At 44.2% G+C, this 277,798-nt stretch overlaps 1 protein-coding gene across 3 annotated transcripts; it reads right to left on the bottom strand.

Annotated features, from left to right (window-relative positions):
• Positions 1-50,701: 50,701 nt before the first annotated feature.
• On the bottom strand, positions 50,702-242,037 carry GFRA1 (GDNF family receptor alpha 1). Of its 3 annotated transcripts, none has more exons than XM_079136641.1 (11): positions 241,911-242,037; positions 240,932-241,221; positions 239,761-240,054; positions 238,434-238,517; positions 186,187-186,201; positions 110,618-110,954; positions 85,892-86,001; positions 83,179-83,313; positions 79,118-79,299; positions 57,279-57,332; positions 50,702-56,212 (listed from the first exon to the last, which is right to left on the bottom strand). In XM_079136641.1, the coding sequence occupies exons 2-11, from the start codon at positions 240,969-240,971 to the stop codon at positions 56,057-56,059; spliced, it is 1,407 nt and encodes a 468-aa protein (XP_078992767.1). In that variant the 5' UTR covers positions 240,972-241,221; positions 241,911-242,037; the 3' UTR covers positions 50,702-56,056. The 3 variants fall into 3 exon arrangements, with proteins under 3 accessions (XP_078992767.1, XP_078992768.1, XP_078992769.1); XM_079136642.1 differs by lacking the exon at positions 241,911-242,037 and adding an exon at positions 241,515-241,641; XM_079136643.1 differs by lacking the exon at positions 186,187-186,201 and having other exon boundaries at positions 241,911-242,034.
• Between the last annotated feature and the right edge of the window lie 35,761 nt (positions 242,038-277,798).

Here is a 277,798-nt window from a genome sequence, read left to right as displayed (position 1 = left end):
ATGACTCAAGGTCACATGGGCAGTAACTGGAGAAGCTGGCATTTGACCCCAAGTCTGTCTGGCTCTGGTCACTATACACATAACCACTGCATTTTACTGTCTCTAAAATTTATGACTTGCTAAGTGTACTTTGATTCTAAACAAGGGATTAGAGCCCACCCATGGGCTAGCAGAGGAGAGGGTGTTTCACACACCACCATCATGGATCATAAAAATCTCATTGCTTCTTGGACCAGCCTAGGCTGGGAGCCCGTGGTGTTCAAGTTCAACCCTGGGCCCCATCCACACACTCTCCATAGCTCACCCTGCTGCAGGGACTTGGCAGGCTTATTCAGTGTCTCCTAGGAGGGTGGCATGTAGTTGTTACTTCATTCAAGTTTGTCAATTGATGAAGAAATGAACGGAGTGAATTTTGCTCTCATATATTCTTGGGGTCACACAGCAGTTAGAATGACAACTACCCTGGGCAGACAGAATGACCAGAACCAGGGACACACTCAGATTTGTGAATTCCATCAAGACCTTCCAACCTGTCACTCCTATTTATCAGCCTTTAATAAAAGGCATTCCCTCTCCCTGGTGACTGGAGGAGCAATATTACATATCTGTGGTTTGAGATCTGACGGGAAATTAGTAATTTACCCAGGGAGACTGGGCAGGGGGAAAGAAGAGAGAGCGAAATTGCCACCTGGAATTTGCAAGTGCTTTGTGGAGGTATGCTTGAGAGCTTCTTTATTTCTAGAAATGGCAAGAACAAACCCATCTTTGAAGACAGAGCTTTTATAGCTTGTCTCAAAAATATCCAAACATAGTGGGGTTGTACAAGTGTCACAAAAGAAATTAGGTTTCTCTTTTTCCTTGCAAGAACAAATGTTTATAGGTGTACCGGTGGCTGGGTCTCAGGGTAAGGAACATAAATAAACGATTTCGCTTTGCTTTCCCACCCACAGCAAATATGAGTGAAAACTGAGTGTGTGTGTGTTCTGGGGGATGGAACCTGGGCCTGCAAGTGGCTCATGGGAAAAGATAAAAGAATAAAAATAAAGTGCCCACTTCCCCTCTGGTCTGCCTGACTAAAAACCCAATTAAAACTTTCCTGCCCATTTGTGGGGCTGCTGACAACAAGTTCCATGTCACTGAACTTTGGCTGCTGTCCTGCTCCTAGAATAACAATGTGAGACTTCTCAACTGGCCTTGGTGTTAATCAGGGCCCTGTGGGACGGAGCTGTACAGATTGCTGGGGGCTCTGATCCGGTATGTTCATTCATTTATCTTGCTTTTCCCCGACACGCTTGCTGTCAGCTGCAGAGTTAAATACTCAGGCATTCTGAGGTGGTTAACTTCTGCTGAAGCCGAGAAAATAGCTTTCGGAGCCCCTTATCACCAAATCAATCTATCCCGTAAGCCCCAGAAACTAGAATAATATGTTCTCGCAAATTCTCTTCTAGTGTTTGACGGCCCCAAGAAGTTATTTTTTTCAATTTAGTTTAATTTGTCTCTCTCTCTCTTTTTTTATTTTTGCAAATTGAGTTTTTATTTCCCTTGTTCATTATTCAAAACTCCTTTGGAGGCAAAGTTTGTAAGAGGCTCCTAAGGATTTTTCTGGTTTTTAACCCCATGCTGCCCTGTCCCTGGCTCCTCTCTGGCTCCACATACTGAGGAAACATGTTCCAGTTAGACTAAGTCCAGTGTGCCTAGAAGCTCTCCCTTGAGGTCATTTGGTGTTAGGACCTGTCGCCTTCACCCTTGGGGAAGTGGGTTGGCGAGGGATGCTGAGGCCAAAGTTAGAGCTGTCCCATCATAAATGAATGTGAACCACACATGGAAATTTTATTTTATTTTCATAGATACAGAAAAAGTGCTAAAAGAAATAATGCAATTATCTAATAATATATTTAACATTTTATAATATTATATTCAAAACATCATTTCAACATGAAATGAAGAGCATCCCAGTGAGATATCCCACTCACAGCACATCTCAGTCTAGTCACTGCCAGGGCTCAGGAGCCCGTGTGGCTGGGGGCTGCCGTTTGGGGCAGTGTAGCTCTTAAGGGAAGAGCTCCCACCCTCTCGGGGCTATAGGCCTATCAGAACCCCTGGCCATGGCTGAGGGAGGATTGTGCTGAGTAAGCTTGGAATGCAGACAACGTGTCCTTGCATTGAATTATTAAGTAGAAAGGAACAGGGTGATGAGGCCTGGAGACTAGGTTTGCCAAGTAATGTCCCCAAAGGAGACAGGACACAAAAAATGTCATAATTTAACCAAGGACGGAGGACAGAGGAAATCATAAACTGAACGGCAGCATTAGCATCTCCAGTAGTTGAGAAACTGAGGCAAGACTTCTACCTGACACACACCCTCAACCTAAATCAACTTCCCAGCAGCCCTGCAGGCCTCTGGTCCAGGGTGCGAGGTAGTGGGGTGGGGGGTAGCCTGTCCACAGTAGGTGACACTGAGTAACATCAGCCTTGGAGACACTCCCTCAACACAGCACAGCCAGGGTGACAAGCAGGCCTTCAGCTCAGCTGTCTTGCATCTAAATCCTGGCTTTGCCATTTAGTAGTTGGAGACTTGCAAAATGGTCTCACCTCCCTGGGCAGACTGGCCTCATTTGAAAGACAAGGCCCAGTAGTGCCTGCCACACAGGGTACCTGGCAGCAGGAGGGGGAGTTCTGGGTGCCGGCCTGGCACCCCATGTGGTGGGTCTTCCGTCTTGTTCAGAACTGTAAAAAGGAGGCACGTGCTCCTGCCGTAGGCAGCGCTGGGCGATGCCAAGTACGCTTTTGTTCCAAGTCAGATCTTTTCCTGTCCCAGAGAAGCCAGGCGAGAAGCCAGGCCACGGGTTAGGGTGGCTTCCGGCTTGTTGGGATGGAAAGGTGCACTTGGCCATTCAGCAGATGCCTGGCTCTCCGCCTCTCAGGCTGGTCCATTCGAGTCTAGGCCTCATTCTGATCCCCTCGGTTCTGCTTAGGTCCTCCCTTTGTCATTGGCCCTCTTCCACACTGGGCAGCTGGGACAGAGAAAAACGTTCCTTGTGTTTCTAATTAGCGGAAGGGGAAGGGGTGTTGGGAAAGCTCATTCCGGGGTGTGTGTGTGTGTGTCTGTCTGTCTGTCTCTCTGTCAAACAGGAGCCAAACCTGAGGGCTTGTGACATCTTCCACAGCTTACACTTCCGTATTTCTTTGCATTGAGCTTCTGCTCACCTGTGTGGGCTATAATTGCCCCACAAGCTTGACCCAGACTTCTTATCTCCACGTGCAGTCCCTGGAAAGAAGGCAGATTGGGGCAGACTCCCCCTCTCTGGGGGCTTCTTTCTATAGAGTGTCTTTTGTCCCATGAGTCAGGCCTGACACAACCCCTCAAAGCCAAGGAAACTGGCCCATCTCCAGGGTCACAGGGCACAAAGGCCATTACCACTCCTCGGCCAAGTCCCAGCAATCTTCATTGGAATTATCATCTCCAATCATTTATTAAGCCCTTACCACATGCCAAAGAGTTGCAAGGATTTTCTCTAATCTTCCTAACATTGCACAAGGTAGGGATTGCTAGGCCTGCTCATAGGTCTTTAACCAAAGGAATAATCCAATACCTTCTGGGGCTACTCACATATAAGCCTTTGAGTTACACTTATCTGGAGAGAAATAAGCTTTGTTAAGACACCACTCTGCAGGGGAATTGACTGCTTCCCTGCGTTTATCTGCTCTGGGCACTATAATTTTGACTGCAAAGTCAGGCGGGGTCTGCCTAGTTCAGATACTTATCTGTAACGAGCAGAATGGTTCTTTCTCTGGAGTCTTTACTAAAAACAGCCCAACAAATTAATTGACAACAACTGAAACTGCAGTGTGGAGAGAAAACGACATGCATTTGGCCACTCTCCATTATGATATTTAGTAGTCACTATTCTTCCATGTTTCCCCCCTCTGGTCTCTCTTTCCTCTCCTCCTTCCTCTTCTTTCTTCACTTCTTTCTCCAACTCCTTAATAATATTTCAATTATTCCTAGTGTTTGGTGAGAGTCTGATTAGTTCCTAGTCTTTTTCTCTAAATAACTAGTACATTTTTTCAAACAAAAAGAGCTAGAAAGAGAGGCAATTCCATGATCAAAGATGTAGACAAGGTTTTGGGCATTGTCCGAGCTCTCAAGTTCTCTCTGCTTGTGAGACCTGTGCTTCTCTTTCCCACCTGCCACTTGGATCTGACTTCATGATACTAGGTATATACTCTCAGCCTTTGTCTTTGAACTTGCTCAAATTTAAGTACACTAAAGAAACTTCATTTTCCTCCAAACACCCCATCAAAATGCCATTGGCCACCTTTCCGGTCATGTAGCTCCAAGCACAGATCTGCCTGTCCTCTTGAGCTGCATGTGTTTCCTTTACTCTGCCCAATGTCATGGTTAGTGGCACATACTAAACAATCCGTGGGGTTTAAACTGAAAAGGAAATCTCCATTAGACAAAAATAGGAAGATCACACGCAACACTATCAGATGTTTTTCCTCCTGGATGCAGAACTCAGGGAGTCTTCTCACGTTGACATTGGTCCCTCATTTGCACATCCTGGAGGTCATTGTGAGTGCAGAGGTGAGCATAGGGTCTCACTGTTGTCGTCGGTCACTTTGCTGCTGTGCTGTACCATGCTGTGATAGGGGTGAGGCCTCAGGTGGGCTGGAGGTGTGGGAGGCTTCTCCATGAAGACCTCAGCCTGGGGAACCAGACTGACCCAGAACACAAACTTTCTTCAAGAACAGCAGAGTGAGCAGCGCAGATGAAGTCTGGTAACAAGGGTGAGAGCCCCAGTAGCCAGGGAAGCTCCTGGGGAGGGGTGGGTAAGGAGTGGACATGAAATGCTGGGTTGACCGTGGCAGAGGAGCAGGGGGAGCAGTCAGAGGAAAGGGACAAACCAAGGATGGACTCTATCAATGACATAATCACTTTCAAAGAGAGAAAAGAGGTTAGCCTACCTGGGAAAGAGGGTTCATGCTGGAGACAAGTGTGAGAAACCGTTAGAAGGAAAATCCAATGCCGCTCAGATTTGCAGCTCAATATGGGAGTCATAACCACGCGCCTGTTTAAATTTAACTCTAATTCATTAAAATAAAAATGATAATAAGTAAAACGCTCAGTTCCTTGGTTGTGCTAGTTGCACTGCAAGTGCACTAGGATCACAGGTGTCTAGTGGCCCCACTGGACAGAGCGCGAGAGGAACATTTCCATCATTACAGAACGTTCTGATGTGCACCTGAGGATGCTGGATGCCAGGCTGAGGAATACTGACTGTCTCGCGGCTGTCTTGGAAATGATTGTATTTAAGCAGGTTACATGAGGGTAAAGTACCTTAATTTTTTTTAATGAATACATGATCAAGATTTCATTTAATTCATTAATCAGTGAAGGAACCAGTAAGGTATTACAACCTGTTCAATAATTGACTTTTTAAAATCAAAGTGAAATTCGAAGAGCGTAAAGTGAGCCATTTTTAAGTGAGCAGTTTAATTTTGAGTTGTGGCTGAGGAGGAGGTTTTAAATCTTTCATCCTTTGGCGTGTGAAGGGTGTATGCATGGGCGGGGCTAGAGAGGACTGGGAAGGCCCGATGGCCGTCTGCTGTAGGACACTACTACAGCGACGGAAGTTTTGTGGGACTGAGGTTGTACCAGGAGACAGCAGTGGGGCTAGTGGTGGGTGAGGAAGGGTCAGCAACATCACAGGAAGAACCCATCAGACATACGGAAAGGGGCCAATCAGCAATCTCCCATTCCTGGAGAGGTGACAGCTGGAGAGGAACAGATACGCAGATGAGCTCTCCACTCTGAACTGGTCATGAGCTACCCAAGAGGCGGTTTCTACCCAACACTGGAACGGGGAGTTGGAGAAGGAACCATGGGTAGAGTTGGAACATCAATGGCAGCAACAGATGGGGGCAAGGCACACAGCTGTGTTGATGCAGAGAAGGACAGAAGGGCAAAGCATGAGTGTCAAAGGACACCCACAGTTTGGAGGAAAGAAGAATCTGCAGAAGAGAAGGAGTAGGTGGGCAAGGAGTAGGGAGGAGGAAGGCTTGGTTAGCTCAGCGGATGGTTGCTGAGTTCCTGCTGTATGTCAGGCGTTGTGTGGTACCGAGGATATGGTGGTGTTGATCAAAGCCCAACAACTCTCAGACTCCTGGTGCTTATCGTCCAAGAGGGAAGGTGATAGTATTCAGGGGTGGGAATACAGACTTCCAGAGACTGCCAGGAATCTGTGAGGAGAAGCAGCACCGAGGACACTTGTTAAGAAGACAGCAGTTGCCAGGGCTTGGAGTGCAGCAATGAGGGAGAGGGAGAGGACAGAAGCTGGATGAACCCAGGAGTGTGGGCAAGGAGGAAACAGGGACAGTAGATTCATCACCTTTTCAGGAGGCATATCAGCAAGAGGAAGAAGCGAGAAGGGCTCTGGGAGCCTGGAGCAGACCTGAGTAGAGATTCTGAGGAGTAGGCTGGGGAAACTACCATGGAGAGAGCAGCTAAGTGAAGGAGTGAAGTTCCCCTGAAGCTGTAATAGGATGAAATCTTCCAGTGTGCGGGTGACCAGTGGATTAATTAATTTTTTAAATTAAAAAGTGATGCATGCTTATGTTAAAAATTCAGAGACTATAAAGAGGTCTCCTCACCCTTTCTAGAGGCAACTCTTGGTGCAAGTTCCTTATGTATCCTCCTAGAAATAACCTGTGCATATGCAACTCTGTATGCATCCTGGTGAGTCTGAATCGCAGCCCCTCTCCCCTTTTTACCTACACAGTTGGGAGAGCACACTGTTCTGCCTCTTGCTTATTTTCATTTTGTAAATAAGCTTTGAAGATCATTTCCTATCAGTATGTAGACAGCCATCTAATTATTTTTAATGGCTATGATGTTTAAATGTGCTGTAATTTTTGAAACAGCCTCCATTCACAAGTACTTATGCTGTTTCTTTTTTCCCTAATACACAAGACACAGCCGAGAATATCTTATACCAATACTTTTTTTCTTTGTAATTGTGGTAAAATATACATGATATCGAATTGGCTATTTTTACCATTTTAGACATGCCGTTCAGTAGCATTAAGTACATTCACACTATTGTGCAATCATTGTGACCTTCCATTTCCAGAATGCTGCATTTTGCAAAAACACCCCTTCAATGCTAATTCTTCATCTTCTCCCTTTTCCCCAGCTCCTGGAAGCCACCATTCTACTTTCTATGAATCTGACTACTCTAGGTACCTCATGGAAGTGAAATCATATTGTATTTATCTGTTCATGACTGGCTCTTTCCACTTAGCACCATGTCCTCAAGATTCCTCCGTGGTGTAGCATGGGCCAGAATTTTGTTCCTTTGTAAGACTGAATAATATCCCATTGTTTGTGTATATCTCATCTCGTTTATTCATTCACCTTCAAGGGACCCCTGGGGTTGCATCTGCCCTTTGGCTATCATAAATAATGCTGCTATGAACATGGATATACAAATATCTATTGGACTTCCTGCTTTCCGTTCTTTTGATTTATCCCCAGAAGTGGAATTACTGAATCATACAGTGATTCTATATTTTGGTTTTTGAGGAGCCGTCAAGCTGTTTTGCACAGCAAGTGCACCATTTCACATACCCACCAACAGCACCCACCTCTCGGCTGTCCTACACCAATACTGGTTTTTGATGCTTCCTTGCTGTGGTTTTTACAATAGCCATTGCCATCCTAATGGGAGTGAAGTGGTATCTTACTGTGATTTTGAGTTGCATTTCTGTAGTGATTTGTGATGCTAGTAGCATCTCAGCACACACTTATTTGGCCATCTGTAGATCTTCCTTTTTGGTTAAGAACACAGTTTTTTACATTTTTAAACTAGATTTATTGTGTACCAACATTTTTACACATATTTATGAGATAAATTCCTGTATGTAGAGTTGCCAAGTTAAAGGCTGGTGCACTTTAATCTTTTTATACATATTGCCAATTTGCCCTCCAAACAGCTGATACAAGCTGTATCAATTTATATTTTGTGCATTCTCTACAATTTGACATGAATAGAATCATATAGTATATATCTTGTTTGTCTTTTTTGCTGCTGGGAATAACTATTTTGAGATTCATCCATGTTATCTGTATCAATAGTTCATTCCTTTTTATTACTGACAGTATCAGTATCCCATTATACAGATGTATCATGATTTGATGGACACTTGATTATTATTATTATTATTATTTTTTTTAAGAATCTTGTTAGGTTGCCCAATCTGGTCTCAAACTTCTGGGGTTAAGGGATCCTCCTGTCTCAACCTTCCAAGTAACTGAGACTATAGGTATGCACCACCATGCCCAGTTCTGATCTATGATTTATTTTCACTTTTTGTCCATTACAAATAAAGTTGCCACAAACATTTATTTAAAGATTTTTCTTAAATAAATATATACTTCCATTTTTCTTGGGTCAAGAGTTGAATGGTTGGTTGTGTGTTAATAATATGTTTATATTTTAAGGAAACTGCTGAATTGTTCTTCCAAGTAGTTGTACTATTTTGCATGTCCAAGAGTAGCACGTGAGAGTTTCAGTTGCTCCACATCCTGAGCAACATGTATTATGGTCTGACTTGAAACTGGAATCATTGTAGTTGGTGTATAATGGTACTTCTGTATGACTTTGATTTGTATTTCCCTCATAACTAATGATGTTGAACTTCTTTTCATGGATGTATTTGTCATCCAGGTATCTTTTCTAAGAAATAGCTTGTTTGCCACCTTTTTGAATTATAAGAGTTCTTTATATGACCAATACGCAAGTCCTTTTTAGGGTATGTTTTACTATATTTCTTCCATTTTGTGGCTTCATTTTTGTTTTTATAATAGTGTCTTAAAGATACTTCAGATATGATCAAGCCCACTTTATTGATTTTATATCTTTTTTTTTTAGTTTGCTTTTTGTATAGTGTTGAGAAATTCTGTAAAGCCCAAGGGTACTGAAATTTTTTTCCAATTTTTTTCTTCTAATACTTTTATATAGTCTTAGTATTTACACGTATATCTATTATCTGTTCTGAATGAATTTTTGTGTATGGTATGAGGTAAGAAATAAAACTGTTTTTTTTTTTTCCACATGACTATCCAGTTATTGAAATACCATTTTAAATAAAGATTATTCTTTTGCCTTTGAATTGCCTTTATACACCTCTTTGAATCAGAACCAAGTAAATCTATTACTGGACTCCAGCCTATAACATTGCTCTACATGTTTATCTTACACCAAAGCTACTCTGTTGTAATTATTTTAAATTGATAATAAATGTTAAAATAATTTAGCATGAATTCTTCAACTTAACCTTTTGTTCAAAGTTGTTCTGGCTGCTCTAGGTCATTTGCATTTCTGTGTAAATTTTATGATCAACTTTTCAATTCTGGACAACAACAAAAAATTATGAAGCCAGAAAGTGGGAGATTAAAAGCTGACTGAGCTTCTCATATTCATTTCTGAATGGTATTTTTGTTGCCTATAGAATTTTTGATTGAGACCTCACCACTGTCCCCCTGGACGTTATAGATGTCAATCCATTGTCTTCCAACTTGTTTTACTTCTGAACATCTGATAAAACAATTACTGTCGTTCTTATCTTTGCTTGCCTATTTTTTCCTTTTGACTGGTTTTAAGATATTTTTTATACCACATATGGATTTCCAGTTTTCCTAGCACCATTTATTGAACAGGTTATCTTTTCTCCTTTATATGTTTTGGGCTCCTTTGTCTAGTATGAGGTGACAGAGAATAATATTATGGCATTTGCAAATAAATGGATATAACTGGAGAATATCATGCTAAGTGAAATAAGCCAATCCCAAAAATCCAAAGACCAAATGTTTTCCCTGATAAGTGGATGATGATATATGATGGGGGTGGGGGTGGGGGGCTAAGAGAAGAATGGAGAAACGTTAGATTATGTAGAAGGAAATGAGAGGGAGGGGTGTATGAAAAATCATGGAATGAGACAAATATCATTACCCTGTGTACATGTATGATTACACAAATGGTATGAAGGTACATTGTATACAACCATAGAAATGAAATGATGTACCCCATTTGTGTACAATGAATCAAAATGCAGTCTGTAAAAAATAAAAGAATTTTTAAAAATTAAAAAAAGATCTTTTTAATAACTTGCTTTAAACTACCTGCTTCTGATTTATGCGTGTGTATTTTCCCCCAGAGGATTTGTCCCGCAGATCACTGGGTTTTGTGTTGTTTTGATTTTAGTCTTTTTTTTTTTTTTTCTATAAATGCTTCATTTGGGACATATTATGAGCAATATTGCATATGAGTGATATTTTCTATTGTTCTCTCTTCAGTTTCACTAATCTTTTCTTCTGCATCATCGAATCTGCTAACAATCATAACCAGTGTATTTTCCATCTCATTGTAGTTTTTGTCTCTAGAAGCTTATTTTGGGTCTTTCATTATACATTTAATAACTCATTTTGATGTGGAATATAATTTTAATCTTATTAATTTCCTTGTCTTTAATTCTATCATTTGTGTCACTTCTGAGTCTATTTCTATTATTGAGCATGACCATTATGGGTTGTTTCTTCCTGGTTCTTTACATGCATGGTGATTTTTTTATTAGATACCAGACACTGTAACTTTATATATTGTGTGCTCCTTTCATAGCATTTTGACTCTAACCATATGGCATCCATATGGCACCCATATGCCTACAACTGCTTGTTTAAAAACCATGGCTGGAAATTCTAAGGGAGATGAAGTCAGGTATGTTGTGTTCCTGCTGATTCCCCAGCAACTAGCTGAGTGCCTGCCACACTGCAAATGGATAAATCCATGAATGAATCAGTGAATGAATGAAAAAATAACAAAAATTCAGGTGGCTTTGTGTTTTACTTATCCAACATTGTGTAACAAATTATCCCCCAAATTAGTGGCTTAAAGCAACAACTGTTTTATTATATCTCACAGTTGTATGGTTTTACTGAGTTCAGCCTGGAAGTTCTTTTGCTTGTCCTAATTGGTTCTCCCAAGTGGGTGCAGTAAATGGACCTGGAGTTGACTGAAAGCTGAGTGGGCTGCTGGGTGGTGGGGCCTCTTTCCCTTTCCTCGTGGTCCCAGGCCTTGCTTTTCAGTCTCTCCTCATGCTCTGTCCAGCATGGTCTCTAGACTCTGCACTTGGCGGCTTAGCCTCCTGCAAACACACATGTTACAGGAGGAAGGAATTTGTGGCTGCCAGTTTTAAGGCCCTGAAATGGTTCATTTTCACTTCAATGGCCTTCTGTTGGCTGAGTAGTCACAGGACCAGCCCTGATTCAAGGGGTGATACTGAACCCTAGTTCTCAGTCCTATGAAAGGTCCTGCTGCCAAGTTCTTCACCCTTGAGATACTTGTCTAGCTTAGATTTAAGTACAACTTCAGTGGGAAGGCTCAGAGCACCTCTGGTCTTGGATCTTACCCTTACCTATTGAAGGATCCTCTGTAGAAAAGCCTTCATCTCTAGACAGCGTTCCAGATCCATGCTCCAATCCAGTGCTGTTGTCCCCAGTATTCTAAATGGCATGCTGGTTTGCCATCAACCCTGCATAGGGATCAGTTTGCTTCCCACTTTTTCTCCCCATGTCTTTGGGTTTAAAATCCTTGGTGCTTGGAACCAAGTACCTTCCTCCTTCCCTGCCTCTCTCCTTTCTTTCTTCACTCTTTTTCACCTTTTTAAAACTTTATTTTTATGTGGTGCTGAGGCTCAAACCCAGTGCCTCACATGTGCTAGGCAAGTGCTCTGAGCTACAGTCCAGCCTCCTTTTCAATTTTAATTGGGTTCATGGAGTCGCCTTCCATCTAAGAAGTTCTCATTTGTGCCCCCAGTTTTTTTCTTTCTCTTGATTAGTGCTTGCTTCTTAAATCCTAACATGTTATGGATAGTTGTCCAGCCAATTAAAAACAAATAAACAAAAATAAAGTGGTAAATATAGATCTTCTAGGATCAGAGGGTCTTGGAAAAAGTCCTTGCCTTGTTTTTTTTTGTTTGTTTGTTTGTTTTTCCAAATCTGAATTCAGGAACAAACAAAACCCCAGTGAAAACCTCAGTAATTTTATCTCTCTAACTGTCACCAGGAGGGGCAGGATAAAAGCCACCAAGTCTTGTTTTCACAGTGCCTCCCTCCACAGGCATTTAAGAACTTGAGATCTGCTTGTCAGAGCCCATGTTAAATAGAGTCTTGACAGCCTCCAGGCCTTCTGATTCTTTGGTTTCATTTCCTCATTGCTGCCCCTAAGATCACGGTTTCCTTAGACCTGGATCTTAGGATGGTTCCCACCCACTGCCTTTCTCTTCAAGGTCACCAGAAGTTCAACTCCACCGACTAGAAAATCACACACTTCCAAGTTTTAGATTCCACAGAAGACACTCTTGTGAAGACCTGGGCTTTTCAAGTTGCATTTTTCTACTTGGAACTTCTGACTCCACAGGTCACTATGGAAATGCACATTTTTTTTTTTTTCCATCTGAAGGAAAAAAGAAAGTTATTTATTCTCATGTACGGATTTACACACCATCAATCAAGCCCTCTCCCCTGGAGAGCATATGACAGATAAATTAGCCTTCTATAAATACATGTCGTAAGCACTCTCATGCCATTCAGAGACGTTATTATAATTCATCAAAGCCAGTATGCAAATGGAACAATTGCATCTAGGAGAAAGAATTAGGAAATGAAGATTCACCCATGTTGGGTAAATCCTTGCCTTCAGTTTGGTGCCATCAAAACTTTGGGCTTCACTCACATTCTTGGGTAACACGACAGCCTGGCTCCTGGCCACCATCTCACCCTTTCTGCTCCTGGGATACGATACACTGCATACAATGTCTGATACTTTCTGCTAGATAATACTTTGGGCCATTTTTTAAACGGAGCACTTAAACTGATAAGAGTCATATTTTTCCCATCCATATTTCCAACATATTGCCAGAGGTTCTGGGCAATAGATATGTTTTTGAGTAAATAGAATACTAAATGGAGGCAATGGATCATAAGTTTAAGGCAACGAGCCTCTCTCTTCACCATCCAATAAAAAAGGTCACTAGACTCAGGGACAAATGAAATGGTGGGAGGCAGAAAGCTTTAATAATGCAGTCATCAGGAAGATCAGTCAGGCTTTTCTTCCTCCTCCTGGACCTGAGAAGATAAAGTCCTCATCAGCACAGGAAATATGCCCATTTCCATCCCCAACGACGCGTGGTTCTGGAGATGGATCACAGAAGCACTGGCTCTAATCTCCTGAAAATCCATCAAACTTGACTCTCCTGGGCCAGGACTTGAGTCATTGCCCTGAGGAGGAACCAGGAGGCACCCATTTATTAGCCTTTTATGTGCTTTTTTAAAAATAGAAGCTGCTTCATCTTTCTCAGGCAAGCCAAGATTTCCATCCACCGTGGACCCTTCCCCTCCAGATGTCCTCTTGCCGGGGTGGAGGCGATGGAGTGGGACAGAGTGGCAGAAGCGTCCATGCCTTGATTGGCTGCTTGTGATGGAGTGTGTTCCAGAAATGAAGAGATGAGGCAACATGACCCCTCACTTCCATCTGACCTCACACTGGATCTTCACGGGGTGTGCATTTTGCTCACCATTGAGTTGAGGAAAGGAGAGGCCAGTGTGTTTGGTGGGAAACAAAAGTTTATACTCTGCCATTTTCTTTTGGGATTGCTGCTACAGTTTGGATCTGGAAGTTCCCCAAAGACCTGTATATTAAAGATTTGGTCCTCAGCTTGGAGCGATTAGAGAGCAGTGAAAACCTTTAGGTGCTAGGGCCTGGTGGGAGGTTTCAGTCACTGGGGTGGGGTCTCATAGAGGATTGTAGAACACCGGACTCTTCCTCTTCTCTCTCTTTGGCATTCCAACCAAGAGGAGGATAATTGCTCGATCACATGCTCCTACCATCCTGTGCTTCCTCATCTCAGGCCCCAAACAATGAGGTCAACTGACATGACTGAAACTGTCAAAACCATGAGCTAAAATAAACCTTTCCTCTTTAAAAGTTATCTCAGGTATTTTGTTGCAGTAATGGAAAGCTAACTTATGCAGTTACCAGTGTCACCTCACCTCATAAGCTTGAACCTCTGAACCCTGACCTTTTTATCTCAGAAAAAAATTGACAAGAGGAGTAACTGATTTTTAAGAAATTTTTAATAAATTCAGCAACAGTGCCAAGTGATGTTGATTGTGAATTACCTCTTGCAGTGCAGATGCTGCTGTTAGAGGGTTCTGTTGATCAAATAAACAAATCACTTTTTCCTATAATAGTTCCTAGCCCTACGGTGGCTTAATTTCACTTGTTTATGCATTCATTTTTAGAAGCAGTAGGCCATAATACAGTGTCTTGGGAAGTTAGCTTCTGTCTTGGGTTTAACTGGCATCTGCGACTCTGTTAAATTTTCTCAGCCATTTACCCCCTCTATCTGACTGCTTCCAAGCTTTATGTGATGTTTTATTTAATATGGCATGCAAGATATTGGTCTTCAGTCCAAATTGCAATTTGACATCAAAACTGATTCTCCTGACAGTTGGATGAAGGTGGTCCATTTCTGAAGTTTACATGCTGCTGTGGTTCTTCAGGGGAAATGAGCAGCTCACCTATATGAGACTTTTTCCACAACAACAACAACAACATTTCCCCATCTGATGGATTATACTTTACTGTTGTCCTTCAAGTACTTTGGTATAATTGAATTGTGTTAAAATGCTAGACACTTTCCAAAAAAACAGGTCTACCAGCACTTTAGATCTACTCTGGCATGCAAGAATCTGGGGCTACTGAAGCAATTACCTATGAATTTTTGAGTTTCTCCTTTATAAGATCTGGGTCTTGGCTGGCCTCCCGATTCTTTGTGAAAAATGCAACTTGATCATAAGGTTTTTAGACCAGTCTTATTAATGACAGTTGGGCCAAAGCTACTGAAAGAAAAATCTAAACTCCTGCATGTCTTTTTAGCCTTAGCAGCCTACATATAATTAAAATGATTGATTTTGAAAAATAATGTCACAATTTACACGGTATGTTAATAATTGTTCTAAAGGTCAAAATGAACAGAAATATCTTAATTCTCCACAAAATGCTGTAGAGGGGTATTCAACTCTTCATAAGATACAACCTCAATTAACCTTCCAGTTTTTACTTCCTACTCATTGATTAATTTATTGTCTGTGCATCTGGTGTTCATTGAGTGTTTTCTGTGTGCTAAACAAACCTTCCCCCTTATCTCTATTTATTTGAGTTCCGCCATCCTTGAAGACCAAGGAGTATTTGCACTTCTTCTTACGTCATCTCGAATACTCTCAGGCCATGGGGGTCTCTCTTGAATCCTCTGTCTTTCCTTTATAGCTTATTTTCGACTTGTTCTTTCTTATTCTCCAAATAAATCCTCCAGGTTTTAGTGCCATGAGTCGCCAGTAAGACTATTACCTCCTAAGGCCAGAGTCGAGTGTGTGCTTTCCTCAGGCCCCCCGCAGCTCAGGGCAGATGCCCAGAGTGTGTTTGAATGAGTGGTCATCAGATCCCACTGCCCCCTCACCCCTGTCCACAGTCATCTTCCCCCGACGCTCCTCCCAGGTTCAGCGGCTTTGTCTCGCTTCCTTCGGGTCTCTACTCAGTTCCCTCGTGGGACGCGACTTCCCTGGCTACATCGTATGGAATAACACCACTTCCCCAACTCTGCTTCATTCTTTCTTGAACATGAACCACTGAACATACTCTTTTCCTCTTGGTGTGTCACCCTCACTAGAATGTAAGCTTTTTTTTTTTTTTTTTTCCCAGTCTTAGATGGACTTGAACTAGCTAAGAATGTTAGTCCATCTCAGTGACAAAAGCCTTAACTGAATAACTGAAAAGGGGGAAAGATTTATTTGGGCTCATAGTTTCAGAGTTTCAGTCCATGGCCGGCTAGATCTAAGGCAGAAACTTCATGGTTGAAGGGTGTGGTGGAGGGAAGCGTCTTAGCTCATGGCAGTTGTGAAGCAGAGGGACAGGAATGAGCCAGGAAGAAGATATAGTCCTCAAGGGCACGAATTAGAGAACTCCCTCCCTTCAAGGAGGCCCCACCTGCTACAGCTTCCATCTCCTCCTAATAATCAGAAGGATTCGTCCACTGATGAGGGCAGAGCCCTCATGATCTGATCCAACCACCCCCCAAGAGCACCAGGACTGACATCACCAGCTCTGGGACCTGTGCCCGTGGCTACGTGTCTTGTGGTGAGGTGACCTCTCCTGGTCTCAGTTTCCTCATCTGCAGGAGAATCTTCACTGTTGAGAAGAAAAAGACAACACAGTAAAGTTGTTAGCATGATGCCTGATGGGCACGTGCGTGCTCAGGACGTGCTCAGCCAATCAGTTGTTACTGAACGGACAGGATGGCTCTGGAAAGCTGTTAGTGCTAGAGAGGCAGTGTGGACCATGGGGTAAGGCTGGCTCTTGGTATGCTTTTAATTCATGAATTTGAGGATGTGGGTGTCAGGGCTTGTTATTGTCCTCACACTCCAACCCGAACAGGCTGGGGACTTTTAATGACAGTCTGCAGGGCTCATCCAGCTGCCTTAATAAGAAGCCTCAGAACCCTGAGCTTGGCTACACCCTTCCCTCAGGCCCATCCTTCTAAGTGACCCTCAAATCCCAGGGTTCAGGGTGGGGAATGGTCATGTGGTTTGGGTTTACCATTGGTTGGAGTTAGTCTGACCTGGAGATAACAGAAGAGGAGGAAGCTCAGAAGCTGCTTGGTGGGGGGACGACTCTGCTTGGCTGTTTTAACTGCACAGTTGGTTTTTTTGTAAGTGTTCTTCTCATGCCTTGGATCAGAGCGGGGGAAGGAGATTTGACTTCTAGGGTTTTCCTGTGAGAGTTTCCTGTCTTCTTCCCGTGTGTACTTCCTGCAACCTGACTTAACAGGGTTTTTTGAACCTGAAAACACACACAGGGCCTTTGGTCTAGCAGCCTCCCAATGTGCACATAAGAAACTCAGCATTAACCAGCCTCGGTGCAAAATCAGAGCTAACTTGAAGCCCAGATACCTCCCATCTCAGGCAGCCTGTGTCTTCCTTCACAAGGCGCATATTTTTCTCATTACCTAAGTTTAGCATTTGATTAATTCTCATAATAACTCTAAAAAGGGACCGGAGTTCTTTTACTGCTTCCTATCATTAGGTGCCTAAAAGTAATTTTCCATCAGTGATACCAAATATTATTCAAGGACTAATCTGACCTTGAGAAGAGGAGTTGTTCTTATAGGCAACTTGACAGTAGATTTGAAAAATCACCTCTGTGCATCCTAACAGACACTCTCTTTGGGAAAAGCCAAGGAAAGCTGAGGAATGATGTGTAGGCTGTCTTCAATCATGTTTTCTCATAAGGTATATTTGCTCTTGAAGGGCTGGCACCTGGGGGAGAAGATCAAGTTTGAAAAAAGGAAAAGGCTAGAGGTGTTTCATTTCCCTGCTCAGGTTGAGACATGATGGTAGACATTTTTTTTACCATGTTACCACCCAACATTAAATTTCCTACTGACCAGAAATTTAAATAAAGAAGGAAAGAAAACAATCACCCATCAATTTCCTATAAGCATGTCACCTTCACTCTTCTCAAAAGTGGCAGATCAGCCAGGACCACAACATTGAGGACAGGGACCAGCAACTGGGAGAACAGAGGATGTTTAAATTTTCTCCATGGTCTTGGCTTAGGCCACTGAATCTCCAGTCTGGAGCATTTGATGACAGGTGAATACAGAGGGGGAGCAAAGGTCAAGGCAACATCATATCTGCAAATGGTTGAGATCAGCCTCTGGATTCTGTCTGTGCCAGTTCTTGGTGTCCCGTTTCTTCGTCTTTCAAGTGGATAGACTCCAGGAGTGTCAGGGGCTGGAATGAGATTTTGGGCCCAGGACTTAGAACAGGCCCGGCCCTTTGTGACTCAGGCATTGTTGCCATAGTAGATCCCACTAGTTTCTGTAATTTGAGTGTCTGGATCTGAGAGAGCAGGATTCTTAGATGGGAAACATCAAAGTAGAATTCAAAGACACACATATTGTCTACCTTCTGCTTTTCCCCGTTTCTCTGCCAGAATTGAAGTCTGCATTGTAATCTTAGGACCGCATGTTGACGATCCTGGAAATGCTGAGTCGTGTTGTTTTTAAGCCCACTAGAGACCACGGACGTGTCTGCATTCAATTTGAGTGTTGGACACAAGCAGTTAAAACCTTCCCTTCTCAGCCCAGACATCTGTCCCAGCACAAGGAGTCAGGGATTCTGTCCTGATGTCTGGAGGAGACAAAGTTTCATGGCATGGTTTCCAGACCTTGGTCATTTTCAAACCATCTTCTTGTCATTTTCTGCCAGGCTTGAGCAATTGCTGGACCACTGTTAACTTCCTGTTCATCTTTGCAGTTACTTGAGTAGGCTGACTTTTGTTTCCTTGCTTCATTTAAGTAATCCTACCTCTGAAATTACAATGTGGATGTGCTAATTGTATTTTAATGATACACAAGAAAGTAACTGTATAGCGATGAAAATAAAGTCCACATCTGTCTCACCTAAAATGATCTTGCTTGCTAACTTTGAGTTGCAAAGCACCCTTTGGGGGGACACAGCTCTGAAAACCTGTTGGCAGAGTGAGATTTTCCAGGAAGGAATAGTCTAGCTGGGGTGGAACCATGGCCCAGGACCCCTGCAGAAGCACAGCTCTGCAGGATGGTTTCGCTCTATTATCTGCTCAGAGCTGAGGGCTCTGCAAGAGAAGACTCAGGGGCTTTTTTTTTTCCTTCAGTGACAAGAATAGGTCTCTGACAGCTGTCACTGAACAATTAATCTTCAAAATGAGAGCTCAATTACCAAACATGTATTCTCATGAGCAAGGCCTCACTCTCCTCATCCAGAGCTACTGTTAGATACAAATAATATATATTTTTTCCATTCATAATGATCTCCTCTTAACGCAGTCTCGATGAGTATGATGTATGCTGTAACTGTTGACTCCTCACAGTTGGAATTGTTAACATATTGTGAAAATATGCACAGAATCATTCTTTCCAAGCTGACTTTTGCTGTTAAAATTAGAAAGACCAACATGGGTTTGCACAGCGTGAAGAGGAAGAGTAGATGATCAATTCTTATGCTTGGAAATGCAATTGCCTCTCTGGAGCCAGAATTTCTTGCTTTCACGTCTTATATCTCCTTGTGCTTATTATAATAAAGACAATAAAGTAGAATGAAAGGGGTTGAGGCTAAGAGGAAATAATGGAAGCTTTTAGTGTAAAATGATTTTGATTTTAATATTTTTCTCCTTGAATTAACTGATAGATTTAGTTATTAGAAACTTAACACAACTAAAACACATTTGGGTTTTCAAGGGACTTCAAAGTAAATTTTAGATTCTGATATGTGTTGATTTGCCACACATCCAAAAAAGAGAAAAAGGGTTGAAAATTAAAGGAACAGCCAGGCAGTAAACATAGTTTTTCAAAATTTGTCACTAAAATTAAGCAGCTATCCATTGAACTGACCCAGACCAAACCCATTTGTTCGGATCTGAGACTTGGCAACGGCATCCCTCAAGAGACCAATGATGGCTTTGATTTTTAATAACAATTAGGATTTCTGTTTTAATAGTCATAGCTAGATGAAAAATGCTCTCTTGCCCCATTAAGAAAATAACAATTTCCGTCTTTTCTTCCATCGCCATTGAGAATCTGTGTGGTTTCCGTCCGGGGTTGGTGTTCTTTCTCTCACGGCTCTGTGGGCACTTTGTTCCCATAGAGCCTTTAGGAGAATAGGTTGGGCACTCAAAGACGTTACCACTCAAAGAAGGTCCAGCTCTTCACTCTGGGAACATTCTGTGACCTACGTGTTCCAGAACTGAGGTTCGAAAGCCATTCTCCCCACACCTCCCCTGACACCATGAGGACTCCATGACCCCAAGAAAACTGTCCCTTCTCTGGATGAATAATAATGCCATCTTGCCTGCAGGAAGCCCCCTTGTCCAGAGAGTCTGTTGGGCCTGACATCTGCAGATCAGAAGGCTGCCTTCGTGAACCCCTGAAACTTGTTCTGAGATGTCAACACTTTCCTTGCTTTGAATAGTAAGCAGAAAATTGTTACAGATCAGCAAGGAGTTGTCTGTCCTTCGTGCCCCAAAGGGGCATTATAAACTTGAGTGTTTTACTCAGACCCAGCACTAATGAGAACTGGAAGATCATAGGAAGAGAGGATGTTCTTATAGGCACGCACAGAACATGAAAAATTAATATCCCAAATCAGACCACCCCTCAGAAAACATGCCCGCTGTACTAAGTGAGGGTGGAGGAGACACTTCTGATTAAAGAATCAGCCCTCCATTTAGCTCTGTTTTAAAGCACTGAGTCCTTTTTCTTAAAATGTTTGGTTTAATATGGGTATTTTGCAAAGATTACATGAGGTTTTGCTTAACACCCGCATCTCTGCTAATATTTGTTTCCAGAGAGTCTGGTTTCAAGGCCTAGAGCTCTTTGTGACAAAGGAGTCACCAAAATCCCAATGGCAATCATTCCCCGTGGATGACTTTTTATATTGTATGCAATAGTGTATTATTTTAAATTGCACATAGTGTCTTAAGGAGACATACTTTCTAAGGCAACATGATCTGGTTCTAATATTTGTTTCTGGGTTTCATTAGAAGTCTCTGAAGTTCAGGGTTTGGGGGATTTAGAGAAGTGAAGGTCTGGAACATTCTTGAGCAAGATCTGCTCAGGTTTGCTCTGAGGCTGGAGCACAAGTCAGTCTACTTAAGCACTTGGAGGGGTATCGATCAGAAGCTGCGTACGTAGTTTTGCTTGATGTCCTATTTCGATGGATTAAATGTATTCCAAATAGATAAGCTAGAAGATGGGTTTTTAAATATGCAGAACAACAGAGCAGGAAGTCCATATGGCGTGGAATAAAGACACACACACTTCTGAAAACTTAAAAGGCTGTCATCCGCTAAGCCTGCCTGTAATAGCCACTCTCAAAGATAATTGCCACCCATGTGTCCTTGATGAAAAGCGCATCATGATGCCCAGGAAATTGGCTTAAACTGCAACAAGAAAGATTGAGATTAGCTGAGGCAGAACTTCCTGGCTGGGCCACTCTGGGTGAGGAGAGTGGGGGTGAGGCTACACTCTGAGCCGGGCCTGTGTGTCTTCAGACTTCCATCTCTCCTGCTCTTTGAGCCCCAAACTTCTTTCTCCCATGAGCTTCGAGTAGGTGAGTTGGTCCTGTCTCCAGCATTATCACACATGTGGGACAATAACATTGAATGAACTCAGTTTGCTTCCTCAATTCCCATTTGCGTATTTCTGCAGCAGTGATGGATTCTGACCGAGACCTGCTCAGTGTTGGGGGGCACTGTCTTGGGTGCTGGGTGACCTAAGGAGGCAAGCCATGAGTGGCATGGCAAGCTCATGCCATGGACAGAGCTGTGGGCAAGCTTAGAAGAGGGAGGAAAAATGGCAGACAGTGGCCACCACCCAGGAAAATATCTCACCCAGAGAGTAGGAACCTTAAAAGGCAGGTAGGTGGGGACTAGGGACAGGTCAGGGCAGTGGGAGGCGCAGGGGAAGAGTCAGAGCTGACTCAGGAGTTCCCAGCCGTGTTTGCGGGATGAGGATCAGGAGACAGGCAGTCAGAGGGCGGCGGCTCAGGTGGGAAGTCTTGACTCCAAGCATGGTGGGCTTGCGGCCAGCAGGCAGGCCCCCTGCCGGGGAGCTTCAGGGCAACCTGCATCGTGCATCGACTGCTAGGTAAACATCTGGGATTCTTACGAGTTTTCTAGAATCTCTTGAAATGATGTAGGTCAAAAACATCCTGGTCACACATGGCCAGTTCTGCACAGAGTTAAGTGCCACAAAACCTGTTGTGGTACCCTTTAAACATTTGAGCAGACGGACCCAATTCTGTGATGACCGCAGATGCCTCAGAGGCCACGTCAGGGTGGCTTTGGCCCTGGGGCACTTTCACCGGGTCCCAGGAGTGCCACCATCTGCCCCTGCAGTTAGGCTGGAAGGTCTGGGGCCGTCACATCCTCTTCCGCAAGGCACACAGCCTCCTCGGGCTGCGTGTTCCTGGAGTCCTCTCGGTTCTTGCAGAGTGAGGGGTGCCTGGGCAGCGGCAGGGTGCACCCGTTCCCCAGCTCAGGCAAGGAACGTCGACCGGGCCAAGCAGCCTCCCACCTGGCAGCCAAGTCACACACCACATCTCCAGGGTCTGGGCCCCGAGCCCAGGGGCCATTCGGGCAACCCGGCCAGTGCCCTTGAGCTGCCTGATAGGCGCTTCTGCTTCAGAGATCCCAGCACTGGGGAGCATTCCCAGCACTCCTCTCTGCGGATTCTGGGTTATTTTGCCTATTTGGGGTAATAATTCTCATTATGCTTTGTGGTCCTTTTTAATAAAAATGACATTCCCCTTATCTTTAAAGGTTGAAATCTCAGTCTAATGTATGACCCACACTCTCCTTGGAGAGTTATAAAAATTAGATTATATAACCTCACATTTCCCACTAATGAACATGGGGACGCTCCGGCCCAATGAGAGGGAGACAAGCGATGGGGATTTATGCTTTAATAACCCTGCTTCGATTGGTGCGTGTGGCTGCGGGCAGTGGGCCTCCGACGGGCACGGCAGGCGCCCAGGCTCTCCTGGCCAGCAGGGCAATATTTTTTATGGCACTAAATCTCTCTCGGGTGAGGGCTTCTTCCAGGGTACCAGGGGACGGCTGTGGCAGTGGCTGAGTGTATAAAATTGCTAGAAAATAAGACTATTCTCATCATCTAGAAAAATGCCACCTGGTACTGATTTGCTCTTTGGGTTTTAATGTGTGGAAGCTGCCCTGGGCACCAACGGACGCTGTGTGAGGTGCTAGCTGCCAAAACATGCATTTTCCACCATTTATTCCTTATAATCTCTCTATGAGGAAAGCACTGTGCGTGTCCCTCTTTCCTTTCTGTGACCTTCTAGAGGGTGGTCACATTTATTTCAGTATCCCAGCACCTGGTGCTGTTCAGAATAGGTGGTTAGAAATCCAAAAGACGAATGATCTCACTGATAAGCGGATGATGACACATAAAGGGGGGGTGGGAGGGGGGCAAGAATGGAGGAAGGAGGGACTGTATAGAGGGAAAAGAGGTGGGAGGGGTGGGGGGAAGGAAAAAAATAACGGAATGAATCAAACATCATTACTCTATGTAAACGTATGAATATGCAAATGGTATGCTGTTACTCCATGTACAAGCAGAAACAACATGTATCCCATTTGTTTACAATACAAATAAATTGAAAAGAAAAAAGAATAGGTGGTTAGTTATCGTTGCTATATAATAAATGATAGAACTGTGAACATTGAATTTTATGTGTCAATCTCTCTGGGCCACTGTACCCAAGTATTTGCTCCCATATTATTTCAGATGTTTCTGTGAATGCTTTTGGGAGAGGAGATGAACATTTATTGGTGAACTTTGAGTAAAGCAGGTTACCTTCCAGAATGTCGGTGGGCCATGTCTAAGCAGTTAAAAGTTTTGATAGAAAAAGACCAACTTACCCAAGTGAGAAGGAATTCTGCCCTCAGACAGCCTTCAGATTCAAACTGAAACTCCTTCTGCCTCCATGAGGAGGAACCACATCAGATGCACTCTAACCCCTGGATATCTGACCCTCCATCGATGGTCCGGGGGTATTTGAATAATGAAAGTGACAGCAATACTTCCAGAGGGTGGGTTTGCTCAGTTTGCTGGTGTTGGGCATGTCACTCATGCGTTCACTCCACACCGCAGCCCCAAGAGGAGAAGGAATTGCCATCTTCAAATTCATTGGTGGAGAGGGAAAACAGAAGCTGAGAAGTGACTTGTCCTGGGTCACTCAGCTAACCTTGGGCTGGGCCAAGATTCTGAACCAGACCATCTGACTGCAGTGGCTTGCTTTGGGTTCCATGGCATCTGGGGGTGGCAGGGCTTTGAAGAAGTGAAGCCCTACGAGGCTGCGGTCTACGGAGGGATTCAGGAGAGCAGAGGGGTTGAGGCTGGTGTCTGGCTGGTCCTTTCCCCTGCTCCTAAGAGCTGGACCTGGGCACCACCAACCCGCAACCCCCCACAGACCTACCGTCTGCACATCGTGAATGTGTTACAAGTTGAATTTCATTCTGATTCTTCTCTGTCGTTCTTTTCATTAGAAAGCTGCTTGCCTGAGAAGAGAGGCCAGTGGCAGCAGATGGCACTTCAGAGGAGCACCTGCAAAGAGCAAAGCTCACTCTTTGATCCTGCTGATTATGAGCAGCACATTTCCATTCCACTAATTGCAGGGAAAATGTCCTGAGTGTGTGACGGGTGGTGTCCCTGGACCTCGGCAGCCTTCACTTATCACATTGGGCAGGTCCCTGCCTGAGGTTTGATCTGATGGCGGTCTGCGGTCAGGAACGTGGGTCTGGGTCAGCTGTCTCCAGTGCATCTGGGAGGCAGAGGTCGCTGAGGTCTTTGGCTCGCCACCTTCCTCTGGATGTCTGCCCAAAACTCACCACTAAGGAAGGCCCTGATAAGTATTCTTTTCAGAAGATTCCAGACTAGCACAAGGGCTGGTTTCACCCAGAGGCTCACAGGTACCTGAAGTCTATCCAGATTGGAAGAAAGGTGATCAGCAGGCTCCAGGATTTCTCCTCGGCTGATCCCTGAACCTTGGTAGCGCTGACACCAGCAAGGCATGGTGTGCCCTGGGCCTCAGCCTGGCCCTTGCTCCCACCTGGCACCTGCGGTTCACTTACACCCAACCTCACCCCCACTGCTACTGTGTCACAGGCTGCTTTGCACCAGGGAGCGGGCCCCCTGCCTCCCCTTCTACGGGTCACAATTCTTGGGCTGGCCTGAACAGGACGGTCCTTCCAGGCTCAGCTGGGTTCACCCATGCCGTCAACTGGGGGGCCGTGAGGCCTCCCTGCTCTGGCATGGCCTCAGCTGAGTGGCGGTGCCCTTCCATACCACCCCTCGCCCATTCGGAGAGCTGGTGCACATGGCAGTGGCTGGTTCTGGGAAGTGCAGAAGTGCTCATGGCCTTGGAGCCTGCCCCATAGGTAGAACACACCCTCTGTGCTCTAGTGACCAAAGCACATGGCAAGGCCAGCCCTGATTTGGGGGCGGGGAAGTGGATGTCGTTTCTGGGTGGAGAAGCTGCAAAGTCACTTTACGAAGGGCACCTGCAGGGAGGTTTGGAAAATTTGTGACATTTTCGTAATCAACCTACCCCACCACACCCCCTGCCTATGCTGGGCCTGCCCTCAGCCTTCAGAATTCAGAACTGACACAGCCCCAGGCCTTTGCTTGCCCTCTAATGACAGAATCACACATACCTTCTGGCTCAGTTTCCACCAACTGGACAAGGGCTCCCTGGCTACTCCACCTGGCCCTCCTGGAGGGACAAGGTCCTTGGGACAAATAGCAGCTAGCCTGAATGGTGCCATTTTAATATGGTAGGCTTCAGGAATATCTGGAAAGGAATCTGCAATCTTGAAAGTAAAATTTCAGGCAAATGTAGAAGTTAGAAGCAGGGACATAGGGGCCGGTCTGGGTCTAGATTCTGCATCGCTGCCTCTCAACTGTGGTCAAGTTACTCACCTCCCTGTACCCCAATTTCCTCACATGTAAATAGGATAAAGTGGGACCTCACTCATAGAATTGTTCTTTATTTAGCCCCCCATTGAACTTGGTCACTTTTGCCCAGCTGCAAGATTTCTTGAGCACACTAAAGGCCAACACAAGTATTCTCCCTGCCTGGGACACTCCCTCTCCAGATCTTGTCAATCGGGTCTCAGCTTAAATGTCACTTCAGGGAAACCTAAAGTAGTTCCCTGGTCTATTACTGCACCCTATTTCAATATACTACATAGTCATCCTTACGGGATCTGAAATGTCCCTTTAAAGCTCAGGTGTTGAAGGCTTGGTCCCCAGTACAGCTATGTCCAAAGGTGGGGCTTTGGGGAAAGTGTTGGATCATGAGGGCGCTTACCTCATCGGTAGATTAACCCATCTGATGGATTAATAATTTGAATGTACAACTGGGAGGAAGTGGTTGAAGGAAATAGGTCACTGATAACCTCTCTCTCTCTCTCTCTCTCTCTCTCTCTCTCTCTCTCTCGCCCTCTCTTTTCCTCTCTCTCCCTACTACTTCCCCCTCTTGCTCTCCCAGCTGCCAGGAGCTTTCCACCTGGATATTCTTCCGCCATATATTCTGCTTCACCTCAGACCCACAGAAATAGTCACCTGACTTGGGCTGATACCTCTGAAAGAGTTCAGATAAACCTTTTCTCCTTTAAGGTGTTTATATCAGGTATTTTGATAACAACAACATAAAACTGACTAACAGAATATTGCAATATTATTTCTCCTTTTTTGGTTTATTAATGTTTCTGGATTGTGTCCTTATCCACTCTCTCCCTTTGGAATGCCAATTCCAATATGGCAGGACCTTGTCTTGCTCATCACTGCATTCCCAGTTCCCAGAACATCATGAGAACAGAAATACTCAGTAAATACTTTTAGGTTGGTTGGATGGATGGATGGGTGGGTGGGTGGATGCATGGATGAATGCATGGATATGGTAGAGTGATTTTTAGAAGGGCAAGTGAAAGTCCCTTGCATTTGAAATCCAGGCACAGGATGAGGGGATGCAGTTGTTCTTATTTAAAAAAATCACTGAATATAATACTGTCATCAGTTTTACTCTCAAATGATAAATCTGTCCTTAGGAATTTATCTGGCTTCAGAATTTGTATGACCTATTCCACAAGATCAATGTATAAAAACTGACCATCACTTCCTTTACCAGAACCAATGTTGATACCCTCCTGGTTGGGCTTTCATTATAATGGGCCTCCCATGGATAGACAAGGCCTTTCCCAGAGTTATCATCTAAATTCCTTCTGGACGACAGGAAAAGGGTCAAAGGTTCAGTCCATTTTGTCCTGGAATATCAGAAACACAAGTGGGAAGTGAATCATTGCATTTCTAATGTCCCAGGGCCAGTCAAAAAAGAACTCTCCCTGGGATAAAGGACATTTGTTGAGGGGAAGTCAGTCTCCTTTTACTATCTACCATCTTTGAATTTAAAGGATAGGTTGGACATCCTTGTTTTCCTCTCCTTTTAGTCCATACTATCACTGGACCAGAGCCCAGCAGGAGGTTAAGAGACTAAGAAGGAATGGACCAAGCACCTTCACATACGGTCATTGCCCTGTGCCTAGTAAAGAACCGTACACATCTATCCCCAGGCTAGAAGTTCCTTTATCATTGCTTGCCAATAGCTTGTGGATGACCTAAACTCCTCTCTGCAATGTCTCCCAGAAAAGTCTCATCCTCTTCTCTTGTCCCTGGTTTCACAGGGACTTCAAGTAGCCAAGTAACAGCAGCAATATTATCAAAATAAACAAAACAACCACAAATGTGGCAGGTTTCTGTTAAAACAAGTGAAATGAAAGGCAGAGGTGGCCATGGGGATGTTACCAAAACTAAAAGTTTATTGAATATTTCTCACTCCCCCAAAGAACTCAGAGGACATTTTCTCCCACAGAAAGGCTGAGTAGGGTGGTCATGTCAGCTCTCATAGGAACTTGCTGGGTTGTACTGACCCAGCTCCTGAATGACACCTGGGAATCTTGCTCACCACTCTACAAACCAAGTCTAGTTATTGATTTTGAACTGGTAGAGGCCTCATACTGTTGGCTTTTAGTGTGTAATCAATCAAAAAGCAAAAGCTCTAGAAATGCCCAGGTAAGATTTTTAATCCCTGGAGTTCATCAAGGCCTGTGGCCTCCTGTCCTTTCTAATAGGTGGTTACCAACTTCACAGGTATGGTCCTACCTAATTACTTATTTCTTTTAGACAAAGGCAATTTCTTTTTCTTTTTTCTTGTTGTGAAATATGTCACATTCCAGAAGAAATATGTGTAGCTTAAAAAATACTCGTGAAAACCATTGGAGTGCTGCCATCCAGACTTTGAAGCTTACCAGTGCCCAAGTGTGCTTGTGTCTGTTGGTATCCCTCTGCTTCCCACCCCCAGGGACAGCCTCGATCTTGATGTGTGTATTCACCACTCTTAAGAGAGTGGTTACCTGTTGATTACCTGTTGTTATGGTTAGGATGTGAGGTGTCCCCCAAAAGCTCATGTGTGAGACAACGCAAGAAGGTTTGGAGAAGAAATGATTGGATTCTGACAGTCTTCACCCAATCAGTGAATGAGTCCCTTCACAGGGATTAACTGAGTGGAAACAGAAGGCAGGTGTAAGGTGTGGCTGGAGGAGGTGGGCACTGGGGGGGAGGCGTGGCTTTGGGGTATATATGTGTATTTGTCAAGTGGAGATTTCTCTTTCTCTGCTTCCTGATCATCATGTGAGCTCCCCCACACTCTTCCACCCCAAAGCACGGTGCCAGACTTCTATGGACTGAGACCTCTACAATTGTTCTGATTGGGTGTTTGAGTCACAGGAGCAGAAAAGCTGACAAAACAACCTATGTTTATCTTAGACTCTCATATCAATGGTATCATTGGAGTCATGGTATATATAATATTGTGGGACTTGCCTCTTTCAGTCGGAATGGTTTTTAAGACTCATCTATGTGGATTCAGCAGGTCTGGCTCTTTCATTTCACCACATATACCATTCCATTGTTTAAATATACTGCAATTCACTTATTCATTTTATTGCTAAAAGGTATTTAGGTCATTCCCGGGTTTTTGTGGTTTGGTTTGATTTGGTTAGCTACTGCAAACAATGCTGTTATAAATATTTTTATATGGTCTTGGAGCACCTGTGCAAGAGTTTCTCTAAGGCAGCATTAATAGAAATCGAAGGTTAGTCACAAATGAAAACTGTATGTAACTTGAAATTTCCTTGTAGCCATGGAAAAACTTATAAAGATGCAATTAGTTCTAATCATCTATTTCATGTAATTCAATATATCTCAAACATCCTGATTTCAAAGTGTAGCCAATACAAAAATTATAAAGGAGATATTTTACATTGTCTTTTTCTCATACTGTATCTTTGAAATTCAGTAACTTATACTTATGGTTCATCACAATTTTGACAAGGCATATTTCAGCAATTCAGTTGGCACACTAGTTGCTAGTGGCTACAGAATTGGTCTGCTTTAGAGAATGTGAATAAAATAAAATATCCGGGTTGTGGGATAGGTGCATGTTCATCTTCACTAGACAATGCCAAACTATGTTCCAAAGTAGTTACATCTACTCCACCAGTGGTGTGGTCCCAGTGGACTGAATCCGTGTTGGGGCTTGGTATTGTCTGGCTTTCACATGTTCTCCTGTCTTGTGATTTGTATGGCATTTCACTGCAGTTTTAAGGCACATTTCCCAATTATTAATGAACTTAATCATCTCATGTGTTTATGGGCTATAGCTGTGGTAGTTCCCCCACCCATTATTTTTCCATTGGATTCCATTTTTTTATTAACTATTTGCACGATTTGTTTTTATATTCTGAGTCCTCTCAATCTGCCAGTTACCTATGATGTTAAATATCTCCTTCTACCTGGTGACTTGTCTTTTTACTCTGTAATTGTTTTTTAAATATACTTTTGTTTTTAATGGTTTCATGGAGATGTAACTCATCTGCCACCCAATCAGCCACTTAAGGTGTACGATTCAATGATTTTAACATGTTCTTGAAATTGCACAATCATCATCCCAATCACCTGTAATTTATCACCACCTAAAGAAATGGGTTATCCATCTGCAATCATTCCTCATCTCTTCAGAGAGATCATTCTTAATCACCACACTTAAAACATACAGAATCTGAAAAAATACCCATCACTCACTCAGGATGGCTGTTCCTGTGAATTTGAGGAGTGTCATTTTCTGATACCAATGTAGCTTTTTGCCCACCCGCCTGCTTTGAGCTGCTCTTGTTAAATATTTTATATTTGTGCATGTTGTTGTCCTTAACATACAACTATATGCATGTCGTTTTATGCAATTGCATTTTTAATTGCTTGAGAGAATAATGGAGAAAATTGATGTTACAGTTTTTACAGTTGTTCTTTGATACCCATGGAGGAATGGTATATCCAGGACCCTCTGTTGATACCAAAATCTGCAGATGCTTAAGTCGTCCTTTCTATAAAATGACATAGTATTTGCATAGACTCTACTCAACTCTCCCACATACTTTACATCATCTCTCGATTACCTGTAATATCTAATGCAATGTGAATTCTATGCAAATAATGATTATACTGTATTTTAAAGGAAGTAACAGCAAGAAAAATGTCTTATGTATGTATGGATGCAATTTTTTTCAAGTAGTGTCAATTTATAGTTGGTTGAATTTGTGTGTATGGAACATTCTGCAGATATTTTGTATCTGGAATATTTATTGTTCATCACTCATTAGGATGGCTGTTCCTGTGAATCTGAATAATTGGTGTCATATTCTTACTCCAATGTGGCTTTTGTTCTACTCACCTTCTTTAAACTGTTATTGTCAAAGATTTTATCTTTCCGTAGGTTATAGCTCCCACAATACAATTATATACAAGTTGTTTTATACAATGCATTTTAGATCAATCAAAAGAAGAAAGGAGAAAATAAATGTAATTATGCTGTCTTTTATAATTACTTACGAAATTACTGGCATGCTACTTTTTTCACATAGGTTCAAATTACTACTGGCAGTCACATGCTTTTAGCCTGAAAAACTAACCTTAGCATTTCTTGTAAGGCAGTACAACTAGCAACAAATTATCTCAGTTTTTGTTTATCTGGGAATGCTTTTTTTTTTTTTTTCCTTCTGAAAGGTATTTACTAGACATACAACTTTTAGTTGACAGTTTTTAAATTTGTTCAGTCTCTTGAATATGTCATACCACAGACTTCTGACCTCCATTGCTTCTAATGAGAAATCAGCTGTTAGTCTTAGTAGAGTTCTTTTTTTTTATGTAATGAGTCATCTTTCTCTTCTTTAAATTTTCTTCTTTGTATTTGTATTGTTACATTTAGTCAATGATGTGTCTGTGGATCTCTTTGTATGTATCAAAATCTTCTTAGATGGGTAGATGAAGGTTTTTCATCAAATTTGGACATGTTTCTACCACTACCAAAAAATATTTTTTTCTGCTTCTTTCTCTTTATAGTCTCCTTTGGTTCCCTTTTTACCTGTGTGTTGGTGAAGTTAATGAAACTTCATTTCTCTGAGGCTGTTTATTTTTCTTCATTTTTTTCTTCTCTCTGTTCTGCAGATTGTATAACTATATTGGTCTTCTTATCAGATTGACTGTTATGGTCCCCCAATGCTTGTGCTCAAGTAAGCTTCTTTTCTCTTAGTGTAAGGGTGCTATGTGTCAAAGAGAAGTCATAAAGTGCTTTCTTTAAATGGAAAGGTAGTATTTTTTCTCAACTTAAAGAAAGGAAAAAAATAATATTCTGAAATCCCCATACTTGTAATATTGTATATTTTGAGAGACCATATCCACATAACTTTTGTTACAGTATATTGTTATAATTGTTCTGTCTATATTACTAGTTTTCGTTGTCAATCTCTTACTGTGCCTAATCTATAATTTACATTTTAGAAAAAAACATAGATATACATAGTTCAGTATTATCTGCAGTTTCAGGCATCCACTGGGAGGGAGTCTTGGAACATATGCCCCATAAATAAGGTGAGATTGCTGTATTTGCTTGATTATTTAATGACTGGAGAGAATATTTTAGTAACTCTACATCCTTTCCTCCCTTCCCTTCCCCTCACAGAGTAAACCTCTGATGTTAATCAGGGGCCATCATCTTGGGTGCACCCATAGTCACTCTGGGCTGACTATGGTGTTGTCAGGCTGTTTTTGATTGACTCTTCCTGACCATATGCAGCTATTCAACTCCACTAATTGCCAGCTGATGGTCCTATTGTTTACAACATTGCCTGTGAGCATAAATTTATGTGTGTGCTATTTTAATCCAATTCACAGCGCTCTGAAGACGTTCCTGAGGTGAGTGCTGTAGCTTTGTTATGACACTAGGCTGGCTCTCCCAGCTGCCTCTTTTCTTGGTTCTCTAAGCAGTTTAGCCTATATTCTCCAATGAATCTACTAATCTCCTTCCAAATGCCTTTCACCATTCCCAGTTTTTTCAAGTGCTACTTTAGCCTTAAACTTCTCCACACTCCATTGCAAATGAGGTCAATCAGTCCCATTGGAAAGAGATGAGGAGCATTGTTTCATGGCCTGTTTCAACTTCCAGACAAAGCTCTCTCAACTATAGCCTTGGAACTGGGAATGAGGGATGGGCACCAGTGCAATTTTCTCTGAGTGACTACAACCCCACTTTTAGGAGCTGAGCACCAGGTGAAGGGTTGGGTCAGTAGACATAGGTCCTTTGGTTTGCTTCTCATGGCACAGAATCACCATCTTATAAGCAAGGCCCCAGTGTTCTTCATGGGATCTTGACCGACATAGAGCCACCTCCCTTGAGTTGGGACTGGGTTGAAGGAGGGAGCCCCAACCTCTCAGCTGCACTAGTTATTGACATCTGAGTTATGTTATGGGAAGAACATACTTTTTATAACAGTAGTTATTTAAAATTTGTTGAGATTTTTCTTATGGCTAGAATGATCATATAATTCAATGGGAAATTATGAAAAATTTTGTCTGGAATGAATGCTAAACTAGATAGATATTAAGACAAGAGTTATAAGCTGGTACCACCCTATAAACCAGAATGTTTCTTACCATATTTATGGTTGAGAATGTGATGAATTTTTTAAATGCTTCATGCATACTTGAAAAAAGAAAATGTTAAACAATTGTCTGGTGTAGTGTTTTATACACAAGCTTTCTTAAAATAAAAATTTGATTGGAATTTAACCCTCAGGGCACTACTCTTATCATTTTGGAAATCAATGCTTAGATTTAAATACATTCCTTCTTCTAATCCTTCTTGCATCTCAGATGTTCCACGTGAAATCCCTTTCCTTATGCCTTAAGTACATACTTCGGAATTTCTTTTAGTAAGAGTCTATGGTTGAAAAGCTCAGTTTTTATTTATCTGAGAGTGCTTCCTCCTGTTCTTGAAATATATTTTCACTTGGCATAAAACTCCACTGACAGTATTTTTTTCTTCCTCAACACACTGAAAATAGCATTTCCTTGACTTTTAGTTTCCATTCTTAATGCTGAGAAGTTAGTTATCAGGTTTTTGTTGTTGTTGTTGTTGGTGGTGGTTTTACATTTGTTTGCATTTTGTTTTTATTTCTTTTTTCTTTTTCTCTGGGCAGTCTTTAGAAAAAAATCTTTTTAATTTTATAATCCATAAAATTCCAAAGAATTCAGAATATTAATAGTAATGAAACCTAATATATACTCTGAATTTTTAAATATTTACTCTTTTCCTTTAGTGTATTAAAGTTTCAAGCCTTTGCCTTTCTTTTTAAGTATCTTTTTAGAGAGAATTCATTGAACTTGATTTCTTTTTCCTCTTGAGAGATGACTTTTGCCCCACTTCCTTTATTATTCAGTTCTGGAGCTCCACACAGACCACAAGTTCTCCACCTCAGCACTGTTGGCATATTCCTGGTTGCTCAGGACTGTTCTTTCCATTGGAGAGTGGCGGCATTTCTGAGTTCTATCCCCTAGATACCAGTGGCACCTATCCTTCACCCCCATCTGTTTTGACATACAAAAATGTCTTTAGACTTTGCCCAATGTGCCCTGAAGGGCAAAACTGCCCTTGGCTGAGGACCACTGATACAGAACTATGTTCAACCTTTTTATCCACTTTCCCTGTTTCTTAACATTTCATCACACAGCGTTCCAAATCTGTTATTCTTGATTGCAATTTGAATAATTTCTTCACGGCCTTGCTCTTCTGTTGTATCTTCTTGGTCATTTTTAGTAGTCTCCTTGTCTCTGCTTATATTCAAGCTTGTCCCTTAGTTCTACAAACATAATCATTTCATGTTTGGTCTCTGATAATTTTAGCATCTGATGTTATTGTTACTGAATATTCTTTTTGCCCATTTTCACTTAAAGTCCCTTATTTCTTTGTGTGCTCAGCGAGAATTGCTCACTTTCCCTGGAACTTTGCATATGGCAATCCTTTATCTGTGGGATAAAGGTGAGCTTCTTAAGAGAGGATTTAATCTAGCATCTGATGGATACCTGGGATCACTGCTAATCTAGGACCACTTACATTGTTAACCGAAGGACTTTTGAACTCCCAGCTCATAAGAATTTTGGATACAGACCTGAGTGAGGGACAGCTTATCAGTGTTGATTTTCAGGGACTTCTTTTCCTCTTTCCCTCTGTCCTGGGGTTCAGGAGTGTTAGTATTTTCCATAGTTCCTTTGGTGACCAGGAAGTAGCGGAGTTGTTTCTAATTCACTTTATACTGAAAATCTATCTCCTGGGATTCTGGTTTTATTAGTTAAGATCTCTTATTTGACTCCCTCCTCCTGGGTGGACCTGGTATTTTGTCTCTGGTGCCTTGTGAGGCTGTGTAAAAATCTAAGCTTAATATAGTTGGTTCTACAAATGCCCCCAGGGAGGAAGCTGTTCAATTTTCTGCCTACTTCTTGGGTTCACATCTTCACTTCATTATTTTACCTTAGTGTTCTTTATTTTCTAGCCAGCTCATCAATGTACTTCAGAGGGTGCTTACAATGTTTTGCCAGCATTTTTAGCTATTTTCAGTGGGAAAAATGGTCAAGGTACCTCGTTATTTATTTCACAGGCAATGAATATTGAATTACATTTTTTTTCCTTTCCCTTGTTACAAACCAGTTAGTTTACTGGGCAGGCCATTTAAAACTCTACCTGTTTTATCCTCAATACACAGCTAGCCTGAGTTTCTTAGGTCAGTGTTTTATAGGAGTTCCAGATGGAGAAATAAACCAGAAACACTTTTAGATTGCTATTTTCACAGACCTTTCCTTTGCCTTTGACTCTGTGGCTGGAACCAATTATATTCCAACATGTGTGAACTTAATGTAGTCTCCTGGTTATTGAAGCTTGCACGGGGCTATCGCTGGGTAAATCACTATCTCAGCACAAATGGTTTCTGGGTTGATCAGTTAATAATTTTCAGCATTGGGGAAACAATTTCTGGCACACCCACACCCTCCTAACATGTTCCTCAGTGATGGCACGTCACTTCTGAGTGAGCTTGGAGTGTGCCCACCTGCAATGAGGAAGAGAAAAATATGCCAATAATAAACAATAATGATCGTAATGAGCACGATGATGGCAGCAGCAGCGTTTACCTTTGGACCACTGGCCATGCCCAGGACTCACCTGGATTAGTTGATTCAGATGATCTCATCTAATTAATCTTCTGAACAACTGGCCCTGCTATTTAATTATTGCCAGAATCAAAACTCATTAATAATTACTTTATTGCTAATGAAACCCTTTAGCAACTCACCTCAGTCAGGTTTCCTGCATGAGTTTTGGCAACTAGCTCATATAGAGGGCCATCAACTTTCCCCCCATGAGTTATTCAATGATGTGGGTTTTTTTTTTTTTTTTTTTGTACTGGGAATTGAACACAGGGGCCCTTGACCACTAAGCCACATCCCCAGTCCTATTTTGTATTTTATTTTGAGACAGGATCTCATTGAGTTGCTTAGTGCCTTGCTTTTGCTGAGGCTGACTTTGAACTTGAGATCCTCCTGCCTCAGCCTCCTGAGCCACTGACATTAGAAGCAAGCACCATCACACCCGGCTCAATGGTATGATTTTTTGAATGAGTTAGGTGTTTAGTTTTTTCCTATAAAAAGGTCCTAAGATGGTAGAGTGCATTGGCACACCCTGTAATTCCAGCTACTCGGGAGACTGGGGCAGCAGGATTGCAAGTTCAAGGCCAGCCTCAGCAACTTAGGGAGACCTTGTCTCAATTTTAAAAATCAAAACAAAGAGGGGACAGTCTGGGGATGTCATTTGGTGATACAGTGCTTGTCTAGAATGCATGTGGCCCTGGGTGTGATACCCAGTATCACTAATAAACAAAAAATGCCCCAAGATAAAATTATTATAGTTGTTACAGGACAGGAAACTTTTATCCATCCTTACTTGTGTCGCGGAGGATGTTATGGGACCTGCCATAAGGAAATCTTAACTTTTCAGTGAGACTTAGGGTCCCTTCTGAGTAGAGATGGACTGACCTCCTCTTCTTTGTCGAGGACCTCCATTGCAGCCCATCTATTCTGCTACATCAGTGATTTTCCAACACTTTGCAAAAACAATCTCAAAAGTTTGGGAAATATCCTTTCTTTTTGTCTTGAGGACTTGAGAATGAGTTGTGGACACCATACAACATCACCCCCGGGCAGTCTTTCTGGTCCTTTCTCACACCTGAAGACATTGTTCCACATCACTACAGTACAAACAGCACAATCAGAAGTCAGCCTTGCCCTTATCAATCTCATCTGTAGACTTGATGACAGGTTTCATGAATGGTCCCAGTAATATCTTTCCTGCTGAAACATTCAGCTCAGGGTCACGGTGTTACATTTTGTCATCCTGTCTTTTTAGTGTGTTTTGCCTTCATCTTTCCTCAACTTTTATGACTGTGATACTTCTGAAAATCACAGGTTAGATATTTGGTAGAGCGTGTAGAATTCAGAGTTTGCATGATTTCCCCCCCCCCCCATGACTTATTTTAGGTCACGTGTGTCCAACAGGGACATCTCAGAGGTGAAGGAGGTTGTTCCTAAGCCTCCTGTCAGTGCTTCTTTGTCCCCTTTCTGATGAGGTCAACATCACATACTGTCAAGTTTCTCTACTATAAAGTTACCCTCCCTGCCTCCTGCCTCGAAATTAGCAAATATTAATTTATGGGCATACTCTTTAAGTCTCCGTAAAGACTCCATTCTCATCAAACTCTCAATGTGTTCATTTAGTACTATCAATATTGGCCCATGGCTTCCTATTTTGTTCCTATTTATGTATTTTGACATCCAAATTTTCCCACATGCTCAGTGATTTCCCTTTAACATGTCCCCATCACTATTTGAGCATTTCCTTACTTTTGACACAGCAAAATAGTCTAATCTTGTCCCTACTCCTAGAATCAGCTTTTTCTTCAGTTGCTGTCAATCGAGAATGGGATCGCAAAGTCAAGATCAAAACCAGCAGGTGTGTTCGCTGCTTTGGGGGACGTTGCTGTTTTTCGGTCTTCTCATGAGCAAGCTTGCTTTGTTCGTCTTTAACGTAGCTGGTAAGTTAATAGGTCCGTTATTTAAAGCAGAGGTTGGTGTCCTTTTAGTTGCATAATCATTTCATATTGAGCAGTTAGAAGTTATAGAAAAGTAGAGAGAACTCATGCCAGTGCTGCCCATGGAAACCACTGTTAATGTCCTGCCGCTCCTGGAGGTTTCTGGGCTGGTAGCCCCCAGGCCTGAGAGCTAGGAGGAGCCTCCTGTGACAGCAGCCTGCCTGCACCTTGCTGGCCCCTGTCTCCCTGAGATGCCTCTGGGGCGCTCAGCAAAGTTCCTGGTACACATCCTTAGTGCCCCTCCAAACTTGGCCTTTAACACCTGCTTTTACCATTTAAAGTGAAGCTAATGGCCATTCCAGCCTAGGGGGTGACTTCAGCCAGTGGGGCAATCCCCCATCACAGAGAGTCCCGCCCCTCAGCATCTGGGCAATGGCTCAGCTCCTCTCCTCTCTGCCTGGAAACACCTTTCCCCAAGCTATTTGCAGATCTCCACCTGATTATTTTTGTTTCCATGTTGGCATGACCTTGTCTTCAAGTTATTTAACAGTTTTGCCTCTCGGATGGGGAAAGCTTGAGCAAAACATAATGAAGTGAAGGCCAGATGAGGCTAGTCTTGCCAAGACCAAGGGGGACAACTCGATTTGTGAGGAACACAGATGGTAGTGTTTGCCAGTGGTGGCTTGGCTCTCCGCTTGCCTTGGCAAACCCGCCAAGCATCCATTCAGATGGCATCTGAGGGGCCGGGAGACTGTGGTTCTGGTGGAGGGTCTGAGACCCGTTAGTGATGACCTTGACAACAAACTCTGGGAGGACTCCTGGCTTTACCTTGCCAATGACCAGCGAGGAAGAGGAATAAAACCTTTCCTGGGCAAGCAGTTCCGTGGAACGAGGCATTGGGTGGGGAGTAGGAAGCCTTTTGCCTATTCTCTGCTGGGTTTGGTATCCCTTCTTTCTTACTTTGGCCATCTTGGGTGGGACTTCTGCTTCTTGGACCCTATTCATCTCACCCTGTGTTTGGATGACCTATGTCTCTGCTGGAATGGTGACCTCAAGCAGGGGTGGGCTTTCATTCATGCTTGAGTGACTCAGCTGGATTGTAAGTTAGAGTAACTGGCAGGTCCCACTGGGACAGATTACGTTGTGTAACTGAAGTGGCTCTGCATTTTGTCACTTAACTCTTATGAAGGATCGGGTTCTCTTTTTTGTCATGGAGATAGAGAGGAAAGAACATAAGCGACTGAAATCTCATGTCCCAATGTGCTCACTTAGGAGCAAGAGGCCTTTGTTAGTCTCATCTATAAAATAGGGTCAGGACTGAGTCTTCCTCACGGGACTTCTGCAGAGTCAGTGAGACGGTGTGTGAAGTGCTTTGCCTGCACTGGCACAGGGCAGTGCCTGACCTCTGTGAGCCTCTTCTTCCCCGTGGGCACAGCAACAGTGGGGCCTGCTAAGGCTGCAGACAGGTTTTTGCCATCCCTAGCACAGTACCAGCCTGGAGCAGGCACTGGGCCCTTCTCGGCCTTGCTCAGAAATTTGTTGATACAGCTGCTTTCTAGAAGAATGAGTTACATGGCCTCAGATGATTCCCAAGAAAATACCGAACCTCCCGCCCTGAACTTGTACCTCGTCCTCGATCTCCAGTTGTAACTTCCCCCCAAACCCTCTGCCGGCATTTTGGACACCTTCAGCCCTCACTTTCAACTCCATCTCAACATCTCCACTTGATCCCATTCTGGAAGCATCTCTAAGCCTATAATTCACCTTCTGCCCCTTTCCTCACTTGCCCTGAGCTAAGGATTTTTTCAGATACTTTGTCACTTGATGGTGTTCTCCAACAGTCAACATATAAATGAGAATGGGGTTTGGGTGGGAGGGCAAGGGTGTAAGAACCTGTGCCTAACCCTTCACTTCAGCATTGACCCTGGGGCACACCGCAGAACTCCAGGGAGCCGTTGGGAAGTCACTGCCTCCAAAAGGAGTCATCTGGCTCTGCTCCGACCCTGCTGTACACCTGGTCACTGCAGATGTCTTCTGTAGTTCTCTGCTTGTGTTCTTCCCCTACCTACACATGTCCAGCGCTGCCTACTGCCTGCCTAATAAAGCCTACTTCTTGGCATTACCACTTGCTAGCTGGGTGACCTTGGACAAGTTATTCGATGTCTCTGTGACTCATATTTCACATCTGTAAAATGGAATCTTGGTGAAGTCAAGCATGAAATATTCTCAGCTCTGTTCTGACATCTTATAAGAAAAGGCTCAGGAAATCTTGGATTGATATATTTATTTATATTATTCATACCTTTTCCATTGGATTATTAACTTATTCAAAAGTTTATAGTTTTGTGCTTAATATGGGATCTGGTCCATAAGTGTTTACTCTGAGACTTATGACTCCTCTTTAGTTTTGTAGAATTGTGGTTTTGGGCTTCTAGATCATTATTTTTCAGTGTGGGCTAGAAATTACCCATATCAGAATACCTGTGAGTTATGCAGATGCCTGGGCCCCATTCAAGACCTGCCGAACCCAGGAATCGGCATTTGGCATTATCTTTTAGTGATTCTTACATATTCTGCAGAGAACTCCCAGTGCAGATGTCAACTCTTCCCCTGGCTCACAGGTCCTCTGAGCCTTGAGACAGCCATTCTTTGGTGCCATGGCCACCAACCCATCTGCAACATTGGCTTTTATTTCAAAAGCCTCCTCTTGGCCCATGCTGTCACACACTCAGCCGCATGCCAGAAATACTGACTTCGACCAAGAAAAAAATTATTTGCAAAATTATTTCTTCCTTGGTTTAAGCCCAGATGTCATATTTTTAGGCATCAGGTCATTCAAAGGGTCTACATTGTTGAACAGACTGCTGATAACAACAAGAGCTCTTTGTTTCTCACTCACTTTCTCTCATGGTAAAGGCTGATTATGGTTCCATGGCAGCAACTAATTAATTTTTTGCCGTTCTTTTGTATTTTTACCAAATTTACATTGTGGAACAAGCCATCCATATAGTATGTGTCATAATTACTGTTTTGCAATTTCACACCAGCAAAAATTTATTAAAACTTCACGACTCATTAATAGTAAGTGATCATAATCGCTTAATAGAAAAGGAAACGGCACTAATGACAGCAGCTTTGATTAACGTATTTGACCTTAAGTCATGAAGTCAAGTGAAATTAATATTGTGAGTGTTGAACATAAGGTTATTTACAGTGCACATCATTTCAATCATCATAAAAGGCAAATAAACTTGTTTTGAGTTTGAGTAGATTTGAAAGCCTTTTAACTCTTCACAACAGATTAAGGGAATGTTAATGAACTCCTACACAATGACAATTAAGTGACAGGATGTGAGTAGACACAGAAATGGCTCTTTTCTATCAAGAGCTGGAGCAATGTCATTCATTTGACTGGGAAAACATGCAGAGGCACTGCGAGGGGAAGCCTGTCTCAAAAGAGCTCAGGAGACGGTGGCAGGGATCTGGCAATCTTCTGAGCTTGGCTTCCCCTCTCAAAGTGAGTGGACAAGGGTTAAGAGGCATCGCCACCTAGAAGTATCTTAATCCCGTTTATAAGACCCGGCTGTCCCTTGGGATGTCAGGAACTCCATTGCAGGTCCCAAGATACACATCTGACGGGGTGGGCTCCCCAGTGAATGAGGCTCTCTCCTGTGCCTGAGAAGTCAGAATCCTTCCAGGACTGGACAGAGGGAAGAAAGAAAGATCTATTGACTTCCGTGAGGGCAGGGATCATATTTCTTTGTTTTCCAAAGAGGGGGTCCACCCTGCTCTTGGTACATGATTTTCACTCTGTACTCCTCCAGGTGCCAAAGAGTGTCCATCATGTGACGGAGATTGAGGTCAGAGCACACTTTAGCTGAGGAAGGAGTGATCTGGGGGTGCTCAGTTGATGCAGGGTTAGTCTCTGATGACACCCAGCTTGAGCCCCAGAGTCACCTTCAGTTTTTATAGAGCAGTAGCTGCCATCAGCAGAGGAACTTCACCCAAACCCCAAAGCAGGTTCTATTATTTACCCCATTTGACAGTTGGGGAAACTGAGGCTCAGAGAGGTCAAGCAACTTTATCTCCAAAGTCTGTGTCTTTGGGGTCTGTGGACAGGCACTCACCAAGGAGTCTCTCCTCTCCTGTGGGGCTGTTGACACGTCTTGTTGAGAGATGGTGCTCACAGGAGTAAGTGAGAACACCAGGTCACACGGGGACACAGCAGTGACTGGGGTGAACTGTGAGCACTGTGGGTGCCCCAGATGGAAAGCTGATTGCAAACTGGTATGACTTAGAAGGCTTCCCAGAGAGGCACTGAGGAGGGGTAAGCAGGGGCCAGTGGTGAACATGGACCTGGGGAGGGCATGTTTGGAGGCAGCAAGTAGATATGCTCACTGGACACAGGGAAGTCAGAGAGAAAGCAGGGAGGTAGCCTGGAGTCCGAACTGGGAGCCTGGGGGGTCTGGTGACAGTGTGGTTAGGAGGAAGAGTGTGCAGAGGGAACGGCCGAGGCCAGCGCAGGAGAGGCCCCCAGGCAGAGTCAGAGACAGAGGAGTAGAGGGACAGCAGGCTTCTGGCCAGTGGGAGACTGGCAGGGAAGGAGTGCTGGAGGCTGAGGCTGGCGACTGGGTGCTTAACAGGCCTGTGGGCTTCTTCCACTCCCTTTCCAGGACCTGCTGCTCCCTCATGTACCTCTGCTCTGCAAAGGGGCCACCCAGACCTGACAGCTCAAGCCCACCCAGGGAGCTTTCCTCACCCACCTGCACCTCTGGGCATCAGGTCCTGTCAATCTCCCCCCACAAGCTCTCCTCAGCTGCTCTGTGCATCCCGGGACATGTTCCATCCTCTCTTGCATGAGCCTGGGCTGCAGCCCAGTAGTTCCTGTGGCCTCTTGGCCTGCCTAAGGATGCTCTCCTGCCTGCAGCACTGTGGCATCTCCCATACCTTAGGTCCCTGCATCCCTAGCTGCTCCTGTCTCTCCCTCAGCTAGCTCAGTGCCAGCATCCTCTCTTCAAAGGGCCGCCTACATTCCTGCCTCAGCACCTTGCCCCTGCTGGTCTCCAGCCCAAGGTGCTCTTTCTCCACTTCTGGAAACTTCTTAACAGTTCGACGGACATGGGAGGACACCTCAGAGAGACTTGCTCTCTCACTCAGACAAGTACCTTCTGTCCCTCTACTCCCAGCATCCTGTTTATTTCAGATAACAATCGCCTAACGTTCACTTAGTGCTCCAGACTTGGTGTCCACCCTGCAAGCACCTCGCCTGCATCATCTCACATCATCCTCAGGAACCCCCAAGATGTAGGTGCCATTAGCATCTGATTTCCCAGGGGAGAACACCAACAACAAGCTGTCTTATTTGTCATTTGACAAATGACATTTGTCACTGTCACATTTTTTTACTTGCTTGCAAATATAAATGTTCCTCGTTACACTGTTAACTCAGTGAGAAGGAAGGCTCGCCCTCTTCTGTCTCCTGCTGTCCCCCTGCACCCAGAAGATGGCCTTGCAGAGGGCAGGTGTAACTATGTGTTAGGACCGCTGGGGGTGTTGTGGAGGTAGGGAAGGAGGAGGGACGGTGCCATCTGTTGGGGAAGACAGTTCAAGATAATTGGTTCCTCCAGGGAGGCTGGAAATACTGGAAGCCAGGTGAGATCACACGCAAAGCGCAGCGTACGTCATTGGCTCTGAGTGACAACTGAAGCTGGGGGCTGGGAACGAATGAGCTCTCCAGAGGGACAAGACAGTCAGAAAGCAGAGGAACACAGGCGGAGCCTTCCTGGGCTGTGGAGCTGTATGTAAAGATGCAGAGGCAAGGTTTGGAGTCAGAAGTCATTAAAATGTCCCCAGTGAAATGATGGCCTCCTGGACAGTTCAGCCTCATTCTCAGCAAAGTTGAATTAAGCAAAAAGTTCAAGCACATACACTGGCTCTTCATAGTATCAGAGGATTGCCAGTTTAATTTCTCAAGTTCCCCTAAGAACCTAATCCCTTTGTGGCTTTGACAAGTGACATGAACTGCAGGAAGCCTCTTCTGGAGCCAGGGTAACCCTGCGGTCACAATGGATTTGAATGCTGAGTCCCTTCTGACCTGAGGACTTTACCAAGTGGCTTAACCTCTGAGTCTATTTCCTCATCAGCAACACCGAGAAGCAGAGCGCCCACCTCAGAGGCAGCTGCGAAGCGCTGCGATGGCCGGTGTTACTTAGGAGCCCGTGCTTACCCGAGCCATCCATGAGCTGGGCGCCCTCCGGAAGCAGTCTCTGACTCTAGGTGTGGATGGAGAGATCAAGCAGGGACTCAGAAGAGGACTGGATGATGAGGGGCTGCAGGCAGATCTGGGGTCCCAGGCGGTGCCTGGGTAGTCTGGTATTGCCAGCTCTGTGCTAGTTTTACTGGGAAGCAAAGCTGGGTGTGGGTGGTCCCTCTGCTGGCACCAGAGGCAGTGTTCCCATGGGGGCAGTGCCAGCACCCTGGCTGCTCCAACCCCCACACCTTGGTTTGCAACCTGGGGACATTTTAGACTCCAGTGAGAAGTCCCCACTCCACCCTCTGCTCCCACCTGTCCATCCACCAGGCTTGCGAACCAGTGGCTATCACGTAGATTGCTGGCAGCCCCGTGCTGCCTGCTGAAGTTGGCTGTCCCTTGAATTACGGCAGCACTTATTCAAAAAACAACTGATATCCTGTGAAAATTGTCTTTAAAGACTCAGGAGTAGGGGCTGGGGGTGTGGCTCAGTGGTGGAGCACTTGCCTGGCATGTGTGAGGCCCTGGGTTCAATCCTCAGCACCACATAAAAATAAATATGATCCAATGACGACTAACAAAATCGAAAAAGAAAAAAAAGACTCGGGAGGTAGATTAGAATAGATAGCTGCACTCTGCAAAAGCGAAGCGTACATTGGAATAGTTTGTAACTGTGCGTTACAAGATGCTAGAAAGCTAAAGGTCAGGCTGCGGGGCCTGGGGTAGGACAGGCTGGCTGCAGGGTCTCCTCTTCTACTGACCACACAGAGCTGTGCCAGGCCTCTCTCTGCATCCACAGAATGGGGATGATCCATTGGCTGCCCGACGATCAATGGGAGGAGCAGGGAGAGCCGGCTCACAGGCGCCCTGCGAACTGTAAAGCGCTCCTAGTTAAAGAGTCATCGCCTGAGTCCTTGCTCCAGAGACAGAAGTGTCTGGGAAGGGTGAACGCAGACCAGTGTGTCAGAGTGTGGGATGTGGCTGCTCTCTGCTTCTGGTATCTGGTGCTCATGCACAGCCACGGGGGCCAGGGATCCACTTTTGACTAGAAGGTGAAGCAAACCGAGATGAGAGCCACGTGTCACCCAAAAGTGGCAACATCTTTCTTATCACCTGGTTTACATTTTCTTCCCCATTTGGCTAGTAGTTTGCAAAGCGCCTTTCCTCAAGATGGATGGAAATCCTTGCAGGTCAATGAACAAATCCCATATTCTGTTATGGTTGCTGTAGTTTGGGTCTTGTGTGTCGCCTAAAGGCTCATATATTAAAGACGAGTTCCCCAGGGTGGCACTACTGGGTTAGGGGTGTGGAATCTTTAAGAGGCGGGGCCTAGGGGAAGGTATAGGTCACTGGGGGTGTGCTCTTGTAGGGGATTATGGGACCTCAGCCATTTCTCCCTCTTCTCTTTTGCATCCCAGTGATAGGCAAATTGATTTGCCAAGTACTGCTGCCATGTGCTGCATTATAGGCTAAAAGCTATGGAGCCAACCAGTCATGCATTGACCCCTCCAGCCTGTGAGCCAAATGAAACTTTCTTCTTTTTAAGGTGATGGGCCATGTGTATTTGTAACAGTAATGGAGAGCTGACTAGCACACCGATATTGGTCTGCTCACTTTATGTGCCCCGGCCCTGAGGTAATAAGGCAAATGGAACTGTGTTAGCTCTTTAGTGGGAGTTGTCAAGGTGGGGCAGTGCTTTCTCTTCCCCCCAAGTTGTCTAGATGTGGGGCAGGAGTGGAAAAGGTCAAAGTCTAGGACAGGCAGGGATGAGGGACTGAAAGACTTTCCTGAGCCAATCACTCAGCCAGGCGTCAAAAATACAAGCCTTGGCCTGCGCCACCTCCCCTGGGATTTGCCAAGGCACCGGAGGTAGAAGAGGCTCAGGAGGTGATGGCTGCAGAGGATGAGGAGGGCAACCAGGCACCCCGTCAGCTGGGCGCACGCTCCTGAGGTTGCACAATACCAGCCGGCTCGTTTCTCAGGGTGCAGACCGTGGGTAAAATAGCTCTGTAAGACACTTAGGCAGGCTTTTGTCACTTGGTTGAACTGTGTATGTTGCAACTCCTTTAATTGGTTCCATGTCTGGAACGAGGGACCGAAATGGAAGTGTGACTCTCTGGGGAGCAGTCCTGGCACTTAGATGGCTTGTCATATTTCTTTTTTAATCTGCTGTTCTTTTCCTTAAGGCGAGGGAGGTAATCTAATTATCTCCCAAAGACGAGCTTACGCCACAATGTGCCAGCTCAGGCTGCTCTCAGAATGGAGCCCCAAGAGTGGGTGGAGGAAACGATAGTAGGATGTGGGGATGTGGGGTGTACCCGAGAGCTTTCCTGCTTGGAAGTCAGGAGACTGTCTCCCTGTAAGGTCTGAGAGTGGTGTAGATGAGTCTAAGTGGGTGCTAGCCTTAGGAAAAAGAACTCAAGTTCTGCTTAGGCTGTGTGACTTTGCAGTGGTCCTTGCCTTCTTTAAGCCTCAGTCTCCTCAGCTGCGTAAAGAAATGAATTCTCTCTCACGGTTGCTGGGAGGACTGGGTCAGATCATGTGCACAGAGCCTGTTCAGCCTGGGCTTGGCTTGTGGTGAGTACTCAATAGCCAATAGCAGTGGTTACCATCAGTCTTCTCGGGACACCATCTGCAAGGCAGGATTAATCCTTACAAGAACTGATGCACCCTCCACTTGGACTGGCCAGATTCTGCTTAGTGTTGACTGTCTCTGGTCAATCACAGGGTGAGGGATTATTTTTAAATCCCCCCTGTGCCACACAGGGCACAGCAGATGCTGGAAGGTGCCTCTTTCCCAAATGGAGGAGGACAATTAGTGTCTCCAGAGTTGCTGGTGGGCAGCCACGCCCTGCTTCTTGGGCCGTGCAGGGCTCTGCTGGCTGCTGCTTCCAGCCCTGGAAGTTGCTCTGAGCCCAGGCTGCATGCCCTTCCCCTCCAGAGCCTCTGATGCTCATCTGGGTCCCAGAAGTTCACAGCCCACCGTTCCTTACTTTGTATTCTCTACAACACAAGTAGTAAAGATATTATATGAACATAGTAAACATGGTCTATCTAGGGAATATTCATCTATCCTCTGTTGATATCTATTTATCTATCATCTATCTCTCATCTATTTATCACTTATAACATCTACCTGGCTAGCGTTCTTCTATCTATATCTATTTATCTATCGGTATTTATTCACCTACCATCTCTATCATCTATTCATCATCTATTAACATCTCACCTATCCATTTATCATCTATTGATATTTATCACCTAGCTACCACCTACTTATCTATCATGTATTGATATCTAGCTGCACCTATTTATCATCCATCCGTATCTATTCATCTATCATCTCTGCTATCTATCTATGTATCTATCTATAATCTATCTCTTTCCTTCTCTCTTTCCAAACGGGATATGAGTAGGTCCAGAATCTGTCCTTTGGGACCTTGCCTTTCCCTGTAACACACTGTAGACCCCTTCTGGCTCCAGTGGCTATGTCTAGCTTTTCTCATATTGCACATTTCCTCCCCTCCCCACACCACACTGCTCCATTCCTTCACAGTTGACAGACATTCAGTTTGTTTCCAATAGTTCGCTCCTACAAATCCTCCCACCATGCCAATACTTTTGTCTGGAACTCTGCACCCAGTGTAAGAATGCAAGGTAAACTTTTTGCAAGGGCATTATCAGCTCAAAGGATATGGGGGTTATAAGTTATGATACATATTGTCTTCTAAAAAGAATGTCCCATTTGTGTGCCCCAAAGCATCCCCAGGCCAAGGCTCACCTTGTACCTCTCTGAGCCAGCCTGCAGGGCAATCTCCAGGAGGATAAACTCTGCACAGCACAAGCCAGTTTATGTGACTTTTATGGCTACCCCTGCTCCTATCTTTCACATCACTGTGTTTTCGTTTATGCTTTATTTATATCGCCAAACACGAGCAGTCTTGTATCTTGTTTCTGTCACAGTTTTTATTCACTTTCTTGGCATTTCTCTCTGGGTTTTATTACACATTTCTTGTTCCGGCTCCTAACATTTCTATCGTTTGCATCCCAGGGACTTGGTCATGTTCAGATGATTAGAATATGAACCCACGGTGCCGAGGAAGACCACAAGGCCCCTGCCCAGGTTCTTGCTGTGGCTGCTCCCTCCTCATTTCTTCTGGGAGTATCTGGAACTGTCCCCAGGGTCACCCCCCCACCTGTGCTGACCAGCAGGGCTTCATTTCTCTGTGAATGAATGCAGGGACTTCTGAAGAGGCTGCCATGAGAAGCCCAGAGCTTGCGGACCTGGGGGCTTTCTGAAACGCCAGGCTCAGGCCCAAATGCTCACAGACTTTTCATCCAAACCAACCTGGAGATGCCATGGCACCTGACTGAACTCATTCTAAGCCTGGTCATTTGAAAGCTGGCCCAGGAAGCAAGACAGTAGGAAAGCCCAGCTGAATGAAGCAATCATACAAAGAAGGACAACAGAAATGTGTCCTGCAGAAGCCCAGGTAAGACTGCAGGCTTCTGTCTCCTATCCTGTAGACCGTAGGTCACATCCAGAGGCAAACATAAATTGCAATGCAGTTAATGACGGTGCTTGGTGTTTTAATATTCTGCCTTAGAAAGTCCTGGTGGTGATAAGGATTCTGGGGATGGTCACTTACTTACTCTGAGAAGCAGGGGAGTCACAATTTGGGCAACCACCACCATGATCCTAATTCAGAGCAATGAGATCTGATCTTGGGTGACCTTAAGTGATGTCCTCTTGACCAGCACTCAGCTAGATGCTGGAAGTAAGAAAAACGGCCCCATTCTGAGTAGCTATCTTTTATCAAAATACTCGCTATCTGTAAGTCTAGACAAGTCATTTAATTTGAATATGATGGTAACTAGAGAGCCCACCAACTTTATTTTCTAAGTATAAAACTGCATTTGGGAAACAGGAAATGAATGTCATATGTGGGCCCTACACTAAATCCGATTCCTTTTAGTATTCATAAATGAGGCATTTGATTTGGTCCAAAGCAGTGGCTTTTGACCAAGGCACTTGTGCCCCTGCCCTGAGGAGACCCTTAGCAATGTTTTTGAGGATGAAGCTACCCAGGGATGCTGCCAAACATGGACAGTGTCCAGCACTGGACAGACCCACTCTCCCGGGACTAATAATTAATCTGCCCCTGTCAATCACCCTCAGTCTTGTGATTTGCTGCCCCAAATCCCAATATCTCGACACTGGCAATTTCTACTGACGTATAGATTTCAAGATTCCCAATGAATTAAGATAAAATAAACACTACAATAATCATTTTTTTTTAAAAAAAGAAAACAATGTTTATTAGGATATTCTGGGGTAGAGGTGGCCAAAGGGTCTACGTACACTCTGTAGTGCTTGAGCAACAGGCTAACAGAAAATTCAAACATCACAAAACCACTTCCAAAGTCCAAATAGGAAAACTTGTACTTCAACGCGTAGTTGTTCCGCATGGGTGTCGGCAAGGAAGCCCGTCACGTACAGCTGTGTGAGGAAGCGTGGGAAACCTCCGGAGGGTGCACAGGTGTCCTCGGGAAGTGAGGTCCACAGATCCGAGATAAATGTATCACCCATCCTCTGCAAGTGGAAAAGCCCAGAAACACACACTACCACATGGCCTCCCTGTTGCCTCCCTAAACCAGAGACTCCTTGAAGAAGCTGGCTGCGCCCCTCACCCCAGCTCTGCGGAGCCTGGGTGTCTGGCCCCCTCGCTCTGAAAAGAATTCTGGAAGCATCTCCCAAATAATCAGAATCCTTCTCCTATCCCACCTGTATTGTTACCTGGCATGAAACAGAATGAACAGCAGCTGAAACATACCCTCGGGTTAAGGGTAAAAAATGCAACGGCATCCAAAAATACAAGGAAAAAAAATACCACATCCTAAATCTCACACAGCGCCTCAGCAGGAGTTGGATTAAACAGAGAAAATAATTTCAATATCAAGGGAAAATGCGCATAAGATAGGAAAACTCTTTCAAGCAAACTGGTGAAAAGAGTTTCCCCCTCTCCCTTGGGTGAGGGAAGGGAGAAGAAGAGAAAAGATGGATAATTAGGAGAAAAGGGAGGCCCTGGATTTCAGGTTTGTGAAATTACTTCTTCAACCCTCTGAGGACAATCAGCTATTTCTGAATCCAGAAAAGCAGAGAAGTACCTGATTACTGTAAGACGCAGCCAAACGAGGCAGGGCAGGGCAGTCTGTGATTGGGTTCTATGGTCTCCATGCTCCCCCACCCCCCACATTTCAGAAGTGCCTTCAGCTAAAGATGAACAATAAAAACACAAATTCCAGATCACGGTTTGCACGCCAGGAAGATAATGCTGGATCACACAGCTCTGCAGCGGTTGTGACAGAGAGAGAAAGAGAGAGCAAGCTCTGTGGATGGAGCCTTACACTCCAGGGCACTAGAAGGCCCAGAGGACTTCACCCATCCCTGCCAGTCACCCTGGCCTGGCTCCTGACTCCTGACAGCCCTGGGATTCATGACCCAGCATCCACTGGATTGTCCAATTCCTTGTCCTACCGCTATCTAGTCTCATATCTATGTGACATCTGGCAGGCATCTGGGGTCACTGTGTACACTCAAAGTTATGCTGTTTCAAAGGACCCCTACTGGCTGTTTGCCCCTCAGGTGAAGCAGCTCGGGTGTCTCCTTCCTACCTGTCCTGAGGTTGCAATCTGATTGTTGGTGCACCTATGTGGTCAAGTCATGCCTTCTGAGGCCCAGAGGAGTGACACCTGGGTTCTCCATGATGGCCTTTCAGGTTTAGGCTGAGGGTTTGCCTTCTTCCTTGTGGGTAAGCTGGCTTTGCTCTTGTGCCCATGGGGACTGGGATTTATCTGTTGGAGACCAAGTCTGATAAACCAGTTCATGGACTACTTATAAAGAGGATGTCAAACTGAAGGATTCTATCAATATGGAAGAGATGAGTGTTTCTCTTAAATTGCTGTCAGAGGGTTCAAAACTCTCTAGTTACTTGTGGGGAAGGTTCAGCTCCAAATGGCAGTTCATCTAGCCAGAGGATTTGCTCAACCAGCATTTGACTTTGCTTCTCAGGATGCAGATGGAGAGTCTTCATCCTTGGAAGTGGTCTGGGAGTGGTGGAGTGGTCTAGCCTTCTTTCCAACATCCTGTGCTTGAGGATTCAAATCTCCACAGACTTATGGGTCTGGCAGATGTGGAGCACTATGGGACTGGCTGGTCAGGTCCCTCCAGGGACAACTGCTAGCTTTTCATCTCTCAGCAAGGGACACAATGGACAGATTCAAAGTGGCTAAGGTTCCAGTATTTTCTAAGACCTTTTTTTCAAACTCAGTATCTCATAAGGATAACTTCAGTGTCAGTACAGCTCAATGCCAATACAGCTATGCCAATGGACTAGTTCTTGCCACTGTGTGACAGAATGAAACCCTTCAAGGTCCCAACCATTTTCATGCAACTGACATTTTTAAGTACCTACTATGGCTCACACTTTCTACCAGAGAAGACTGGTGAGCAGGAAGACATGCTGTGTCAGAGGAAGTGGCTGAAAATCTCTGCTCAGTCTCCTGGCATCCTGTACAGAACAAAAATGGGGATTGCTGAGAGAGTCTGGCTTGGGATGAAGACAAGAAAATCAGAGAAACCTTCTATTGATGCTGGTGCTGTGCTTGGCAGCTGCCCTTGAGCAAAAATAAACTCCCCATGGCAGTGGGACAAGATGCTGATATTGGCACCTGCCAGAGGCAGACAGCCCAAGTCGCAGCTGTGCTGGTCAAATGAGCCTGGAGACCTTAGGGGGCTGAAGCCTCCATGACTATTAGCAGGCTGCGGTGCTCTGCAGGCAGTTTATTGAAATAGGGTTTGTGTGCCTTCCCCACCCCTCTGGGCTGGGTCTCAGAACAATCAGAAGTGCAGGTGGCATGTGGCACGGAACGGCCACCCCTAAGCTGTCTCTGGGAGGGAGGAGAGGCTCTACAGAGAACTCGGGGAGCGACCAAAAATGCAAAGTGAACACAGGGCATGCTTGGGGCGGGGGTCAGAAGATGAACTTTTGACTTGAGGATTAGCGTCACCTTTGATTGTCTGGCTCCCAAGAAAAGCTTCTCCTCCTTCATAAAAGGGACATCTGATGGGACAAGAATGAGTTTGGGTGGCAGTGCATTTAGAGCAATAAGGGTGAGGAATTGATGGGAAGGGATCCTGTTAAACACTTAGGTGATGAAGAACAAGGGTGGAGGCGAAGAAGTCAATCAACAGTATGAAAGGGGAGTGAACCAGCCAAGGTCCTGAGAACAGCTGTCCTCAGAAGTGAGGCCGACCGACCATAAACCCGCACAGGCGCCGTGGCAGCTGTAAGGCCTCTGCAGTGAGGATATTCAGGGGTACAGTCTTCATGAAGAATCTTGGACAACAACCTAAAACAAATGGTCACTTGAGAAGAAAAGCTGTGTCAAAGTCCAGAGGTGCCAGATCTACAAGAAATTCTACCTTAGGATAAGAGTAAAACGTGGCTCCCTAAGGCATCCAACCACATCCCTGGAATTTCTAAAAAGAAAGTCCTTCCTCTGCCACCCGTATATTTGCTCTGGCTTCCTTTCTGTAAAGGAACAACTGCCTACTGCAAAGACTGGATGTTTTGTCAGAAAACTCCTGTATTGATAAGCAAGAGATATCAGCAGACTGTACGGCATGCTGGCCCCTGGCATGAGGCTTCCTGTGGCACCTTATGTTTCATCTGTCCAAATCCATGCAGATGGGCCTTCCACCATCACGGTGCCTGGGCCAGTGGTAATTCACTCCCATCTGTGGCCATTGCTTGCAGGTCTTTCTTGAAAAGATGGGTCTCCCATGGTCTCATTTGCTCCAGTCGAAGAGCAGAAGCCAAAGCAACAGAGCTCCTGGGAGTCTTGAGTCCGGGACATCAAGAACAGTGTTGGGAAAGAGTTAGAAAATGCAAGCTCATTTAAATAGCCCTTTTCTGGCCCACAGTTTATTGACTTAAATAAGTCGTGCAAGTCTAACTGCAAGAATGAAAACTTATTTTCCAAAAGACAGCTCCTCCGAGGACACCAGTTTGTAAATAATAATTGAAATACATTTATGCTGGATTCTAAGAAAAGAATCTGCTAATTATATAAACTCCCGCTGCTCCTACATCTCTTCTCTCCACTGCTTGACACTGACTCAGAAATGCTTCCGCTCTCCCACTTTCCTAGTTCAGCAGATGGAGCGTTTCAGGAGTGGCTGATTTAGAGACAGGGAGGCCTGAGGGAAATGGATGCAGCTGGGAAAGACCCAGCCTCAGAGCGACCTGGCCCCAGAGCGCAGGCAAGACAGGAGCAGTCCCAGTATAGACCAAATTCAAGGCCAGAGCAGCTCCAGAGAAGTCCTGCACTATCTCGATGAACCTGAAGCCACAACTTCAAAGACATGTTTTTGATATAAGATAGACAATCATTTAAGAAAAATAAAATTAAAGCAGAAACCATCCTCCTCCTCTCATCGCAGTCTGGATAGTTTATTATGCTTAATGAAAAATAACTAGGTAATTCTCAACATCTACTTTTTCTATTAGAGGCTTGAAAAAAATCAGATATGGAAAAATAAATATTCAATTGGCATTCTGAATTCCCTCTCTATATTGTGCACTTCTTCCTTCGTGTGCTCTATTAAAGATACTCAAACATATATTAGCCAAAGATATTCAACATCAAAGAGGAATGGATGTGCTTCTAATCAACATGGCAATATTGCCTTTTTTAATTCTCTTTCTCTGAAATAAGTAGGGCATGGCTCGACTTGATCTGAGAGTCACAGTTTGCATGGACTTAAGTTTCTGTTCATGCGTTGTCAATATCATTCACCTTGAGATGCTTTCTGTAAGAGACTGGACCTCAGCAGACAGCTCCTGTGTTTGTGACACCCTAAAAGCGGAGACTGAAGGACCAAAAGTAGTGAACCACTTTGGTTTAGAAACACCTCACAGGGAAGCCAAATAGGTAAAAGATTTAAACCATTTGCCTGCACTAGTCCTGGGGTGAATGATGGTGTTTCAGCTCGCTGTGGTAAATTGAGATCACACTGCAGGACAGGACTACTTGCCTGCCTTGATTGTGTAAGAATCTCCTTAATGTGCTGTTCCTCAGCAAGATCCTTCCCCCTGTTTATTTAATAAGTAACTTATTTTCAAATGGAGGATTGGTAACTCTAATACACTTTTATCTCTAGAAAATAAGTGGGGTCTTTGTTAGTGATAGAGCTTTTCAAAATTTAATTTATGTGTTAATATCTATGCAGTCTTCAATGAAGGCTGCCCTTGTTAGCACAGAGAATGTCCATTTCCTCTTTGGTCATCTGCAACTAATTACTTCTGCATGCAGCAGAAGGAGTCAATAGCTTTCTACAGCGGATCACATAGAATGAGACCCATATGCCACCAGTCCAGTGTAGATACACAGAGATTCCTTAATCAAAACAAAATATGCTTTGGAAGAGATATGCTCTCATAGATGACTGGCATTCCAAATGTTTTGACACATTTAAAGTGTTTATTCAAAGTAAGAGTCTTTATGGAACTTTTTACTGATCAAATACAATTGGGTGTTTGATGCATTTCCCTTGAAAACATTTTGAAGTGAAAACCCTTGGTAGTGAGCATTATACATTTGTGTTTATTAACATTTGGATATAAATGTACTTCAAACACTGAAAGAGCTAAAAGACTAGGCTTTTCTCTGGGATTTTGTAGATATCCTCCTCTCCCCCACCCTCAGTGATCTGATACATCTTCCTAGGCAAACCTCGGCGGGTAAAGAGGATCAGTGTGAGACGTGCCCCCTGGGCTTCCTCCTCCGGCCCTCTCCCAGCGTGGGAAGAAAGCTTGTGCTCCCTAGTACTCTGTGGAGGGAGACACAGCCATAGGTCCTTGATCACTGCACATCCTGAATGTCGCCATCTAAACCAGACTTCAAAAGCACACTTGAGGGTCTCTTCGGTTACCGAAGGGAATGAATGAGTCTAGCTACCAGGGCTGGGCGCCTTAACATGAGAGAGAGCCCTGTCCTGTTCGGCTCGTCTCTGCCAGTCAGTATGCCTCCCCAGGCCACGTGACACAGACCCTCTCCATCCATAGACCTTGGTTCTTTTTCACCCAGCCAGTCACAGTCTGTCATGGGGGACATGGAACAAGACAAGCAGATTCTTGATGAACTTCAGACTCAACTGCTCTCAACAGGGGCAGAGACATGGCAGTTGAGAGTAAAGACTTAGGAAAACAACTTCATACCCCGGCAAGGATCAGCATTGAGAGACAGGGCAGCACATCCCCTGCCCTAGTCCCCTGCCCCAGTCAAAGCCACTTTTGCCCAATACCATGGAAACCGAGGCATGCAGTTGTGTCGATGGCAATGGTGCCATGAGACACTGCAGAACACACACAAGCGGCCACCAGTTTCCTGGCCTGTGTGCGCACCTGCATTTCAACACAGGATGAAAGACAATGCCCGGCTGCTCTGTTTCCTCCGGTCTGCCCGCAGCCACGTGACACAGAGCTTTCTGCTAAAGCAGGAGCTCCTGGGGTCTGCTTTTGAAGAGTTGTATTTGTGGAGTTAGAGTCGGAGCTACACTACTTGCGAGAGGGAAGCAAGCTCCACGTATTTTGTATTAAACCATCAGTAAAAAAATGAAGACAATATCGTTACTTTCAAAATATAGAAAGCCCATAGTTGAAATCATTGAGTAGTAAAATTTTTTTCTACATATAACCTCATAAATGTGAAGAGTATTAGAGTGACCATCAGCTATACTGACTCTCGTTAGTTTAAGGGCTTCTCACTCAGGTAAGGCTTAGGAGAGTGTCCGTCGATGACCAAGGAACTGAGAAATTTCGCATTCACTCCCCCCATCTTGACTAAAAGACAGATACTACATTTGGATGTAACAGGTGTTTCTTGTTTCATAGGAGAGCAGAGAACTGATGATGCACATAAACATCAGCGTGGAAAATGCTAGTACATGTAGAAGGTGAACATCGGTACAAGCTTGTTTCCACAAGGCCCACTCTTGATGATGACTTTTACTTTGTGACCCGCCCCCCAAAAAAGCTTGTCAACCATGTTAGATTGCCATTTATCATTAGCAATCAAAGGCATTACATGACATGAGGGAAAATCCTTAGAAAGACTAACTTCCTCTCTAGTCAGTAAGTGCCAGAGTTAAAACTTTTAAAACCATCATCATCATCATCATCAACAACAAAACATGGCCCCAGTTTGCTTTACAGCCAAATTTACAAATTGTCCCCTTAAAGTACAGCATGCCCCAAAGCCTTTGAGTGTGGGATGCAGCACCGACTCAGGCTGTCCAGAGAAGCCCCTAAGGATCACAAGAAGCTTTCTTTAAAAAACGAAGAAAAAGAAAAGTTCCAGTTGGATAAAACTGTTTCTCAACCGAGCTCCTAAAACTGGATTTTCAGATATACAAGAGGACAGGAAACAGATAACTTGGTTTTTGTCTTTTTACATGTCCATATTGTTTTTTTAAATGCAGCTACGATGTTTCTGCCAAAGATAAAGATAACAGGGTGGACAGAGCAGTTACCACCGGAACCAGCAGTGGGCTCAGACCGCAGCGTGGAGGTGCCGCCATTGATTTTGTGGTTATGTGGCTGGAGGGACCAGCAAGACCATCCTTTTCGTAATCACGCTGTAAGAGAGAACATTTCCATCATCACCCACGGCTCAGATCCGTCCCCTCACGCTCTTTCCCTGGCTGACCCACTCACCAAGGCTGACTGAGACTGTACCACTGATTACATTTTGCTGATCTGTCAGTTTCACGAGAAGGAATCGTGAACTTGAGTGAGGCCCAGACACTCCTTCATACTGAATTATTAAGACCCATTCTGGGGGAAAACATTTGAGCTTGGGTGTCTCTGCCACTTCCCACCTCTTCCAAGGTCACCCCGCCGCTGTGCAACAGGGAACGCTTCCTCTAGGCAGGACTGGCTTAGAAGCTGGCTTTCCTCCCACCAGAGAACAGGGCAGGAAGGCACCATCTTGGAAAGCTTGCCCAGCCGAGGCAGAGTTCCCGCAGAGATGGGCCACAACTAGCACCACCAGGGCAGACAGAGCAGGCAGGGATTTCTCTCCCTCAGTCAGTTCCATGACAGGTTTTGCAGCGGGACAGTCAGAGAGGGCCAGGAGCTTGCCCAGCTCCTCGCCACCAGCCCAGACCCCTGGGTTTCAGAACTCCTCAGCATGGTTAGAATCCTCCATCCCACAGCCAACCTGCTCCATCCATCACACCATATCCCACAGTGGACCAGGATTGGGATCAGCACACAGCAACTATTCCTCTCCTCCCCATGAACTGGGGAGGGTAATGGGACCTGCCCTCTCTACCTGCACTGCTGTGGAGGTCAGAGGAACTGCAGGCAGAGGTCATCCGGGAGACACCGAGGGCCCCGTGCATCTTCTCCATGCTGGACGACTTTCTGTGACTGTGCTTTCAGAGGGTCTCATGGCATCAATCAGAACAGGGAATGCTTAGCACTGGGGCTGGATCTCAGATGAAGATCCACACTTAGTTCTAACTGCACTGACTCCAAAGTCTACACCTTGCTCAGAGGGCAAATGGACAGAGAGCGTGCCTTCAATTTTTTCTGGACCTGAAACCTTATTGCCTTGGTGCCTCATGTATCATCTCATGTCCTGGAGCCCAAAGGCTATGTCTATAAATGCAGGAAAACCCCAAAAGTAACGTGACTTACATCCGAAAGACAGAGATGTGTACTGCCCGAAACATTGGATTTCAGCTTCTGTGCCTGGAGAAAGACAAGGAAGGGGGAGGAAAAAAGCTCAAACATAATAGGGAGAGTAATTACTGATGATCCATTAATCAATGGTTCAGGGCAGCACTGTCCAATAAATACATGAGTCACACCTGTGAGAACCAGCCATAATTTACAATATGATAGTAGTCACCTAATAAAGAGATAACAGGTGAAGTTAATTTTAATAATATATCTTATTTAACCCACCATATTACCATTTCAATATGTAATCAATATAAAAAGTTAATGAGATGCTTTACATTCTTTATTTCACACTGAGTTTTCAAAATCTGGTGGTGTTTGACGAGGCATGTCTGTGCTCAGACCTGCCTCATTTCAAAAGGCTCAAGAGCTACTTGTCACTAGTCCATCTAGGGACAGTACAGGCAGGACTGGGCTTCTAAAAGGAAAATGAGGAAGTGACCAGTTATTTTTTATTTCTGAATGTTCTTTCTGGGGAGTGCCTTCCTCTACTTGAGAATTGCCAATAGAAATCCCCACTTATTAGTAAACACACAGATGTCTTCCAGAAGTGGTTTGTTTGTTCATTTGTTTGCTCATTACTTCAATCAACAAACACTACCAGGCTACTACTATTTTCCAAGCTTTTACTATTTTCTGTTCACAGGATGGTGAACAGAAAGCACTAGTAAGGACATGTCTCCCTGGTTGGGCAGTAAGGCACAGGGCAGGGACTCTTTCAGGTGGCCACCCTTGAGGAATCAGGCAGGGCAGTACAGATCCTGATCCAGCAGGTGCCAGGGGCTGAGCAGTGAGGACTTTAAGCTCCATTTTCCCTCAACTGAACCAACTCCACTGGGCTTCTGCCTGAGAATTCAGTGCCATCATTCAAACAATTAGAGCGAACACCCTTGTCGTGAGAACTACTGACCCAAGACAGCTCTCTTGTTTTACAAAGCAAAACAATTAGAGCCCAGAGAAGTTAAGTGACTTATCGAAGGTCATACAGCAATTTGCTTGTAGAGTCAGGACGCATCCAATCTCTTCAGCTCTTGTATGAAAATAAAAGCTATTTCCCGCATCAACAGTGTTTCTCCCAGCCTCTACCCTCCTGCAAATCCACATAAGGACTCCTCCCGTGATGTTCCATCCTCACCCACAGCAATAGCCGCCCTTTGGCACCAAAAGACAGCTCACTTGTTGGTGAGGTCCCATTAAGCATCACAGCTGAATCAAGGGGCACCTGAGTGACTGGCTCTGTGTGCATGCTGCAAGACTTCTGGGACTCACTGAGGACATGCTAGGCTGCGAATGCAGTATGTTGGCCCAATGAGTAATTTACTGACCATAATGCCACTCGGAAGGCATCATAATCTTTACCTACATTTGCATATGCCAGCTGTGAATATGAAATAGAAACCTTTAAACAGGCTTCGAGAGTAAGACACTGTGAAGCACCCCAGGCTGTTCAAAGGTCACTAAATGTTATGTATAAGGAGATCAGAGGAGAAACTGGAAGAGGAATTGAACCTCACTTGAAAGCCTACTTTTAATCTATATTAATAGCAAATCTGGTCCACTGCATTGTTACCTACAGAGAAGAATGTGTAGAACTTAACATGTTTTATTTCTGTCCAAGATTGGAATTGTGCCCAGACACTAAAATGGCCCTAAAACATCCCATTTTGCCTTTTCAAGACCATAATCTATGAAAGACAAAAACCCTTGCTCAGGGCCTCTGTATAACTAATGCAGTCATTAAATTGTGCAGAGAAAGGCAGCCTGTGCACTGGTCACAGCTAAGTTGCTCCTTAGTGTCCTGGACCACAGTGGCCTCAGAGCACCAAGGCTGGGCAGGCCTCCTCTCCACTCTGTTCCATAGGCTTAGCTCTCGTGGGCGGTGCTTTGCTCCTGGTGACATTCATCAGCTGTGTTTCTCTGTCATTTCAGGAATCTGAGGCAGCACTAGTGGAATCTCGCCATGATGAAGTAATTGTGAGGGGCTTCCAGCAGTGGGCCAGGAAATGCCTCCGTTTCACAGATGTTGCTGAGTGGCTCAGCCTGCGCAGGTAGAGCTCCAGCCCTCATTAGTCACTGGGGGCCTCTTACTGTGCACAGCACTTAGGAGCCTTTGCCAGGTCCACATGCCTATGTGTAGAACTGCCAGCTTTGTCCTCCCTCCAGGAATGGCTGTGATAAGTGTTCAATCACAGGAACACATGCTTAGACATGCTCCAAGTGTGTGAAGTCTCTGGGCTCCAAAGCAGCCCTCCTACTGACTTCTAATGGTCAGCATATGGCCTTGTCTCCCTGTGGTGCCACTGGACTCACTGGAGGCACGAGCCCCCCAGCTCCTCTGGCCTGGAGGGCCACCACCCTGACTGGCATGGATGCATGAACTGCTGAGTTCCAAAAAGACTGCATCAGGCCCCTACCTATTGCTGCTGAGAATAGGCCTGCTCCCTTGTCACCACCTGCCCAACCCATAGCACGTAGGACTCTAACCCCTCTGCCTCCATAGACTATTAACAGGCTTCTCGCAGAAAGGTTCCAGAGCCCAGGAAACCACCATGACAGCAGAGGCAGGGCAGGGCACAGCAGAGATGCACTGAGGTCCATCTAAACCCAGAGGGGCCACAGTTAACAGGTGAAGGGCAAAAGTGAACTGCTGTTGGGATGGCAGATGGCATGTGAGTGACAGGATCAGAGGTTGCACATGGCTGTGAGATCCTTTTAATGCCTCACTGAATGAGAAGCAGATGAGAGAGGATCTGCTGCCTAGACTGGGGGGCAGTCACTGCAGAGAGAAAGTTGTGCAGTGCCCCTAACATCATGTGAGCTGCAGCCAGAGGGGCAGAGCCCAGCCTCCAGAGCTCTGAGTGTCTGGCAGTCACTGCTTAGGCATCCCAGTGACAGCTGAGGGGTAGAAAACTTCATCTGCAGATCCGAAATCTACTTAAGAAAATCAGAGATTTAAAGCCCATCTTAGAAGCCCAAGAAACCTGTTATTTTCACATTTTAAAGGCCTTTATTGAGTATTTGTGAAATAATCACTGTCTTGCTAGTCAGGTCTGATAAATGCAAGCAGATAAAATTATAGGATGTCCCTCCTCTTCAACTCTTGCAAAGGGTATATACATAGTTTAAATGTTGTCCCATTTACTGACACTTGGGATAGTCCCAGGAAAATTAAAAGGAAAAAAGAAAAATCTCAAACTCTGTAAGAAGTAAGTTAGAAACTGAAAAAGCATCTTTTATCCCTGAGTTATAAACTGGTCAAACCAAGGGTTTGGCACAGGGCATGTGGTTTTTGCTGTGAGCCCCAAAATCTTGCTCATTCTGGGATATTCAGGAACTCAACTCACAGTTTCGCCAGTCTGTACCTACCTGGATACTGAACCTTTAAGTCTGTGGTATTAAAATAGGGTATGTCTTGTAAAGAGACAGAGGAGAAAGTATTTCTGACAGTCCAACTGAACAATCATTACAGTATGTTGGCAAATGATTTATCGAATGTCTTTTATGAAAAAGTGCTTCCTAGTTTCCCAGCAGCTAGTTCCTAGTGATGGTAGTTTGGGGAAGCTGCCTGACTCTGCATTGTGGAAACCATGATATATAGCACCTTGAGGTTTGTATCTTTAGAATGGAATAATGCAAATGTGCACAAAGCAGCCTTCACCACATTATGGAAAAAGAAGGAAACCTGTTCTTTAGGCTCTTTATAAGCTTTGTCCCCCCAGCAGCTGCTGCTTTTCTGTTATAAAATTGTCACTGGCGGTAATCCGCAAGTCCAGGCACGTCGCATAATAGAATTTCCAGGGCACTGTAATTGCGAGGCCAGACCTCGCCAGTCCCTGGCACCAGAGGGTTAATAAATGCATTAGATGCTGTTAACCTCTGTTACCTGGAGTCAGAGCGGGGCCTCTCCTGCTTTTACCCAGTGATTAGCATTTGGAAAGCCAGTCTTGTGCCAACGGCATTCCGTGCAGAATGCACAGGCGGACACATAATTTATAGCTCACAGTCAGGTCCCCACATGGTTCTGCCCACAGTAGGCTCTCCAGAGCCTTGGGGACAGGTCAGGCTCGTGAGCAGCATGTTTGCTCTGTTTATGGAACTGGAGACTTAAAAGTGCACCCGCTCAGAGCCCGGCCTTTGCTGCCCCAGGACTCCATTTCTGTAGAGAAGCCAGTGTTTAATCTGGGGGTTTTAGGCAGCTGTCAGCCAGCAGGGCATGGAACATTTCTCTGCTCTCCTCCATGCAGAAGAAAAGTCATTTTTTGCTCTACCTCCAGAAAATAAAACCAGAGGAAGCTGCCCAATCCAATAGCAACAGACTGTCCAGGCTGAAGCCAAATAGTCATAATTAATGATGCTCTGGTTCTTTTCTCCCTTGCTTTACTGATTAGAGAGATTTGCTATATTAGGAACCTGTTTGCTTAATGACAGAATACAAGCAATAAACAGAGAAATACACAGACTGTAAAATGCAATCAACTTTGCTCTCCAGCACTCACTAAGTACCTCGCTGCATCTATCACAGTTGTCAATACCAGTTTATTAGCATACGAGTCTCTTCTGCAGCTCAAATTAGACCCTTGCTAGGGAAAACCATTGCATGAGTTCTTTCGGAAACAGTCTGGAAGCAAAGTCCAGAACTCGGTTGTCTCTCAATTTAAATGTGCATATCTTATGTTCCCTTGTAAAACAAAATGTAGGAAGAAAGGTGTATTCCTAATCCCAAATGATAACTGAGCAGAGCAGCTTGCTTCAGAGTTTGCATTTTTCACATTGTATTTGAATAGACACACCTGATTATAGACTTGCGTGGGGAGTAGTTATCATATAACAAGTCTATTGTGTACTTGATACATACATGCTCAAATTAATTTCTGCATGTAAAAAGAAACTTAAAAAAACAAAACAAAACAAAATGAGCCTGCCTGTGGGTGGATTCAAGCTAAGTCATGGTGGCTGCTCTTTTGGAGTTTGGTATTGACTTCTGGGAGAGCTGAAGAGGTTTTATTGCTCGTCTGGTCACAAGCAGTTGGCCAGCCTTTCTAAAATCCCTGCCACTGTCTATTTTGAAACTCACCTTCCTGGTGATTTGCTTTTCCTACAAACTCGGTAACAACCCCTGCAGTCCCTGGTCTGAATAATGTGCAGTAAAGTCAGCTGCGTAAAACAAGTGGACACATAAATAAGGCCTGCTCAGGGCCCCTGGGCCTGGGTGTTTGTCTTTCAGAGCCTGTGCTCAGCAGGGAAGGGATCCATTTCCTCCAAGCAGAATTCTGCCAGGAGGAAGTAAGGGGCTGTGGAGAAAGCCAGGGTGAGCGGGAAGCGTCCTTCTAAGAAGTGACTGGTGATAATCCTCAAGTGGCAATTTTACCACTGAGCCTGGGACTGACAGGTCTCCTCTATCGACCCCTCCCAAAACACTTTGTCTCCATATGGCCTGAACCTTGGCCAAAGGCTTTCATTACATTAAGCTCTAAGAAGGTCTTGTAAAGATTCTACACTCAGCACAGGTTCAAGAAGGCTCAAGGCTGCCAAGTTTAGTCAATTTGGACAAGTCGTGCCAGGTCCTAAGATGTGGTAGGGGAGGTTGCAGAGGGGGCAACGGTGCTTCCGCACCTGGCGAAAGCCTGGCTCAGACTGGCTGGGCTGTTTGGACAAGGTTTCCAAGAACACGTGGACAGAAAACTGAAATGAAGCCAGTTGGAGTCGGGGGTGGGGCTGGTAACCTGGAAGGTGACATGGGAATCTGCTCTAGAGCCCGCCAGGTCATGGGTTCCTGGTACCCACAGGGCAATCAGAGTTTAATTGGGCCACTTAGTTGAATTTACTGCCAGCCGAGAGCAGAATCCTTTCTTGACTGTGCTGAGGACTGAATCTGTAGTTGGTCAATTGAGAAATTAAGTCAAAAGGCAAAATCATTTTAAAATGACACATTTGTATGAAACTACTTTAACATCTAAATGTCATTCATTTACTAAGTTTGGGATACATGACCAAGGCCACCATTTTTTTTTTTTTTTTTAATGAAAAGAGCCTACTAACTGGAGTTCCCTACCTTATGCTTTCCATAAACAAAACCTCTGAATCATGGTATATAATTCCCAGTTTGGGTTTCTTTAAACAGGAGCAGCATTTGTTTTTGTCGCCCACAGAAGAATCTCAGTGCAATCTTTCTACATTTTTATAGTCTTTCTCAGTCTTTTACAGTTTTTTTTTTTTTTTTTTAAGAAATTTGCCTTTTCCAATGTATTCAGCTCAGTTTTCATTGAAACAATTATGCTTTTTGGCACTCCAATTTCAATCATTCATATACTATTTAATTAATTGATGCTAGCAAAATACTAAATATAATCAGCACAAAAAGATGTGTGAACAAATATTCTTGGCTTGGCAAGCCCATGTGTCAACTGGAGACAGCAAAGGGACACAGGTGGGCAGAGCAGGGGGCAGCCGCTAGCTTGGAGCATTCACTGAGTCTTGCACATAGTATCTGTGTAGCGGGAAGGCTGGCTTCTGTGGTGAGCTGGTAAGTGAAGTTGTTAGGAGACCTGCTGTAATTGAGAATTTGCTCCTGCTACTGACTTGTTTGATAAGGTATGTTTAAAAACAAAAACAAACAACTGGGCTGGGGTTGTAGCTCAGTGGTACAGCGCTTGCCTAGCATGTTTGAGGCACTGGGTTCCATTCTCAGCACTGCATGTAAATTAATTGATTAATTAATTAATCAAAGGTCCATCAACAACTAAAAAAATTTAAAAAAAAAGATTAGGAAAGTTCTAGACTTGGTTTTTCAATCAATAGCTATGATAATAATAATTCCTGTCCTAGAGTATAAATCATAGCATAGGATTTAGACACAGTCCTTCTAAAGTTCAAGTTGCTGTTGACAATGTCTTAGCAGCTCTGTGTTCTCTGGTCAGTCCTGGACTGTGGCAAGAGGGGGAAACTGTAAAACCTCAGGCTAATTTGGTTTGTGAACATTACGTTGAAGAGAAGTGGCTCATGATCCTTTGCGATCCCTTTGCTTTAAAAATGGATGCACTGAAAGATACCATCCAGTAAGATAGATCAACAGTGCTCCATTAGCTAAGCTGTCCCTCAGGCTTTCCTGCTGGTCTCCAGTGCACCATGAAAGGATGCTGAAGGCCGGCACTTGTAACTTTGCACTAATGGCAGGAGGGAAAGGCGCGTGCGCAGCCTGTGCGCAGCACAGAGCTCCCCAGGACCTGGCCTCCTGCTTCTTTTCCTACCTTCACAGGATCGTCTTACATCTATTTTGCTTTTCCCCACATTGGGGCAAACATAGATTACAAAATACATCACACGACTGTGTTTTTGTTCATGGTTAACTTGCTTGATTAGGAAAATACTCAGACAAGAAGCAATTATGAGTTGTAGTTTAGAAAATTATGCCCAATTAACAATAAGATGATGCCAAATAAGGTGTGAAAGACATTTTAGTGCCGGAGGGTGGGGGGGGTGGATTCCGCAGCACAAACATTTAGTGACAATGGTGTACAGGCAAGGAGGAGGGACTGCCCTAAAAGGAAACGGTAGTTTTCTCAAAGGTGCAGTTGGAAATGCAAGTATGCAAGAGCAACAGAAGAGATTCACCATGGTCCCTGATGAGCAGCGCACGAAGCCTGTCTCATCAGGCCCGCATCCCATCACCGTCAGATAATATTTATTAAGCCTCTCATTCTCCCATGCATTTATGTGCAGCTGAGTGCAGCCCCGTAATGGCTCTGTGACTTATGGTCTTGACTAAGGTTTGATAAAAAACTCCATTGCCTGGAGACAAAATGGCCAGGAGCTTTGGTTCATGCTCTGGGTTAGGAGATGGTACACTCCTATCACTGCAAAAATCAAGGTAAAGGCAAAATTAAAAAAAAAAAAAAAATATATATATTACATGTATATATATTACATATATATAATTTTTTAAAATGTGCTTTCAGCATAAAAAAATACCTAAAAGACATAGAAAAACCAAATAGACTAATGTTGATGTCTGATCATTACAAGTAATAGTAGCCCCCACTGAGAATGATCCCAAATACATTTTAACAAATATTCCCTCCTGAAGAGGATACTCCGTTTTGTACAGATTGGAAACAGCAGTCCAGACTCGCCCACGTTTCCACAGCTTGGAGTGGTTGTGCTGAGATTTGAACCCAGTCTCTTTGACTCCAAAAGCCATGCCTCCTGCCTCCGTGTCAGACCTCCACCTGTTGTCACTCATGCTCCTTACGTCAACCCTTAGAAACAGGTCTCGCTACCCTGCTGACAGCTGAGGACAGTTCTGAGCGGTGCAGTAATAAGCCTGGGGTCACACAGTCAGCAGAACAGAGCTAGAAGCGATGGAGAGGCTACCGGGGTACAAGGCACAGGGGCTCCTCCCAAGCCTCACTGAAGATACCAGGTGCAACTCCTGCAAATGCACCCGCTATCGGGAGCCAGAGGTCAGGTCAGGTCGGGTGGATTCTACTCCCAAGAGAGCCTGGGAGGTGAGTGTCTCTCATCATACCTGAGGTCCCTGCAGTTGAGGAGCAGGCAGAGAATGGACACTTTGGTGGAAATGCCCATATGTCACCCCGATGCCCACAATCCCAATCTCTTCTCTAAATATCCTCATCCATGATGTGGTTCTACTAGGGCCTGAAACACGAGAGGCAGAGGGGGGAGTCTTTAGGTTGAATTTTATACCACAAGAGACCCAGGGCCATTTTCTTCCACATATGTGAATCCTAGGGCTTGCTCAGGAGCAAAGCCATTTATTCAGGGAGGCATGGTTGGTTAGAAGTCCTAAAGATAAAAGGTCAGTAGGGAATACAAGAAATTGGATTTATTTATAGTAGGTGATCTAAGTGTGCTCAGAGGTATTCTCCTAGGTTACCCAGAGCGAGAGAGCATATTTATAGCCAAGATATCCTCTTCCTTTTTATTAAGCATGTTTATTACCCAGCAATTGGGTTAAGCAATTGTCCAACTGCTGAATTACTGTCCTTCTGATGGGCTGCCCTCACTGCCCTCTGAACCACAGGTGCAAGTGGCCTAATGGCTCTTTCCAGAATGCACCGAGGGAGGTCAAGTCTTCTCATCCTCAGCCTTAAGTTGTTCCAATTTTTAAAGAAAAGTGGTGTAGATGCTAAGGGGAAGATATCATAAACGGGTGATCCTAAACACCTGGCTCAGCCCAAGGCCCACTTCTCCAGGGAAGCACACCTGGAGGAAGCCCAGGTTCATTTCCCAGATGAGTCTTAGGGTAAATGTCACTCAATGCCACCTTAGCACAGGTTCCTCCTATCCCACAGCCAGTGAAGACCACTTGTGAGGGCAAAACAGTGACAGAGACTATTGGGTGGGAGGATTCTTGTTTTAAACATTATACTTCTCCTAGGTAAGGTATTGCTCATCATTCCCACATGACAGATGACAACTCCAAGAACAAAGAAATTAAAGGACTTTCCTTCTTAGGCTGCAGGAAGATCTCAAAGTTGTTGAAGCAAGAAGCCTGGCCCTTTGGTATCATTGTTCCTAAGATGATCTATGTGCAACATTTTTTTCTAGAAGTCCACGGGATCAGATAAAGGGAATGAGGGGAAGGGAGGGGAATAGGAATGACAGTAGAATGAATTGGACATAACTTTCCCATCCTTGTGTATGGATACACAACCAGGGTAACGTCACTTCATGTACAACTGCAAGAATGGGATCCTAATGAGAATAAGTCATACTCCATGTATGTACCATATGTCAAAATACACTCTACTGTCATGTATATCTAAGAAGAACAATAACAGCAAAAAGACCCTCTTTCTCTTAAAAAAGCACCTCTGAGAATTCACCACCTCCCCGCTGGCCTAATGTCTGCATGATCCCTTGTCAAGCACCTGCATATTTAGTGCTGAATTTTCTTGAGCTATATTAGCTTAAGGTATGTCTGAAGGGGAGCCTCACCTTCTGCTCTCTGCAGGGCCATAGAGCCAGTAAGTGTAGCCCTCTGCCCCTGTTATAACACAGTGGTAATGGGATATGAACTGCACCCCAGAGAGGACAGAGCCCTGCCACATGGGATTTCCTTGACTGGTGTCATTTCTGTGAAACAGAAACAGGGCACTGAGTGAGAGCTGGTCTGTCCAAGAACCACACTGCACTCAAGGGCCCTGGGCCCCCAGTCCCCAGGGTGTGCCCCATGAGACCATGGTGGTGTGCTTGGCCCAGGGCCAGCATTTTTATTCAGTTTAGTGGATGGACAAGATATCCCTGGCAAATTCCAGAAATATAATAACACGAACTACATTTCTAATGACAACATGAGGCAGTGCCTTCTCTCCAATACTATATGCTAGCATTTTTATTACTTGAAATGATAGCATATAATTAAACTATAATGTAGGGTTCCCCTTTTTGCCTCTTGATTCACAGAATGGTGAAGTATGAGTTATTTGGAGGCGTTAATAAGAGACTCTGTTAGACTCAGAGCCGGGGTTGAGGTGGTTGATCAGGGGGTTGTCTGTAAAAAGAAAACCCTTGTCAAAAGAGAATCAATTTACTGCCTGCTCAGCTGAGCCTCTTCTGGCCTGGCTGGGCATCACCCTGTGCTTGGCAAATAGTTTTATTGTATCTATAGGATATTAGGGAGGAAAGTGTAAAAAAGGAAGATTGTAACTCAGAGACACAGCACCGGGTGTGTTTCAGAGGGCATCTGGCTACACTGTGGTTGAGAAAAATAGGTCCTGTGACCCACCTTTTGGAAAGGTGACATCTGGGTTCATTAAAGGTGTGCAATAGATTTTGATAAAAGCTATTTTTCTAAGTCATTAAATTGGTTTTTCAGGAACTTTACATTCTCCTTCATTTGAACAATTATTAAACTATAAAATAGAATTGCACAATTGCTAAAACCGTAATCTGAAATTTTACTGCCAGCTATAAAATGCTGTATTATTAACTATACCGAAGATGCTCAAGCCCATTACAACTTTTTAAATGAATTATAAAAACCCTTTACTGCTGATAAAATAATCTTAAATTACTGTATTATGTATTCTAACAATATGTTGAACCGAAGTTTGCGACAATGCAAACATGCCAATCACAACGAAATCATTACTTGAATTGAGCTTGCAGAAGCCCACCATCTGATAACAGCTGCTTCGTTGAGGCCGCCCAGCACCTGATGTCTGCAGGCTGGCTGGGACAGCTTGTCTCCCACAGCAGGTGCCTCTCCCGTGTTGTCTCCGACCACAGAACTAACCGAGAGTCACAGCCTCCAGGGTTTTATAAAGGCTGCACAGTGACACTTAGTAGGATCCTATGGATTAAGGAAAGGATAGTGACAACAGCAAATTTTTCCCTATGTCTCCCTGTGAGGTTTTAAAAATGTCAACTGTTCAATTTCTGAGCACCAACCACTTATACCTGACACTATGATAGAGGCGAGCCATGTAGGAACCCCAAGATCATATTCCCGTTTGTTGATGTCAGTTACAGCCTGCACACTTCCACTTCCAATTGGGTTTAAATTCACAATTGGAAATACATTTTGGCATGCTGGATCAATGGAGTAATACCCAATTTTGAGCTCTGAATTCAAGCACCCTCCTGGCTGAAGGACTTTGAAAACACCCTATAAGCAGTTATTTCAAAAAATGTTTCTACGACAGCCTCTTTCCTGCCAGGGCCGGTGTGGGTGGATTTTTGGGATGCACTTTCCCTCTGAGCTCATTTGCTGGCACCTGGAACCGGGAAGATTAAGTCCAAGGAGGTCACAGGCAGCTTCCATGCTGGGAAAAGCTGGGCCCACAACGCAGGCCCCAGAGCCACTTGGCAGCCTGGTTCAGGGCTCTGCTCTGAGGCTTCCAGGGGAGCCTAGAAGTAGTCTGAGTGGGGGGTCATGCAGCTTAGCAACACTTCTGCTGCCAGAAGAGCCCCCAAAGCTCATTGCTTTCAGGATAGGGAAATAAACTCCCTCTGATGGGAGGACATCATGTAAAGGAAACGCTGGGGATAGCCAAGGCTGGGGATTTTTTTTTTTTTTTTTAATGAGTCTAAAACAACAGTGGGTACTAGAAAATGTACCATAATATTATTTGGAAATGGTGCAAACCTTGTAAAGAGATGAAGCAAATAGCAGCAATAATGCACAGCCCAAGACTATTCTCTTAACCAAAAGACTCAGGGACAGCATCCACGTGGCCACGGCCATGTGACTTCGGTGAGCGCCAGGAGCCCAGCGTTGACATGTCTGGCACGGGACTCACACCCCCAAGCCCCTGACTCCCAATGCACCCCTATCCTTCAGCTCACGTGAGGAACCCCACTGCAGTTCAGTATCAACTCTTCTAGCTGCTGTGTCGGGGGCAAAAGTCTCCTTTGAGATGTCTCCAGCAGAGAATTTATCCAGGGTGCTAGGCAGGTGAATCCATGGCGCATGGTGTGATGCCCCCGGAGTCTGTGGGCACCTGCACAGCCCTGCCCTGAACTGAGTGGCGAGAAACAGCTCAAGCACTCAAGATAATGTCACCCATGGTACCGTCCATAGGTGCCACTCTCAGGGAAGAGAAAGTTCCCCAGTGGGGTTTCAGTAGCCTCTGGGAATGAATGTCTCCCAACCTCCCTCAGTTCAGAGGCTGAATCCCTGATGCCTAGTGTGCTCTCTAAGAGGAAGAGAAGCCCAAGCTCTCTCCCTCCTCCATGTGAAGACACCGCAAGAAGGTGGCCATTTAGGAAGAGGTGCCCCACCAGGGACCCAACTGCCTGCACCCAGATGGTGGACTTTCCAGCTTTGAGAATGATGAGAAGGAAATTGCTTCAGCCACCCCACGTGCTGTGTTTGCTGTGACAACTCACAGGGACTGGGACAAGAAGTAACCACAGCACTGCCCTTGAAGATTTAGTCCAAGGTACCAGTTTGCTCTGACACCTCCTCAGGCTTCATTTCCTATAAGGAAAGAACTGAGAGGAAGGAAAAGGGGGTCTTTGCAGAAGTCTTCCCTTCAGGATAACCACAGGCATTGTGCCCCCAAGGGACATCTGGCAATGCCTGGGGACATCTGATGTTGTCACACTGGGAGAAGGATGCTGCTGGTCTCTAGTGTGGAGGCGAGGATGTTGCTTAGCCTGCAACTCTCCAGTGCCAGCATGGAGCGAACCTGACCCCGGGGGAACTGGTCACTCACAGCCATGAGGTCACGAAACAGTCCTCGCAATTGCCATGGTTGGCGTAAGGGTGCACGGCCTACCTTCAGCAAAGAATGCCGGGGAAGCAAGTGACTTCCCGTGGAGAAGCTTCTGATTCGAAACTGCATTCTAGACCAGCACTGTGACAGGGCCTCATTCGTTTTCTTATCTATATCAGGTTTGCTCTACATGTGCAAAAATCCTACCAGGGGGCTGCCAAGAGCAGAAAACCCCCCGGGAAACAGGACTCACAGAGCAATTCATAACTCTGCCAGGAGTTCTTCTCTTGCTACTGAAGGTGGCATGAAGGGCGCCAGGGACATCTCAGTGCTGACAGCCCCTTGAAACCTATGTCACAGCCTTAACCAGGAGGCGGGACTTCCCTGAGCAGGCTTCACACGCAGGAATGCGACTCGTCCTTAATGACCCCATCTTACGCACGAGGAAACTGAGGCAGAGAGCATAAACAATGTGCCCAAAGTTTCACGGCTAATAAGTGATAAAGTAAACCTATGCTCAAAATTTCAATTTTGGTTTTGGGTGTATCTCTAGAATTAAAATTACATTTTAAAACAATCGACTCTGCTAGGCATTGTTGTATAATAAAGAATGTGACTGGCTTTGTTCCTGGTTCCCGAAAGATAACCTCTAAATCCTTGAAATTTCTGGAGTGACAGGCATGTCTTTGTTACTCAGAAGCCCTTGGCATCAGACCTCAGTGTATGTTAATGAGATGACTCAGGAAGGAAGCTGGTCACCAGGAAAACCAACCAAGGGACACAGAGTTGGGGCTTTGAGCCAGGGGAGGACAGCCTGACCTGATCTCCAGGGAGTGGAGAGTAGGCGTGAGGGTTCCTTCAGTCACGTGGTCAGCAATGCAGTCAATCGCGTCTACATAATGCAACCCAGTGACGACATGGAGCTTGGTGGTGCTTCTGGGCTGGTAACCACTTTCATGTGGCAAAAGAGTAACATGGCCTAATTCCATGGGGGGAGAGCACAGAAATCCCCTGACAGAGATCTCCCCGGCCTTGCCCTATGCATCTTTACCTGGCCCCGACTTGTATTCTTTACTTAAAACTGTTATCATAAGTATAGCACTTTCCTGAGTTTCTTGATCCAGTCTAGTGAATTCAATGTAAGGGGATCCTGCAGAGCCCCGAATCTATAACCAGCTGTTCCAAAGTGTAGGTAGCCTGGGAACCCTTGATGCATATAGCAGGTATCCAAAATGGATGGGGACTGTGCCCTCAGCCATGGTCCGACTCTAGCTCCAGGTGGCCAGCGTCGGAATTGAGTTGTACTGCCATACACCAGTTGGAGTAGGATAGGCCTCATTATTTTTCTTTATGCTAGTTTATGAACCAGTCAGCACTTCAATCTGCCAGATGTTCAACAAGAATTTAGGGACTGATTTAATCTATAGTGATGAATAATGTTATCCAGAAACAAAATGTTTAAAGTGCCCTGAGTTAGGTGATAGAGCGAAGGCATTGAAAACACAGAGGGTGAGGACAGTCACTTTGCTATTTCTCCTCCGCTGATCAAGCTTCTCTGTGCCTCAGGCCTCTTGTCTGAAAAATGGGGAGAATAATAGTATTGGCTTTCTGGGGTCACTGCAAACATTACTCACGGGAGGTCCTATGTGTTGCTTAGAGGCAGAGGTGATGTAAGTTATCAAAGCCAATTGTCCAGGAGTATGTTCTAGGTTAGATTGTTCACAATCAGTTTCACGTGGGGTCAGGACCACAGGTGGTGTGCGGCATTTCTCTATGCAGCATGCAAAAACTTGCTTATTAATATTTATGTACTGACTTTAATAGAGGAACACACTGAACCCACGATCTCACATATGATATTAATGGCTTCAGATGAGCTTTTACAAATGAGACTTTGAAGATAAACAGTAAGCACACAATCGGAGCCATGGAGCGCAGGTACAGAGAAGTTAGCAGAGCTTTGGGGCTCAGAGGCTGGGCTGCTTCTGATGCACTGTCTTTGCCACACTAGGAGGTTCCTGTTGACTATTCTGTCACTTCTCCCCAAGGTCGGCACTGGTTGGAAATGCTGCAAGACCTGGCAGACAGCGCACCCTGGTAACCAAGCCCCACAGAGAGCTGACAGTCCGCAGCTCTGAGAAGCTGTCAGGAGGGAACCCCAGGAGACGCCTGCTGGGTGCAGAGAGGTAGGATCTGCAGCAGCCCCAATCCCTGGAGACCTGGTCCTTTCTCTACTGTCTTTGATTTCCTTTCCTTCTTGGCCTGGGGTCCGAAGAATATTCTATGCCTTTCCTCCCTTCCTTCCATAGGACTTTCTGCACTGACATCTTAAAAATGCCAAGGTAATGTTCCTCAAACCCATCTTATTAATTAAGATGGCAAAATTTAAGAGCTCTGTCTTTCTAAGGCTCTGGGGCATCACATTGGTCATAAGAGTGAGGCTACTTCCCAAGCACCAAGGGTTGGCCAGTCCCTTTCATGTGTTTATGCTGTTTTTTAATGCTCACAAGAAACAGAAAACATGGGTAGGGCTTCACAGCAGAGTCTCAGAGAGGGTAAGACACATGCTCCAGGTCACACAGCACTGGGAGGGAGTCAGAATTCTCACTTAGGCTGTCCACTCTAGGTTAAAAGGAAAGCCTGAGGAAGTGCCCTTGGGGGCCAGTCCCACGCTCCTGGGAGGAGGGAGTAAGCAGCTCAGGCTCCCTACCAGGAGCTTGAGGTGGAAATAAGCACCCTCCCTCAGTCTCCAGGGTTGCTCTCCCACCAGGTCTCTTATGCAAAATCCCACCACCCTGGCCTCCCTCACAAGTGCCTCTTCTCCTCCGGTGGAAGATTAACGGGACGCCAAAGCACCCCATTGCTCTGCAAGCATAAATTGCAAGAAAAACATTTAGAATATTGATTAAGTGCTTCATGCTCGAAGATTTAAATTTACCTCCTGTATTTCCAGGATTAGCTGACATAATGGGGTCAGTCTGCCGGCACAAATGATTTACAGAACACCCATTGGCAGCTTTTCCTTTGAAAACTCAACACTTGAAATTTCACTTGGTCACAGCCAGTGGAGTCCCGGGTATTTAGCAGGTTTCCATAATCACCTTTCCGCCACCTCTAGACTTTTGGGGGTTTAGCTCCCGGCAAGGGTTTCAAAATCATTTCTGGTTTGGTCTGGCCCTATCTGGAACAAATGGACTTTGTTTGGGTCTAAATGAGGTCCCAGCGGTGGAGGAGGGGTAGGGCTGTCTACATATAGCTTATTTCCAATATTCTCATGCGGAATATGGAGGCATTAAAAGCTGACACCTTGCCTTCCCTCCACCCCTCCTACCTACTGCAAAACTGGGTTACATGCGGCCCAGGCTGCTGTACAAGAGGGACACTGTTCTGGGAAGAGAAGGAAAGGCTGGAGATTCTGCTGGGGCGTAGGAGGTGTGGACCTGGACTGAAATCCAGAGTCTGTTGCAGGTTTGCCATTCCAGGCAAATGCCCACCTCGAGTTCTCTGCTCCTCCGACACTCCAGCTACCCATCCCTGTGGCACACTCCTTAAGGATAAAGAGGTCTGACCACCAGAGAGCACCATCTGCCTGTTGGGGTCAGTGGTGGGGAGGGACCAACCTGGCACTGCTGATTTGGGCAAGGAAGCCAAGGCTGTCTACATGGATCCTGCCCTCATCTCTCCTAGACCAAGCCAGCTGCTTTGCTGGTTCCATTCTAGAATGTTCCTTCCTGTGAAAGTCCCATTAGGATGAAGGCAGCAGACCTAAACCCAAATCTGCAACTGCCACCCCTCCCTGTCCCACCTGCAAATGTGTTTTATTTGGCTCATGAAACAAAACAAAACAAAACAAACAAAACAAACCCTTGTGGCTCACGCTGGTCACGAGAACTCCTGCTGATGGGCTGGCAGCTGTCCTCTGGCTGTCCTGCCGGCCCTGGTTCTGAGTGCTTGTCCTGCGACCTGGCATGAGGTTTGCCAGGGAAAGGGTCTGAGGCAGGCAGAGACAGGGCAATGGGCCCTAGGCTTACTGCCCTCCCTGGGGAGCCAACCAATCCGGATGGAAAATATTTGTAAAAAACAAAACAAAAAAACCATCACCACCACCCACAACCAAAGCCCTGCATCTGTATTGAATGTGTACAGATTTCTTTCCTTGTCATTATTCTCAGAGCAATACAGTGTAACAACTATTTGCATAACATTTACATGATATTAAGTATTATAAGTAATTTATAGATGATTTAAAGAATATGGGATGATGTGTAGGATGTATGCAAATATTATGCCATTTTCTGTAAGGGGCTTGAGCACCCATGGACTTTGGTATCATTGGGGGGCTCCTGGAACTGGTCCCCTGCAGGTGACAAGGGACAACTGTACTCTGTCTGAACATGGAAACTGAGGTCTACAAATGCCACATTGAAATGTCCTCACGACAAGCTGTCAGAGTTAAGCGGGGTACCATGAGGCAAGAGGGGAGTGTTTCCAAGGCTGACTTACATCTCCAAGGATGTTTACTTTAAATAAGTGACAAGTACAGTCCATTTGTTTTAAATACCCTGAGCTTTTCCAGCTACCAGGCCACTCAAGTGTACCGATGATGAAGTTTAATTGGCAGAATTCTTAAGGTTTCTTTGTTTTTCATGTGACCACTTTATACCAGTCAGAGGAATTTGAGGACAATAGCTCAGCCTGGGTCAGGCTTGTTACTAATACGACTGCCAATTAATCCTGACATGGGCGCCTGGCGGGTTACCCCAAACCCGGTATTTTATCACCTCAGCGGGTTAGCACTTGGACACTTCCATGACATTTTATACTAATCAATCAACTTTCCTTTTTTAAAGCAGAGCCTGTCATAAGAGCCGCCCCATAACCACCATACCCAGGCCACCCATTCCCCAAACAGAGCTGCCTTAGGTGTGCTTGTCATAAAGCTCAAGACCGACTTTTGAAAATGTTTACCCTTATTTCTTCCCTTCCAAGGGGGAGATCTATCTCAAATGTTAAGACAGATATTCTAGTCCCCGAGAGTTTTCTCATATTATTGTATATTTTAAAATATTACAAGAGGGCACCTCTCATGGGAAGTGAACTTTAGAGTTGCCAGCGATGCTCAACTGTCTCCATATCTGTTACCCACAGAGCCCTGGCTGGTCTCAGGTGGTCTCTTCTGAGTCATGACACAGGCGGCTGTGACAAATGCCATTCTAAGGTATTTCTAGGACCCCCTGGCAGACGGTGACTCATCAGAAGACAGCCAGGCAGGCAGAGGAAGAGCAGCAGGAGGCTCCTGGAGTCCTGGGCTGGGCAAGAGCCCCGATCAGCCAGAGGGACCACGCTCATCGGGTGAAGACCCTTCACACTCATTCCTCTCAGTCCCCATGTCCCCTGCTCCAATTCTCTGGCCTCAAATGATCCTTTTATCTTCTTCATATAAGTCACCCTACAACAGGCCATCAAGCTACAAAAAGTTTTACTGTAAACTCTGAGTCCTTCCCATACACTCCCTCCAAGACCAGAGGCATGAAGAAACCCAGCGTAAAATACGAGCTTGGCATTATCTTCGGCCTGTCACTGGCCTTCAGGAGGAAACAGGGCACAGCTCTTTTGAATCCAGCTTTTCCCTTCCTCCTTGCCGTCTGTTCCTAACTCAAAGAGTCTTGGTTGCCCAAGAGCCATGGAATAAGACCAAAGCACACTGGTCTTCGGACCAGTCCGCTGAAGAAATACTGGGAGTTTTGCTAAGCCACTAGCTCCCCTCTGCCTCAGTTTCCTCAACTGTAAAGGGGAAAGATGTCCACCATACCCAACTCATGGGGCTGCTGTAAGGAGTAAAGGGGGAGAAGCATCCAGAATGTCTGAAGAATGAAGTACGCCACCTGCCTGTGCTAACTCCCACTAGTGTTCCCCACACGCCCCAATGCCCCAGCCCCGAGCAAGGCATAAAGGGACCATGTGGCCAAATGACGTGGGGTTGGGCATTCCATGGGACATTTTCCAAGGGTCATTCTAGAGCAGTCATCCTGCCTCACTTAATCCTCCGGATTCTAGCACCTGGTCACACTCTTGCTTGGACAAGGAAGCTGAGGCCTGGGGAGGCTGGCACACTTGCTGGTCCACAAGCTGAGCCACAAAGCCCACGTCTCAGGAGCCAGGTAAGGGTCTGCGGGAGCTTGGGGCCTCCCTTGGAGGCAGATGCTGTGCAGCCCACATGAACCACAGGGAAGAGAGGAGGGCTGCTCTAACCCAGCCAGCCCTCCCCCTCCACGCCCCCTCTGCCAAGAAGTTGAATGGCAGTCCTGGGATAAACACCAGGCTTCAATTTTACTTCGGGTCCTGTTTATGAAACAGAGTTCCTTCACTAACACAGGAAATGGAAAGGTACTGTTTCTTGGGAATAGATCTGGTGTGTTACTCAGCGTTGCCAGGGAAACCTGCGGCAGTACACAGTCCTCCCAGAGGGAAGGGGTGGCTGGGCAGATCTGTGTTGGAGGCACAGTACTGGCTCGGCTGTGTGGCCAAGTCAAGCCCTGCACCCGGGGAGTCCAAGTGATGGGGACAAGGCAGGGGCTGGGGACGCATCCTGTGGCCGAGAGCCTCTTCTCTGCTGATGTGGATTTTCACGAAGTTTCCGATGGTGACCAATCCAAGATGTTCTCTGTTAACCTAGTCCGACCATTGAAAAATGTGGACAGGCTGCATTGTACCTACTACTCTGAGTTCAGTGAGGAATGATTTTGTTGAAAGTTTCTGAACGCTCAGCTCCGCGTAGTTTCCGAAGCACGGAGGGACTTAACCAGCAGGCTGAAGGCAACCTCTGCATCTCCCCTGTGCACCTAGAAGTGCAGCAAGATGCCCGCGCTCCTGCGGCTGGAGCTCGCCTTCCTTGCTGATCAGAAACTACCGCTGGCCCAACCGCTATCACTTTATGATCACAGGGTCCTATGCTTCATCTGGACGCTCCTCTTTTCTGACACCAGAACCTGAGTGGACCCAGAGAGAACGAAGGCTGACCTGGGAGGAAGCAGGCACGGAGCCCTGCCAGCTCTGAAGAGATCTTGCTCCCTGCCCGATTCTAGATTGATTCTAGATCCCCAGCTGGCTGGGTAGGAGGCTCTTCCTATCTCTGTCTGGAGCTCAGGGCCCTGCTGCAGGCCGGAGCAGTTTAGATGTCACAGGATTAATCCCTAAGCCACCTCCTAGCTCTGGTGCTCTATGCACAGTGCTTTGAAATGGCAAGGGCTCAGGAAATGCCTTAGAAATCTGAAGGACTTCAGGTTGACCCTGGGCTGTGGGGTTTCCCGTCTGCCTTCTCCTGAGATTTTGTGTGAGTGTCTCTGAGACTGTGCCTTGGGATGGGGACGGGGATCTAGGAGAACCAAAAGCTCAGATGAAGGGCATAAAGGAAGAAGACAGAGCCACTGGGAGTGAGGAGATAGAAAAGAAATCAGAAGAAGTAGAGACACTGGCCAGCACTTCCTAGGGAACCAGGAGGCTGTGGGGCAAGATGGGATGTGGCAAAGGGGCCTTTTTTGGTGGGGAAGGTGATGGGGAATGTACTCCAGTGACAGTGTGAGGTGACAGCACAGTGCTTTACACACAGGCTATGACAATATCCTTATCGCCAGCAGGAGTCACCACGGGGTCACCACCACTAACCAAAAACTACTAAAGGTACAACCATGAAAGAACGGATGCCCCGTCCTGCTTCTGTGGCCCCCAGCTCTGCGGACTTGAAGAGTGTCACTTCTCTGGTGGGGTGAGCCCTTGTCCTCCAGTGAGAACGAGGCTACAGAATCACAGTGAGAGTGCTTCTCCCACAGCCGCTAGGTGGATGTCATCCAAAGCGGTGAAAGGTGTGAGAACTCTCCGTAGACACACAAATGACTAAGGTCTTGCCAAACAGCTGAATGCTTAACTATCACTAGGAACCATCAGTTAAAAAGGCAGAATAAACACTCTGCTTTGGACTGCAGGTAGGAAGTCACCACTTATAAGTAGTTGTGGGTCTGCCCTCCTAGACCTGGAGTCTCCCCCAAGAAGTTTCTTGACCCTTCGGCACATGCTGGGTTTTGCAGAGCAGTACATGGTTCCTCTTGCTGTTGGAGAATATGAGCTTCTGCTTCCTAAAGGCGCGGCCTGTCTAGGACTCCACACTTGACCAGTGACACTCTGGCTAACTTTCAGAGACAGTCAAGCACTCCATGGGACACATAAATGCCCACGACGGTTACAAACCCCAGAGTGCCCCATCTCAGTGTGCTGCTGCTTTACAGAGAACACGGAATCGGTGTCATGAATAGTCGGCCTAACTGTACCGCCACGCCGACAAAACCTTAGGGGTGCATCTGCATAGACCTCTCACTTTACAGGGCCAGACACAAGTGCCTTGGCCAATGTCACATGCCCTGTAAACGGCAGAGTCAGTTTCATGATCCACCTTCCTCTCTACTGTATGAGATGTCCCTATCTCCATTTATGTTTAAAAATGCAGTTTCAAAATTCACTTCTAAGAAGCATTTGCCATCTCTTTTGTGCGTTCCAGAAAATGAATCCACGTGCCCCCCAGAAGTGAATGCCAACAGGAACTCTAGACTTGGTTCTCACCTGCAAATTCGCACAAGGCGGTAAAACATGCGTGGGGATTTCGTTCTCAGAGCCTGCTGGCCCCAGGGGCTTGTTCTTGACCCGAAAGGCTGTGGTGGTGGCGGCAGTGGTGGTCTGTACGGGGAGGGCTGGCTGCCACACAGTCACATCGGAGCCATTGCCAAAGGCTTGAATTGCATTTTCTGCAGTAAAACAGGAGGAAATCCAATTTCAAAGTCAAGCAGCAAATGTAACAGGATACACACAGTCAGAGAAGCACACGAGAAATTCTGATTACGGCACTGAACTTCTCTGAACTAAACCCACCCACCCATCTACCCCCTGCATGTACTAAGAGCCAGTCTTTGGGACCAGGTGCCCCAAAATCAATTCAGCCATTAAACACTGAGCTGGACACTTAGCCACACACAACACTTAGCCATGCACAACGAATATTTATTGTGCTTCTATTTATGTGCCAGGTGCTGAGCAAGAGCTTCGCCTTGAAATACTCATCTCTCAAGCCCTTTGAAATCCAGCCTCAGACCTGATACTTGGGATCCTAACTGCCATTTTTCCAAGAAGGTCCTTACACTTTGTCAAAATTCTATACTAAAAGCAAATTAATTAGTGCCTTTTTCTTTTAATCATGAGACTGGGGCAACTCAGTGGCAATTCAACTAATTTGGCAGGCAAATGCAGCCAGTTTCTTTAAAAGAAAAATCTACCCCAAACCTCATCAATATCTAGTGAAAATTTAAGTAAGATTATTTTTTCCTTTCTGCTCCCAGTCTTCCAAACAAAATCTGCATAATTAGATAGGAGCAGCCCTGTTTAAATGAAAAGTTTAAAATGTAAAACTTTAAAAGCCTATTACAATTTCATGGGATTAGATTGTTTTTATGGCAAGAGTAAATTGGTTATGTGTTTTCCCCTCCCCAAGATGAATAAAAAACAGTTTTTAATCAGGCCTTCAGGGATTTGGCCTGGATTTAGGATTTTTTTTTTTTTATTTCATATTCATTGTATAAGAAATCAAACTCCTTCATTTGGGACCTGAATGTGCAAATTGTTAATCTACAACTCTTAGTTGGCATTTTTCTATATACAAGACAGAATAATTCAGGCCTAATCTTTCCCTTAGAAGGGACATTTTGTTCTCAAATTGTTATCTGTAAGTTTGGCAAATTGGAAGCTTGTTTCCTGTGTAACTTTACACTTTGGGGGACTGTAAGAAATAGTTTCGAATTAATATAAGTGCTATTTTTATGCTTCCAGTCACACTCCATGGCTTAACTGGTGAGCGGAAGGTTGAGACGGGGTGCACAAGGACTAGTTTCCTTCGATGACCCCAGAACCACAGTAAAAACCTACTTTTACTTGTTAGGATGCAAAGATTCAAGAGATTCCCGCCGTTTGTTGAAGCTTCACCCAGTGTGCCTGCCCTGGCCCCCTTCACTTGCTCATTCGCTCAGTCAAATGTTACTGCAATATCCACCAAGTGCCAGGCCCTACCAAGTGCCACGTGCGAGACACACAGCCACGAACAGCAGGAACAAAAGGCACAAGTCCTTCCCCAACCGAATTTCTGGCTGTAAATCAGAAGTACAGCAACAGAGTAAAGTTTGTAACACAGAGATGGTGAGGGGGGCACGAAAAAGACAGAAGCAAGGGGGTTGGGGAGTGAGGAGCACGGGGGAGGGAAGAGAAGTGGATATTTAGATAAAGTGGTCCAGGGAGGTTATGTGGAGGAGGGGGAGAGGAAGGAGGAGGGGAGGAGAAGAAGGAGGAGAAGAAGAGGAGGAAGAGGAGGAGGAAGAGGAGAAGGGGAAAGGAGGAGGAGGAGAGGAAAAGGAGAAGAGGAGAGGAGGAGGAGGGGTAAGGAGAGGGAGGAGGAAAGGAGGAGGAGGGAGGGGAAGGAGAGGAGGAGGGAGGGGGAGGAGGAGGAGAGGAGGAGGAAGGGGGAGGGGAGGGGAGGGGGAGGGGAGGGGAGGAGGAGGACGGGGAGGAGGAGGAAGGGAGAGGGGGAGGAGAAGAGGAAAAGGGGGCAGGAGGAGGATGTCTGAATAAAGTCTTGAGAGACCACCTGCATCCCATTCTCCTCTCTTCCCCTTACATGCACTTGGCTTAAAAGTAACTGTTTCCTTCTCCCAAACTAGAAGTAAACAATTGGTTGCAGTTGTGTTGCTGGCTGGGGAATTTGTGAGAGGTTTGGCTTAATCTGAAGATAGCAGAACGGGGTTTCTTCTTACAGGTCAGAATTGATCAATTTTAATTCCTTCTGGTTTAGGGCCTTATACAAGGACTGAATTCACAAGTCCTCTGTCTTTGGTGCTCTGTGCTCCATCTAATCCAAGTATAAGTGGAATGACTGAAAGATTCTGGCCCTCGTTGCAGACCAAATGCATTTATTTTTTATTGAAAAGTCATCAGCAATAAGATACCAGACTAGTCTACCTTTCACCAAAATGTTATTAAGCAGGGGCAACTTTAATTTCTCGGTGAGGGAAAAGTTTTCTAGTCAGCGTGAGTAAAATCTTTCCTCGTGCTGACTCTTGTCATTCCCTTGTCTTCATTATGCTTCGCATCCACCAGAAGAGTGCAAGATGCAATACCTCCACACAGGATCCCAATTCTGTGGGTCTGAATTTCACTTATGAATCCAAAAGCTTCTTTCATTTTTAGGAGGACCAGAGAAACTAATTCCAGTCACATTATTTGAACTGCATTTTTGTGGGCAGATGACTTATGCTTTTCTCTTCAGTAAGGGAAATGAGGAGAGTGTTTTAGATTAACACTCAAAAGCTGTTTTGTAGTACATGGTAAATTGTTGGCTAATTCTTAAAAAAAAAAAAAAAAAAAAATCAGTCAACATCCAGCAGAGCATCATGGAGAAATTGTCACTCGAGGACAAGTCTCTCAGCGGGATGGCGGAACTTGATTCCCAGAAATTGGATCCACCCCTCCCAACAGGAAGTCAGACCTGAGCTCTAATGTTCAGGATTCTGTTCTTGTCCAACAGGTCTTTCAATACCGTGCATGAACAAGGCTCTCAGGAGACGGGGGCTGCATAAGAAACCAGGCCTTGGGTCCCAACTCTGTCACAGATTGTCTATGTGAATGCCAGGCTTTTACTCAGCTGAAAGATGGATAGACGGATGTAATAATTCCTATGCCTCCTAGGATCCTCGTGCATGAGAGAATGCATGAATTACACTCCCTGTAGCATGAGTTTGAACACACAGAACACATAAACAGTGGCTGTCACAAGAGTGAGTGCAATTTTCAAATATCTCAGTTGGATCATCACCAACGGTGATTCAGGTATACATGAGGGAGACTGGGAACTGGGCTTTCGGAGTTTGATGGATGCCCATTGTTCACATTCATTTCTATATTCCTGTCCCTGTGGGAAACAAGCTTCCAAATTGCCTAAAGGACACTGTGATAATAACCAACTCTGCTTCCCAGCAGGAACCCCGCCCCTCCACCCACCGGTGCTTATCTGGTCTCCTGAGATCCCCGACATGGCTAGTCTCCTGGGTGCATCGCCAGCTTTCCCCACTCAAGATCTGCTGCTTATGCTCCGAGCCAAGCCTGAAAATCCGAGGGGCTATCGATGTCAACATTCTAATTTTTCCCGGAGAGTCCTTGGAGGCCTATCCCCATCCAATTTGTCTGAGCTTCTCACATTGTATATTCCGCCCAGGTTTTCAGAACCTTGGGAACGGACTCTCAGCTGGCTGCCAAGATCAAAATTTGATCTGCGGATAGAAGCGTTCTTTCCCACATCATGTATCCTCGGTCATTTCAATCTCTTGATCTCTCAGGCTTCTGGATCCACAGTCTTGGCAGCACCAGCTTCATAATCTGCACAGTTGTCTGCTGCATGCATCACGGAGCATGGTCAAGAGGAGCTGGATTTACCACCAGGGACCAAGAAAAGGTACAGAGAGAGGGAAAGAGAGGGGGAGAGGAAGAGAGATGGATGGCAGACAGGAGAAATAAGAAGGTCCGGCTCGACCCTGGGGAGCGAAGCATGTGTGCGTGTTCGCATGCTTCTGATTTTTTTTGAAACTCACTAAGACACGTATTATCCTTGAAGAAGTTCAGAAATTTGGAGCACTCTTCCAGATCATTCCCACTATTGCTGCAGTCACACCAGGGGGCCACGCTAAGGCTGCTGGAGTCTATGTAGTTGGGGGTCATGACGGTACCTGAAAAAGTAAAAACAAGACATGTCATTTTCCTGTGATGATATGGAATTCTCTGGAAAGACACAAATGTGCCTCTGACAGAGGATGTGGATAATTACAAACACGGTGTTTGCTGAATGGGAAATTATGTTAAGCAGTGAATTTTCTTGGTAATTTGTCTTGAACACATAAAACAATTCACACGTTTACTTAAAAAAATTATAACAGAACTCCTTAAGCTGCATTTAGGATATGTTTTTCCCTGCACAAATGGTATGGATGTTGTGGAGCAGGAGAGAATTAACTTGGAATGCACGAGTTGCCAAATCCCCTGCGTTTTCTTGAAAATGTCATTAATCTTCATAAATAGATAGCACTGGGTATGCGTATCTTAAAGATCCTTTTAGGGCTTTGAATCCACTTCCCTCAGAAGCGGATTCTGCAGAGTAACCCACAGAAGCTCAGAAGCCTTCAACAGGCTCTGCTGCATCCCAGATGTACACAAATGTAGGCAGCAAGGTTCCTGTGCACCAGATCCTTACTGACTAGTCTTCCAAGCTGCAAAAGAATTGGAAACAAACAGTGGAAATTCTCTGAGCCAAGGGCTCCTAGAGTATTGTCTCCAGGGTCCTCAGAGAAATGCCGGGTGGTCCCTCCTGCTACATCTTGTGGGATTCACGACTTTCTGGTGAGGTCTGGATCGGCACAAACACACAGTGCATTTATATTTAATACAACCCAAATGTCTTCCCCCTGGGTGGCTTGCACCAGGCAATGCCCGCTCAGGCCAAGACACTTTCTGCTTTTAGACATTTTCAAGGAAGTACAAAGTCATAGGTGGTCAGTAAATCCTTAGGATGGACCTGGTTCACAGATAGAAAAACAATTTTCAAAGCGCCTCTGGGTCAAGGGCAGATTGTTTTTGCCCTACATTCCTTGCTGACTTGGATTGAATACAACCCAATGTCCCTTGCAGGAGAACTCAGCCTACAGCATGGAGGGAGATCTACCTCCACTGAGAAAGCAACGGCTGCCCCCACAAGCTGAGTGAGGTGGTTAAGGTCACTGCATGCCTGGGACTGTAATGGATCCCTGATTCATGGAGAAGCAGGAACAAGCTTTGTGCAGAAAGAAGTTAGGATCCAATGACCCAGAAACCCACGAGGAGGGAGAGATTCAGACCCAAGAGAGAAATAAATTTTGACCTGCAGAACACACTGCCTCTACCACTTTTTCCTCCATTTCATTCTCTTCAGGCTTGCTCGGGGTTGCACACCTAAGGATGACCTCAAGGAAGTGCTGGCAGCACCCAATCCTGGCCACCTGCGGCACTCAATGAGCGTGTTCTCTTGGAAGGACACAGACTCCGGTTAACAGCAATCAGGTCTGGGAGCAAGGCTGTAGATATTTCCTGTTTTCTTCTGTTGGCTTCTCTGGTTTTGTCTTTTTAATTTTTTCTTTAACAAATGAGTATATGCTAATTACTTCTGTATTTTCTCTTGTTATTTGTATAATTCCATATTTGATAAGTAATCTCTAGGAGAGACTAACTTTGTTAAGAGAAGGAGAGTGAGAATCCAAAGCTGGCATACTGACTTAAGGAAGGTCAGACCAAGGACATCTGTGCATACCTGGGGAGGTACAGCCCAGGGACTACGGGTCCCTTTCCAAAAGGCTGGGGTGACAGGTGTGCCAAGAACAGTGACACCCTGCATTCAATCCCACTGCTGATTCTCCCAAACTCTCCTGCCGGAGACACTCAGCTGATGATGGGTTTGGTCTGTGCTGTCGTGCTGGGTGGGAGGTTCTTCCTGCTGTTGATGTGCGTGACCCTAACACAGGTGCCTGGCAGGAAGGCACACCTGCGCTGAGCCATTACACTTTGACAACTGTGACTTCTCTCACCCTTCCCAGCCTTCACTCTGTGTTCCTTCTCAAATGCCAGCCATGGCAGAGCCCTGACACCCGGGCTTCTGCCATCTCTGGGGCCTGGGACTCTGGCCTTTCCTCTTGCTGGCCCCATTTATCCTGGGGTACAAGTTTGGCCTTCTCTTCCAACCCTGGGTGCCTTGTTTAAAGGCACTGTTCCCTTGAATGCTGAGAGAACATGGTTCACTTAAAGCCTCTGGTCTCAAAAGACAGAGAGTACTGCTTCTGCCATGAAGTAGAATCATCTAAGGGGACACGATGCCCCCTGCACATTGGGAGCTGAATTACCAAGAACACTAATGACAAGAAGCACCTGGGATTTAGGGATTTTATTTTCAAAGGGCCATTTCTGAGAATCAGCTTTTCAGATTTTCCCGCATTGAATGACTTCTTCTGCCCCTGAGTTCCCTGACTCCGTGAGCTCTGCGGGACTTGCTCCCTCTTCCAGGGCCAGTCTTTCCTCCTACTCCTCGTTCTGCATGGTCAGTTCCCCAACAGGGACCTTCACTTGCCTTTGTGCTTGGTGAGTCCCAAAGGGCCTATCGTCAAAACCCCAGCACAGGGGCTACTGGGAGATTTTCACCCATGCAGATGCCACCAGGCTACTGTGGAAAGGGTGTGGGCATTACGAAGCTGCTTCTCCCCCATCCCTCTCCCCGGCTCCTCTTACCAATCAGCCCCGAGTAGGCCAGGAGGCAGTCTGCGTAGTTCTCTTTCAGACAGCTGCTGACAGACCTTGACTCCGGCTGGCAGTTGGTAAAAAAATCTGCAAGGCGAGATCTACAATAGAAAGGCAAAGATGTGCTTTTAAAGATCCTCAGTCCCTGGGCTGGGAAGGGGTGTAGGAGAGAGGGTGGTTAATGGGTGTGGCGAGGAAGAAAAGTTGCTAATGTTCTATCACAGCAGCATAACAATGGTTGACCACAATTGATTGTGTATTTCAAAATAGCTAGTCCTAGAGAGGGTTTTGAATGTTCTTCTTGCAAGGAAATAATGAATGTTTGAGGTGATGGATGTGTCCATTAACCTGATCTGATCATTACATGGATGCATGTATTGAAATATCACACTGAATCCCATAAATAGGTACAATACATGTCAATTACATGTGAAAATACATATATTAAGGAGCTGGGGCTATAGCTCAATGGTACAGAGCTTGCCTAGCATGTGTGAGGCCCTGGGTTCCACCCCCAGCATGGTAAAAAGTAATACATATATGTATGTATTTTTGTATATATATACATTTACATATATAATACATATATTGAGAAAAATTCTTACACACACACGAATAAACCTAAGACTGGATTGAATAACTTTCCTTGATTCCTTTGTTGAGAAGCCACTCTCCACACATACACACACACGCACACACACACAGAAAACATGAACTATTAAAACACTGGCATCCTTTCTACACAACCTCCCAACTGTCCCCCACGCTCCCCCAACCCTCAACCACCTGTGTGTATCTGCTTATTTGGAGAGAAGTCTTTAGAGCCTATAACTGGAGAATCCAGAGGCTTTGAAGTTTCCATTCAATATTTATTTCTGACTAGACTTATTTGCATCTTTAGGAAATGTGCTTCTCCACACACTCACCGGAGATCCACAGTGGGAAAATATTTACTTTATACAGAAACATGTTCCTGGCATCAAAATAGGATCCTACAGCCCATCTGCTCCCATAATTCCTCCTGGCTTGAAGAAGGCATGTTTCTGTCTTGTAAGTCCTCCCAGGGCCCAGCGGGAAGTGATTTATCCTGGCCCAGTGGCACTGAGGAGCTCTCTTTGGGGAACAAAGTGAAGGGCACGAGGGCAGTGGGGCTTGCTGAGGGCACGGTGGGCCTGTGTTTGGAGCTGTGTCTGCACCTTGGGAACTGTCCAGGGGCTGGCGCAGTCCACCCGGAAGCCCTGGGTGGCAAGGAAGTTGCAGAGATCCAGAAGCGGAGAGGTCACAGATGCACTAGTCTGGGGAGGAAGAGGGCTTTTTGTGGCCAGTTAGCTATTTCTCAGTCTGAAGAGGGTGTTGTTGGAGAAATCCTGAATGAGAACTGGACCACCTCTGGGGTCATCTCAGTAGACAGCAGCTCCATTTCTATGGGAGGACTCAATGGACTTTGGGAGAATTTAAATTACCCGACAATTATGGGAGACAATGGGAGGCTGTCTGGGTTTTCTTGTCTTTAGATCACAGAGCTGGCTACTGACATATCCAGTGCTATTTTTACTACTTTCCACCCAAGAAACTGTATCTGCTTGGCATACTCAGACTCTATGATACCAAAAAGCTTGGGTTGGTGGGGCTCAGCAGGGCAGGGTGTGTGGAGAATCACAAAGGTTTATAAAGACCTGTAGGAAGCATATCTACATCCCTTTCCTACAATTTTACCTAGAAGCAGCATTCCAAAGCCTGAGAACTGGTCCGAGTTCACCGTATACCACACAGCATGCATGATGTTCCTGTAGATCTCTTCTTGAACCCGCTACCCAGGTGCACCTGAGCGACCTTATCTACAGCAATCTGGGGAGCTCTGAGTATTCTGGGTGCCTGGCCCATCAGTAAGTCCCTGTGGCAGGTCCCAGAGGTCTGCTTTATTTTCTTTGCATGGTGGCTGATACTTCTTAGGCCCTTTATAAAGTTTCCTGATCAGGGCCACTCGCTGAAGCTAAGTGGCTTGGCAAAATCCTCCCAATGAAGCTTGCCTGTGAGCAGGTGTGTTCGCCTGGATCTCAAGCATAGCCTGTACCTCGCTGGTGTTTTCTGCCTTTAACTGAATACATGAAAGGATACAAAACCTGGCTATTTTCTTTTGCCTAGTTAAAGAATTTGTTTTTCAGAGGAAATCCCTAAAGATGGCTCAGGCTTACCCAGCTGACACCGATGGCATGCAGCTTGGATTGAGTATTAATTTCAGAAGAATTTTCCTGGTCATGAAAGTTAATGATCTAGCAGTACTGGGCTTCTAACGCTGCAAAGGCCAAGTGCAGTCCAGGCAGCTGGGCTCCAGCTCTGCATACAACCTGGCCGCTGAACAGCTCTGACCTGGCAGTCCCACATTCCTGGTCTGTCCCTCTGAGACAAGGCTCCTGTTTCTCAGAGTCTCTTGAGCAGACTATTAAACGAACAACAGTGTGATGCGGATTACTGTCCTTGGGCGTAGGGCTAATGCCACCAGACTCATTTCGCTTAACAACCTCAGAATTGACTCACAATTGGACTCTGGAATGAAAGGCTAATTGAGTCAGTCTGTTGCAGAAAGCAGAGTCCCGATCGGGAGGATAAAATGAAAATACAGAGCTCCGAGCAGAACTCTGGACGGCTGCATTTTGAGAGGAGAGGGTAGGCATGGATCCCAACCCTAAGAACACAGCTGGTGGATGGGAAGAGTGAGCACCAGGAGGGAGCATGGCTACAATGTTCACATTTCCAGAACTCTACCACATTTGGCCTGCCTCCTGGGTATTTATGTTTGGAGCCATGGTGATCTCATTACGAGATTCCCATTTTACAGGAGGAAAAACTAAAGTAAGAAGTATACATAGTGTTGTGCTGGAGCCAGCTCATTACTGACTGGTGGCTCAATTTGGAAGAATTTTGCAAGTTGGTTAACATCACAGTGGGGTTTGAAAGTGCCAGGGCAGGAGCATATTTTATACCATGGCAAATGGCAAATGCTACAAAGCAGGGATGCGTGGAGTTCCCAGGGAACACATTGTTAACTGTCAACTGGCACAATTCTGAAGAGCCAGCATGACATAGCCAATCCCACAGATGAAGCATGTGTCATGTCAAGAAGTTGAGTCCCAGCCCTCCTGGGACAGGCTTCCTGTCCTAGTGCCATGGTGCCGGGTGAAATGGTGTGGTACCAGTTAGCCTCCAGTGTCTGGTACTTTCTACAGAGTGAAACCAGTGACCCCCAGTCCCAACATTCTTCCGTCTCAGTCTTCCTACAGTAAGTACAGTGCCAAGGGTTCCCTGTTTTGACAAAGCAGCCGGGATCTTCTGTCCCAGTGACTGAATGATGTGTCAAGTACTTGTGATATAATGATGAAAAAGGCCCTGAACTTGGACTTAAATACTCTGCAGGCCAGAGGCCAACAGAAACAAGAAAAGGATTAAAATAGTACAGTGGCTAGTTCTTGATAAAAGGTAAGGAAGGCTGCTAATATAAATAAGGCCAAATACGAAGGAAGAATTCAGTAGTTGTTCGGTAGCTTTTACAAACCTTATATTTCTTTCCTGACAACTCTAATGAGGTGCGGTACTATTATTTTATTATCCGAATTGTACATTCAAGTAAACCAAGTCTTAAAAAGGCTAGACTAGAGGAAAATGGAACAGTAGATCAAGGATTTAAAGCCACACTTCTGACTCCACCACTTAAGCTCCCAACATTCCATGGTTACAGAAGGTGATTTCAGAAAGGCGTTGATCTGGGGACTAAGGAGAGACGGGAGAGGATCTGTCAGGTAAAGGTGGAGGAGGGTGAGCAGGTAGAAGGAAGTACCATAGGATAAAGTAATCATCTCAGGTCACAATTATGGAGTATCTGTTTTGCCAAGAATGGCCTGAAGTGTCTGACCCGTATGCATCTAGCCCTCATGACAACCTTGCTAGGTGAGGCTAGCAGCCCCATGTACAGATGAGGAAACTGAGGCTCAAAAAGTGTGAATGACTATCTCCAGGTTGTAGAGTGTGGCAGGGGAGCTGGAATGTGGCCTCGTTCCATCTGACTGAGTTGGAGATCATATTCAACCACTACACTTAACATGAGCATCATCAGAAGTCCTGCCAGTCATTCACCAAGGATGGCCAGGACCGGGGATGTGAATGGGCACTGATGGAGATGATCCCCCAAAATCCTTGAATGACCTATGTGCTTCGATTTTGTCCCAAAGGCAATGGGGGTCATTGAAGGACTTAAAACCCAGAAGTAACACGATCAGATTTGCAAATTAGGAAGACCTGGATCTCCCCATTGTTCAGCCAGGCCTTGCTAAGGACCTGCTCTAAGCCTTCACTGCTGGAGCAGATGTGGGACAGCAGTGGTGGAAGATGGGGTCCTAGGAGACTGCAGTCAGGAACCAGAGCAAAGAATGGAGGGCCGGAGGGGAGGAAGACAGGGAGGATGGGTCAAACAGTGTGCATCTGTAGAGTGGAGCTGCAGGAAGGAGCTGGCAGACTGCGGAGAACTGGGGTGTGTGCAACTCAGCAGACGGTGGTGCTGTGGTGGGAAGGACGGAGGATGGATTTGCAGGGAAGATGGAGGCACTGGTTCAGGCTGGGTCAAGGGCATGGCACCCTGGGGACTCAAGAGTCTAAAGGATTGTTAGAGCTCCGGTTCCTGCATCTGCCCAGTTACCAGCTACTACCTGAGCACCTACTGGATGCACAGCCCCTACAGCCCAGGACAGCCCCTTGTGCACTCACTTCTCCACCCCGTGGGTTATGCATCATGCTGTAATTGGTTTCAATAGCTACCCTGCCTGAGCTGCTGTGATCCAAACAAGGAAGCTTCAATGTCCAGTATGGGATTAACAAAGAAACTCCACAATTGGATTTCTTCTGGAGACATGAGATCTCCATGACTACAGGAGTGATGAGCTCTGATTGTTTTTCTCTGAGAAAATGAAAAGGAAATGAATAGGCACTAATGTGGAAATGTATCACCCTCAGAAAGAGAAAATCTCCCACCCTTAAAGAGGAAGAGAAGGCTGGCAAATGCCAAGATGGCCTTAGGAAATCTGCAAAAGCAGTGGTTTACGCAGAAAATATCATATTAAGGGGTGCATGCTGCTAACTGGAAATAGAAAAATGATTATAATGATAAAATCTAGGAGAGCCTTCAAAAATGGCAGATGGTCTTTTGACAGAGTGGGGGAGATCATTTACCTACGTTTTCTGTGGCTGTTTTAGGAAAACAGTATAATAGAAAACAGGTAAAATACATACCAGTAATGCCCAGTGGAACTCATCCTGGATTATCATAATCCTTTAAATGTTTTTCCAGAACAAATCCTGTACTTGGACATGAGCCATGTGGTTAGTGGAATTGAGCCTGGACTAAGAATTGTGAGATCTTGAATGGGATCCAGGCTCTGACACTAATTAACCCGAGTTTCTGAGAATGTTTCTTAACTTCTTAGCCCTAGGATTTCCCTTCTGGAAATCTCAAAAATACTGTTTATGGGACACTCAAAGTTGCCTTGAAAAACAAAAACTAAAACCACTTTTGTCTGAATGCATTATTATTATCCTTACCCACATTTTATTCTGTCACTGACCAAGATTCCAGTGTCAAGACATTTGGTTTATTTTGAGTCTAGAGAACAAGACTTTTTCAGGGAACCCCTCAACTGACGCATAAGACAACAGAGAAAGCTAAGCACCTGTTCAGAGTCCCTTGGCAGGTGGCCACAGGAGGTATTTGCCAGAAAAGGTCCTGCCAACTGTGTGTAATAGCCCTGGAGGGGACACGGGTGGAGGCTGTTCAATTTTAATTTCCCAGGGATTTTACTGAAGTGTCAAGTGCAGGCTTGCTCTCCTTGGCCACCACTGATAAGCTCTTCAGAGACTTCTTCCTCATGTGCCACTGCCTTCAGAGACGGAGCAGAGTGTCACACAGGAGCACATGTGGGTCACAGCATGCAGATGGAACTCTGCCCAAGACGACTGAGTCAGTCGTGAACTAGCCTCCCCTTTCTGCAGGGGTCTGTTGGACCCCACTGGGGCCATACAGGACTCCAGGACTCCATCACCCAGTATGATTCAGAACTTGGGGACGAATGGATCCCTTTCTTGATCGATTTCTGTAACTACTAGAGTTTTTCTCTGAACCCAGTGTGAACATTAGGACCTCAATGTCTCAGATTTCAATTCAAATCATTTGGTTTCTGAAAAATTTCCCACTGGTCTGTTCAAGGAAGCCAAGTACAATATGTAAGAATGAGCACAGGCCTCGGGGCCTGTTTCTAATCCAGACCCACCTGTTGAGTTCTTACCCTTAGCACATTATTTAACTCCTCGGAGCTTCCGTTTCTTCACCTGGCAAGTGGAGGCACTGCTATGTACAGTCACTTTAAACAGCTTCAGTGAGGTTTAAATGATAGTTAATACAGTTCTTTAGATGCACTGATAGGCTAAAAGAACTTTAATTCCATCCCTTCATCTTTTCCTCTATTTATCACAGGGAAATAGGTATCTGTCTGTCTTTCTGCAGCCCTTATTGTCCATTTGTAGACCAGGCCACATCTGTGTTACCAAAGGCATCAACTGTGACCAACATGAACTTGAGAAGTCCAAAGCCAGGAATCCTGCCGTGTTACTTAAAAACCTCACAGTCATAGGAACTCATAAAATAAAGGCATTTTAAGAAAAGCTACGTTTCCCCAGGGGTGTAGAGAAAAAAGACATTTTTTTAATAAATGATGAAATATCAGTGAGTTGGTTAATACTTCTAATATCTTATGCAGAATAAAAACAACTTGAAAAACATGCTGCTAATATTAGAATGGGGACTGTGAAGCTAGAATGCTGGAATGGTAATTGTCTGGTACAGTGACACAAAACAGATTTTTCCTCTTTCTGTTTTTAGAAAATTACCTTAGCCCTTATTCTCCAGCCACCGACTGGAGCACACATCTGGAAAGCATCTTTCGGGAATCAGAGCCTATATTAAATATATTTCACAGGGGGTGTTATTCTGCCTTGCTGTTCCCCGCTTTGTGCAGTACATTTTGGCTTCCTGGAGCAGAGGCCGAGCGTCCGCCAGAGAGGAGGCGGTGGAGCTCAGGGGCTGAGCCCTGGTCTGCCCCTCAAGGGAGAGAATGTGGGAGAGGAGCAAGCAGCGTGTCTGCTCGGGAGCAAAGGCCCTGGGGCAGACCCACATGCTCCAAGTGCAGATGCACACAGCTCCACATGTCTCGTGTTCCTGGGTTTCCACTCATGGTAGAATTTTTACAGCCAGGAAGATTGATGCACTAAGTGGTGACTTGGTCGGGCCACGACCACATGTTGTTGGGAAAGAGCACTTCAAAGTCCAAGAAGCCTCCAAGACTGTCCTAACACTTTTGCTTCTGGGGACAGGAAGGCCCCTGTGGCCAAGCAGAGATTGAGATCGGCACCTGTTCCTCCAAATCTCTGCTAAGATCATCCTGGTATTTGGGATTCTCCAGAGCATATAGCAAAACCTTGGGGACATCCGATATTGCTGCTCCTCTGGCTCCTTGGCAGCTGCTGGCTGCAAGGTTCTCCTTGTAGTCTGCCTGGCAGGGGGGTCACATGTGCTCTGGGCCCGACCCCATGAGCTCTGACAAAGCCTCACCTACTGAGCTCAGGCAATGCAGGGGTTCATGCCGAGTGCTGGGGCACGCATCCTGCTTTGGGCACCTCTCCAGGTTGAGCGCTCAGCGAAAGCAGCGGCAGAGGCCATGTTTCCTGAGCCTTTCTTATTACCCACCTGCAGCAGCCCCGAGGGAGGTCCAGTCATCACCTGATCAATCTCAGCATCCCTGCCGAAGCCACCTTGCATGAACACTGACAGCCATCAGTCAACGTTAACCATGCAGTTAACAGGCCTTGACAGCGACTCTCACCTGGCAAATTTGAAAGGCAATCCCTGGTGTTGGCAAGGGAATAGTCTGACTTCCAAGGGGCTTTCAGCATCCTCTGATCAGATGCCCCAGAACTGCCCTTCAGCTGGGACTCCTGCTCTACCACCCTCAGCCAATTTCTCCCAAAGCACGAACTAATGGTTGCAGTATAAGCAAATTGTGAAGAGCAATGGGAACACAGAGAGATCACGGAAAACCCTATACTCCATCCCCAAGGCAAATAAAGCTGTTTGATTACCCAGGCCACGCCATGTCCATTAATGCAGAAAATCTAGCTTTGGCAGTACTTGTTTTTAAGTGAAGAAATTGAAAATTTTCTGGATGATGAAACAATCATAAAGCTCTCAGCTATACAACAGTGGTCTGCTGGGATGACTGCAGGTGACAAATACGTTAGAATTCCTTAAGAGTAAATCTTATCCAATAAGCCTTTGATGTTTCTGCAGGAAAAAACTGTAGCTGGGCGTGATGGCGCATGCCTATAATCTCAGCGACTCAGGAGGCTGAGATAGGAGGATCGGGAGTTCAAAGCCAGCCTCAGCAAAAGTGAGGTGCTAAGCAACTCAGTGAGATCCTGTCTCTAAATAAAATACAAAATAGGACTGGTGATGTGGCTTAGTGGTCGAGTGCCCCTGAGTTCAATCCCCAGGACCCATTCCTCGCAAACTCCTCACAAAATTTATAAATCTCCTTTGTGACATTTGGCCACGAGAAAGAAACAGACATCAAGATGTTCAACCCATCTTTCACCAAGAGAGCCACACCTTAAAACTCCAGGCCAAGGTGTGAATTCACTTCACAGAGAATTGGGCAGGCCCCGCCATCCTCAGGGGGGGATTTCAGAAGTTGCCTCATCTGGTCCTGGAACTCTGAAACGCTCCATGTCAACTGGTCAGGAAGCCTAGGCAGCACAGGTCACCCACCCTTCCTTCTGGAAGGATTTTGAGGTACATTCAGATGTAGCTACAGTCAACAGACTCAGTGTCAATGCTACTGAGGGAACAGGGGCTACGCGAAGAGAAGACAGAGGTACCCAAATGCAAACAGCTTCTGGCTAGATGTGGCTCTGGGCTTTCTAGCATTTACTGGGGAGTGGAGGTTAAATAACTCCTTCCGCAGTTCATGACATCCCCGAAAAATAAAAACAATATAGAGGCAGACAGGAAAAATGACCTGTGGCAGGACACATACCTGCCTTTGGGGCAGCTGTGGCCCCTGAAGATGTCTACACTGCAATCCCTGGAACCTGAGATAGTTACTATACCTGCCTAAAGGGACTCTGCAGGTATGATTGAGAGTATCGATTTGGGGGTAGGGGGATTATTCTGGGTCATGTAGGCAGACAATATGATCATAAGGATCCTTCCAAGTGGAAGAGAGAGGCAGATAAGGAAGTCAGAGTGGCACCACGTGGAAGAGTCAAACCCTTGCTGGGTTTGAGGAGGAGGAAGAGGCGCAAGCTGAGAAGCAGGGCAGAGGAAAGGAAATGGATTCTCCCCGGGGCTCCAGAGGAACTCACCCCTACCGACACCTTGGTTTCAGCCCAGTGGGACCCGAGGTGAACCGGCAGACCTACAGATCTGTAAAGAATAAATCCATGTTGTTTAAAGCCACCATTTGTGGTAATTTGTTAACAGCAGGAATAGAAAATCAAGCTACTACTAAACAGCAGTATCCAGTAGGGGTTTTGAATACAGAATTTGAAAACGGACTAGGACTTAAATTTCAATTAACCACTCACTGACTATGATATTTTGGGCAAGTATTTTAATTTTTCTGAAGCTTAATTTACTAAGCTGAATGACAGAAAGTCCCTCAAATGTTACCAGAAGGGTTAGGTTCACCTGGCTCTGGCATCAGTAACAATTTACAACAGTTCCTGGTCCCTACGTGAGGACTGAACCTCATGTGTGCTGGTGTCTTCTTTCTCAGCCCAGAGGCTTCACACTGAACTTGGGACCTCTATAAAGTGCTAGGGTTCCGATGACCACACTGGTATTTCTTCTAGAACTCACCTGCGAATGACTTTTGAAATGCTTTGTTCTGAGGCCACTGATCCACGTGTTCATGTGCTCAGTAAAGTCACGATTAGTACCAGGAGTCCACTAAGACCAAGGAGAGTTCTCCTGTAAGTCCTCAGCCTCCTCAATAGAGCGATGCTTTTCTTAGGCCTATGGGACCACTGCCCAGGAAACACGTGGTTCTGATATGCTGCCCTCTACTGGTCTGGGGACCGAGGCCCTAGGCCTGTGTTATTAAAAGGAGTGCTGATCACTCTAAGAAGTGTGGAAGTGGCAATTTAGCATCTTGATGTTTACAGTCAGAGAAACTGAACTCTAATTAGCTTCAGCAAAAATCAGGAAACCAGAAGTTATCCCGAATGCTGCTTCTTTTAGCCAAACTTCGATTCTCTGGGGTTCCCAGAAGATGAAAAATTAAAATTGCACAGGCTCTCTTGACTTTAATAATTTGCAAAACCCCTCTCTTTGCCCTGCCCCCAAAAGACAAGCACTAAATAGCTTTGTGGAGCCAGGGCCCCAGGTCTGCTCGGCAGAATGCTAATTCACTTGTCCTACATTAAAAATGCCTAGTTTCTAGGTGCTGGGGAAGGGTGGGAAGCGGGCAGTGAACGCCCATCTGAATGGCTAATGCCTACCCTTCCACAAGCAAACTTTACACAGAAACATACGAAAATAAGATCCCCTATTAATCTTTAATGGACTTGCAAACTTCCTAAGGAAAATTATATTCAACAGTAAATATACACTAGGCCATTTTTCTTCTAGGCAAGTTGTTTTAAAGTCAACAGAGACTTTGAGCTTAGCAAACAACTAGTCCCTGATATCTTCCTTCCTAGATAGGGTGTAGAGAATATCACTACTGCTCAGGAGGCAGGGAATTGTGGCGTCGTACATCGAAAGAATAAATCACTCCCTTGCCATAGGATGATAACTCCCCCTTTCCACAAAAATCACAACTCTTCTTAGGAATCCATTCTTATCTTTAGCATCTCTTGTCAACAGCACCCCACCTCCCAGCCCCATTTTCTACATTTCACCTAAAACTTTCACAACTGCATTTAAAACTACATTTCCCCCTCTTTTCCCCTTCAAGGACAAAGGAGCTGATTTCCACAGTTCATACAAGCCATTTGATAGAAACTGGTCCCTCAACTTCTGTGCCTCACCTGGTGATCCCAAGGTTTATCCTGATCCATTCATAGAGACCTCCAGGGTCCCCCAGCCCTCCCACCAAGCCTTGCTGGCTCTGAGCCCTAAGCAGTGACAACTTCCGCCTGGCTGCCCACACCTCCTCTCCATCACTATTTTATGTCTTCATTTTGTTGATAGTGTTGTCCACACCATGAGAGATTATGCCTGGCACAAAGTAAATGCTCAGTAAAGATCTGTTGAATGAAAGAATGAGAGAGAGTGTCTGAGTTTCATACACCACAGTGCTGATTGCTTATAGGTCAAGTTTTAGCACACATAACTTGGTTTTATAGCTTTGACAACTTAACAGGTGCTGATGAAGAAACAGTAGCCCAAGTCTAATTGTTCCAGACACTACTTACAACTCCACTGACTTAGCACCTGTCACAGAGCATGTTACTGCAGAGACTCCAGTCATTTAACCACAGTGACCTTCCTAGACAGGTTAACCCTATTCCACAGGTGAGGACACTGAGGCCAGTCAGGTGCACCAGCAGCTAGGGCTGAGTTAGCGCCAGATATGGAAGAGAGGTCCACAGACTCTGCAGCTTATGCTCACCCCACGGCACTGAAAGAAGAATTAACATTGGATATTTTCATTGCAGTTCTTGGTCTCCCACCTTCATTTTGATGTGAATTGTGTGTTCGCAAAACCCAAATCTGATTTAGGTGGATATAAGTGATCTTTACTAGACCCAATAAAGTGTAATGACAGAATTAGTGAGCATTCTTTTGGTGTAATAGTGCTTGCAGTTTAAAAACATAAAAATATAATATCTGCTGTTACTGTTCAGTAGGGCTCAAGTGCCATGCCCAGACACAGCTGTGCAGACCTGTGCAGACAGGGCCCAGGCCCTGTCTCTCTAAACAGTCCCCTTCCCAGGCTGTGCACACAGTCAGTTTCAGGTGGCATGGAAGTCAAGGTGGGGGAACCAAAGTCTGCCCACATGGGGAAGTGGGGCTCCCCAAACCCTCAGAAAGAAACCAGTAGATCCCCAGCCCACAGCCTTCCTTAACTGCATGAGCTGATCTGGTTGGAACCACCTTTTGGGGGCCTCCCACAGTGGGTAGGTGCAAAGGATCCTGGAAAAGGGCAAGAGGTCTGAGGTCAGATTAAATCCCACCAGCCTGGCTCCTATGCTTCATCCGCTTGCATCCTTTTATCTCCATATATACAAGGCAGGTGTTCGAGGCAGCCCCACCCACAGGGCAGTGCCCAGGACTAAAGCCCATAGCTAAATGTTGGGTACCAACTTCAGTGCTCAACTAAGCACTGGCATAGATGATGCTGTCCCTACTCTCCAGGGTCTTTCCCTGCCAGCCATGTCTCTAACCATGCCCTGGGAGGCAGTCTGGAGCAGGGGCTGCTCCTCCCTCCAAGAAAGGGGAAGTGCAGAAGCATCAGGTGAGCTCCTCAGCCAGGGAGGAAGACGTGGCAAAGGGCAAGACACCAGCTGGGTCCTGGAGGTGCACTGGTCCACATCCTCTGGGTCCCATATGGTCAAAACACTGAGCCTGGCTCCCTTGGAAGGGTCCTATCCTAAAAGGGTTGGAAACAGAATCCCACGGACAGGGAATATTTGGTGGCACCTCTTGTACACCCAGAACACACCCCTTCCTGTTTTCTCTGCACCAGGAGTACTGGGGAGTGGCCTGTGGGGAGTGGCCCGTGTTCCCTCCTGACAACTTAAAGATGCTTCCACATGGAAAAACTGACAAGAGCAGAGTAAAACATGTCAGCTTTCCTCATTTGAATAGCTCAGGCCGAAGACTGCTCTAAAGGTCGTTTGGGAAGGAGGATTCTTCTCCAGCAACTGTCCTCGGATGCTCTATTTTGCTTTGCATTTTCAGGCACAACTCTGACAAAGAATTCCAACCTCAGGCCAAGGTCAGCCTGTGGACAGAGGACTGTCTTCTCAAGTACAATGAGGGCAAGGTCTGGATGGAGAGTGGAGCTTAGGCAGCAGCTAAATAGATGTGTGGTTACCACATTTTCAGGTCCTGTGAGTGAGGAGCTACGCGCTGGACATCAGAGCCCTTCACGGTGGGTTCCCACAGCCTTCCAGAGTCCCACCTTAGTACAGCATAGAGACTTCCCAAGTGCTAGCCGTGCCTGCAATTTGGACTATCTGTGCTGCAATGTCCTTTCTGTCCCCCACTGCCACCTGGCCTGACCCACATCCCAGCCAAAGCACATGCCACCCTCTCCCATGTTCCCTCCCAGCCTCAGTGCCCAGCAACACTGATCTTGTGCCTGTTCCTTCTCAAGCTCTGCTTCACAGACCCCTTTAAGAACAGGGTAAGGCCACCAGCCCGAGGGTACCTGGCCAGCATTTCCCAAGGCAGTGGCTCTCCAAGTGTGGACCCCAGACCAGCAGCAGCAGCAGCAGTAAGGCCAGTGAGAACTCTCAGGCCCCAATCTGGACCTCATACATCAGAAACTGATCCCAACACGGACTAAAGCAGGGGAACCACCTCACTAAAGCAATGGCACTTGTGAGAGGGCCCTGAGCCCACTCCCCTGCAGCTGTTCTGACAGTACCAACAACTGTCCAAGCTTGTGCCCTCGTGGTGAAGGTGCCTCACTCACCTCTGACCTTCGGGCCTCCTGCAGCACCTGGCACTGGTCCTGCTGAACAACTGAATGAGCCCACTACCAGCAACGTCACAAGAGCAGGCAGGATGACCAGCGAAACGCAGACGCAATGGAACCATAAGTGCGTTTCAGCCTGAATTTATGACACAGAGGAGGTGTTTTCCCACATGCTTGTGTCTTAATTCCACAGAAAAGGTTTCTAGGACCATAGGACCATATCCAGATCTTTTGCTGGAGTAAGCGTTCTTGGAGAGAGGGAATTTCCTCTTCTAAGAAGACCCCCAGATACCCTTCTAAGAAGATTGAAGTTGTTCTCAAAGGAGGTCTCAGGGAGCCATTAGGGGCTACTGAGAACTGCTTCCCTGGTCATACGAAGTACGCTCACCTGGCCCACTCTCATTCTCCCACAAGAGCACCATGGAACCTTTCCAGAAGCCACACAATGTGGAAAACTCGACAGACTGAACCCAGATAAAAGAACCCAGCTGCCTTCCAGCAGACACAAGATGCGTAAAGGTACAAAACTATGCCATGTTTTCCCCTAATTTTTTTAGGAAAATAAAGTGATTTCTAAGAAAAATAGGTTCTGTTGTTTATATTAACACATAATGGGCTTTCTTGAAGTTATTTTTAAATGAAGTAATAGATATGCAAACATTTCTTCAGCTTTGATCCAATATAGCAAATATCAATAGATTTTTTAACCCATATAAACAAAACCCTTTGGGATCCTTAGTGATTTTCAGGAGTGTAAAGAAGTTCAAAAACTAAGAAGTTTGAAAATTGCTGTTTTAATGAGAAATGAAATATATTTACAGAGGGGTACTTGAACGTGTCATCCTGACAAGATCCAAAGGCCCCATACTCATACATCTTGGTTGGAAATGAATCAATAAAGAGTACAAAGTCACCTCCAGGATCCAATTCCACCCATCCTGGGTGTGTCTGGCAGTCCTGTGGGTGGTTTACAAGGCACACCTTGCACAGAAGTGAGCAGCAGTGTTTAAGATCCTGCAGCCCACCAGCCACCCTGGGCCCAAGTCCCAGCTGTACCACTTGGGTGACGGGAAAGTTGCTCAAGATCTCAACCCCCGAGCTGCGCAATGGGGAGGGTAAGGATAGCTCCCACTCCCAGGGTGTTGTAAAGAGCTCACTCCACACAATGCCTGGCATGCAATAAATGTCAAATAAATGTCGCTCATCGTCACCCTCACCACCACTACCGTCATCCACACATTCCTGCAATCATGTCCCTGGCTCTGCAGATTCTGAGCTCCTGAGTCCTGTTCAACAAGCCACTCTGCCCCCGGTTGTGGCTTGCTTCCTAATGGGATGATGGGATGATTCACAGCACAGAACCATCCAGGGGGAGGGAGGTTCGGATTCAGTCACACTAGTCAGTGACTGCCCTTTGCTGGATCCCTCACATCACTGACTCAGACACAGCCCCTCACACAGCCCCCTTATTCACAGTTACTCCAGATCACTGAGGCAGCACGTGCCCAGGAGGCTGCCAGGGTCTCCCCACTGCCTATTCATTCTCAACAATGGTGGCTCTCAGCACTCTGTGCCCAGAAGTCTCGTGGCCAGCTCGGCTCACATCTTACTGTGTATCCCTGTATGTCAATTATTGTCTATTCTGGACAGAAGTGTTCTTGAGATGACACATGCTCCAAACGCCCCTGGACTTTGTCTGCCCCACCTCCACCCTCAAATTTCCCCCAGTGGTGCCAAGGCTGGAAGGAGGGAGATGTCTGGAGCTTCACAACATGGCCTCAGGAAACCGTGTAGGCATGGCACACGCTGCCTATGGCTGTGGGTGTGTTAGAGTGTAAAGCAATAAGAAGCTGCACCCACATCCTAGTTTAAAGGTCTGTCTGCCACTGGGGGATACATTTGGAATCTCAAATCTGTCTTTGACTAGTTGAAAAAAATCTGTGGGAAAAGTGGAGGAGAAAGAAGTCCACATTTTCTGAGCATTTTCTGTCTTCGGTGTTAGGCACCCACTGATGCACTTGCTTCATTTAATCCTCACAGCAGTGCGGGAAAGATGGAGCCGTTGCTTCCATTCACAGAGGGAAACAGGCCTCCCCCCGCACTCATGCCAGAACCACGCGATGTAGGCAGGTCTGCCTCACTCGCAGACGCTTACACTGCCAGCAACTGGGGAAGGGGAGTAAAAAAAATTCCCAAGACTCCAGCATTGTGTGGGGCTTTTCACACTGGTGAATTCTTGTTTTTCTCGGATGCAAAAATTTTCTGCATAATTAATTGCCTTTGGAAATTACAGAGCAATTTCCCATTCACTGAGTTGGAAATGCCCATAGAAATGTAAAAGCTGATGTGCCTGCAGGTACCTAACTTGAGGTGACACGGGGCGGAGGGGAGAGCCGGGGAGAACCCAAGCCTGCCTGTGAGGCCCAGGCCCACACTGGCCTGGGAGGGGAGCAGTGGGGTTAAAGATGACTCCCCACTCCCAGCTCCTAGTTGCACTAAGAAGGGTTCAGGCAGGCTTCCAGGACCAGGACTACTGGTCGTGAACAGCCTACACCCTAGACAGGTAATTTGGGGATCTGGGCTTCACACTGCTCAGCCCAGCCCTCCATGGGGTCCTCCTCAAGTCAACAGGTGCTAATTAAAAAGGACACATTCCCCTCCATGGTGGTCATGGGTTCCTGATGGGCAAATTTTCAGATACAAAAAAATGAGACTGTTCTAAGTCACAGGCTGTGGGTGTTATGTCAACTGTAAACTGTGCATGACCAGAAAAGGAAATACTGTCTGCTGTGGGGGCCAGAACGACTCAGCCTATGAGGCGGCACACTGGTCAGCACGCTGGTCATCCAGACCCTGCAGCCGGCTGGTCTGGATGAAGGCACCCTTGGGAATGCCAGGGGCTTCTCTCTCATTCTCTTGCACCTCATTCCTTGCTCAGTGGTGAAACAGTCTTGAAATGAGAGTTGCACAAAATGGAAGAATTCTTTTCCCTTGGAATTAGCAGGGAGAAAAGAGCATGAAATCTGCCTGGTTCGGCTTGGGACTGGGCTCAAGGGGCAGGAAGCTGGCCTACCCCACCTGTGGCTGCTAGTCCGCCAGTGGGCAGAGGGCAAGGGTCTCTGAAGAGGAATGAGCTGTGCAGAACAGTAGAGGGGATCAGGGCCTCTCAGGGCCCAGTCTTAGACAAGGTGGTCTGAAGTCCAGGGATCCAGAGGCCCCCTTCGCGCTCCCCCCAGCCACCTTTTCACCACTTCCAGGCGTGACCCCAAGGTCGTGCCCCTGCCACACCAGTTTCCATCACTGTTCTGAGAGGAAACCCACAAAATGGAAGGTTTCCAGATGATGAATGAAACGGCCCCGGGGCAGGGAGAAGGTAGGAAGACAAGACTCCCGGATGACCCCTCATGCGACATAAGCATGGATTATTTACAGCTGGTGTCACTTTGTGACAGCAAAGAATTCATCTATGCTGTGAGATACACGGCCAAGTCTCTGAAGTCCTCTGCCTTTGGGAGGTGAAGGTTGAGGTTTGTGAACTCAAATGACTGCGCAGCAGAGGAATGAAGAGCAAACTGGGGCAGCCTGAAGGCCTGGGACACCTCTAAGACCCTTGCTGTCACAAACAGGGTAGTAAGCATGCCTGGGGTGAATAGCAACTTAATGATAATAATTTAAAAACCAGTGCGGTCTGGGAGGATGCTTTTTTCCTATTTGTAGAAACAACTCTTTCAAAATCAGCAAGCTGTCACACAGCACCCACTCTGTAATAAGCAACGAGTGCTCAAGAGGAAATTAGATAAAGTCAGAACTTAATGAGCATGTATTACCTGGGTAGCTTTTCTGTTTTTTAAATGATGCTAAGAGGCTGTGATGGACATTATGTTCTGACTCTCTGTGAAAACGATCTTTGAAACTGATGCTGTCTTACTTACTGAGCCATAAAGAGTGTCTGGACTCGAGCAGGCCAGGGTTATCATTCTGGCTGTCTGGAACACCTGGTAGTAAGGTGAACACTGTAAGAACATTGTATTCTTGTCATAAAAGACTATCATTTGGAACTAGTGACAGAAGCCAGGTTTCAGAGTTAGCAAGCCTGGTTGAATTCCAAGTCCTCTGTGGGGAAGCTGGATGTTCCTGGACTGGCCACTCCACCTACCATGGTCTTACAGGGTGGCTGGCAGATTAGGGATCACATTAGTGAGCCAGAGAGCCCAGTGGTGTTCATCCTCAGTACCATGTGATGGCTTGTTGTTTTCTTGCCCCCCATGCTTTCCTCATCTTGTTTCTGGGCTTTTCTCCCATGACCACCATGGCTGCACTCTTCTACACCATTCGTCCTTCAGTCCAGCTCAAATGGTGGCCTCTCCAGGAAGCCTTGCTGACAGCCAGATGAGTTGGTGGTTCTCACCTCTGTTCTCCCAAAACACTTGGTCATAGACCCCAATACCCTGTGGTAGTGACTGTCTGTGTGCCTGACTTCTTCTCTGCACTGCTGGTGAGATACCAGGTCCTTATTCCTGGTACATAAAGTATAGGATGGATGGATGGATGGATGGATGGATGGATGGATGGATGGATGGAGAGATGGAGAGATGGATGGATGGATGGATAGATGGATGGATGGATGAATGGAAGGATGGCTAAATAGGTGGAAAGATAGACTATGTGTTAAATCCAGTGCTCCTCTAACTTCTTCCCTTAATAATTGACACCAATAACTACTGTTCTTTTCTTCCAAAGATTCTGTTCTCCCTTGGCTTTTCCAAGATCTTTGTTTAGTTCTCCAACTTTCGTACCTCTCTTTGACCTCTTCTAACACTCACCATAAACCCAGTGTCTCCAATGTTCAGGATCTGGCCTACTTCTCTTCTCACCCACTGTCCCTGTGGAATAAATATCACTATACACCTTCAATGACACCTTAGTGTGGCTGATTCTAAGAGCATTTCCCCATGTATTGTCTCATCTGAGAGGCATTTATTCTTTCAGTAAATATTTAGTAAATACCTTTCATGGCATCTATCAAATTTCCCAAATTCTTCTGTTCTCTCTGGCCCTTTTAATCTGTCCTCTAATCTACCCCAAGAGTCTCCCAACTGGCCTTCAGTCTCCACCACTGCTCCCAACTGCCATCCTCTGATGTGCTTTAGACCTTTAATGGATAAAATCCAACACACGAACATGACAGTGGAGGACCCAGTGTCTTGCTTTTGTATCACACTGAGTTTTCGCTCTCCTGTTCCTGAACAATCCCCCACACTTACTTCCACCCCACCCTTGGATCCCTTCAAAACAGCTTCCGTCCTGCTTCCGTTTCCCTGCTTCTCAGCCTCCAAGGCCTGACTGGAATACTGCTCCTGAGACTGTCCACTAGGACACCTTCTCCTCCACGAAATATGGGTTCTCTGTTTGGGCTCCCTGGGAAGACCCAGTTCAATTCCATTCTTTCTCCATTCACTTTCATACTCAAAAACAGGACAAGAAATTCTGGTGCCAAGACTCCATCTGTCCACATGGATCCAGCAATCGATACAATGTGAAAATGTAAAAAAGGGGGGTCCTTGATTCTTACTGTCTCCAGGCCAAGAGTGGCAAAAGTGACTCTGGGAGGATGGGGTCAGTGGAGGAAGGCGGGGAGAGAGAGGCAGAGCCCCTGAGCCTGGCAGGCACTGGGAGGGGCGGCTGGAGAGAGGAGAACCCGGAGTAAATCTGCTCAAGCATTTTTAGTGACAAGCTCCAGCAGGAACAGACAAATGGCTTTGCATGGACTTCTGCCAAAGGAAAGATAAGGAGAGATACAAGGTGACAAGGTGGAGCAGGTCCTAGCTGGCTGGAGCCTGACTCATAGCTCGAGTTAGCCAGCCAGCAGAGCTGATGGAGCTCCGACTCCTGAGCGGGCCGAGAGCTGCACATTGTGGGCACGGGTGGGAGACACCTAGGAGACCCAGTGTTCTGTCACCTGATGGAGTCAAAGATGACAAGGTGACAGTCAATGTCAGAGGACAGCCCTGCTTGTCTCTCAAGTCTTGAATCTGCTGCACACACCCGAGGTGCGTCCTCACAGTCTCCGGTGCGGAGACAGGGTGGGAAGCAGGTCCCACCCACGGGGCATGTTAAGAACAAGCCATTCAGCACTTGGAATGCATTGCTGAAGACAGCCATGTAATCATTTGAAATGAAAACTGCTCAAATGAACTGGAAAATGTTTTACTTGTATTTTCTCATATTCCCGAACCTTTCTTTCCATGGTTCAAAAGTTTGCATTGTCTAATTGCTGATTTCCATTTGTGAATGAATCAGCGTAAAATAAAATTAAGTGCCACATTAATCTACCCATCTAGTTTTAGGCATTAATTATCCTCCGAGCCATTTTCTCCTGTGCTTGCCACGTGTCAAGACAAGCCCTGATAGAGTGATGAAGACGCCACTTTTTGACTCGGGAATTGAAGCCCAAGAAGTGGAGGATGTCCTTGATTTCTAAGATTCACAGTTTACTGTGCAAAAGGGGTCTGATTACAGGCACATGAAACACATTTCTCACGTGCTACAGGCACACTAACACTATCAGACTGAGTAAGTCACTGGAGCAGAAATACGTTGCATGGTTTCGTGACATGCATCCCCAATGGCTGCCATTGATAAAGTAACCACAATGTATATAACAGGATCATATATATAACATATATAACAGGGCTATCCTTAGTCTGGCAAATGTGGTGTTGTTTAGGGAAGATCAGAAATTGCATGTTTTTATTCCAGATCCATACCAAGGGACGCCTTCTTGGTTCTGCTAAAAATCCCTCAAGGCTTCCAGGATATAATTATAGGATCTTGAGTACCCAGGGAAAGAAAGAACTGCATACTTGGTGAGTTTATCAAAATCACCACCTTTGGAGACTGTGGGAGTATACAAAGCTGAGGACCTGGAGGAAGTGGTGATTCTCCAGAAGGCCATGAAAGTCTTGGGGACACAGGGCATAAAGCCCCTGACCCCTTCCTTGTGAGATTCAGCATTATCAGTGTCTTTCTAGGAGGAATGAAATATCCTTGACCAGTGCTCCTGAACGCACACGCTGCCAGGACTGGGAGAGACTGCTACTGCTCAAGCTGGAGAGCTGGCTGGCTCTGCAGGGAACCCCTCAGGACCCTCCCCAGGGCAAAATGTCATGCTTTGGGGAGAATGGCTGCATAGCTGAGCATGCACCAAGATTTGTTACACTGGTGTCCAAGGACGGAGCACCTCTGCTACACGTGCAGGATGACCAAGACACCAATGATGCTCTGGGCTGTGGGGGAGCAGCTAAAGCCACAAGGCAGGCGGTCTGCTCAGTAGCCTCAGGCTCCCTCTTGCTTTGTCATCAGGAGGAGAATGAGGTTGGAGTGTACCTCTGTGATTCTTAGAGAAAAACAGGAGTGTCATGCTCAAGGGGACCTCTTGATAATGAGGAATAGCTGAGGCACTTGAGTAATTAATCAGAAAAAAATTAGAGACAGGAGCAAATTTGTGGCATCCCAAGTCAGTACTCAAGTGCTGAGCTTATTCGGATGTCAGCGTTTGGTTGGGAGGAAGGAGGTAAGGTTTCATCATGTATATAAAACAACTTGCATCGGGAATAAAGGGATATGTTTCCTTTAGGCCAAACTCAGTACTGACATCCTTCCAGGCAGTAAGGAAAGGAACAAGAGGCAAACTGGCGGGGGAGACCCTGCGCTCCAGGGGAGGACGTGAGGCTTTGAATTTCACCCCAGCTCTCTCATAACACCTCTGTGCTCGCTTTGCTATTGACAAGCTCGGAGGCCTAAACAGCCAAGTCGCGCTTTCCTAGCCACCCCAAGAGGAAAGGAACCTGTCAGCTTCCCCAGAAGGGAAAAGGAAAGCAAAGTCAAAAGGAAAAGCTCAAGTTGCGTCTTGGCTGTTTGAAGGCACAAGGCAGAAGAGCGACAGGTTCTATGCAGAGGTACCCTGGGACCCTGGGGAAGGAAACCTGAAAGCGGAAGTTTTAATGAGCTGCAGCAGCTCTTTGATAGGCTCTGAAGTTAAGATGGAAAGGGAGCATTTGCAAGTGGAGCCTTCCAAGAGTGTGGTGTTTAGGAAGCAATTTTCCCCCTTGCCATCTTTCCCATTGGGGTATTCAAATGAGGCCTGAAGTCATCAGGGCCCTGAGGTGGGGTTCCAGGCACTGTGATTTCTTCCCAGAGCTGCTGCTCTGGGTAGTTGTACAACAGCCTCTCCGAGATGGATTGAGAAGGTATGAAAGGAAAGGCATAAAGTTAAAGACAAGATTAATAAAATCTGATGAAAGAAAATGCTGCTAACCAACCTAGCAGCTCAAATTACATTTACCACCTCAGACAGGGGCAGGGTGATCATGAGTAATAAGTTCAGGATCTGGAAAGAAAACATGAGCTAAGTAACTTAACAACAGGCATCACCAGGGGAAGGCCCTGACTCACCTTCCCAGGAAAGACTCAAGATGGGACATAAAGCCCATCAATCACACAGAGACAAATCTCACTCAGTGGGGCTCCCAGGGAGCCAGCTCTGGATTCTCAAGTTGTCTTTGAGCTCTACCCCGAGCCAGAAATGTGACGGCCCCAGGTACAGCCTCCATCCAGGAAGCCTCCACCCCACTGCTCAGTGACTGCTGTCCATTCCATTCTGACCTTCGTAGGACCAGGCACAGTCATTATTAGACACAGGTGGTCTTGTGCCTATTATGAATTTCTGCTCTACCGGCTGAGTCTATTCCCTGATATTGGGGGTGTCTCTAAGTTTCAGAAAACCATTCTTCTCCCAGGTCAGTCTGAACCCCCAGATAGCAGCCCAAATACCCTGTTTTCTGTAGGTTCTTTCTGCTACCCCTCCCCCAAGAGCCCTCGGAGACCATTACAGCTTAGTGGAACAGCAATCTGATTTAATGAATTCCTATCAAGCCTCCAAGGAGTCTCTGTATAGGAATGTGGGCCAGGAAATGCAAACTGACTGGTCAGGTTGGGCTTCTGGCCTATGTAGAAGAGTCATGAACTTTCTCTGGACCTCATGTGTAAGCTAAACCTGTGATGAAAGAAGGCTCCACCACCTCTTCCACCTCCTCGTCCTTGCTAAATGGATGGGGGCTTATCTGTTGCTCCATTTCTGCCCTGTACAGCTTCCCTTCTCCAGGTAGGACCAAAAGCCCATGCCTCCTGGCTCTGGCCCAGAAGTGGACAGGATAACATCTTAGGGAGAAGCCGTCTGGCTTTAAGGGGAGTAATGCTCTAGAAATCCAGCCCTGTTCGTAGAAGGGGAATCCCTTCTGCTCAAAGGCTAATGAGACCCAGGAATTTGGCTGTCAGCTCTGGGGATCTTCAGAGGAAGAGTCTTCAGATCATCTGCTCCTTCCCATCCCTGCTCCTTGAACCAAGCTGTCAGTCTCCCTGTCCTGCTCCTCAGCTGGGTTCTCCTTCAGCTGAGGGTTCTTTAGCTCCCTGGCTGATGGGCTTCCCACGTTCTGGGCTCATGGAAGCCTGTCCTTGTCCTCAGGATCTATCCAGCAACCATCCTGCTCCTAGCTCACAGCTCAGAGTCCCTGAGCAGGGCTTGGAAATGAGGAAGTGTCTTTGGAGCTGTACTTCAGGAACACCTGGCTCCTCTCAGCATGCAAACTGCTCATGTTGCACTTGGTCATCTGAGTCCCTCCTCATACAGCGGGTCACCTCCTTCCAGGTATACAGAAACACAAAGGAGAGGGATATTACTCCCAGATCTTCACTATGAGAGCAGGAGAAAAATAATGAGGACTTCATTTTCCTTTCTGGTTTAAAGAAGGAATGGGATCCCATTCTACTGGAATAAAACATGTTGATCAGAAACTCAGTTGACCAGAGTTCTCAACATATCAGACCTTCTTTCCCTCTCTCTGCCCTTCAGAAATGGGGAATTGAAAATAAGCACCTAGTTGTACTCTCGCCTACTTGCCCACCTGTCTAAAGCTTATTGAGCACACAGGACTTTGTCAGAGATGGCACAGAAGGCTTCTAGATTCTACCTTGGGGACAATGTGTGGGTGTTATCCAATAAGCTGGCCCAGCTGCATCTCCAGCTCAGGATCCAGCTCGCTCTTCTGAATGAGGCAGCAGCACAGCCCCAGTCTGCAAAGACTCAATCTCTGCTTATCAAAGTCTACTTGCTTTGATCAGCAACTGAACTCAGTCCTATGTTCTGGAAGGACATACATCAAATTGTCAACCGTGGTTGCCTGAGGGCTGGGGCTGAGTGGGAGCAGAGAGAGGGGTACTTTCTCTTTTCACTCTACCAACTCTATATAGCTTTTTCTCTTTTTATATGGAGAGTGTATTCTGGACTCCTCCAAACATTAGAATCAATTAATAAATGGTCAAGAAGGAAAAGGAAGCAAATGTTCTCAAAAGCACTTAGATGGAGGCTAAGGTGGAAGAAGAGCTAGGCAGGAAGGTACCCACTCTTTGTAGCCGCAGAAAGATCCAGAACAGATATTCTCAAAACTGTCCTCCCCAGATTGGACGTGGCTCAGCTCACTCCCTCTGAACTGTCTTCCAGTTTTCTGCCCCTGAAGATCAAGAGCCTCCGTACTTCCAGTCAAATCCTCCCTTGACTTTCTTGAGCTCTGACGGCCCCTGAAGACTTGAGGAGTGGCCACCTGCCTGCAAGCTCACCTCAACCAGGTGATCCCCTCCCCATCAGAGAGGTGCTCAGGACACGCAGTGCTATTTTCCTGATTCCAGAACCTCTCAGCAACTCCCAAAGATGGAACTGTCCCCAGGGTGACAGGATGAACAACTGGGAGGAAATGCATTTTAGAAAGGGAAGTCCCTCTCCCACTGATCGCTTCAGAGGCACAGTCCATGCCTCGCTCTCTGCCTTGGGAGCAGCACAGAAAACGGAAGCCTGACAGCTGGGCAGGCCACCAAGGCCCCCTGCAACTCGGTTACCACCCGCCACTGGAGCTCTTACCTACAGATGTAATTCGTCTTGCAGGAGTCCTGCAAATTCAGGCAGTTGGGCTTGTCCCGCTCCTCATAGGAGCACACGGGCACGATGGTCTGTCGCCGCCGCTCTGTGCAGGCGATGTCCCGGCAGGAGCAGAACAGCATGCCATAGCTGTGCTTGGCCGGGACCTTGTCAAAGAACTGCCGCAGGGCCTTGTGGCATTTGCGGCGGTTGCAGACCTCGTTGGACATGCTGGTGGTGCACGGGGTGATGTAGGCGCTCCGATACTTCTTGCAGGTGTCATCCAGGTTGCAGGCCTTGGCTGCGTCCAGGCAGTTGTTCCCCTTGGGAATGTGTTCCACTGCAAGGCAGAGAGAAGCAGTGAGATGGCGGTGTGGCAAGATCCCTGTTTGCACTGAGATCTTGACATTCACCTGGCCGGGCTGGCAGCTCTAGAACTCAACAGATTTTGGAGCTAATAACTTAATGACTTCATGGCAAGGAGAAAGTGTTCGGGGTGCGAACAATGGGAGTGTACAGCGACACACAAGCCCCTGGTATTCCCCTAGATGTGAAAATAAGTAGGCGCTATGGAGTGAGGCCAAAGGAACTCAGGCACCTGCCTGGCTGGGAGCAAACAAGGCAACAGGAGAATGTTTCCAGCTCCTGCTCTGTAAACTGAAATTAGGATCAAAGAAAACAGCAACAAATTATATACTTGTTCATGATACAGTATATAAATGATATGCTGAATGCAAGTATAATTGCCATGCAATCCTTCAGGAATATAATTATGTAATAAATGCATATAGTACATGCTAATTACTATATGATTACAGAGTAATTACATGGTTATTTGAGCCCAGAAGACAAAATATTATGCCAGCCTCTCTAAACAGGAAGAAGCAACTACAATGAAGCTGCATTTAAGTTTCAGCTCACAGGCCACTGGAAGAAAACCAGAATAAATCACATAAAAATTTGCAAACTTCAATTACCACTTAACTTGCCACATACAAAAAGTCAGTTCTATGAGTACTGAAGTTTCCAATTAGGAGAATTCAGCTAGGAATTTTGGATTGAATTTCAATGGGCTTCAAAGCATGGGTTTGTAGGAATCTCACAAAACATATGCTGCCTTCCACTCAAGCCCTCTCTGCTCCTGCTGCCAGAGAAACCAGTGCCATCCACTGTGGGGCTGTTCCCCTACAGCCTGGACAAGAGCATCCGGGACCTGTGTCCACTGGGTGGCTGGGCATGCTAGCCAACACCCCACCCAATGGGTAAAGTTACAAATAAATGGAAAAGGGGGCTCGAGCTGGTTCCTACATAGGGGTGCTCTGCAGGGAGAAGGAAGTGATGGAAAAACTTGACAGAGTCAAAAGGTAAGGTGGAAGACTGATAAGTAGGTGTACCAGTGACCCTCTGGAGAGGACAGGAAGGTGGCAGATAAGTTATGCATAACTATGAGATTAGACACCCCAGCAAGTCCCTGCTCCGCCCTCAGCCCCTGTGTGAATTCTGTGACTCCCTTCCAACCTGTTGTTGAGGGCATTTGGAAAATTACAAGAGAGAAGAGCGTCCAGGAGGGTTGTGGGGGACTGAAAGACAGGGCATTGCATTCTCTGCACATCTAAAGGGCACACGGAATGTTATTCTACCTTAAAAAGGTAGGAAATCCTGCAATCCAGAACAACAGGAACGAACCTTGAGGACATGACACCAAGTGCAATAAACCAGTCAGAGAAGGACAGATACTGCATGACTCCACGCCAAGAGGAATCTAAAATTCTCAAACCTACAGGAGCAGAGAGTGGGAAAATGCTGGCTGGGGGGGGGATGGGTGGGGAGTTGCCACTCAGAGAGAATAAAGTTATAGCTGGGCACACTAATAAGTTCTAGGAATATGCCTTCAACCTCCTTCCTGTAATCAGTTATCAATACTGTACTGTGGACTTAAAATTTTTTCAAGAGGGCGGATTGCATGTTAAAAGTTCTCATTATGATTTCGCACACAAAAATTTTAATTAAAAAAATTTCAGGGCACACAAAGTAATTTCAACATTTCAGGGAAAGGAAAAGCCTTGCTCGCCGTATCGCCGGGCCTTGCTTTAAGAATACCCAAAAACTCTGAGACCACACCTTCTACTGGGGCACCACGAACCGTGTTTTATTTTGTGTCACAGGTTCATGTTTCTGACATCTGCATACAGAAAATTTAATGTGGAAGATAATAAACAAGAGACGCAGCCTTTCTGGGGTGTGTGGCTCAGGGGCTGAGCAGCTACACAGGCAGCCCTGCCGGGTTAACAAGCCACCTGGAGCTGTCCCTCCATCACGCTCTTCCAGGCTTGCTCCGACCCCAAACGCAAGACTCCTCGGACTAGAGGAGGGAAGCCACCATGTTCCTTTCCACAGACACCAGGGCCTCCAGGCCTTGGCCGCGCTTCCAGCCTTCCCCTTTTAGACTTCTAATGCTGTGCTACTGGGCCCAAAGACAAGGATTTACATTCTTGAAGGTCTACCATTTTCTAGATTTCTAAGTTATGCATTTTTATGATAATCTAAAAGAAATTAATAACGCATACTCTGGATCATCTGGATCAGACCCTTAAGCTGAATCTAGGTACGTGTATCATTTAACTACCTGCATTTACTTCTGCATTGGTGTGCAATGATACCTGCATTTACTTCCGCATTGGTGTGCAATGAATGGAACTCTATAATCTTTCACTGAAAGTAAAAAAAAAAAAAATGGAGGCACAGAAGTGGATTAATAATAGGTAGGCAACGTAGCCAGCCAGTGATACATGAACAAGCAGTTCACACAAGTGGAGAAAAGTGGCAGAATGATGTCATCCTGTGGCACCCAGCAACACAAGCCTGCCAAACTGGAACACCCAGTGCTACATTCTGATCACAGACACCAACTGAGTTGCAGTAAACACTATCATCCCTCATACAAAATTAATGTTATTAGCTTGCATTTCACTTTTTTCAAAGTTTTGTTTATACTTAATTTAAATGTATTGCCTTTATAGTTATGTACCAACAAAGAATAAGGCTTTTTATGTTTATCCATTTTATATAATATTGCAATAAAAATAATAAAAGTCAGCACATCACATCCAGGAAATTTCTTTTTCTCTGGAAGTAGTCCATATAATAACACACAAGCTTGAAAAAAATTGGTCTAGTGTATATCTTCTTTGGTGTAATAATGTTAGTTGCCTTTTTAAAGTTGTTAAAACTGTATAAGCTATTAAGTTTTTCCTCTTGATGTTATCAAAAAAGAAAAGTAATATTTTAAAGGAAAAGCTTTGTACAAAGTGGAAGCAGGGTAAGTTATTTTATGTCTAAACCAATTGCTCAAAGCTAACTTCATTTAGCAGTGGCTGTGACTTAGTCTCACTTTCTACTGATTCTGTTTCCATCACTATACAAGCCTTGTCAGAGCACCTCTCAGTACCACTGTTTCAGAGCCTGTGACAAATTCCAGAATGTATAACCTGGCACATTCGGTAGGACAAAACCAATTATTCATGTCCAGATCACAGGTCAATGCATGACAACATTTTTGTTTCTGATTCAAAGCATTCACACAAAACATTCTCATGACCCTTCTCAACTTGATGTATGAGATCAGAACCACCCAGAAACAAGAGGCAAAAAAGAGGAAAGGAGAAAATAACAGATGAAGACTGCTGGCAAACATGGATGTAAAACTCTTCCCTGAATTTTGGTAAACTGTATTTAGCAATATGTTAAGAGGATAAGGTATCATGAACCAATGGTTCATAGCCCAAGAATGCAAGTTTGGTTTAATATTTTAAAATTAATGTAATTTATCACAATAACAGAATACAAGAGAAAACCATATGATTGTTTAAATAAAGAAAAAGCATCCAAAAAGTTTTAATACTCATTCTTCATTAAATATGTTCAGCAAACTAAGAGACAAGAGTCTCTCCAACCTGATAAAGTGCAACTATGAAAAACTTATCTAGAATCACATCTCATGGCAAAATTTTGACTGTCACTCCCTAAGATCAGGAACCAAGAATACCCACTTTTACCCCTTTGAGTCATACTGGAGCTTCTAGCCTTTGCAATAAATCAATGGAAAGAAATAAAAAGTATAGAAGTTGGAAAGGAAGACATCTCTATTTGCAGGTGACTCATCAGGCTCAGTGGCACACACCTGTAATCCCAGTGGCTCAGGAGGCTGAGGAGGATCTTGAGTTCAAAGCTAGCCTGAGCAACAGTAAGGCACTAAGCAACTCAGTGAGACCTTGTCTCTGAATAGAATACAAAGAAGAAGAAAAAAGGGCTGGGGGTGTGGCTCAGTAGTTGAATGTACCTGAGTTCAATCCTTGGTACCTCTCCAAAATCTATTTGTAGGTGACTTAGAAAAATACTAAAAATCTACAATAAGTAAAGGATACAAATTTAATGTACAAAAATAAACTGTACTTTTTTAAATGTTTGATTTTTAAATTTTTATTTTTTGACAAATTAACAATTGCATATATTATGGGATGCAATGTGATATTGTGATATCTATATATGACACTGTGAAATGATTGAATCAATCACTTCCATATGTTAGATGCAAAAAAAAAAAAGTCAAGAAATTTTTACATGTAACTTCATTTTTACAATAGTATCAAATAAAAGTACTTAGGAATGAATTCAACAAAGCATGTGCAAGACCCCTACACTGATTTTAAAAAATAAAAAAGCACAGCTGGTAAAAATTAAAGAAGTGTATACCATGTTCATGGATCAGAAGACTCAATATTATTAAGATGTCAATTATGTCCAAATCCTAGCATTTTGGAATGGACAAGCAGATTCTAAAATTTACATGGAAATGCAAAAAATACAGGATAGCTAAAGCAATATGAATAAGATAACAAGGCTGAAGGACTTACACCGATTTGCTATAAAGCTACAGTTACCAAGAGTGTGGTATAGCATAGGCATAAGCAAATTAAACAATGGAACATAAGACAGAACTCACAAATATACCCACATTGAATATAGAGTCATTGGACTTTTGATGACCTTACTAAGTGGGAAATTATTTTTCACAAATGGTATTAGATTCTGTGTACATGAAGTACTGGGATAAGTGAAACTAATTTATTATATAAAATAATCAAGAGTGGTTGCTACTGGAGAATGGGAGTGGGGACTGGCTGGGAAGTAAGAAGAAACTTTCTGAGGTGCTGGCAATGCTCTATGTCTTCACAGGGGCGTGGGTTTAGCAGCTTAGGTCAAAACTCAGAGAACGGGACCCTGAAGGCTGTGAATATGTAAACATCACCTCAGCAACAAAAAAGAACTAGACAAACATTGAACACTGGATATATATATATATATATATATATATATATATATATGCATTTAAGAGAGACTACTAAGATCTGCATTTTTAAAAATTTAAGGGATGGATAGAGGGACCCTTCATAAAGCAACTACATTCAAATGTTAATGGTAGAATCTAGGTGCTAGGGATATGCTAACTATAAAATATTTTCCACTTTTCTGTATGTTTGTAAATGTTCATATTGAAATTAAACCTCTATCTCTCACCCTGCAAAAAAAATCAGCTCAAAGTGGATCAAAAACTTAGGTACTAGAACAGAGACCCTATGCCTAATAGGAGAAAAAGTAGGCCCAAATCTTCATCATGTTGGCTTAGGACCTGACTTCCTTAACAAGACTCATAAGGCACAAGAAGTAAAATCGAGAATCAATAAATGGGATGGATTCAAACTAAAAAGCTTCTTCTCAGCAAAGGAAATGATCAATAACATGAAGGGAGAGCCTACAGAATGGGAGAAAACCTTTACCACATGCACCTCATATAGAGCACCAATCTTTAGGATATATAAAGAACTAAAAAAACTTAACACGAAAAAAACAACCCAATCAATAAATGGGCTAAGGAACTGAGCAGACACTTCACAAAAGAAGATATACAATCAACAAATACATGAAAAAATGTTCATCATCTCTAGCAAAATGCAAATCAAATCCACTCTACAATTTTATCTCACTGCAGTCAGAACAGCAATTATCAAGAATACAAGCAATAATAGTGTTGGTGAGAATGTGGGGAAAAGGTACACTCATACTTTGCTGGTGGGACTATGTGGTGGTTGTTGATGCAACCACTCTGGAAAGCAGTATGGAGATTCCTCAGAAAACTTGAAATGGAACCATTATTTGATCCAGCTAACCCATTCCTCAGTTTATACCCAAAGGGCTTAAAATCAGCATACTACAGTGACTCAGCCACATCAATGTTTACAGCAGCTCAATTCACAAAAGTTAAACTATGGAACCAACCTAGATACCCTTCAACAGATGAGTGGATAAAGAAAATGTGGTATATAACACAGTGGACTATTACTCAGTCTTAAAGAAGAATGAAATTATGGCATTTGCAGGTAAATGGATGGAACTGGAGAATATCATGCTAAGCAAAATAGGTCAAACCCCAAAACCCAAAGGCAGAATGTTTTCTTTGATAAACAGATGCTGATCCATAATGGGGGTGGGGTAGGGAAGAATGAAAGAACTTTGGATTGTGCAGAGGGGAGTGAGGTGAGGGGGTAGGGGGGTAGGAAGGACGGTGGAATGAGACGGACATTATTACCCTATATACATGTATGATTACACAACTGGTGTGACTCTGCACCACATACAGCCAGAGGAAGAAGTTGTGCTCCATTTGTGTACAATGTGTTAAAATGCATTCTACTGTCATGTAGAACTAATTAGAACAAATTTTTAAAAAAAGTAAAAAAAATCTTGGGCAAAGTAGGATCAGGTATACCTTACCGTGACTCTTTTTAAAAACATCATGCAGTTATACACAGCATATGAAAAATAATTCTCAGTCCCTCCCTCCCTTTCACCTTCCTTCTTACTCCCTCACAGACCCACCTCCACCTCTTCCGAGTGCTGCAGTCCTGCTGCCTTCAAGTTCAAAATAAATACTCCTGAAATCACAGGACACATACACGAGCGTGGAGTCTCCACCTGGCAAGATGATTGCTCCCCTGCATCTCTGAAATGGATCCCCCACTGCACAAAAGTCCTACTGCAGGACTGGAGGGCAGAAGGGTGAGTGGGGAGAAAGGTTCGAGGTATGCCAGCAAAGATCCCACCCCCAGCTCCCCTCGCCCAGAGGAGCAGGGGCGCGCCTGTGCTTTAGGATCTGGGCACAGTGCCCTGTCGCCTGCGTGGGAGGGCTTGGGAACAGCTTTGCCATAACTTTCAGGGCTGTCCTCTCCATAGTTCATTTTAGAGCTCGGCGTTACGACGCCGCGCCCCCTCCCCTCCACCTCTAATCTCTCCCTCCATCTGCTGTTATTCATTCTTTAACTTGGTAGAATGTCTGGGATGCTGTCTGAATGGGAATGTTCTCAGAATGAAGGCTGTTTACTAGAAATGCGTTTTCGGGGGGCAGGGCGTCTGGGAGTGGGTCTGCTCAGCTAACGTGCTCTCCAGCGTGGGCCCGCAAAGGCTTATGGAGGATGCCATTACACCAGCTTTTCATTTCAAAGCTCCACCCAGCCGTGTCTTTACTTTGCAGGTTACAGATTGCTTTCTCCACCAGCGTTCGAAGCCTCTCTGGCTGGGATGGCATCCGACTACGTCTTCTTTCTTATTTTCTTGGGCATGAGAGGGATAACATTCATCAAAACCAGAGGCCCAGACCCCAACACATGCTATGCAAAGGGCCGACCCTTGCCCCTGAATTGATGGATTAGGAATCAGGGGATATGGGGTTTAAGTGGTCCAATCACCTGGGTGTCTCTGTTAAATCAGTTTCCCTCTGTGGGCCTTAATTTCTCCATTTGTGAGATGAAATACCCAAGGAAACTCCAAAGGTCGAGATTCTTTGGTTTGATGGTTATAATATGATTTGCCTTTTCTAATTTTAACTTCATATATTTAGGATCAAGTGATGATCAGGGAGAGAATAAAACCCCAGTCAGCCTGAGGTTCTGTGTACTCCAAGGTGCTACCTCTCACTCTATGCAGCTCCGTGGAGTCCATGGACCAATGATTTCAACCCTGACCCGACAGCAGAGCAAATGTAAAGGTCCCTCCAACTCAGCGGGATGTGGAGATGTCAGGGATGAATTATGCCCAGAGAGAAGCTTTCATATTCTAAATTCCTCTGGAGCAAGGAACTGCCTTCATCCCCCAAACAATCCTCACACTGTCCCAAATCAAAGAGGCTATCACTGTGGCCGGCAGCAGCCCCTTTTTATTTACACTTAGAAAATGTCCCTGCAATTGGCAAACACCAGTGCCAGCTTACCAGTGGAAATGATTCAGGAGGAAACAGATGCAACCAGCTAGAAATTCATTTCTATAGATTAGGAGGTGGAATCAAGTAGTAAATGTATTAAAATATGCATGGCCCGCCTGCAAGGGGATGTAGTGAGCAGAAAGTTCAGGAGACACAGTGAGAGAGCGTTATTTACAAAGGCTTGCCCATTTCCGGGTATCTCCTGACTTCTTTCTAGGGCTGCAGAATTGAATTCACAACTCGTTCCCTCTTTCTTCAGACTTGATTAATCACCGCGTTAACATAACTGCTATTCTTCTTCTAATAGGCGCCCTCTCATGTGTTATCCCAGCAAATAAAAAATGGGCAAAAAGCACTCAGAGCTTTGCAGGGACGAGCAAGCTTTCCTGGAAGCTCATGTTGAGGGTTAGATCTGATATCCCTGTGGATCAGATGGCAAATCTGATCATACGGGTTGTGACCCTTGTAATAGATCCTTCAAGAGCTTGGCCTTTTCCAGCTGGGGTGCCAAAAATTACATTTAAAATGTGTGTGTTGGCTGTTGGGGCCCATTTTGTCTTTCACACACCGTTTCAGACCTATTGTATTACACAATGATGAATTCCCTCCTAGTCCTGTTTTTTCCATATCTTACACAACTACATTAAGCCTCAAGCCATACTCGAGTTTCCTCAGGGGCTGACAGCGATGGAATTATTTTGAATACCTATGAATCTGGAAATAATTCTTCTGTCTGGTGAAGACAGTTCCCAGCCTTAACCGCAACTCATCCCTTAGACTTCCATTTCCTTAATGTACTTACTGTCGCCTGCCTGCACCCCCACCCCCCGCCGCCTTCCATACCTTAAAAAATTAGATGTCGCCTATAAGGGGTGTACAAGTCACAGGCTGGCTTCTGCACAGTGATTAATAGTGCTGTCTCAGCAAATGGGATCATTACATTTTTAATTAACCTCTCCAACCTCCTCCACCTTTTCCTTTTGTTATACATTGGATCCCTGAAGTTTTCTATTTGTTTATGTTCAACAAGGTTTGAAACAAAGGCATGAATAATGATCCTGGATGATGCAGGAATCCGTGCTCCAGGTGATGTGTCTGGTGGATGAGGCACCTCGGTGTGTGTCAGATGCAGGGACAGGCACGCAGAACTTGGTGGCTGGGTTCCCACCTAATTTTTGTTTTGGCAGCTTAGTGTTATTTAATGGCCTTGGCTACCAGGAAACTGGCTTTTTAAAATCTCTTTCAACCTAATTATAATTATAGTGTATAAATCATACAATGATCAATTATAAAAATCTCGGGTTCATAAATATTTAACTTAGCATTTAAATCCACACTGCAGGAGTGCATGAAATTTCTGAGCCCATCTCTTTGCAAACAACTGCTTTATTACAGTTCCAATGCCAATTACTGCGAACTGCACCGAGTCTGTCTTGCGGCATACTCAGGCACGTATTTGAGCATAATGCCTTTCTGAGTATTAAAATGGCATGATTTCGTTATTTCTAAAATATGCATGCCTTCCATTAAAAATTTCTTTTTGCCAAGACTCCTATCGCCATCTTTTAATTCCTTAAGCATAGACAAGCAATAATTATGATATTAGACATAGATATACTCATTAAAATATATTTTATCTAATGTAAGATTGATTCCAAGATAATTGAGGTCAAATTTGTTTGGAAAATGTATTGTGACATGCGCAAATGCTGATGCGAAAAGGAAATGATCTTCCAGGAGGACTCAAGCAAACAGCTAAATATTTTTCAGCAAAATCATAAAAGCATAATTGGATTTCAATTTAGCAATAGTGGGCCTAAGACAGGCCATTTTTAATAATCTAATTATGTGCTCAGGGCCTATTCCAGAACTCAACGACAGCTACAGAACTATTAATTGTACTCAATCCTGTTGCATCTTCAACCATGAAATTCTCTATTACATGTAGGGCTGGTTCTCGGTTATGGTTCTTCTTATCCCCCCCCCCCCATCTCAGATAATCTTTATAGCATCCAAATATGCCTACTCCTTTGATTTTCTAAAAGCAAAATCTTTTAATGACTTTCTCTGGATCATAAAAGGAGCTCAGATTTGTGGTCCTTCTACAGACATAATGTACAGTGAGATCTACAAATATTTTCCCTATTTTTTATGAAGATGCAGCAAGCAGCACCCGCTTTTGTCTGGTTTTCATTAATTAATGGTATTTAATTGCTAACATCTCATTAGCAGTAAAATTAATGAGAATTTCAACTACAGGAAAAATCTGCATGATAATATAAACCTAATTCATTTTATGGGGTACAAAGTATAGTTTCACTAATGCCTAGTGGCATAAGCTCTACTGACATTTGGCTACTTCAACGGTAAAGGGGGTTAAGGGCCAGATACTACTACAAAACCAGGGCTGCTTCTCCCCAGAGGAAACAATAAATGTGGGCCAGTCCAGCAAGAAAGAATCCAAGACCACCAACTTTCCACCAACAGGTTGCTACACAGAGGACTGGAAGCACAATATGGAGGGGTTTGTTTAAAATAATTTTCTTCATTACTGTTAAATTAAAAGACACCCTGAAAACAATGCATCTAAACTTTTAAATTAGCAAACACAAATTTAGAAATGTCTAAGTATAGGACATGCCGGGCAGCTGGACACTTTATCTCAAGGAGGTTGCCAGCACTCCGGACGTTTCAGACATTTGGTGAAACTCTTTTCCTGGAACCCTGAAGCATGTTCTTTGAAATATCCTGCACTACACTGAGTCTTTGCATCAGGGGGTAGGTTTTAAAAGCCACATATTCTTTAGTAGTAAGAGTGTTGAATAAAGTAGGTGATGATGCTGGGTAATGCTTCAGGGGAGAAAATCAAGGATGAATATCTGTAAGGACTGAGACTATTACATGAAGTGGCTTTCTCTGTGGGCGTTGAGCCAAAGACAGGTGGCTCCTCAGGGCGGCTACCTGGAAGGAGATCATTCGTTTGGATGAACGTGTTCTGGGCGGGCTCCTGATCCACAGCCACATAGGACATCTGCCGTGTTCCTCTGACCGGCTGGAGCAACAGGATGTAATCTGAGGGAGGCAGAGGCCTGAATGTCATGTGCCCTATATAACTTCCTAAAATTTGTTCTAGTTTATGATATATACAGTGCAAAAAAAAGAAAAAGAAAAAAAAGAAAAAAAAAGTTTGCATTCTAAAGCTGAGGAATCCGCTGAAACAATGAAGAATGAAGAGGCTGAAGATCCTATTAAGTAGCCAGGATGATGCTGAGATAATAATGAATCATTGATGATGTCGGTGGTTGTCAGGACCCTCACAGTGCGGATTTCAGCAAAGATAAGCTAAATATCAGCTCTTTATTTTTAGTTAAAGAGCATAAAATTCAAAGCCTTTCCTCCCACGAGCCTATTTACATACCTGCTGTGCTACCTATTCCCCTTCACCTGCTTCCCAATTAATACCCCATTAAGCAGCTCCACCTGCAGTGGCTTTTACCTTCCTCAGCCCTGAAACCATCACTCACCACTCAGGCTCAATTGTTTCTTTTGGGAAGATAAACAAAAGCTGCATGAATAATAATGACAGCGCTTTGCCTTTACAGGGTGTGCTTTCCTGAAAGAGTGGCCAGTTTCAGGGACAGAGAGCCACGAGCTGGGCAAAAGGGCTTGAGTACCATAGCTGCATTCTAGAAGTTTGGGGAGAGAAGGCCTGACCATCTTAATTAGTCAGATGTGAATTCTGGGCCAAATGTATATATTTTTAAAGATGCTTTTCATTATAGCATTCAAGGTGTTTTTTGTCCATTTGGGCTAATAAGATGTTGTTTGGCGAAGGGCTCTTAAGTCACCTAGTATAGCAAAGATGATTATTTCCCTTTCATGTAAGCCTGTTTTAAGCATTTCAATGGTTCCTTCAAGCAGTGACCAAACCTAGCCACCCTCTGAGAGTCAGTATTTTTACCCAGCTCACAGGTACTTCTGATGATCAGTGCAGAGCTGGCTGATCTTTGGTTGGATAAATTTTTCCTTTTTACCATCCACCTGCACCCCTACTTAGCTTCGGAAAATCCTGGCTTTCCAGTTGGTTCTCGTCACATTTTCAGGAATGTGATCCTGCAGAGGTGCCTCCTAACAGATCTTTCAGTTCTCATTCCATGAAGATCTGGTTGACAAGAGGATTTTCTTTGCCCATGTTTCAATGGTAACTTCAGAATTAAGGTTGGACCAAAATGTAAGAAATGGTCCTCACCCACATTGCTCCAAGGTGGACTGAGACAAAGGAAGTCAGCAGGACCCCCACCCACCCTCCAGCAACCCAGCACGGCCTCCATGAGCTGAAGAGGAAGCACAGGAGGCATCACTGTGTGTGTCCACCCATCTGTGTCTCCCTGAGGCTTTGTGTTTCATTTTCATGGGGCATTGGCCAGTCTTCATACTAATTTTGTTTTGAGCTTTAAATTCATTCCAAATGCACTCACACACACATCTGCCCACGGAGCCCGGGTGTAACTCTTGTTAGATCCCCATTTGAAGGAGTACACCAGTTAGCTGAAGGATTAAGTTTAAACCCTGGAATTTTTATACTAGAATTCCTTAGTCAGGCCCTCCATTGCATCTCTGCAACTTAATCTGTGGCTCAGGTCCCTGAAGGAATCCCAGAGTAAATACAGCTCTATTCTCATGGTGCTGGGCACCAAGCCACCTTCCCCCAGGGGTTCTCTCCCGCCTGGCTACTGTCCATGGGATGCTGAGAGTCTACATAGGCAGGAGGAGGCAAGAGAGCAACCCAGAACTAGGGCTGGGTCATCTCTCACTCACATACTAATTGTTGGGTCTCTGATTACACGGACCCCACAGAAATTAAGAAATCAGGAACTAATGAGAACAATCCAAGCACATTCAAGCTGATATTTCCACCTAGCTATTTGCTCAGTAAAAAATAGGTATAGCTAGCTTAGGAAAACTCCTTCAGGCTTCAAAGTGTGCCTTTTCTAATGGAGATCTGGACATGCACACTAGTTAGCTTGTGTGAGAAATGCCCACTTGAATGGTTAAATTTACCCCAGGCAAGACTAAATGTAAGTGTTAAGGTCAAGATGACTCCATCAGCTTTATGCCCAGAGAGACCACAGCAATATGCAGCACAAGTGCCCAGGTTCAGGCCAGCTGCTAATGCTGCCCAGAGTACCCTAGGGCACACCAGAAGTACAGGGTCACCCTTGGCTAGGGCATTCAGACAACAAAGAAGTGAGAAAGAACAGCCTCAGAATGGCCCACCATGTTGCCCCTCCATGGGGAAGTGTGGAGGGGTGAAAAACTGCCCCGTAGGGTGGCCTGGGTCCCTGCCTTGTACTAGTGTATGAGGCCTAACTTTGCAAGAAATCTTGTTTTAAGACACAGAAGAATCAGTGGAAGCCAGATCTCTGTGATTTCTCATTCCTATCACTATATTGTCAAGCATAGGTATTAATTAGCTTCGTATCCTTTGGTCTTAAAAAGTGAATAAGGAGTAACTCCTTAGAATTCCCCAGATGTGTCTAGAGTTACTTTCATTACCAGGAAGGATTGCACAGTCTCCCCCTGTGGGGCTAATGAACTCACCCAGGAGAACAAGAAGGTTCCTCAGGTGAAAAACACAGCAGATTATGGTTCCTAAAGCAGGACTGTGAGGTCGGACTGGGGACTGGTCTGACTTAGGCAGGCTGCTGATGTTTCCAGGAACTACAGAGTGCCTTCTTGATAAAAAGAAAACAGAAGTCCATTTGGCTTTTTGGTTGGGAATAAGACATTCTCAAAGTTTCTAGTTGATTTATTGTGTGGGACAGATGATCTTCAATGCCTTATTTAAGAGCTATTAGTTTTAAATGAAAGGATATCCATCCCAGTGTTAGCTATGAGCCCTTGAAGGATTTAACATGAAAAGTTCTGCTCAATATCATAGGTGGGGCCCTATTTCATGATGACTGGGGATTGGAGTAATGGTGGTTAAAGTTTACGCAGGTTAGAGATCAGGCTTAGGAATACATTTAAAAAAAAAAAAGAAAATTAAATATGGCTCCAAATAGCATAATAACACAGGGCCAACATTTTGGAAATCTAACACATAACCTGAAATTGGTCATTCAGTTCTAATGTGGTTAAAATGAGAAAAGAAAAGCAAATGTCTAAATCTATTTCTTGACACCCACGAGAGGTCCTCTTTGTGCAGCAAAGACTTCTTTAAAGTGCCAATAACTCAGGAGTACTTCTGCATTTGAGAGAGAATCAGAAGGAAATTACTAATGTGATTACAAGCCCTACAGATTCTTGCAAGGAGAGGAATCACAGTCACCTGCTAACGCTGAACCCTGCAGACGGGGAAAGGTATCTACAGGAGATTAGTGTGTCAGTAAACACATAAAGTACAGAAGTCCCACATAGTTGACATTTGAAGAACAAAGCCATCCATCAATGTCCTGGCACAGATCGATCAAACAGAATGCTACGGCTGAAAACCTAATAGTATGATGGTAATAATGTAGCCATAAAACCTCTAGTCTATAATTGACTGCTTCCACTTGAAGCTAGCATGTCTCAAACAGTGACTAATGCTCACCTAAAGATTTCACTTGTGTTGAATGACAATCAGTTACAGCTCACACGATTCTCAGTGGATGGCTTGTGCTGGATAATGGCCCAGGGAAAGACACCAGGGTGTGGGGTACAGCCTATTCCAAAATGAGAGATGAGGTATGTGATGTTTAACTGTGGGTCTCAGGCAAATCCCCTCTTGGTCATCTCCTTTAGATGTGATGAGGCCCACACTTGCTAACAAAGTAACCCAATTAGAAATGCAGGAGTTGGTGGAATAGGGTACCTGGTAGCAAGTACCTCCCCGGGTTACCCAGGCCTTGGTTGCCACCTTTTGCCAGGTGAACACTGCCTGAGCCTTAAAAGCTTAAACTTTGGCTCCTGGGAATGTGCACACAAACACTAGTGGGGTGGGGACAGCGTTCGCCTATCTTGGCCTCGGTCCTCTGCTGTTTTCTTGAGCATATGTGACTGCTCAGTGCCAGGCTGGTGAACAGCTTGGCTGGGGAGTTCTTCATGGACAAGAGGTGTGTGTGTGTGTGTGTGTGTGAGTGTGTGTAAAAAATTGAAGGGTCAAAGAAGAGCTTCCCGCTGACGCTAGATGACAAAATGAAAGGTTACTCACCTCTTGGCCCAAATTTGGAGGCTTCCATTTTCACCAATGGCTGCTAAATGGACAGGGGCCAGGAGTGCAGGGAAACTCGCTGTGTGCATTTGCCATACCTCAGCGATCCAGTTCAATGACACCCAGTTTTGCAACGAGACAGAGGAAGGGCTGTGTGCCACACATCTTGGGGCTTCATTTTGTTCTACTTCAGTGTGACGTGAGGCCACACCTGCATTACTCCAAGACGCTGCCACTTAGGTAATGCTTGATTTTACACCCGAGAATTCCCTTCCCTTCAACACCAGGGAAGGAAACTCTCTGCATCCTTTAGTCCACAATCCCGAGTGACAGCCCCTCTTTAGTTTGGTTCTTAGTAAAAAGAAGTCATCTTCAGTTTTATTATCCCAGAAATCCCAAGACTTTTCCATACCCCCAAATGCATTTGCAAGTTTCCGCTTCTCATTTAGTCAGAATTTTTTGTTACCAAAAGCAGAAATTTTTATCCACAGTGTAAGGTTCATTGTAACTAAAAATTGTAATTAATATGTCTGATGGCTTCTAATGGACTTGAGTGTGTGTCAGATTGCTCTGTGCCCTTTGATATCTACTTAAAGGTAATTGGGTAGTCTTACTGATGTATTTTTAAAGAGCAAACTATTGATTAATAATGTTTTGGTATTAATATAACCACTTTGTGTGGATCAAGAAACAACAGTAGAGAACCCATATTTATCTACAAATTAACAACTCCATATAGATCTGTTACTTTAAGCTAAATGGGGTGCATCTGCTCATTGCATTCCAACAGGGACTAGACTCCTCATAATAAAGATTAAAGCCCAAGTTGGCCTTATTTTTCCACTGCATGAAATGAGCGCTATTCCCCACGTCATGCCCCGGTGCCGCTGAAGCTTGGTTGCAGTAAAGCACAGGTCCACTTCCTGCTCTGACAGGCCGGTATTTTTAACGCCCTGCTTGATGAAAACGTTTTATACTACGGGAGCTTTAATTGCTGCCAGGACTGAGCAGAATGAAATAAAAAATGATTGTGCCACACAGGAGGGAGGTGGAGATGATCCCAGCGTTATCTCTGCTTAAAACCAGCTGCACAATTCATATACTCCAAGTGTGTGTGCATTCAAATTGAATCAGCGCAAAGAGGAAAAGCTGGGGTCTTTTGGAGACTCGACGTGAACCAGGTCCTGAGGCCAGGTTTTGGAACCTTGGGAAGAGCACCTTTCACGCTAACTGGAACTGTCAGTCCTGTTTTTTTTTTTTTTTTTTTTTAATGCCTACAAGGCCTAAGGGATCTACTGAGAGGTAGGTTTTGAATAAAATTCCTTGGCTGTCTTTAGCATGGGATGATGGGTCCACTCACCCTCGGGCAGCCTGTGTAAACTGGCTGAGCGGCCAAGACAACCCACACACAGCAGAGATGACAGTCTCCATGCTAGGACCCCCAAGCCACATTTCTGAAAGGGTCACTTTTCTCTGAGCCCAAGACAAAATATCCATTTGTCGCAATTGCTCCTGGAACATTATTTAGATTTCTGGCAAGGATACCAGCTGGTAGGATCCCTTGTTCTAGTTTAATTCTCTCCCTTTACCCTTCCGCAATGAACGTGGAGATTCCAACAAGACAGAAGAATGGGGAAATGGACCCAGAGAACTGAGGAACTTGCTTGCACACATGAGGTCATGTGATGAAGCTACCAGCACCCTCGGAAGATGACTCAGGTACCCCAACACTAGTCAGATGCTCTGCTATGTGAGTGAGTTAGGCTTACAGGACAGATGGCCTAAATTGCCCTCCTCACTGCTGTTTGCTAGACCGTCCACACCATACTCTATTAACTATTCTATCATTGAACATGAGAACGTTCTGGGGAACTTGGATCCCACTCCCAGGGAGTCTGACTTAGTGAGTGGCTCTGGGGTGAGACCCAGGAATCTGCATTTTAACATTCTCTTATGCAATTCTGCTAGACCACATTTTGGAAAATAAATACTGTACAGATAAAAGAAAATGGCTTCCTAGAAAGTTGAAATCATTAATGACATAAGATTTCCACATACAAAAGTATGTGATAAGCCATTAATAATCTAAGCAATATTAAATGCTTTAATAATTCTATCACACCATTCATTCATAGTGTTTATACAATTATTCATAGTTATATGATGAGGCCAGGTCACATAAATTTTGCCCCTATTATTCCAAGACTTACTTATACATTCAAATTCAATTTAAGTTAGTGAATATTAACTAAACATGTTATAGTATAAATGTTGTGTTGATCACACATGAGGAATACAAGAGAATGTGACCTAAGTGGAAATAGCCCCTTCTTATTAAAAAACTCAAATATATTCAAGACATTTTTATATATCACCTATGATAAATGTAAATCTACATATATCCATATTATATATGGATTTGGCAGAAACTATTCAGCTTTCAAAGGATGAACTTCTTAAAATCAGCTCTGCAACAACTGGGTATCTCCTTAGGAAAGGATAAAATCAAATTTCTAAGTCACCAGAAGGGCAAATAAATTCTCAATGGATGAAATAAAGTGTGAAAACCAAAACTTTGAAACTTGTAAAAGAAGACATAGATCTTCATAAACTCTGAGATAGGAAGGAAACTTTTAAATAAGATACACATACCTCGACACCACAAAGAAAAGATTGATAAATTAACCATGTTAAGGTGAAAAATTGACAACAAAAAATAATCCCCAAACAACCATAAGTCACAGAGCAGGAAAAGGTGAGTGAACTCACAAAACGACAAAAGAATGGCTTCCAGAAATAACCCAGTACTGCTGTGCATCTGTGTGAAAAGGGGAGGGGTGGTAAGGTGATCTATGATTGTCACACACAAAAATGCACTGCATTGGAATCTGAAGCTCAAAGAGCAAAGGAAGTGATTTAAGCTTTTAAGCTACTAAGAAAAATCTTACTAGTATACTATTTAAACAGAGGCTAGAGTCAGGTTTCATTGAAAAGAGTGATCTGTACTTCTATCTTTAAATATCTGCATAATATTATGCAAATTACTTCCTTTCAAAATTACACAAACCTGTGCTGAAATCTTTTAGATGTTAATTTAAAAATGCAGGAGGAGGTGCAGTTTCCAAAATTCTCCTAGGGAACACCTGAGCAAGAGTTCAAAGGTATCAGCTACAGAGAACCTCTCCCATGGTTGAGTAGGGACAGACTCAATGCACATGTTTGCTTCCAATTAGTCACTGTTAGGACCCAAAGGGCCAATGGCAGAAGACAGGACCAATAAAATATGGGCTATGCACACAACAAAATACTATAAACGGTAGTGAAAGTGAATGAACACAAGCTGTAGCGTATCAAGATGGATCAGTCTCAAAACAATGTTTGAAAACCAAGCATGTGTTAGAAGCACAGGTATTGAAAGGTAACATTTATATAAAGAATAAAAATCTAGAAAGCAAGAGTGAATATACACAACATTCACATTTATGTATATATGTGTGTGTTTACACACACACACACACACACACACACACATATATGTAGTGAAAATTCAGAAGCATACAGGGAAATGATTAATTCCAAGTCAAAGGGGGCACCAATTCCAGTGTCTGAGTCAAACCTAGGTTTTCTGGGGCTAGAAGCATTTGTAACATAGGGGGCTCTCTTTAAGAAAAATAATGATGCACTTTGGACCAGGAAAGTGTGATGCATTTATAGTATTTATATGCTACCTTATCTAGTATATTCCTGACAAGGAAATACTTTCAGTTTGAGTAGTCGTCTGTGAGAACAGAATCATTTGCTTCTAATTTGCCAAATTTAAGCATCCAAAATGTTCCCGTAGACTAGCTTCTGGCTCTATACATTTCAAACTGTGTCACCTCTAATATTGACAAACATCAGGTGTGAGCACCCTAAGATACATTCACATGCCTCTGACCTCTCATTCTGTACCTTCCTGCTATGTTGTGCATGAGAATCTGGAAGCTATCGGCAACATTGTTCCACTGGGGCCCCTAGCAATAACTGAACAACTCACAGAAGTCACTGGGAACCATCAATGTTCTGCCAAACCAAAACTAAATGTACATTTGAGCCCGGATGCTCAAATATCTGAGACCTGTCCAATCCTGCTGGATGAAAGCGAATGGAGAAGGAAGGAAAGGTCAGAGTGGAATGAGGCAGTGATCCTCACCAATTGCATCTAAGCTGTCTTTTCCAAATTCTACAATTTTTTACAAAATATACAATCATATAAATACTTTGCTAAGCCCTCTCTTAGGGTTTGTGGAAGGGAGAGCTCAGAGTCTTATGCTTTGTTAGCTTCACGTAAATCTATTCCAGAGGATCGGGGATGGCAACAGGACCTGTAATGATCTCCCCCCCACTCCTGCCTCTTGTGTGTGTGTGGGGGGGGGGGGGAAGTTCAGGTGTAAATGTAGCAAAATGCTAATTTTAGAAAGAGCCAGGCTTGTGGATATTTGTACCCACATTTGTTCTGTTTACAGTTGGTACTGTGTTTGAAATAGTCCATCAAGACATAGAAACAAAGAACCGGCTTAGCGAGCTTGCATCCTGAAGTCCCCAGGGGACCAGCTGGTGGGGAGATGTGTGGAAATGGCTTGGAAAGAGCTGTTTGGCCCTGGGGGAAGGGCAGCCTACAGGATCCTGTGGCAGCTGTCCATCACCAAAGGTCACACTCATCACCGCTGGCTGAGCCTGCGGCTCGCAGGGCACCACCGCATCTAAAACCACGTGGGCTGCATCCTCTTCTCCAGGAGATGCCAGCCAGTGTCCCTACTTCCGACTCCCCGCAGAAAGGGCTACCTGTTTTATCAAGACAAAAGAAATCACTAGCGCCAAGCCTGACTCTGTCACCACATGTCACTTCACATCGGCTGGCACATGTCAAAGAATGACACAGAAAGCTGCCACCTGCCATCCTCTCACAGAGCACATCAAACTTCTTTTTGTAAAACACTTCAACAGCAGCCGAGGGAAAATTTCCTTTATGAACCACGATGCTGTGACCGACAACGAGAGCTAGTTGCAATCTCCTTCCCAGAACCAGAGACAACGGAGGAGGAAGCAAGGTCTCCAGTTAAAAATAGACCCTCCACCATTTCCACCTCCACACGCCCCTCCCCCGACTACGGCTTCCTGGGGACCCTGTGGGGGGTGTCAGAACACCGCAGGTAGCCTTTTTCAGAATATGAATTGTCACAATTTCTGCCTAAAATGAAGGATATGATAAGATGTGACAGCTGAAATGCTTTTCACTGTGTTTCCATCCAGCCTGAGAACAAAGAACACAATTTATTGGGGGTGGGGGTGCTGGAGATCTTGCATGTTGTCTTCTGGTTTCATCTTAGAATGCTTTACAATAATTACTGAGAATTACAAAACTTTAGGGCTATATGTGACCTCAGAGATAATCTAGTCCAATATTCTAATTTAAAGGTGAGGAAAAGTAGTCATAAAATCACACAGCCAGCTGACAGTGGAGGAGGGAGAACCAAGATCTCCCATAGACAGTGAAGCAAGAGTAGTTAAGGGCACTGCCTCTTAACCAGAGCCCTGGGGCGGTACCCCAATCTTTACTCCTAAAACCACATATCCTTGGGCAAGTCACTTAATCTTGGTGCCTCTATTTCCTCATCTGTTAAATGGGAATATAGTAATAACACAAATTTCATAAAGCTGGCATCCAAATTAAGTGAGATACTATATGCCTAGTATAAAGTACATGTAATAGTGTGGCTGTTTTAGTTTTATTGTCAAGCAGGTCACTTGCTTCTCCCACCCCACCAGGACTCCCACTTTCACAAGATTGTTCCAAAAAGAGCTTTACCGGGGTACATATTGTCAGCCTTATAAATATAAAATGATCATTTCCATATGATGGCTTTTGTAACATAATTAGCTTTGATCTTACAAAAAAGAATCATTAAACAGGAGGAGGAAGCCTATTCCAGGGCATGGAGGGAAGGATGAGAGACTGGGGAGCTGGGAGCTTGCGAAATGGGAGTAGTGAGAAAAACGTATCTGTATTCCAATGGGATCAATTTTTAACTTGATCCAAACTGAATTTCAAATATCTTATTTTTTAAAAAGGAAAGAAATTGCTCTAATAATGAGAGCACACTAGCTCTAAGGACTGCAGCCCACATCTAGACAAGGACTGACTAGGCATTGTCAACATGTGTGTTCCCCAGGAGCCTGGGGGTCACTGACAAATCCTGTGGACCAACTATCCACATTAGGCGTGTCTTTAAAATAATCTTCCAGGTGGTTCCTGTAAGACAGAGGGACTGTCATCTAGAAATGACAGCAAATTTATAAGGATCTCAACATGCTGGAGAATACCTAGGGTATAACAATGAAGTCGTTACTCTTTATCTCCTTGAATTCCAAGAAAGCAAGAAATAGCAGCACAATAAAAAATCTTTCATAACAGTTGATTAGAAAATATGGCCTGCAGAAAATCAAGCTCTCGCAGCACTGTGCACATTAAAAATCCAAATATGTTAGAGGAAAAGGGACTTCAGTACCCCCCCCCCCACTCCGCTTTAACACAAAGGAACACATTAATAAGATACAATTTAGATTTGCATATTTTAATAAGCTAGAGATCAAAGGGAATGCATAGCTGAAGGGGTATTAAGCTGTGTGCACATCAATTGCTCACTACACACTGGCGGAAGAAGACACGGTCCTTGTGCCCCCCTGCAAGAAGTCACCTCTAATTTTAGAAATATACAGTGTATTCTTTCCTTGATGCAACATTATTGCCTAACAATTTCAAAGTATTTCAAGTAAGTCCAGGTAGATGTCACCTGCCAATTTACCTAGTGGACTGAGTCTATCCTAATAAAGATTCCAACACGTTAAGTGAGGATAGCAATGAAGGAATTAATTGAGGACTTTTCCTCTTGTGTACATTTCTAGTTATGTAAAGATGAGTACCAGTCCCTTCATCCCTCAGGCTGGGTAATGTATGAGTGCCCTCTACTATTTATCAAACCATTACCATTAAAAACAAACCCACTATCATTTTAAAGCTTGAAACAAGGGTCTCAGGGGGCAGAAGAGACTGATGCAGAAGCCCCTTCTTACTCTATTCCAAGCACTCTGAGAGTGGCTTCCCTGGGGGATGGATATGGTTATATCTTTCAAGAGATTAATTGTTACACTAGTTAGTATTTGCTGAGTGCTTACTGTGCCTCCAATATTGCACCAACTAAGACCTCGACACACATCTTTCTCTGTTCTCTCCACTGAAAAAATGAGGAAATGGAGGCCCAGAAAGGCAAAGTGGGAGGGCTGGGATTTGAACTCACACAGACGAACACCAGAGCCCAACCTCCACATGTGCTGCCTTCTGCAAGGCCTGGTTCCTCCTCCTCTCCGGCCCCAGCCTGCCATATGCAAATCACCTCAATAGGGGTATGAAGTCTAGATGGCTCTTCCTCCTTCCATCCTCCTTTGCCATCTCACTAGTCTTCATTAAAGAAAAGCCTCTCCATACTACCTTTCCTTCAAGAACCTTCCACATCAGGGCTGGCCACCCTTTCCTGCTGGCTGCCATTCTTGCCCCATATGGGATCTCTTAGGTAAAGGATGTGGAAATGCCTCTGAGGGGTAGCACAGTAGATGCCCCTCTGGGGGTCTGCCTTGCCCACAGCTCCCCAAGAACTGCTTCACATCCAAACAGCACCCTGGGGTCTCTGCCAGTCACATCTGATTAAGCTGGGGGTCACCACCTATATCAGTCAAAAGCTGTCCCCCAGAAACCTGGTGCTGGAACTCTCTGCTGACTGCTTGATCCCAGAACAGACATCAAGGCAAGGACCCTTACAAATCCCAGATGTGTCCTCTGCTCTTGGGTTTCCATGGACAGGCCTGGGTTGTTACTCCCCTCTGGAATGAGGCCAGTTGAGTCTGTTTCTATTATCCACAATCAAAAAGCCACTGACTATGAAATATTCCAAAGAGATGCCCTGGTGGTTTTTGTTACTGTGCTGATGACAGAAGGAAGCTGTAGGGAGGGATGTGAGAGACACCCACGGCAGCTATAAAGTGGAATGGGGAGGAGGGTCCGCTGCAACGTGCCCCTTGACTTCCCCTGCAAGGAGGTGACCAATGATCATTATTAGTATGAGACAGGCAGAAACTTCTCTCACTGGATAAAATGAAATTTAAGGAAAGACTTGAATGGAAACAATATACTGGGGCTAGGGAGGTAAGAGCCTGTGAGCTCCTACCCAACATGGAGGGAAGAGAGCCCATCTGGAATTTGAAAATGACATTGATGGGATCAGGGACCAGGAACTGGTGGTTAATGAGAGGAGGAGGCAGGAGAGATGCAGTCTGCAGGTCTGAAAATTCAGGCTAGACTGAGGCTGAAAACACATGGCCATTCATTTGTTCACTGAGCATCTACTGTGTTTCACAAGCAAAGCACACCGTTCAGATTCCAGTTGCCAAACAAGCAAACATTGCAATGAGAATTTTTTAATGCAAAAAATATCATAAGTTGAGGAGTCGACTCCGCCCCTCTCCTCCAGGGAGAGCATTCAGGGCGGAGCGGTGTGAGAGGCCCGAGAGCCATGGAGATGCTGTGTCTGGAGCACAATTTTGGAGGAGAAATGGGAGGAAACAAGGTGGGAAAGGCTGCCAAGCACAGGGTCACGCGCGGACTCATCGGCTGGGAGAGGAGTTTGGATGTTATTCTAGTGCTTCGGGAAGTCACTAAAGGATTCTGAGCTGAGGAGCAACACGGTCAGTTTAGATTTTAAAGTGATCCTTGGTTCACTGGGTGGAGACCGGATGGACATGGTGGTGTACAGTGTCCAGGAAGGAAGCAGGAGCAACAGCGTGGAGGCCATCACAGCACTCCTCCTCCACACCAGGTCTCCCACAACGCCATCGGCACAGCACCATTTAAAACTGCTCCCCGGAAGGCAACTCCACGTGGCACGCCCGCCGGCTCTGCAGCAGCGTGGCATGGGCATTTTAAGGCAGGGTCTTCCGTCTTTTTATTCTCTGGTGATTTTCAAAAGCACACGCATTTCCTTCCATAATCACAAGGCGAAGGTGCACTATGGACTTCTTAACATAATTTAGATTTATTTTAATATCTGCTGCAACAGCTTTGCCAAGCGATGATATTTTAGTATTCAGCAAGTAATTATTGTTTGTTAGGAAAAGAAGAGAAAATAAGAATTTTTATTGAGCCCTGAGTGTGTCACCCCAGAGTAACTGCATAATCAGCTTAGTCTTACTTAATGGTTAGCACAACCATCTAATGGTTAGCACATTCATCTGTCAGTCCATCCACCCATCCATCCAACAAGTAAATACTCCACAAATACCCCAAATGTTCTTCCTCATTGTATCAATTTTACAGATCAAGAAACAGACTCAGGACTGCTAAGTGATATATTTAACACTGCAACGTCGGTCATTTGTGGTGTGTTCTACAGCCAGAGAAGCCAGGTTCAGAAGTCAGACACAAAGCTTCCCAGAAGATGCAGAGTCAGGTGAGCCAAGGGACTGCTGGACTCCAGCTGAAGTCTTCCGCAGAGCCCCCAGGGCTACCATTTCACCATCCTGTTCTCCCTTTATGTCCTCTGGAACTCCTAGAGCAGGAGTAGCTTTGTACAGATGAGGACAAGAGGACATGTAAAGGTGAGTGAGAATCCTCCTACAGACACCTGGTCTGGGATCAGGTCAGGAAAGAGACTTTGTTGGATATGTTCCATTTAACCAAACCTAGAGTTCCTGAAAGGTTGGGTCCTACCTGCTACTTTGTAAATTATACCTCCACCTGCTTAAGATGCCACTTTGGATGATCCACTTATTGGAGAGTTGTTTAAAAAGTAGTAATTCTACCAACAGTAAAAATTAGCACTACAACTTCTAGAAAATGGAAAACTATAGTTGGCCCACCATATCCCTAGGTTCTGCATTTGTGGATTCAACCCACTGTGAATGGAAAACATTAGGGGAAAAAAAACATCACATCTGTACTGAACATATATAGATGTTTTATCTTGTTATTATTCCCTAAAAAATACAGTACAACAATTATTTACATAGAATTTACACTGTATTAGGCATTATAAATAATCCAGAGATAACATAAAGTGTACAAGGGGATATATATATATATATGTATGTATATATATACATATATGTACACACACATATATATGTATATATATATACACACATATATATTCTATGCAGATACAATGCTATTCTATATGAAAGACTTGGTTTTTGAAAGTATCCTCGATTTTTGGTATCTATCAAGAATCCTGGAATTAATACCAAGGGACAACTGTATCAATGACCTAGAGTAGGCGAAGGTTCTTCAAAGAAAACACAAAGAGTACTTAGCATAAGGGAAAACTCATTAATTGGCCTAATTAAATAAACAAACTTCTGCTCATCAAGTGATACAATTTAACAACTGAAAGGCAAGCTACTGCGTAGGAGAAGGATTTCTAATACTTATCTGACAAAGGACTTGTATCCAGATTGCATAAGCACTCTGTGAGTCAATCAAAAGAACAGCAACCCAGTAGAACAGCCGGCCAAACACTCAAACATGCCCTTCACAAAAGAGAGCATTCAAATGCAGAAAAAAATCCAGAAAAGGAAAGGTGCTTAGCATCATTAGTCATCAGGGAAATGCAATATAAAACTATGACGAGGGACCACTACACAGTCACCCGGGCTGACACAGTGAAGAGACAAAATGAAAAACAATCATTGAGAATACACAGTGCCCAGTGCACGCACAGCTGCAGGGAGTGGGGGCAGGGGGCTGTCAATTGGTACCACCTTGGAAGTCTAAACTCCAATCTAGCAATTTTACTCAACTGAAATGTACACATTTCAGTTGAGTAAAGACACAGACAAGAATTTTCCATCAAAAGACACAGACAAGAATTTTCATCATGGCAATTATTTGCAGTCCCAAACTAGACATGATCACAGGTCCAACAATTGCAATTTCATCACACAATGGATTAATATGCAGTAATGAAAATTAAGCCATTGCTACATACAACAATATGGATGAATTCTGTGAATATATTCATGGTAAACATATTGACATTAATACATATTTTATGATTCCATTTATATAACGTTCAAACAGGCAAACTGAAAACAAGCTGATAGCAAAATGGAGGTTACCTGGGGGTGGAGGTAGTGACTAGATAGAGTTGTAGGGGGATCTGGATGCCTTGTTTCATGATTGGGTGGTACTCATAAAGCTGTGTTCACTTTGTAAAATTGCATCTGGCTTGCTGTGAAGTCTGTATAGAGCTAATCTGTTCACTATTCTGTGCACTGCAGTAAAAGTGAACTTTGAAAATAGTAACTCCTAACACCTTCATCGCAAGCACTTATTGAGCTAGTGTTATGGTTTGATATGAGTTCCCCCAGAAGCTCATGTACAAGACAATGCAAGAAGTTCAGAGGTGAAATGATTATGAGATATTTAACCTAAACAGGATTAATCCACTGATGTGGATTAACTGAGCAGTCACTATAAGCAGGCAGGGAATGTCTGAAGGAGGCAGGTCACTGGGGTTGTGCCTTGGGGGTTTATATTTTGACCCTGGCGAATGGAGTCCCCCCTCTGCCTCCTGATTGCCATGTCCTGAGCTGCTTCCCTTTGCCGTGTCCTTCTGCCATGTTGTTCTGCCTCACCTCAGGCCCAGAGCTATGGAGTTGGCTGACTAGCCTGAGACCTCTGAAACCATGAGCCAAATAAGCTTTTCCTCCTCTAATTATTCTTGTCAGGTCTTTTGGTCACAGTGATGACAAAGCTGACTAAGACATACAGTGTACAAGGTCCCAGGCTGGGGCAGAGAAGAATGAGGATGTGTCTGTGCATAAGACTATGCCCCTACCCCGGCGGATCTCCAGCTTTGGAGTCCCCTGGTCTCTGTGTCCTTGGCCACTGTGACCGATCGTGTACAGCGCAGACCACTGTGGGCACAGGAGAGGCCCTTCTCAAAGAATCCCTGCTGTGAGTTCTTCAGAAAATACAATTAACTGCCCAGATCTTGCCTGCTTTTTAGAGTGGGTATTTCTATACCAAATATAGTAAAGCTCATACACTCGCCATTCTCAGTCCCATTTAAAAATAATGCTACTGTTAATAGCCTCTCAGAAGCCAGACGTGTCAAGAACCTTATCTCATTTCATCCTCACTACGATCCTCTGAGCTATGTATCATTCTTCCCATATTAAAAAGAGGGAACTAGATTTAAAATGGGTAAAATCACTTGTCCAAGGTCACAAAGCTGATGACCGGCACAGTAAAATGGATTAAATCTTTCTCTTGTAATAAATGCTCCACACACAGGGACACACTGTTCCTCTCAATCTTTTACCCTCCAGTGAAGAGGGCAGAAAAGAGCATCAAAGTTCACCTGTCCACCTGCTCTGCACTATGGGCAGTCCCAAGATGAGGGTGAGCAGGTTCAAGTCACCTACACATACCTAGAGGAGTTTCCAGTAAAAACAACGACCTGTCTCCCACAGTGTGGAAACTGTGAACATTAATGGAATTTAAAATATGTATGACTTTATATATTGCTGAGCAATTTTTCTCCCTCAAACATGGTCAGATTCAGCAAAACATGCTAACAAAAAGCAAGGGTCAGAAAGCCATGAGCTCAGAAAATGAGGACGTGCACGATGGTTCCCCTAGCACCTCATGAAAAATTGAAAGTTTGGCTGTTGGGTGTAAACAGCCCTCCTTCCGAGGCACCAAATCATCGTGTTGGCTGCATGCTGGAGCCACAGGAAGAGCCAGAGCCACAGAGGTTTATGGACTTGGTAAAAAATAGATGGCTGTAAAGATCAACTCTGTGGTTGATAAATACGGTCAGTTGAAAAGGGAGAAGGCCTCAATTGGAATAGGAGGCTCTCCAGCATACCTGCTGAAAGAAAATGCTAGAAAACAAAAAGGCCACAGTCCCATGCAGGCACGAGTAGCCCAGGTGACTCAGCCCTGGAGTAAGTATCAAACCAGTCGCCATTTCCACTTCCTGAGCCCCTGGAGGAAGCAACGCAGAGCCCTCACCTCAAACCAAGAGGAACAAAGTGTGCCACCAACACCAGGGCAGGGAGTCCCCACGTCCTGGTTGGTGATTCCAGAGGGTGGATTGGTAAGGACAACAAAAGAATATTCCTTTCAATGAGAATAATCTGTCACCACTACATCAATCTGATTAATGTAATGGGACCATTTCAAAAGGAGGAAATTACAGGTCATTAGGAGTAATTTCAAATGAAGTTATGGGTTTAAATGATTTTCTTCAGTTTTCTGAAGAATTTGTCCAGAATTTTATTTTGCATGTCTCTTTCAGAGGACAAATACTATTTACATGCTTTTATGAACCTTTCATGCACAAAGATCTGTGGGGAGACCTGAAAGCTGGAGAAGCATCTCACCAAGCTGCCTTGTGCTCAGGCTGCCCATGTAGTATGTTTGGGTTCCACTGAACACATACTCCATCTTGGGACATCTATTCTTTATTTATTTTATTCAGCGATAAAAACAAACACCTCGATTCCAGGTTGTTTACAAAACAGTTTGATAATCTGATTCCAATTAAATGGTGAAGAACTACACTAAGAACTCAACTATAAATCATGTTAACCATCTGTTTTTGCCTGGCAAAGGCAGCAAATGGAAAGGTTAAGTTGATACTCTGCATTTAATCTGCGCTATTGTGAGTAAAACCCAATTAGAGATGATATTTCAGTGCCGGCTTCGCAGGCTTCCCTTTTGTTCTCTCTGAGTTGTACCCATTGTGTTTCCAAACCAGGGCGAGGGTTCATTATCTCCTCCCCCGAAGCCCGTAAGGAGGTGCCCCCGCTGATGAACTTCACACTGCCACTCGGCTAGGTATGACCAGCCACGCTCACCTGCCCGGCAGCGCTCGCAGAGTTTAGCAGCAAAGCTGCCTGCAAGGGAGCCCTCGGCAAGCGGCCCTGCTCTCTCCCAGGTAGGATGAACGAGGTGGCAGCTCTGTGGAAAGGTGCTTCAAACATTAAGACGTAAAGGAAAGGTTAATCTCAACATGTCCTCTGACGTGGGCTCTCTGGGCACTGGATGTAAGTGGACAGTGAAGTAGGACATTGGACCGGACGTAGAACATTCAGAAGGGGCCTACTGAGGAAATGTCAGCTGACTTGAACTCCGATTGCCCTCTGTGGATTCCAAAGTAGGATTTTAGGAATTTCTTCTAAAAGTGCAGCACTTAAAAAATGTTTGAGTTAGGTATCAAACATACAGGAGGGACTCGCACTGCTCACTGCACCTTCTGAACCACCGGGCAAAGCCAGGGTGCCATGCACACTGGCAGTCTGGTGACCAACAGTGCTAGGCGCCTTCCTACTCACCTCTCTAACCCACATCCTATGCCTTCCAGCACCTTGGCAGGGTGCAGGGGCTGCTCATTCACGCCTTCATGCTTCTGAACACGCTGTCCCTATGCCTCCAGCTCTCCTTGACCTCCATGAATTTCCTATCATCCTTGAAAAATAAGCACTCTCTGCTGTCCTCACTAACCTGTCCTCTCCCCAGTGACAACCCTCCTCCTCCAGGTCCTGCCAGAGTAGGAATGAATGAATGAATGAATGAATGACACAGTGCAGTTTCCTGTCTTGAATCTCAGAGCTGGCAACAGGGAGTATCTTGGAGATACTGGAGGGCTTTGCACAAATGTGGTAATTTGAACATTCAAGAGATTTCCATTCCTCGCTCTATAAACCTGGCAGTTCGGAAAACCTTCCTTATTGGAAAGTCCCTGATCTCTGGATTAGTGCCACTAGGTAGTCATAGTGGTATATGGCTTGTCATTCCTGTGACATCAGATGGTCTCCAGATTGTGTGGATCCAGGAACTCCTGTCAGTCTCCACAGCAGAGGCAGTAGGATGCACTCTACACAGAGCAAACAGGTGGCTGTACGGTGAACTCATTACTCCTGGTCAATGTGCTGCCCAATCACAAGAGTCACGCCAACACTGAAAGTGTTCCTTGCTGCCAGGATCACCAAATGCATTCAGAAAATACACACATAACCAAATCAGGAGCTCCATCAGGGGCTGGGACCATGGAGGGGTGTAATGCCTAGTTCAAAAGATACTTGTTGAAAAAATAAATGACTCAGGCAAAAAACTCAGGTGAGTAGAAGGGGGAGCTCTCTCTCCATTTTATTCATGGGAAAACTCTGTAGGCACAAAGAGGTTGCTCAGAACAAGCAGGAGTCACACCTCAGTCTCTGGTAGTAAGGTAGGAGGGCTGAAGGCCTTTGAGTAAGGCCAGTGCCCAGGAAGGAAGACCTACTCTTCAGAGAAGAGTAGTGCTGGGAGGACAGAGTCTGCCTGTGGACCCTGGTGTCCAGACATTGCTCAGCAAAATGTTGGAAGCCACCAACAATAAGGAAGTCCATGAGATTCTCCCCTCAGCTAGAGGCACTTCAAGTGAGCAGGACAATGGCCCAGAGTCAGAGCAGCTACTCTAGGTGCAAAGACAATGGGTGGAGGGGCAAGCTCACAGGGGCACAGGGTCCCCAGAGCTCAGTCAGCAGCAATGAAGCCCCAGCACTTGGTCTTTGGGACAGAGGTGCAGGGTCCCTCCAGGCATGGCATTCTCATGCACACCCTGCCCCCAATCTCTTCCTCCCACCAAACTTAGGGACTGCCCATTCTCCAAAAGCAGGGGCTTTGGAGGAAACAGCGTATTGTCATAGCTACACTTTAAAAACTGCTAGCACACACCCTGACTGTTTTCAACTATGGGCAATCCAACTATGAACAAAAATTGGTGAATTTGGTCAATGGGTATGGAGCAAAATGGTGGAGAAAACCAAACCAGTTTTCTACTATGGCTTCAGAGTCCCTAAGGAACTTCCTTAGCTGCCTTCTGACCATGTCTTTCTGTGGAGGACAGACAGAGAAGCCAGAAGCCACACTCTGGCCCAGTTCATTCCTGTCCTGTCTGTCCTCCCTCTAATCCAGCAGTTCCCACATGTGCTCCTCAGAACGGGATGAAGGGTCACATAAAGGTTTCCTCAAATAAACCTGGGCCATCCTGATTTACAGGAAGTAGAGCTCTTGTCACCCTGTCAGCACCTTTATACTCCGGTGGGGGGTTCCCCAAGCAGGCAGCACTGTGGATCATGATGTGCTCCCCACCTGCCTTCTGAGAACGTGTCCCAGCAAAGGGGCAGTGCAGTTCAGCCCCCAGGTGTTAGGGAATCTGCCCCACAGCACGGTGCTCACTCAGGTACGGAACTCAGTGTTTCCTGGAACCTGGGTCTGGCTGGGTCGACCTATCGAGGCTGGCTGAACTTGCACTCCATGTGACACTTCACAGACAAAGTGAGAGACCTGTGTCTGCAGAGGAGGCTGGGGCAGAAAGTCCACTCTGCTGACCACTGGGGCCCCCTCCGGTATGACCACACATGGAAGTTCAAAAGGACACCACATCTCCCTCTTTGCCTACCTACCAAGATTGCTCTTAGATTGATTCAGAAAACAAAAAGTGAAGACACCTGTAATTCTGCCATTTATAAATCACATGAGACAGTAACTAATCCCACCTCCCACCGATAACTGAACCATAAAGATTCTACTTGGAACATTTTTCTTTACTAAGAGAGAATCATTTGAAATGTACTTTCTTTTTTTCAGGGACATTTTACCTGTCCTGTATGTGAACTGTCTCATCCAGATGATCAGCCCCGTTCTCCTCCCCTGTAAAAACTGTCACTTATTCCCCAGTCCCCTATTGCTGGATATAAAAGCCTTTTGGTTTTTGCCCTCAGGTTTTTATTATTAGTTGTTACAAATAATGTTGCAGTAAACATTCTAGAATTTATGTCTTTTTATATGACACACTAAATTCCTAGAAAGAGGATTACAGTTAAAGGAAAGGATATTTTTAATTTTAAAAGATATTGTCATATTACTCTCCCAAAGTGTTGTAACCATTTATACATCCCCACCAACACTGCAGAAGAAGGGTGCTTAGCACATTTTCATGACAGTTATTTGGGTATATGTCTCATTTCTGCAACCAGACAGAAAATGCCTTGAAGGCAGTTAGCGTCACTTATCCATCTCTGTGTATTCCTGTCCTTGGCGTTTCATCTCACTCACAGGACAAAGATGCTCAAGGAATATTTGCTGGATGAATGTCAGTAAGAAATCATTAGACATCATTCAAGTGCCTGGGATGAAACCATAATCCACAAGCAATAAACTAAGATTCAGTGTTATACAACATGACAAAGGCGTACAATTATCTGTGAGAATAACTGTCCTAAATGGGTTGGAGATCAATGACCAATTAATGGGCAATATAAGTTTCACAAAGGGATATATTGCCTTTAACAAATCATGCATTTAGACAACCCCCAAGTGGCAGGGACCACCAGGCACACAGCCATGAATAGATCCAGATCCACTCACATGCCACGTTCAATTCTACGCACACCAGTGTGGGTTCCTGAAATACTTGGAAAGGAGGCACCTGTCAATAACAACAATAAAATATTAATTCTTTGGTTACAGGATCTTAATTTACTGCTCAACTTCTCATAGGAAATCCATGCAAGAGTAGAGCAGGATTCATGTCTCTTTCAGAGAAGAATTCTGGGCAAAGGTGGCTCGGGTAGCCAAAGAGACCAGATCGTTTCCAGCATGGAGGATGGCCTTGAAGTCAGAACTCGGGCAGGGATAGGAGCTGTGATGTGAACCTGGAGATACACTGTGATTCTTCCTTGAGGGTGACGACATGGGGCAAGCAGAGGAAAGAATCAAACAGGAGACAAACTCTTCTTGACCTTCTGATGCTCCATACTTTCCTAGTGTGGTCACTGGAGGGCCAGTTCTGCACCTAACTCACAGTGTTTGCTGTGTGAGATTTTCCAAGGCACTCACTTTCTAACATGCAAACATACAGATTCTCATCTCTGATGAACCCTGCCATACTCCCTAAGAACCAGTTTGGAAACAGAGTCACTCCTGCCAAAGAGAGCACAGGAAGCTGCTTAAATTACAAAGAAAGTTGATTCCAACTATGCCATGAAAGTGGACATCCACTATGCAACTTGACTGCTACTTATGCAGAAGTAATTATAAGCCCATCTGCAAATGGCCCACTTGGCTCTGTTCCCACAAGAAGCAGCCTTTGGGACCATCTGAAACATGCAGAATCATTTCAAGACTCAATATCAGATTGGTCTTCTGCTTGTCTTCTGTTTACCAACTCTTTCTCAAACTCAAGGTGTCTGAGTAGGATTATTTTTCCTGACTCCTGTCTTCTGGGATTATCCCAAGTGCCAACCACATCATGCTTTATCAGCTCTTCCAGAATCTTAAAGGCACCAAGATGCCTTAATCAGCATGCGCTGGATCTCAAGTTCACTCAGCCAGGCTTGTTTGGTCCCTACCTCGGACCTGAGCAGGAAGCAGTCAGGCCGAAGAGCCAGGACCCAAAATCTAGGCAGGAAGGAACCTAGATGAGAGAGAAGCTAAAAGCAGCATGAACTCTAGTCTCAGGGTCCAGCGGGGGTATGTATATACCCGCTTGAGCACTGATAGCCCCCCAGCAACACCAGCATCCTGGGCAGGACTCCCCACCCTCAGCTGGCACCAGGCTTCATTCTAGCCAAGCTCCGTCAGACCTCACAGTCCCTGTTGAGGACGTTCATCCACAGAGGCTCTAGAGAACGTGCATGCACACACATGTGAACACACACACAACACACATGCACACTTGAGCACGTCACTTAATGGAAAAGCTCACAGGAAAAAAACCAATGTTGAAAACTTTCAACTAAAAAAACTGATTTTTTAAAAGACTATTATGCGTTATTCCGAAGGAGCTTGCCTGTGGTATATGTGCAGCCTTATACATACGCTATATAAACCACATAAAGGGTGAATTCTATGACAAATTATCTCTCAATTTTTAAAAAAGGAACTTTGACTTAGGAAACATTCCCTTGCAAGGGCTGTACATGCTGTGGGGAATGAACAGTATGACTAGATTCACAAAGGCAGATCTGGGTTCTCAGTCAACTGTCTTGGATGCACCTGCAAGTGGAACAGGTTAAGAGGACAGCCACCTTGCTCACTATAATGGTAACACAGCTGCTGACCATTTAAATGTCACATGCTGCTGTTGGCAGGTGGTCCCTGGTCTGCAGTGTGGGAAAGGCCAGGTGCCCCACTCTTAATATCCTCAGGCCTGAATGAGAAAAATCATGTAATGACCCATAAGAGAAGCCTGCTCATAAATAAGTTCACTAAACATCACTAGTTATTCTCCAGCTCTTTAGGAAGGAAAATACCATAAAAACCTATGAGTAGGGCATAACCCCATGCTCCACTAACACATGCATACTGGGGAACAAAAATACACATGGGCACTCATGCCCACAGATTCTTCCTCACCTCTGTCCATACCAGCAGCCCTTGCTTGGATCCATCTACGCGAGCTAAGTGCCCACACACCAGGCACTTGCTTGAGAAATACCAGAGGTCAAAGCTCAGCCCCACACCACAGACAGGCCTATTTACTCTCAACAAATTGAAGACATTGTTGGAAAACCGTTTACCCACAGACCCGGATTTCCAACATCACTGGTGCCTTCAAGGTCCATTTCATCTTGGGTTGTCGGTTGCTAAGTACAAACTCCAAGCCAAGCCAGCATCTTGAAATTCATGCGAATTCATGAATAAACACAATTTGCTGGTTGGAAATGTGCCTTTGTCTTTCCCACAAGGCCTCGCTCCTCTTGCCCTGGGCTGTGCTGGGCTGTGCTGCCCCACTCTTGTGGCATCAGATGGCCTGATGCAAATCTACAGAACCCAGAGCATGTGACCTCCACACGGACGCCATGGTTCCTTCGGTGTCCCTCTTCAGGGTGGAACGTACATGGTAACTTGAAGGGGTTGGGGGAGGAGGGGATAAGAATGAGCTCTGGTACCACACTCTTCTCAGTTGCTGGCCAAGACTTCCTCCATGCTGGCCTACTCACTCAGAGGTTCTAGCAAGTGACACCACCCCCGCCAGGGCCTGTGTCCCCAATTTTAATCTGTTTCTCCCAGCACCAGGATGATGACAGATGTGGAATTACACCAGGCCTTGTGCAATGTCACTAAGTCCTTGCTGCAGATGCTGCTAGTAGAGTCTTGGTGCTTCTTTTGAGCTCATGCTATTTCCATTCCTTAACAGGTCTACAGCACTGGTAGGTCAGGAGATCCCTGAAGGAACCTCCAAGGGTAGCCACTGGGTCCTTCTCCGTGTCACATTGGTCCTGATGCCACAGACAGAATGCTGGTTAATCCAGGTTGACAAGCCTAAGAGTAGACCCACCGGATGACTGTCATATCCCAGCTTCTCATTTACTGGGTGACTGAATGCACTGTGTCAGCAAGACACAACCTGGGCTTCATCTTATTCCCTGGGCTTAACAATCAGCAGTACGTCCTGAGATCTGCATCTTCTTTAATAAAAAATTCAATGCTGACCCCAAAAATCACAGCTTGCTTTGTTTTTCAGTAGTTTTCTGTAACCAATTAGTCTCTTTTGTGCTCTCAGTCCTGCTTTGGTTTGGGTAAGAGTGAACAGCATTTAAAATAAAGGCATTGTTTATTCACAAATCAAATAAGCTCCCGACAGCTGCCCAGTGGCTTCCTCATTCAGCTAAATTAATGCCCAAGGCCTCAGGGTGAATGGTCTTCTGGGGAGAATGTGGGCATTTATTTTCGGATTTTCATTTGGTGTTGGGTCTTTTAATGCCAAATCCTACTTAATGTACTTGTGTTACGTTAAACTGTGTGCAAATCTATTCTATGCACTACTTGACAGAATTCATACTCTTAAAGTCACATGTGATTTGCACTTGAGAAAAAAACGGTCTCGACTTCACTTTCAAACAGCAGCAAGCCAGTGTTGCCAGGAGTGGAACTTAAGCCCAATCGCATGCCCTGTCATCCCTCGGAAACCAGTCCCCATTCTCTTCCTGGCGACCACTGCTGGGAAAGGCATTGACAAGTACTGTAGCCATTTTATTGCACAAAACCATTTATACAGTTTTTAAAATGGGTTTCTCATTTAAAAAAAAAAATCAAAAAGACTGTTGTTCTTTTTAAGTATATAGCCAGCGCTCCTTTCTGATATTTGCTTTCTCTATCTGCAAGGGACAGACCATTCTTAATAACATGTTACTGAGTTTTATGACTATCCTTCAAGCTGAGAGCTTTTGGTCCTGAAATCTGACTCCGAGATATGGTTGAACCAAACCAGAGCTATGGCTTCTCCACTGGCACTACCTCACGTCTATCATTCTGCTTTCAACACCTCCTAGTCCCCAAACAGCTCAGGAGTGCTCTGAATAGTGGACTCACGGAGGAGACTTTGTGCTGCAACATTTTGTCTCTGTCTCTCAACTGTTTTTCACCTACTATGGCTAAGAAGTTCCTTTAATATGTTTGAAAAGGCTGGTTCATTTCTTTCCTTGTAACATGGAGGATAGATGTCCCAAGAGGAAAACTCATAGTCAATGACAGGGCCCAGCTATAAGTCACATGAAATTGAACTTCCTGCTCTCTCACGCAGTAAACCCAGATCAGCTATTCAACCTTGGCTGTGAATAGCATTTCCTTCTGTTGCCAAAAATCACTTCTAACCAGGATAAATCTGGTGGATTGCTATTGGTCTCCAGGCCACAAAATCAAAATTTTGGAACTCACTGTGCACTTGTTTATTGACTCCATGTCTCTCTCTCCCTCATCCTCTTCAAAGTATAAACACATTCATATCCCCTCCTCCTAAAACACGCCTTCCACCTCCACTCATCACCCTACCACCTGCTCCACGGTGCCATGCTGGGGTGGGGACAGAAAGAGAGGTGTCCGTGCTTCAGTTCCTGTCCTCAACTGCAGTTCCTCCCAATCCTTACACTCTGATTTTGACTAAAATCTGCTATCTAATTTTTTCTCTTGAAAGATCCAAACTATCTGTCCTGAACTTCAAATCTAACTGTGTCTCCTCAAACCATGTTTTCTTTAACCTTTGAGTGGGAGAAGACTGTCAACTGTCTATCTTCATGGACATTTCCTCCAGATGTCAGGTTTTGCTCATTTCCCATTTACTATGGGGGCTCGTGTAATGGGGGTGAAGGGCGCAGTGTCAATAACCACACAGACACTGGGAGCCAGGTAAGAGCAGGCGAGAGCTGCTGACTCATTTTATTGCAGAAACAGCACACTCTTTTATTTGGTTCCTATCCAATCAGCACTCACACCACTCAAAACCACCAATCATTTGAGGGTTTTGTATTTTGCACCAATGGGGACGTATGACTCCACACCCAACAGCTTCTCAAACCTTCTCCACGTCAGTACTCTGGGTAAGGAATTCCCAGGACTTGAACTTGACCTCTTCACCCTCACTGACTGCTTAATCCTACCCATCATTGGGGGTCCAGATTCAATAGGCCTCCCCCACCTGTGCCACTTGTCTTTTCTTCATGGAATGGCCATCATGCATGATCTCGATGGTACTTACATTCCCACCTTCCTTCTCTGACCAGGTCATAGGCTCATGGTGGGAAAGGCTGTCCCAATCCTTTTAAAATCCTGTGGATTCAGCCCAATGTCTGGTACATACTGTCTGTGGAATGCTCAATGAATTCATTTTCAAAATTATTTGTAACAAAGTCATTTTCATTCCTTCCCAATCTCTTCATTTGACTCTGTCTCGGCACAACCATAAGACTAAAGCTCTCAGACTTTCCTGGGCAGAACAGTCCAGAACCTGAGTTTAAAATGGAGATTCCTAGGCTCCTTCCTCAGATAACCTGGGTTCAGGACACATCCCAAGAACTGGAAATTTTATACAGCAGACCAGTAACCACACATGATCTGCGGAACACTGCTTTATATCCATGATCCTTCTGAAATCATGGTTATGAAATACCAGGAGAGTTAATCCTCACATCAGGCACAAAATTAATTTCTGATGGACAAAATTCTTAAATTAAGAGTTGATGGTCCAGTCAGGCATGGTGGTGTGTACCTGCAGTCCTTGCTACTGGGGAGGCGGAGGTGGGAGGGTCACTTGAGTACGCAAGTTCAAGACCAGCCAGGCACTGCTCTGGACAGAATGTGGCAGGAGTCAAACCACCAGAGCAACACTCCCTGCCCTCCCGGGGTTTGCTTCTTCTGAAGGAACCTGGCCAGTGTGTCCTCCACTATGGTGCCACTTACACAGGTTCCAAGGAAGAACCAAGGAAAGGAAGGCAGGGAAAACCCAGCCCCTTGAGCTTTCAAAGTGGTCAGAACACAGGAGTTGTGTTGCCACAGCATGTGTGACCTCTTCCCACAGTGGGTGGTCCTGGCCCAGTGTCCTTCTGGATCAGCTATTTCCTATTGCAAATGTCTACTTGATGTTGTGTCACCCTGTGGTCCCAGCGTCCCTCTACTTGCTTGCCAGACTTCAGAAGGAAGGGCATCCAAGCTGGTCTGTTGCTCAAAGTCCTCTTCAAGTGAATTATGGCCAACAGGGAGTGAGAATGGGCCAGTCTGAGGGGGCTGGGCAATTCTTTTAAGGTCCCCAGAGAGCTCCCACTCCTGCTGTCTGCCAGGCAGAGGCTAGTGTTGAATCTTTCATGTGTATTGGCTGCTGCTAGGGTTGTTTTATTCATCATTACTTTTATTTGATCCAACTGTTTCTTGATGCCATCCACATCCAGCATGTAGATTACATGCATACCAGATTTTCTTGCAAATATAAAACCCACAATGACTCTGCTATGTAAACAATCTCTCAGCATTTTGGATCACTTCAATAGCTCCCCTTTGAAAACAAAACCCTCAGTGCTATTTAGACACAAGTTCCAGATGGGGTGGTTAAGTGTGCCTTGCCCCTGGGAAGTGAGCACAGTTTCCGTGCAGCAAGCGTGGTGGGCTGGGCCTCATTCCCCAGCTGTGTCTCTGTCATCTCCCACTCCTTGCCCCAGCCACCACTGCCTCCAACTCCAGAAACACGATTAACTCCACGGCCATTTCCCAAGGGCTCCACAGTTCCAACAGGCCTGACAACCTCATCCAGCATCCCCAAGTTCATCAAGATTCCCCTGGATTTGACTCTTACAGTTCACTCTTTACCTTTCAAAAGAAAACCCAGATCCTAAACTTGCAAATGTGAACTAAAAAACTCCTTTTCCCAAAGCCACTGCTGATCACCCATCGTCAAAGACCTCCAAAGAGCTCTACGTAAGGTTAGAACCAGACAGAAAGTCACCAGGATTTTCCATGGGGTGACACTGAGCCTCACTAAAAGAACAAATTCAGGAAGTATCCTTAATTTCTATCTTGTAACATGTACTATGTATGTGGCATTGAAAAGGAACAGGGCGGTCAGCCTCATCCTCCCTCTGGAGTACACTGCTCACGGCTGTCTCACTCTTGGCTTTTACTTTCTCCACTGAGATAATTCATGTAAAATACCTGGACAATGACCTGGGCTTTGCACCTCCTCCACAAATGGTGGCCCCAGTCTTTCTTCTACACTCCTGTCTTTTGGACCAAATCAAAGGAAAGTTATACTCTAAGGATCATAAAGCAATAGAAGTCATTTTTGCATCCTCTTCCTCCTTTAAGCACTCAAAATGCAAGCTCCCTACCCTGTGACTTTTGGATGCTCAATAAATGTCTGAGAGCAACTTCTTCAAGTTCATCAAAGCTTGGGAATCTTGAGGTAAAAGTTTAAAGAGGCTCAGAATCTTATTCTCCAACAGGCCTCTGCTTTTTTCCAACCTGATCTCAAAACAAACCACACTGTTTATAGAAATTTAAACCTAATGGTTCACAAAAGTGGGCTCAGATAAGCAGGAAAAGCCCATGAGTTTAGACGAGAAGGCACCAAAGAGCTTCCCCTGAAAGCTCATCTGTTCTCTGGGGGCCTCAATTTCAACAGCTGCTGTAGCCTTATGTCTAAAAATCCTGGAAGAATTCATTGGAAATTTTCAATATTCACAGGACACTTCCTTGTGCAGCCATAACCCACCAGGACACCAAAGTCATCTCTATAGCATTTGCAGACTAATCTTTCTATGTTTACTTGCAAATGCTGTCAATTAGGAAAGCCTCTCCCTCTGACAGTCAGGAACTGCATCCTATTTCATGTACATAGACACACAATGAATCACGGGCTTCACTAATCCTTTAAGAGTGTCAGAGGGCCCCTGGGACTATCAGAATCAAAGCAAACCCTGCCCTGTATTATGCTATTTCCTACTAATCCTAGGAAAATGAATGTTAATTTATCATGAAAAAGGGTTAATTATGCATTTATTTCCGACGTAGGTACATGAGATCAGGCTCAGAAATAATACTGAGTATAATTCTCTTTTAAATGAGGATTCCATTTTAAGCATTTTTATCAAACAGACGCTAAACTCGGGGCAACTGTGCAGAAGAAAGAGAGTGGCTGGGTAATGACAAGCCCCAACTATAATTTTAATTAACCTTCTGATCCTGCTTAAATATATTTTGCCTTGTAAAAATCTGTAATAACATCTATTTCAATCTCCTCTGCTATTAGTTATTAAATTGAAAATGGATGCCTAGACTGATTTGGCAAAGATATTCAAGAAATTTTTCTTTATTCTCTCTGGTTTATTAAAGTAATAATTTGTAGCATAAAAATTTCTCTGATTAAGTAATTTAGTGTAATTAAATCACCAGATTTATTAGGCTTCCTGGAACTGCACACACACGGCTGGCATGACGGTGCCTGTTAGCAGATGCTGATCCGTAAGCACATCTTGGCGGTGGCTTTCCTCGAATCCCCCTGCTGCCCAGACCAGGGAGTCTCCGTTTCACATGCCCTCTTCCACAGTCCCTGAGCTTCTGAGGTGTCTACCTACTGACTCTCTCCTGCTCACAATTAAAGGACAGACCCAAAGAAGTGACACCTTAATCTTGACAGAATATGCATCCCCAACATGGTCTTTGCCATGTTGTTCACTCATGACAGTTAACACACCAGAAGGCCAAGGGTAAGACACAACAGTTTAGATGTCCTCTTGTCTGTCCACCCACCTACCCTGCATATGGACACTGACGGCCTGAGGCGTTCCCCATGGAAGTGGTATGGGGGAGATCGGAAGACCCAGCAAGCTACTCTCAGTATGTGTGGACTCCATGGAGCAGGGAGTCCACAGGTGAGAGTATAAAGTGACAAGGCTGTCAATGGCAGAGGGGAGCCACTGCCTCCACTGGAAGAGGACACAAAAGGCTTCCTACAGGAAATGCACTGAGTCCTTTCTTAAAGAAGGAAGGGTTTGGGGAGCACAGGGTTCTCAGAGGACACACCAGGTGGAAGGACCAGCAGGTATGAACACAGGAGGCTGCAGAGGGAAACTCAAGAAGACCAGCTGGCCTGGAGGGAAGGGTGTATGCAAGGAGAAGGCTGGAGAGTAGGCAGGAGGCCAAGGATGCAGGGTCATGTGTGCAGACCAAGGAGTGGGGACCTTCTTCCAAAGGGGCTTAGACAGCTGGTGAAGACACCTGGGGGCATGAGGTCAGAAAGTTGATAGGAAACATCCTTCACGTGACCCGAGCATCACTTTTCAGGGGTCACCTTTGAAGGAGATGCTATGCATTCAGATATATGAATTCTCCACTCACAGAGCATATACCTGTGGAATACAGTCTGTGTCTAGTATTGAAGACAAAAATATTTATATGTAAAATTGGAAAGTTGCTATGTGGAGTGTCTTATATCTGTACAAGTTTAAAAGCACTCCCATAGGAACGATCTGATCTTGACCTCACACATGCAGCCCTGGGTGTGTGTACACCCCGGTTCCTACAGCTGTGCTGGGGGACAAGTCCTTTTCCTGGTTGCTGAGCTCATCCCTTCTGCAGTCTGATCTCTGTGTCACAGAGGTGGGACCACAGTCCTGGGATGCATCTGATGGAGGAGTGATGGGTGTTAGGACTTTCGTGATGCAGATGAAGAAAATGAGGTTCAAGGGATCCACTGTCACATTGGCTGAGTGATAGGGAAGGGAAGCCCCCTCCCTCTCTTCTTAGGTGAGAAGGGAAGCCCCCTCCCTCTCTTCTTAGTTGGCTTCCAGTATACTGTGCTGCTTCTAGATGAGGCACACTTCATATTTTCACCCACATGGGCTGAAGCATCTACCTACAGCTTTATTGGAAGAGGCTTTCTCAACTCCACTTTTTCCTTTGAAGGACACAAGATAGAGGGAAACTCCCAAGGGACTCGGAAAGGTTCCCCTATTCTAAACAGAGACCCAGAGGCTGATTTAAAACATAAAACACTGCACTGTACACCAGCCTGAGTTACAGCTTCCCGCATGATGACTATTTAGTTTGAGCTGAACAAGTCTGTATTTTTGGTTTTGTCCCAGGAGGATAAAAACCCCAATCTGTGACCAGATCTGCCAACCCTGATCTTTTCAACAAGTTAGGCTTTTCAGGAAAAAAAAAAAAAAAAAAAAAAGCAAAAAAAAAAAGCACTATGCCCTTTCTTTGCAAACTTGCAAAAAGTGATTGTGTCCTTGTGGGCTAAAATATGATTCCAGTATTTTTTTTGATCTATATAAATTTACCATGGAACCAGGAAAGCACTTTTCAGGTTCAGATATATCTATATTTCAGAAAAGAGTGCTAAGTGGATTCTAACAAACGAAATGAACTAATTCTGTGAATCTTCCAACTAGTCTTTCCTGCATTCTTCTCCTTAATAACCTATAAATTTTAGTCATGAGAATCATTCTTCAGTGTCTGGGGCAGTAAAACTCTTGCTAAAAATCAATAGTCTGCCTACTTTTAAGACTTCAACGTGCTGTTAGGCGGCAGAGGCTTTCTTTATAAAACTTCATAATGACCTAAAACAGATTTGATTCTAGAAATCAGAATTCTCACACTAATAGACTTTCATTTAAGAAGGCTCTCCTAGCTGAGAACAGACTACCAAATGGGTTAGATTTTTCAATTTTATACCTTAGTCCATAAGTGCTAATTTCTCAGTGGAACAGTCAGATAATATAGTACCAGAGATTACTGAAACCTCTAGTCACAGTTCTGAATTATTAATTTAAAAGGTTATGCACCAGTGCTAATATAAATTATCTTTAAAAACTATCTTGATGGGTAACATTTTAATAAGCTTTAAAACATGATTTCCCTCTCCCAACACTGAAAGCAAAATATAATATATAATGACTCCGAGTGAGCTATGGATTTATTGTATTTTTTTTCCAAAAGATTTGTGCAGCATTCCCCATAACTGATGATAAAGACCTAGCCGCCGATCCCGCCTGCAAATGCCCTGTCCTAATCAATTTAAGGCAGCAGGTGCACAGTCCTATCCCAGGACTCGAAATGAAATCTCACTCAGGCACCCCACCGTGTGGGGGGCTCTTTCTTCCACAACCTGTTAGAAAACCTGTACACGGCATCAGGCGTCACCTGAGCACATGATGGGGAAGAGGCAGGATACGGTCAGGCCCCAAGGGAAGCAAATAAAATACCAACACCGCGGCAGCCTGCAGAAATGTCAGCTCTCCCCCAGGTTACAGCGTTTGTTCTGTGCCTGGTGTGCAATGCTTCCTGGGCTTTCTCCTCAACATGGAGCCATATCCTAGGAAAAGGGGACGACTTGGAGGAAATATGTGCCTTCTTAGCTGTCTAACTACGTGCCAGTTCCAAAAGATGGCTTGACATTTATCAGGAAGCCTGAGGAAGCGGGCGCTCAGCAGGCTGCCTTCCGCCAAGGACAGAAGAAGAAAAAAATGCAATGTTAGATTACCATGCATAGATCATTAAAGGGCGAGATTAATGCTGGTTGATGTTATGCTCCTGATAATCCTCGCCTGGGAACTGCATCCAGATTTTTCTTGCGAGCTCTGCTTTTTGAGCTAAATTGAAGCTTTAAAAAAAAAAAAAAAGCAGTGAAAGTAGCTGGTCCAGACCTCCCCAGTCCTCAGGGTCCTGGTCCTCCGGGTCCCTTTGTTTGGCATCGCCCTACCATGGGGAACCCTTTACTTCCCATCTCTCACTGGGAGGCTGCTTCATTACCATAGTTACAAGATGTAAACGTCAACATGGTAATAAAAGGAAACAATTCAGTTGCTTCAGTTGCACTGTTTTTCACATTGAAGAGGAAATGAAAGTCTTCTTGGTTTTTCTCTTTTTATGTGTATTGCCTTATTTTCCAAAGGGACCTGGCCATTTCAACTTTGCAGGGCCTGAGCATTAAGTCAAAAAGCAGGCCTGCATGTCAAATTGAGTTCCTGTCTGGTTACCAAATGGCCTTCCTTTAGCTTTTTCCTAAGTGGTCATTGTTTTGCTTTGTTTGAAAAATAAAAAGAGGGACCACTAATGTCGGGTGCAGGCAGACAGTTTCTACCACAAATAACACAGCAATTACATGATGATTTTTTTCAAAAATGACAAACAAAACTCTAATTTGTAAGCAGAAAGACTTACCAATCTAAGTTTTTACAGCCAGAGAATTTTAAAGCACATTTTTCACAAACATATGTCAATCTGCAAATATTTACTAAAAACCAATTGATTTCCAGTGCTCAAAAAAAGTTCGTGACATCTTTAGAAGATGGAGCAAAAGGGCCTGCCTGCGTAGATAGTACTTTAGGCCTCCAAAAGGAATTCATTCATCCCTTTCTTCCATGTTTCTCCTGTTTCTCATCCTTCCACCCACCCATCCAGCCAGCCATCCACCCTTCCAGTCATTCTCACTGCCAGTCACTTCGGGCCTACATGGACCAGGCACTGGAGTTATGAAGGTAAGGCTCAGTGACAGGCCTCAGAACCTTAACTTCCAAGAACAGACAAAGCAGCCAAGCAGGGCACGGCCACACCGTGTATGCATGGGTGGGGTGGGTGTTGCTGTGGAGCTGTGGTCACAGTACGCGACTTCAGAGAAAAAGGACTTTTGAGCTGGATCTGGAGGGGCAAGCTGGCATCTACCATGAACGTGGGAGGCGAAGAACACGGGTCAGCAGGAACAAAAGCACAGAGTCTGGAACCTACTGGCTTGCTTGGGGATAGGTAAAAAGTCAGGTGTGTCCAAAACACAAAGGATGGGACAGAAGATGAGACTGGGAAGAAGGTGGAGGCCTGGCTATGAAGAGCTCTGATAGGAAATGAAGGCTTCCTGCTGTGACAAGGAGGAGTCACTAATGGACCTTCCTCGGGACAATTACATAGCACATCTGGGAGTCGGGAAGGTGACCCTAGTGACAGCATGGAGGACAGGAGGCAGGAGACAGAGAGAGAGAGTGACCTGTTAGAATATTTTGCATAATGGTCCAGCAAAATAATGAGGTCCTGGACTAAGAAAGAAGACAGGAATGGCAGATGAGCTCAGGTCAAGGTGGCATTGCCATCTGCAACAGGGAATAGCAAGAGGGAGGCCTGGACTGATGGCAATGGTGAGCCTGGGGAGGCTTGGGGAGAAGAGAAACACAGAAGCAAGGATCTGGAGCATGGGAGGAGGGTCTGGGGCAGAGCTGGCAACTGGCAGAGCTGGCAACTGGCAGAGCACAGGCAGGAAATTAAAACCAGGCAAGCAGATGAGAGGCACTGAGCACCCACTCTCATTCTCCAAAGGACCAAGGAGATGGTAATTAGCTGGGAAAGTAAGGGGTATGTAGAAGACACAGTAAATTCACATCCCGAATAGCTGAGCAGTATCCCTGGAAGGATAAAGGACACCTCTGCCCGCCACCTGCTATTGCTCCCTACATATCTGCATGACTAGGTACACTCAGGACAAAGTCGCCTGTCCCAACTTCTGAGTGGGAAAAGGAATGTGCATGAAACTGTTCACCAACAAGCCCAGCTCAAAGCCAGAAGCAAGGACTCCACAAATCCCAGCTCCCAAGCCCTCTATGCTGTACCAATAATAAGGGGGGGTGGTCCAACAGTTACTGCCATGATTACCTTTTCAAAATCTGACTTTGATCATACTCTTTATAAGTATGCACATTAAACACACAAAATTAGATATATAAAGTGCATAATTTCAAGAAAATGGGACAGTTCTGTCTGCAATGTACCTGGGATTGAATTGCACATAGATCTTTTTTGGGCCTGGCTTCCTCCTATCTGGTAAACCTTGAAGATTTCAAATAAAGTAGACTTATGAACCATTTGCTCTGCATTTCCTAATCATAAAGATCTTAGCCATGCCAGGAGCCTTTCCCTGGAGTTCTCCCTGGTTTGAGCACAAGTGAACCCCACCCCACAAACTCCTACATTATCTACTCTCTGTACTGTCTTGTACTTTTAATTAACTATATCTTGAGTTTATTATTATTTAATTGCCACTTGGACAGATGTCAAGCTTCTTGAGAACGTGCAGAGTAACACTTTTCTGTGTGTTACAAAGCAGGTACTTAAGTGAGTACACCACTTCAAGAATCTAATTCAGCAGTTTAGGGAAGCTATCCAAGGCTTCGAAATTGAATGCAAGAGACAGACTCAGATCCAATAAGCAACTGCATTAGGAATCAGAAGAAGGGATAGACATGGTGTACACTGGAAACCCAGGAGAAGGTAGAGATGAAGTCCCACCTCAATGTGATCGGGGTCAGCAAGGTGTGTGTCTTTGCCTGCATCAATGAATACTCTGGCATCAAGGAAGCCCCGAAGGAGCAGTGTGTAAGCAGAAAACTTGTCTTGCCTCCTCAACAGACTGAGGGCTTGCTTTCTCATTCTTTCTAGGGTCCTTCCAAGACTGGGGTTGGCTTCTCTGGAATGCTGCGAGGAGAGGCTCCACCAGTCCTCGGAAGTCCCGTGTGCACTGAAGCACTGTGACCTGGGGAGGACAGTGTCTGTAGGAGCTGGAGCTCCCTTCCTCCCCAGGGAGGTAACTGCTCCCACCCCTCTTTCCCTTACTGTCCAGTGGTACACTGGTCCAGAGTTCCATGCAGAGGGAGGTATGCCGAAGCAGACATTCCCCAAGCAGTGCACAGCCCAGATGAGAAGACCAGCACAGCTTGAGAGTTAACAAGTTACATCTTCAGTATCCAAGGGCCGTTCTCCAGATCTGATTTCACACAGCAAGCCTACTGTCTGGCTGCACGCCCTGAAGTGCTTTAGTAACTGGCAACTCCTTTGGCAAACCCCTGTGGTTCAGTCTTTCCACTGCCATTTACTGAAGGAGGAAACTGAGGCATAGAGATGAAGTGGCTAAGCCAAGGTCACACAGCTCAGTCATGAGTGGTGGAGCCAGGATTTGAACCTGTACCGTCTGGTCCCAGAACTCATGTTCTACAACATGCTGCCCTTTACTCATGCGGGAGCCTGAGCTGGGCGCTGGGGACAGAGGATATGATGGCCTTTGGGTTGAGTGATCTGAGACCAAAAGATGTGCCCTGGGCCTGTAATGATGAATGGGATTTGGACAAAAAGAGAGAATTGGGAAAGGCCATTCACTCCTGAAGACAAACTGTCCCACTCCTGAAGGCTCTGAAGAGCCAGTGAGGGCTTGGGAGGGAGCAGACACTGTGCACAGAGGTGCATATTTTCTTCCTATGGAAAGGCAAGGTGCAGGTCCTACAGTCCCAGGGTCCTCAGCCCAGAGAGGATGTCCTGGGTACTGCTCCCTAGATATGAACTGAGGGTGCCAAGTGTCACCCACCAAGCTGACCGTGCAATGGACATTTTGTTTCCTGCACTGAGGGTCTTCTAACACTGGCAACCCAATTTGCCAAACAAATTAGATTCCTTAATAATCATCATTCCAATCCATGCCAGTCAGCAAATATTTCTTTCCAAACAAATACATAATTAATTTAGACAACTGCTTTTTGACTCAAAGATTTTAAAGTGCCTGGCTGAGGTGAACGTTCAGGAAAAATAATGGTATTTCCGAGGGAAAATTCATACATAGTTCAATTTAGAATATTGTAATAAGACTCTGCAGCATAAATTCCAGCACACTGGACAGAAAACCTATTTGTGTAGCATGTGAGGACATAAATAAAAGCCAAATACTTATACTGTCCTCACAAATATGAAATTTTCTTTTGTGAATCTATGCTCCCTGACACATATTCCAAGGAAGTTGGGTCCCCTGATAAATATTGTGACTCAAAGGTCTTCATCAATATCAACTCTTTCTCATTATTCAGTTACTAAATAAAAAAGGTGGTAATAATGGAGTAACAAATAACAGAATGATATAATTAAAGTTATGTATCAACCTTCATTCAATATTCGATCACTGCAAATTTTGTCACCAGCCTCTTAATTTTTCTGCCAACAAAACTTATTTTATAGCTTCTATTCCTGCCAATGGCCAATCTATGATCTCTCTTTACCTATTTTTAAGCTCCTTCTAACCCTTTTGATGGTTTCTTTGAGTGTTTTGTGCGGGTTTTGATTTGGGGGTAGGAGCTTCCTTCTTGGTTCCTGCTGGAAGTTCCCTCCCTCTGGACTTCCCCAGTCCCCACCATCACCCCTCCAAATAATGTTCTTTCTAAACCCTTCTGTAAATGGCATCTGTAGCTCTCTTTCTAGAAAGCATCCTTTTTCTGAGATCTTTGTTCCATTTCTGACTGGTCTTTATGGGTTCACAGTTTGAGCAAGGAAGGGCCATGGATTCAGAAACCTAATATTTTTCTCCCTTCCAAATCATCACACGAAGTTATGCTCATCCATAAATAATGTGTTTCCTGGTAGAGAGTCGATTTTGATGAAGCTCTTGAGGTAGATGATGATAATGAACTGAAATAAGCCTACTGGACTTCATTTGTGAGAACCGAGGAACAAAGACGCTATTATCCTTATGCCTCTAAGAATTTATTCTTACGCCTGTAAGAGTAATAGCATGCTGACGATCCTGCTCTTTGCTCTGGTATGTGGGAGGTACTGCTATCAGCTGTCAAGTAGTAGAGAGCAGGACACCGAGTAGAAATGGTGTGTGACCAGAGATGCATTCAGGAGAGAGGCTGGCCATGACAGCCCAGGCCCCAGGTGCTCGGCCTCCACCCCAAAGAGCTGATACAGATGCACCTTTGAAGACCACCAAGCTCAGACTCCTACAGGCCCAAGTCAACCTGGGGCTAAACAAAACCAATGTCGCTGGCCTACTAAGGGAAGAGGCATCAAGTCAGGGATCAGGAGTAAGGCCCAGCTCTGCCATCCATCTCAACAGGCAACCTCTCCTGGAGATCTTAGTTCAGTTATCTATAAAATAGTCACAATAACTCCTCACTGAGCTTATCACCCACTTTTTAAAGAATGTATCAGAAGCTCCTAAAGCAGAAGCTATAGACTAGCTGCATGCATGTGAAAAAATGGGTTGGTTTTTAGGTTTGGAGTAAAAATGGTAAGAAGTTGACCCAGAAACTTCAGAATCCTGGTTCCCCTGCATCCAGCCACAGTCAGCCCAGGCTTCTGTGCTGAGCCAACACTGTGCAGCTCACCTTTTGGTATCAGGGGCCCTCCTAAGTCTGTTTTGCTCTCTTATTTTTCTTTACTTTCCTGATGTTTTGCTAAGTCTTGAATATTGAAGGGAACATGCGTTCTTATCATTGGAAGAAACAAGTACGGCGCCTGTTGATCAAGTTCCTCTTCTTTCATCATTTCAAAACCATCTCATGACTGCACTCCCGACAAATGAGGAAAGGAGCCTTGCTCACTGGGCCTGGAGTTCAAAGCGGATCCCCTTGGGTCAGATGGGGCCTGGAAGGCAAGGCCAGCACCTCACATCTCATTCAAGGAGCCGTGGCAATGGGTCCAACCCAACTCTAACAGTGCATACACACAGAGCACAGTAAGGAACACATGCCCATATCTGCTGAGCACCTAAGTGCATCATGTCATGTAGTCATCACAACAGCCCCGAGCTGACCTTTGTTAGACCTGTGCCATGGGGAATCTCAGTCTCACGTCACCTTGTCCAGAGGCCGAATGTGAATACTGGTCAGTCTGAAGTCATGCTCTTTGGTCCCACACCCACCCCTGACTCATTCTGGCACCAAAGGGCAGAACCTGATGGATGGTGAGCAACGTGTTCATGTGCTGTCAGCTGAAAGGCACGAGGGCTGGGGAACAAGCACCCCTTGCTCTGCCTCTCCCAGTCCCTCTCTCTCCGGAAAGGCCTGGGGCTCAGGCAGGCTGGGATGAGATGTCAAGCATTCTGCACTCTCTTCTTTGCTGCCCTCTCCCTGCCTCCTGCTCCTTACTTAGTCTTCCTCTCTGCCCACCAGTCCTACTCAGGGAGGACCACAGAGGCTGGTGCTGCTGACCCAGCAGTGTGCCCTGAAGCTCCTTGTGTCAACAACACATGGGAGCCAATGATCTGAGCATCCCTGTCTGCTTATGGGTCCTAGTTTCTGCTCTTCCCTCCCAGAAGGTCGGAAGAGCATTTGCTCCCTTTCCATGTCCCCAGAACATGCACCAATCTCATTATCAGGACCTGGGACAGGTCTCCAGTTGCCCAGATGAATGCTGTCCACACTACCTTGCTGCTTCCCCTCAGAGATTTACTACAGGGAAGGTCACAGCTTGACACCAGTGCTCAGAAGCATCCAGGTGCTACTTGCTGCAACTATCCAGACATTTCAGGGAATCTTTTTGCACAATGCAGGGCCCATCCCACCAGAATTCCAAGGAAGCCATTTACTTTTGTCAGTCCAACTATTCATGAAATGCACAGAATCCAGATGAGTGGGCTTCCTTGACGCTCTGGTGATTGGTTCAGGGCGTCTCCAGGCACATGGAGGAGCTGCCCTTCAAGGCTCCTAGAAAGCTTGGGGAAACCCCTAAAAATCACAGGCCACCAGACCTAGTCAGCGCCTGGCCAAGTGTCAGTGCAGAGGTTCACACAGTGTGGAGAGGAGGGATGGCAGCCTTCTCTTTGACCCACATGCCAGCCTGCATAGTTCTCAGGAATGCCCTCACTCACCAGGCTAAAGACTTCTGACTGTTTTTCCCCAGAGAAGCCATGTGTCTTCTCTTACTAGGCCTGGCAAGGACCTGCAGCCCCTGGGTACAGCCCCAAACCAACCCCCAACATGTTGAGAGTGGCATCTGGCCACATAGAAAGCTGCCTCTCTTTCCAGGCTCTGGCCTTGGGAGGTGGCACTGCAGCTGGGCTTCCTGGCCTGTTGCTCTAGTTCTAATTGAAATGTGTCCTCAGAGGGTCACAGCAGAGGCCTGAGGGCCCCTAGGTACATCTGCCCCAACCCAAAATGATGTGGGTACGAGTTTTCAAAGCAGGAAGCCCTGGGAAATTTTGCAGCATCACTCACTGGTGCTTCTGGCACAGAGGGATACCACAGCATCTTGCCTCTTGGACCAGGAAGAGAGCAGAGTCTCCTCAGGGGGACACCTATTTCACCAACAGCCTGCACGTCCCCAGGAGACACTGTCCATCCACAGGGCAATGCCTCGGCCAACCCTTCTGCCAGGCCCTCCTGCAGCTCTGGAGGTGGACTGGTCAACCCAGTACCTCTGGGCACCAAAGACAAGATCTTTTCACAAGTTTTTCTCATTGAAATACTTTTTTCCTTGAGGCTTTTAAAATCCTGAACGTTTAGCTGTTCTGAAAGACTCTTGCTCTAGTGAAGGGCTGTAATGACTGAAATGTAACACAACACAGAGACCTGAGATTGAGTGGGCAGAGTGGTGGGGCCGGGAGGAGCAGGGTTCAAATCCCAGTTCTGCCACTTTCTAGCTTCGCGATCTGGGACACTAGGTCTAACCTGCCACAGCTCAGTTTCCCTATCTGTAAGGAAGACTAATGACAGCACCACGTCACCTGTGATGATATATAAGGAGGTGCCCACACCCTGCCAGGCCACCCCCGCCCCATACTGTGCACGTTCCTGCTCAGAGACAGCACCTGTGGCCTTAGAGGGACCACCCCTGGCATGGGCACTGCTCATCCCATAGGGTTGCTGGAGGTGCCTCTGAGCTTAAAGGTCATGTCCTACCAAGATGAGGTCCCCAACAAAAGACTGGGGATGCAAAGACCCAGCTTTTCACCTAAAGGCAGGACAAGCTGTGGGCTCTCACCTGTCCAGAGTCCCTCTCAGATCAGAACAAGCCACATCTGAACTTGCACCTTGCTTGGCCCCTCTACTTCCCTGTCCTGCCTCCCCTGCGCCCTTACTAGCTTCTTTAAGGAGCACTTCCAGAATGACTTTTGCCTAGGAATTCTCATCTCAGGCTCCTTGACAGTGGGTATCTAGACAGGGGCCCTGGTATACCTCTAGAGAAGCTGCAGTTTCTTCTTTTCATTTTATTCAACTTAATTCTTTTTTCTTCTTCTTCTTCTTCTTTTGGTGGGGAGGCTACCAAGGGGAGGTTTCTTCTCAGGGCTTTGAAGCACAGGATTAGCCAGCACCAGCTATTCTGAGTTGACCAGGACCCAACACAGGACCCAGAAATAGCATCACAGGCAGAAGAGGCCCCTCTGCCAAGCAGAAATGCTGGCAGGTGCTACAGAGCCCGTGACAGTCCCTGGGAGACAATGGGACTTCTGGTAGTTAACATAGCCCAGACAACCTTGCCACTTCCAAGCAGGTTTGTACTGCAACAGTGATGAAATGTGACTCCCCACAACCCTCCAAGGAACTAAGTGACAAGAGAAAAAGCCACATTACTTCACGCAGAGGTGGTGGCAGCTCCTAATTACTGATGCACCACTAAGCAAGGTTTTGCCAACAGCCAAATGAGCACGTGCACTTACAAAATAAGGGCATGGGGCACAACTGATTGGTTTGCACATATGTCTGTGACATTACACAATTTGGAAAGGCCCATCTCTCTTTATCTATAGAAGTCAAATGAGAATGACTCTTGAAAAAAAAAAAATCCACATTTAAATGTCACACTGTTTCCCATCCGGTTATCTCTGTATTCTGTACACAAAGGGGAGGGGGGAGCTGGATGTTCATTTTCAGTGCCATCTATCATCTTAATTAATAGTAAGTAAAATCCTATTTGCATTTCAGGTGAACAGAACATAAAAGAAATGAGATTTTCTTGACAAACGAGAGTCCCATGTTTGGAGGGATACGACTATCCTCCCAAAGAAATGTAATAACATTCACTGCAATTTGTATCTCAGCCCCTGAGAGCTTTAAGCAAACTTCAAGTGCTTCTTCCGCTCTTGGCTTAAGCATATGTCCCTTCACCAAGTTGTTACACCAAAAGACGACCTGTCTGCACAGGGTTACATCTTGGTCCCTTTCTCAGGACCCACTAATGTTCTTGGGAAACTTAATGTTAAAACTCAATGAAGGAGTAACTTGAGATTTTCTCAGGTGCTCCCAGTTAACTGTGCTATTGAAAAGATCAAAACACTGTGTGTGAATGGAAGATGTGTTTCAAAGGCAAAGAAGTATTAAAAGCCGATGATGGTAGTACTTAGTCAATAAAAGCACCAAGGGTTCTAGAAAAAGACTTCACTCTTCCTGAATGCAAATATTCTGTAAATATGTAGTATTTATATATTATTGTTTCATTTTAAAATGTCTATAAGGCCACAAGGCTGGAGCCCTATTCCGGTCTGCTATCCTAGCATCTCTGGAGGACCTTGGGTGTTCCCTGATGTCACCTGCTTACAATTACGTCCTTCATACAATGAGTGAATTGGATGATGTGCTCACTGAGACACTTTCTAGAACTAACAGGATAAGACTTTCACTTTATTCAAGGAGTTATGTTCTAATTCCCCAGGCCTGAAAACTGCTCTCTTATTTTCAATATTAATAAAGTCTAATTAACATAATAATCTAGGAGTTAGTGGTGTGGATAATCCAATGAAGGAGCTCATCCGAAAGCCATTTTATCTAGCATAAGAACACCGGGATTGACTTTTCTATGGTAAGTTTTAGCTTTTAATTGTGTTTTATTTAGGATAATATTAAAATTTGTTTACCTTCATGGAGCACACACCCATGCAGAGATATGAACAAACCAGTCCAGAACTTCATCTGGCTATGAGAGGGGAGCAGTTTAAAATCCAAACATTTGCCTGGGAAAATCTATACGAAGGCAGTGAAGATTCTAATGAGATTGACAGCATTAATTTCACATTAATCTCTAAGACACCCAAAGCACAGCCATGCGTATAAACTCCTGAATGGTCATCAGCCAGGGATAGAGACAGTGATGAGTTCTTCAGCCCTCCCAGCTCCCCATAAGAATTTACTGAGCACTCACTATATGCCAGGCACTGATTTGCACCCCAGAAATAAATGTCAACAGCAGACATCCCAGCACCCCCTTGGATCTTATGCTCTGATAGACAGTCAGCCAATGAGGAGAAACCACCAACCTGTATGTAATGCACACTGAGACAGAAGGGATGGATGTACACAAACAGGATGTAGGGCCTAGGAGAGGAGAAGGAGACCTCTTCAGACAGGATGGCTGGGTGGGGGTCGCTTTGAGGCAGTGTCACATAAACTGAGACCTGCAGACTCCTGGGTCCATCCCCCCACAGAGATGCCCACAGGAGCTCAGGTTCAGAGGAAGAGATGCCTACATTCCTGCTGCACAGATACACCTGCCTTCAACAAGCTAAGTAGTGATTAAATAAAGTAGACACACAAGGGCGAATATTGCATGATTTCTCTTACAAGGGGTATCTAGAACAGTCCAATTCACAGAAACAGAAAATGGAATAGTGGTTGCCAGACACTGGGGTAAACGGGAGCTATTATTTAATGGGTACAGAGATTCAGTTTGAGATGAAAACCTTCTGGGGATGGATGGTGGGGATGGTTGCATGACTGAGCAATGTGCTCTATGTCACTGAATGATACACTCACAAATGGTTAAGCTGTCACATTTTATATTGTGTATATATCACTACCATTTTTAAAAGGTGGGCAAAAGATTAGGCATTTTTAAATACACCTGAGCATGCTCCCTGGGCCAGTGAATGAATTCACCCGCAATTAGAGAAGTGGCCTGTATCTTCACAGACTTAAAAATGGAGTAATGTCCTTCTCCCACAAAGGGAAACTGTTGGAGGAGGTGAATCTTATCAGGAAGGCACCTGACACTGCAGTGCCTCTGTCTGTCCAAAACACAGCTCAAGAAATACTACCCCTGAGGAATTTCCTAGATTAGCACATCTTGTTTACCAGAGAAATAGCATCTCCTTAGCCCCAGCCTGCTCTCCAGTGTGTTCATTTATGTCCTGTCTTTCCATCTGTCTTAGAGGGCAGTACTCATCCCACTTTCCCTCCTCTTGAGCACTGTCCCCCAACCCACACACACTCCAGCTACTTTCCAAGCAGGTTTTACCTTTTGGGACAACGTTTTCTTTGTGGGCAGAACAGTGAACATATCTGTGTAAGTGTACACCACAGCAGGGCTATTAGTCAAACAGATTGTGAAATCCACTCATTCATTCATTCATACTTACTGAATGAAATATCTCTCAGCAATGAAAATAAAGGAAGTAGGAAGAAAACCATTGACTTCCACAATTTTATTCAACACTTTGATTTTCTATTACAGTTTACATTTCCAATTTTATCCGGTACAATGCTTTTTTTCCAAGCCAAAGACAGACTTTTCTGTGAACCATGGATATATAATAGTTATCTATTTCTCCATTTATAGCACTCATCATTTTAGAAGGTCAAGGCAAATGCATCAGGCCAGAGGTTTTTTTAAGGTCTCCTTCCTGGATGAAGGTGAAGATAGGCAAAGATTTCTCTGAGAAGACAGATGCCCCCCAGGGAGGCATTTTAAACCTAACAAGAGCCCCAAGCAAGGCAGAGAGGGAGACCAGAGCTCGGGGAGGAAACCAAGGCCAGGCAACTGGGATAGGCTGGGGGATGCAGCCATGGGGCAAGTCTATATGGTAAGGAGAGGCAACAGCATTCTGCCACCACCAAACGGGGGCGGGGGCGGGGGCGGGGGAGATTGTCAGTCAACACGCTGGCTGGGCTTCTCTTTGCTGAGCACAGTGCCAGCTGCTGGCAGTGCCCCTGCACCCACAAAGCCAAATCTTTCAAGTGCACAGTGCCCCACATGACACAGCAGGTGTACACAGATTGGATGGGTGTTTGAAATCAAACTTCTAGAACCCAGTATCACCAGACTGCTCCCTCTACCTGATCTCCACAAAAGCAGATCAGTGCATTCCTCATACTGGAATCAAAAAAAAAAAAAAAAAAAAAAAAAAAAAAAAAAAAAAAAACTGGCTCCCAGGAAGTCAGCTGCTATCCCAGCCCTTGGTCCCCAAAGAGGAGCTGAGAGGAAACCTGGATGCCCACCCTTCTCTAGAGCTCCCATAATATGTGGTTCCTGGAGCGGCCTGAAGCGCCCTGCCTGGATCCCACCCTCAGGGCCACCTTCTCCGCTGGGAAACTGCCCCAAGGCGGATTCGCTCAGTCCCTCCCCCAAAGTCTAAACAAATCCTTGCCTGAACCACAGAATCATGATCTGCCAATCGCCAAAAGCCATTTACAAGATGTTCTGAAAGTGAAAGAAAGAAGACAAGGGAGGAGAGAAGAAGAAAGAGGGAAGAAAGCTGGGTCTGTCTTTGCCTGAGGGGGAAAACAACCAAAGCCTTTCCTTCTCCCTCTGTGCTACCCATGTGCTGATGTGAGGCATTTATTTGGTGACAAAGCTTCAAATGCTAATTGAATGCATTAAAGGCAATAACACAACCCAGAGAATTGTTTTGCTGTATTTTTAAACTTCCAGTGTGCTCGGCTACCTACAGCTGAACAAGAACAGGTAAAAGATCTCCCTGAAATAAAAACAAGGCAGGGTGAGGGGGGGAGCAGGCACCTCCTTGGGAGTTCACCAGGTTCCCATGGAGAAAAGGGCAACTGCCTGGTACAAGGCAGTTTGGTATCAATGCAGTAATTTCTGGATAGCTGCCAATGCTAAGGTTAAAAAGCAATATTACAAGGCTTCTATGATGACAGCCTACTGGGAGACATTTGTTGGAAATTGCTTTGCCTATCATTTAGTCAGCAAAAAAAGCCCACAGTACTAGTTATGCTCCAACTCTGTTGAGTGTGCATCTATAAATGATTCAAATTGTAAGTGCATAAAGCCCCCATACAGGTAGATGTAATCACCGTAAAAGCCTGGAGCCTCAGCCCTGTTCTTTTCCATTGATAGGCCATATAAATTTTCACCATATGTTGCCAAATAAGAAGCATAATTATAAAGAAAGTATATTCTGAGTTTTGAATTCAACTTTTGAAAATGAAATTAGAATGACTTTTTGGCACCAGGCAATAAACTTTTCCGGCAGCTCCATTGTGGAGAACTGACGCTCTAAAGCGTATGACTTCGCTCGCCCCAATGAATTTTAACCATGCCCTTTGAGTCTACGAGAATGGGCAACTTAAACATCGCCAGGGGGATATTACAAGTTTTAACTAGACTGTCTCCTCGAGTCTCCAAATGCCTGAAAACATTTAAGTGAGCTAAAGTATGTAAAAGGAAAATAAGATCTGATATTTCAGTGATCAGAACGGTGTGAACTAATCTGTTCGTTTTCAATTACCAGAAGGTGTTCAGGAGTTGTTGGCTGACATTACAGAGTCCAAATAAAGCCTTTCCCTTGCTCTTCACCAAGATTTAAGAAGTAACTAATTTCTTAGTGGTTCGGGGCTTTTTGACTGCACTGATATAAATGCCCCTGCTTTGAACAGGCAGCCTGGTCCTTGTCCTCAGGGCCCAGAGGTATCCACCTTAATGCAAACAAATGAGTGTTCATTCCATGGAGACCAAGCATTTGGGTTTGCAGACTGGGTTGCTGCAAGTGTATGAGTGAGACTCAGGCTTGCAGGAAGGAGGCTGGGTAGCCTTCTGGACTCTTGCCTGGGGCCCCCAGATGTTATGGGCACATCATCACCACCACCTCCAGAAAACTCAGCTGAAGTGGTTCCCTCCAAGAGCCTCCATTTTCAGTGTCATTTCAAATCCTATCAGCATGGCTCACAGTCTGGTGAAGAGCAAGGGACTCATTCAGAGCAATCATTCTAGCTTTTATCTAGAGGCTGAATCTACAAAGAGAGGATAGCACCAGCATCCCTCTTTCAGGGCTGACTAGCTCCCACCCATTTTTCCAACAACACTGAGTGTAGTCTCTTAGAAGCATGTTTCAGAAAATTCTGCATGAGTATGAGGCTGGCCCTTTACAGACACGAAGAGCCAAAGGGTCAGCCCAGAGGCATCTGCGGGTTCCAAGAAGAGACAAGTCATAAGGGATGCTTCTCCTTCAGTCTCCACAAAACCGGGAAACCAAGGCAGTCCCAGGGAAATGCTGGCAAGTGCATTTCCTCTATTTATGCTTCCTTTTAAGAGGTCAAGAGAAGGTGGAAACAGCGCCATTGAGGAGTCATATCCCCACTGCCTTTCTACAGCTCCCCCACACTCACCCTGTCCCCAGACCCCTCCACTCACACAACACACCCGCCAACAAAGAGCTGTTCACTGGTCAGGCAGGGAAATCATACTTGTGAGGCTAATTTTCAGAAGTTATTAAAGTGAGCTAGAAAAAATGGAAGCCAAGAAGACTGAAGATTACAAAACATAAATAGATTTTTTTTTTTTATTATCCAGGCATTTTAAGAGCAATTATGTTGCTGCAGTCATAACAGCCACTTGAGCAAACAGCAGGTTGGTAAAGTACAAAAGACTCCTGCCACCTCCGTACCCACTCCAGAGGCTGGTACAGTTTGGGGAGGGGAAAGAAACAGAAAGAAATTTTGAGACTTTGGGGTTTTTTGAGTTGATTCCTAAAAATTTGTTAACATTTTTTTAACCATTCAAAGGAAAATAGAACTGAACACAATTTGGGGAAATGAAGTGAAAAAAAAAAAAAACCTACACATTGGGGATATAAGATAGAGTTTCATTAAATTCCAAGTTCACAGAAATGTCACCAGTCCCTTGCCTTAATCTCATCTATTTTGTATTTTCTGCTACAACCAGCAGAGAAGGACTAGTCTCCTAAGAAACACAAATCCTGCTTTTATTGGGAAAATTCTGTGCCCTGTTACAGAATTCTGTGCCCTGTTACCTGAAAGACAGGCAGAAGGATGTGGACAAGCTCTGAGCCACCCCTGGTGTGGGCACTCTTGGTTTGGACCTAGTTCAGATCCCCCTGCCTCCCCCATTTCCCTGGGCCAGCCTTGTCCCAAAGCCAACTTAAGAGTCAACGTTCTATAAAAAGAAGGCTCATTATAAAGCCTTAAATGAGGAGCTGTAGGATGACTGGTGAGTTACTAATAATTTGCTGTCTCTCAACCTGCTGTATATGCAGAAAGTAGTTTCTAAATATGCCAGTGGATTTGTTTTACTATATACAAACTGGGTCTGTTAGGTAAATCGATGTTGCCAAAGTTGACTGAGAAATGAGAATAGAATATCTAAAAATAACCCCATGAGAACTTTCCCACCAGACAGTCAAGCAAACAAAGTCATCTCCAGTAAATCATTCCTGACCTGGCTCACCTTGCTAGATCAACTATAAACTACCCCTCACTGCAGATGAACCTGATAGATACTCATGTTTTCTAATTTATCCTGAAGAAATCGAAAGGGAGTTTGAAAGGTTAATTAAAATTTCTGGTATAGTTCTGGTCGATAAATAACTAAGTCCACAATAGTTACCTGGATCAAGAGTTGTGTTTCAGAAAAATTAAGTATTCTGGTTGATATAAAATTACCCTAGATCCATGGATTATCAATGCTCAGTAAATAAAACAGAAACAAGACCACTGAGCAATTTAATATTTTTTTTTTAAATTCAACCCTTAGCCTTCTGATTCACACATAACAGAGCATCAATAACTATTTGCTACATGCCTGAATTAAGAAGATACTTGAGTACTTGGGAGTTTCTCTGAGTCACTGCTAGGCTCATTTTGTCACTCTTATCAATAGCTTCATCTTAATTCCTTACAAAAACTGACAACCACTTCTGAAATTTCTCATCCAGTATGGCTTCTGATCAAGATCTGCCATGGGGACAGAGGAAGGCAGAGCTCAGACAATGAATAAGAGACGCTTTCCCTGGCTCGATCTGCCGAGAGCCAGATAATAAATCATTTCAGTTTGCAGGTCATCTAGTCTTGTTAAAAAAAATTCAACTTTGCCACTATAGTGCAATAGCAGCCATAAACAATATGTAAATGAATGAATGTGGCTGTGTTCCAATAAAACTTTATATGTATTTTAAAAAACCAGACATTCTTCAGGCCATATTTTGCCAACTCCTCCATGAACTAATATTTTCTTTTTTAATTTTTTATTTGTTCTATTTAGTTATACATGACTATAGAATGCATTTATGTATTTTGCTATATCATATAGGAATAGGGTATAATTTCTCATTTTTCTGATCATACATGTTATAGAATCACATTGGTCATGTAGTTGTAAATATAATGTCTGTCTCATTCTCCTATCTGAACTAATGTTTTCTTTTCCTTCATGGTCAAGTTGAAAAAACACCTCCTCCACTAAGTCTTCTTGAGTGCCTTCCTGATTAACTCTTTCTCTACTTCAAATTGCCTTACTAATTTCGTTCTATTTTTCATTTTGTTTTGTTATAGTTTCACAGTCAGACTGAGTCAGCAGCAAATCAGGAAGAGGGAGCCCTTCAAATTGATACTCTTTAAATATATTCTTAACATTCTTGTAGCAGGTACACTGAGTGCTATGTCAAGGAAGAACAGGAGGAATTCACAGTGGGACATTCGGATTCCCTTACCGGATTCCCAGTAATTCAGCTCAGGCCCACATTTGCAAGTTCTCTTCAGTGAAACCTAAGCCACCCTCAGCCAACCATGCCCTCATTATTTACGCGCTCTACTGAGGAGGAGGCAGCATGGGGGACACAGTGTTTGGGAGGAGGATTAAAACCTAGTTAAGAAGGAAAAACACAAATGGGGAGAAAAACAAGATAAAACAGTTTAGTGTGGCAGCACAGAGGTGGCTGGAAGTCATCTTCTCACAGAACACTACAGACTGTGCAGAACGAGCCTTGGAGGAGATGCCCCATCCTCCCTTATGCAGATAAGAACATTCAAGCATCAAAAGTAACTTTTTCCTACTATCACACAGTGGTTAGTTATGCCTTCTGAATGCCAGTCAACTGTGGCATGAATCTTCTACTTTGTATCTAAACTCCTCTAGGTTTCAGAACAACTACACTGTAGAGGCTCTGCAAAACAGTAAAGTCAAGGCTCTGGCATGGAGGATTTGATATGGAGCTGATGCACACAAACACAGATGCCTGCCGTGACCACAGACTGAGAGCCCTCCTTGAACAGGACACTGGTATGTACCTTCTAGTGGTAATCACTTTTCTACATCCTGTAAGAAGTTCTTTATCAGAATTGCTCTCACTGTTAGTCCATACACCATCCATCTACTGATCCATTAATCCACCCACTCACACATCCATCCACCTGTCCAGTAACTCATTCAAACACCCATTAAATACCTACTGTGTTCCAGGCCTCAGACATAATAGATGAGGGAGATGAGTCTCACCCACAAGAAGCTTTTAGTCTAGTGAGGTTAACACAGGAAGCCCCTGTCTGCTAACCCTAAAGTCAGACCCATTTTCTGATCTGGGCTGGTGCTACCATGCCTAATGATTTACTTGCTTAATTTAGCAAAAATGAGCTTTGAAAGACCTTTAGGTTGTTTGAAAAAGCCTCATATAACCAAGATGTGCAGTAGGAGGGGATATTAGAAAACCTGAACTAAAGACACTAAGCATGATTTTTATAAAAAGGTGCCATAAGGCAGCAAAATAGACCTGAACTTGAGGAACAGAAGGACTCAATTTGAATCTTGACCCTGCCAAGTGTGTGACTTTGGGCAAGTTAATAAACCTCTCCGAGTATCTGTTTCATCAACCACAGATGAAGACAATTCCTATTTCATAGGGTTCGTTATTTTGACAAATACTGAGCACTTACACGTACCTGGCCTTCTCTGCACAGGGGGCTGTGGGACTGAACAACGCAGTGCTCCTTCCTGTAGCTTATATCCTAGCTGGAGAGAGAGGCAGGAAACAAGCAAATGCAAGAATGGAAAGTGATCTCCTAGGGTTGCTACATTTCATCACCACAAAATTTTGTGGTTTAGAAAAAAAAAATTTTACTCTTTCACTGTTCTGGGGGTCAGATGATCAAAATCTAGGTGTTGGCAGGGCCCAGCTCCCTTTAAAGGTTCTAGGGAAGACTCCTTTGCTTCTTCCAGCTGAAAAACTATAATCCCTGCCTCTTCTTCCTATGACCTCCTCTGTGTGTCCTCTCCTGCTCTTCAAGGGACAGCCAGTCACTGAATTTAGGGCCTATCGAAATCTAGCACTTCATCTCAAGATCCTTAACTGCTCTGGTTTGAATGTTTGTGTCCCCAACATGCATATTTGAAACCTAATTCCCAGTGTGGTGTTATTAGGAGCTGGGAGTCTCTGGGAAGAGATTCACTCATTGGGACCCCAGAGAGCTGCCTTGCAAAAACCCAGCTAGAAGGTACCACTTACCAACCAAAAATCAAGCATCACCAGACACCCAATCTGAATCCGTTAGCACTTTGATTTTGAACTTCCTAGCCTCTGAGATTGTCAGACACAAATTTCCTTCTCCTTCATTTTTTGTTATTGATTTTGGTCTGGGGGTTGAACCCAGGGACTCTTTACCACTGAGCTACATCCCCAGCCCTTTTTACATTTTATTTCGAGATAGGGTCTAAGTTGCTAAGGCTGACCTCAAACTTGCAATCCTCCTGCCTCATCCTCGCAAGTTGCTGAAATTGCAGCTGTGTACTGTGTCCAGCCTTAAATTTTTTATAAGTCACCTGATTTGTGGTATTTTGTCACAGTAGCCCAAATAAACTAAGATGACTCTTATTTCCAAATGAGGTCACATTCTGAGCTTCCAGACAATTTGGGGAGGAGGTGGGTAAAACTTTAGCCAAGAAGGCCAGAGAAGGCATTTTTGAGGAGGCAACAGGCTAATAAAGTGTATCCAGCTATAGAGGAATGTTCTGGGGCCCTGAGACATGAATGAGCTTAGAGAACAGGTCCAAGGCACTAAATGGAGGTATTATGGTTTAGATATTAGGTGTCCCCCAAAAGCTCATGTGTGAGACAATGCAAGAAAGTTCAGAGGTAAAATGATTGGGTTATGAGAGCCTTAAGCTAATCATTGCATTAATCCACTTGAATGGATTAACTGGGTCATCACTGTAGACTGGTAGGGTGTGGCTGGAGGAAGCAGGTCACGGTGGGGGCTTGCCTTTGGGGTTTGTAGTTGCTCCCTGGTGAGTGGAGCTCCCTCTGCTTCCCCAATGCCTTCTTCTGAGCTGCCTTCCTCCTCCACACCCTTGGTCCATGATGTTCTGCAGTGACGCAGGCCCAGAGCAATGGAGTCAGCCATCCACGGACTGAGACCTCTAAAACGGTGAGCCAGATAAATTTTCTTCCTCTAAAATTGTTCTTTGGATCACAGAAGCAAAAAGAAAGCTGACTAAACAGGAGGCCTGAGGAAATGACTGAACAAGGGCTGGGGGGATGCTAGCAGAGAGGGGGAGACTCAAGAGCAGCAGGTGGCTAGTGCCAGAGCCCCTAAGCTGGTGTGAGAAACGAGTGTGGAAGATCCCAGAAACTAGCACACACAAAATCCCTCTCCACAAGGGATAAAAGGCTGCACTTGTAATCCGTTCGACAAAGAGCGGGTGGTCCAAGCTCAGGAAGCCCCAAACCACAGAAGACCGCTGATCAGAGTACACTAATTTATAGGCCTCCTTCCCCACTCCCCCAGACCATACAGGTGGCTTCCTGACGCAGGATATTAACTTTCAGCTGCTGGAGGTCCCTAACCTCCAGGCTGGCCTAAAAGGTTTCCTCAGGTTTGGATAAGCTGCAGATAAGGAGCTGAACTTTGGCGGGCTTACAAGAACCACACCTGCGAACCGTCAGAGATTCGTTCATCATGAGCCTTAATCCATCTCAAATAAAACCAGTGTGTGCAGACGTGGCTACCCACCCATGGCTGTTTAACAAGGAAGGACAACAGCTTTGTCTGCTTTGCAAAAGCCTCCTGTGTTTACCCTGTACCCGTGGATTTAATTTCCGAGATTTACATTTTAATTCTCTAAAATATTCAGGAGATAAATGGACAGAGAGGCCTAAGGTTGAGACACAGCCCCTTCTGAAAACCCCACTCGCCTTTTCCTCTTATTTTGCTTGTTTAATTTAATCTGATTTCCTTCTCCATCCTCCTCCGGGTTTCCTCCCTATGTTTCAGCTTCCTTCACTCTTTTCTGCCCTACTTCTCCCCGAATGCACTCCCCACATTTTGGATCACTCAGGGTGGTCCTCTACAGTGGTTGAACAGGATTCCCCCCAAATTCCCAACTACCTGGAACCCCAGAATATGACCTTATTTGGAAATAGCATCTTTGCAAATATGATTAAAATGCTGTCATAGTGGATTGCAGTGGGCAGTAAATCCAAAATGCCTGGGGTCTTCACAAGATGAAGAGAACCCACAGAGGCTTCAGAGAAAAAGGCCAGGTGAACATGAAGGGAGAGGTGGGCACCATGCAGCTAAGAGCCAAGGATTGCTGAGAATCACCAGAAATGGGAAAGAATAAATTTCAGTGGCTTGTGACCGACTGTTGCACCATACAAGGCCAGAGCCGGCTCTGCAGACATCTCTCACACACTTTGGCCCCTAAGCCTCCTCCTCGCCTGAAGCTCTGCACACCCCAATCCCTGCCTTCTCCTCCAGAGCTGTCTACCATGACTGAGGCCTTTATGGCTAAGAGAGGCTACATGCTCTCTGTTCAGATTCCATTTGGAATCTTTCTGTTTTTTCCCAACATTTTATCATGAAATTTTCAAATAGGTAGCAAAGTTGAGTGAACTTCACAACGAACATTCATCGACCTCCCACTAGGATTCCACTATATTTAACATGGTATGGTACTTGCTTTATCACGTGTCTATTTATCTATCAAAGCCTCTATCCATGCAGCAGTGAATGCATCTTATTTACTTTTTGGAAGCATCTCAGAATCAACTGCAGCCAACACTGCACTTGCCCCCGTGGTTCAGTGGACGTATCATTTACCACCCTCGTAACTTAATTAACCTTACAAAGGACCCATTCCTAACACACGGACTGGGGTTAGGATTTCAGCATATGAATTTTGAAGGAACATCAACATCCAGTCCACAGCAGGGTTTTATTCCGGGGGTATTAATGTATGTGCAGCATCTGTACCTTGTACCCCTATGGAAGGAAGGAGAGGCGACCTTTACCTTCTGCCACCCAGTATGTGACATGGACCATTTGATGGTGTGGAGAGTACAGGCTCTTTCTCTGCTCAAAAAGCTACTGTGGCTTTTGGGGCTTCCCAAAGCAAGTCTAAACTCTGCTGCCCGGATTTTAAAACAACCAGAAAATCGTGCTTAACTATAACATCAGGCTTATTTTCATGGCCTGGAATTTCATCCCTCAGTGGCACGGCCCTCACTCTGCTGATCAGGAACACGGAAGAGCTGACTGGTAGTTCTTGAGTAACAAAAGGGGTAGTAAAATGAGTAATAAAAACAGGAAAACCCGATAGCCAACACAACTCATCGGGTAGACAAAATCTTTTCAATCATACTGGAGATTTTTATGGTACGAGGTAAAAAAGCTTTTTGGCAATAAACAGTTTGTGAAGACTCCATAACCATTCCCATCTGATCCCGGCCCAGAGCCTGTGAGGTTCCTTGCCTTCTCAACATCCCAGAAGCACATCACCAGGCATGTCTGTCTCCACCGCCACTCAGATTATCTTCCCCTGCCCACTGGCAACACCCACCTCACCCCTGGGTTGGGTCTGCCTTTGTCCCTCTCACTCAGACTTTCCCCTTCTTTCAAAACCATCTCCAAAACCACTTAGCAGCCTCCCCAATCCTCAGGGACCCACCCTCCATATCTTCATGCGGCACCACTGGGAGCAAACAGCCTGCTGGCTCACAGAATGACTAGCCTTGGATCTGGGGTGACATTATCAGCTCCTGGAAGGCAGAAGCACTGTCTGCTAAGTCTCTGGAGCCCCTGTTCATACCTTGTACAAACTGGAGCACAAACTTGATGATCCATTCTAGGGTCAAATACTGCCCTACTACCACCACTGGGAAAAGGCAAAACAAACAAAAAAAACCACAAAAGGCAATGGAGGAAGAGAATGGAGAGTTTTGGAATGAAGGACAGGATAGGATTGACCTGGATGACCATCTGTTACACTCCTAGCATTCCACCTCAACTTCACAAAAGGACCCAGCCTGTCAAAGAGAAACATAACAGCTGTGTGTGCACACATATTTGTGTGTACACACCCACCACAGCCAGGTTCTCTAAGCCTTGTTATCTTTTCCATTTTCATTCATCAAACACTTACTGAGCACCTACTATGTGCTCAGTACTGTGTTTTTTGCTAGGGATTCCATATAAAAGATCCCTTCTTTCTAGGAGGTCACTCTGGTTGGACAGCCAGACACTTAATCAGATAATGATGAGGGTGTGTGGTCAGTGCTGGTGGAGCATGGAGGGGCACCGGGCAAGGCCTGAGCTCATGACCCGGTGGGTGAGTCAGGACAACCTAGCAGAGAGGATGCTCTGAATTTTAAGAGCAACCAGGAGCTATAGCACATGTAGAAGATTGCAGTGATCTCAAGTGAGTTACCACAATGGCTGTGAATACAGCAGAGGACCGTGTGGAAATGAGAGAGCCTCTTCCACACACCCTGGCAGGCAGGCACCCACCACCGGGATGGGAAGGCAGAGCCCGGCTACCTGGCTGAGGGTGGGATGTAGATCACAGAAACCGGTGCTGGGACGAGAGCAGAAAAGATTCCACACAGAGGAATCAAGAGGTCCGAAGGCACAGAGATGTGATCAAGCACATGGAAGAATAAGGATCCATCTGGTGCAGTGTCCTGAGGCCAAACGAAGTGAGATGTGGAAGGGGTGCTAGAAACAAAGGCTGGGCTATGGTCAAGGGCCCCCAAGAGAAATGAAGCAACTTGTCAATGAGGGCCCACATCCACCCCTGAAGGGGAAACATGTCACTGAGCCACTGTCAAATATGAAGAACACGTTCCAATCAACACTCTGACTTCCAGCAAGCCGAGTTCCAAAAACAACGGGAGAAGGGCTCCCCAACATCAAGGGCTTCAAGCAGCCTGCACTCACTATTGCTGGGCTAAGGGAAGCAGGCACAGCAGATGTAGCAGAAGGAATTAGAAAGCAGGAACTACCTGTCTCCACAGGTGCCCCGTGTGCCAGCTGATGGATACTGCGTCAGGGCTGGTCTCCAAGTCAGGAGACGCCTCTGCCTGGAGGGGGCTCAGTGCTAGCACAGGCATCTGGGAGAGGAAGCTGGGGAACTGGGCAGGTGAGTGCCAGTTCAGATAAGTGGCTCGACCACGCAGGCACACAATCTGTCCTTAGGACAAATCTGGAGATTTAAAGGATGACTTTATTTTGGTCCCCCAAGAAGCACCAATCAATGTAAGGAAGGTACAGGGGTTTAGTCATTTAGCAGCTGGAATACTGTAAACAGACCCGCTGTTGTATCCTAGCTTGTCAGGCTGTGAGAAAAGGTACAAATGCCCAAGCAACTGGCCTTTGCTCTAGCTGAGGCAGACGCACTGAACAGACTGCAAAGCTAGACCTGGTTGAGGGGGTCACAAGAACAAATTGAGGTCTGGTGGGGAAGCAGCACACAAAAAATTTGCCCTTCCATCCCAATGGAGTAGATGAAAGTCCTTCTATAGGAGTGAAGACAACAGCTTGAAGGACCTGAACTCAGACTACCTGGGTTCAAATCCCAGCCCAGGTGTCTCATTGTGAAATGGGAAATTTCAGAGGAGCAATAAGAGGAAGCTGGAGTGATCCACGTGGTAGTGGAGTAGAGCTGGAGACAGGACTAAGAAGGTGTGCTTAACTTAATGCCAATAACACCTGGTCACATATGGAAACATTTACTTATGTATGTATACATACACAGAGAGGTATACATGCATATTATTTCCTTGCTCTGTCACCTGAGAGGGTCTAAGAAATGATCACTCAGTAACAGTAAGCACAACTAGCAACAAGTTTTTGGTTTCTAGTACCATTCTTCAATAAGAGTAACCAGGACTTCTTAGTGAAAAGACTAATTGTAGCATTAGAGTGGAAAATAATGCCTGGAGCATCCTGGAGAGTCATAACATATTAGAGAAAGGCTCAGAAACCATGTTTATGGGAATATGTCAAAGGCATAGGTGCCAAGTGAAAGAGCTCCCAATGGCCAAAGCTGGACTAATTTGAGCGAGAAAATAAATAAATAGTATTGGGTTATAACCCAGACATGTAAAATTAATAGCCATGTTGCCATATTGATATAAATGATTGAATGCATTGCTAAATAAGGGATAAAAGCAAATCTCCAGTGCAGAAGAGTAATTTATGTAGATATTCTACCGTTGATGGCGCAGAGCATAATCCCCTCTCCTTAAGGGTGGGCTGGGCCCAGATTTCCTTCCAAAGATGACAGTAGGAAAAGGAGGGGAAAAGTAACTTGACGGAGAAATTTGACAAATACTACTTCAACCAAATGATCCAGATCAATATCAACAGGCACAAATCCTGCTGACAGTACCTGCCCTTGATACCATGTGATGAAGTGGCATTTGACCTCTGTGATCTTCCAGCATCTGACAACATACCTGAAAACTGTATTCCTCAGAGCTGTCAAGGTCATTCCCAAACAAGGAAAGCCTCAGAAACCATCCACTGTAATCTGAATATTTGTCCCCTCAAAATCCATATGCTGAAACTCAATCCCCAGGGGGACAGTATTAAGAGGTGGGAAGTCCAAGATCAAGGTGCCAGCAGATTTGGGGCCAAGAGGGCTTGTCCTCTGCTTCATGGATGGTGCCGTCTAACTGTCCACACACAGCAGAAGAAAAAATGGCTCCCTCAGCTCCTCTGTAAGGGCCCTAATCTCAGTTATGATGGTTGAGCCCTCATAATCTAGTCACTCCTCAAGCTCCCACCTCTTAATACTATCACATGGTAACAACAGGAGAAAGGGGATACGAGGTATAGGTGTGCTGTCTGTACTAGTTTCACAATTCTTAAAACCATTCTACAAAATAAAATCTATCAGTTAAAAAAGCATCCTGCTACCCCACTCACTAGTTACACAAACAATGGCTAAGTCAATGCCACTCTGTGCCTCAGTTTTCTCCTCTGCAAAATGGTATCATTTGTTACGCTATCTCATAAAGTTTTAGAGTGGATTCAATAAGAAAATGTGTGCAACGTACCTAGCCCGTGCTTGGACTACAGGAGATAACAGATACACTGGCATTATTATTATCCCAATAAAATATTTTTAAAAGACAAAAACACTCTTAGTAGCAACATCTCCCTTTCAGTGGCCTGGCAATTTTAAAGCACAAATTAGGGATGAAGACTAAAACCTCACGCCAAACTCATGCCCTCAGACAGCAGTGGGCACACAGTGAATCTTCTAAAAGGAAAGATCCACCCCAAAGATACTTGGCAAGGAATAGGCAGCCCCGCACAGTCCACGTGGAGTGTGATTAAGCATCCCAGAGAATGTGATTATTTAAATCTGTTTATGGTTTTCCTCGTACATCACACATCACAAAGTGTTCTATGTGAAATTAAGTGGTGATTTTGTTCAGTTTGGGCCGGAAGGATGGACGCATTGCCTACACAACTCAGAATATTCTGATTCTGGACAGAAAAAGGAACTGGGATGCATGCACGGTAAGTATTAGCACTTAAAAAGTGTGACCAGGGGACCAACCAAAGGTCATGCCTTTTCCCCATTTATTAGTTGACTATCACATAACAGCTTCAAGTGTTTACCTGAAAATGGCAACAACAGATTTAATGCATTCACCCAAATCCCACACTCATAACAAAAACAATATTTCATAATATAAACCATTGAGAGACCATAATTTCTGGCTCAGAGGTCACAGCTTTCTTTATGATAGATGAGTTTTCCGAAGTGAGTGGTTGGAAAAACCCAAGATGCTGCCCAAGCAGTTTGACCAATAAGTCTGAAATATGCAAAAGAGCTCAAGTCAAGTTCATTATAAATGACAGTGGTCCCCTGGCTCCTCAAGCCTACCCCTACCATTAACAAGCTTGGTTCAGCCAGGGAAACCAAACTATGATTTATTGTTCTCTTCAAATTAATAAAAGCATTAACATCCATTGTGAATTCCAGGATTCATTCACGTGAGAAAGAGCTGATGTTTCAAAATGGCCATGTGAGCAGGCTTCACTTTTGAAATCACATTCTTTAACCCCAATTCTCAGTCACTAGGGAGCCCCTCCTTTCACTCATGTTCTCTAGAGAAAAGCCAAAACCTGCACAAAGAATATGTCTCTACTCTTTTGACACAAAATCCATGTAAAACTTCTCAAAATAGAGCATCAGCAGGAAGCCAATGGGTGAGGGTTCTCTCCAACTCTCTCATTCTGTAGATGAGGAAACTGAGGCCAGAGGGCAAGGGCAAATGGTCCAAGCTTCCCCACAAAGACCAACTCTGTGGGTAGCAAAACTGAGGATCACTGATCACTGGCCACCAATCTGAAATCAGAGGCCATTCTGGTAGTTTAATTTGTTTAAGCTTTAATTAAAAACTTTTAAAATCATAAAGTTTTGCATATAATCCCAGATTCCTGGCTTCTCTTGAAAAGCTCAGGCATCTGTTGACTGTGGATCCTAACTCCTGGCCCCTAAACCTCCTGCTTGGCTTCAATATGTGATGCTGGGGAGTAGCTTCCTATGGCAATGGGCATGTGGTCTTCAGGGACCACAGTCCCAGGAACAAACTTCCTTCCACTGTAGGGACCCTGGAGACCTTGGAATTTGCTAATACTCCTCTGTCATACCCAGCTAAGGTTAAAAAATATATGTGAGATATCTGTACAGTCATTCCTTGATATTCCTGGGGGATTGGCTCCAGGACCCTCCAAGAAACCAAAATCTGTGGATGTTCCAGTCCCCTGTGTAAAACTGTATGGCATTTGCACATAACCTATGCACATCTTCCTGTTCAATTCAAATCATCTCTAGTGACTTATAACATCTAATACAATGTAAGTACTATATAAATAGTTGTTACATTGTATTGTTTAGGGAATAAAGACAAGAAAAACAAGTCTACACACATTAGGTAGAGATGCAACCAATGCAGACCTGAGAACATTTTCTATCTGTGGTTGGCTGAATCCATGGACATAGAACTCATGGATACAAAGCGCCAACTATAATATTTACGTAAATATTGAAGAAGAGTATATTATGTAATATGCAATACAACTGACTCACACATACATGTATTTCTTGAACAGTAGTAGCTTTTTTAAAAACATGAAAACATATAGGCATATTTCATTGATGTCCTTGAAGAGCATAGCTTGCCAGTCATAGGAGCAGAGGTGTAAGTCATGGGCATGAAATCTTCCCAGTCATTGGCAGAGGCAAGCAGGGTCAGCTACTTGACACTCAGCTCTGGTCCTGGTTTTCATGTATGGTTCACTGTTCTTATGCAGTATCTGAACAGCTAGAAGGTCACAAGAAAGAACACACCATTCTTCTGAAAAACCACTGCTGACTTCCTTCCTCTGACCCCAGATCAGATGCCCTGCCGTTCTCCTTGCTCATTCCACACGACTTCCTCCTGTGCTCACCAGCTCCAGCCACACCTGTCTCCTCCTTAGCCTGGCACTCCTGCCTGCCGGGCTTTCCCCCTGCATGCTCCTCTGCCATTCTCCCAGATCCTCCAATAATTGACCCACCTTCTGGTCATTTCTTGGCCATGCCATCTGAGGTGGCCTCCAAGCCATTAAGTCTGGTACAGTTCCTACATTTATCCCTCTCTGAATTTATCTAATTCTCTGTATGCTTGGCTTCCAAATGCCTGAAGAAAAGTCCCCCCATTAGCAAGATCCTAGTTCCAAGTAAGCTCAGGAGAGGGAGTGAGGCTATGCCTTTTCAGTCTCAGAGACTTCAGTTGACTTGGAGAGAGAATTAATTCAACGATGAGAACTTAGGGGCTTTAATACACCCCACTGAGTGATATTGCTCTGATTTCCAAAACACTTGCTCTTTTTCTGTTTGATTTCAGAGTCATGGTTGATGGTATGAATAAGCATGCAAAAGGTGTTTTAGTAATGTCAAATGAGGACCACAGCATGTGTGCATGTGTGCATAGGGTATTTCCAACTGCATGTGATGTTGGGGAAGAGCAATTGTATGTCACTTTGGAATTTTTGAGAACCACCCAATGGCTCATGAGCTCTGTAGACAATGGGGCATATGGGTCAATTAAGGCTCCTTGAAAATGTGGCCCTCTGGCCTGGGAGCTCTTATTTAGAAAGACCCAGTGACAAAACTACTGGTCCTTGACCATTCTCAGACCCTGTGGTTGGAGCACCACAGCAAGTGGCATTTATAGATGAAAGAACCAAATCAAGCAATAAAGGGCCATGGAGCAGGTTAAAAACACACTCCCAAGTGCACGCACTGCAGATACCGCAGAGAAAAACCCAGCAATAGCGGTTACGCTGTCACCTACTGTAGCAAGATTGATCTGTAGTGAAATAAAAGATACCACAATCCAGAGGAAATAACTTCTGTTTCCTCCGAGAATGTCTGAGGCTGTCAACTGCAAGCCCACACCCCCTTCAGTCTGCCATGGTACACAGCAGCGCAGACATGCAGGCGCGCCTCTGGGCAGACAGAGCACACATCTGCAAAGCAGCATCTCCCCACCTGCCCCACTCCTGGGCCAAGCCAAAATAAGCAGGGCCCAGATGCCCAGGGCATGCTCAGGAGGATGGAGCACTCCAAGTTGCCACTGTGTGGATGAGCTCCAGAAGACGACCCAGGGGCATCTGTTCATGTGAAGCCACATAGTTTGTGCTTGTTTATTTCTAGCACAATTCCAGTCCCTGTGTTTCAGGTTAATGGCACAATTCAGCATACAGTTTCAATCCCAGAAGATGCTATGGAGATAGCAGATTAGAAGCTGTCTGCAATACACAGAATATTTTGTCTTGGTCTCATGTGACTGTCACCAGCTGAACATCATATGGGACATTATTTTCCTTGGCAGAATGACCAGCAACAAAGGTAAGGAGGAGTACCAGCTGGTGAGCTCCTGGCCATCATTTCTGAGAACGTGTCTCCCTGTGAAATGGTCCTTCAAGGCCAGAGCCGTGTAAATAATTCACAGAGGTGAGTTTAGTTCTCTTCATCTGAAACCCTGGTAATATCTTAGAAGGGAACTGTCGCCCACCGTCGCACAGGCAACGAACGGGTAGCTGTTGGCTTCCGTCTCCGGCAGATGCTATTAAGTCTCAATAGCCAGTGATTTGTAGATGATTATAACTTTTGCTCTGCATATCATTGCGACTGACAGGCAAATCCCATCAATCGAATGGTATGACTGATGAATAAAGGAGGCAAGCTTGACATAGGCAGTCTGATAAGCCATTTTTTATATCAATTACAACACCCGTGAACGCTCACCATGGTGTGCTGGAAAGTCTGATCTGATCCAAAGCTTCTCTCTTCCCCTTCCCCGGGGGCCTCAGAACACGCGTTCCGGAAAGACTCCCCCAACTCAAGCACTTTGTGTTTCAGGGAGAGAACAGCGACTGGCGCTGGGTGGTGTTTGCATTCCAGTTCACAGAAAAAAGAAATTCTCCTCCCAGAGCGGCTCACTGAACCCCCAATTTGTCAAGGAGGAAAACTCTCTGCAGCAACAGGCCCTGACAGCGGCACTTTCATTACCCGAACAGTCACGGCACCTTTTCAATTTTGCTCGTCTCTTAGTCTCTAGCCAAATGGAACTTATTACTTATAGCTTGTTGGGATTTATGAATTATTTATAAAAGTAGGTCTATGACTCCAGACTCTTTAAAAGACAACACAACAGAACCCTCCTTGTTACCCACAACCGTGCTTCTATCAGAGAGCAGATATTCTCTAGAACACGCGCTGCATGTTTCGGGTGAAACAACAGTTGTGAAAATATCAAGCCTGTAAGAGTATTTGGAAGCTATTTATGGAATGCCTGGATGTATTTTTAAACTAGACTCTTTTATTCTAAGCCAGCCTTGGGTTCCAGAAAGATGCAGCAGACATGTGCTACAAATACGTTTCCCAGCTTGAATATAAACAGTGAAGCCCGGTGGCTTTTACCCAGTAGTTCAAGCTGGGATGAAAGGCAGTTCCTCCATAATGTGTGTCAACAAGGTTCCAGGAGGCCATGACCCACGAGTTCCTGTATCCAGGAGCATGGTGGCTGTGCCCCAAGCGGGGACTAGACTATGACCAGGAGACATGGTGTGGAGTTAGGCTTTGCTTTCCAGCTTCCCTGAGAACGCATGACCTTGACCCGTAAAACAGATGACAGGGCACACCCTCACCTGACTCTGACTCAGTCAGAGAGGTTGACAGGCAGTGAAGGGCACCAAGTAGCCAGTCGGCCACGTTCTTGCCACACCTCCGTTAGAATGACGCGTGCTCAACAAAGACATCTCCACCCACACTGGTAGAGGAAACCCTGACCAAGCAGCAGCTGGCTCTGCTGTAAGAGCCCTGGGAGACAGGATTTCTCACCAGCACTGCAGCAGCCCTGCCCCCTGCTGGGGACACATAGGCCCCCTCCCCCTTTCCTCCCTGCCCCAATTGTCCAGTTCTCCCCCTCCCCGCAAGCATGGTTCAGAAGAAGCATGGGCTACACAGCATAGGCCCATGGAGGCCAATGGCCACCGATCTCATAGCTCCCCTAAAGTCCATGTGTGACATGTCCACAGAGAAGGTAAAGCCCCAGAACCCAAAGAGCAGAGCCAATGGAAGAGCAGCCAGGAGGCAGTGAAACTTACCTTGCTGAAAAACATCTGCCAGGAGGGAGCAAAACAGGGGAGAGAAGGGTGGGGAGAGAAAGGAGGAAAAATATTAGTAATGTTTAAAAAGACAGTATGGTAATCAGCAAACACCGACTCAGGGCTAAGCACTCTCCTGTAGTCTTTCCTTTAGCTCAGGATGTAGTGGTTAAGAGCCCAGGCTGGGGAAGGAGACCTCCTGAGTCTAACTCCTAATCAACCCTTCTAACTGTGTTACTTGAAGTTCCCTAAACCACAAAGCAGGGAGGAGTGTTGGAGAGATCAGATGTGTTATTTCACATGTCTTGAGGATTTAGAAACATGTCTGGCACAGAGAAACACAGAAAAACTGGTGATTATTATTAACATTAATATGATTATTTTCACCAAAAAAACTTTATAATCATTCTCATTTTATAGACAGGGAAACTGAGGCTCCAGAGTGTAAGTACTCATCCAAAGTCACAGAGGAGCAAGCCAAGTTCAGATTGAATCCAAGTCTGTCTGATTCCAAAATCATCTCTCACCCACCACAACGCTGCCCACTTCATTTACAAATAACAACAAAGACAATAATGGCACATAAGAGAATAAACAGAGAACAGGTCTACAAATGTATGGTTCTGTATTTAAATCACATGAACAAAGTGGGTACAAATTCCCTTCAAAACAACCCATTACTAACAGCATTATGTCTACATAGTAAAAACCAGGCCAAAGTATGTCAGAAAGGTGAAAAATATTAATATATTTTTTCAACAAGTATTTGAGAGGTTAGTCCAAGTTAAGTACTTTGGCAGTTATAAACCACATCTACCCCCCAAACCACAAACATGCAGTCCCAAACATCTCCCTAAGGGTAACCACCAGCATGACTTCTAATACCATAAATACACTTACCTGTCTTTGAATTTTGTATGAACAGACTGATAAAGCATGAACTTTCTCTATGTCTGGCCTCTTGCTCAACACGATTATGGGAGTCATTCATTCCCACTCTATCACATAGTAGGTCATATAGAATTCTACTGCAGTCATTCATTCTGATGTATAGAATTCTACTGTGTGATTATAGTATAATTTACTTCTCCATTCTAATGTTGGTAGTTATTTGGATTATTTTAACATTTGGCGATCAGGAATCATGATGAAAGCTTTCTACACATCTTCTGACCATATGCCAAGTACTTTTTGACATCTCCAATGTGAACCTGAGCTGTCCTGGTTCTGTTGCCTCCCAGTCAATCCAAAGGCACTCTCATCTGCTCATACTTTATCAATTACTAGCTTCCAGAAGGAGTGAGCTCTGGCAGGGACATGCACAGCAGCACACAGGAGACAGTTCCTGCTTTGCAGGTTGTTATACAAAGGTAAGAAGATAGTTTGGCAATAGAAATACAAATGTTAAACATGCATTACCTTGACCCAGCAATGCTACTTCTAGGAGTTTAATCAAATTAAATACCTAAAGGTATAAAAGACATCCATGAGGATGTTTATCATGGTATTGTAAATAGCGAAACACTGGATATTATCAGTGTAACTGTCAATGGAAAATCAAACCAAAAATAATGTAGTCCATACAACGGATTATCATTATTATTGTTTTTGAATGAAAATATTAGCAAAATGAAATACATAACCCTGAGTCCATTTATGTACCTATGTACATGTGTAGGGCTACATGAAGACAGATGTGTGATGATGGTCAAAGAAATATTGTTTATCTTCACAAGATGGAATTTGAGGTCTTTTTGAATCTTATGTAAGATTTCTGTTATTTTTTAAAATTCTTAAAAACAAATGTCAATAAACCCTCCTTTTTTTTTTTTTTTTTTTTTTTTTTTTTTTTTTTGTACTTCACCACTCAGCTAAATCCCATTTTTTTTTTTTTATTTTTCATTTTGGTTAAGTTCCTCAGACTGCTCTCAAACTTTAGGTCCTCCTATCTCAGCCCCCTGAGTTGCTGGGATTACAGGTATGTACCACTGAGCCTATTCATTTATAATCTGAACTTAAATCTAAAGTTATTTTTATTTTAAAAATTAAGTAAGAACTATATCCTCTGATTTTGCTGTCAGTCATCACCTGAAACATCAGCTCACACAAGGTCAGGAAGAGCCAAGCATTCATGAGTGTGCAGAGGAAGCATGCACATGGTGAGTCGCAGACTGCAAGGTGGGAAGACCTGTGTCAGAGTTCATCCCGTGTGGGCACACATGACCCCCCTGAGGGGTCCCAAGGTATGCCCAGGCCAGTGGCTGTGGCACAGGTGAAGGCACTGCAAGCTCACAATTCCCAAGGAATTTGCCACAACACCACCCTTTCTCCCACACCCACGAAAGCCAGCTGTGACGTATATGGGCCACATCAGTGCTGCTGCAGTTCAATCTTGGCTCTGCTCTAGTTTGTATAGCCAATTCTCGTATCAGCGGGTTCTGCATCCTCCAACTCACTCAACGGCGGATTAACCCAACTGTGGATCAAAAATATTCCCCCTCCCGAAACTGCATCTGTACTGAACATGTACAGACGTTTTTCTTTTTGTGATTCCCTGTGCAGTACAATCTAACAACTATTTACATAGCACTTACATTGCGTTAGGTATTATAAGTAATCTAGAGATGATTTAAAGTACACAGGAAGATGTGCATGGGCTGTATGTAAACGCTAGGCCATTTGATATGAGACTTAAGTATGCACAGGGAATCCTAGCACCAATCCCTCAGATCCCAGGGGCTAATCATACATGCTCCACAGTATCCTCTAGCCTTCGTAACTCATTATTAGTACAAATTCTGACCCAGCAGTGAGCTGCCATTGCCCAGAGGCTGAGAACAGGAATGATCAGCTCCCTAAATATACCAGTTTCACCTGTGATTGCTTCCTGGACCCCACAGTCTGAACCACCCACCCTCTGACCAGCCTGCACACCTGGAGGAGCCCTCCTACTCAGTCTTCAAATGTCACAGCCACTGTGGAATCTATCCCCACAGAGAGGGAATTCACTGTTTCCGCCTCTGTGCTCCTAGAGTAATTTGTGCATGTTGCAATTATAGCTCATATTATAATTAGTTATTTATGTAGACCATGAGTTCCTGAGGACAAGAGCAAACTGCTTTAATCACCTTCTTGGTTTCCAACTGCCTGGCATGGTATGCTGCCACCCAGAAGGGAAGGAAAGAGGCCTGATCTATCTCAGATTGATCCAATCCCCTCATTTTTCACATGAGGAAACTGAGTCTTGGATAAATGAGAAATTTTCCCAAGGTCACACATGAAATTAAAGGCTGAGCCAGGACTACATGAGATTCACTTACCCTTAATGAAGCACAAAAGCTCATCACTATTATTAGCAAAGTACAAATTAGAGATTTATCATTCCCCTCTAATGAATACAGACAAAAATTTCAAACTTTGAAAACATCAGTGAAATAAGATTAGTGTCTTTCAAATATGGATCCAGTCTCAACATCCGTCCAAGAATCCTCAAACCTCCTCTCCATAGCTTTTGACAAGGAGCACTTCCCTCAAAATTCAGTACTTATTTGAATCACTGTAAATTATCAGTGGGTAGGGAGGAGGGAAATTCAGGCAGGGATTTAGTGACCTTATTCCTTCCAATTCTATTGTATATTTCACACTTTAGCAGACAAATCTGCATACAGTTCTATTCATACCTTCAATTCCAAAAACTCTTGATTTTGGTATAAGCTATTTCAGAATTTTTTTAAAATTCTTTTTCAGCCTTATTTACACATTACACTTTTTATTCAAATGTAAATTTTAATAAACTCTAGTATAAATGTTGGAACAATTTTGCACATGAGTTGTCTTGTAATGTACACTCTAAATTTATGTCTTTTGTAGTCTGGGTGTAAATTCCATTCTTAGCATCGTTGTAGCTTTTTGCTCTGTATAATAATGACTTGGGTGCCTCTTTATTTAAAATTTCACTTTTCCAGATTGAAATAGCTACCTGGCATCAGGTTCAAATAACACATGGACAGGAGAATGCAAAATAAGTGAGAAAAAGTTAGCTTCTGTGCTGCTTAGCCACATTGACCCCCTCAAAACTGTGGCTTTTGGAGGATATTTGCTATAGAAATACTCGTGCCATCCTCTGCTCTGGCATTCATGTCCATCTGCCGAGCTCCTAAACCACCAGAAGTAGTCACTTGTAAAATCAAAGGAGCTCAAATGTAAGTGGATATTCCTCTTTCAGTCTAACCAAACAAAGCATTATTTAGGGGACTATCACTGGACATCCTCTGAGCTGGCATTTCCTTATGGAGGGCCTTAGGCATATTCTGATACCAATATTTTCCCATCTGATGCTAGGGAGTCACTCTGAGAATCAGTGCCATCTTTTCTGTCCTCACAGGAATTGGGAATCACACAAATACAGAGCTGGGAGTCGCCAGTGACCACTATAACCACAATCAGGTTGAGCCCAGAGGACGCTGGTGCAGAGGAAATGAGCTCCTTCAGACAAAGCTCTGCTCATGCCCACTTCCCAAGGGAGGAAACCTCAGCCCCCATCATTCACGTGCACAAAGAAAGCCTGTTCCCCGGCCCCCGCCCCCACCCCCTGGAGCCCTTCTGGCCCTAGAGATAGATGAAAGGGCATGTGTAAGTCGGCAATTCAGATGTGGGAAGGAGAAAACGGGAAAGAAGGAGCTCAGATTTGCCTTTCTTAGCCCCCATGTCCAATTTCTTGAGTTAGGAATGAGTAGCAAGGACACTTGCCCCTCCCCGCACATCTACGGAGAGGTTCACACCCTAGAGATCTTTAATGCACTGAGTCTCCAGAGACAGGAGCCATAAAAAGACTTAGATTATTTATTATTATTAATAAGTTATGGCAATTAGGCTGGGTGATTCCTAAACGTTTGCTGATTAAAAACTTTCTTGAGTGCTACTTGTCCACATGGCTAGTGTTTACCTCGATTAAAAATGATTTAACTACACCCCGGGTGAACCCCTGTCTTGCGCCTGGGTTAATAATTAGCAGAGCATACAGCCATGTGGGTTAAGTGGGCTGGCTCTCCTTATTTATCTATTGCTTTGTTTTATGAGAAGTAGATGACTGTCTTAGTGCCCATTCAGTCTGCTAAGAATAATTTACTATTTCAATCCACAGTCCACAGCTATGGTTAGAGAAACCCTCACTGTTATTACAGTATCACACTTAGTCTACACCCCACAGTATTCAAGAAATGCCAAACAGAGAAAATATGCATGACTTCCATAAGACTGGGGGAGGTGAAGTTACCAGTTCTCCAACAATGTAATCATACTCCTCTCTCAATTTTGCTTTCTTTTCTAGGTTAAATTATATATGAGGGGAGTTTAGTTTCTTGAAAATGCATGCACTTAACTCCCATTTAAGAAGTCTCACCTAGGGAGACAGCTGTCTTACGAGTTCTCCTGTGGTTTGAGCCACAGAAGGAAAATTCTTTTTCAAGTACAAGTGCTTTTACAGTAAAGCACTGTAAATTTTACTGGGACCCAACTAACCCAGGATAAGGGAGGAATCTAGGGGACAGCTGAAATGAATGCTGCTTTCTTGAAGAGTCAGGTTCACCATTAACCAAAGTCAATTTCAAGATCAACAGAGCTGCCCCTCTCTGCAAATTTCAAAACTCACCAAGTACTGCACATGGATACAAAGAGTAACCAGAGTTTAGTCTGTATACTTCTTCTGTCAATCTCTGTAAACAAAGCGAATTCTTTCTTTTCTACGTTGAAAAGTGGGGCTCACTACTGCCCCACCTCTTATTAAGTACCAGCACTCTAGAAGAGCTGTTTTAAATTGACAAAACCCAGGTCCAAACATGCAGGTGGGCTTTCCAAGGAAGTCAGGGTTGATCCCTCCTCTTCCAAGAATATGATCCAATGCCATGTCACCACATGGTTATGGCCACTGCATCCAATAACCTGGGATCAGGTCCCGCCCCTTACCAAGTAGAAATCTAGGATAATCACTCAACCTCTTGTATCCTGTGTTCTTATCCACAAAATGGGCAGAAAAAGAAGCTCATCCCTGCCACAGAGCTATCATGAGGACCCAGCTGAACAACATCATCAGCACAGAGCACAGGGACTTTGTAGTCAAATACTAATCAGTTCAATCCTGGCAAAGTCAACTTTGTAGCCACCTTGTGTAGCTATTAAACTGTTTGAGTCTCAGTTTCCTCATTTGTAAAATGAGGAAAATAAAACGTATCTTGCAGAATTCCTCTGAGGACATCCAGGATCACAGATGTAAAGCAGTTGGCATGTGGTGGGAGGTTTATGGTACACATTTTATAAGTGAAAGTCAATGTTAGTATAATAAGCAAGAGAACAAGGTAGCAAAAAACTTAGGGCATAGATTGGGCATGGTGGTGTACATCTGTAAACGGAGTGACTCGAGAGGCTGAAGCAAAAGGATCACAAGTTCAAGGCCAGCCTCAGCAACTTAGCAAAACCCTGTCTCAAAGACATTGAATGTATGTAGCATAGTGGTAAAGCACCCCTGGATTCAATGCCTAATACCAAAAAAAAAACCAAAAACAAAAATCAACTTAGGGCCTAAAGTCGGAGCTGGCTCCATGTCGGGTTGTGTGATCTTGAGCAAATCACTCAACTTCCCCAGGCCTCGGTTTTCTCATCAGCCTCACACCAGTACCAATAGCTAATTGTACACTACCATGGAGACCACATGAAGTAGTGCACACAAGAGAGCACACAAGTGGTAAATGGAAGGTCTTCTATACACTGTACTACTATTATTGGAACTGCTACATAATTTATTAATCATCTACTGTTCAAAAAACCTCTGTGACTTATATAGGACTATAAAAGTATCATAAGAGGAAAATTAATTCAAATAAAATAATCATTTAAATTCCTTCTTATCCAGTGGCTCCATACCATTAAGAAACCCCAAAGAAATTCTTAAATATTACCTTACAAATGAATTGATTCTTAAACTTTGAGATCAGAGATCCAGTGACATCCTATCTTCAAACACCGACGATGGAAGAGGTCATGATTAGAACCCAGACATTTCAGAAAGCCGGGGGCCTGGCCTTTGTTCTCCCTACCACTCACCTTTCTGGCAATGCCTACCTCCTCTGGCCCAGTCATTGTTTCTCAAGGCCACTGTTTAAGGGGCTCCCCCTCCAGCCACACTCCTTGTGGACTAAGGGTCAGAAGAAGTAAGGACTGGGTGGGGGTACCTCTTCAAAGAGAACCACTCTGCTCCCGAGAGGGGGGTGCTAGCAGGAAAAGGGTTCCTTTGCTGTAGTCAATCAATCCAAGTGTGAGCATACCAAACCACTTAGGCAGGGCCCCTTCCTGTCGGGTACAAGTTCTGCTGCTGGAGCATGGCCAGGTCACACGCTCCTCCAGAGCCACCCGCCTCCTGCCCTGGCCTCAGTGGCACCACATGGGGCTGTGATTAGTTTTCAGTGTCTCCAAAACCAGACATCTCAGGCAGCCGAGTAGCCACACAACCAACACGCGTGACCCTCCACTTCCTCCAGGCACGCACAGGCAGCTCAGGGCCAGCTGAGCCCAGTGAGTTCTGGTGAAAGCTTTAAGGACAAACCTGAAGGCCTCTCTCCATGCCAAAAGCTGACCCACTCTTCGATGCTGGGAGGCCTTTTCTCTCACTCCCCTTTTCCTCCTGTCTTGTTTTGAATTTGGGCTGGAGAAAGTTCTTTTCTTTCCCTTGCCCCAGCCTCCACTCACCTTTTATCATGTTAGAAATGAAGACCAACACTTGGCCTGTCACTGTTGTACCTCTGAAGACACTCGGTGCTCAGGAAATGTCTTTTATTTGTGGAAAACACCAAAAAAAAAAAAAAAAAAGTATCTTCCTGCTACATTTTTTAGTGAATGTGCCACTAATATCAATCTTGGGCCTTATGCTTGGAACCCATCAGCATCCACTGACTAGGGTAGTGCAAGGGACAGGAGCTAGTAAAAGTCCCTAACATTTTTATGACAGTCTATCCCTAGTATATCTCATTCCTAGCACTGAGGGATAAAGCTCTTAACTACTGAAAGAACATAAAAAAATAGATTTAGGAATAATACTTTTTATGATTGCATTCTGTATACTGTGAAAGTTATGTTCAAGTCTGCTAGTACTTTATGGAGCTGATAAAGTAGAACAGTATGGCTTCCCAGCTAACAGTGTATTTTATATCCGTTTAAAATGTTTTCTCTTAAATTGAATTACTTTTTGAGTAATTATAATAAGACTAATCTGGGCTTAATGAATTCATGTACAAATACTTTAGACTGCATTATTAAAATCTCTATGATATGAAACTATATTAAACTCAATCTCTCTAGCAACCAATGTTTTTCTTTGAAAAGAACACCATATACATGACTTTCTCTGAATTCATTTGAATCGGCTGCGAAATCCTAAGAAGCCTCATTAATAACACAAATAAAAAAAGAAGCTGGCAAATAACATTGCTCTAATTTTCCTAAACTTACATAATTGAGTATTAACTAGGAGTCACAAGATATTCTTATTAAGCATACATATATGCAAAGGGCTGAAAAGGTGGCTCATCTTCCAGGAGAAATTCCATTATAGTACTGAAAACACTATTGGTAAAATACTAAAAGTGAGCCCATGGATATCAAGCCCTATATTCTAAAAAGCCCCCAAACACAGTAGTCTACATATCTGCATTCTAGTTCATACTATAGGCAAAACCACTCAAATTGTCTAAAATTCAGTTCCTCCATCTGCAGAATAATTTGTACTCAATGATCTTGAAGGTCCCTTCCAGTTCTAAAACATGGTGGTTTTAAGTTTAAAATTACACACATTATATCAAATGGGCTCTCATGGCATATAGCTTACTTACCATCTTATCTATGCTAAATTACATTCACAGAAAAAAAAAATTCATTCCCTGCAATTCACATACATCCACAAACACATCTATAACACAGCCTGTGATTTCAAATTTATCCCAAGATAATATCTCCGTGGTAAAGTATTTTTCCCATTACAGATAAATTATAAGCCACCCGAAACCCTTAAGGTTATGGTGCCTTCTTGAATCATCTCTAATCTCTCCCCTTACCCATCTGCCCAACATACACTTTCTAAAACATGCTCTTCATCTCCTTTTTCAAACCAACTGAATAATTTTATCACAGATGTATTCCTCAGCCAGGTCTGAGATCCAGGTTTTCATCAGCTCCGTTACCCAGTCTCTTAAATTCAAACTGGGTATTTACAAATGTCCAGCAGAATAAATCTCTCTTTGCCAGGTGATCATTATCAGGATGGACAACTTTAAAGTACATATAAGACAATGGTCATCATCATTATTCTGATGGCTTGGCACAAATTACTATCAAGAGAGCTCCTAGGAGCCAGAGACAATTAAAGCTGGAGTCCTGAGAAGCTACCCCCAACCCTGAGATGCTGATCATCATGAAACAGGCCCAAGTCTTGCAGGAGGAAGTTTGGTGATGTGGTACATTCCTCAGAAGGTGCAGGTTCTGGTGTGGCTCTACTATCTAAATGACCTGAATGAACTTGGACAAATCACTTAAGCTTTCTGGGTTTCAAAGGCAATCCCACAAGAAAATAGTTGCAATCTCTTCCAGTTCCCAAGTTCTACAATGAACTTTACCAGGATCTTTTGATTAGAACCTTCTGCTGTACGCTTCCAAATGACCTGCACATCTCCTTGGTGCACTAATATACACGTTAGTTTCTTTCTCTCTCTTTCTCTCCCACTAAGCTGACAATACCATGACACCAGGGATGCCTTGTCCACTGTATTTGCAAAGCCCAGGGTAAAATATTAGGGCACAGCAAGCACCTATTAATATTAATATGAACTAATGTGCTTTCAGAACTTTCCACATATCTGGTGCGATTTTAAGCACTTTACATAGACAACCTTAATACTGTCAATCACCCTAAAAAGATAGCTATTATTAACATCCTCGTTATAAAGATTTGGAAACATAAGACCAGAGAGGTTAACGAAGATTGTCAAAGGTCACTGGGAAGCAAGTGAGCTGAGATTCAATCACACCCTCTTGCTTCAGAGCCTAAACTCGTCCCCTCTGCCACACTGTGCCTCAGCAATGCTGGATCAATAGACACACTGAAGACGAAGGAGCAAGCACATGTACCTCACCATTCCAAAATACCTCAGAGAGAAAAGCTATATCCATAAGGCTCTCAGTGTCATGATCCCCATGTTTCTAGACCCCTCAACACACTTTTCCTATAGCTTTGCACTCTTTGGAATTTGGGTTCAACTGCAGAAACCACCTAGATGTACATCTACTTCTAAAAAAAAGAAACTTGACGAATTCCATTTTTTTAAAAAAAATGTAACTATTTTAGTAGGTTAACAGCAGTGGCTTGGGTTAGATAATGACATGGGGAGAGGTCATTGAGCCAGAAGAAAAGATGACAATTCCAAGAAAGAGTAAGAAAAAGGAGAACAATACAAAACGAAGATGACAGAGCTGCAGAGATCTGAGCAGCTGCAGGGCCGGCTGCTATCCTGCCAGGGTTCATGAGCAAACGGATGTTGGGGAGGGAAGGGACAGCGCCAGGTAAGAGGCAATGCAGCGCAGCTCTCTCTGGATCCTGGCTCTGCCACTGCAAGGATTAGACATCCTTTCTGAGTGTCAGCATCTTCATCTCGACCCTGGGACGACAGAGTTTTGGGGCTGATGTGAAGATTACAAAACATCAGGCTCCTAGGCTAACACAGCACCTGGCCCACAGATGCAGGTAACGTGGACAGACATTTAAAAGAAAACGAATTTCAGGATATCATTAAGATCAACACAATTCTTTGGTGCCCTGGAAACGGTACTTCTTCTGATGAATAAAGTGCATGTGGATGGCTGCAAAACACAAAAATGAAAGGCAACCAGAAAAAAAAAAAAAAAATTCCCAAATCTACTGCCATGACCTGCAGCTCTCAGCATGGAACGATGCAGCCCAGGGGAAGGAGGAGAGGAAACATCTCTAGCAACGCAGCCTTCATTTTCTCCAAGTCATAGGTGTTTCTTTGGAAGCAGGATCAGTGTTTGCCCATGAATAAGCTTTAACACTTAGAGCACTACCCCACACTCGATCACATGAGCACTAGTGTATTTCAGAGGCAGTTGGAAGCAGGTAATCAAATGGCAACTACAGGGACTGCAGGAGTCTTTTAGAGCACAGGTCTTCCTTCCGGGAGGAGGTACATTTTCTATGTCAACCCGCTCACAGGCCCAGGTAGCTAACAGGGCTTCCCACCCTCCACCATCTCTTATCACAACTGTGCATGGCAGGAGGGCACACTGGTGGGGCTCATCTGCAAAGAAGTAGGAGAGCAGGAGCCAAAGAGCAGGAGGCACCTGACCAACCACCCTGCAGCTGTGAATGGACCACAAGCTGAAATGTGTCATCCCTGTGAAGAAGAGTCAGCAAGCCATAAAGCGGTTACTTCAGTATTTACTAAGGGTCCTTTCAAAAAAGAAGGGTAACTCCATTTGGCCATGTGATTTTTCTAAACTTGTATGATATTTTTCACTGGCTCAACACAAATCATGAAATGTCAATGTCATTTTCATTAAGGATTTCTGTAGCTGACTTGCCAGAAGTTCCCTGAAAAAAGAAAATCCAGCCTATTACAGAGCTTGAAAATTTCAATCATACTTTATATATATATTTTTTCAAGCACCATGGGTAACACCGAGGTCTTCCCCCCCGAGCATGCAGCAATAAGGTGCCATCTTGAAAACAGAGCAGTCCTCACTATAAGATCAAGCCTGCTGACACCTTGATCTTGAACTTCTCAGCCTCTATAACTGTGAGAAAATAAATTTCTCTTCTTTGTAAATTACCTAGTCTTGGGTATCTTGTTATAATAGCACAAACGGACTGAGACAGATGGCTAGAGTAAAAAAGATAGATAATAATAAGTGTTGGCAATTATATGGAGAAATTATCATCTTCATATACTGCTGATGGGAATGTAAAATGTTAGAATCACTTCACAAAACAGTCTGGCAAATTCTCAAATGGTTAAACATAAAATTTACCATATGATATAACAATTCTGCTCCTAGGTATAGGCCCAAAAGAAATGAAAATATGCCCACATGTAAACTTGTACACAAATGTTTATAGCAGCATTATTCAGAATAGCCAAAAAGTTGAAATAATCTCAATGTCTACAAACTGATGAATGGGTAACTATAATATTTCATATCCATGTAAAGGAATAGTGTTTAGCAATAAAAAGAAAGGAAATACTATACATCTCCAATATAGATGAACTTTGAAAACATTATGCTAAGTGAAAGAAGTCAGTCATGAAGGACCACATATTACATGATTCCACTCACATTAAATGTCCACAATAGGCAAATCTAGAGACAGAAAACAGATCGATGGGTACCTCGGAAAATAAGGGTGTCAGGGAGAAGTGGCAATTAAGGAGTTGGATTTCTTTTTGGGATAATGAAAACATGCTAATATTGCATTATGGATGCACAGCTTTGTGAATGTACTAAAAGCCTTGAACTGTACATTTTAAATGGGTGAATTGTAATGCAGGTGAATTATATCTCAATAAAGCTGTTGGAAACAATGAATACATTTCTTATGATTAGCGGTGATAAACTCTGTCTCTCTGAGCCATAGCCAGCATGCCAGTCTCCCCCAACTGCATCCCCACGCCCCACCCTGTAACAGTACATCTAAAGAACAACGTGCAGGAGCCAGACACCATGCTGGACCCAGAAAAAGTTCCACCCAGAAGAAAGACCACATGCCCTCTCCTCAAGGATCATAGCCCAAATTACAATGTGCTCTCAGTGAAATCAGACACCGGATCTCAAAGATTTATTCAGCAAAAGAGGTGAAGTAGCTCACTAATGATTCCTTATATTGAATTACATTCTGAAATGCTCTGGGTGAAGTGGGCAAAATTAAATGTTATAAATAAAATTAACTTCACCTGTGCTTTTTAAACATTTTAAATGTGGTACTAGAAAGTTTTAAATTACTTACTTGGTCCACATTATATTTCAACTGGATAGTACTGACCTACTATTAATCTTTAAAAGTACTTTAAGATCTAGTACTGATCTGTAAAAATAAATAAATCATTGAAACTTTTCCCGATCCTCAGTGGTTTGGAGGATTATATTATTCAGACTTCTAAATAGTAATTAACTTTGAAGTCCACCCGGCAGTTATAAAATCCCTGCTGCTCTGGAATTATGGAATCACAAATGGTTCCTTGTTCGCTGCCCTCTGCCAGCTGGTTCCCTGGGCTAGGGTGGAAGATGCACGGCATGGCCTTTAAAATATTGGCATACCCAAGGCTCTACAAAGCACAAATGTTTCCCAAATAAGGCAGGCCCAGAAAACTTCGCCTGAACTCAACCTTTTGTGATCAAAAGGGTTTTTTTAAGTGATTAAAGATCAGACTGAGATGATAGATCCCCATCCACAGAAAGGAAACGTCTTCTCAAAGGGCTTCATCCAGAAGGGGCTCTGTGTGTCATCTATGAGGACCCCTCACCCCACACTGGTGAACCCTGTACTATTTAGGGGCTTTCTTGCTTCTCCTTCTTAATGGTCCTTTGATCCACATGTCCAGGGCAATGAGATCAGGGCCTGTAAGTCAAAAGCAAGCTCTAAATTCCTGGCTCTGCTTAAACCTTACCAAAAATCCAGAAAGGCATGGTAGGTTCTGATGATCAAGATGATCATGAAGCAGAAGAGCCATGACCCCTACCAGTCCATCTGGTCGCTTCTCTATTCAGCCAGGGCCCAAGATGCTGTGTCAAGTGACCCTTTCATTCTTGCATTTGGAGTTAAGAAAGAAGATGTGGAGATGAAGCAACACGGCCAGAGTTACAGAGCTGGTAAGAGGCCCAGTGTGATTCAAACATGGAACCACCTGATCCCAAAGCTAATGCCCTTAACAAGCACAGCACTAGACTTTCACCACTTTCTGCTGTGTGCTAGAGGAATAGAAGGTTAGAGTGATTTTTTTAAAAAGATACATGAACTATAGTCCTTCCCTTTCATACAAGATGAGTTAAATCATGCATGTACTTTTGTTCAGAATCTCCAGTGCATTGACATAGAAGAGTTTCGTTCACTTTATTGTCTCCATTTTGTGCATTATGGAAGCAGAGACAAAGCATCCCAGGACCTTGAATCTCTTCTGGGCACGCAACTGTCAAGGTGGGAAATGCAGTGCTTGATTCCATATCCTGTTCCATTCAACTCGCTTCCTCTGTACTAGGAAATGAGAGTGCATGGGATACCATGCTTGTTACTCAATTGGGCATTGGCAGAGATAAACCCTACCCAGTCTCTGCCCTCCAAGATGTTCCTAAGTTAGAGCCCATCGACTTATTTTAAAGGGCCTGTGTGGCAGGCAAAGTGTGCTGTAAAGAACAAAGCTTATTTCTGGGACCAGTTTGTGGCTTGAGACATCTTCAAATTATAGCAGTTGTTACAAAATGTACCTGACTTCAAGTTTCAAAAGCCCTGGCTGTAATGTGGCTGTGTCTAGATGGCCTTCAGGCCTGGGTGACCAAAGCCCTCATTTTCCATTCTCTTCCCACCACTCCATTATCTCCCAGGCCTGGGAGTTAGTACTCAGTTGGCTGCTGGGTGGGGAGATTTGGAAAATAAAAGGCATTATGAAGGCAATGTCTTTGCAGGCCACCCACGGCCTGGAGGCCTCTGACAGAGGTTTAAAGGTGCCTCATCATCTCTTAGCTGGGACCAACCAGGATGCCTCCAAAAGTCGGCCAGGGGCTCCAAGCCCTTTTCTGTCTCTGGTAAGCACGATAACGGCCCTCCCCAAATACCCATGTTCTAATTCCTGGATCCTCTGCATCCAGCAAATGGGAGAGTGAACTGAGTCTCAGATGGCAAATGAGACCCTGCCAGTGAGAGTAAATTAAGGCTCGAGAGACTGGGGGATCAGCTGGATCCACCAGGTGGATCCAACCTAATCTCATGCATCCCTTTCAAAGTGAAGAACTTTCCCTAGAGAGTTGTAATGGGGGAAGATGCATCAAGAGATGCTGTTTCTGACTTTAAAGATAGGGGAAGGAGGCCAGGAGCCAAAAAATGCAGGTGGCTTCTAGAAGCTGGAAAAAGCCAGGAAATGGATTCTCCCTCAGGGGCTTCAGAAGGAGCCAGCCCTGCTGATCCCTTGACATTAGCCCAGTGAGCACATCGGACTTCCAACTGCAGGCCTCTGAGCTAATAACTTCATATTGGTAAAGTCACTATAATTGTCTTCAGCAGCAACAGAAAATTAGTAGGACTAGTTATACAGAAACAGTGGGATGGTCAGGCAATGAGGCCAAGTGACCAGGGTAGTGCCATTTCAGTAAAAAGCATGAAACATGAACCAAGAAAAAATACCTGGAGTGACTCATGAGTATTTGGAGGTAGCTTTCCTCCTAGGTTAAAATATAGACCTACACTTCTGTGGACAATCAGTTCTTCCCCTAATAAATTTGTTTTAAGCAAATATTTCACAGTGTCAGACTCAAGGGGGTGGGTGGTTGGAGGAATGAATGGGGTCCTTCTTCCTTAGAGGAATTTGTCCAAGAATAGTTTGTTTTACCTGAGATCAATAATCGCATTGGAGAGGAGGCTGCTGCACAGGACTTGGTATTCCTACTTGGCCCGTCTTAGGAAACTGCCCTTTCCCACTCATCTTCCGACTTTCTGGAGGTCTCAATCAATGTTTATTCTCATCAACCCAAAGGGCATCATCAAATAGCAACTACGGTAATTGAGAACTTACACATCTGTCTAAATCGCTCTTCCTCACTAGAGTGATCCCTGAACCCTTGATCTGATTCTCAGCTCCACCATGTCCTGAATGCCTACCCTATTCCAAGCACATTGCATGTATTTTTTAAATTTGATTCTCAAGGCATCCCTGAAAAACTGAGAACTCATTTTAGAGTTAAGGAAACTGAGACTGACAACACACACACACACACACACACACACACACACACACACACATTAATGTAAGAAAAAGAATAAGTACTTTATCAAAGCTATCAGCAAAGTGTTATAGAAATAAGCAGTAACCACAGCAAATTAATTCAGTTAGCTTCAGAGGAGAGATACTCAGAAGCAAGATGCAGAAATACAGAACATTTCAGGATGGATGGATGCTGTGGTTTGGGTCTGAAATGTCCCCACAAAGGCCACTGCTAAAGGTTTGGGCGCCAGCCTGTGGTGTTATTAGAAGGTGGTGCAACCTTAGGAGGTGGGGGCTACTTGGAGGAAGTAGGTCCCAGGGGATGTGCCTTTGAAGAGTTCCTGGCTCCTTCCTCCCCACCCGCTCTCTCCTTCCTGGCTGTCATGAGGTAAGTGGCTTGACTCCACCATACACTCCCTGCCATGATGTTCTCCCTCATCACAGGCCCAGAATCAACAAGGTCAGGTAACAACAGACTGAAACCTCTGAAATCAAAAGCCAACACGAATCTTTCCCCCTTTAAGTTGATTTTCTCAGGTATTTTATCACAGCAATGGAAAAATGACTAACAATGGAGCATCTTCATGTGCTCAAGGGAAAGGAAAATGGAGAGAAAGTCAGAAAGGTACAACAGGGCTAGATTACACACTGGCAAAGACTATGAGGATGGGGACCGGGCAAGTTTGGATTTAATTTTCCATTTTAAAAATATTATTATATATATTTTAAATTCATTTCATGAGGAGCCAGGAAGACTTCCTAGCAGGAAAGTAAACACATTCCAGATGTGCTTTAAGGCAGTTCCTGAAAAAGATACAGGATGGACACAGGCAGTGTGTTCCTGAGAAGCCACCAACCAGGCCTCAGACCTTCCTCAGGACTTTTTTCCAAGAGTCACCAAGGTCTGGAAGCCTAGATTTCAAGTTCCATCTTCTTCACTCATTGGGACTCTGTGACATGAATCAAGTTAAAAGACATCCCTGAGCCTTGACTTCCTGGTGTCTTAATAATACGGTTGAACTAAATAGTGGCACAAGTCACATCTATCTCTGAAGTGACACGACTCAAGGTCATGGGCTTATAGACATAACAGACATTGTGCCTCTGTATCATCCATAAATGGAAACAAGTATTTCTCAGATGATTATATCACACTGTGGATTCAAATTACATAATTGGTAAAAAGCACGTTTTAAAGGTGTTTATGTTGGGTAAACCTGGGTGAAGACGCCTATTCTGACTGCTACACTGATTAAATGATGCTTTCCTTTCCCAGCGATCCCAAGTGTTCTCTTTTTCCCTTTCCCAAATTCTAGACCTTTCTCTTTCATCTTAACTAAAAACAGCTGCCAACCTTTTCCCAACTCACCTGCTTAGTGAAGAAAAATAATCTGTTGTAATACACCCATAAATTTAAATTCTAACTACAATATAAAAGCTAATGCCCTGTGACAGGCATTACTTCATATTTCCACAACGCCTAAATCAAGACCTCAGCACACAGGCTTATTTAAAACGAATCCAACCAGGTTGTGAATCAACAGTACTTCCTTCTGCCAAGGTGACTATTCCAGAAGAATCTCCCTAAAACGCGGCTGCATCTACTGTGGACAAGTGGATGTTATTACTGGGATCAAACTGGGAGCCCAGTGTGGACAGGACAAAGAGGAGAGAAGAGAGGAGACACAATCTAGGGACTTCCTTTCTTCTTCTCCAAAGAAGAACCTGACAATGCAAACCAATGAGAGTTCCAGGGAACAGGGCTGTCCCATCATGTCCAACTATCCAAGCCTGGATGGCTGGACTCTGGAACATGTGAAAATAAACAGGTTAAAAATTAAACATATTCCATACTGTTCAGAAATAATGTGAGCAAAAATGCGTGATTTCATCCTCCCGGGGAATATACATTACAGAATGAAATCTGGCAGCCCTCCAGGAGCTTGTCTTAAATGGCTGTTGGGTGATTTAAAGAGATGAGTATTTTAGTGCCTTGACTTCTCTTTAAATACACACCATTTGAATGAATCCATTTATTGTAAATATCAAGGCATTGTGTTGAAAATTTCATACCTGGGGGGGAAAAAAAGAGTTCTCTGCCATTTTTCTCCAAACCTTTTAAAACACTTAAGTGATTCCTATTTTTTTTTTTAAATACTAATCCTGGTGTTTAATGATGATAAAGGACTTGTCTATTTTTGTAACGAATCACCAGAACAAAAAGCTATTATAGAGTAATTAAACACCACATTCGGCATAGATATAGAGAAAAGGAGGATTGCAAATTACTTTTTACAGCTTGTTCTGAAGTTTTCTGAAGTGGAACACATTTTAATCATTAAACTCCTCAAAGGTGTTAAAAAGTAATCAGGAGGGTTATGTGACGACCTCCAATCCCAGGGTGCCAAAGCTTCAGATCTTCCCAGGGTCTCCAGCTGAGTGTTGTCACCAGACTGAGGTCCCTTCTTTGAGAAGCCCCTTCTGAGACAACTGCTGGGAAGTCCTTCAAGTGGTGGTGTTCTGCTTTGGGAACCCTTTGCAGGGGCCACCAAGAGCTCTGGCTCTAAAGATTGCTGGTTCAGGTCAAAGAACAAGTTATTTTTAAGTTCAGGACTAAATCAGAAATTGTAACAAGCCACCATTAGATCGCTCTTGTCATTTAAAAGTTAAGATTGCTTTTAATTGAGTTAGTCAACTTTCTGAGTACACTTGGAAGTGTGTTAGTTAGCATATTAAAATAAACGGACTCCCCACCTGAGAGAGTTCCCAGGATCCACCCCGTTAACGATTCCCTGCCACAGACACCCTGGGCAGACACTGCTCCAGCCCAGATGCGGGTTGCCTCACTTGAAGCATCCATGACTTGCTGCCCTCTCTATAACACTCTCCCTTTTAGACTAGAAGTTCCCTGGAGGTGGAGTGGGCTACTCCCTTGTCACCTGTCCCTGCTCCACACCTCACCCAGGGCCACACCCATCATTATCAGTAGCTCCCAGTCAATCAGCAGCTTCACTTATCAAGGGCATTTGTTCTGCCCAACTGGCTTACTCTTTTAAAAAACAGAGTGATCTGAATACTTTGCCTGTTTTTGTCTTTAACACACACACTTGATTTTCCATTTTTCCCCCAATGCAAATTATGTACAAAGGCCCATCTTACATAAAAGGGAAAAGAAAAAATAATTATTTTCCTTAGCCTCCACTGAACACGGCTTTGGGGAAGACTGTCACTTACTATAATCCATGCTCCTTGCCGCGGACGTCAGGAACGGGCAGCTGTGTAATCGATTCATTTTTGGATATGGCTCCCCTTGTCTCTTCCCTCAGCCCTGGGGTTGAATGAGCATTTTAAATCTCTCTGCTCTTTGGAGTAGGTAGGCCATCCTTGTATTTGCAGTCCTGATAAATGCAGGCTTTCTGTGCTAAGCCAGAGCTCAGACTACCCAACAGTCATTTTTCTCATTCCTTTTTGAGGAAAATGCCTACCACCAGCTGCCTTTTTGTAGCCTCCAGTGAAACTTCTCAACTCCTGGAAGGGCTTCCAGCTATGAGAACCCATTCAATTCTCTGCTGGCTCAGGTCAAACCTACTAACTGGCCCACATCTCAGGGACCTAGTGAAATAAAGGGACCAGCATCAAAAGGAAATAGTTCCAGTGACTGGGGGAGAAAGGGTCTGGAATTCCAAGCAACCGTCAGTCTTTCTCCCCTGCGACAGGTGTTTCTGAACCTGTGACAGGTTTCTGAACCTTAAACTCAGGCTACCTTAAACTCAGAGCGCTCACTCTGCGGAGGTCCATTGGTTTGGATCCAATTTAGCAGAACTCTTCATAGATGCGGGTCCATAAACCCCGTCACTGGCCCCCAGATGACTCAATGGCTCTGCACAGTGCGTGTAGCCTTCCAATGTCCCTCTACTATAAACAAAGACTGTGTAATGTAAGTTATATTATATACACACAAAAATATATTACTCAGGCCCTACAGCACAGATGTGGGGTAGAACTAGGAAACTCAATTTGAGCACCAGATCCACTAAGTTGGGGTTGTTCGTACCTCTCTCATCAAGCAGACACCAAACCAAATGATAAACCTGGAGCTCATTTGCCAAGGCCAGTCAAAGGAAGATTATGTATCACTAAAATAGTCACTGCGGCTTGCCCAAATCTACAGTTAGCCAGAGGGTCTCCAGCTGTTTCGTTTCTTCTTCTGACCTACAAGTTTCTTTTCATAAGAAATCAATCTCAGGGTGCATATCTGCTCTTTCCCCAACATGAATAAAATGGTACTGACATCGGATTGGCTATCCAAATATCTTGTTGAAGTCCTAGACCACCTATACCCGCACAAGGACACATCATCCCCCAGGAAGACCCTGTCTGTGGCTTCACCATGCTGGGTGAGAAGGGGAGACCACCATCATTCACCCCAATAGCTGTCCCCCTGCAGAGCTGACAAATCATCCATCTCACCTGTTATGGGCTGGATGTTCAAGTCCCCACTACAAGTCACACATTGAAGCCTTAACCTCCAGTGTGACAGTAGTTGGAGGTGGAGCGTTTGGGAGATAATCAGGGTGATATGAGGTCAGGAGGGTGGGACCTTCACCCACGATGGGATCAGTGCCCTCAGAAGAGCCAACAGAGCTTGTCTGCTCTCTCATTCCCCGAAGCCCAGACAAAGAGGAGGGCATGTGGGCACACAGCAAGATGGTGGCCACCTTCAAGCCCAGAGAAGAGGCTTCAGAATGACAGCTGCCTTGCCAGCACCTTGATCTTGGACTTCCCAGGCTCCACAGCTGAGAGAAATACATTGCTCTTGTCTGACCGTCCACCCAGTCTGCAGTACCTTCATGGTAGACCTAGCAGGCTACAACACGACCTACCTCTGTGAGATCTGTCACTCTGCTCTTCATCCTGGGCCAAGGGAGGAGTCCCAGGATGGGAGTAGTAAAAGCCACATCTGTTATGATCAGAAGCTACCTGTGCTTGGGCATTTATTACACTTAACCAACTGGCTGTGAGCGTGGGCGCCCCCTAGTGCCCTCTGAGGATAACAACCCCCAACCCATGTTGCCCAAGGGGGACCCACAGAGCACCCCCTGCCCCCACCACCAACTTGCTCTGCCCCAATCACTTATGAGAGTCCCTGAAGTCAAGGTCTTTGCCAGGAACCACAGAAGAGGAAACAAGGAATCCCCTTCAGAAGAAAAGGTGCCTGCGGTGGAAAAGTACCCCGCCAGGCACCCAAAGGGGTTTGCCAGTATCTTCCAGAAACAAAAGGAGAAAAATGTATGCTGTCTCGTATTTACAAAAATTACCAAATCAGGACAAACCACTGTGAAGGAAAATCTAAATTAATAGGGTCCCTGCCTTCCACGGGGCAGACGATCTGAGAAAAAACAGACCCGGGGGGGGGGGGGGGGGACAAAAAGCAGGCAACTGATCAAAAAATACTGAATAAATTCCTGATACATATACAAACTGAACATGCTCTGTGTCTCCCACATGAGGGAAGGGACAACAGTTAGGATTAAAGGAGTGACTGTCAGCATTAAAGAACACATTTAGTTAAGCAGGAATGGAGAGGAAGAAGGAAAATAACTCATAAGGTGTAAAGTGGTCATCAGCCTCAGGAGGCCTCATGTCTTCCCCCAGAAAGCTGAACTACAGCCTCCTCTGTGATCCTGTGACAGTTTATACCTTCCCTTCTTCCCATACTGGTTATACCCAGCAATCATCTGCCTTCTCCACTCAACAGAAGGTGTTTCCTTCTTCTATGCAACTTTGTTTCAAGACCACCACCACAACAACCTTAGTAAAAACAACCTGAGTACTCCTTTGGAGCCATGTCTTGGAATAAGAACTGCAGGTACATTATCTCACCGAATCCTTTGCAAATTCAACAAGTCTTCAAAGCTATTCTATTGTTTTATTTTATAAAAGGTAACATATTTATAGGGTTCAAAACCAAAAAAGATACAGAGTAAAAAGTTTCCCTTTCACTTCTATACTGGATATTCCCACACCTCCTTCACCTATATCTTTAATATTTGTGTCTTATGTATCCATTTAGTGATTCTTTATGTATACATAAGCCTCCATATTATGTATACATAAGCCTCTGACCTTTGGAACGTTTAGTTTTGCTAGAGATTGTTACATAGAGAGCTATCTCATGTTTTTACAGCTGTATAGTATTCCACTCCACTGACTGAACCATAAGATTTAGATAGACATATAGATGTTTCTGTTATCATATTTTACAGATGAAACAACTCAAGCTCAGAGAGGTTAAGTGGCTTGTCCACAGTCACACCACATGTACGTGGCAGAGGAAGGACTCAAGCTGCAATTGGTTAGGTTCTAATACAAGCTCTTAAGCAAATGGTTGTGTTTATCATCTGGCACAAGGCCAATTACATAGAGATACTTAATGGACACTTGAATAGATTAATGAACCAACAAATAGTGGCAAACAAAATAAAAGTAAAATAAAGCAAGAAGAGAAACTTTGCTCTCTCTTTCCCCGTCCTTCACTGGTTCACGGTTCTTCTTGGTCCTTCTCTTGACATCTGCATCCTCATGCATCCACCTCAGCGTATTAGCAAAGTAGCAGAACAAGGACCTTTTCAGACATTCAACCTTCTGCAAAACCTTGCCTGGTCCCCAGGCATTCATTTAAGACTAACCGATTCCTGGATAAAGGACACCCTAGAGCGGATGCAAGCTTCCTCTCTGCCAGCCAGCAGCCCCAAAGCTCTGCAGGACAAGGTCACAGAGGAGAAGCAAAAAGGGCTGCTGGGGTAAACAAGACCTGTGCCTCCTTCCCGGGCAGCTCAGCGCCAGTCTGAGAGTCCGTGCAGATCAGGCGGCCAACTCCCACTCCTCACGCCCGGGCTCCCTCTACAAGGCACCCATCCTGAAAACCTTCAACTCCTTCCAAACGTGCCATAAAGCTGACACGGGGAGCCTGGTTTTCACACTGTGTTTTACATTAGGCTCAGCCTTCCAATAAATCTAACACCGGAATCATACACATCGTGGAGTGCACGCAAGCCCAGCAGCTTTCTCTGCAGGCTCTCTTGTGAGCAGCTGCCTGAATGGAGCGGCTTTTGACAACAGGAAAGCCATGTCTCTCGACGCGGCAGGCTCTGGGGAAGGCGGCCTGCAAGGTAACCTCCGGGTGACCTCGCAAGGTATCTGAGACGTTTACTTCATCGGGCTCATAAGTGTTGGAAGAACAAGGCAAACTCTGTCGTCTGACCCCAGCCTTCAAGCCCTCCAAAGACATGGAACGCCTGCCGGCCCAAGTGCCCCAGAGTCCTGTCACAGATATTTACACATGTGACAGAGACCATTCCTGTCCACACTCTCAGTTTTCCATACCCACATGGAGTTCCTGGTGAGCTGGTGACTGATCAGAAAATGCACACCTGTCTTTCCTCTGACACTTCGCCCTCCTGATGGAGAATAAGAGATATTTATTTAATGAGGGCTCAGAATTATGACTTAATTGGTTGTAATCTGCTCAATGAAGGAATAATGTTCCCCGCAATTATTCTAATCTGATGCACTTAACCTAAAAAAAATCTATGGGATGTTGCAGATTTTCTGAGACAGAATATTTAAATCTCTTCCTCCACGTTGAAGTTTCAACTATTGACATACAAAACCTATGGCCACTCCTTTTAAAGACTATAGTACCCAAACAAAAATCTATGATTTTTATCCATGCTGAAGGCTCACTTGCTAGCTGTGAAATTAGGATGTGCAATTCCTCTCAAGTGAGAAGCTTGTAAAACTGTTTGTTTTCAGCCCCTTCCACTGGGCTCACACTGAAATACATAGAATAGAAATCTCAACATGATCCATGTCAGCTATATTAATGAATTAAACGTGAATTAGAAAATGCACTTTATCAAGGTGGCCTGAGAGAAAAAGGAGAGGGAGAGAGAGAGAGAGAGAGAGAGAGAGAGAGATTGATTATCTGGACAATCACCCAAAAAAAAAAAAAATTCATCTTCATTTGTGGATTTTCCATTAAAAATGTTTATATCTGTGGTTGTTCCTACCATATCATCTTGATAAATTTTGTCCAAACAAACCTACATCTAAACACTGTTAGGCTTTCTGTGCCTTGTATTTCTCAGGTTTCATACATAGTCAAGATGCAGATCATGATAGAATAATTGCTTGGCATTTTTGTTTTATAATTATTATTACTACAGTGCAATTCTAGTGGGGTTTTGGCAGATACATATCAGAGGTGAAAATCTTTTTAAAGTAAATCATTATAAAATCCCTTTCCTTTCTACTAAGCTGCAAGTGCAGTGTCTAAAGGTCTTTTGGGAAAATAAATAATGGAAATTTTGTTATTGATCTCAGGCAGTGAATCTAATGAGTTATTGTTATTTTACCCACAGCAAATATTATGAGGTCCAAAATAATAACATTCAATTAAAGAAAGCAAGCCTGATAGGGTGGAAGATAAAAATGTAACTTAACGATGAATTTCTTTCAGTGCTTCCTAAATACTAATTTAGGCTGTCATACATTTAGAATGAAATTCTTTTTAAAAAGTAGTTTCCCATGCCACCAGAATAATTAAAGTTATTATTTATCTTGCAATAGACAAGTATCATCATCAACAAAAGAAGGTTGCTGATCTTCATTAAAAGATAACTTATACTTGGGTTAAAAAAAAAAATCTAACAGTAACAACAAAAGCCTTAAACTGACAGCCAAGTCTCCTAGGATTTACCAAAGTTTTTGAAGAATTAAATTCTGAGCCAAACCATCAAAGCCATTTTGAACGTGTCGTACAATAACAGCACTGTTAAATGGCTCCTCCTTACAGGAATCGAGGGTCATCGAACTGAAAGGTCACAACATGGTCCTCAGAGCTTAACTAGATCCAGGAAATCACAGCACTTCAGAGAGGAGGAAAAGGACATTGACAAACAGGTGTTGTCCGATTTCCCTATGGTGCTTAATAAAAAATGGGAAACCATCGAATGATAAAATCTTGTATCTGGTTTGTCAGGCCACCAGAAAAATCCAAGGGACTTTCGAGTTTTAGGAAGCAGCTGCTATAATCTTCCATCTTTAGTACAAAGCTCCCACTGTTTCTCCTCAGCTGACCCAAGGCACCCGCCTCTTCCTCCCCATATGAGCAAACCCCTCTGCTGGGGTTCTTGCTGGGGGAGGAGACCCCGATGCCACACCCTGTCACCCCACTTCCCCTTCACATCCCCCTTCCTGCAGTTCAGAGTGCCCACCCACCTCCCCACATGGCAAAAATCCACATGAAATCCTTTGGCATCCAATGACTATTTTCTTTCTCACACACGTAACAAAACCACATTTACCAAGAGGCAGATGGAGATGGAGTTGGATCCTTCAAGGGTTTGAGTCCCCTCATTTATTTAAAAAACACTCTGAGGAGTCAATGAATCTATTGAACTCATGTCCTTCAGGGTCATCTAATGCAACAGGGAGACAGAGTGAAAGGCAGGCCTTCAAAACTGTGGGGTAAACTGGAAAGGACTGTCCACTTCCCCTATCACAGGGCACCACAGTTAACCAACCAGCACAAGTTTGCTGAAGGAGGGACACTAGCCTTATGTACCCCTGCAACCTGGCACCCATATCCTGCTTGGCACCCAGCAGACTCTCAACAAACGTCTGCAGGTTGAAAGGACCAAATGAATGTCAGCTAGCCTTGGCAAGATCACTGTATTCAGGGATGACAGTAGGCATTCTAATCTCCCAGACAATAAGACTGTCACCACTCAGATCTGCCCATTTGACAGATAATGAACCTGGGGCTTAAGGCGGTTAAGATGACCATCTAAGACCTATGGAGCTGGGATCTGGAACCAAACCATCTGCTCCAGAGCTTGTGCTCCCAAGCACCATGCTGAAGTGTTTAACAGATGAGTGAAATGGCACACAATCCTCAAACACAAGCCCATAGTTAAGATATACCCATTTTCACATGATGCATAATGTAAAATCTCTAAGTTCATGCGAGTTCTAAAAATGAGTGTTTTTTGCAAAACAATACTCTCATATATCAAAGTGAAGGTGTCTTTTGCCAGAAGAACCTAAACAACTTTTAAAACCAACAACAGAGGGAGAAAACTACCTCGCATCTTTCCAAGAACCTGTCACCAAGAGGTTCATGGTCCCAATGCTTTCCTCCAACTAGCCTGTGAGCATTTCAAATTACCTGGAAGAGACTGAGAAAACAGAGGGGCCTTGGAGAACCAAATCTGTCAAAACAAATCTCAACCACACAATTTCACAGTTCTTCATTCTGGTGCAGAATGCAGGATGTCCCAAGCCTCCAGCTGAGTGGCTCTGTGTTGTCTCCCTCACCCCATTAGCATCACAGCTGATCCAAACTGCATTCAATAAGTATTAATACTTACTGCCACAGGATGCAGATGATTTTGAGAAAGGAATTAAAATGCATTGGCTGAGAGTCCACTTTGGCAATACACAGAGCTTCATCGGGAACAGGTACCATCTGGAACTGATGGGATGGTCAAATTGGATATTTTTCTAAACATGGAAGTATTTGCCATGCTACTTGTGATTTTTAGGCAAGTGGGAACTGTATCCACTATGTGCAAGCTTGGGTAGCAATGGCAGACCTACTGGCTCAATGATCCTAGAGATAAACTAGAAATATCACTCGATCCCGATAGAAGTTTCTTCAACACCAAGAATACAAGAAACAACTTGCTACCCTGCCATTCTCATTGGAAAGCAGTGAGTAATATGGCCAAAAAGTGAGCTTAAGTCCACAATCCCCAAGCAAGAATTGTGCTCTTGCAAAATGGTTATTTCCAAAAGGGAGATTTTTTTTTTTCAAGTTGTCAATCATACAACAGCTGTGTTTACACCAACAGAGTGAAGTGGAAAAACTCAAGCAATTACCCAGATGATTTTAATCAAAACATCCCCTCAACTGAAATATCCAGAAAATCAAAGATATAATGTGGAGGATTCTTATTTTTTGGCTTGAATTATCCAGATAATTGCTTCATCCCTCCACTATTTTCGTGGAGGCACAGCCTAAAACCCATCCTGTGCGTTGGCAACTGAAAGTACAATTATTTGCAGATGCACATTCTTAGGGACGCGAGTGTCTATGGTTACAATTATATGCAGATGTAGCCCAGCATAGACCAGAGTCAAGTCTAAAGTTTTGCAAGCATATTTTGAAAATGGGGCAATAAACAGAGCTAATTCCTTTTAAATTCAACCCCCTATAAAAAGGTCACTGAAGCAGGTAATGACAGTTATATCCCCCCAACTAAACCTGACACAGCATAACATTTCCTTAAAGCTGCCCTACTTTGATTTTGAGAAAAGTTAACCATGAAAACAGAATTTTTTTTTAATTTTTAATTTTTGTTTGTCTATTTTGTATTAAGGATTGAACCCATGGGTGCTTTTTCAGGGTCCTTTTAAAAACTGCCCCTTTTCACTTCAGAAATCATCTTTACAACAAATATCTTTTCTTCCTTTTTTATTGTATTATTTATGATGCACAACATGATGTGTTGATATACATAAACAGAGTGAAATGATTACTGCAGTCAAGCAGATTAACATACTCACCTAATGTTTTCTTAAATCACCTATAAAAACCACCTCTCCTTTAAATACCACTTCTTTTCACCTTGATTTCTGAACAACTATTTGATCCCCCAAACCTATTCCTATCATTTCCTACATGGCATTTAAAATCTTAGTGCATTTATGACCCCCAAAATTTTACATATTTTGGAGTACATTCTCCAGCTGCAGAATATATTCAAATATTTGTATCACAAAGGAGCAGAGAATGCCACTAATTCAAATCCAGCCCTACACTATAAATTCATTTTAATTAAAGATATTTGATAAGCATCCATGCTGAAAGGAATGACGGGGGGAGGGCACTGGGAAAAGAGTTATCTTTTGCAGAGAAATTAAAAACCACTGAAGAATTCAATAACCCAAGGAGGCTGCTAGAAAACTTCTGTCTAAATTATTTTATCTATGCATGCTGCTTAAAATTTGGTACTTCTCATTTCTGATGAGGATGATAACCTGAAATGATGCGCATATATATATATATATATATATATATATATATGTATGTATGAAATACACACACACACACACATATATATGGAGAGAGAGAGAGATTCCTCCCTCCTTGAAATAAGAAAAAAAAACTGAAAAAATGCTAAATGTAACACATTGAACGAAAAAGAATTTTGAAAGCAAATAAAAAATTAAAATTTGGGGAACTGGTCACCTGCCTATTAAGGCAATTATTTTTATCCTGGGATGTGCATTTATAATCATCTGGGAGTTTTTAAAAAAAATCTCTAGGGGACAGGTCCAGGTCTCAGGATACCAGAGTTCCCAGATAGTTCCAATGTGCATCCCATCTTGAAAACAGTTCTGACAGGGCCATGCAAGAGCAGCTACCACAGAAACAGACCCTCCTCCAGGAAACTCTCACCAAGTTTCCTACATGAAACCAGAGGCCCAGAAGATGCACATCTTGAAAACAAGTCCAGAGTATCTCTGCTCACTGACCTGGGGCCAGGATTCAAAAGGCAGCATGAATCATTGAGAGTGGAGTCCCAAGAACATTCCTCCATGATGTGAGGAATTAACTTAAAAATGGGCATGCACTCATGAAACCTGAAAGACCCAGAAAAGAAATACAGATTAACCCATAAGGCTGCCTTTAAGACTCCATGTAGGACTCCAAGGGAAAGTCACTGTCGCTAAAGATGCATTTAGAGTTGAGATGCCAAAACATCACCAAAGAGTCATGACAGAAACCACATGAGCAACGAATGGAAGAATTAGACAACAACTCCATATGAAAGAAGACTTTAAAATACATATAGTCAATGAGATAGAGAAGGAATAGAAACCAAAAGAACATATCTCATCAAAAACAGTAAGATTTTGTTTAAATATACAGGAATATCAATATAAAATATAAAGTTGTTAAGATAAAAACTCTATATGGACTCAAGGAAACACAGAAGAGAGTTAATAACTAGAAAGACGGACCTGAACACCTGACTCAAAGTGTACACCAGAGAAATAAAGAAATAGAAAATGTGAATCTAAAATTATGAGAAGTGAGGAAAGAATAAGTTCTATCTGATAGAAGTTAGAAAGTAAGGGAATTATGAAACTAAAGAAGCATTAGAAGCAAAAACCACAGAATTTTTCTAAATTAACCAAAGAAGTATTCCTGTAGGAAAAAAAAACATAGCACCGAATGCCAAATAGGAGAAATTAAAAACAAAGCTATGCCTAAATATATCAGTGAAATCAGCAAATTAAAAACAGCAGGGAAATCTTAAATATTAGGAAGAAAGAAAAACAAGAAGATAGCACAATCAATAGTTAGACTGACAACAGACTTTGCATCCACTACAACAGATGCCAGTTGGCATTGGGATATTGCAGAAACACTGAAAGAAAATAACTGCCAAACTAGAATAGTTTATCCCAGTAAATATTATTTAAGAATAAAGAGTAAATAAAGACATTTTTAATCACAAAAAGACATGGATTGAAATATCTGAAAAATTTAACAAAACAACTCAATTTGTAAAAGGGGTAAAAGATGTGAAAAGACATCTCACCAAAACAGACATACAGATGGGAAGTAAACACATGAAAAGATGTTCAGTACCACACCATCAGGGATTTGCAAGGTAAAATTAAGCAGCCATGAGATGCCACTGTACATCTATGAGAATGGCTAAAATCTAAAAATCTGACAATACCAAATGCTCATGAGGATGCAGAACACCAGGAACTCTCATTAGTTGCTGGTAGAAATGTAAAATGGTACAGCCAATTTGGAAGACAGTTTGGCAGTTCTTCCATGCTAAACAGACTTAAAATACAATTCGGCAACCACACTCTAGGTATTCACCCAACTGAGTTGAAAATTTAGGTCTACCCAAAAAACCTAAACACAAGGTTGATAACTTCATTCATAATTTTTGGACACTGAAAACAGAACTGGAAGAAAGAGGTCCTTCAACAGGAAAAACAGATAAACTGTAGAACATTCATATAGTATAAAAATTATTCAGTGATTGAAAGGAGTGAACTATAAAGCAATAAAGAGAGAGAAAAATCTTAATGCATATTCCTAAGTTAAAGCAACCAGTGTACAGACTATATGATTCCAACTATATCACATTCTGGAAATGGCAAAACACGAAGACAGTAAAAAGATTAGTGGTTGCCAGAGGCTCTGGGGAAGAAGTGAGAATTTTTAGGGCTGTGGCATTATTCTGTATGATAATGGTGGCATTTTGTCAAAACCCATAGAATTGTATAACACAAAGCAGGAACATTAATGTAAACTGCAGACTTCACTTAATAATGTATTAATATTGACTCATTAATTGTAACAAATGTAGCTCACTAAAGCAAGCCATTAATGATAGCAGAAGCAGAGCAGAGCACACACAGAACTCTATACTGTCTACTGAATTTTTCTGTAGCTCTAAAACTTTCAAAAAAAAATAAAAATAAAAAGGCAGTCTAGTCATGAGAAAAGTGAAAAAAAAAAAAAAAAGAAAAAAATACCGCAACTACTACACATGGAGACTTGAAATAACTACTAGAACATATGCATCAACCAAAATAACACTCAGAGTGGTAAGCAAAGAAACTGGGTAGGGCTGGGGATGTAGCTCAGTTGATAGAGTGCCTGCCTTGAAAGCACATAGGCCCTGGGTTCAATCCCCAGCACCGCAAAAAAAAAAAAAAAACACAACTGGTTAATGTGCTGGAAAACTGAAATATTTGATGACTATTTGAAACCAAAAACTAATTTTAAAACCAAGGTGAAAATGTAATAAAGCTGTTACCAAAAAATGTGCATACCTCACAACCCAGTAGTCCCCCCAGTGTATTCACAGAGAGTGCAAAATAAAAATTTTACTACAGAATTAGTTGCAACTTCAAAAACAAGGAAGAGACACCAATGCCCTGTAAGAGTGAAATATTATTCATGGAAAATGCATTTGGTAATTATACAATGGGGACCATGAACAGCAGTTCCACAAACACGGGATTCTGGAGAGTAGAGCCTCTGATGAACAGAGGCACTGTGGAGTTCTTACGGACAGAATGGAAATCCAAGTCTACCCTTCCTGAAGCAAAAGCACCAAACATTCCTGCCTGTCTTCCTCCCCACTTCAGCAAATGACCAGGTAAATGCCAACATCAGACTGCCTAGAAATCTTCCCTGGCTTCTCTCACTCCTGTCGCCAGTCCACCAGTACGTCCTGAGAGGCCTCCCGTTGACCTGCTGGTCATCACTAACCCAAGGGTGTGCTCGCATGGACTCTGGAGCTCAGGCTGCAACAACCTCTTTTTCTGCCTCTGCTCTTGTTCATCAGCCTTCTAGAGCTTCTTCTAAATCATAAATACGATCAAGACAAGATTCTCCTCAAAACCCTCCAGTTCCTCCAAGAGCTTCTCATCCCACTTGGACCAAAACCCATAGTCTCATCCTGGTCTCCACAGCCCTGCAGCCATGAGATGGGTCCCCTGGCTGGCTCCCCCAGCCCTCTGCCACTCAGTGGCATTCACACTTACCATTTTGCTCTTCAGACCCACAGGGTCCTTTCTGCCTCGGAGCCTGGCCACTGGGTGCTTCCTCAATCTCAGAGGCCCTTTACCAGACTTCACAGGGCTTGTGACTCTCCTGTCACTGGGCAAGATGTCTCCCAGAGAGGGCTTCCTTCACCTCAAACTGTTCCAGCTCCTGTCACTCTGCACCCACCCTCCTCTTTTTGGCCTCATTGAATGTTCCTTTATTCTCTGTCTCCCCCTAGTCACATGTAGGCTTCTTGAGGGCAAGGATATTTTCTGACTTATTCCTATTTCCACAATATGCCTGACCCAGAGAAGATATTCAAAAAATATCTGTAGAATTAACCAGTTGTTCAGTGACAATTTAGGGAGACTTTAGCAGTCCATATAGCTGTTCCTTTAAAAGATGTGAGACTCCACAGCTAGAGATCAGGAGGCACCCTTGGACTTTTCTTCCACTTGCTATGAAGCTGTGAAAATCATGTACAACCTTCAGACCTGAGCTTCACCTGGAAACTGTACACTCACTCAGACTAGTAGAAGGCCATTGTCCTTTCCCCTGGACCTTTAGGAGTATTTTATTCAGCTTTTTCACTGCTGTAACTTTAAGACCCAACCAGAACAACTGTAGAAAGGAAGGGTTTATTTAGGGGCTCACAGTTTCAGAGGTCTCAGTCCATAAGTGGCTGGCTCCAACTCTCATGGCTCGAGGTGAGGCAGGAGGTCACCATGGCAGAAGAGCGTGGCAGAGGGAACCAGCTCACGTGATAATCAGGAAGGAGAGAGAGAGACTCCGCCCTCCAGACACAAAATATATACCCGATAGCCATGCCCCTAATGAACCACTTCCTCCAGCCATACCCCACCTGCCCCCAGTTACCACTTGGTTAATCCCATCAGGGACTAATCCACTGATTATGTTAAGGCTATAGCCCAATCATTACTCCTCCAAACCTTGCATTGTCTCACATGTGAGCTTTTGGGGGACACCACATCTAAACCATAACAGGGGGCACAAAGGGGATGCCCTGGGGAAGAGAGGTGGCCAACTCAACCTCCAGAGGACCTCAAACCTCCCACCGGTAGACAGTTGCAACAATTCACATCTCACCATCAGGAGTTTAACCAAAAAGTTCCTCGGGTCCTTGGGGTTCCAAAGCACTGGAACTCACTGTTTCAACTTGACTCGAATCTACTCCCTGCCCAGAGCTGAAGGAAACTCAAAAACAACTGAAAGGGACTTGCTCTCAAACTTAGTGTGTGCCAAGCATTTGCCCTGAGTCATCTTCCAGCCCGTCCACAGGTCTAGAAAGTCGCTGGGCAGGTACAAAAGTAACTGCAGTTGAGGAAACTGAGTCTGGAGGTTAAGGGGTGAGGCTAAGAGAATGGGCTCTCTGCTAAAGCAATTGAATTAAGTCGCTCATATGCCAGCACTTGTGCTTTTCCAGATGGTGGAATCAGTCCTTCTCAAATGTGACAATGACGACAGTGGCTGAGAAAACCACACAGGCTGCACAGTTCCCGCCACGGTGCATTCTGGGGCTTAGGGGCCAGGCTGCATCTGCAGGCCTGCTCCATGGCTGCCCCAAGTCTGCTTCCTCCCACTGGCTGTCCCAGCCAAGATGACTTCTCCATTCTCATCTCCCAGTGGCCCTTCTACCCTGCTCCCTGACACTAGGTATCTCCTTGGAACATTCTTCCCACCCCGGCCAAGCCTGATCCTTGTTAGGGGCTCCCCTGGCAGCACCTACCTCCCCTTGGGAGCACTCTTTGCATGTGGAACACCTGACATATTTGTGACTCTCTGAGAGATGTCACTGTTGATTCTGAAGGTGACACCTCCAGTATAAAGGGCAGACACAAGAAGCTGGAGGTCAAGAGGACCGTGTTGCTTAGTATTTGCCAGGCAGCCTGCCTGGCCTGTGGACTTCTTACAAATTCCAAGAAACTACAAGTTCTCAGCCAGGCACAGGGGTGCACACCTGCACTCCAGTTACTTGGGAGGGAGGAGGCAGGAGGATCGCCAGTTCAAGGCCAGGCTGGGCAATGCAGTGAGAATGAGATCCCACTCAGAAAAGAGAAAAGTTCTTGATCACACAAGCCTGTGTGAGGTCAGGCCACCAATGGATGCTCCTCTCGGGCGAGTGCAAGCTGCCTAACAGCATTCCTGGTGCACCCAGGTGCTGGGCACCAAATGGGTACTATGACTTTCCTGGTCCCTACTCACTAGATAGCATCATTCATTTATTTATTTCAATATCTCCTGCATGCCTACTATGTGGCATTCTAGATTTGGGATGTAGAAGTGAACAAGCCTGGTAAGGTCCCTGCTCTGATGCAATTTAACGTTCTAGTGAGGGAAACAGCAACAAATCAACCAAACCCATTTGGGACAGCAGTTGGTTCTAAGAGATCACAAAACTGGGAAATGCAGAGGTAAAGATGGAGACAAGGAGAGGAAAACGTTCAGCTAGGTATTATGGACGATCTATGGGTTAAAAATGGCAGGAAGTCATCCAAGTGAAAATCATAGAGCAGAACATTCTAGATAAGGGTGGGGGAGGAAGCAAGAACAAAGGCTTTGAGGCAGAGCAAGCCTGGTGAATTTCAAGAGGCAGGAGGAGAGGGGACAAGATGAAGCCAGAGGGGTGGGCAGACTTAAGAGCTGTCTGAGAGATGCAGATGCCTCCAGCAACAGAAGCCTCATCTCCTGAGTGTCACTGTCTTCAGGCACTGACTCGCTGGACAGAATCACATGATGGGATAAGGACAGAGACACGTGTCAGGGGCCCCACTGCAGGACCCAGTGTGTCTCCCTGCATGCATCCCTTAATCATTCCAGGCTTTAAATTCATCTTCCATCCATCGAGCTGGCCATCACAGCAGCCTCGTTCAACATCAGTATCCCATCATTATCTTCCTTTATCTGTTTTTTTTAAACGAGACAGATCCGTAGAAAACATGAACCCAGCACTGAAAGAGCACGCTGGTTTAAGAAATACAGTTTTCAAAGCACACCACCTGGAGTGGAGCAGGGCACAGTGGTTCACTCCGCGTGGCACTCAACACACCACACCTCCCCATTCAGCCCGAGGTTGAGGCTGTATCTCAGTTTTAGATTGGTGTGAAACGCAACAACGGATGCTTTCTTGGGTGATGGTACATTAGCTCCTGACCCTAAAGCAGGTGTCATGACCTGAAGCTTCCTAGTTCCCCACCACCTTGGTCCGTGGCTCCCTGGCAGTGACCTGGTCCCATCACTGGCCCTCTGCTCAGGGTGGGAGAAGGACATCATCACTGGCACACGCAGACCACACTGACCTCTTCTTCACTCTGGGGACCTTTGAGCTTTGCCAACAGTGCTTTTTGGCTGATGCTCAGAATGGCCAGTTCCTCTTTCTCATACAGGTCTCAGTTCAAAGTCCCCTCCTTGGAGAGGCCCTTAACGACACACTGGTATAGGGGAGTCCCTTGCCCCCCCTCTTTGCTATCTTACTGCTCTGTTCCTTCTTCACAGCACCAAACCACTCGTTTTAACTCATTCCATCTCCCTCACCCAGATTATAAACTTCACAAGTTCAGGGCCATCATCAAACCCATCAATGACAATGTCCCCAGACGTAGCAAAACGTCCAGATCTCAAAAGATGGTCTGGTAAACATCTATTGCCAAAGGCAGAAGTCATCCAAGACCTCTGACAAAGCACCAAAGAGAACATAGCAAGCCAGAACCAGAAACTTCACAGAGAGATCACCATACAGCACAAAAATTTCAACCAAGCGTCACAAGATGTGTGTATGTGTGAAATGCATCAAGCCATCACAAAACCTCCTCTGTTGGAACACTGACAGCAGAAAGTGCATGATGTTGCCAAGTGAGAACCACTGAAACGGCCCAAACACCTGCTCTGCCACAGAAGAAGAGAAACTTACTTAATGGGACCTTCAGAGACTTTAACTTAGGAGTCTCACACACACACAAAGAATTTCTCAAGTCCAAGGCCAGCCCTCTAGGAGTCTAAACATTCAGTCAATAGCACTCCTTCACTCCTGGAAGCTACTGGGAGGCCACAGCAGCAGATGCCAGCACCCCGCACCAGGCAGGGGGCGACTCCTGGGCAGTGGCAGGTGAGGAGGTGCCTGGCAGAGTCAGGGCTTAGGGAGCAAGCAATCAACGTCATTTGGGAAGGTGCAAGACTGAAGAAAGGGACAGAGATGAAGAAGTGAGGCTGACTGAGGGGACAGGGCAGGAACAGGCAGTGCTTCATTGTGACCTCCATGTTTTAGCAGGGTCCCCCAAGGATGTGGACAGCAAGAAGGCCTTCTGGGGTTTTTGTTGTTGCTGCTGCCGTTTTCAATCATGAAATATAAAACCCTGAGTGTAAATTTTTCTATTTTAGGGTTTTCTAAAGATTTAACTTTGTGAATGTTTTACATCTGGAGTAATATTTGTAGGTCATTTAAGGCCCACCTTAGAGTACTTATCTAAAAGGCTTTTTGGTTCTGCTCTTAACGGGAAGTGTCTCCATTCAATTCAGGCTATGAGCCCACAAGCACTTGCCCTCCTTCCTTCTACAAGGCCTGCCACAATTTGAGTAGCAAGCCCAACCTGCATAAAAGTCTTTCTGAATGGCTATTTCTACTGTGTAAGTAGACTCACTTCTCTTAATGAAGGCTAGGGCATGGGGGTGCGATCTTCTTAGCCCTGCCAGGTGGCCAGAAAGTCTGGGAAAAGTCAGTAACCAAGAGGCAGGGCTGCAGATTATAACAAGGGAGTACAGAGCTGGTGGCTACTGCATGGTGGGCCACTTCAGTTTTCAGGCAAACCAGGTAATATGAGAATATCAAGTCAAATACAGAGGGGCCTTGGGATGCAGCCCGGAAAGTGTAAGATAACTGCACCCGCCCTGGAAAGCTGCAAGAAGAAGTCCACAGACCACCGCCCTCCCTGGGTGCAGGGAGACATCTGGAGGCTGATGAGCAAAGTTCTTGATTTTTGTAAGAACTTCTACCACTGTGAGGTTCTCCACATGGTGTGCACCCCTCAACATGTGGTCTCACAACAGATCCAACCCTCACAAGGACTCTGCCAATAGATGTAATCCACATTTTACAAATCATGAGCAATCAACTTGCCTACATTATGAAATATGAAGTTAAGATGTAAACACAGGTGTGGCACTAAGCCCACATTCTTTCCATGACAGCATTGCTCTCCCCAGGTACATAAAAATATCTCCCTAAAATTATAATACACCTCTCCCTCATGCCCTGGTCTTAAGAGAGAGGGGCAGATCAATACGGAACACATTTGGGTTGTGGCTAAAATATCTTGGTGGAACTCTCCAGCAGGCTGCTGACTGGTCATATTGCAAAGAGTTCAGAGACTTCAGAAAATATATCCATTGATTCCTGGGGTCCTCTGAATTCCATTTAGGAAATACTGGTGGAAGCAAGAGACTCCATAGAAACCAGAGTTGCAGGCCATTGGCAACAAGGTGGAAGCAAAGACCCCCAGGAGCTCCAAGGTCCTTGGAAGTCACTGTAGTCAATACAGCCAGCTAGGACAGGCCCTGGTCACTAAAACTAAGGCCAAGGACAGGGAAGAATCCAAGACAACTTCTGACCACATCCAGAGCATTCCTCCTAAGCCTTTCTAAATTAAGAGATAGAATTATTTTTCCATTCAAATACATTTCTATTCAGACCAGAGGTAGCTGAGAATTCACCTTGTCTTTTAAGCCACTTTTGTTCTTAACCAAATAATCAAAAAGGCAGCCAGCAGGATGGCTTGTGAGGAGCTAAGCCTTTAGAGCTGGACAGACGTTGGCTACAGTTCAGGATCTGCCACCAAACAGCCCTATGCCTTAAGCAGGCCAATGGACTACTCTGAGTTTGGGTTTCCTTTTATGCAAAGTGTAATTAATGGCCCCCTCCAGCCTAACACTCAGGGCTTTTGTGAGAATTCAATGAAGCAGCCTATGAAAGTATCTCATACCCTATTTATGGGCACCCATCAGACATTTCACAATTAAGTCTTCGTTGTGGTTACTCGCTGGCAACCACAGCCAGCTCTGACTCTGACCTCAGGGCCAGGACTTGAGTGAGAGGCATCCCAAAAATGTTCCTAGGGAACCACGATAGCTACAGTCTCAAGCCTGAAGATTTCTACGGAAATCTGGATCCTGCTGGTGATGCCTACTTTCTAAGGAGGAACTTGTCACAGGAGGGAATTTCATGAGACAGATCCTCAGAAAACATCTCCACATGACCAACCAGACCGCATTCAAAGAACAGCTACCACCAGCCCAAAAGGAAGTGCTATCCAGGCAATGCCCTTCTAAGAAAGGATTCTAGAGGGAACTCAAGCCCAGACAAAGGGGACTGAGACAAATGGCAGTGCTCAGAATGCTGACCCTCTCCTGACCCCGTGCACATATAGTCCCAGCAAGTTCACTCTCTGCAGAGTGACATAGCCACCAACAGCTGCAGAATGTCAAAAGTAGGGCTTCTGGGGTCTAAAGTTCCCCTCTTCTTCCAGGAGGAGAAAGAAACACACTTTTGCAGTCTCTGCTTCTTCATGTTTTGCTTCTGAGCAACAACGTCGACAAGTATAGGATACACTGCTCTGTCTGCCACGCAAATGCACGGAACATAATTTATAGGAAGCTAGCTACACCCGCTGTAATGTGATGCATTATATTTGTTCATTGTTTCTGAAACTGGGTAGAAAGATAATTTATTTCAGACAAAGGAAACTCTTGAATATGAAATTGCCTCATCTTTTAAAATTACAATTTGGAAGACAAGAATGAAAAACTACCCAGAGCCAGTGAACCTTATCCTGCTATAGAAAACAATGCTTCGACTGTTTCTACTTTGTTTGCAAACATTACATTTTTTAAACATTCTTGGAATAATCAGGGAAAAAAATACACTAGGTTTTCACCACGCTCACATCTGCTCAACACAGGGCTCGCATAGCCAATATTAGTTTTCTGGGCTGGGTGAAACACCCTTTCCTCTCCTGCTCATGTGTACTGGCTCACCTAAAATCCACTGCCCACCTCCTTATACCTCCTTCTAGAACTTTCTTTTCTGCATCCCAGTTCTCTTTTTCTCTGCTTCCCTCCTCTCTCCATAGCACTGTACTTTTCTTTCTAGATCACCAGGGTCTCCCCAGACACTAGCATAGTACCTTGGCAAGCTAGTAAATTCTCGAAGAATTGAGCTACTACTATTCTGAGAGCAGATAGTCAATGTTCAGGAGTGAAGTGAATTGGTGATTGTCGTTTCAGGAATAGCTACTAGTGTTTCTCTCACTGTTTTTTCTCTTTCTTTCTTTCTCAGAGCAAAAAGGAGAACTAAATCTACTAAAAAATCCACTATTCCCATTCATGTAAATAAATGGAGGGAGGAGGGAGGAAGGGAGTTAAAAAGCACATAAAAGGAACACACGGAGGGCACTCCCCTCCATTCCGGAGCAGTTCAGCAGGGTTGAACATGCTGACTCCTCTAAGTGTGACCTCCAACAACCCTACAAACTGGTGTTTTTTATCCCATTTACAATAGAAGAACTAGAACATTCTACACAACTATCTACCATGTTCCCACAGCTAGTGATGTGCTGGAACACAGAATTCAAACCCAGGCATGCTTCACTCCAAGACTTCTGCTCTCTACCACTGCTACTGTGCACTGCATAATTTCCTAGGATCAGCAGAACCTCACCCCCTCCGGATGCTCCCCATCCCTGCCCCAGTCTCTGGCTGCCTGCAGATGGTCCTCCTAGTGGCTCTTCATACTGGGGATTGCTGCCAGGCTTTGAGTGCTTTCCTCCCTGGGAGCACCAGCAATCCTCAGAGGGTCACCAAAGCAATGTCATAAACACACCCTGAGCTCAAGTTAGCACACACAGAGGGTTCCGGAGCTTCCCAGGAGCCAGCCCCATGCAGTAATGGCTGGCTGCAGTCCCTATAGCCCACCCTCCTCCTGCCCTCACCGGGTGTGCCCTGCGGTTAGCAGGCATCACTTTCAATTAAGACAACTCCCTGCACTGGGAACCTTTGAGTTTTCATTCAGATCCGGCAAAATGTTCTGAATCAAGTTGAGAATTTGGTGCAGAAACCCGACAAGTTGAGACAGAAGACTCGGGAGCCAGATGAAGAAAATAGTAAATAGAGAATAGATTTTTAAAAAGCCCATACATGGAGTCCTCCAAACAGGTCCCACTCATCAGAGAGACAGAGGGCCTCAGAGAGGCCAGGCAGTGCCATCCCTCCCAAGCGAGAGGACAGTGCTAGACTGGGGAACCAAAGTCCATGCCTGAGCCACTGTCCACAAGTGGGAAAGCAGAAGCCCACCCAGAACAGAGGGCAGTGTGGGGTGTAATTGGCATGCCACGGAAAGGCAGGAGGGAGCCACAGCCCTCAGGGATCCAGATTATGCATATTCCCAGGGGGGTCTCTCTCTCTCTCTCTCTCTCTCTCTCTCTCTCTCTCTCTCTCTCTCTCTCTCTCTCTCTCTCTCTCTCTCTCTCTCTCTCTCTCTCTCTCTCTCTCTCTTCCTTTTTTCCTTATTTTTTGTGGTATTGGGGATTAACCTAGGGCCTCACACATACTAAGCACATGATCCACCACTGAGCCACAACCCAACTCTATTTTTTTTTTTTTTAATCTTTAAAACTAATTGCCCAGACTGGCCTAGAATTTGTGATCCTCCTGCCTCAGCCTCCTGAAGTCGCTAGGATTGCAGGAGGGCGCTGCGCCTGGCAGGAAGCCTCTTTTCACCAGCCACATCACTCAACGTCTGCTGGGCCCCACTGAACAACTGCCAGAGATGCCCCCACCTTGCTCCTCCACAGTCAAAAGGTTCCCAGCTCCAAGGCCTTCGTGGTCTGGCTCCAAGCGACTCCACGTGCTGCCCTCATTCCTGCCTGCTGTCATTCTCTTCTACCTATGCCCTCACCCACCATCCCAGGACCACCAGGGAGGCCTGGGCAGCCCCACTGACTCCTGCTCCTCTACCTGCCCCTGCTACCTAAAAGGCTGACTGTGTGCACTTCCCTCTTGCCTGGAGCCTTATGCACCTCTTACCCTCAAGAGAAGGAAATTCTGGGAGAAGGAGTTTGACCTTGACCCACACTTGCCGTGACTGCAGCAGAGGCTGAAGCTAATGCAGCCTTCCTGGACTCATTTTTCGCTTCCCCAGAAGGTGCCTTCTGTGATGAGGTATTACTCCCACAGTAGGCCTATGTCATTCTCCAATCTAGAAGCATCCAGAGCCCCTGTGTGTGCTAGTCGGACATAAAACTATATTAAGTTAAACCTCTGGAATTCTGCTAAACTATCGTCTTGAGCTACAAAAATGGCAACTTCTTGTGATTCTACCTAAAAATTCCAGCGGTGCTGAGGAAAGTGAAGCCATCAGCCTTCCTCAGTTCTACTCAAGGCCAAACCCCCAAACTGGGCAAATCTGCCTCTGCCTGGCTCTTCCCACTCCACTCCTCACACCCGGGGCTCCACCACAGCAGATGGCCCACTGTCTGCCTCACCTGTGCTGTTGCTCTGCCTGAACACTGTCACTAGCCACCTCTATTTATCGAGCTCTTCCCCATTCCACAAAACCCAGCTCAAAAGTCCCTGTCAGTAAGCGTCTTCCACCCACAGCCCCATCGAGTCAGCTGGTCCCTCCTCAGAGCTAGCTATGAGCTGTACAGAGTTCTCCTCATTTGTCCTAACTTATTTTGTTTGTATCTATCCTACAATGAAAGAACTAAGAAAAGAATTCTTAGAAGGCAATGAAAGAGTCCTATTTACCTCTGAGTCACTGGAGCCAACAACTAGGCCCATAGTAAGTTCTCAAGTATCTGATGGATGAATTTGGTGAGAAGGAAATTCTAGAAGCCTGAAAAACTGAAAACTGATGGAGGTCACGGAAAAGTGCCAATTCTTCTCTTCGTTCTAAATGCACATAACCTGGATTTTATATGTAACATATGCCTACATGTATTACATATGTTACAAATTCAAAATGTGCATACTTATTATTCAGTAAATATTGGCCACTCATGCATCTGTGCACGTCATTGTCCTGGGACTTTTCTCCTGCTCTGTGTATGCAGACGGGTGCTCTAGGCTGGGATCTGGAGCCAGACTCGCTGTGTAAGAATGCTGACTGGCTATTCCTTAGGTGTGTATCCTCAGATGAGGGCCTCGGTTTCCTCATCCACCAAATGAGGCCAAGAATGCTTACTTCTGAGCAAGGATTAAACAAGTTATTCCATGTCTAATACCCTCGGCGTTTCCTCTCAGAAATGTTGTAATTATTTTTATTTCTCATGAATTAGCAGGGAGAGGGTAATCATCTCCACCTGGGGGTACGCTCAGAGTCTTTGCGTGGTCACCCCTTTTCCACACAGATGTCACTTGCCTTTCCCAAGCACAGGGGAAAAAACAGGGTTCCATTGAGGACTCCCCAGAATTTAGTGATCTCCTGGTATCTGCTTCTTCAAGTTTATTTGAAAACTCCCAGGAACAAGGATCAATGAAACATTTCATAAACATGGGCTCGAGGAAATCTGCTGGCCTAGTCCTACTAGAATGCAAAGGATACTTATTTTCATACATTATTAAGTATACACAAAATGATAATGTGCAAAGGGTAACAGAAATATCAGTTGGCATGGCGCTCCTTCGACGATTCACAGGGACGTTAAGGAAAATGGTACCAGCATGGAAGAAGACAAATGAATAGCATATTAGGTCACCTTAAAGTGGGACTCAACTATGTATTCCTTTCTTTACCGCTGTGTAATGCTATTTATATGACAACATGACAAAAAATGGCCCTAGGCATTCTGCTCTACTTTAGAAGCCTTCCGTCTCGCACTGAAATGAAAAAAGATAGAATCCAGAAATTGCTTCTTTGGTTAATATTTCTGCAGTTCCGCAGGAATGGTTTTAATAGTGTGCGTGTTCTGGATTTTGGTTGTCAATTAAGAATTCATCAGAAGTCAGGGCTAAATATTAAAATAATAGGTATTGGTTTATATTTCAATTTTTAAAGGTGCTTTGTCAAACAGTGTTTTGAGGTGGGAGACTAAGGAGGAGATGTCTGTGCTTCAAATGTCATCAGGTAACAGTAGAAAGAACACTGATTTGTAGTTTTGGGAACAAGGTGTGAATCTGAGCTCTTCCAGGTATTGGCTGTTTGACCCTCAGAACATTGCTCAACTTCTCTGAGTCCAGGTTTCTTCCTCAAAAATCATAAAGCACAATACTTATCTTTTAGCAGGACACAGTTCCCAAAGAAACTTCTCTCCCCTCAGGCACCTCCCATTTAAATATACGGCAGGATTGTACAACACATTTCTGGGATGGACAGAGTCCCAGAGGGAACTGTGGTTTGACCAAATATAGGCCATTTGACCAAATGATTAAAAGTCTGTCATATGCTAATGCGTGGACGGGGGTGGACCTTAGGCCAATTAGTAGGAGTAAATTGCAATTGATTTTCGAAGAAATTGCTTGTTCTTGCCTTTCCTCAGCTGCTTCCACCAGGCCCTGCACAGCTGCCCCTGTCACAGCCAGCCAGGACCGACTGAAACACATGTCAAGGAAATCTCTTCGAGGCCAAAACGGTGGATAATACAGTCATCTGCACTTATGCACACTATAAATGCACACCCCACAAGCAGACAGAAACACAAATACTTCCAAACCTCTGTGTGTGTACACATTTTATATAGATGTCTTAGAGGGCTTGTTTTTAGCACCGATTTCGCTAGCAGGGCCATATCCTCTGTATGTTTTGCAAATCCCTCTCTCTGAAAGCTGTCCTGAGTCATTTTGGCTTTTTATAACAACCAACTATTTGAAGAAAGATCATGACAGAGCACACCCCTAAAATCTTCTCTCTAAAACACTCTGCAGCCTTATCTCCGTAAATCCCGGATATGAAGAGAAAATGGTTTAAAAGATCACAGAAGATAAAAAACCATAATAATAAAGGTTAACAATGGCTGCTTTCACCCCTAATTTCTGATATGGTGATAGACCCTCTTAGAACATTAATTAGAAAGGAAAGAGAGATGAAAGCAATGCCCAGGGGACATAATAAATTAGCCCCTTATGCAAATTACCCCATTCGTTTTCATCACTGACCCAGCTAGTTGAGTCTCTAAATTACGGAAGTGGTTAACTTCTTGAACAGAAAATTCCAGATGAAAGATTCATTTTTTTTTTCTGCTTACATCTGGGGGTCTGGGAGGGTTTATGGCAACAAATAATTTCTCATCTTCCTTGCAGGCAACTCTGAAGGGGGACGCAAGATATGAAGAGGAATGTGGGCCACTGGTTCCTGCTACCAGAGACCTATTAATTAATCCTTGTGCCCAAACAATGGAGGATGACCCCCTCACTGAAGCCCCTGGCTGGGGCTCTGCCTTGGCTGCCTGTGGGAGGACAAGCGTTGTCTCCTGAAGGGTGCCCAGATTGGAGCAGGTGAAGGACAAGCAAGGGGGCGGGGCGACGGCCAGGGTGTGGAGAGTCCCAAATACCAATTTACAAACACACACACACCTAAGTTCACTGTCATCACTGTTCCAGACAATTTATGTCCCACTATCCCACAAATTTATGGAACTCTCAGTTTTCTTATCAGTAAATAAGGGGACTGGACTAGAGTCACCTCCAAAAGTCCTACTGCATCTACAATCAGGTGCTTTTATTTATCCCAGTAAAACAAATAGGGCACTTCTGATCATTTAATCTATGTAAACAGTCTTATGGCTTCTGTTTCGTCTACTGAGCTCACTTCTGACTTCATTTTCCCTTTTCCCTATTTTCTATAATTTCCTGATAATTTTTTTCTTTCTTTCTTTTTCAACTTTATCTTCTTCCACAAATTGAAAATAAGATGCCTTAAATACAGCTGAGTTCAAAATAATGTACACACTGAGTAAAAGTTGTCATTTACGAATGTTATTAATATGAAAGATCTTTATGCCAGGATCACAAGTTTCGGTGGCACGAAGAAAATGCTAGAAAGAAAAGCCTTAAGTCCCAGAATAACACAAGATTCAATACACAAATCCTTCAAGAAAGAGGGAAGATCTGTTAAAGATCACCCTGGTCCACTGCTGTTACATTGTAAAAGGACCAGATGATGCTCAAGAAGGGCAAACACTAGCCCAAGGTCACCAGCTACCTAGAGGTTAACCTAAAAACAGCACAGGGCTCCTATTTCTGAACTCTTTGGACCAAACATGCCCAATTTGTATCTTCTCTTGAGAATTTGGTGCTGTGTCCAAGAGAACAAAAAGGGCATCTTTTGGCAAGAGCAAGCGTCAACAGCAGAAAAATTAAGATACAGTAGAAAGAAATACTTCAGAGGACTAAGAAGAAGGAATGAGGACAGACATATTGGCTATAAATAATTTTGCACCTTGTAACCATCTTCAGTTCCAGCAATTACCTGTCACTCACTGATGTTTTATCTCCCTTTTCTGGTACCAGAACTTACAGTAACTCTATGCAAAATATTTGACTGTGTCCCACCTTCACAGCCTTCAATAGACATTCAGTCCTTTGCCATAAGTAGATAGGACACTAGGATGTTCTCTTTTTTATTGATACTGGGGATTGAATTTAGGGGCACTCAACCACTGAAACCACATCCCCAACCCTATTTTTGTATTTCATTTACAGACAGGGCTCACTGAGTTGCTTAGCACCTTCCTTTGCTGAGGCTGGCTTTGAACTCGTGATCCTCCTGCCTCAGCCTCTCAAACCTCTGGGATTACAGGCATGCATCACCACACCCAGCAACTAGAGTTTTTCTACTGCTTCCTTCACGAAAGTTTTGAGATTTGACATATAATCTAAATAATAAAACGCTGCCTTTTAGGAAGTGGTCAGTGACATAGAAAGACCCAGGTTCTTCAAGGTCATCAGGAAGAAAATAAGAAAGCATATGTAGACTAGGAGCCCATATTTATTTTTTTAAAAAAAGGTATGTTTTGCCTATGTGTATGTACAACATATACACTTATTCACCTATATAGGGAAAATCTGAAAAGGCTTATATCCACAGGTACAGTGGTTCTCCTTAGGCTACTGAAATTTATTTTCCTTTTTTTATCTGTTTGTAATTTCATATCAGTGCACAATAAAAATGGACTGCTGAGGGGCAGAAGAGGGAGAGAATAAAATCCAAAAGTAGTGGTCTGTGAAAATGAAATGTAAGTGTACTCAGCAGAGCCTCGGGGGCGGAAGTCTCTCCCAGGTTGAGGGCATTGCCCTTCTCAGGAGCAGAAATTCTTCTACAGGAGGAGCGCTGGGAAGATTTATGGGGTGAGGTTGAAGGACATGGGAATCAGTGAGGCTGAGAAGAGAAGGCTGATCAAAAGAATCCTTAAGCACAAAAAGAGTTCCTGCCCCCAGGTGGTCCCCCACAAGCAACTCACCTTCCAACCAAAGAGCCCGAGGACAGGAGCCTAAGGGAGGAGGAGAGACTCCAAGCAGGAATAGGGAAGCACTTCCACAAAAAGGTAGGTCAGCTTCAAGCTGGGTTACTAAGAGGCAGGACTTCCTTTGGGTCTTTTAGATAGGGGATAGATTTTCCACTTCTGCTCAAGGAAGTTTACAAGCAGTTTTCCTGAAGGTTTGCAATTGCTGCTCTCTTCAAGATATAGAAGATCAGGAAATACTGTCTGCAGAAAAACAGCCCATCCTCTGAGTAGGGGTGAGCCCACACTAACAAGGCCTTTTGCAGTGCATTCAAATGGTGAAGATTTATTGAGAACCTAGTTTTAGGCACTATGACAGGGGTCTTCCAGAAAGCATCATTAGTTCACACACAAAAACCACCAAGCAAATGTTATTATCACCTCATTTTACATCCAAAGGAAGCTGAGGCACAGTGAGTTCAAATAACCTGCCCAAGACAACAGGAATGGCAGGTTCTGGGGGTCAACCTGTATGTGGAAGCTCACAGCATGCATCCTTCCTCCAGTACCAGTGGGTACAAAGGGGTGGCAGCACAAAGTGCCCAGAGCACTGGCCCAAACGGAAGCCAGTCCACCTGCCCTGTGGCGGGCGAGACCTGGGGCCAGGATTACACCACATGCATCCAAGATGGTGACTGGCAGAGAGCCAAAGGGCGTGCTGAATGCGCCTTGAGAAAAACAGGAAGGTTCACCATTGGCTGTATGATAATTAGTTCAGCCGCTTAGCACGTGGACAGATATATCTTACATGTATGCTTGAGCTCGTGATCACTTGACCTTTAATAGGATTGGATGGACATATCTGGTTACAATTGCATATGATGAGACTGCTTATATATTGAGGGTGTTATCTGAATAAAGCGGAAGCTGCTTCACGAACTTCTGAAGGGTGCGTGTCCTTTGTCCCTCTGGTCGGCGGCAAGCGGCACTGCCCTGTCTGTGAGAGAGGAGGCTGGGGCAAGACAGGCTGATCAGTACCACTCTGTGAAGGAAGACTGAACCAAGTCATCAAGGCACCATGATAAGGCCTGGCAGTGAGGAGGCCAGGAGGAACGAAAGAAAACAGACCCAGCAGAGGTCAAGGGGAAGCCCGATGCTAAGTTCAAGCAAGATGCTAAATTCAAACAAGATGAATACATTCGGGGAATGGAGAGAGGGGAGCATTTGGACAAGGGTGAGCAGGTAATCTCTCGAGGGTGGGCCTGGACTGAGGCCAGCAGAAGGGATGGAATTGACCCCACAGTTTATTACGTAGATCACCAGGCAGATGATGGCACCATTATATAATCCAGGAGACTCAGGAAGAGAGGGTGTAAGGAGAAAAGGGGGAGCGATAGTAAGATCCGTTTTTGGACTTGCCGAGTTTGAGGTAACTGAGATAGAGCCAGATGGTGTCACCAGGATTCGGCTGGAAATAGTGGATTAGAGTCGGGAGAGGTGGTAGGAGGGAAAGCTCTGAGTCATCCATGTAAGTGGCAGCTGAGGTCCCGGGAATGAATGAGGCTTGTCCAGAAAGTAGGCAGAAGAGAGGCCAACTGGCCTCCTATATGGCAGTGTCCTGGCAAAGGTCCCTGACGCTACCCTCAAGCACTGTGACCCTGGCTAAATGGCTTCTCTTCTTTAAGCTTAGGGTCTGTAAAAGCAGAGGGATGGATTAGATCCCTAAGAACACCTTCCCACAAATCAACCAGCACAATGGTTGATGAGATGTCTGCTCCAGACCAAGAAGGATGCTTAGTTTGGACAGACACCAGCCCAGCAAGCCAGTCCCTGAGTTTCCAGTGCAAAAGACAGACACATAAATAAGTCCTCTCCATATGCCTTGATCAATGGCTATCATAAAAGCAAGAGCACAAGGCAGCTTGAGGGAGTCCTGAGTGGACGTGCCTGGCTGAGGAGATTCCAGCAAGGCCCTTAGAGACAGAATTTGATCGTGTCTTGAAGGAGTAAAAGCTTTCCAAGCCAGGGCAAGGTCATGTGCAAAGGCACTGGAAAGTGGGTGCACATGGAATACCGGGGGAGAGGTGTGGCCCAGGGACCTCAAGTGAACAGGGATGTGGGGCTTCACGAAAGAGGAGAGCAGAGCTAGACTATGCAGGGTCTCCCTGGCATGCCAAGGAGTGTGCCACAGGCCACAGTGAGAACAGAGAACTAATGGGGTTCTCAAATACAGGAGCAACCCAGTTAGAGGGCTGTGTAGAAAGAAAAGGACCCTCAGACTCTTCACAGGTGCCTAGTTCAAGCCTTCCTGTCTCAGTCTACAGATAACATCCTAAGGCTTTTTTCCTACATGCAAAAATTTTGACTTTTTTTTTTTTTAATAGTGACATGAATGTTATAATACATTAAATCAGAAAGGCTCAACATAGCTAGTTATTCATTACATCATTCAGAAAAAAAGGGGCAAGACTCAAAAGAGCTTAGCACATCTCACGCTGGAGCAAACCATTTCCAACAACTCAGGCACCGATCTCAAGATCCTAAGGCTTCTGAGATTTAAGCCACTCCGAGGACTTGCTAAGGAAGTAATGACAGAGTCAGAAGAAAATGACACTGTCTTTCACCAAATCAGACTCAGGATATCTAATCCTAATGCTGCTTCTTCCCTACACTCTCTCCACTTGACTCCTGTATGCGACGCCTCCATTTTAATTCTATGCACAGACATTCTGGCATCTCTTGATGCTTCTCTAAAAAACCTAGTCTCCCGATCAATACTTTGAAACCTTGGAACTTTCCTTTTCTCTTGTTGCTGAAGAGGGGCATTTATCCTCCCTCTGGCTCTCCACCCTTATGCTTTTCTTGGTGCCCACTGTACTTTCAAATTTTCTTGCTGCTTTGTTCTTCCCTCCAAAAGAAGAAAAAATTCCAACAGGTTCATCATGCTTTCAAATCACTATTTACTTGGTGCTGTTGCTTGAATTTTTGGAAGAAGAAAAGGGGAAGCAGATCAGAGGTTAAGGCGCTGAGAGCTGTCGCTGAGAAAGGCAGATGTTTAGCCCTGCACTGCCGCTTCTGGGCCCCTGAGCCTCTAAGCTCCCTCTTGGCTCCCCGGAGACTTCCCTGCATTCCTTCCTCTACTCCAACATCCTCTTGCACTGGATCACTTTTTCCTTTGTGCACTTCATCTTTCAGACCCCCACAAAATCACTCTGGCCCCAACCTGCAGGAAATGCACCTCCTCCAGCCCCTTAGTGTGCCATAGAGGTGAAAGACTCCTGCTATCCAATTTCCAAAAGAGGTGGCCAACCTCCTACTAAAATCTCACCCAATTAAGCCGCTCTTTTTCCCTGCAGTTCACACTTCAGAAAAAAAAAAAAGAGAGAGATGACAGTTTTTAGACATTGCCTTCCTTTAGTTCCCTTCCTTGTTCCCACCAGGACACTGATATATCTCAACGTGGCCCTTTACCAAATAAAAAGTGTCAAGGATGGTTGTGGGTTTGAGGAATCCAGAGAACATGGAAGTACAACAGTATCAAGTATGCCTTATTCCCGGGAGGATTCAGCCCCTACTTATGCATAGGAGTGAACATACTCTTCACACTGGACAGAGAAATCCAAATGTGGAAACTGGTGGTCACCACATCCATAAAAGGCAAAAACCCTATTGTCCACGTTTCCTCAGAGATATTTTCAGGACAGATGTTCTAGAAACTCAGATGAAACCATGAAAAGCGATATCTATCATCTAGCTTCTCCATTCTTCCTCATCCTAAAACACCAAACTGGACAGTATGCATTATTCAATGACTTAAACCTCTCAAGGCTCCATTTGGCTTTACTATACCCACTTAAGAAACACAGTCACTGTAAGAGGTCAAAGCTCATTCGTGCCAGAACCTAAATTCAATGTTCTTGAGATATACAATGAAGCTCTTGATAAGGCCTTCCTGGCTCTGCTGAATTCATTATGTGACGACTTCTGCATCCTTGGCAGGACAGGTCTCACAATCTCAGGATATTTACTGTGAAAAGAGTTCCTGGCTGAGAAAAGGATCCAATAAATGAATGAGTGAAATCTGGACCATGCAGAAGAATCTCCAGTATTTATTTAAAAAAAATAATAATTCAGACAATCAATAGTACCTGAGAATGAGGTACCATTCAAGGGTAGAAAAGAATACAAGGATTGGAAAGGCCATGAGAGAGCACAGGGGAGGGATTTGGAAGTGACCTCCATCTTCCTTCAGAATCACTGACTGTTAGGACCAGAGATTATTTATTCCATTATACCAATGAGAAATGAGTGACACAGAGAAGGAACAGGAGTCTGTGACAGACCCCATTCCTCACAGCAGTTCTGAAATTAAAACCCAAATAGTCTTTCTTCCTTGTCCACTTCCTAACTTCTCACTGCACGGGAAGGTCCATACCCTCCCAGTCAACAGTACAATGACAGACAGGGGAGTCACACTCTATGGCACAGGCAACAGCATGAGGAAGCAATGGTAGCTCAGCAGCCATACCCATCTTAGTTCCTACAGATGACAGCCTGGATGGTCACCTACACCTATCTGTGCATCTCTCCTCCACTCGAGTCACTGTCCCATCTGGACCAACAGGACAGAAAACATTAGGGACATGAAAAGGAAATTATTCTCAAGCTTCATGTACTATGAGGGACCCAGATCAGGGATCTCATTAAAATGCAGATTCTGATTCAGTAGCCCTGGGATGGAGCCCGAGATTCTGCATTAACAATGAACATCCAAGCAATATCAATGCTGCAGGCCCCAGGACTACACTCCAATAGCAAGGAGTAAATGTTACAAATGCTTACAATCAAACAAATTTGGGTTTAAATTCTGGTTTTACCATTCAGGAGCTTTCTGATTCTGGACTGGTATCCTAACTTCACAATGCCTCAATCTCCTCATCTCTAAAATGGAGGAGATATCACCTGAGAAACACTGGATAATGTTTAAGAAAGTTAATGATGCAAAGCTACCAACACAATGCCTGGCATATAGTAAGGGCTTAAGAAATGTCAGTTGCTGGCTGCCTCTAAAATTCACCAGCAGGAATTGTAACTGCCCAAACCACACTAGGTGAAACACAAGAGGTGCCCTATGAATGTTTGGTGGATGAATGTCGAATATGCTCACAGATAGCATCAGTAGTAGCATACTCCCTGGATTGTATGGCTTTTCTGTAGGAAAAATAAAGCATTTTAGAACACCAGAACCCTCCCTCAGTAACCAACCATCATCTCATAGGATCAAATTCAACATAACCACTATGTTTAACCACCAAGAAACACATAATTTGTGATGGCTGTATATACTTGAGAAAATGTCTTAACTGTAAATAAATAAAGACAACATCAGTCTGGAATCTGTATGTCATTAAGAGAAATCACTGCTTTGTCTGATATTTATAGGTTATTTGAATGCAGATGTTACAAAAAACTTAATTCTAAAACTAGATTCCATTTCAAACCAAATGGAGAACTGCAAAGAGACAAAACAAACCATGAAAAGTAACATAACATTTTAAAGGGCCACTGGGACAGGAGCACATTTCCTTAGATATGTACATACTTGCTCAGGAAAAATTAGAAACAGAAGAATTGTCAACAGATGAGAGAGCTTAATCTTTTAAATCAAAGGCAGACAAATGTGTCCACCCAAAACTCTTCAACACTCTAAGATTATTTTCAGCTTCTCCTAAAGAAAGTGGCATCATTAGAATAGATCGCATTCCAGGGAGGCATTGTGCAAGGTATGCAGCAACAAGAGAATATGATTGCCACCTACAGACAGAAGTGGCATTCCCTTTGCCAAGAGCTAGCCAATCATATTTTAATGTGAAAAAAAATTCAAGCAAGTCACCTCCCCCTCCTTTTTCCAAACCACCACACCACATTGCTTCATTTAGAATTACTTTTAAGTCATGCGATCATCAATAGGCATGCTGCCTCTTCATTATCATCATCATCCTATTTCTAATTTCCCAGAAACACTCTGCCATTCAACTATCTACACTATTTGAGAGCCAAAGAGAACATAAGCCAAGGGATTTCGAGCAGGCACAATCACAAGAGTGGAAGGATAAATTTGCTTACCTGATATGAAAGGGACCACCCGGAATATATCTGACAATCTGCTATTAACTGGTTCATACGGGGAATCTTCAAGCAGGTCATTTCCTAAAAACAACAGGAAGATTGGGCTCAGATCTGAAGAACAGATATATTTCAAGCAGTCTTTCACTGCCGAATCTAAATTCTAATTATGTTATGATTGTGTAACAAAAAGATACTAAAACTTTCCAAGATTTCAAATGCATGTATTTGGCTATGGTTATTTCTTTTCATTCCTCTGCCTTTGTTGTCCTTGTTCTCCCCAGAGTGCCATGAAAACATTGGAGAGCAACTCAGTCTGATCTTGCCAGAAAACTCTCCCACTCTTTGCAAAGGAACAAAATCAGAGAGGAGAGAGCCCGTGACGTCACAAGCTTTGCTTGTCTCTAGGAGCCAATGGAAGAAAAGTGACCCAGAAGAGACCCCCCATTTGTTTGCTCCTAAAACATGGCATGTGGTCAGAAGGCAGGTGCCCTGTCCATTAAAAAGCCCACCTCTGAAACAGGTTTTCATTCATAAATCTGGGAAGAAGTAGCAGCTGACAGGTCAAATTGGGGTATTACCAATTTGTGAGTGTGAGTCTCAGGAGAAGGAATGCACAGGATGTTTGTGTTAGGTTTACAAACTCAAACTCTAGCCACCTTTGATTCACATGTAAGCCCAAAACCTTCCCACTGGAATGGATGGTTGTAGCAAGTGATCTTCCAGTTCCTGGGCTACTTCTGTATTAACCAAGGTTGAACCGCAGCAGCTGCTTCAAGACTCAGCTAATCTAAGATGACAAATGGTTTTTCACACATCTGCCTTGGATCGGTTTTGAGAGAAGTAAAGATAGACTGGATTTCACTGGACCTTTTATACTTCTTTATCTTATGTCAGAATAGGTGGAAGGGAAGAAGAGGGGAAACCCCAGGTAAGATGCAGGGCAAAACTTTGTATCATCATTCTGTGAAACCAGCTAAAAGCCTGGGGCCTGCTGTCCTTGGAGAGAAGGTTGAGTTCCTTGGGTGACCTTTAATGGGTTTCAACTTTGATGCTCTGAGCAAGTTTCAGAGGGGTCACAGGGGTCTTGGGGGTAGCCTCCATGTCCTCAATGGGTTTTTTTTTTAAACAATCAGCCCCAACAATGCTGTTCAGCCCAGCCGCAGCAAACACCAGCTGCTGCGGTCCCTAGGGGCCAATGAAAGGTCCTCATTCCGCAGCTGGGGAGAAGTGAGTGAAGGATGAGATCAGCTGGCCAGGGGACAGAGGGGCCCGCCAGCCTTGGGGGAGGGATGGGGGGTAGGGGGCAAGGGCTGTCAGCGCGTACCCTGCAGGCTCTGGTACATGCTCCAGTAGATTCGCAGGCAGTTCTTCTCCTTCTTCATGCCCCGCTTGCAGCGGCAGTTGTAGAGTGACTTCTGCTTCAGGGCCTCCATGGCGCTGCGGCATTCATCCTTTGCCTCGAGGCCCGATGCCAGGCTGAAGTTGGTCTCCTTGCCCGCCACGCACTGCCTCAGCGTGCGGTATTTAGTGCTGCAGCTCTGTTCCTTCAGGCACTGATCGCTGGCTTTCACGCAGTCCAGGCGGTCCACGCCGCTCACCTCCGCTGACAGAAGCAAATCTGCGGGGTGAAGGGGAGTAAGTCTGAATGCCGAGGGGCGGGGACCCCACGCCCCGAGCCCAGAGGAGGATGAGCGCTGGGACCAGGATGTTCGACCAGCCTACAGAGGCTCGCCGGGCGGGGCGCGGGTCAACCTTCTTGTTCCAGGGGGTCATTTTCCGGGCCCCCTAACTCCTGCCGCCATCCCCTCCTCCCAGACTCGCGGGAAGGTGGCTCAGATTCAGCGGTGGACTTTGCTCGGTCTGTCCTGGAGCCTGCGCTGCCCAGCGCGCTCGCCGCCCCTCCGCCCCAGGGCGACCTGGGCGAGTAGGTGCCCCGCCTGCCCCCGGTCTGCTCGCTCGGCCCTGCCCGGCCCCGGCCCAAGGGCTCTGGGTGGAGGAGCTTGGTGGCCCACTGGGAGCCAGGCGCGCGCTGGGCGAGAGGCGGGCGAGCCACAGTCCTCTGTTAGCCGGGCGGCGAGCGCTGAAACGTTATTCGGAGAAAAGTTTTCCCTTCGAAGTTTGCTTTCCCTGCCCAATATCCCCCACTCCACCTGCCCGCCGCGCTCCCGCGAACTCGGCGGAGCTGGAAGGGGCGCTAGGCCTGGGCGGAAGGACTCAGACCCCTCAGCTCCCCTCCAGGCTGGATCATTAGAAAACAGGAAAAAAGAGAGAGAGAAGCACGGCACCCTGCAGGCGGTGATGCGCCGCCACCGTTTCCCAAGCCCAGAGATTCGTGGTCCCCTTCCCAAAACGAAACTTCTTCCTCCCTCATCCACTGTACCCGCGCTGGAATTTGGGGGGACGGCCGCAAGTGACCCACGGAAAGACTTCGTGGGTTAAAAAATAGTAAAAACAATAAAAATAAAAAAATAAAGCCGGCGTCGGCCTCGACTTACCCAGAAGCGGCAGCGCGAAGTACAGGGTCGCCAGGAACATGGTGGCGGCGCGCAGCTGGTCCCGCCCCCCCCAAAATCCCGAGCCGCCACTGGGTCTCGCCGAGGGAGCTCAGCATGCAGCGATCCCCGGACGGCCGCGCTCTTCTGGCCGCCCAAAGTTCAGCTCCATCCAGTGGGAGAAGAAACTCCCGGTCCGTCAGCTGCCGCTGCCGCCGCCGCCGGCGACTCAGCTCCGGCGGTGGCAAGGGCGGAAGGCGGTTCCGCTGTTAGGGGTTCAGGTCGGACCCAACCTGGAAGAGAGAGAGCGCTTTGAAATGAAGCCCAGAGCGCTGAAGCCTCCCTCTACCGCCCCCTCCCCTCCCCCTCCCGCCTTGGGGGACTTTCCAACGCCAGGGTGAGGACCCCCCACACACGCCCGGGTCGGGACGCAGGGGATGCATGTGGGTTATTCCGGGAGGGTGGGGAAGGCGCCGGAATGGGCGGCTGCGGGCTGGAGAGGTCGGACACGGGTTCCCAAAGTCCAAGGGGATGCCTATCCGGCACAACCGGAGAGGCTGAACGCAAGCAAACAAATAAACGTTACTTTCCGAGCGCTGCGAGCGGAGCCTGCAGCTGCCCGGGGCCCTCGGCGGTGGCGGCGGCGGCGGCGGCGCGGTGGCAGCAGTAGCTCCCTATCCAGTCCGAGAGCGGAAAGAGCCCCTTCTCCCGGGAAGTTAGCCGCCCCCTCCTCTTGCCCGCCCGCTCGCTCGCTCGCTCTGCCGCCGGCCCTTGCAGCAAACCACCAATCGCTACCCCTCGTCGCCGAACCCCCCACCCCCGACACACACACACACACACCACCCCCCGGGCTCGCCTCTTTTCGGAAGCAGCCGGGCTAGAGGGAACCGATGTCCGGACCAGGGCCGAACCCGGCTCCAGCGCCCCTACCAGCGGTGCGTCCTCCACTCCCTCCCCAGCGCAGCGCCTTTTACCCACTCACCCAGCGGCCAGTATCCACCACCGCCCTAGCAGAGCGTGCGGTCCGCAGCACCCACGAGCCCCGGCAGGTGCAACCCCGCGCCACTAGCGCCCCCCGGGCCCCAAAGTTGGCGGACGTCTGCAAGATGCAATGAGGTGGCTGGGATGGGAGAGGGAGGGAGTGGAGATGGGTTTCCAAACAGAAGGAGAAAACTCCAAATACCACCAACCTGGACCCAGCCGACCGCGTCCAGCTGCGGCGAGGAGCCAGTTTATTTGTTTATTTATGTATTCTTTGGGGGAAATGTCCCCGCCCCCTCCTCCCTTTCCGGGCCCACTTTCTCTACGCTAGGGAGAAATGATGCGGTAATCTAGAGCTCGGCGGGCCGAATTGGCCAGGACGATTTCCGAGCAGAGTCCATGGTTCGGATGTCCATTAGGGACGGTAGTGGTTATTGGAAGCGGCACTGAGGATGGCGTGGCCAGATTTCTCCTGGCCAAAGGACCCTCGGCCTGTTTTTGTTCTCACTGCCCCGTAGGGCACCACCAGCTCCTTCAGAAGCTAGCCCACAAGACCGCGACAGATGCACACGCGCCGGCTGCTGGATCCGGGGGCGACCCGCAAGCGCGCGCACAGGACTCGCAGCGCTATGCAGCGGGCCGCGGGCGCAGCCACACACACACACACACACACACACACACACACATATTCATATTATCTCTCTCTCTCTCTCTCTCTCTCTCTCTCTCTCTCTCTCTCTCTCTCTCTCTCACACACACACACACGCAAGGGCACAACGCACAAGGGCTCTTTCTTCTTAGTGCAACCCAGTCAGATCCTTCTGAACACAAAGTTTTTCCCCCACGTCACTTGCAGCTGTGACTCAAGACTTGGCGCGTTAAAGACACACTCCGACTCAAGCCCCCGGAGCGGCTATCGTGGGATGCACCCACCTTCATCCATGCCAGGGCATACACATTCACATATGCACAAACAGTAGCTACCTCTCTCTTCCAGCTTGAAGAAAGCAGAGCCCCAAACCCATTTAAGCATTTAAGCTCGTTCGGACCCGGCTTTGGGAAATTTATAAGGTGACCTCCATCTTGGCTGTTTCAGGAGTAAATTTAATTTTTTTTTTTTTTTTTTTTTTTTAAAGCCGACACACACACACAGTCCTTCGCTCCAGCTTTCCCAGGCATGCTGCTGAATTCCCTACTTCTCTTGGACACACAAGCTCTCCGTCCTGCACGCCGGGGGGCGCCCAGCGCATCAGAGTCAACACTGGGTTCAGAGATCTGGTCTGAGGAATAGCTCATAGTGGTGGGTGGCCGTCTGGCCGCTCAGGACTTGTATTCGATATCTTTACTGATGTACAAGTTCATCTCTCAGGGAAACAGCTTTTGAATCAGGTCTGAGTGAGCCCAGCTGTCAAATCTGTAAACCTATCACACCAGACAATGGGTCGCTGCGGAACACAGAAAATAAATGCTCGTTTTGATCCAGGAGGGTTAATTGAAAAGGGCATGGGCTTTAGTTGAAGTTTGAGGCCCTGGTGTAAGGGCGGGGAGAAAAGGAGGAGGGGTGGGTAGCTCTCCATTCAACTACACATCAGCCAGGCGCGCCCTTCAGCTGCGGTGTCTGCTAGCGTGCGTGCTGCGCATTGTTCAGAGTCGCGCCAGAGTGTCTGCGCCTCAGCGCGAGCCTCAGACCCCGGGGACATCCCAATCCATGCTCCTCTTCTGCTGTGCGCGTGTTCCTCAGGAGAGGTATGAGACTGATATGCTCATGAAGCGCCCCTCCCTCAACACACACACACACACACACACACACATACACACAGTAACACCATACGCAGATTTCTAGTGCAGTGTATCAGTTTACACTTGGTTGTTGAGTAAACAAAGCAAACATATGTCACATTTTCACGACAGATGGTCCAAACCAAGGGCTACTTAAGTTCTCTTTCCCTAACAGTAGTAAGTGTAAGTTGCAGGGTAGACGAACTGAAAATGTAATTAAGTCTTCTAATCAGTTTCTTTAACTAAAAGAATTTTATTGTCATATATTCACACACACACACACACACACACCAGAAAAATTCTGGGGAGGTGTTTTCACTGAAAGGACTCCACGGACACCCAAACATAAAACCCTCTTTCATGGTTCCATTTTATAAGTAGAAAATGAATGTCTTCCTTTGGGAAATCAGTAATTGGAATTCCAGTTTTCAATAGATGGACTGCTTATCATTGCTGACCACTTGGGATGGTTGAATGACAATAAGGTTTCATTTAAGACATCATCCACATCATTTGTAAGTGTTCTTTGTTTAGAAAAAAAAAAAAAAACCCTCCATGTTGCCCTATGTATTTTACAGACATCTTTTAAATCAAATTTTTAACAGAGGATGGAAGAAGGGTGAACTAAAAGTTCTCCAAATGTATAGGGGAACTCTTTTAAAGACTATTTCAAATCTACTCCCTCACACTTATCCTTATTAAGTTCTTACTGGTGATGAAAATAGAACTTTGTTTTAAAGCGTATAATAGTAAACTACCAGCCACTATAACTATGTGCTCCGATACAATCGTCACTAGCTATATGGCTATCTCAATGAAATTAATTAAAATTAAATACAAGAGAAATGTAGTTCCTCAGTAGCACTAATCAACAGCCACATGCAGCTAGTGGCTGCCATGTTGGATGGCACAGATATGGAACATTTCCATCATCACAGAAAGTTTCTGTGCCAGCCCTGGCCTCCAATGTTGGTGTGAAAATAGTTATGGTGTATGCATTACGTTCTTAGGATAGATTAGTGCCATTGTAGAGTGAGTGCTTTACAAGCAGCAACAGTAGGGAGAGTTATTGTTTCAAGGACAATGATAGTAATGATGATGATGATGTTGATAATGATGAGGATGCTTTGTTACTCTCTTGGGGAAGTAAAAAAAGGGCACAACCTGTGCCTGGTATGTTCTTGGCTCAGAATGAGATCAGTAGGGGAAAAAAAAAACAAAAAACAAAAAAAACAAAAACAAGAATTAGAGTAATGGATATGTCAAAGTCAAAAGCTCATCTCCCCAGGAGAGCTATGAATGGAGAGGGGTGGCCCCCAATAACCTAAGACTTCTCATGGTAGGAGATAATTAAAGAATCACTACTTTATAACTATATCCACTAACTTCTAAAGGTAAGAGAAACACAGCCAGGAAACCCTTGGAGTATAAAAGATAGAAAAGTGTTGTGATTGACTATATTAATTCTGCCTATGTTTCCTTGGAGCTTATCTGTTCTCATGTGTACAGGACTTATCTCAGGATGAAAGGTGACATCAAAACATCAAATATTAATAATTATAAAGGTTCATGCAGTCCTTTGTGACATGTTTTCTCAGCAGAAAATTGGTTTTAATGCTACAAATTAGTTTCAATCTACCCATAAGCACATGAAGTGAGCAATCTTCTTGTATTTCTTGATGTAAGTGTATCTTCCTAAGTTAACAGATGAGTCATGATAAGAATGACAGTTTTATTCCATGAGGCATTTTGTCTTTTACTCTTATTGCTTTGGCCCTATAGGATGCTACATAAAATACATTGATTTTGTAAAATTAGACTCTCCAAAATCAGAACAAGACATCAGAGTCCATCAGACGGTTTGACGGACTTACCTCTACCCAGATGCATTCACCTGTCCCCAGGTGTGCTATGCATTTATTTAGTTTTTGCTGCTATGCTTTTGCCCTGTGAGTTCCATCTGCTTAATATGTACTTCATCCTGATGTTTTCACATTCAGTTCAGCTGAACAAGCCAGTAAAGATGTCAAGACCCCTTCCTTCCCCTACAGTTTTCTGTAGTGTGGTCCCTGGCCCCGCTGGAATCTCTGTCAAATCTGTTGCAACATTGCTTTGTAGTTAGTTCTACCCATCTCCTCACCTGGAGTGTGAGCTCCTTGAAGGCAAGGAAATATCTAGTCATTTGCTTTGCATCCCCAGCATTTACACTTATGACTGATACACAGTCACCTCCAATAAATTCATATTTTGATTGCATGAATAATGAGTGATGCTGCTCTTCATTTTTCTCTAACACTATAATTTTACTGAACAATTTACATGAAATCCCTTTACTATATGAGCAGTACTAAATATAAGTACCTCATACAATTACTGGTATTTCTGTTCCAATAATAGTATCAAATATGTATTATTCCTTTGGGGATTTGACATTTAAATTTTTTTTAAAACAAAACCCATTATTGTAATAGAATGCTCTTTTTCTGGTTCACTTTAATAGTAACATATGACATATTTCATTTCTGGGAAATGATAGCTTGCCTTAGGTCATATTTTAAGGCATAAAGCCAGAAGCAGAGTAACGTTCCCACCTGAAGTTCTCTAATCATCTAGAAATGTGCCTCTCTCTGGGAGAAGGGCCAGATTACAACCACCCTGGAGACTTCGTCTTCAAAGGCAAATTTTTAAAAGCCAAATTGTCCCCAAAGTGTTAAGAATTCTTCTATAAACACACAAGTCCTCTTGCAGTCTTTCAGGGAAAAAGAAAATATTAATCGTCCAAACGACCGAGCTGGCGCAAGGGTCACTGTGTACTGACACAGACCGTGCCCCCTCCTTCTAAGACTCTGCTTTGACACTTGCCCTTTGGCAATACAGGAAGAGCCCGTTGTTCTCAAATTTCAGAGCCCTTTTCCAGACTGACTATATTAAGATGTGTCTTTTGAACATGATTTGCAAATGGAAGTTTCTTATTGGCCATCAGGGTACTTGACCCCTAGGAACCTATCATAGGAAGTCGCTCTTCCTTAGTTTTCAGGTAATTTTCCTTTCTCAGTGCTAATAAGTCAGTGCAAGGATTTTAATGCATTTGTGGAAGAATATTCTGGAGGGTTGAAGTCATTTGTGCTTTGGCCTTCTGCCACAAAATGCATAAGGTGTGCAGCCACGATGAAATAAAGTGCCTGTCGTGTCTTATTGCTTGAATATATGGCAAAAGATACCCCATCTTCTGAGGACTTGCAAGGTTTTTTAGTGATTGCCAAAGGTGTTGGATTAAAAGCCCTGAACGCTGTAGTCCAGGAAGGCTAGGAGCTCTGGGGCAGAGGAAACACCTTTTCTCTCCACCACACTCTAATGAGCCCTAAACCCCGTTCCAGTGGGACTGTTCCTTCAGAAGGGCAAGAGGGAAGCTTTATCCCCAGCTTTGTCCAGTAATTAGCCTCTCCCTCTCTCTCTCTGGAGGCAGCGAGCACAGATGCCCATCCGGATGAGCTCTGGGACGTGGAATGAAAACAAGGCTGAAAACATTGACTCACTTCTACGGAAGCCTTTTAGCAGCCTTTAAGGCAGTAAAGACTTCTCATCTCTATTGATGTTTGTTAGGTCTGAAATGGGGAGCTGGTGCCTCCCCCACCAGTGATGAAGCGGCAGAAGCAGCGAGGCGACCAGTGACTTGGGGGTGAGTAGCGCAGACCCTGCTGCAACAATGAAGGTTCTGTAGCGCATCACTGCGCTCGTCCTGCGTCACGCAGGCGCATTTTGATAAATGCCATGGAAATGCACTGTTTGCCACAACCCAAACCTCTGGATGCACCACAGTCAGAGCCCACTAACACAATTAGCTTGAAGTTAATGACAATGCCTCCGCCACAACTCATTAAGTCAAGGGAACTTGTAGCACCAGGGCTCCCAGCCTGTTTTAAAGCATCTATTGTGACATCATTTAGAAGTCATTTCAAACTCCTCCAAAACTGTGACTCTGAAAACAAATGCCGTGCAATGTCCTTAGAGTTGTTGGTTCTATTTTCCCCTGTCAAAAATCTGACAGAAGTCAGTTGAAACTGTCAGAGAAAAAAACATCACACGATATGAGGTTTTCCTCAAATTTGAAGTCTACAGAAGGAATGACAAATCTGTTCTGTAGATTACTCTAGCACAAAAGTGAATTAGAAAAGACTAGGAGATACACTATCACAATGAAGATATGAGGGTGTCCTTGACACAGTTCATAAATTCAAGGCCATGACAGAGAATTAAAATGAGATCCATTTGGATTTGATCTGAATTGTCTGTACCACTTAAAATGCAGAAAAAACTATGGAACAGATATTTTTAGGTGCATTTTTTCTATACAACACACATTAAGAGACAAAAAAAAAAAAGTATTTCCCATCTCTAGAGGACCCTCCTCCAGACTTCAGGTTTTGTTATTGTCGTTTGTTTTGTTTTTGTTTGTTTTGCCTAGTTATCAGCATAGACTCCCCCTCTAGTCTACAATATTCCAGGATTGTGTCTGTCTGTCTAGTGGCTAATGTTGTGAGATGTGCTGCCTGCTAGGCATGCAGGTTAATTCTCTTGCCTAAGATCAGACCTGAGAGCTTCCTTCCCATGGTGGAGTTCCACAATGACTCCCTGGGACTCTTCTCCGACACTTCTATAGTAGTGCCTTTCAAAGTTCAGGTCACTCCTCCTTCATAGCCATAACCAACACTTACTTTATAAAATATGAAATGTAGACGTAAGCATTGTTTCATAAAACTTGTTTCATGTGTTTGTTCAGAGTGCCTGTATTGGATTGGCATGTCAAATGTATTTCTCATTGTGAATCATGGTTTAAAAATCTGAAAGCTTCTGCATGATATTAATAATATTCTGATATTTTTGTTTGGACATTGGCCACTCAGAATAAAGACTACATTTCCCATCCTCCTTTGCAGCAAGGATCTGATAAATAAGATATGGCAGAAATGATATGAAGAACCTCATAGGCTATCCCCGCCTACACATGTCTGTCATCAGCCATCCTGCTATTTGATGTGCTGTGTTCAACTAGGCATATGAGAACCACACACAGTGATGGCACAGCACCAGGATTGAAGGGGCTTGATTCTCAGGATGACTTTCTGGAGCACAGCTGTCTGCCTTCCCTGGCCTATCTAAATCCATACTATTGGGTGTGAGACAAATGAACTTGTCTTATTGGAACTGCTAATATATTGGGTCTCCAATACATGCAGCCTATCTTGTAGAACTACTGTATCCAATTTCCAATAAAAGAGAAACAAAGGGAAATAAATTTAATTAACAGTTCTTTTCTGATAATCTATCATGAACCAGCCCTCTGCTAGTCTGCTTCAGGAAATGCTGAAGAATATTGGCTCTGAAAGAAAGTGCCATCTCATTGAGGAGGTGAGCTGCATATCCAAAATAACCAAATAATAGTGTAAAGCATAGGATGAATAACCAACATGAGTGAAAATAAAAATAAGGACCTGCAAAATCAGAGGAGCTAGGTAGAAAGGTAGAACATGAGTAAGAGGAGAAAGTAATAGAGTAGGAGGGACATTCTTGAGAGCTATGAAAAAGTGAAAGGAAAACAAAGACCTCCAGAACAGAAGTGGCAGGTCCCTTTATCCCAGGTCTCCCTCTCATCCCTGAATAGCAGTCAACCAGAGTGATTAGCAGGACTTCACGCTATAAAGCTGCCCATCTATGGACTTGTTCTCACCTAGACATGGATTTATCCTCATTTGTCAAAAACCCTTCTTATCATCAGCACAGACCAAAGGCCCAAGTGTCCCTTGTTAGAACCCCATGCAGAAGAGGATACTTACTGTCCCTGTGGGAGGTCACTCTGGATTTGGTAACAGTAACTTCTTTTCAGGGTCCTACACAGACACACCCCTGCTTTACGATGTATTGGTCTGTTCTAGTATACCAGAGTTTGGTGCAACTTCTATTAATTTTCTAGGTAATTTGAAGTGCTAATGATATGGCTGTTCTGGAATTCTGTTTTCTGCACACCAACTGAAAGCCATTTAACACTCAGGCCGCCCTACTTGGAAGATGCATGACTTGGAGACGCCTGGCTGGCAAAGCATGGGTCTGTTAAAAGGAAAAGTGTTATTTCAGCAGACTCACCACAGAGGTATGTGTTAATTAAGTTAATTGTGCCATCGGTGATGCAGATGATGACAGTAACTGCTCCCCATAATGGGGCTGGGTTATTGCCATCATTTATTAAATGTATTGGTTTTCTTAAATGCAGTCACTTTCTCTCATTTTCTAAGCGTGCGCACATATACATGCATACAATTTATAGTTTGCCAATCATTTTCTCATGAATTAAATTGCATTATTTGATCTTCACTCCTACTCTGTGATGAAAGAGAGACACTATTTTCTTTCTTAAGCAGCTGGGGAAACTGCAGCTAGAGTCACCTACTGAGGCTTGCTCGGGCCTAACTCTTTAGTCAAGGAGCCAACTAAGTTCCAAGCCAGGGTCCCTCCCCAGGTGCAGAACTGTCTATACAAGATTCCTGATGTTCTGAGGAGCAAAACCCAAATTTTCATATTCTATATCCCCTAGCATATTGGCTTGACAAGTTTTAAATAATAATTTATCTTTGAAAATGATTGGTAAGTCATCTAATTGCTCCATTCATTAAATACTAAGGTAGAAGCTTCATAGCACAGGTTGATTAAAAAAAAAAAAAAAAAAAAAAAAAAACCAAAGACAATCTGAATGAATAGAAATCTGGAACATTTGTACACTTATCCCAGACCCCTTCCCAAACTGCCTTTCCAAAATATTAGGGGGCATTTGGCTTAACCTGAGTTATTCTCACTGTAATTACCGTGAAGATGAATAACGGTTAAGAATGTCAAGTCAGTGTAGACTTTCATTGAACTTGACAGAGACTTCTGATGAAATCTTCACATTTCACAGTAAATGCAAAGTCAGGACTTTACCAAGTGACTGTCCTGCCAAAGTGATAGCCTACCTTGTTGGCTGAGGGTCCATCCTTAAAGCTTTGATATAGTGTCCCCTGTCAAACGGTAAACATCCTTCGAAGAGTTGATTCAGAAGAATTTTTGGTCAGGTGTGCTTTAGTGTGACTGAGTTTGTAAAACATTGGTTGGGTGGAGAAAGGCCTGTAGTATCACCATATGCATTGGTCTGGGGTGTATGAACCCTGAGAACTCTAGAAGAGACTCATTTTTGGAAACTGGTAGTCAAGCATCGGTTGCTGTGCAGGCAAAGACTTCAACCGTGTCTGAGCACCCAACATCTTGAATGTCATTCTTGTTTTTTAAAAAAAATAAGCTCTCATTTTCACCTCATGCTCAAGCAAGTTGTAGAAGCAGAGAGAGAAAGATTTCTTCACAGGTAACTGCAACTCACTTGTGCATCAACTTTTACAGGCTTTCTTGAAGAGTCATCTGAGATTGCTCAATGGAGGAAATCTGAACTTGTTGACAAGTTCGTCCTCTCAGCCCAAGTAGGAGGAAGTGTTAGAGAAGTTGATTTGTGCCTGAACTTGCTCTTTCCTGTTAGTGTAAACATTTATTAGCACAACTAGAATTTAGGTACATGTTAGGAAGACAGTGACTATGTAGCAGCTCCCAAGAGGAAACCTTGGGCACTGTATCTCTCACGAGCTTCCTTAAGTACATCCTGTGACTCTTCTGGGAGAGGATTCTGGAAACTTAAGTCTGGTTTCCTCTGGACTTAGCCCCATGCTTCTTTTCCTTTGCCAAACTTACTTTGTCACCATTCCCTGTGACAAATGACCGCCATGAATACTACTGCATGCTGAATCCTGGGAATCTTCTAGAGATTCACTGAATCAACTGTGATGGTTTTGGGGACCCCCAACATGGAAGTATTCTAAATGTAATTCATGAAATGAATAGACAGTGGTGTAAGATTGTCAAGGATTATGTTGAAGCAGTCAAAGCCAGGTTGTCTTAATGAATGTGAGGGCTGTGTAGTCACGCAGGATACCTATACTCAGAAAGGCCCTGAGCTTGGTTTACAATTTTCTGCCAATATTTTGAAATTCTTAAAAACTTATGCACAGAACCCTGCGTTTTCACTTTGCACTGGGTCCTGCAAATTGTATAATTGATCTGGGGTCAAGGTGAGGCTTAGAGACAGAGTAGAACATCTGGTGGATCCAAATGCTTGCTCTCTCACCCCTAGGAATTTTTCACTTGGTTTCCTGCAGGGCCTTAAAGTTTATCTGTTACAGACTCACTGTGTGGAGAAGAATTCCCAGTAATGTGAAAGGGCTGTTAGTTATTTACAATCTAGGGCAACCATATTTACTCACTTGCTCACTGCATAGTCTCCTCTTTAACCCTTTGCTGAGTTCAGGGTTCTAGTTCAGCATTTCCCAGGAGCTGATCTTTAGAAAATGGATCCCCATGAGATGCACAGAAAGAAAAGAGTTTCACTGTCAAGTAAGTCGTTGCTACTTTATCCCTTCTCTTGGAGACTTAGGGTCTATAATAGCATATTAAAGTCTTGCACTGAATTAAGCTGTTTAATTTTATTTGTTTTGTAGGCTGGGTGGCATAAACAGAAATTTATTGTCATAGTTCTGGGGAGGTCACATGTTGGCAGGGTTGGTTCTTTCTCTGTTCCAGGCCTCTCTCTTGGTGGCTTGTGGGCCATCTCTTGTGTTCCTTGGTCTCTCTCATCTTGTCTCCATGTTTATATAGTTTCTGTATGTGTGTGTGTGTGTGTGTGTGTGTGTGCGCGCATGTGTGTGTATTTTTGTCCAAATTTCTCCTTTTTAAAATGCCCCCAGTCCTATTGAATTAGAGACCACCCCTGTGACTTCACTTTAAGTTGATAACCTCAATAAATACCCTATTTCCAAATAAAATCATATTCTGAGCTTCTGGGGATTAGGATTTCTACATATGAATTGGAAGAAGCACAATTCAGTGCCCGCTAACTTTTCCCCAAGACACTTGGGTCATGGTGGACTAAGGTCTATTAATATCTCACAGAACCAGTGTTTCACAGGCTAGGTGGGAAAAGGCCCAATGAGACGAATAGGGAAGGTCCTATTCCCGGGATGGCGGCACCGGGTGCTGGAGATGGGGAGTACAGAGTGTGTCATGGTGAGGGTCAGGATGCTGAAGTAGGTTAGGGCCAGAGATGACTCCATATTGTGCACTCTGGGAAAAGCAGATTTATCAGAGGTTCATCTAGGATGTCTCCAGTTTTTCTTACCAGGGAAGTGACATTGTTAAACCAGGAAGCAGTTTGGAAATTTGAACAATGAGAGGTTGAAGGCAGGGAGACTGAACAGACTATTTCAAAGTCTTAGGGGCATGAAGAAAAAGAAGTCTAAACCAAATTAACACAGTGGGGTGGAAGAAGGACTCAACTTGAAAGGCAATAGAATGTCAACGTTGTGCCCGTACATTCATTCACATGCACTGATGTATATGTACGTAGCTACAGACAGAGGTATTTACTTATACCTGTATCTATTTGGATCTATATATAATTTAAAGGATTTCAGAGGAGGAGCTATTGCTTTGTTTCTTGGTGACACTCAGGTGAAAAACTCATACAAGTTTCATCGGGGGATGTTAGACTGGGGGAACCTGTTTTGTGCCTATTAGTGACCGGGACTGCTCTGGTTTCTAAAAGGCGAATGGGGACACGGGTCTTTGCATGATCTGCCCCAGCCTTTTCTTACACCGCTACCCCTCATTTCCTAAGTACCAGCCATATTGGCCTCCTCTCTGCTCCACCTGAGTTTAAGACCTGCTATTCCCTTAGCCTGGATCTTCACCTGGCCCCTGTTTTGTTTGGCTGAAGGTCTCAACTTACAGATGCTTCCTCTGAGGACCTTTCCCTGTTGTCCCCTGGCATTCTCTCATGAATCTTTCTACCCCTTAATCTCTCTCTTTTCTTCTGGATTCTACATTTCATGAGGACAGAAAGCAAATCTGTCATGGTCTTGCTGTATCCCCAGCATCTAGTGCAAGTCTGGCACAAGTAATTATCCAAATATAAATTGAATAAACGAATGATTTACTATGTAAAAAAGGACTTGAAACAATGTAATAAAGGAAATGACAAAAACAGTTGAGGGACTAGATAATGCAATCATTTAGAAGTGAGTTCAGTACTCACCCTTACCAACATGACTCAAATTTAAAATGAAAGGCAATGCTAAAGGATTTCTATTAATTTAATTTTGTCCAAAGAAATTCGTTTTCTTAAGGGGGAAAAAAAAGAGTAGTACCAAGATTTGTTTTAAAAGCTTCATAGACATCAAATAATTTTCACAAAAGAAAAAATAAAAACCCTTTAGATGAATGTATTTGAGTAGAAATGCTCAGAAACATGTGGATTGCATTTCCCTTAAACTCTCTTGGGTTTGCAAATTGGAAAGAAGGGTCTGGAATAAAATGCATTTTCTATTTTCCTGAAGTCAGTATATTTGGGAAACTGCGATATTTGAGATATTCAGGAAACTGAAAATATGTGTGGGTACTTGTTTAAGTACTGTTATTTCCAGTACTACATTAAAGTGGCTGATAAGAAAGAGGAAGTGGGCATTTAACATCTGAAAAGAACCAATTCAAAAAAATTTTTTTTCTGTGTAGCTTTCATACAAGAGAAATCTCCCTCTGCCTCCCCCCTTGACCACAATCAATATTTTTAAGGGATGAAGGCAGGAGGAGGAAAGAGTTTATTCAGTCTTTTGTATGCGACTGAGCTGTGAAAACAGGATGAAGATTTTGCTAAATCTGTCCATTAAGTGCCTCTAAGTGCTTTTAAAACATGTCCTAGAGCAGAATGGAGGGCATGAGAAGGAGAAACTGGGAATTAAGGCTAAATTAGTACATTTCAGTGTCTTGATTGTGAAAATGTCAAAAAAAAAAAAAATAGCAAGAGTGACAAGAAGATAAAACTTCAGATACTCCACTTAAATCTTCTTTTGTTGAGTATCCTTAAAGGCTGAAAAGTTGTTTGAGTTTTTAAGTGGTCAAATTATGTAATTTTTGCAGAGTGAGAATTATTTTTCTGGTTGTCTATCAGCATCAATATATAATTTTTCCCTAGATGTGTGAGATAAGAATTGGGTTAAAATATACCAACCTAAATGCAAGGTATGATTACTAGACATGACAATAACTTCCCACATAAGTAGAGATTTACTTTCTAATTTAGATATTTAGAAGAACACTTTCAACATAAGATCAACAAGTTTAATTACATATAGGAAAACGTTTTTTTAAATAGAAAAAAGTGAAAGAATATAATTTTGATAAATAATATCAGTAATATTGCATGTGGATAAAAATATGTTTAGATTATATTAACCTCAATATTTAGAGATAATAATGGAAAGAGCCATCCATTTTTACATTTGCAAATTACATCAGCTTCATTTTCGTCTGAAAGGTGGACTGCTAGAGCCCCCTAGCTGTGGGAAATAATTCTGTCCTCATAGGTGTAGATAAATAACCTAATTGGGAAGGCAGTAAGTAGTTCACCAATAAACCTACTGGAAAACAATTAAATAAAATCAGACAATGTGATCCCCCAATACTATTGTTGTACCATTTGGGTCAGCAGTAACGTCTATACTTCCATAGGCATCCAAGGACATCTATGTTGGCCCTCCACACCTTGAACTTCTGGGCAGGTCAACTATAAGGACTCTATCATCACCCTTTCCTCTATTGTTTTGGTTAGTTTGAATTAGATGGTTTCCGAAACCTAGAAGCATGGCGAGTCTGATCAAGGCAGAAGATTCCAGTTCTGACTTTAACAGAAAAAGGGTCCCAGGGACCTTTGGACAGCCTGAGTCTTGGGACAAATCACAGGGCATAAAAATCATGGACTACAATCGTGTTCTATTTGATTTGCACTGAGCTTTAAAAGCTCCTAAATAGCTATGTGGCTTATGTAAATTGGAACATTTGAGATGAAAAATCCATATTTCCAGCTTCCCCTGAAAATTCTGATGGTCTAGTGACTCTGGGTCTGAGTGTCTATATAGCAGCAACAGGCAAGTGCTAAATCATGCTTGACTTGTCCTCGTGGCTCACACAATTGAGTCCACCACTACTCGTATCTCTTCAAAATGGATAATCTAGTAACCATATTAACTGCTTGAAATCTGTAGGCATCTGAGCTAGCAAGATCTACACCCTGAACAATTATACTAATAATGAAAATAAGGTTTCTAGCAATTGATTGTTTCCATGACTCAGGCACAGAGCACGGTCCTTTATGCTCGTTATCTCAAATCTTCAGATCAGTCATTCAAGACAATTATTGTACTTATCTTAATGAGGCTCTCATTCAAATTACATAACTCAACAAATATATAATGGGCACCATTCTGAGCCTGGCATTTTACTAATTACTGAGGATACATTGCTGAAAGAGACAGCCATCACCCCTGCCCTCAGAGAGCTTTAGTCAATTACAAAGTGAGAGTGCAGATTGCCATGGGGGTAACAGTAGGAAGAATTTAATGTGGACTGCATCAGTGACCCCAAACTTGTATCAGAGTCACCTGGAAAGCATGCATTTTCCCTACCTGCTCTATTCCTTTTCCCTCTCTACATTTTCTGACTTAACAGATCTGGATAGGAGCCAAGGAATCTACACTTTAAAAAAAAGTGGCAAAATGTATATAATAAAAAATTATCATTTTAACCATTTTAAATATATAGTTCGATAGCATTAGGTACAGTCACATTATTGTGCAGCCATCAATACCAGCCATTTCTACAACTTTTATCATCTTCTCATCTCCATGTAACTCCTCTCTTTCCTCCCTTAGCTGCATAATGTCTTCCAAGTTCATTTGTGTGATAACATGGATCAGAACTTTTCTTCCTTTTTGAGACCGAATAATATTCCATTTATGTAGAAGTCACATTTAATTTATTCACTCATCTGTTGAAGGACTTTGGGTTGTTTTGGCCACTGTTATGAACATGAGTATAACAATATCAGTTTAAGTAGGAATCTGCACTTTTACCAATGATCCAGATGAATCTGATACAGGCAGGTCATTAGATTGACTGTGATAAATGATGATAAAACTATCTGAGAAATTGACATTCAAACTGACTGTCGAAGCTCAAGTAGAGTTGACCAGGTGAACAGAATTGGAAGCCTGAAAGTATGGACTCCAACTCCTGAAATATTGAGATATTGGATTTGCCACAAGAACATTCATCAGCACCGAGGATTATGAGTGAGTGTCATAACTTAGTTGAGTACCTAAAACAAGAGTTTTTCATCATTCATTCCTGTATGTGTTAAGTGCCATCAGTCTCTCAGCACCTTGCCAGATATGAGAAATATACTGAGACCATTGATCCTTTCACTTGGAATGAGCTAGGCACTGTGCTAAGAGCTAAAAAATTATAGAAAATTGTTAAACCATATAATTTTAGTTGTTACACAAAGTCTACAGATGTAATGTATGAACATTAACAATTTTCCTCTATGCTGATCCCAAGAAATGTCAAAGAATTATTTAAAACTCACTGTGCCTATAGGTATGCACCTGAGCTGATAACATTAGGTTTTATTTTTCCTTAGATTTAAGTGTGGGAATTATAACTGGTGATAATTTCCAAGTTTTTGAGGCATTCTTTATTTCGACTATTAATCCATCCTTTTGTTATTGATGAAATATTGGCATTGATTTCTTGGTTTCCACTTCGACAAATGAATCCCAAATTTACCAGCATTCACAAATGCTATAAAGTTGACCTTGACACATTGATGAGAAAGCTGTGTTTCGTTGGGAAGGTAAATAGAGGAATTCTTTCATGGTTAAATCACTTTAGAAAGACCTGATATTATGAAAAAATGCCTGTGGTTCATGATTTTAAAATGCTTGATTTAGAGCTAAAGTTTTACAATTGCAGAAGTCTCGACATTCAGTAGAGTGCTTTTCTGAAAACTCGCATCATTTAACTTGGATATTTATCATAGTCTATCTTGCATTATAGGTTGTTATTACCAGATTGCAAGTTTCTTGAAGGTAAGGCTGTTTCTTTATCATCTTTGAAGAGCTCTCAGCATCAGCACTGAGTAACTCACAGTATGTTATGTACCACACCCTGACATCATAATAAAAATCCAATAAAAATTCAATGATTGTACAAATAAATGAACATGATTCACAGAACAGCAATTTGGAAAGAATAAAAAATGAGTTACTGTTTGTTTAAAATGAGCTAAGAAAGGGATGAAATGTGTTAAGGAAGGTAGACAGCAAAGTCTTGATGTTAACATGAAAACTTTTTATTTTTCTTAAGGAGAAGTACCTCAAGAAGTTCCTGGCTCATTCTGCAGAAAGAACCCTTCTCAGAGTATCACTACTTCTGTCTGGAACGGTAAACCAGACTAAGTGACAGATCAGGCCAAGAGAAGTTGAGTATCCTGTACAGCCTGGAGTAATAGCCCTGCTGGGAGTGAGATGTAGAACTCAAGAAAGCAAATATACAGGTTTTTTCATCTCTGCCCTGAAGAGTCCAGTGACTCAGACTGACATGATCGTTGTTTTAGGTAGAAATGGGTAAGGAAAGAGGAAGGGAGTTGAAAATAAAGGAAGCAGATGAAAAGGAAAAAGAGGAAGATTTAACTTAAGTTTTAAAAGCTTTCCCCTCTATTCAAGAGAAAGAGCATGAGTTAAATGAAGTGGCCATTTTAAAAGAAAATCAGGCCTCAAAATATTATTTGAAAGGACTTTGAAGCATCTTTCTCTGGAATAATGATTTTAAAAGTATTTTTATATTTGATCATTTTTGAGAGGAAAATTTTTGCAATTGAAGTTGTTTATATGGAAGTTCACATTTACCTGCTTATCTCCATCCACTATTTCTGCAAGCTAAATCATGCTCCAGTTACTGCTTCACTGGTTTTAATGGGAGTTCAAGAAGAATTCTGAATCTGTTTATTTCTATAGATTCTTGGTAACTGACAGCCTGGGCCTTTTTTTCTACTACCCAATGATTCCTGGTGTTTCGATGCACATTTAGCCAGGATACATACTTTTATTTATTTATTTATTTTCAATTTTTATTATCATTATTTATTTTTATTTTTATTTTTATTTTTTACCAGAGATTGAACTCAGGGGCACTTAACCACTGAGCCACATCACCAGTCCTTTTTCTGTATTTTATTTAGACAGGGTCTCACTAAAATGCCGAGGCTAGCTTTGAACTCACAATCCTCCTGCCTCAGCCTCCCAAGCCACTGGAATTACAGGTATGTGCCACTCTGCCCAGCCAAAACATTTACTTTCAGTTGAGATCAAATTCTTTGAAAATGAGGGGGTGCTGAATTAGCAAAATAAGGATAGAATCTAAGAAGTCAAGAGAGAAAACTTGGAAAGACAGAGGGAAGACTTTGAAAATCCCTCTGTTTCTCTCCAAAAGCAAGAAATAATAAGGTCATGTTGGCTGCCATACTGTAACTTAGAGCATCTTGTTTCAAGAGGGAATAATGTTTATAAATTTTTAAATCCTGTCTTCTCATGGGGATGACTTGGGGAGCCTGGCAGGAGGGGTTCACAGTGTATGTCCACAAATCAAAATCAAGTATGTAGGCTGCATTTCAGCTTGTTCTGAACTGTGTCTGATGTAGCCAGGAACAAAACTGGAAATATAGCTTCTCTCCACTTTCTGATGCCATCTCATTTATCATTCCTGGTGTGTGACCCTAAAAAAAAAAAAATTGAACTTTCCTTCTTTCTTTCCCTTCCTTCCTTTCCTTTTATCTTTCTTTCTTTCTTTTTTTGGAAAGTTGAGAATTATTAACATAAGAGAATTACCATATAAGACATCTAATGACAGTCTACTTACAGTAATTTCTAGTTTCTAAAAGGACAAAATCTGAGCTGCAATCTCAGTTGCCGGAACGCTGTGCTCTGGAGAAACTCCACACCATGGCAGGAATCTGGTCTTTTATTCATCTCTCAAAACCTGGTTCATTAGGGAAGCTTCATGAATGTCTGTGGAATGAAGTGGAATGGAATGCAATGATACTCTGCAGAATATTGCACAACATATAGTTAGGAAGAGTTTTCTAATTTGTAAAGCAAGCAGTTGCCCGTGTAAAGTGATACACAATATAAGGACTGTTACTCAGCTTCTTAGATTAATTCAATTTTTTCCAACAGCATACTGTTTTTATTAGGTTGAACCATATGAAATTGCCAACACTTGCCCATTTTTGATCTCCCAAATGGATGTTTCATGTGGTTCAGTCCAATATTCTAATATTAGAAACTATAAGTTGAATCAAATGACACTGCTCTTTTTTTTAGCTTGAACACTGTTGACAATTAGCAATTTCATGGAGCTCAACCATATAATACTATCTTATGTAATAATAATTATTTAATTATTTGTCACTATATAGTCAAAATCAGCTACTGCTATCTCTTGAGTATACACCATAGCCACACGCTTTGCTAAACAATTTATGTACACTATTTTATTTAATCTTTGAGATATATGTTCTAATATTATCATTCAAATTATGCAAATTTTCCCAGACATAGTAAGACTTAAAAGTGTTGGTCACTTTTGTCTTATGAGGTTGCTTCCTGTTGGACCTAGTGGCTGGCACATTGACAGGGATATAAGGATTAGGGTTTGAGACCACATTCTTATAGAAAACAAACTTCAGTAAGTCAGGGGCTGAGACACACATTTCAATGCCAAGGTGGTTCTTTGTGGAACTCTGACTTTAATTTATGGTTCCCAATTGGTCTTGAAATCACAGTTATGCCCTAGGACAGGTAATATATATACCAGTGAGAGACAAATCTCACACACACACACACACACACACACACACACACACACACACACTTGCAAATAGAGAAGATCTCTACAGTCAAATGGCACACTGAAAGCTAGGGAGATCACATGTTGCATTGTGTCCAGAAAAGTTTTGATTCCTGCCTACCCTCCTAGCATGATTATTGAAAACTTCTCATATCATGCTTAACAGCAGGGCCAGAACTGGGGGAATGAGGTAAGCAAGGTACTTGCCTTGGGCACAAAATATAAGGGGCTCTAAAAAACTCACTAATTAAGATAGATCATCTTTTAATGCAATATATTAAAAGTCAAAATGAATGCAAAAAATTCTGATTAAGAAAATACCAACATTTTAAATAAAAGAAGAGTCGGTATTACTGATTTTTCCTTTTACCTCAGGTTTCTGTGTGGCTCTGCATGGCACTGCTCAGAAGCATCTCAGATCAAGCAATAAATTATACGGTCACCTTAATTTAGAGTACTTCATAAAATAACAGTGAAAGCTTGTATAGTGATTACTAGACCCCAAGTACTATTCTAAAGTGTTTTAACTATGAACTAAATACTGTCATTATCCCCATTTATAGCTGAGAAAACTGAGGCTTGGAAATTTTAAGTACACAGTTCATGCCAAGTAGCACAACTTGGAGAGGAGACCAAGATTTGAATCTAGGCAGTTGGGTCCAAAGTCCTTAGCCATTACATCAGGCCACATCTCTGAAAAAGAACTCAATAGATGTCTTTCCTGTGAAAGTTATCATAAATAATAAAGAAAGAGAGGACAGGTCTGGGAAAGGGTGGTGGGAGGGTAGGAAGTGGCTTTACCTACATCTCCATTTGGACAGAGCTGGGCCCAGAATACAGCTGTCAGCCAGCTGTTGTTTATCCTTTTTTGAGCCTCTGCATCCTGTCAAATGAAAAGTTTAGACCTGCTGATCTCTGAGGTCTCTTTCAGCTCCAGATAAGCCTCCTGTTCTATGACTCCACGTTACTAGATAGCACCCTGGCTAGTCTTCCAGGGCACTTCCTTCTCTTTTTTCCCCTTCTGTTTTCAGCTCCTCTGTGTGCATCCTCCATTCTCTCTCCATATGGTTTTCCTTGGTGATCTCATCCATTTTCATGACTTCAGCTTTCACCTCTCTGTGGCTGACTTCCAAGTCTTTATCTTAGCCCCTTCCCCTCTCCCAAGGTCCAGACCTGCTTTTCTAGCCGTCTGCTGGGCTCCCTCCAAAGTCTCAGACTGGAAACTGTAAATCAGCATGTCCAGGGCCCAGCTCACCACTTTCCATCCTCCATTCTTCAGACACAGCTTCCTGTCTTGTCCCTTGCATCCCCCTCTCAGGCAGGTGTTGAGACCTGAGAATTTCACCTCCATCAGGACTTCCTCCCTTTCTCTCTGTTTCCAGACTCCATTCAGCCTCCAGCCTTCCTCCTGGACTTCTCCTTCTCACCTCCCCCAGTCCTCACTGCTGGGATGAACTTCCTGGACTAGGCCTGGGACGTCTCATTACAAGAGCATTCAATGGCTTCCCAGTGTCTGCAGAGAAAAGACCAAATGCTTTTCCAGCTGTCTACTCCACTACCGAGCTACATATATCTTATATGCCCAAAGCTCCCTAAATATAGATGTATTTTCTTACCTTTGGCATATGGTGTTCCCATTGCTTAAGACTCTTCCCTCCATCGTTCTTTGACCATCTTTCAAGATCTAAATCAAATAATCAAATTTGAAGTGTCAAATTTCGGGACGGAAATCCTCTTTCCTTCCGGTAAATATTTATAGCACTGTACATAGTTTCACAGCACTTAGAGTCTTCTACGTTGTTTCGCTTTTTATGTCACTATAGTAGGGCCTCATATCTGCAGGGTCACATCTTTCATCTCTCTAACCCCTTATCACAACATCACACAGAAGAACTTGATGCAAATGTGAGCACTAAATGATTTGGTGAAGATTTTTTAAAAATTATCATGGCTGCAAATTACATAGTAACTGAGCTGGACTTTTGTGTGAGTGAAAGGACAGAATACAGATTCCCATCCTTTCTCCCACTCTGAAGAGTGCGCCTTTCTTGTGGGCAGCAGTATTGCAGGGACAAGTTTGCCTGCCCAGTCTAAATCCTATGTTCCTTTCAATAGCCTGAGAACATCTCATCATTCAGGAAGAGTCTAATTTCCCTTCCTCTTCCAAAGAAGCTTCTAGAATTTGTGGGTGGCAACTCTTTGGCTGCCTTTTTCTCTCTGGTATGCTACATCCAGATGGTTTGTGCAAGGGCTCATTACTCAAGATTGTGCAATCTGTAAAGAAGAAGCTTTCTAAAAAATATTATCCTTGAGTGTTTGAGCATGGGATAGTACATTTAAGGAGCTCAGAGAAAGTTTTGAAAGTGATCACTAACTGAAAACATGTAGGGATGCTTAGCAGTGGTTAAGATAACTTTCCACATTATATTTATATTTGGTCTAGGATTAAAAACCAGAAATAAGTTACAAAGGTCATTCATTCTTAATCTAACAGCTAAAAGGCAACATTTTCAAAAATGCATTTCCTGCTCAAGTTTGTCCTTGGACTAACAACTGATTATGGAATTTTAATTTAATATTACAGAATATGTTGCCTTTCTGAATTCAAAAATCCATGACTTGACTCCAAAATCTTTTTGAGTACCGCAGAAGAATAGCCTTACAAAAATAAGGTCATCAGTGGTAGTATTTATAATAAATTTACAATTTCTGAAAAAAATGGAATCAATATATACAATTAATATTGCAAATAAACGTCAAAATGATGTACTTCCTACCATATAAATGAACCCTGTTTCACACATAAATGTGCTTTGTGGCAATGGTTCAAAATCCTTTTTCTTCAACAGTAAGCAGATTGAATGAAATAAAAAATGATGTGCCAGGACTTAAAGGTACAAATGGTACAAATTTCAAATTATTGATTGCTGACTGCGCTTACAGACATCAAACAATACTTTTTCAGGCAGCTATAATAGTCCACTTCAATGGAGATGTGATATATTACAGGAAAATTGAAAATGTGGGGAGTATTCAACTAGTCAATCATCACTTTAAATTATTAAGGTTTTGGTTTTTTTTTAGGTTATATAGAAAACAATGCAAACTAAGTGAAATATTGTTAACTTCAAACTTTTCTTACTAAGCACCTTTATTGTAGCTTGTAAAGTATTTAGTCAGGATAGAAATTCACGTTATGTAGAAGTGCACATTTGGGCAGAATCCATAGGCGGTGATATACCTTAATGGAAAGCACAGCAGGACAAAGCAATCACTCTTGAGGGACTCAGAATGTATTTATGCATGTTAGGGACTAGCTTCTGATTTATGGGTGAGACATATGATCTAATAGAGTGTGAATCTGATCTCTTTCAACCTGCCCACTCATTTAAAAATGATTGTTTCTCCTCCCCCCAAGACATGGTCGAGAATAGCATCAAAATTAAGTCGATTGTTCTGTATCATTGCACTTGAAATGCTCTTTCTCTAACCTAGAAATGGGAAGCAGATTTGTGTATTAGAAATATCTATTCGTTGGAACCCTTTCAGTTGCAAGTGGCAGAAACCAAACTCAAACCAGTCGAAGCCAAAAAAAGATAATTTATTATTGCAGGTTATTGGAAAGTTCAAGTGAGGCTGGATCCAGAAGTTCAGATGATGTCATCAGGAATGTGTCTGGTTCTCTCCATCTCTCAACAGTGATTCCTCTGAAAGACATTCATTCCCAAACTGAGCTGTAATCATGTGAAGGAGCCTGACAGTCAGGGCTGCTGGGAGCCTGTGCAGGCCAGGAGGAAATTTTGCTCAGCAAAAATTTTGCCCGGCAAGAGTGAACTGGTTAAAACATTTTCAATAGACTTCATAGTACCCTATTTATGTACAATGAATCAAAACACAATCTATAAAAATAAAAATTAAAAAAAAGAATGAACCCTAAAAAAAAGAAAAAAGTAGGCTTCATATTGATTTGCAAACTAGGACCTAGAGCACTCGTAGGGGCCTAGTGCCTGTGATATGGTGAGATGTGCTGTCTAAATCTGCTTCATGCACATGCTCCTCACCTTGTTTCCTCATTGGTTTTGCTCATAGGCCTTGATGGTTCTGCATTTTGGACTTCACAAGGCAGCAGTCTCAGTCTCTGTCTCCATCTTACTCTGTCTCTCTCCTCCTACCATTCTCAAACCCTATCAAATTTCAAAGCAGGACACCCACTGGTACTTTTTGGGTAACCCCCAATCCTGATGCCCAGCAAGATAGATATTTTCATAAGCCTAGAATATGTCCAGACCCTCCCCATGGGAAGTGGAGCCTCTCTTAATGGACAGCTCCATCAATTACATGCACAGTGGGATGGGGGAAACAGTCCCCAGAAGGATGTGTTCTACCAAACACAAACAAGAACGGACCACCTCAATTATACCACTGTGCAGAATCCAGGGAGCTATTTTCCCTGAATCCAGTTTTCTGAGTTAGCTGAGAGCCACAGAAGTAATGGAACAAGTCCAATCTGGAAACCCTCGCTAGGTGCCAAGGAAAGGAAGGCTTCGTCCTCATGTGGTGGCCCTGGATCTCCCCTCATCAAAAGTACATCAGATTTATACCTGTGTGCATAGGCCCCAACACATGAACACCATGCAGGGCCATGGACCTCTGAAGCTGGTGGTCACCACAGGACATCAGGGGATGAAAATGTCTTTTCTTTTGGAAGTTGGCCAAGGAGGTCAATATTTCATTTTTGGTTCATACCTGGTTACCTCTCCAGTAGTGCCAGGCATTACAGGAACATATTGGAGAATTAAAAAAAAAAAATTCCTGCCTTCAGAAAACTAGATTTTAGGAGATCACAAACAACAACAACAACAACAACAAAAACCCAAATAGCTAACTACATATCATACGATGCAATTAGAACTGAGAATGGCATAACAGGGTATTAAAGGAGCTAAGAGGAAGGAAGAGTGATTAATTTTGCTGGGGACAGAATGAGCAGTACTTAGGGAAGTGGGGGTACAGGGTTGTCAGTGTAGGTGGCCCAGGGGGGTGACATCTGGCCTAAAGAATGATAGGAGGTGTGATGGCTTTGGGGGCAACAGAATTTCAAGCAGAGGAAACAGTAAGAGGAGGGAGGGGGAGAATGAGTCCAATACCCTTTAATAGTCTCTGGCCAAGTTTCCAAGGCCAACACAAGAGGGAGGATTGAAGCAATTATTGAGAAAATTGTCTCAATTTTTCCTTTTCTCCTGGCTTTGGAAATTTGGCCATTGCTGCATTTTTGTAAGAGAAAGAGTTTTGATTCCAGAGACCACACAATATTAAGTGATGGAAAAATTATTTTTTTTAGACAAAACAGAAAAACCACAGAACATGAATTCAACTGGGGGAAAACTAGATTTTACAAGAAGAAGAAATGGAACCATTTCTTCTCTTTCTCTTTCTCTCTGTCCCTGTCTCTCACTTAATCCATTCTTCCTTTTTTGGGGGAGCAAGGTAGGTTCACTTTAAATAACAAATCCATAGATCAGGAGCCACAGTACAGATTCATAGGATGCCTTGTGAGAGCTTAGTAAATACTTATAGTAAGATGAGGGTAATGATTCAAGTAATTTTTCAGGAGTTTACTGATATCAAAATCAAAATCAAGTACCGCTCCAAGAATTGATTCCCATACCCTCTTCTCTATTATCCTATCTCCCCAAGGTCTGGGTAACTTGTTAGCATTCAAGACTTCCTTTGAAGATTAAAAAGCATTAAATTTTTGCCTTGCAAGGAAAGGGATTATGAATTTATATGAAAACAAGAGTTGGGTAGAAATGCCTGCAGAAATCTGAAGGGGAATAAATTCTGGCTTAAAGTCCACAAAATGTACTGCAAATGAATAGAAACTGAATGGACCTCAGTATTAGTATTATCACCATCATTTCTGCGCTATTTGATTTTGGGCAAGTTTTTCACATCTTTAATCCTTAAAACTGAGGTAGTGACAGTATCTCCAGCGTAAAGTTGCTTTGAGAGTTAAGAGGAATAATCCACACAGAAGAGATCAACATAGTGCCTAGCACACAGTTTTATCTTGTAATCAACAGAGTAAAAGAAAGACACACACACACAAAAGGTGCCCCAGCATTGGTACTAACCACAAGCCAGGCATTATATCTAGAGGTACCATGCGCCTCACCTTTTGTCCCTTCATCAAAGTGTTGACCTTAATATGATTTGGTGACTGTTATAATTTATGACACTGACTCATGTTGGATACCACCAAAGGGCCAAGGGATGACATTGTTAGTGTTTTTGACCCTCCTATTTATTGGCAAAAAAGAAAACAGAAAAACTTTGGTCATTCTTTTCTGAAAACCTTGGTTATTTGGCATCACAGGAGTTTGATTATAGAGAAACACAGCAAGTCCCAAGAGATGCTAATGCTGAGTCCAAAAGACCTTGACATGAGTCTTTCCCTGATCCCTGGGGGCAGAACTTCTGTCTTCTGAAAATGCACTTGGAATGCATGTCACTTGATAGGCATTAAATCTTCAAATTTGCTAAGGCTCAACATTTGTTTTGACCTGCATATTCTAAGACACAGGGAAGTCGAAGTTTCTTACTAAAGAGCAGAGTGGGTAGCAGGGGAGCTGTCTATTAGTCAAAAATGAGTATGAATGTTTCCTTTATGTTACGTTTAAGAAATAAATGTAATTTAGCACTACATATCTTTAAAATATATTTGCCTATTGGGTTCTTTGGAAGTGATTTCTTACAAAGGAGCTAAAATACTCTTCAAAGAGAATTTATGTGGAAACAGAAGTCATGACACAATTTCTGGTCAACTGAATGGTAAGTAGACTTTTTATATCTTATTTTTAAATTTAACTATTTTGAAATATCACTAATATATCTTATTTAATATATGAAGAATAAAATATGACTATTTAGGATTATAGATATAAAATTGAAAATAAGCATCTGTGAGGGAGTGCTTAGAGTTGTACATATGAGCAGTTTCCCATGACATTGTTCACATACCTGCCATTTAAATTCACTTTTAGCCGGATATGTACACCAAGGGATATGTGCACTGTGATTTATTGGACAGTTGCAAGATATGGGTCCTAGTGGTCATCTATCATTCTGAATGATGATTAAATATGAAAAGGAGATACAGTTTATAAAAAGAGTAGCATGAAGTTAGAATAGCAGGCATGGGCCACACCATGACTTGTGCTCATAACAAAATCTGAGAAAAATATTTAACTGGAAAATCATAAGAGATATGTTATATTTTGCAAAATCAAATAAATATGACTATGTACAATGGGCAAAAATGTGATTCCTATTCTATAATTAAATACTTGTTTCTTAGGTCAAATTTTCTCATGACATGAAAATGGTCTTTGGCTATGTTGACAATGAGTTTTCACTGTCCCTTAAAAGTGTAAAGTTGAGGGACTTTTTTTTAATGAACAAAGAAGCTATAAACTTTAAGACTTCTCAGTTCAGAAAAAAATTCAAACAAAAGTAGGGGATTTTTTTAAAAACATTTTTTGTTTATTTTTTTAGTTGTCAATGAATCTTTTATTATTTTTTTTTATTCATATGTGGTTCTGAGTATCGAACCCAGGGCCTCACACATGCCAGGCAAGCGCTCCACCACTGAACCACAACTCCAGCCCAAAGTAGGGGTTTTTGAATCTACAACCAGACCTGTCACTTTGTAAGCCAGAGCCTCAGTTTTATGATCTGTAAGAGTGATACATTCATGTCCTATTTTCAGATGCTCAGCAATTTATCAGAATCCTAACCTAGATCGGTGTCACAACATTTGGAGCTCCTGAGCAGAGGGACACTGAAAGGCCTGTGACCAAGGCCTCAGTAGCTGTCTGAACAGAAATCTATATCAGGATTTTTTTTCAGAACATCATAGACCCTAACACAAGTAAATATGCTTCATAAAAAGAGCTTTGTGGGCAAATAAATTGGGAATATTGTATTTAACTAAAGGAATCCAGTTTCTTTATTGCAGGATTTCTCAGAACCTTTAATAAACCAACTTGCATTGTGAATCTCCAAGGGGTGTCAGAATGCAGTTTCCTACCGTATTTTCATATGGCATCACTGATTTTATTTTTTAAAGAAAGCATGTGAAAATCTTGAGAAAAGTTAGGGGTGCCTTAACATGCAGGTTGAAGAATACTTCTTTTTTTCTCAACTCATATTTTAGGTTGGTTTTTAATAACGGGATGATAAAGAGCCCAAAATACTCAATGAATGCTCTTTATGGGGAGGTTTCTTGGAATTCTACATCTTTCACTAGAAGGTCTTAGGGTTGTCATTTTTGGTAATGAGTTAATTATGGCTTGTCAGTGATTTTAAAATGAACATTTGAAGCCCTAAAGATTGTTCTAGAACCTAGTAGAACATGCAACAGAAAAACTAGGCACAAGTGTAATCTTTTTGGAGCCTTTTGCATAATTTAGAGATGATGAGAATTTCTTTTTTTATGGATTAAAACAAAGTTGTTAACTGCATAGCAGAAGTCGGGTCAGACAGATATACTGCTCCTGAGAATGCACTGATTACGATTTGTATTTTATGGTAGTTGAAAAGTTTGAGTTGCTTGCTAATGAGATCAAGCACCATTACATATATTACTGACATCCACAGAAGCTGCAGATTCATTTTGAAACATCTTTATGCTACATTTGTTCAAGCATTGTCTTTCTGTTAAAAGAATTCACCTGCTTTGAATTTCCTCTATAATATACTACTGATAGTCTAAAGAAATATTTCCATGGATTTCTTTGTCTGAATTTGGAAGCTACACATTTTCTTTGAGTTCTGTTTCTTCTAAAAACTAGTTGTTGACAAATAAGAATGTCACAGTGATTGTAGGACTGAATTATCCTGTTGATTTCCTAATTCGCAGCTTGAATTGTAATGCCTCAAAATAAGTGCAGTCTCTCTAAAATATTTTGTCATCTTATACTGTTTGAAAGATAAATGGTTTTAAACAGAATAGTTGTTGAAATTCTTTGCTAGAATTGAAGTTTAAACATCCAGTTCTAAATCCAAGATGTTATAGTTTGGTCTGTAATGTCCCCTAAAAGCTCATGTATTGAAGACTTGGTCCTCCAAAAGACTCATGTATTGAAGGCTTCATCCCTAGCTGGTGGTGCTATTGGGCGGTGGTGGAAACTTGAGAAGGTAGAGGAAGTAGTTCATTGAGAGCATGTCCTTCAGGGTGTATTTTGTCTCTGGCCTTTTCTTTCTTTCTCTTTCTCTCTACTTCTTGGGCACCCTGAGGTGAGCAACTCTGCTCCACCACACGTTTCCCACCATGATGTTCTTCTTCCTTACCATAGACCTACAAACAGCAGAGTAACCGTGGGCTGGAACTAGGAACCAAAATAAATCTTTCCTCCTTTAAATTTGTTTTCTCAGGTGTTTTGCCACAGTGATGGAAAGCTGACTAATACACAAGAGAATGTAGTTGGCAGGGATCTCTCTTTTTGAGGAAGGTTTTTCTAATCCAAGTGCTAGAATTCTAGAGTCAAATCCAAATTCAAAAAGAAAAGATAAAAGCAAGGGATTTCCAATTTAAAAAGAGGGCTAGAATATGTATAAAAAGACTATGAGAGTGCAGATATATCTTCAAGATGCTGATTTCATTTCTTTTGGATACATACCTACAAGTGGAATTGCTGGATCATATGGTAGTTCTAATTTTATTTTTTTCAGGATCCTCCATACTCTTTTCCATAATGGCTATACCATTTACAGTATGTTTATTACAGCATTATTCACAATAGGCAAGATAGGGAAACAACACAATTGTATCTCGATAGACAAGTTGATAAAATGTGGTAGATTTACCCTATGATATATGAGTCTTCCACAAGAAAATCTTACCATTTGTGTTCATATGGATGAGGTTAGAGGACATTATGCTAAGTGAAATGAACCTGGCACAGAAAGACAAATGCACTATTATTTCACTTTCATGTAGAATCTAAAAAAAAGTCAAACTCATGAAAACAGAGAGTACAACCATGATTTCTAGGAAGATGTTAGTCAAAGATACAAATCTCAATTGTGTGGGGCTCATTCATTCCAGAGGTCAACTGTACAACTCCATGATCACAGTAAATAATACTGTCTTATACACTTAATAATTGCTCAGATGGCAGAGCTTAAGTGTTCTTACCAAGAAACAAAACAAAAGGCAGCTCTGTGAAGTAAATGGGATATATCAATTAGCTTTGTTATGCTAATAATTTCACAATGTATTTAAATAGAAAATCATGTTGTTCATCTCAAATATATACTATTTTTATCTATCAACTATACCTCATTAAAGTTGGGGAGGTACAGTATTCAGGTTCAGATCTGGGATGAAGTCTTGGGTAAATAAGACAGCTGTCCAGGTGTCCATTTCCATATTTATGAAAAGAGGGAAATAGGTAAGTTACAACATTTTTTGTCACAAATTGGAAAGAAGGAAAAATGTGGAGACTCACAACTAACTCTGAAATTCGTTCCACATTTTTGAATGTGGGTAAAAAAACCATACTGTTCAGACTCATACTTTCTATATTCCATTCCCCATATAGATCAGCAATGGCTATTGCTTCAGGAGAGATGGCATCGGTAAGTTTGACTCAATTTTCTGCCTAAAATTTTGTATGTCATTGTAGGTCTAGAATTTTTTTTCTTGCCACTTCACATTTGAAAGGCTTTCACTTACTAGGCCTACAAGCTATGATATTCAGGCTCAATGCCAGTAAAGTTTAAGGAAAAAGAGTGAGAAAATTATTTAAAAGGACTACTTTTGATAATGGCAGTGTTTTGACAGTTTTTGACAGGCAATTTGGAATAATGCAACCTCCTGGATCACAGCCAACCTCTGAAATGGGCTGTAATTTAGAAAGATGGCAGCTTCTATGACCTCTGAATTGGAGAGTCCCTGGAATTTAAAAAAAAAAAAAAATTCCAAATAGTTTAGGTCTATACTTGAAAACCTAGTTTAAATGTTCTGATAGATGGCCATTTTTAATCAAAGGATTTTCTTGTCCTATGCACAACTCCAAATCCTTCTCTGAAAGCTGGGGAAGATTTTCTGCTTTTCTCTGTGTGGTGAAACTCTCCTCAGATTTCTCTCCCACCCAGATTATGGATATTCTGATGAGCTGGCTATGGATATGTCTGTCCCTTCTGTCCCCTGGATGAAATTAGACCCACTCTGGCACGGGGATCTATATCACGCTGTCGTCCCTTGGATGGAAACTCTGAGCTGTTACAGCTTCCACAACTTTCTTTTTTCACATAAATGTGCTGTCTCAGGTTCTGAGTTTGGTCCTTCAGGCTCCTTTGAAAAATAGATTCTATTACTCCCTTAATTCTGAGAGTTAAATGCTTTTTAAAGAGTCATGTAACTTAAATATGAGCTGGGTATGCAGTGTAGGATTTTCAACCGAACCGCAATTCTCCAAACATACCAATATATTCCAAAAATGCCAGTTGCAGGCCATAAAATATTTACATTACAGAGTTAATAATGTATGTTTAGTAAGAAACAATGAAATATTTAGAGTTTTTCTAAAGATACTGTACGGGTTTTTTCCTCTGCCATAGCCATTTTTCTTAAAGTGGGCAAAATAGGCAACTTTCAGAGCTCAGAGAGCAACATGGAAATATCTCCAAAGGAAAAGAGTGTTCTGAGGAAGTAACTGGGAAAGCCTCTGTAAGGATAAGAAACAGCATTGGATATCAAGATATGTATTTCATACAGTTGAAGGTCTAGGGAGGCATTAGCAAATGGTTTTCATATCCTTACCATTAAACTGAAGAGTTGCTAGGCTAATCATTGCTTTGACAAAGCTCTTCTGTGGGAGGAGTGTGACCCTAGAGGACATTATGAACTTCCAAGCTTCCAAATATGGTTTAAAAATCTCCCCACACACCCTCATTGACTTTGAACATGATCCAGAAAACCCAATCACAGTGTTACTAAATCTTCACTTTATATGTTTAGAAAAGAGCCTGAGAACATTCTTAACAGAGGTTTCAACAGCATTGCTGGAGAGAATCTTACAAAGAGAGTTTCATAGGCTCCCACCCCAAGAAATTCTGGTAGGATAAATCCAGCACAGGGTCTGAAGATTTTCATTTTTTAGAAGATTTCCAGGCAATAATCATCCAGGTTTAGGAACTACAGTAGGCTGAATAATGGCTCTCCCAAATATCCAGGCCCAATCCCTAGAATCTGTGAATGGCAAAATACCTTCTATGGCAAAAGGGAGGCTGCAGACGTGATTAAATTAAGAATTTGGTGATGGGAGACTATCTTGCTTAACCGATGGGTCCTTTAATGTAACCAAAGTGTTCTTACAAGAGGGAGGCAGAAGGAGACTCGACAGAGTGCAGAAAGCAAGGTAATGATGGAAGCAAGATGCTAGGCTGCTGGGGTTCTAAAGAGGGAGCCCGTTCTACCTACTCTAGGAGTGGGAGAAGGTGAGGAAGGAGATTCTACCCTAGAGCCTGCAGAAGGAACCAGCCCCTCTGACATGTTGACTTTAGCCCAGTGAAACTGGTTTGGACTTGTGACCTTTAGAACTGTAAGAAAAAAAATGTGTATCATTTTAAGCCACTGAGTATGTGGAAGCTTATGACAGCAGCAATGGGAAACTAACACATGAACCATTGCCTAACTGCTTCCATTTGATGGAAGTTTAGCCCTGTACTGCTCAACGTAGCGCCTTTAAACACTGCTTTAAGGCACTAGGATTTAACCTGGTACCAAATGTAGAGGGACACAAAATCAGGTTTGCTACTAAAAAATATCACTGTCCCATCTTCCCATCTGTGCTGAGCACTTCCTCACAGTCCCATTGCCTTGAGAATTCCGTAGCTTCCAGAAGAGGCCAGGCAGCAGTGGGGGTGAGGGCCCATGGCTAAAACCTGCATCCCGTAAGTTTGGACACCAAGCCACAAGCGCTTATCATGCTGCTCCTGCGTGCTCAGCATTCTGTTCGCTACTGTAGGGAATTCAGAGAATCCGGAGAGGTCACTCCCCACTCGCCTGCTGAGCACAGACATTGCACAGCAGTTACAAACACTTAGGTTGCATTTCCAGAAATGTCAAAGCTGATGCTCCCCTGGCTCCAATGGATATTTGTCTCATTCTGGGACAGGACAAATGCATCATCACAGCTTAAGGGAAGAAGATGATGTCAAAGCATGGGCTTACCAGTTATACTCTGATTAGAAGACCTGGAAATCTAGTCATTTTCCTACAGTGTCAAGCTCTTAGGAAACTGAAGGATGTATAACAGTGGGTAGGTGCATTCCAAGGTGGGTGAGGGTATATGTGTGGGGAGGGAATCTCTACATTTTATGGGTACTTTTCCCTATCAGAACTCCTCATGGTGAAAGAATGAGAGGGGGAGGGAAAAAAGATGGCAGCTGCACAGAGCTGGGATAGCATCTCGTTTCTATGACAACAGTGTCTGCTCTGCTTCCAAGCTCCATCTGGTATTTTCAGGCCTAACAGTCAGGTAGCATGTAAATGTCGGATGGGAAAAAAGGCATCAATAGAGATTCTTTGGATCAGGCACAAATGAACACAGCGACTCCGTGGCCTTTCTAAGGAAAACAGTGCATTACTTCTCCAGCAATAGGGCAACGTGAAGCTAGACCACACAGTACACAGAACACATGCAACTGTGTTTTATGCACAGAGCAAGCACAACAAGCACACAAAATTAAGTAGCTGTAGAGGCTGAAATGGGGTGCTTTCTTCTAAAGGCAATGTAGCAGTGTTCTCTTGGGACGATTCTTTCCTTCGCCTTGGCTTCCTTCCCCAGTCCTGCATTGTGGGATTGTGGGTGCTTCAGGTAATGCGGACACAGCAGCTCTTACCTGCCTCACGGACCTTCCCTTCAGATTTTATCCTTGCTGATTACTTCCCTGGTATCTCTGCAGAATTTATGAGAAGCTGAATTTCAGTCCTCCTTCATGGGCCCTGGCTCAGAGAAAAGCATGCTTTCAAAACTGCACAATACAACACAGCTGGTTTCTACCATCTCCTACCCCCCATTTTGTACCTATCTGGTGAAAATGCCTTCTTTTTCTTCCTGAATAATACTATCATTAAAAACATAACATCTTTACAAAGTTATGCAATACAGAATTTGATTTTGTAGATAGGCTGCTGTGCACTGTTTGGCACACACTTAGGCTAAAAAATTATTTGCTGTTTATCTGACATTCAAATTTAACTGGACATTCTGTATTTTTATTTACTAAATCTGGCAGCCTTATTTATAGACAGGAACATAAGCCTTTAAATTCATTTGATCACTTAGGCTTTGATATGGTATGTGGAAATGCCACCACACTGAATCTAAGTATTGGTTTCCAGCCTTTTCTAGTTATTAAAACAAACATTTGAATGTCCATTGTTTACAGCAAAACCTGATGTTTATACCAAACCTTTGCACACATTCATTTTCCTTTATTCATTCAACCCAGTTATTGGGCACCTGCTATTTTCCTGATACTTCCAGAAGCCAGGAATGCATGGTGTGCACAAGTCCCCAATGGCCCTTCCTAGCACTTCCTGTGGCACTTAGATTTTATTTCAAGACATTCATTCCCACTACCTATAAGTCACCATTTGATACAGAAAGACTCATCAGATATGGCTTCTGCTGGCCAAAAGGAGATAAACTAGATCAGCTTTCCTTTATGTCGCTGGCTCTTTGCGGTACAAAAATCCATGGATATTTGTCACCGCCTGCAGCAACAACTTGCACAGGTCTTATGGGTGGTGGAGTGGAAACTGAGGCACTTCTATCTTTCTCTTTAGTGCACTGCTTTCTTGCTTGTTTGTTTATAGAGGATAGAGGAAATGAGGTTTACTTGCTTTGAGAGGAGAGAGAGAGAGACTTTGCTTATCAGAGAGAAAGAGACTTTGCTTAAGAGAGAAACTTTGAAAGACAGGCTTTGCTTAGAGCTTAGAGGAAGAGACTTGCTACACCTTAAAGTCCTGCATCCTGTGAACTAAGGGTACGTCCACCCAAGGTGCCCTAGTGATGCGTCTCAGTTCTCCGTTCTGCGATCTGCCTTCCGCCGCTGCCCCTACTCGCTGCTGTGTTCTTTCTTCTGGCTTTTCTGCTAATGGCTGCTGTTGCGTGTTTTTTCCCTCTGGCTGCTGTGTTCTTTCTTTTTTGCTAATGGCTGCTGTGGCGTGTCTTCTTCTCTGGCTACTGCCGAGCCGCGTATCTTCTGCTACTGCTTTTCTGCTAATGGCTGCTGTCTCTGTCTCGCTCCGCCTACGCTTATATCACCTCCAGGAGGTGGAGAGCAGGGCCACGCCTCTTGCTCCGAGCAGGCAATTAGTGCTCGAGAACACATGCGCATACATTGTGTGTGTGGACGAGAAAATCACCTGAGTGTGCTTATGTCAATTAACCTCCTCGCTGCCGGTGTGATCAGGCGCCATCCCGGCGCCGCCAACATGGCACAGCCCCCAACACCTTTACATATCTTAAAAATTTCCCCAAAACTCAACAACCAATCCCTTGGGCATTAAATTACAAAGTACTTTCAAAAGTCGTTAGCTTTCTATGCCCATTTTTCACACTGTTTTCCTCTAGTATCCTAGATCAGGAGACACCTGAGCGTGGGGGAGTTGGGGTTGATCTGGGATACCACCTCCCTCCATTTATGGAGTCTCTTCTTGTCCTCATGGGGATCTATCCACCTGAGGGTCCCTCCTCTGCCCTATTCCTCTCCTGAATCCTAATAGGAGCTTTGGACTTGCCAGTGAAAATTGTGTTCTTTCTCCCTCTTTCTCACTTGATTGCCCTGACTCTTTTCTCTTTTTAACTATTTCGCCTATTTGACACTGGTACCTACTAACACAGGAGAGAATTAAAGGTCTGAAGTATTCCAGAAAGTTCTTGAGTCATTGGCCTATTTTAAGTTTTTCCTATATGACTTATATTCTTTCCTCCCATATCTCACCTTCTGACTGTGACACATTTTTTATGAGCACTCTATGACTCTTATTGTATACACTCAGATATGATGTTTAAAATACAGAGCTACCATGTAGATGGAATAATGGCCCCAAAGACATCCTCATCTTCATCCTGAAAACTTGAAAATATGCCACCTTACATGGCTAACAGGATTTTGGAAATGTGGTTACTTTGCAGATTTTGCGATGAGGGTTTATAAAGATAATAGGTGTGAATGCAATATAATCACACGAGTCTTTATTAGAGGAAGCAGGAGTGTAAGAACAGGAGAGAGATTGGAAGACATTATTATACTGTTGGCTTGAGGAAGGAAGACGCCAGGAGCCAACAGAAGTGGGCAGTTTTTATGAGCTAAAGGGGAAGGAATTATCTCCTCAAGCCTCCAGAAAGACTATAGATACCTTGATTTTGACTCCCTAAGACCTCTTTCAGGCTTCTGACTGCTAGAAAAATGTGATCACAAATTTGTACTATTTTAGGTCATTTAATTTTGTGATGATTTTATTAATAGTAGCCATAAGGCACTGAGTAATCAGAACTAACATCGATTAGGATCCTTGTCAGCTAAGCCAGGTGCTAACCAGTTACATGCTGGTTTGCGGGTAAATCTGCATGTTGTGGAGGTGGACAACAGAGGCGATGGGTTGGTACTGGAGCCTAGGGCAGTGATTCTTTGCCTATCAGTGTGGGAGTGTTTGAATGTATTTACAGTCAGAATGGGTATACCAGTGAATTTCTAGTGGGTATACACTTAAGTATAGAATTTACTAAATTCAAAATTTAGAATGTAAAGTGGATTCTGGCATGACTCTTGAATTTTTCTTCCTTAAGATCTTGATATGAATCCTCAACCAAAGTGACGAAGGCAATGATTCTAATGCATTTCTTGATTCATTTCTATGTGTCCTACAATCTGAAAACTCCATCTACAAGTTGTTTATTTCCTTTCTCCTGTTGCTTCCCTTTCTTCTACTTTGCCTCTCCTACCCCCTTTTGAAATAAAGTGAAATAAGGGGGAAAGAGAGTCAATGACTCACTCGAGGTCATACGGCAAGTTATCAGTCAAACTGAGTCCTGGATGGGGGTCAACACACTCAATCTTTCCATGATGATGTGTTGTTAATCCTCCACCAAGTGAGCAGCACTTTTTTGTCATCTTATTCTTCAAATGCCATTATTGCTCTGCATATCTCTGTAGGGTCTT

The sequence above is a fragment of the Sciurus vulgaris genome, assembly GCF_902686455.1.
Source record: "Sciurus vulgaris genome assembly, chromosome: 4".
In the NCBI taxonomy this organism is placed as follows: Eukaryota; Metazoa; Chordata; class Mammalia; order Rodentia; family Sciuridae; genus Sciurus; species Sciurus vulgaris.
The sequence above is the reverse complement of the archived record's forward strand: the minus strand, read 5'-3'. Positions and strand labels throughout refer to the sequence as shown.

Coding starts and splice junctions, on each gene's coding strand:
- GFRA1 (XM_079136641.1), bottom strand. CDS start 240,971: ATGTTCCTGGCGACCCTGTACTTCGCGCTGCCGCTTCTGG. Junction 240,055..240,931: donor CTTCGCGCTGCCGCTTCTGG/GTAAGTCGAGGC, acceptor TTCACCCCGCAG/ATTTGCTTCTGTCAGCGGAG. Junction 79,300..83,178: donor CAAGGATAATACGTGTCTTA/GTGAGTTTCAAA, acceptor GTTTTACTGCAG/AAAATGCAATTCAAGCCTTT.